General features: G+C 40.9%; 6 protein-coding genes across 12 annotated transcripts in view; 4 read left to right on the plus strand and 2 right to left on the minus strand.

Moving 5' to 3' along the window:
• The first annotated feature begins 35,948 nt into the window (after positions 1 to 35,948).
• Positions 35,949 to 88,237, plus strand: xrcc4 (X-ray repair complementing defective repair in Chinese hamster cells 4). Of its 3 annotated transcripts, none has more exons than XM_036140550.1 (8): positions 35,949 to 36,078; positions 56,845 to 56,988; positions 66,311 to 66,501; positions 70,291 to 70,457; positions 72,666 to 72,797; positions 73,203 to 73,354; positions 77,274 to 77,409; positions 87,441 to 88,237. In XM_036140550.1, the coding sequence occupies exons 2-8, from the start codon at positions 56,847 to 56,849 to the stop codon at positions 87,541 to 87,543; spliced, it is 1,023 nt and encodes a 340-aa protein (XP_035996443.1). In that variant the 5' UTR covers positions 35,949 to 36,078; positions 56,845 to 56,846; the 3' UTR covers positions 87,544 to 88,237. The 3 variants fall into 3 exon arrangements, with proteins under 3 accessions (XP_035996443.1, XP_035996445.1, XP_035996444.1); XM_036140552.1 differs by having other exon boundaries at positions 66,311 to 66,399; XM_036140551.1 differs by lacking the exon at positions 35,949 to 36,078 and adding an exon at positions 36,128 to 36,389.
• A 1,810-nt stretch (positions 88,238 to 90,047) lies between these two features.
• LOC105915535 (versican core protein) lies at positions 90,048 to 127,033 on the plus strand. The gene is made up of 17 exons (XM_012849676.3): positions 90,048 to 90,283; positions 93,682 to 93,759; positions 95,778 to 96,173; positions 100,282 to 100,456; positions 100,638 to 100,765; positions 101,508 to 101,804; positions 103,743 to 104,459; positions 108,310 to 108,339; positions 112,833 to 112,993; positions 113,372 to 114,710; positions 114,831 to 114,944; positions 115,034 to 115,147; positions 119,881 to 120,039; positions 120,421 to 120,503; positions 122,216 to 122,360; positions 123,718 to 123,900; positions 123,999 to 127,033. The coding sequence occupies exons 2-17, from the start codon at positions 93,687 to 93,689 to the stop codon at positions 124,226 to 124,228; spliced, it is 4,344 nt and encodes a 1,447-aa protein (XP_012705130.2). The 5' UTR covers positions 90,048 to 90,283; positions 93,682 to 93,686; the 3' UTR covers positions 124,229 to 127,033.
• A 1,215-nt stretch (positions 127,034 to 128,248) lies between these two features.
• On the minus strand, positions 128,249 to 157,886 carry LOC105915524 (hyaluronan and proteoglycan link protein 1). Of its 2 annotated transcripts, none has more exons than XM_012849655.3 (6): positions 157,608 to 157,886; positions 143,165 to 143,299; positions 138,820 to 138,983; positions 136,759 to 136,957; positions 136,048 to 136,350; positions 128,249 to 132,810 (listed from the first exon to the last, which is right to left on the minus strand). In XM_012849655.3, exons 2-6 carry the CDS (start codon positions 143,268 to 143,270, stop codon positions 132,521 to 132,523), a joined length of 1,062 nt encoding a protein of 353 aa, XP_012705109.1. In that variant the 5' UTR covers positions 143,271 to 143,299; positions 157,608 to 157,886; the 3' UTR covers positions 128,249 to 132,520. The 2 variants fall into 2 exon arrangements, with proteins under 2 accessions (XP_012705109.1, XP_035996446.1); XM_036140553.1 differs by lacking the exon at positions 157,608 to 157,886 and adding an exon at positions 143,928 to 143,997.
• Positions 157,887 to 165,448: 7,562 nt separating this feature from the next.
• cetn3 (centrin 3) lies at positions 165,449 to 172,481 on the plus strand. The gene is made up of 5 exons (XM_012849675.3): positions 165,449 to 165,585; positions 166,677 to 166,812; positions 171,419 to 171,533; positions 171,630 to 171,821; positions 171,976 to 172,481. Exons 1-5 carry the CDS (start codon positions 165,569 to 165,571, stop codon positions 172,017 to 172,019), a joined length of 504 nt encoding a protein of 167 aa, XP_012705129.1. The 5' UTR covers positions 165,449 to 165,568; the 3' UTR covers positions 172,020 to 172,481.
• Positions 172,482 to 187,708: 15,227 nt separating this feature from the next.
• mef2ca (myocyte enhancer factor 2ca) lies at positions 187,709 to 229,297 on the plus strand. Of its 4 annotated transcripts, none has more exons than XM_021309029.2 (12): positions 187,709 to 187,933; positions 190,503 to 190,633; positions 190,867 to 191,052; positions 203,327 to 203,501; positions 208,664 to 208,867; positions 219,859 to 220,002; positions 220,083 to 220,269; positions 221,634 to 221,678; positions 221,840 to 222,006; positions 222,585 to 222,696; positions 222,785 to 222,908; positions 224,278 to 229,297. In XM_021309029.2, the coding sequence occupies exons 4-12, from the start codon at positions 203,448 to 203,450 to the stop codon at positions 224,627 to 224,629; spliced, it is 1,389 nt and encodes a 462-aa protein (XP_021164704.1). In that variant the 5' UTR covers positions 187,709 to 187,933; positions 190,503 to 190,633; positions 190,867 to 191,052; positions 203,327 to 203,447; the 3' UTR covers positions 224,630 to 229,297. The 4 variants fall into 4 exon arrangements, with proteins under 4 accessions (XP_021164704.1, XP_021164705.1, XP_012705125.1 ...); XM_021309030.2 differs by having other exon boundaries at positions 190,916 to 191,052; XM_012849671.3 differs by lacking the exon at positions 190,867 to 191,052.
• Positions 229,298 to 243,548: 14,251 nt separating this feature from the next.
• Positions 243,549 to 250,000, minus strand: part of arrdc3b (arrestin domain containing 3b) — a 9,748-nt gene continuing 3,296 nt past the window's right edge. The window contains exons 2-8 of the mRNA XM_012849670.3: positions 248,882 to 248,963; positions 248,375 to 248,522; positions 248,154 to 248,256; positions 247,775 to 248,031; positions 245,692 to 245,845; positions 245,432 to 245,586; positions 243,549 to 244,456 (exon numbers count right to left, since the gene is read on the minus strand). Coding sequence (XP_012705124.1) covers positions 244,379 to 244,456; positions 245,432 to 245,586; positions 245,692 to 245,845; positions 247,775 to 248,031; positions 248,154 to 248,256; positions 248,375 to 248,522; positions 248,882 to 248,963 — 977 coding nt within the window. The 3' untranslated portion in view covers positions 243,549 to 244,378. The remainder of the gene's footprint in view (positions 244,457 to 245,431; positions 245,587 to 245,691; positions 245,846 to 247,774; positions 248,032 to 248,153; positions 248,257 to 248,374; positions 248,523 to 248,881; positions 248,964 to 250,000) is intronic.

Genomic DNA, 250,000 nt, shown 5'->3' on the forward strand with positions numbered 1-250,000 from the left:
GGCTCCTGAGTCTGTCTCCGAGGGTCCGGCCGACGCCTCGGCTCCTGAGTCTGTCTCCGAGGGTCCGGCCGACGCCTCGGCTCCTGAGTCTGTCTCCGAGGGTCCGGCCGACGCCTCGGCTCCTGAGTCTGTCTCCGAGGGTCTGGCCGACCCCTCGGCTCCCGTCAAGCCCAAGTTCAGAGAGTTGGTTTCAGAAGGACTTGGCTTCACCAAGTCACAGGAGGGGGTCCAGCAGGACCTGCTGCCGCAGACGTCCGACGTGGGAACCCAGAGGGGTCCGTCGCAGACGTCCGACGTGGGAACCCAGAGGGGTCCGTCGCAGACGTCCGACGTGGGAACCCAGAGGGGTCCGACGTGGGAACGCAGAGGGGTCCGTCGCTGACCTGTGAGGCGGGGACTCAGGGGGATCCTTCGTTCTTTCGGGCACCCCGGGCCTCAGAAGAGGATTCGGCAACCGTGGTACCCTGGAGAATTTGAGCCTCTTGGTGTTGTTTTTCAAGTGTAGACCCCTTATTGCCCTCATGGACAGCCAACTTTGGGAAAGACTTTATTGGATGTCACTTTCTGAGACCCTCCAGAGGCTGGTCCTAAGACTGCTGGTTGCGAAGGGTCTGACGTGGCCTCTTGAAGCCAGTAGCCCGGGGCCTCCTGAAGCCAGTAGCCCGGGGCCTCCTGAAGCCAGTAGCCCGGGGCCTCCTGAAGCCAGTAGCCCGGGGCCTCCTGAAGCCTGTAGCCCGGGGCCTCCTGAAGCCTGTAGCCCGGGGCCTCCTGAAGCCTGTAGCCCGGGGTCTCCTGAAGCCTGTAGCCCGGGGTCTCCTGAAGCCTGTAGCCCGGGGTCTCCTGAAGCCTGTAGCCCGGCTCCCACCTTAGCAGCCTGTAGCCCGGCTCCCACCTTAGCAGCCTGTAGCCCGGCTCCCACCTTAGCAGCCTGTAGCCCGGCTCCCACCTTAGCAGCCTGTAGCCCGGCTCCCACCTTAGCAGCCTGTAGCCAGGCTCCCACCTTAGCAGCCTGTAGCCAGGCTCCCACCTTAGCAACCTGTAGCCAGGCTCCCACCTTAGCAGCCTGTAGCCAGGCTCCCACCTTAGCAGCCTGCAGCCAGGCTCCCCCTTCAGTCGCCTGTAGCCAGGCTCCCCCTTCAGTCGCCTGTAGCCAGGCTCCCTCTTCAGTCGCCTGTAGCCAGGCTCCCTCTTTAGTCGCCTGTAGCCAGGCTCCCTCTTTAGTCGCCTGTAGCCAGGCTCCTTCTTTAGTCGCCTGTAGCCAGGCTCCTTCTTTAGTCGCCTGTAGCCAGGCTCCTTCTTTAGCCATTAAGCAGGCGCGATCTCCCTTAGCCATTAACCCGGCGTCCTCCTTAGCCATTAACCCGGCGTCCTCCTTAGCCTGTAGTCCGACGCCTCCCTTAGCCTGTAGTCCGACGCCTCCCTTAGCCTGTAGTCCGACGCCTCCCTTAGCCTGTAGTCCGGCACCCGGTTCTGTCTTCTCTCTCTTCAGGAGTCGGGGTCCGAGGTTCCTGCTCCGCCGACGGCCTTCTGTTGCCCTACTCCGCCGGCGGCCTCCTGAAATCCTGGTTCGCTTGGACCGTCCGCCGGGACGACCGCCAGAGGTCCTGACTCGCCTGGGTCGTCCGCAGGGCCGCCCGCCGGAGAACCTGTCACGCCGGGGCCGCCCGCCAGAGAACCTGTCACGCCGGGGCCGCCCGCCGGAGAACCCGTCACGCCGGGGCCGTCCGCCGGGACGCCCGCCAGCCGTCCTGATTCGCCGGGGTCGTCCTCCGGGACGCCCACCAGACTCTCTGTTCAGGAAACTGTTTTTGAAGTTTTTTTTTCAGTTAGTTTGGATTCGCCCTTTGTGGGTTGTTTTGTGTTTGGACTTTTTTGGACCTTATTAGCCGTTTTCTGTTTCAGACCCTGGCCCTCCGTCCTGAAACCCCCTCCACCCGCCCGGGCTTATTTATTTTTTGTTCTGTGTAGGACTTTCATACACATGGGGGGCGTCTGGAATCCGCCCTTGAGGGGGGGGCTCTGTAATATTCTGAGTTCTGTTATGGTTTATGTTAGTTTTAGTTTTTCCTTCCCTCTCCTGTCTTTTATTATCTGGCTGTTTTGAGTTCTGTCTTGCCTGATTTCTTGTTTAGATTAGTGTTTACTGTTGTAGTTTATTCTGTTATGTCTTCAGAAGTTTCTTAGTTTTGGTTTGGTTTTTTTTTTTAATCTGTTGTTTTGAGCCTCGGCACTGATGTCTGGTCTAATTACTTACTCTGCACACCTGCCTAACTCCACCCCTGCTGCAATCACCTCTCACCGGTTTCACCTGATTCCACCTCTATATAAACTGCTGAGACCAGACATCAGTGCCAGGTTGTCCTGTTGAGTATGGGTGAGTCTCCTGCAATTCTGTAGGTTAGTTTGCTTTTTGGATTTTTGACCCCTTTTCCTCCAGAAACCTGAGCCAGTCTGTCCGGTCTGTTCCTGCCTTGTCTGCCCTGCTCGTTAGTTTATTTTTTGTGTCATCTTTTTGTTCTACAATCTGTTTGGATTTTCCCCCGTTTTTTGAGTTGGTAATTAAAGAGCTTTTTTTTTTAAGAAACCTCTGCTGGTCTGGCTGAATTCTGGGTCCTTTTTCTCTAATCATTACCAGCAGGTCATTTTTCAAAGATAGCAGAGAAGGTTTCAGGGGTGCACCATCATCCAAACCCATGAGCAGCTTCTGAATGAAGGTGAAGGTGCCAACAAGCTTCTTTGGGTAGTCCAGATGCAAAGCATAAACCAGCCCAAACAGCAACACATATGCATCAGCAAAAGTGGTAATGTCCCTCATGACAAATTCATCTTCAACCACAATGGCTGTCGATATAGGACTGAAGTGAAGTGGAGATGCACTTCTTCCTCTGATCTCCGTGAGAATCCCAATGGGTGTGTTCCCGATGTCCGGCTCCTCTGATTCCTCACTCTGGAAAATGCAAAAGCACACTGTAACTATTTCTGAATACTTATACAGCTGCCAACTCAACAATGAAGTATACAGCAAAGTATTACACAGTAACAAGTTAACTCCCCCTACTACGCCTCTCTTCCTCTAATCATCCCGCGCTCCCAATGCAAACAACATAAGTTCTGTCAAAGATAACTAGTTGGTCATTTATTAGCATGTCTTTTTAATGAACGGCCCATGGTCCCGCATATGAACAGAGTCCACTGAAGTCTTCACTGCCAGGAGACGTCTATTACTTCGACTCCATGGAAGCTTTTAGTGCAGCTAAAATTGAGGTAATTTACAAAACGCAGATAAGTTTATCAAGGCAGGTAAAATATGTTGTTACTCTGAGCGCTCCCTATCCTGACAGGAATGTGAATTTACCAGCGTGCAAACACACCTGACTGAGCTCAATTCAGCTTAGAATAAATATTAAAGACAGCTGCACATTTAACTGTGCTGCGCACAGCATGGACTCCCCACAGACATTTTAAACATCATTGTCCAGTGTACATATGGCTATATTTGTTGTCACAAACCACTATATTTACCAGAACAGCACCCACCAACACTACACACTTGTCATTCTGTGGTGCAGAGAGGCCAGGACCACTCAGGTGTTTGGGAGATTAGACTGGCTCGAAGTGGCCCAAGCTGTGGCTCTGGGAGCAGCTCCATGTGAAGACTCCTCCCAGCTGAGCAGTTTACAATGTGCTCACTCATAACATTGCGCTATGCAACAGGACTGGACCATACAGAAGACGATAGAGCATATCAATAAAATAGAAATCATATTGATCAATATAGATAATTATCAAAAAAAATTAAAATATACATTTTAAGTACAGCCCTGGTAATTGTATGCTGTTGCTTGATGACCTATTTTTAAATAAATAGATTTAAACAAAACCTTTTATTCAACCAACTTTTTACAAAAACTGTAAGTGTTAAAGAAAAAACTAACACGTGCTCTCTGAAAGTTGATAAAGCTTTCCTGGGTTTGTGATTGGTTGGGAGGATGCAATGACTGCAGTAATAACCAACAGGATAGACTAGAATGCACTGCATTTAATTGAACTTTTTATTGACCCCTGTTTTTTTAATACTGAACCACACGTCTATTGATCGATATATCATTATTGAATTATTCTTATGTGGGACCCTATAGACAGAAATGCCCCAAGATGCAATCTGGCGGTATTTAGAAAGGCTAGTTAAAAAAAATAAAAATAACCATGAATATGTCTGTGTGTATTCACGCAGCAGAGCATAGCAGGTAAACCTTCTTACAGCACCAAGGTACTTCAAAAGATCTACAAAAGTAAAAAGTGATTAGTGATGAAATCCTTTAGAAAAATATATTAAGACTTACGTTCCAAGTCTTGAAAAACTGTGCATCCTCTTCCAGCAAGTATACTGAGAGACAACGAAGGGCCACAGTGCGTTTCATGTTGATATCTTGCACATCCTGGATGGATAAAGAAAAATGTATGAGAAAAAGAACAGGGACCCTTTGCTGGCAAAACATCACTTACTCTACTACATAAGTTTATATTACAGGATAACTAATTGAGAATTACTTAAAAGTGAAGGATTGTGTGTCATGAATCAGTTCTGTTGAGCCCGAATTCAGCCACACACTTCAGCAGTTTATTGAAAAGTGACGAATGGTAGATGAGAAGAACCAGTCGGGAACTGCAGGATGCGCAGGGACCCACAGCCTGCACTCTGGGTCCCTGAGCAAGACCTTTAACACCAGGTTGCTCCCCAAGTGATGCAAAGAGGCGGCCCATTGGAGTTTAAGGTTATCACACTGATCCATGTCTAGTCTGTTCTAACATTTATATCATAAACAGTAATGCTTTATGATGGTTTTTGTCCTTTAATTGGATTTCTGAGGGACCCAGCACTGGTTGTGTTGTGACCCCCAACTTCTACAGATGTCTCTCTGTAGCCACGGCAACACCTAATTTCCACAATGCAGAAGTGAAGTTCTCCATTGTGAGATCAATAAAGTTCAATTAATTTAAAAAAAAGTGCTGTAAGTGCTACTGTCCCCTGATGGAGGACAGTGGTCCCACACAAACCTTTTATGCCATTTTGTTTCCTTCTTATATAACTTGTTAAAAAAAAAGTCTGGACTCACCACCATAGTGTCTCAAAGAAGTTTGACAACTAACATGCGTAGACAATGACACATCTTTGAGTCTTTAATCGAAAATAGTAGAGATTTGTGGTAGAAAATGTTGACAAACCTGGGAGCCAGCTGTTACACGTGGATAAAATTTAGATAGTGGATTTTAACCTTTTTTCCCCAACTTACCTCAGTTTCATAATACTGTAGGATGTGTCGCAGTGCTCCCGCCACCCTTCCAGTACGAGCTGCCTTCCTTGTGTAAAGTTCTATGAGGCGTGGAATCTGTCGATCCAGTTCTGCATAAAACTGGTTTCTTAAATTTACATTTGTGATTCTGTGGAATTTGGCACAGATCTACAAAAACAAAACAAAACAAGACACAAATTTTAGAATAAGTAAAATACCACAGGGAAATACATCATAGTCCTATTTGATGGGTGCACAATCCTTTTTAAATGAACAGCCATCACAATTAAGATTGATGAAAATGAGCATAAAACAACGTTTTATCGCTTTGATTATTATTTTTACCTGTGACTGGATCTGAAGGGCAGGCCATCTCTCCAGAAAGTCCTTCACCAATGGCTCGCCCTGAACAATTTCCTGGCGACGAAGTGCAAAGGTTGTATGCATGAGTTTCTCTATTGATAGTAGGTTCCTCTCGGCTTTATCTACTTCCTCTTTGATCACTGTTCTCATTGCCTCCAAGCTGTCCTCGTCTTGTCCTCTTGGGAAGTTTGGCAGAAAGTTGACTTCAGCCCTTCTTGCTTTTTTAATGTTGCAGTGGGGATGTTCTTTCTCTGGATTATTCTTGCTTCTTTTTCCTGTATTTACAGAAACCTCCTTGCATCCAGATCTTGCCAGCCTCGTACGGTAATTTCCCATTTTGAATTTCAGGCTAATTTTCCATCCGTACCATCCACTTCTACTCCCCGGCTCTTTCAGACATGGGTGAGCAGCTATCAGGGCTTCAGCTGCCATGCCTACATCCCTGTCAGTTGGGTATGGTTTGAAAGAGTACATTAAGGAGGCCATATTCTCTAGAATGTTGTGTTTTTGTGCTCTGTTTAATTTTAGAGTCCTCCCAGAGCTTTCAAAAACACTGTTCCCCTCTTCCAAAACATGTTCAACTTCATATGAAAAAGTTGGGACAGGGAAAACATCAGGCCACGTTTTTTTTTCGTTCAGCTACAGGCACATGAGGCAGGATATCTGTGTCCGAACTACAACATGAACTTAAATCACTTTCTGATCTAACAACTCTAAGCGTGCCCTTCTCTGGCAAGTCTTCCACATCGACCAAACAGCAGAGGTCTCCACCAAAGTCCGGATCCTCATACTGCAACGTGAACTCAAAGTCCAACCTTGGCTTAACTTTGTCCTTCAAGATGCCGATGAGCTCATCAACTGATGTTGGCCTCTCGTTTAAAGTCACTTTTACGGCAACATCAGTGGTAATGAAGACACGAAGAAGGTACTTTGGGGGCATGGCCACCAACTGAAAATCAAGACAGGCAACAGTTATCAAATTTTGTAAGGAATGAAACAAAACTTCTAAAGTCTAAAATATGATCTTTACTCCTTCACCTAATCAAAAACCTAGAACGAAAGTTGTGATGTTTACTTTCATCTGAGAATCAGATACTTGTAGTGTTTTGAGCACAGGGCATACATTAGTCTCTGTGCAGCTGTATGAAGCGCTTGGGTGTCAACAGAAGTTGACCTTCAACACGGTACGCAGAAAGTGGTAAGCTGTCATTAAGTTCTAATACGTTGTTGACATTTACATTTCCAGGGTAAAGTTTGTACGCTCTCAAGTGTTCAATGTAACATGACTTGTGTTCCCTGCAGAGAAACAGTACATCACTGTTAACAAGTAAAATCTGCTCAATCCTGCTAAACTGAGGCAGTCCTCCCTCTTGTCCCACAGACACAAACCTTCCAACATCATACACGGTGCCATCTAAAGTGATGTTTGATGTGCTGTATATCATACTGCTGTCTGTCTTTTGTCTTATGTACTGTTTAGCAACGTCTGGAAGCACTGAGACTAAGACAGAGGAGATTGCTGATGTCTGCTGGTGTGGTTTAAAGAATGAGGGTGCACTGAGGTAGTATGCTACCATGTGCTGATGCCGTGTTGCTAAGGTTTTCAACACATTCTTAAAGTTTTGTGTGTCGTGTATAACACGCTTGAAAAACCTATGCTTTCCTTCGAATCTCATAGTCCACAAATGGACAAGGGGCCCAAAACAACGTATTAGATCTGGGTAGTGCTCCAAATAGTGATGCTTAGGAAGCAGTCTGAAATCAGGGAAAACCTCCTGAAGCATTTGTCTATGATCATGAATCTTTGTATTCAAATACTCAATCGATTCCTCATCAAATGTTGGGGACAGAACTAGTTCAACAATGTCTTTTAAATCCATCAATATAGTCCAAGCCCTGTCTCCTTCAGGAACTCTATGGCCTATCATGAATGGCAGTAGTCGTAACAATGTGCTGTTTTCATGACCATTACCACCAATTGACCGCTTTTTGGCATAGACATTTGAAATTGGCTTTGGCCTGTTAACTTTATCTGAGTTTTCATATGCGAAAGACCCGATGTTTCTGTTTAGCTCCTCAAGGGTAAAGTATTTGAGCCTGATCATCTCCTGAATGCAGAGGGCCAACTCTACTGGTACAATGCCCTCAAAAAGGTCATGTAAAATATCAGGTGGGAAGCCAGTGGTTGTGTGAAAATGCTGTAAACTCTCATTCAAAACACAATTCCCTTTGACACCAACTGCACTGTGACTCTCATGGCCTTGCATAACAGCCAGCAAATTACAGTCATGACTGGCTTTGGTCCTCAGACAAAATTCACTGTCTCCAACTTCATGATATTGAATCTGATCTCGTGTGGCATTGCAGAAACGACAAATGTGTCCTGCATGGAAGGATTGCATGAAGCCTGCTAATGCATGTGCTGCAAGGTTGTCGGACACAACACAAAGAACTGTTCCTTGAACTGACTGGCCAAGAGACTCGATGAATACACCGTCTGGTTCAAGTGTGCAAAGGTCTTGTAACAAAGGACGGAGAACTGTTTTGTATCCATACTTCTGCACATCAGGAACCTTACAAATTGTTGCTAGCTGAATAACATGCAGCGCTGACCTGTATTTAAGTGGCAGATCAGCAAGAACCCAGTAAACTGAGCAAAGTTTGTGTATTTTTCTGGAAGTCCCTAAAGGGTTGGCAATTTCTATATCATCAATGTACAATAAAATTGGAAGTGAGAGCTCTTGAGAAGACAGCAAATCATTCTTTTGAAAATATAAACCGTCTTTGTGGCTACTGTAATGGCCCTTTTGTGACACCTTTGTTTCCTTAATTTTTTCCATGATTTCTGTGTGTTTAAATATTTCCTGGATCACCTGGAGAATAGGGACATAGACTATACTGCATCCAGGTTCTAACTCATATTGCACTGGCTTTACAACAGGAAAGTTCTTTTCAACAAATGTTTTTCTTCGCTTTTTGGTAGACATCTCCTCTCCTTTAGCTGTGGCACTGATAAAAATATTTGTTTTCATAACCTCATTTACTACATCATTCAGGATAGCTTCAGTAATAGAGAGATTATACCTCTGCATTACCTCCTTTACAGTATCTCTGACAAGAGGCTGAGACAAAGAAAATATCTGACCGAGATGATCAACTATTTCCTGAGTTGCCACATCAGAAACATGGAGCACAGTTTGCATCTTGAGGAATAATGAGGAAAGATTATGGAGCAACTGGGCTCTTAACTGGATGTTATCACATACACTGCCCTCCTCAGAATTATCAAATGAGTCTGCATGTTGGGATAAGGAAATATCTTCATAATAAACAGCAGCATTTACTGCATTTTCTGTTTCTGTTGAAACTATCTCATCACTAAAGTCTGAACTGTTTGCATGTATCCTACTTTTGTGCATATTAAAAGAAGAATACACATTTGTGCTGTAGTAACAGTTTTTAAATGGGCATGTTATCGTCTCATGTTTTTTTAAATGGCCCCTTAAATGAGTGAGCAATGTTTCTTGTGAGAATGGCTGTTTCAAGTTACAGACAGAACAGGTAAAAGTTCCGTTCTTTTTTTGTGCTCTGTCACTTGCAATGGGTTCACACACATCTCTGTGAAACCGTGACAAATGGATTTTCAAGGCGTTAAAGGACAGAAATGTACATATACATGAGTCATGGAGACATGGTAGAGGGCTAACTCTAGAATAATGGCTGTGTTTTAAGCGGTAATGACGGAATAACTGTGCACGGGTGTCTGCAGACAGAATACATAATTTGCACTTCCATGCCATTACTCAAAAGTTGTCTTCAGTGTCTTTGAAGATCAATGCTTAAAGGTTCTTTGTCATTCACTGCTCTCAGAGCTCTTCGTTGGTCTCAGGTGTTTGAGCCTGTAATATGACACAAATTTGCCAAAAAGAAAAAAAAAAAAAAAAAAATCTCAACAATAGTGTCCAATTAGATTTAGAATATTTCTCACTAAAATTAAAGTAATTCATAAACTGTAAACAACATATTGGGAAATCTTTTGAATCTTTGTTAAACGCTGTGGAATAATCTACTTTATTTGACCATAATTGTTTCTATGTAAATATGTATTCATTAAATTTAATGACTAAAAAAACATTACCTTGTTTGCCAAAGATGCTTTGCACTGGATACCAACTTCAGCCTACAGGGAGAGTCACAGAATTTCAATTCCCCATTGTGTCCTGTATATATTGCAGTAATTGACAATAAAACAGTCTCTTATTTTCTCTGAGAAACACAGAACAGGAATATGGCTTTACTTTCAATATACAAAATTTGAGTAAAAGGATGGGATTCTCCCTATAAGAGAGAGGAAGCAATTAGTAAACACTTGGGAATTATAGTATATTTTTTGGGATTGAACTGAAAAGGGATATCAAAACGTTCTGCCTATTTCATGTTTAGGCTTGAAGTTTAAAATTGTACCAATCTGATGGGTGGTTTCAAAACTCTTGATGCAAGCTTGTCACGTTAAAATGTAAGATACTGTTGGAATGAAGCAGTAAATTTATTTCTAGTTTATTTTATCCACAGCTCTTGTACACGGTCGATAAATATAACACTCCTGGTTCATATTAACCTCTCTTTGACACCTGTTATTATGACAGCCTCTAACTGTACAAACACTCCTGGTCTTCCTCAAAATCATAATGACGAGTAATTTGGTAAAAAGTGGCAGCTAAACACTGACAGGAAGTGAGGAGTGCAAGTCTTGGACAAAAATACGTTATCCCGCTGTCTTCCGTTGAAAATAGGGTGGATAAAGGTAGGAGATAACTTACATTTCACGCTGGTTCTTGACTATAACATGAATATGTATCTATTCTGACTGAAAACTGCATTATATGGCTTACCAAAAACACAGTCAAAAGTAAAAGCAATCATCTAAATTCCAGCCCAAAAAGTACATTTAATGGAAACATTTTAAAATAACGATATATCTTAATCATTACCTTATTTGCCAAGGACGCTTTGTATGGGTACCAACTTCAGCCTAAAGGAGAGGAAATTAATTAATAATTAGTAAGTTTGGTTTTGGGAAGGAAACTACTCATTTGGTTCACCAGGCAATATCTGGAACAATGTGTTTTGGGGATGAAACAAACTGAACGGTTTAACATTAGTCTTCGATAATTATACAAAAACGAGCGCAATTATTATGATGACGTGAATGCCAACCTCCAAAGCAAAAAGAACGCGCCATAATTCCCTCCCTTTTCAGGCAACATCTTCCTCCAGCGACGGGGAAACAGCTCTGCCATATCGTACTAGTTACATTTTTAATCAAATATCGACCTTACTGACAGAAACACATTTATAAGGAATACAAATGTCGTCACCAAATTTTTTATCATTATTATTCTTGCACTTACTCCATGTAACACGTGTTACATGGACTGCGTGTTACGCCGAATGTGTAAAATAAGGCGCAGACAAGCAGAAAAACCGACTCCGCTGTGGCATTTACACAATTAAACCACATGCAGATGTGTTTGGAAAGACTTAACCATCATACTTACACGTTTTCTTGGCTTCAGCAACCGCTCGCTCCACTCGCTTCCCGACCGCCATGTTGGTTTGATTTTGCGTGGCTGGTTCCCGCTGACGTTTTGACGCACTGACGTCATTACGTTGCACGTCTGTGTGCATTCAAAGCTTTCGAGTAAGGCAATGACGATCACTCAGAGAGTTTAAGTAGCACAAAATTATAAATGCATCCCTCGTTCGTAACGCTTAGTAACTTTAAGTTGGGTTGACTTGATAGTGGATTTTGATTGTTTTCTTCACAATACTTTTGAGTCAGTAGTAATGTTCGGGTTTACAGTGTGTGGCTATATGGAGAGGATGTCATCTGTAGGCCAATCTTAAATATATTGTTCATGTTGGGAGAAAATTCCAGAAAAGGAACCTCTGGGCTTTGTGGAGAGGAAGGCGAGGCGGGTGTAGTCCGTACCGGTGTTCTTGACGATGGCGGTTCTTGGTCCTCTTTTTGTTCTTTCGAGATCTGGGATGAATCCTCCTGTAGCTCTGACGAAGCTTCTTTCTGTGTCATCTTTCTGGCCATCTTTATCTTGGCTTGTTCGGGCTGCACCGGGCTTATCATTTGTTTTGGCACTGGATGTACTTTGTTTTGGGACAAAGCTGATGGCGTATGGTTCACAGAATAGAAGATGTTTGAAATCAGTCGTTTTGCACCTGACCTATTTAGAGAGAAACCATCTCTGTTGAACAGATGTCTCCTCTCCCAAAAGATGTTAAAGTTGTCTATGAAGGTTACAGTTGTTTGTTTGCATGTTTTTTCCAGCCATTTGTTTAGCATCAGAATTCTGGAAAAAATCTCATCTCCACAGTAAACGGGCGAGTGAGGGCCGCTAAGAAACACCTTCACATTAAGGCCATGAACTAGGTTCAACAAACTAATGTAATCCTCTTTCAATACTTCTGATTTTCTTATCCAGGTGACGTCGCCCAGGGCTTCAGCTTGTATTATGAGTTTTTCCAAGGTCGGGCGTTATTTCAAGATCCTCAGAAGGTTGTCTGATATTTCAGACACCAGGCCAAAGTTCGAAGGGTTATAAATCAACACCTCTGTGTTTTTCTTGTTACAGAAATGTTTAATCCCCCTTACAGATCCATTGCATAATATCAGGGTCCTTGAGCCTGTGGCATGTCTTTTCTGTGATGTCTTAGAACAAAAATCGTTGACATACCTCTGATTGTTGTCGTGATCCTCCCTGGTCACATTTTGGAGCGGAGCGAATCTGTTTCGTAATGGAATTCCAGCATTTCCAGCAGGTTTACTCCTATCATTTGTTTTGAGAACAGCCCGTTGTTGTTTCATTTGTCTTGGGACATCTCTCTGTAGTCTCGGCCAGTTTTCTTTGTCTGGGTGCGGGGTTCGTTGATCCTTTGGTCTTGCATCCAGAGTGATCCAGGGATTCTCATTTTCCTCTGGGGACTGTTTGTTCGCTGAGTCGCTGGGCTGGTGGTCACCATTCAGAATCACAGGCAGGGTTGTTTCATTTCCATGCGTGGCGTTTACATCATAATTCACTTCGAGTCGACAGATTTTCAGTTCCATAACAGCTATCTTCTGTAAAAGCTTGTCAAAGTCCATTGTGGTGAAGGTAGGCATCCTTTGAATCGGGTGGTTCTCCTTCATATCCGCTTCATGTTGAAGTCTTTCCATAAGAGCATTTTTCCTGAGAACTGCCTCCTCTGGGTTGTTGTAAAGAGGCATCTTGTGTGGATTAGCTGAAAACCAAAATAGTCCACACGGGGAAAAAATCAAAATCAAAAATAAATCACAGAAAATAAATAAAATAACTAAATCCAACTTTCTGTAATTTTGGTTAAGAGATAAAAAGGAGATAAAAAGGGGAGGAAAATGCAAGCAAGCAGGGAGCAGAGAAAAGAGCGTGAGGAAGTCCTCACGTGTGAGGATGTGAGGAAGTCCTCACATCCATTGTCTGATTTGGACTGAGAATAGCCCTCAGCTAGATGAATCTGATGATCAAACTGTGTGTGATTTTGTTGCTAAATACATCTCAGCACAACTTCCTGACCTAGAAACCGAACCTGAGCTGTTCCAGAAAGTCACTGAAGTACAAAAGCACAGTAAGAACCACACTAGGTCTTGTTTCAAGAATGTGAACTCTGGTTGTCGGTTTGGTTTTCCAAAGCCCCCCCTGCAGAAGAACAATGATCAGCAGACCCGATGAGAAAAATGACACTGAAAGTGCAAAGATCAAACTAATGCAGCTCATGCAGCTGCTGAATGAACCTGAAGTTGCTTCCATGACTTTAGAGCAGATACTTTCTTAATGTGACTTGACACTGGCAGAGTATGAAAGTTGCCTTAGGACTATGAACAAAAAGACTGCAATCTACCTGAAGCATGATCCAAACGCCTGCTGGATTAATGCCTACAATAAACACCTGCTTAAAGCCTGGGACAGTAACATTGATGTGTCTTTTATACTCAACGCTTACTCCTGTATACAGTGTAGCCGGGGTATTCTGCCCCAGAAGCATAGTGCTGCGCACCCTCCCTCCTGCCATATATGGAGGACGCTGGGATCGCGCACAGCTGGGGGTTAACGAGAGGCAATCAGCCTTTCTAGTTAAAAAGGGGGCAAATGGGTAAGGAAAGCACATTAGAAATGGAGGAATGGCAAAAAATATGGAATGAAGATAAGAAAGGAAGAAGATTATATGAAGTGCAAAAGTCAGTTCGAATTCGAAGCATTAATGAAAGAAACAGAAGAGAAGAAATAATAATTAGTAGATTAAGAATAGGTCATACCTACTTAAATGACATGCTTTATTTAATAGGAAGGAAAAATAGTGATAAATGTGAGAGATGTGGAGAAAAAGAAAATGTAGAACACATACTGATGAACTGTAAGTCATATAAACTTGAAAGGGAAGAATTAAAGAGAATAGTTAGAAGTATAGGGCATGAATGGAATCTTAAAGGTATATTAGGAAATGAAGGAAACATAACAGATATTCATAAATTAAGGAAAGCATTGTTTATTTATCTTAAGAATACAAAATTAATAAATAGAATCTAATAGATGTGAAGTACCGCTACTACACACTCATGTACAGTAGGTGGCGGTATGCACCTTAAAGTTGCTTGTGATCCGCCATAATAGAAAAGACGAAGAAGAAGAAGGAAAGCACATTCGAGGCAGAGGATTCCTATTAAGATATGGCTATCATTGAACGTGAGATTGGTGCAGGATGATTTGGTTAAATCCCTCCTTTTGATGAGTTTAGGCAACCCATTTGTAGGCCAGCACAAAGAACCGTGGACTGTTTTTGTTTTCACACTAGAGGCTGACCTGCTACTGTTTCAATTGGGGTTTTAGTTCTGTTTTGCTACTGTTTCTTTTGTTGTTAGTAAAAGCAGGGGATAATTTGTATTCTTCGGCTGCCTGGTCTGGGTTCAACCCACCTGGGGCCCTATGCTGTCCCTGGATCCTGCGCTGGTTTTATTCAGATTGGGTTAAGGGGACTAGTGGGAGGAGAGTTTGTTTTCTTTTGTATTATATGCACTAGGGTTTTGGAGTGAGTGTGTCTTTGTTGGGGAACACTAAGGTGTATTCAGTTTGCGTTTTGTTATAGTTGTTCTCCCCCCTCCCAAGGGATCTAATTAATTCATCTGGGTTTTTAACTTTTCTTCACAGCTAGCAGGATTCCAGACCAGCATAGGTGCTCCTTTTTAAACTAGTTATTTTTGTTGTACAATAAAATACATTGGTTTCTGTTCCTTGATATATGTATATTTAATAAATTATATATTTAATTGGAAACCGTGCCTCTGTTATTCCTTGCAACCTCGTTGACCTGGTACAAAGAGGATTTAACATCTAGAAATTGTACCTGAGGTCACAACAGTATCTGACCAAATACATCACTAAAAAGGAAAGTGGTCTATCAGAGTACCTGAAAACAGTCATTGATAATTCCAACATGGACGGAGTCAATGAGAGTGATGAGATGAGAGCTGTCATGCAGGCCTACTCAAAAAAGAAAGAGATCAGCGCTCAGGAGTGTGTGACTCGTGCATGTGGAATAAAAATGAAAAAGTGTTCTCGCAGTGTTGTGTTCATACCGACTGATGACAATCCTGTGAGAATGAGTCGCCCCATGTCATTCTTGGAGGACACTCCAATAGATTCTTGTAATGTCTGGATGACCAGCTTGGCTGACAAATACAAAGCCAGACCAGAGATACCAGAGTATGAGGAGATGTGCTTGGCTGATTTTGCTGCCACCTGCAGGTTTGTCAGTTCAGAAAAGGCAAACAGTGATGGTGTTTTACCACTTCTTAATGAGCTTGGATTTGTACAAAGGAGGAAAAATGATAAGCCCTCTGTGATCAGATATTATCACTGTTCAAAGGAGAAACATCCCGAGCAGTTTTATGCCACATTACTGAGACTGTACCTCCCTCACCGATCTGAGTACGAAATCCGAAGTGCTAATCTGCCAACCTATGAGTCTTTTTACAACTCTGGGTATGTCCAACTACCAGGTTCAAACCGTGCTGAGAGTGAAAAATGTTGTCAAAAGAAACAGAGACAAATATGAAAGAAACACTGAGGACATTGAGAATGCGCTTGAAGAGTTTGAGGAGAGCAGAGACCAAGTGATGGATGAATGGTGTAATCTTGCTCCGGAATCTGAAGTTGTGAGGTTGCAGTGTGATAATGATCTTCAGGCAATAGAGCCAGACAACAAACAAGAAAATGTGCCTGACTATTGTCCTGAGTCTGCTTCTGTCACAGAAATGAGAGCTATAAGAGAACCTCCAGCAATGGATCCTGCTGTGCTGAGACAAATGTATCAGAACCTGAATCAGAAGCAGGCTTGTGTGTTCTATGCTATCAGAGACTGGTGCATTAAACTTGTGTGTGGTCTGAATCCAGAAAAATTTTTCGTTTATGTCAACGGTGGTGCTGGAATAGGAAAGTCACACCTGATAAATGCATATATTCAGAGGCACGTAAAATGATGGGCAAACTGCAGCTCTTCTCTGAGGAGATGGACATATCAAATCCAACTGTTCTTCTCACTGCTTTTACTGGAACTGCAGCTTTCGATATCTGTGGAACAACTCTTTACTCCTTACTGAAGCTTCCACGCAGTCTGAAACCCCCAATCCAGGGACTTGGTAGCCAACTGGATGGTCTGAACTTTTCAATATTCGAATCATCATTATTGATGAAATCTCAATGGTTTCGAAGCCGCTCTTTGCGTACGTGGATGCACGACTGAAACAGATCAAAGGTAATCAGAGACCATTTGCTGGTTTGTCAGTTTTAGCGGTTGGTGATTTTTATCAGTTACCTCCGCTGAGACAATCTAAAAGTCTATGCGTACACGATCCAGCTGACATTGACCTATGGCAAGAACATTTTCAGATGATCACTCTGACTGAGATTATGAGGCAGAAAGGCGATGTTGCTTTTGCAGAGATGCTAAACAGGATTCGTGTGAATGAAAAGGCTGATGAACTGTCTCAGGCTGACAGAGATTTGTTGAAGCAGTCGATTACTGAACCAGCTTCTTGCCCTATGGACGTTCCGCACATCTTTCCTACTAACAAGCAGGTTGATGAACATAACTCAGCAACACTGGCTTTATTCCATTCTAACATTCTCACTATTGATGCAGATGACTTCCAGAAAGATCAACGAACAGGAAGAATGGCAAGGAAGGATAAACCATGCAAGGGAGGTAGAAATGACTTAGCAGACACTCTAAAACTTGCTGAAGGAGCTCGTGTCATGCTCACCAGAAACATTGATGTACAAAATGGTCTGGTTAATGGTGCCTTTGCTACTCTAACAACGGTTGTTACTTCAGAGGATGATCAACAAATCACTAAACTGGGCCTGACAATGGATCATCAGATAGGTGTCACCAGAAACCAAAGTGGACCTCAAGAATCTGCCAATCTGATTTATATTGAGAGAGCAGAGGAGAATCTGAAGCAGAACGGAGTGGCACGTAGACAGTTTCCTGTAAAGCTGGCCTTTGCATGCACAGTACATAAAACCCAAGGCCTCACAACACATGCAGCTGTGGTGTTGCTCAAAAAAATCTTTGAACCAGGCATGGCATATGTAGCTCTCAGCAGGGTGACGTCTCTCAGTGGTTTATATCTACAGGATCTGGAGGAAAATAAAATATTTGCCAATCCTGAAGTCACTGCAGCACTTCAGACCATGAGACAAGCCAGTATGGATCACATGATGCCTCTTCTTCAGGTTGGGGAAGTAGTAAACAGACCTGACACCATGACACTTATTCATCACAACACAGAGGGGCTGCCATCTCATATCGATGACATCCAGAAACACCATGAACTGTGCCTGGCAGATGTGTTATGTTTGACTGAAACTCATTGGAAAGGCTCTTTTGTTGCAGAAAATCTTCATCTGGACAGCTTCAACATGTTCAAACGCAACAGACATACATCCTATACCAACTTACCACAGATGGGCAGCAAAGGTGGTGGTGGAGTTGCTGTTTATGTGAGAAACCACATTCAGGTGTGTGAAAGACAGTACTTACACAATGTGACTGATCTGGAGTTTGTGGCTTTGAGGGTTGAGGCTCCATTCAGGGCAGTGATTGTATCTGTGTACAGACCTCCTGACTACAATATGAGACCCTTCCTGGAAAATCTGGTGAGTCTTTTGGATGCACTGGAGGTGTTAAACTGTCATCCTATCATTGTATGTGGAGATTTCAATGAAAATCAGATACTCAGGTCATCAAAGCCAATTCTGGAGCTGTTTTGGTCTCGGGGATATGTACAGCTGATCACTTCTGCCACCACAGACAAGAACACACTACTTGATGTCATTTTCATTTCTCAGCCACAGCGATGTCTTCATTCAGGTGTCATGAGAACCTACTACAGCTACCACAACCCAGTGTTTTGTGTTCTAACCACCACTGAAACATGAAGAAGATGGTGAGTCTAAAAATGTATGAACAATCGAATACATTTTTATTTAAAATGTTTTAAAGAAGTGTTTTATCCTGAAATATAATTAACTGTAATATGCTTTCAAATTGTATCTTTATGCAGAGAATAATGAAAAGTATGACTGGGTTACTGTTGACTAAGTTTATGGCTGGCAGTCAAGGTCTATGACTTTGTTTTAATTTATTTAATATTTAACTAAAGATAGAAAACGCTGTATGAATACTATGGAGTATAAATGTAATTGAAGAAACAGTTTAGTTGTTACACCATTTAATTAAATTTGGGTCTTTCAGAATATCGATTTAACCAGATATTGTAAATAAGAAGACATTGAGATTTAATGACAATTTTGGTAGATGTTTAGATTTTTCCAGATATTGAAGTTTTGTCCATGAAAACATATAGTGATAACAAATAAAGTCATATTTCAGTATCCCACATTATGGCCTGTGCATTTATCTGGGTGGGTTGGGTCAGGGTTGATAAATGCACAGGCCATGGGTCTCTTAGCAGCTCTTTAAGAGCTACTTTATTTAGCAGGACTCGGAAAAACATCTGAAAGCCTGAGTTCTGTGTTTCACACAGAGCAGAGGCTTTCCAATATCCCAAGACATACCAGCTGATATCCCACTGTTTTGGGGGACAAGTAGGTTGGGGGTGGGGTGGGTGGTCAAAGATCTGTAACTGTACTATAACTGTTTAGATGTGTTTCCTTCAGATAAGATGCATGTTCTCCTGTATCCTCCATCCCAACATCCCCCTCCACAACTCTACACTTCAACATCATCTCCATGAACAGCACGGACCACAACAGTATGGAGGAATCTCCCACTTCCTGCCATCCCAGACTTTCTTAAAAATAGAAGATAAAAGATTTCCTTTTAGTCCTGAACCCACCACCTAACTTTGAAAAAAGCCTTATAAGCCGGTTGTCACATGGAGCTGACTACTGTTGGATCACACAGAGGCATGTCATCCTGCTGCCACTGTGCGGGGTTCTTCTCTTCTCATGACAAGGTGCAATAGAGGTCTTCCCTGTGTAAAAACAAACGCTCACTGACTTTCTCTAGGTATGCTGTGTTTATTCATTATAGTACTTTGTTTATGCATAATGTCACATTTTTCCAAAAGAAAACGTCATGCATGCTTTTTCAGGACCAAGTCTCACTTCCTCTCTGCATGCCAACATCTTCGATCTCCAGCTGAGACAAACTGCTGCATAGTTTTTGGCGGGTGATCAGATGTTGCTCTTGACAAGTAGCAGCCATGTTTGTCCATCTGACTTCCTGTCCTGTGTGCAGCAGCAAGCCATCATACTGGGCATCTGAAATAAAAATACTCCTGCTTTTCTCCGGCTGGCCTGCAACAGCAAAGGTCATAAGGAGGGAACGATTACATCTTAACAGCAACTTATTGTTCCTCAACTCTTTAGTTACCATTTCCAAAATTCATTCAACAACAACCATACAAATGTGAACTGTGGACATTATGGAGGACGTGGAGTGATTGCACTTTTCTTTTATCCTGTCCATTTTTGTAAATGGACAACTTTTCTTTCGTTTCAGGACAATGCATCAATATTTATCAAGTTTCCTCGAATTTTAAGGTGTTAAGTTAGTCCTTACATAAGACAGATCTAAATGTAAGCGTAAACAGGATTTTCTGGGAATAAGACAGGACTCACATAAAACCCACAGTTAAGGGGCGACAGTGGCGCTCCAAGCGTCTCAGTCGTTGGGTCCCTGAGCAAGACCCTTATCTCCAGATTTCTCCCTGGGTGCTGCAATAGCTGCCCACTGCTCCCCAGGGATGGATTAAATACAGAAGACAAATTGTGAATGTAAAATTGCAATGACAAAAAGATTAATAAAAAATTAAAGACATGAGTCACACATACAAGAATGAACTCTGAACATTTTAGTCTTCATAGATGTTTCCAAAATTACCCGTTGTAATGAGAAAGCCATACAAGCCACATGTAACTATGTGTAATCCTGTGTTTGTATATTTGCACAAAGATGAACTGAATATTTGTAAAACACCTTAAAAACATGATGAATTTACAGGATCAACATGAATTTTAGCGTGACTAGCCCTAAAGTAGGCACATGAAAAATGAATATTATAGCCCTGGCCTAAGCACCATGTGAAAAGCCTTTGAAATTTAAAATTACATCTGATTACATCTTTAATGTTGTTTAATCTGAGTTTGGTTTTGTCTATATGCAGATTTGTATTCAATTCCATACATTTAATAAAGGTATTCCATGAACGTCTGTCCGTCCGTCCATCTTCTTCCTCTTATCCGGGGTCGGGTCGCGGGGGTAGCAGCTTCAGTAGGGAGGCCCAGACGTCCCTCTCCCCGGCCACTTGGGCCAGCTCCTCAGGAGGAATCCCAAGGCGTTCCCAGGCCAGCCGGGAGACATAGTCCCTCCAGCGTGTCCTGGGTCTTCCCCTGGGCCTCCTCCCGGTGGGACGTGCCCGGAACACCTCACCAGGGAGGCGTCCAGGAGGCATGCTGACCAGATGCCCGAGCCACCTCAACTGGCTCCTCTCGACGTGGAGGAGCAGCGGCTCTACTCTGAGTCCTCCCCGGATGACTGAGCTCCTCACCCTATCTTTAAGGGAGGGCCCAGACACACTACAGAGAAAACTCATTTCAGCCGCTTGTATCCGGGATCTCGTTCTTTCGGTCACGACCCAAAGCTCATGACCATAGATGAGGGTAGGAACTTAGATCGACCGGTAAATCGAGAGCTTCGCCTTTTGGCTCAGCTCTCTCTTCACCACAACGGATCGGTACAGCGCCCGCTTCACAGCAGACGCTGCACCAATCCGCCTGTCGATCTCCCGCTCCATCCTCCCCTCATTCGTGAACAAGACCCCAAGATACTTGAACTCCTCCACTAGGGGCAGCACATCCTCCCCAACCTGGAGAAGGCACTCTACCCTTTTCCGGTTCAAGACCATGGTCTCGGATTTGGAGGCACTGATTTTCATCCCGGCCGCTTCCCACTCCGCTGCGAACCGCTCCAGTGAGAGCTGTAGATCACGCCCTGATGAAGCCAATAGGACCACGTCATCCGCGAATAGCAAAGACGCAATCCTAAGGCCACCAAAACGGATCCCCTCAACACCTTGGCTGCGCCTAGAAATTCTGTCCATAAAAGTTATGAACAGAATCGGTGACAAAGGGCAGCCTTGGCGGAGTCCAACTCTCACTGGAAACGAGTCCGACTTACTGCCGGCAATGCGGACCAGACTCTGACACCGGTCGTACAGACACCTGACAGCCCTTATTAAAGGGCCCGGTACTCCATACTCCCGGAGTACCCCCCACAGGGTCCCTCGGGGGACACGGTCGAATGCCTTCTCCAGATCCACAAAGCACATGTAGACTGGTTGGGCAAACTCCCATGCCCCCTCCAGAATCCTGCTGAGGGTATAGAGCTGGTCCAGTGTTCCACGGCCAGGACGAAAACCACACTGCTCTTCCTGAATCCGAGATTCGACTATCCGACGGACCCTCCTTTCCAGAACCCCCGAATAGACCTTACCAGGGAGGCTTAAGAGTGTGATTCCCCTGTAGTTGGAACACACTCTCCGGTCCCCCTTTTTAAATAGTGGGACCACCACCCCAGTCTGCCAATCCAGGGGAACTGCCCCCGATGTCCACGCAATGTTAACCAACACAGCCCCACAACATCCAGAGCCTTAAGGTACTCCGGGCGAATCTCATCCACCCCCGGGGCCTTGCCACCGAGGAGCTTTTTAACAACCTCGGCAACCTCAGCACCAGAGATGGGAGAACCTGACCCAGAGTCCTCAGGCTCTGCTTCCGCAATGGAAGACGTGTTGGTGGGATTAAGGAGGTCTTCGAAGTATTCCGCCCACCGAAACACAACGTCCCGAGTCGAGGTCAGCAGCACACCACCCCCACTGTAAACAGTGTTGGTACTGCACCGCTTCCCCCTCCTGAGACGCCGTATAGTGGACCAGAATCGCTTCGAAGCTGTACGGAAGTCTTTCTCCATGGCCTCTCCGAACTCTTCCCACGCCCGAGTTTTTGCCTCGGCGACCAGCCGAGCCGCCTGCCACTTCGACTGCCGGTACACATCAGCTGCTTCCGGAGTCCCACAGGCCAAAAAAGCCCGATAGGGCCTGTTACCTAAATTATGCAATGTGATCACATAAAACAATAGCGAGAAGTGTGTTCTGTGTTCAACAACAGGTTTAAAAACATCTTCTTGTGTAACAATTTTCTAAACCTTGGTTATTCTTTCCTAAAATAGTATTTGTTTTATTGTAAAACTTTATTAATTATTGTACTTATCACAATTCAACATTACTTTGTAACTTTGTATCTAATGTCAGTGTGTTTATCTCAAGATAAAAGCATCTACTAAACAGGCAGCGCTGTGGCCACAGTAGCACTAGCACATAGCAAGCTGCTGTGTGGGGGGCCACATAGACATAATATAAGAGTAGACGCGTCATTGGGCGGGTTCTGCCTATGCTGCGATGCATCCGAGCGTCCGCCATCTTAAATGTGGCAAATCGGCAGTTACTCAGTCACTTAAACAGTATCAGAGGGACTTTAATCTCTGAATATACTTTGTATTCGTAGTATTTTTGTTTTTGCACTATTACAAGTTTATTTTCGTATCCCTTTAGCTTCATTCTCCTGAATTTATCCTCGTAAGGAATAAAAATAATTAAAATAATCTAACCTGGCCCTATTACTCCAGGAGTGAAATAATTCTGCAAACTGTGAACATTCTGGAAATGTTGCCTCTTAATTCTCATAATATGACGTTTTTCTCATAACATTACCACTTTTATGTTGTTAATGTTACTTTATTGTCCTAGGTCTTTTTTTTCCTCTTATTAGTAATTTTACCTCTTTAATACTCCCCCAAAAGGTCTGTTCCTGAAGGTTCACATGTGACATGGTTTTATGAAATAATGAAGACCACAATGTTTAGATTTAACAAATTTATCCTTATAACACATACATATACATTATATATATATATATAAATATATATATATATAAAAAATATATAATAAATATATATAAAATATATAATATATAAATATATATATAAAAAATATATATAATATATATATATATATAATATACAAACTAAGGTTGCACCATGTATATATATATATATATATACATGTATACATATATATATATATATATATATATATATATATATATATATATATATATAGAGAGAGAGAGAGAGAGAGAGAGAGAGAGAGAGAGAGAGAGAGAGAGAGAGAGAGAGATAGACATGTACAATAATCTGTACTGTATGCAAGCTAAAACCCTTGAAAAAGAATGGTCTTGCACAGCTTTTTCCTTGTGTTGCCACTCTGGAGCTTCAGTGTGTCGAGTTTGGCAACATGGTGCAGCCTTAGTTTATAGAAGGCAGAAACAAGTAGTGAAATCAGCCCGAAATGGTGATTGTCAATCCCAAACTGAGTGTCTTGAATGTGCCCCCCAAGATTAAAGACATCTTCAGAACCAATCTGGGCCCGGACATACTGAGAGATGAAGGCTACATTGACAGTGTGTCCTGACATTGTCTGTCGAACAAAACGCTCAGCTGATCTCACTACCTTTACTGTGCCTACAGAAGGAATCATCAACCCCCCATTGTTTTTGAGAGTGAGCAAGTGATAGCTCTGATCAAACGATGCAGGTTCAGCATCAGCCACCAAACTACCACGGCACACCTCACAGGACAGCTTCTTTAGAACCTGGCGAACGACAAACCCTGAGATGTACACTAGGGCATTGTCCACAAGACCACCAAATCTGGTTGGTAAATAGCTGTGGTCACAAACTACAGCAGGAATGCTGGCACACGGAGAAGGAAGCTCTTCTGTTTCTTCTGCTACTGGAGAAGAGGACATCTCAAAAGCCGACAGGGACACAGTTTCATCCTGTGCTGCCACATTTCCTGATGTGCTCGGAGACACACCACACCGCACCATCAAATGCCGAAAGATGGCCTGGAACTGGCAGGCAGAGGGGTTATTATTCCAGCCTCCTACAAGACACACAATCATATTTACATATACAGGTATCTGGATAATATGCACATATAAAGACAAAAAACATTGTAAAAAATTACATAAATAAATTTGTACCTGACGCCCTGATTGAATTAAACAAGAGCTCCAAGTGATCCTGGCTGAAGCGGTAGGTGCAGATGTACCGTTGGTGCTGAAGCTGATCTGGAATCATCATCAATAGTGTGTCAATGTTGATGATGAACCCCGTCACAGACAGGTACCTTGGGGGAAATGTTATGTCAGTATAAGTATGGCAAACCAGGATACCTCCAAAAAACATTCATTATACACAGTAAAGCACAGAAAAATAGTCAAAGAAATGGGCTTGAAAATATCGTCATACATTCCATAATAGGATTCCAAAGATGCGTTCACATTGGCACCACACTGTAACCTGTTTTGCTTGCTGTGGCTCGTCAAACATTATCGCCAGCTGTTCCCAGAGCAAGTGAGAGCAATTTCACAGCAGGCAACAAGCAAGAAATACAGCACTTCTGTGTTGTCTCTGTGTATATGGATATCAACATTTCCACTCAATGTGTACGCACCTTAAAGAATAAAAAAGACAGATAGCGGTAATTTTGGAAACACAGAACAAAGCATCATATGAACTTATGATGCAAACAACAAAAAAGAGAGGGACTGGCCAATAGATCCATTGTATAGAAATATCTTGCAATGCCATAATAGTCACCTTTTCAATATTCTTTCAACCTTTATTGGGACATTTGATTAAAACATTTTTGAATTTATTGACCAGCCAAGAACTGAACATCATATGAACTTGATGTCACAAAAATCAACTCATGCAAAACAAAGCTTCACTATTTCCAAAAACCTCTTGGATCGGTGAAGGGGTGTGCCATCTTTCTTCACCAAGCTCATCAAGTAGGCCCTGCCTCTCAACAAGAAATCTACTCTCTCTGCCCAGTTCAAAGAACCTAATGGAGCTTTGAACCCTTTGGCATGGGGATTGCGGCTGTTCATTATGTCGAACAGCCTATCAATTATCTAAAAGCAATTAACAGAAATCATTATGCTCATCACCATAAACCCTAACATTTTTATGAGTAAATATAATTTCTACAACATAACAATATTTAGAAAATCTCCTTTCTTAATAAAAAAACTTTTACTGATTAAAGTTGCCATATAGTTGTAGTTTGTGTGTATGTTAGTACTAGTAGTGTTTTATTATCACCTCTGTAAATTCAGCCGTTGCTTCACAGTGCTGGAACTGGGAATAGCCAAGGTCCCTTAGTGTGCGCAGAGCAACTGTCACAGAATGACTCAGAGTCTGTGCAGCCAGAGAAACTTTCATCCTCTGTGAATCAAAATTCACATGTTTGTCTGTAACCCTGTTGGCAGCATGCAGTCCATCCCTGTTTTGAACATCATTCAGATGAATGATGTACTTCCAGTTGATCTGGCCACTGGAGCTGGTTAATGGACTGTAAGCCTGCAGCACATTTCGAGCCAGTTTCAGCATGTGGCAAGCATCCATCATGACAAACACCCTCTCACCAGTCACGGGATGCGGAAAGAAGGTTTTCAAGGGCTCTGCTGGGTTTCCCTTGAGCTGGCAGCCAAGTAGATTGCACATGCGGATATTGGAGGCATGCCCATCCATTGTGACACATAACACTTTTATGCCGCACTTATGAAGTTCCTCCAAAGCATGAACAAGAAGAACCTCCTGAGTCTCTGGCGAGAGGCACTTGGTGAGGTAGTAGGCTATTGGGGTCTTCCAATGACCTTGTAGGCCAACCACCAGAAAAACAAGAGCTTCAGTGGCAACATCATTTTCATTTAGACCATCCCCCATGTCCACAAATCCAGACATTCTCTGGGTGTGCGGGTTGTACTGGACGTGCTTTTTAATGGCCATGGCATCCAACATCAGACACACACAACCATACTTTTTTGGATCTTCTTCTTGTCTTCTCTTTAACACCTCCAGCATCATCATGTTAAGGCCAGGCCTGGCATCCACAGAGCTCATCCACCTTGTTCAGACATAAGAATGAGCAGATTCATGTGTCATTGTACTGTAGTAATGGAGGAACTGTGATTTGGAACCTGGATAATTGGTGCCTTGAGACAGATGTACTAAACTAAAGCTATAAAAAATATTGAATTTAAAGACAACAATATCTTTTTTGATAGTCATATAATATCTTTGGCTATCCACTAACTGGAAGTAGAGATGGTTGATGTTAAAAATATCAGATGTAGGTGTGCAAACCTTTCACTACTCACCCAAAACAAAATAAAATACTAATTAGATTAACATTAAAAAAGTTTTCATATAACACAAATAATACCTTTGTAATGTGCGTGGATGGGGGAGGTTCATATTAAGAGTCTCTCTAAGATATCTGTAAGCCTTGGGACCATGTAAGTGGAGCGTGATGGCAAACTCCCTCTGGTCTTTACTGTAATCATTGCTCTGTCTGGATAGAAGCTGGATAGGAAGATCTGAAAGAAAGAAATTACTAAGACCCATTGAAATCTTTAGCAAGTATAAAAACGGAAGGCGCAAATAACGTCTATTTTACAATTAAAGGAAAGAATGTCCACATTTTTTTCATTCTACCTGAGTATGTATCAAGCTGATCTTTCAAGTCCTCGTTTATGATTTTTTTCTCTCTGAGATCTTCCAGAAGACCACTCACAGTGCTCTTTGCCCTTCTCTCTCTGTCCTTGGCATTCCTTCTCTTTCTTTCCAGACTCTCCACCCTATCCAAGGCTTCTCTCAGTCTCGCCCTCATGTCGTCTTTTGATGAAGGCAGAGCATAGGTGTGGTCCTAGTACAAAAATAGATTAAAACAATTATGAGTGATGTTTCCTATATTTTATTCATTACAGCGTGTTCTTAATTGCCCCACATGTTTACTTCATTTATAATTAAATACAGACATGCTTAAATGTAATGCATCTGTGATGTCACAACTTTTGTGATACCGATGCAATAAAAAAATAGTCTGGTCTTGATACGTATTTTTGTATTATGAAATTATTTTAAGTTATCATTTAGGGTAAAACCAAAAGTATAACATTTAACAGTGTATCCTTTATTGATGTGTGTATCTTTCATCCAGTCGTGCTTTTGTTTTATTCATAATAACTAATAAGCCCATATCCTTCTATTTGGTTGTCAAGTTGATGTTGACAGAGTTACATGTTTTCACTAAGGGCCAAAACAAGGAAAACTCTATATTTAAAAAAATACTATTTCAAAATAAACAGGGATCTGGAAAAATACTTTTTTAAGTGTGCAACAAGATCTGTCCACATGCAATTTCTGTCTCTCTTGTAATTTTCCAGTTAATTCACTTATTAACTACAGCAACATCATAACATTCACAGATGTAAGGCATAACCAGCCATTAATACTCACAAGATTAGGCACAGGGATGGGCTCAGCCTCTTGGACAAGATAGGGAGAGTCCAGTGACAGGAGCTCTTGTGCTCTCTTTGAGGTCTGAGATGTCCTGGTAGCCACAGACTAAAACCAAAGATATAGAAATAATTTTGTAGTTTATTACAAAATAAAAATGTTCTCCTTTAGATAATAAGGCATTTAATTGCCATATTATCTGTATGTAACCTAAAACATAGTCATACACCTACTGAGGGAACAGAGCCAGCTCTGATCCTGACAGTCTGACCAGTCCTGTCAAAGTCCTCCGCTCTAAAGTGCTCACTGCAGAGCACGGATGAAGGACTGGCAGAAAATCCTTCTCTCCTCATCGCTGTTTCCCACTGCTTCCTTAAAGCCTTATCTTTGGGAAACCTGCAGAGTATAAATGATTTAAGTACTTTAGTCATGTGAATTGAAGAAATATTGTTTCTTGCTAGCTGATTTGCCCGCTGGATAATCGTTATGCTGCGCGGGAATTCCCAGTATTTCTCACAAAGTAATGATTTTATCGCGGGCAAACAATATCGTACGGATTTGTTTGATTCTTACCTGTGAAAGGAAATGCCAGCAGATCTTGTTTGTTCTGTAAAACGGTTGGTACATTTCCACGCGGCACAAGAATGAGGCATCTTTTCTGATTCAACAACAGAACTCAACTTTTTTTCTGCCACATACAATATGGCGGTGACGTTGACGTGCGATCCTGCGCCCTATGACGCGTCTACGTATATATTATGTCTATGGGGGGCCATAGGTTCGCTCACTTTGCTTGCCTGTCTGAAAATATTTAGATATTTAACCTCACACCATTACAAACATTCCTCAATGTGAACTAAGTTAGTAAGCGTACAATTTATTGTAAATATCAACAGAATATGCTATTAACATGACACCAATTATTTTCAACCTGTTTTATCTACTTACCGACAACTTCACCGATGTTCCCTCTCTTGCTCGTAAAAAGCTTTCTGGCGAGTGGTGAACATGACTTTTTTTGTCAGAAAGACGTCGTTGGTGTAGACACTTGTCAATCAAACATGTCTGACCAATAGAGAAGCACCCGCCCACCGCGGTAGGTTTGTTCCAAAACGATTCAATCGAAAAAATCTGAACTTCAAAACTTTTTGAGCTTCAAAAAAAAAGTGATTCAAAGAAAAAATCTGACCTTGAAAACTTTTTTCATAAAAAAAATGATTCAATCAAAAAAAATTGAACTTTAAAACTTTTTTCTCTTCAAAAAAAAAGAAAAAGTTATTTAATCAAAACAATTTGAACTTCAATTTTTTTTTCACTTCAAATAAAAAAAACAAAAACAACGAAAAAACACATTCTCTTCAATACTTTTTTATTGACGGGCACATTTTTTTTTTTTTTGCATTTAAACATTTTTTTTAATTGAAATTTTTTTTTTGATTGAAACAACTTTTTTGGAATTGAATGATTAAGACACAAATGCCCTACCCATGTATACCCCAATCACACAAAAGATTACTTCAATCAAAGAAACCCTTTTCAATTAAAAAAAAGTGTTCAAATGCAATTTTTGGAGTCTCAAATATTTTATTTGCATTCAAAAACTACTTTCTATGATTGAAAACGTTTATCTTTTCATTGAAGTGACTTTTTTTATTGATACTCTTGTTTGTTTGTTTGAAGCAACTTATTTTTTGATTGAATGATAAAGACACAAATGTCCTACTTGTTATATGGTCCAATCAAAAAACAATGCTACTTCAATTAAAAACGTTGCTTTAAAAAAAAAAAAAGAATTCTATCAAAGAAAACATTTTCAATCAAAGAAAATCAGTGTTCAAATGTATTTTTTTTTTGAGTCTCAAATATATTTTTGGATTCAAATATCGTACTTTTTTTCTTTGATTGAATAGTTTTTTTTTTAGTTGAAGGGAAGTTTTTTTTAATTGAAAATATATTTTTTGATTGAAGCAACCTTTTTTTTGATTGGATAATAAAAACACAATACTACCTTCATAACCAAGCTGCGCTCAGAGAGAATACACGTCAATTCAGGAAAATGTACTTTATGTTTTCAGACACTCTGAATCCGGTGAATTCTCACCCGATTTCCAGATAAATCAACTCACTGAAAACGTCACCCCTTTAGGGGCTTGGGGCTACATGGGACCAACTGATTGAATTAAATGATTGTCTAACTTAATAAATAATTTTGATTTTGTATTGAAAGTTAGCAAATTTCCAGAGCTACGTCCCAGGAAGCCCAACTATTACTCCGCTTTTGGGGGCGCAAATAAAAGGACACTAGGAACCAGATCCTGGGGAATTACCTTCCATAAGGAAGATTTTAAGATAGACAATCCTCATGCTTTACAGTTACAGTTTTTCCGGCATAAACACAATATGTGCTAATGGGTAGCAGGGATGGAAGTAGAGAAAAGTACATTAAACACTAAAAACAAACAAAATGGTCCTAAATTACTAGATAGACATGATCTATGGGGGGGGGGGGTTGTTGACTTTTTTATCCCCAGATCGTGGTTTGTAATATATCATTTTTAAATGCTGTTATGAGCACCTTTGCTCTCACTTGTCTGTAGTTTTGCTCCTATGTAGATAAGTGCTGTTGTCTGTAGATCAGTGTCTGTGTATATAGCCGATATATATATATATATATAGGAGGAAAGAGAGAGAGATTTATGTGTGTATAATTTGTGTGTATATTAGATGAATATGTAACTGCAAAATGTGTAAGTGCGTATACATTTTTCATCCAGTTTGACTTCAGTTTAAATAGTTTTGGTTCTGAATAAATATGTGTAATCTGTCTGAAAGGTCACGAGCATTGTGAACATATGATTAAAATGAGATAGGAGCTGCCTCCTATTCATTTTGACAGCAGCCGTGTGATCTGTGGTCTGACCCAAGATGGCCGCCCTGTAGGCATGTCAGCCTAGCGGCCGGTGTAGGTACCAGATCGACTTGGGGCGGGGTCTGCGCTTCTCGATGACGTCAACATATGGCAACTCAACTCAAACAAACTACATTGCGCCCGCGGTCTCCATTTACAAATCAATTTTATTTTGCTAATTTACGGTTATTTTCCCGTAAATTAGTCGAAGCATGAAAACTTTTAACATCATTTTGGAATACTTGTGTGGTAGTCTGACAATTTAATCGGTAGTTTTGCAGGATCAAAGTCACAACCTTAGAGAAATTTCATTCCTCCAATTTTTTTAAGTTGTGAAGGGAAACTAAACCATAAACTCATTTCATTTTAAAAAAAAGTCAGCAGCCAAATTAAATTTTATCACGGCATTCATCACTTTAAAATCAATAATGTTCATTCCTCCTTTTTGTACTGATGTTCTTTCTGATCACATGGTTTTTTATTATTCCAGATGAAATTGTGATGAATTTGATTATTTTTTTATTGTCGTATTTGGTACATTTAAGATATATGCTGGATAAATTAGTCTGGCTATCCCTTCCATTTTTGTTAACAATATTCTTCCAAACATTGAGCCAATTGTCAAAAATTTGTTGATTTTTTTTTTTTATATATAAATGGCTTGAATATTTGTTCAAGCTTTTGAGAAAAAAACCCCGCTAAATTAACTTAATAAAATTGATTTGTTACAAATGCAGACCGCGGACTCAATGGAGTTTGTTTGAGTGGCGTTGCCATAAGGTGACGTCATCGGGAGGCGCAAGGCCCACGGAGAATCAGGTGATGTCATCGGGAGGAGCAGGGACCATGGCGAATTTCTTCGTAAAATTGTCCGTTTACAAACCGCAATCCCGCTCTCAAATAAAACCTACACCCGCTATAATTTCTTTAGTAAGTTGTCCAGACCAATTACAATATTTTGCGCAATTGAGCAAACGTTAAACCAACCATGTATAGTGACGTCATCAGAAGGCGCAGGACCCGAGTCGATCTGACCACCCGAGTCGATCTGGTACCTACACCCACAGACATATATACGTAGACGCGTCATGGGGCGCTGGTTCATACGTCAACGTCACCGCCATATTGTATGTGGCAGAAAAAAGTAGAGTTCTGTTATTGTGAACGTGGATCAGAGAAGATGCCTCATTCTTGTGCTGCAATAAATACACACACACACATATATATATATATATATATATATATATATATATATATATATATATATATACACATATATATATATATATATATATATATACACACATATATATATATATATATATATATATATATATATATATATATATCTATATCTATCTCTATATCTATTTGTGTGTGTATGTGTTATGAATATAAGGATCAATTTGTTAAATCTAAACATTGTGGTCTTCATTATTTCATAAAACCGTGTCACATGTGAACCTTTAGGAACAGACTTTTTGGGGGAGTATTAAAGAGGTAAAATTATTAATATGAGAAAAAAAAAGTCCTATGTCAATAAAGTAAAAATAAACAAACAAACACAAAAGTGATAATGTTATGATAAAAACATCATATTATGAGAATTAAGGGGGAACATTTCCAGAATAATCACAGTTTGCAGAATTATTTCACTCCTGGAGTAATAGGGCCAGGATTTGGAACCCGCGGTTCCAACCCGTATTTTACGCGAACGCGCGTTTTTTATGCGTGCCCGCATTCTGGCTGGAAACGCGCTGTGACGTAAAAAACGCGCGCTCGCGTATAATACGTGCGGTGGCGTTAATAACGTTTGGTGGCGTTTTTTTGCATATTATATCATCAGGAGGTTGTCTTTTATGTGCTCAGCCACTAGATTTAAAGGTGTTTTACCCAATAAGAACACTGCAGCACCAGACACAACCAGGAGGTCCCTGATCGTTGGGGAAAGGCAGAAAGAAGATGCACCTTCCTTTCTGATCCTGTCTAAAATTCCTGCTTAGTTCAATAATAAAGTCTGATATTACAAAAACTCACTCTGCTTGTTCTCCCTATTTATGCCCTTGGTGCAGAAGATAAATTAAATCTTTATGTGTTCTACCAACCAGCTTTCTTAAGGCCATTTTTGTTCAGGTTGCAATCGAAAGCTTCATTTATTTTTTTCACCAATATGATTGTTACAATTTGTCAATTTTTTTTAAATTAGATTTAGTCCATTTAACGTATTTAATGTATTACTGTACAAGAAGGATCTGTGTCTATCATCACAGTGTTGCTCCAAAATCAGACTGATGCAAACTTGCAAAGCATGTTGCTGTGTGAGCAAAAATAAATCTGCACTGCTCTATACTTGATGTTTTTTTCTTGCTTTGGTGCTCATAACCTGTGGATCAGCCTCAGTTATATTGTAGAGTATGCTTAATTTGCACACATGCTTCAATTTTACTCCTTAGCAGGATATGTTGCATCTCAAACAATGGGCCATCTTTAAGTGCACAGCAGTTGTGTATAGTATGGTTCAATGAGTCCATAATATAAAGCCTTAAACTGGTTTACAGTATACATCTAAGAGAACCATAAGAAAGGTCAGAAAACAGATAACCTTTGAAACTTTTATTATCACCAGGGTTTTTTTTATCAGACTTTTCCAAAGCCATGTAAGCCCTTGATTTCCATCATGGCTTTAAATTGCTCCTCACACTCCACTCCTCTTGGAAGGAAAAGGGTGATGCTGCAGGTAGGGGAGTATGGCAGGCGTTGCTCTCCTGGTTCCTGGTCAAAAAATTCAACTGATGGGTTTGGTGAAAACCCAAGCGGGGGAATAGTATCCACCCCTGACACAAACACAAGTATTTGGTCAAAGGAGATGTCTACTTCTCCATCTGTAGAAGGATAGGGAGAGGTCACTCACCATTGATTCAAATGCAAATTAAGGACAGTTGTGTAAAATTACCTTGAATAGCAACCAGCCACCAATCCCACCAGAAAATGGTCTGCTCTTCAGCCTCCCTGCGGTTGCTTCCAGGTGGACTCCATTTTATGGCGAAGAGAGACTGCATGCAGCTTCTCCCAAGTTTCTCACCTACGTTTGTAAACACAGGGAGAAACTGCATGCAGTGTCTTTCCACAACCTGCCAAAAACCACCACATGAGTTGAACCCACTTATATATTGTTTCACCATGCTGGCCAATCTGTAAGTTAAAAAAAGTGTAAAAACACACTCGTCTTTTCATTTTCTAATTATAACAACCAAACAAACAAAAATCTCCTTCAATACTTTTATTGCATTTGTAGTTGTTACGTGTGGAAAACATAGTGCTCAACAACTGCTGAACGCAGGGATAGCGTCACATAATACTGTTTATTCCCTGGAAAATGGTATAGTTTCATGCTCACTTTGCATTCTTGGAAATTTTCATATGTTTAGACCGGCCACTGATGATTCTAATCACAAAAAAGTGGTAGACAGACGTTTAAAAATTGACTTCAAACATTTAATCTCATGAATTTGGGCTTTCACTGCCATCTGCTGTCATATGAGAGTAACTACAACTTGACGTGCATAAGCTTTTTCATATATTCTTTTGTCATTTTAAACATTACACTACCAAAGCACAAGCTAAGTAGTAGAACTAAATGTTGAAAAGAAATTAAAAGCTAAATAAAATAAACCAGGTCACTTAATAAAGCTGCATTTTCTGTATGCTTTGTATTTTTATTCATAAGATAATATTTTCAGAATTAATAATAACATTTCTGTTAAAGATTTAATTTATCTTCTGCACCAAGGGCATAAATAGGGAGAACAAGCAGAGTGAGTTTTTGTAATATCAGACTTTATTATTGAACTAAGCAGGAATTTTAGACAGGATCAGAAAGGAAGGTGCATCTTCTTTCTGCCTTTCCCCAACGATCAGGAATCTCCTGGTTGTGTCTGGTGCTGCAGTGCTCTTATTGGGTAAAACACCTTTAAATCTAGAGGCTGAGCGAATAAAAGACAACCTCCTGATGATATAATATGCAAAAAACGCCACCAAACGTTATTAACGGCACCGCTCGTATTTTACGCGAGCGCGCGTTTTTTACGTCACAGCGCGTTTCCAGTTATGTCTATACGTAGACGCCCCACTGTACGCTACCATCTTGGGTCAGACCACAGATCAGACCACAGATCAGACAGCTGCTGACAAAATGAATAGGAGGCAGCTCCTATCTCATTTTAATCATATGTTCACAATGCTCGTGACCTTTCAGACTGATTACACATATTTATTCAGAACCAAAACTATTTAAACTGAAGTCAAACTGGATGAAAAATGTACACGCACTTACATATTTTGCAGTTACATATTAATGTAATATACACACAAATTATACACACATAAATCTCTCTCTCTTCCAATATATATATATATATATATATATATATATATATATATATATATATATATACTGTATATATATATATATATATATATATATATATATATATAGTATATATATATATATATATATATATATATATATATATATATATATATATATATATATATATATATATATATATATATATATATATATATAGGCTACGTACATACACAGACACTAATCTACATAGGAGCAAAACTATATACAGACAAGTGAGAGCAAAGGTGCCCATAACAGCATTTGAAAATGATATAATACAAACCGCAAACCGAGGAAAAAATCAACAAAAAATCTAATAACGCATCTTAGAATCAAATACATTACAAAATCATAGCAAAAACTGTATAATATTTTAACACCCCCCCCCCCCCCCCCCGGTCCTAAGTTTTGAATTTAGGACCATTTTGTTGGTTTTTGGTGTTTAATGTACTTTTCTCTACTTCCATCCCTGCTACCCATTAGCACATATTGTGTTTATGCCGGAAAAACTGTAACTGTAAAGCATGAGGATTATCTATCATAAAATCTTCCTTATGGAAGGTAATTCCCCAGGATCTAGTTCCTTTTATTTGCACACCCATAAGCAGAGTAAAAGTCGGGCTTCCTGGGACGGAGCTCTGTAAGTTTGCTTACTTTCAATACAAAATCTAAATTATTTATTAAGTTAGACAATTTAATTAAATCAATTGGTCCCATGTAGCCCCTAAAGAGGTGACGTTTTCAGTCAGCTAATTTATCTGGAAATCGGGTGAGAATTCACCGGATTCAGAGTATCTGAAAACATAAAGTACATTTTCCTGAATTGACTTGTATTGTGTCTGACTGCAGCTTGGTCTGACCTAAGATGGCCGCTCTGTCGGCTCTCACCCGACGACGCGGCGTCTACGTATTCATGTCCCTACTGTGGGTAGTGTCGCTGGTTGATGACGCAAAGTCAGGGGTTCCCCGTGTGGCTTTACGTTTGGAGACGCATTGGATGTTTCAAAGAGCAGAGATATAGTTTTCTCCTAAACACAACAGCGAGAGCGTCATTGTCCCCTTGAGGTACGACATAAATTAATGCGTAGTTTTAGAAGGGACAAAGAGCTTCTTCTCATGCTTATGTTCTCGTGTTATCGCGAGCCCCTTTTTGTTTACAAATAGCTCGTGCATCTGGGATCTCTGACTGCTAACTCCGCGCATTTCTCCTGCTTGTTTCTATCGTACTGAATGAATATTGAGGTCATCCTTTTCAAGCTACAAGGCTTGAAAATAGTTGTTTATATTTCCGGACATTTTAACCTTAATTTAGTTTTTACCGGGACTGTCAATAACTTGACGCACGGTGTCGTACGTTAAAGACGCCGCCTTATTCGGTGGGTATGTTGACATACTTTATTATCCTTCTACTGCACATTCACAATGTACATCAGTATGGGGTTCTATTTGTGCCAAAAATATGTTCATGTGTCTTCTGATGTGTTCATGTGTCTATGTAAGGTGTGTACATGTATCGTGCTTATGAAATGGAAGCTGTATATGTAGTGGGTTAAAGTGTGTATGTCAGATGCATATGTTGTGTCCATATGCTGTGAGCACATTATGTATTGTGTCTACATGAGGTACCTGTGCTGTTATACCTGTCGTCGTTCCCCGTCGTCTTCTTCTGCTGTTACAACCTGTCGTTCTCTCCTGTTGTCACCTGACGTCATCATGCACTGCTTTTACACTGTTGGGTGGGTTCCTGCTGCCGTCTACCTGTGCTGTCACCTGGTTCCATTTGCCAGTGTCTACTTTCCCTCCTTAAAGTGGTTGGCTGTTTCACCTTTTATTTTTTAAATCTTTAATGTCACAGCAGTAATAACTCCCTTCAAATACTACTGTTCACAACAATTAGCTCTGGCAAACGCCTTTTTGTGGCAGTGGCAGCTCGTAATGGCACTTCCGGTGGCAGATCGGGCTGCCACGGCGCAGTACTGGCAGCTGCCACTGGGATGCCACTAGGGTGACAGTTTGGCTGAGCTGCCGCTAGGCTACCAGATCCACTCCCACGTTTACTGCTGTCGTTTTGGGTGCACGCCAGCTGACAGGAGGGGACAAACGGGTCAGTTGTCCCGGGGGGGGGGGGGGGTTAAAAACTGACATTAAAATGGTCAGTGTCAGTCGGCACACGCTGACTACAGCAGCTTCACCAAAGTCTCCCGTCTGTGTCACGGCACTTTGCTGCTCCCCCTCCGCTCTCGTACATGGCTCAGCAGCGCCAGCCAATCAGCACGCAGGCTCAGCCTGGCCCGCCAGTTTTAGGGACTGAAGCTCACCTCAGGCAGAATCACCTCTGTGACCATGTGTTGGTCAACAACTCCACTGACAGGGACATAGAGGATGTTTTTAAGCCGCGTGATGAAAACCTCTGTCTGTAACAATAAGGGAGGCTTGCATGCCAAAGCACAAGCTTGCATGCCGAAGCACTATTAACCACAAAAACTATAAATGCAATTATCCTATCTATAACACTAACGTTGATGTAACATAAATACATTTACATGGTAGTTTAAACGATAAGATTTAAATACAGTTTAACATGTAAAATAGCCTTTGAATGACTTTTGTACATTGCACCGTAAAACTCGTATTATAACATGACAACATAATGCAAACTGATACCAAGGTATCCGTATCGAAAGGCTAATGTTTTCGGTTTACTCGGCCAATACAAAGTAAAGAACGCTGTTACATTCCCGTCGCTTTATGCTGAGTTGCCAGATAGGGATTTGGGCAAGTTATGAAAAAACATATGACTGAAGTGTCAAAAAGTATCTTCTGTCAAATACGTGAACGAAAAACAGTTATAAGGTTTAATGTATTGGTAGAATTTTAAGTTGAGCAGTAATATCTTACTCTATCACTATTGAATAAAATCACTTGGTAAATAAACCAATTAAGCTTACTATGCTTAGTGTATTTAACTGTAACTTTAAAAATAGGGTCAGAGTTACAGCATATCTGGCAACCATTTACTGTCGATACTATGCAAGTAAAAAAAAAAAAACATTTACTGGCCAACATAATAATTTCTCCAAAAAACTGGAACACCTTTGTGTTATTTAGAAAGTGGTTAACCTTAGTTAGTAAGCAGATAAACTAATTTATTTCATCAAGTAAATGTCACTTTCTGAAGGGTTTAATACAGTTTATTAAGCAATAACAACACGTTTTCAAAACAATAATCTACTTAGAGGCAATATAACTAAGTCATTTGCCGAAAACCGGCTCTGGCAAACCCCAAAACGGCGGCAGTAAACGTGGGAGCCAATCTGGCAGCCTAGTGGCAGCTCAGCCAGACTGTCACCCTAGTGGCAGCCTAATGGCAGCTTTATTTTAAATGTCCAACTTTACAGTATAATGTAAATTCAAGAAATGTTAGTAACTGGGATAATATTCTTGCATGTATACATAATTTCACTTGCTTTTAGTACCTTTTGCCTCAGATTTAATTTTTTTTTATAAATCCCTTTTTTGCATTACAACAACATTTTTAACACATAATGAACTCTGAAGTAAACCCATCTCCCTTTGTTCACACTCCAGCCCGGGAGGTGAATTTTTAATGTCATATTTTTAATAATGCACCTGGTTAGTGTCCACATTTTGTCATTTCTTTTTTAGTAAAGTATTATTGAACTGAATAGAAATAACAGCTGTCTCTGTTTTCTACCCTGGATGTGTTTGGGTTTTCTGCCCCACAGCATGTTTGTGAAAACAAATGTCTCAACATTCAGGGAGAGGCTTTGGTCCTTAAAGTTGCCATTAACTCCTTTTACTTTATTAATTTGCAGTAATTGTTAATATGATGATACTAGTATCAATATATTGCATAACTACACAGTCATTAAAAACAGCTAAAAATTGTTTTTAATACCAGCAATCTAATATGAGATCAAATTGAAAATAATCTATTCTGAATCCTGAGAATTGGAATCAAATCAATTCTTGAAATTTTAATCAATAACCTGCCCTACTGACTTCCAAAGAGCACATAATGTTTTGGATGGATCTCAATCAGGCTTTGCACATCTTTTATAAAGTAGGCCTGCCATCATGATATCAGCACCATGCTTTAATTAAGCAGTAACCACTTTATAACTCATTCATAAGTGTTTATTATGAATTAAGAGTGTGCATGAGAAAACTATTTCTTGCCAAACAGTGAGCGTAATTTGTTCAACTATACATTTAATCCAGAATTGCTTATATTAAACATTTCAGGCTAAGATACTGTCACCTGAGTAAAGTTGCCCCCCCCACCTTCTTCATATCAGACAAAATTTGTGTCAAACGCTTGTGCTATGTTTGTGCTGGTTTGTGCAGCAAACATTTTAAAGATATAAAGAAATGTTTCTAGAGGTCATCAAAGGTCAACCAGCCCCCCCCCCACCCCCCTCCACCTTCTTCAAATCAGACGAAATGGGTGTGAATTAATTCGACTCTGTTTGTGCAGCAAAAATTGTTGTTTGTGCTGCTTTGGCTTTGAAGATATTAATGAAAGGTTAAAGGTCAAAAGGTCAACCAGCCCCCCCATCACTTTTATGAAATTTGTGTCAATCACCTCAGCTATGTTTGTGCTGGTTGGTGCAGCAACATTTTTCATTTGTGCTCCTATCATTCTAAAGTTATAAAGAAAAATGTTCTCCAGGGGTCATCAGAGGTCAACCACTCCCGTGGCCCTGCTCACATTTGCAAAAAGAAATACATTTGGTGTCAATCAACTGTGCTACGTTTGTGCAGCAAAAAATTTCGTTTGTGCCGCTTTCATTTTTTTTCAAGTTAAAAGTAAATTATTCATATTCATATTGAAATGCAAACTTACAACAAAAAATATTGAAAAAAAATTAAATCATACTGAAAAAAAAAAAAGCCAAGCAAGCTAAAAAGGAATGTGATTTTGTTTAGTTGCACATGTGGGTGCTCACCTGGTGTATTTTCATAGTTCCTGGGACTGATTTCAGGAATGGAGGAACGAGTTCCCCATATGCAGCAATATTATCCTCTGTTACTTCAAAAAGCCTTACAGATGAGTGCTTTGCCAGATTCTCTAGGAGAGCAGAAGCATTTGGGATGTCTGTGCGATAGGCCACCACACGATCTGCGAGGTTTTTAAGAGCACCTCCTACTCCATCAGGAGCTCCCTTCCCATGAGAGGCCTTAGTGAAGTTCCACATCACAGTCTTAATCCCTTTCATAAAAGGCACTGTGGACGTAAGGTAGAATGCTACCTTATTCCGATATTGAGATGTTGGTCCATTGGATAGGAAGTGGATATTTTTTGCCAGGGGGTAGTTAGATGTTATGTACTCTAAAACTGGTTGCAAATGTGCCCATGTAGCAACAGCATTATGCTGTAAACTGGCAGACACAGTAGCAAAGGACTCAGCTTGACCACAGGTGTAGTATAACACCCCTGTATGGAGTGTGACTTGCTGGTGGGATCCACCAAAGTGAGTGTCTTTTCTTTCCTTGCTCCATTTGCAGGTGTAGTTTTCACTGTAATCAATGTGGACTACAACATCATGCTGGGTCAAATTTTCTTTCAGTTGCTTAAGACAAGTGAACAGGTGCCAAATGTACAAATGAGTAGAGATCCGGGGCAGTTTCGACTTTGTTAGCGCTTAGTTAGTTTTTCAATACTAGCTACTTTCTTCGCTAGGGTTGTGGTTTTGATGTCAGTCTCAGTGGTAGTGCCATCCTGCAGTTTCTTTGCTACTGGTCTTGACCTTGTTGTCCACTCTGTCCAAGATATGTTGTTTTTTGTTATTGGATCCACATTGACAGGGAAAGTAAGATCTTTGCAGGCTTCACATCTACCATACATGCAATCAATGTTTTCTGAATCACAGACGGATGAAGCCACTACATCAGTAACAGATAATGTATGTATCATTCCAAGATGGTGCATTTTTTTTACTTTAATTCTCATGAATTTTGCAGGCACATGTTTCTCTGTCTGTGATCTTTGATCTCACTATCCAGAAGGGCTACAGCTTAAAAAACTGGGAGCGGGACACATTGAAGCCTGGGTTCTCTTTAAGAAATCTTTTGTGGAGATTTCCCATGGTGTCTGAGAGGAACCTCTTCCTGTAAATTTGTCCACCCTTCCTGACTTCCCCAGCTTTACCATTTATTAATGTAGACACATCATCTCTGTTTAGGAACAGTCTGACATTGTCACTAGGGATGTGCCGATACCAGATTTCTTCAAACCAAGTACAATTACAAGTAATTCAACTTCAGTACTTGCCGATACCGAGTACCGATACGAGTACTATTAAGTGCCATTAACTCCTCCGAATTAATTTGACATTTTTTATTTTCATTTGGCTCAAACAGAAATACACTTGGTGTATTTCAATTGTATAGATCTGTCCTCTTATTATATTTTAAGACATAGAACACCACTTTTAGTCTAACCAACACTGTTAGTTTAACATAGATTTTAACATTTACTGAATAGTTTTAACAGCCATGTCACAGTTTTTACCTATATGAAAATTGAAAATATAGGGGAACTTTGCATGCTGACGTCACTTCCTGTTTGCGGTAAGGCGTATTGTATCACTTCCTGTTTTCACTGCGTGAGCAACGGTTTGTTGCTCCAGATTCTCTCGCTTTTATCTTTAATCTCTTTGCTGTAACATCTGTTTCTAACACATAAGCACTTTTAAAACATTTTCTGTTGCTGCACATCACGCTTGGGAACTCCTCGTGTTTCACGGTTTGCTCTCTTGGCGTGGTAGAAGGGCGCTAGCCTAGCTTTAGCCTAGCCTAGCTTTAGCTCCACAATGGCTTCCTCTCCTACTATTACTTCAGCTTCTCCGTCTCTGACTAAGTCTCCCCTTATCTCCTGCTCTCTGTGTCAGATGTTTAGCTATTCCTCTGCCTCCTTTAGTGATAATGGTACTTGTAATAAATGTAGTGTTTTTGTAGCTTTGGAGGCGAGGGTGTCAGAATTAGAGTCCCGGCTCCGTGCTATGGAAAGACCAGCTGATAGCCGCCCCTCTGCTAGCGCGGAGCCACATAGACATAGCGTTAGTTCACTTAGTGGTCCTCCAGAAGCACCCGAGCAGCCGGGTAAGCAGGCCGGCTGGGTGACAGTTCGTAGGAAGCATAGCTCTAGATTTCAGCCCCCAGTTCACCACCGACCCGTCTGCGTTTCAAACAAATTTTCCCCACTCAGCGACACACCCGCTGAGAAGCCGATCCTGGTTATTGGGAGCTCAATAGTCAGAAACGTGGCACTAGAGACACCAGGGACCATAGTTAAATGCCTGCCAGGGGCCAGAACGGGCGACATAGAATCTTATCTAAAACTGCTGGCTAAGGATAAGCGTAAATACAGTAAGATTGTTATTCACGCTGGCGGTAATGACACCCGATCACGCCGATCGGAGGTCACTAAAGTTGGTGTTGCTTCGGTGTGTGAGTTTGCTAAAGCAATGTCGGACTCCGTAATTTTCTCTGGTCCCCTGCCTGATTTGACCAGTGATGACATGTTTAGCCGCATGTCATCATTCAACCGCTGGTTGTCTAGGTGGTGTCCTGAAAACGACGTGGGCTACATTGATAACTGGAGAACTTTCTGGGGAAAACCTGGTCTGATCCGGAGAGACGGCATCCATCCTACTTTGGATGGTGCAGCTCTTCTTTCTAGAAATCTGGCCGGATTTATTAGTCCTCCTAAATGCTGACAATCCAGGGTCCAGACCAGGAAGCAGAGCCGTAGTTTAACACACCTCTCTGCAGCTTCTGTACTGTTACCCATCCATTATCCTATTGAGACGGTGTCTTTCCCACGGCCAAAACTTAACAGATCAAAAACTTATCTAAAAGGAACAAATCATAAAAACCTAATAAAAATCAATACGGTTCACCTTGAACCTAAAAATAAAACAATTAAATGTGGTCTATTAAATATAAGGTCTCTCCCTCCAAAGACTTTGTTAGTTAACGAATTGATTTCTGATAAACAGATTGATTTGTTTTGTCTCACAGAAACCTGGCTACAAGAGGACTACGTTAGTATAAATGAGTCAACTCCCTCCAATTATTCAAATTTCCACATTCCCAGATCTGTGGGAAGAGGAGGAGGAGTGGCAACCATCTTTCAGTCTGATTTATTAATTAGTCCCAGGCCAATTAATAACTACAGTTCTTTTGAACATTTAACACTCAGTTTCCCTCATCCAAACTGCAAAGCAATAAAACCTCTTCTGTTTGTTGTTTTGTATCGTCCACCAGGCCCTTACACTCAGTTTTTGGATGAGTTGTCAGATTTCTTATCTGATTTGGCGTTAAATACTGATAAGGCTATTATAGTGGGTGATTTTAACATCCATGTTGACACAGAATGTGATAACCTTAGTGTAGCCTTTAAAACTATCCTAGATTCAATTGGTTTTGCTCAAAATGTGCATAAACCGACGCACTCTTGGCTCCATACTTTAGACCTTGTGCTGACATATGGCATTGATTGTGAAGAATTAACAGTATTTCCTCACAACCCTGTCCTATCTGATCATTTTTTAATAACATTTGAGTTTAATCTAACTGAGTTCTCCACCCCCAAAAGAGGGTTCCATTATAGTAGATCTTTATCGGATAATGCTGTATCAAAACTTAAAGAGTCTGTCCCCTTTTTAATATCCTCCGTATTGCAGAAATGCCCTGTAGATGGCAGCAATGTTGTTTCTTCCAATTCACAAATAGATGTCTTTGTAAACGGTATGACTTCGTCATTGCGTTCTGCATTAGACAATGTAGCTCCCTTGAAAAAGAAGGTGATTATTCACAGGAAGCTGGCTCCTTGGTTTAATTCAGAGCTGCGTTCCTTGAAGCACAATGTTAGGAAATTGGAGAGAAAATGGCGCTCTACACACCAAGAGGAATCCTACTTAATCTGGAAGAACAGTCTATTGTTGTATAACAAGACCCTTCGCAGAGTTAGAGCAGCATATTTTTCATCATTAATTGAGGAGAATAAGAATAATCCTAGATTTCTCTTCAGTACAGTTGCCAAACTTACCCAGAGCCACAGCTCTGTTGATCCATCCATTCCCTTAGCTCTTAGCAGTAATGATTTTATGGGATTCTTCATAAATAAAATTGATTCCATTAAAAATAAAATAATTGGCATCCTCCCAAACATGATTACCTCATCCTCAGTAAGTGAGGCAGCATTGGAGGAATCCTTAGAACCTGCGCAGTGTCTGAACTGTTTAAAAGCAGTAGAGCTTTCTGAGCTATCTAAAATTTTAGCTTCATCTAAACCTTCTACCTGTATGTTAGACCCAATCCCAACCAAGTTGTTTAAGGAGGTATTCCCTCTGATCAGTGGTCCTATTTTAGACATGATTAATCTATCCTTGGTAAATGGATATGTACCACAGGCTTTTAAAGTAGCTGTTATTAAACCTTTACTTAAGAAACCATCTCTTGATCAAGATGAGTTAGTAAATTACAGACCTATATCTAATCTTCTTTTCTTATCTAAAATTCTTGAGAAAGTAGTTGCTAATCAACTATGTGAACATTTACAAAGTAATGACCTACTTGAGGAGTTTCAGTCAGGCTTCAGAGCTCATCATAGCACTGAAACAGCTCTGGTGAAGGTCACCAATGATATTCTCATGGCCTCAGATAATGGACTTGTGTCTATACTTGTCCTGTTAGATCTCAGTGCTGCATTTGATACAGTTGATCACAATATTCTCCTACAAAGACTTGAGCATACTGTAGGGATTAAGGGAAAAGCATTAGGCTGGTTTAAATCTTATCTGTTGGACAGATTCCAGTTTGTTCATGTAAATAATAAATCTTCCTCAAACTCTAGGGTCACTTGTGGAGTACCACAGGGTTCAGTCCTTGGACCAATTCTATTTACTATATATATGCTTCCGATTGGCAAAATTATCAGACAGCATGGGATTAATTTCCACTGTTATGCTGATGACACTCAGCTATATTTATCCATAAATCCTGATGAATCCAATCAGTTACTTCGACTGCAGTCATGTCTTGATGACATCAAAAGCTGGATGACTTTAAATTTCCTGCATTTAAATTCTGACAAGACAGAAGTTGTAATCTTTGGGCCAGAGTCTTCAAAAAATAAAGTTCTTAATCAATCCCTTAATCTGGATGGCATTAACTTGGCCTCTGGTAATAAAGTTAAAAATCTTGGTGTTGTTTTCGACCAAGACATGTCATTTAAATCCCATATTAAACAGGTTTCCAGAGTTTCCTTTTTTCACCTCCGGAATATCGCCAAAATTAGAAACATTCTGTCCAGGAGTGATGCTGAAAAACTAGTCCATGCATTTGTTACTTCAAGGCTGGACTATTGTAATTCTTTACTATCAGGAAGTCCACAAAATGCAGTTCGAAGTCTTCAGCTGATTCAAAATGCTGCGGCAAGAGTTCTGATGAAAATCAACAAGAGGGATCATATTTCTCCTGTTTTAGCTTCCCTTCATTGGCTTCCTGTTAAATCAAGAATAGAATTTAAAATTCTCCTTCTAACGTATAAAGCCCTTAATAATCAAGCTCCATCATATATCAGAGCTCTGATTACCCCGTATGTTCCTAACAGAGCACTTCGCTCTCAGACTGCAGGTCTGCTGGTGGTTCCTAGAGTCTCTAAAAGTAGAATGGGAGGCAGATCCTTTAGCTATCAGGCTCCTCTCCTGTGGAACCAACTACCAGTTTTGGTCCGTGAGTCAGACACCCTATCTATTTTTAAGACTAATGTTAAAACTTTCCTTTTTGACAAAGCTTATAGTTAGAGTGGCTCATACCCTGAGCTATCTCTATAGTTGTGCTGTGATAGGCCTAGGCTGCTGGAGGACATCAGGGTCTAATTTTCTCACTCTACTGATTTCTACTGTTCTTCAGTCTACTGTTCTCCAGTTTTGCATTGTATTACATTGAAATGACTGTCGTCATTTCAGCTTTTAACTTTTGCTCTCTCTCTTTTTCTTCATAGTAGGTACACCTGATCTGGCGTTCTGTTAACTGTGACATCATCCAGAGAAGACGGCTCACCCGCTACTTCCATCTAATGTAGAACAGATTACTAGATCAATGTGTGCTTCTGTGCTTTTTTGTTTCTCTTGTTGTGTCTCTGTTCTGTCTTCTGTAACCCCCAGTCGGTCGAGGCAGATGACCGTTCATACTGAGCCCGGTTCTGCCGGAGGTTTTTCCTTCCCGTTAATGGGTGGTTTTTCTTCCCACTGTCGCTTCATGCTTGCTCAGTATGAGGGATTGCAGCAAAGCCATGTACAATGCAGATGACTCTTCCCCAGGAGTGAATGCTGCTTGTCGGGACTTTGATGCAATCAACTGGTTTCCTTATATAGGACATTTTTGACCAATCTGTATAATCTGACCCAATCTGTATAATATGATTGAACTTGACTTTGTAAAGTGCCTTGAGATGACATGTTTCATGATTTGGCGCTATATAAATAAAATTGAATTGAATTGAATTAACTATAAAAACAAACTGTGAATGAGCAACTGATAAAATACATTATGCTTCTTGTAAAGCTTGTCTTTTAGGTCGGAACCTGTTTTAAGAAAGTGAGGGGCAAGTTTTTCTTGAGGAAAAGCAACATCTCTGCATTTGTTGCACTTAATCTGTTTCAGTCTTCATTTAAGATGTGTGAAACTGAGCTAAAAGGTCTCTCACTTTCCACACTGGTACATGGAGCTGAGAGTTACCTCTGGCATATATTAGCCAAAGCAGGAAACCACATTTTATTAACACCCCAGAACTGCAGTGGGTTTTCTAATCGAACAATTGTAGTCTCTCCAAGGTAGGTCTCTAACAGAATGGCAGCACCCACTGGAGTGGCATGGCTTTGTGAAGATGACCTGTTCTTCTGTTATCTCCTCAAACACTCTGTCCAGACTGCTGCTAGCTTGTGTCATACGAAGCCTTCTGGCAGGTGGCTCTTCAAGATTCTCCTTTGGTTCTCCTGTATTCACACTCTGCAACTCCACCTTCAGCATTTCTTTGGCATCCATAGCAATGTTGATGTTTAAGAAAAAAACGATCTTTGTGCCTACAACAGAAAAAAAATGCATTTGCTTTTTATGGATAGGCTAGTCTTTAAATTGTAGGTGAAAATTAGTAAATTATATCATGTAACTTAAGGTAAGCTTATCGTGTAGTATGGTAAATGCCATAAGTGTAATTGTCCGTCCGTCCGTCCGTCTTCTTCCGCTTATCCGGGGTCGGGTCGCGGGGGTAGCAGCTTCAGTAGGGAGACCCAGACGTCCCTCTCCCCAGCCACTTGGGCCAGCTCCTCCGGAGGAATCCCAAGGCGTTCCCAGGCCAGCCAGGAGACATGGTCCCTCCAGCGTGTCCTGGGTCTTCCCCTGGGCCTCCTCCCGGTGGGACGTGCCCGGAACACCTCACCAGGGAGGCGTCCAGGAGGCATCCTGACCAGATACCCGAGCCACCTCAACTGGCTCCTCTCTATGTGGAGGAGCAGCGGCTATACTCTGAGTCCTCCCCGGATGACTGAGCTCCTCACCCTATCTTTAAGGGAGGGCCCAGACCCACTACAGAGAAAACTCATTTCAGCCGCTTGTATCCGGGATCTCGTTCTTTCGGTCACGATCCAAAGCTTGTGACCATAGATGAGGGTAGGAACGTAGATCGACCGGTAAATCGAGAGCTTTGCCTTTTGGCTCAGCTCTCTCTTCACCACAACGGATCGGTACAGCGCCCGCTTCACAGCAGACGCTGCACCAATCCGCCTGTCAATCTCCCGCTCCATCTTCCCCTCATTTGTGAACAAGACCCCAAGATACTTGAACTCCTCCACTAGGGGCAGCACATCCTCCCCAACCTGGAGGAGGCACTCTACCCTTTTCCGGTTCAAGACCATGGTCTCGGATTTGGAGGCACTGATTTTCATCCCGGCCGCTTCGCACTCGGCTGCGAACCGCTCCAGCGAGAGCTGTAGATTACGCCCTGATGAAGCCAATAGGACCACGTCATCCGTGAATAGCAGAGACGCAATCCTAAGGCCACCAAAACGGATCCCCTCAACATCTTGGCTGCGCCTAGAAATTCTGTCCATAAGTTATGAACAGAATCGGTGACAAAGAGCAACCTTGGCGGAGTCCAACTCTCACTCGAAACGACTCCGACTTACTGCCGGCAATGCGGACCAGACTCTGACACCGGTCGTACAGAGACCTGACAGCCCTTACTAAAGGGTCCGGTACTCCATACTCCCGGAGTACCCCCCACAGGATCCCTCGGGGGACACGGTCGAATGCCTTCTCCAGATCCACAAAGCACATGTAGACTGGTTGGGCAAACTCCCATGCCCCCTCCAGGATCCTGCTGAGGGTGTAGAGCTGATCCAGTGTTCCACGGCCAGGACGAAAACCACACTGCTCTTCCTGAATCCGAGATTCGACTATCAGACGGACCCTCCTTTCCAGAACCTCTGAATAGACCTTACCAGGGAGGCTTAAGAGTGTGATTCCTCTGTAGTTGGAACACACCCTCCGGTCCCCCTTTTTAAATAGGGGGACCACCACCCCAGTCTGCCAATCCAGGGGAACTGCCCCCGATGTCCACGCAATGCTGCAGAGCCGCGTTAACCAACACAGCCCCACAACATCCAGAGCCTTAAGGTACTCAGTGCCAATCTCGTCCACCCCCGGGGGTGGCAAGGCCCCGGTGGCAAGCACATTCAGCTTTTCGGCTCTGCTCCTCCACCTTCCAGAACTGTCCGTTCACCGCCTTAGTGAGCGCGTCATATAAAGCCGGCAGCCTGATCAGCCAAATGGCTACCGACATCCGCTGTATTTGCTGATACACCAAAAATCCACCAAATCCAATAAGTAGAAATCCAAGTTTCCTGAATCCAAACGTTTCAAACATCCAGGAATGACAAAGTCGAAAGACACACCATTTTCCATCCAAGAATATAGGGTGTATCCCACAAAATGAGTCAAATCAGGACTGGACGGGTCCCCCTTTCGTTGCCTACCCGTCGAAAGAATTTGATCAATAGTATTGAGAGACCAGCTTACCAGGTCCATATTTTTCAGAGTTCGGTTGATATGAAGAAAGTGCTCATAAAGACAAGACGTAGCAGTAGAAGCAGGAGAGGGGGAGGGGGGTTGAAAGCTGGAGAGGAGAGAAAAAACATGACCGGCCTCAAAGAGAGACAGAACAGCCTGAATGTTACGTGCGCCGCTTTAGACAATCTAGTTCCTTGTTTTTTGTCACTGAGAATTTGTTGTGCCTTTCTTAGTTTTTCTCTTAATTTGGTTGTTTTTTTCCGCTTTGCAGACAGCTGATTAGAGTTTATTACCCCGTTTACACTACCCCTTTTTAACCGAGCCGAGACCAGTCCGAGCTCGGTAACCGAGATAACTATCGAGTGTAAATGGAACGCAAACTGAACTGAACTGAGCCAGACACAACTGGACTGCGCTAAATGCAGACCAGTTCCAGGGGTGGGTTCGGTCAGTTTTTCAGTAGCCCGGTTTTCTGATAACAAAGAGCGCATGAGCAGACCACGTCATCTCCTTACAGTCAGCTGACATTTCATCCATCCAAAAAAATATTAGCTTTCCAGTGATGATTCTGCTTAGCAGTGTGATGAACCTAAGCATCTCTAAATCTTTATTAGATGTTCGTTTGTCTTATCCACTTCCCAAAAGCCGACTCTGTCAATTAAATCCACCAAAAGTTGCCGCCTTCGCCTGACTCTCCGCAAACAACGACGTATCACCAAGCTTAACTGTCTGAATGTTACGTGCACCGCCATTTTGATTTGCTTGGTCCCTCCTTCAATCCCAGAGAGCATTAGTACCGTAGATCGTCACTAGGAGGCAAGGAAACCAAGGAACCGAGATAGCGTGGGGTGTAAACGGTCTTCAGAACCAAGCTCGGCTTGGTTAACTAATCCAAGCTCGGACCGAGCTCGGCATGGATCAGTTTAACAAGTGGTAGTGTAAACGGGGCTTATGTTGTTTGGTTGGATGATCCTTTTACAAGGTTGTGGTTGAGACTGAGGGTTGATTTCGTTCACACTGTCATCTGAGGGAGGATCTGCAGCTGCCTTTAACAACCCTTTTTCCTTGCTCTTCTGATACCTGTTAAAATAAGATATCAATAGGAACATTTGTGAGCCAGCAAAGTCTTCAGCATACTCCATACTGTATTTGTACAGTGTGAACTTTATTTGTACAGTGTGAGCGTATGCAAATGAAGGAATCAGGACAAGAGCTGGAGCTAGTGGGAACTGCAGGATTAAAAGATGTCGGACATCTATGGGTCAGTCCGCCTTCTCAGTGAAAGCATCACATCTCTGGAACTCTTTGCCTCTGGAGCTTAAGTCACAGACTGATGTTCGACTTTTCTCCACAAGATTGAAAAAATGGCTCAAAGACAATCAAAAGTGTGAGCACTAAACTGGCTTGTACTGTACAGTTTGTTTTAACTTCTCTTGTTTTTTATGCATTTGTGTGTCGTTACTAACCTCCCTCCCCCTTAATGCTTACACCTTTTAAAAGCCTAACCAGGGACGAAGGCTGCAAATTAGCCCATGGCTACAAGCCTTATGTACTTGGACATCGGCCACCTGTTTGGTTGCAATGTTTAATTGTACTGTCTCTGTCAAATAAATAAATAAATAAATAAATAAATAAAAAAATAAAAAAAGGAGAGAGACGAGACAGAGGGAAAATAAGAGGGAGAGGGGAAGAGAGGGAGAAAGAGAGACACAGAGAGAGACACTACCTTTCCCTTTCCTTGCTTCTATACTCCTCCTGAAGGTCCAGATTGTTATAAATCTTCTGCCTAGCTAGCTATTTAACTAGCTAGCTAGTTAAATAGCTAGCTCTTGATGCCGCCCACTTCTGTTCACTTCCTTTTGCCCTCCATATTAGGTGATATCAATTTGCATAAATTAGCTTAAAAAATTAGCCTAAATGTTTTTGAAAGTGTAACAATAACAAACAACATTACAGTTTAAATAACCTATACATTTATCTATTTATTATTGCGGAATGACACTGTTCATTACCGTAATCTTATTTTTCATTACCGCAACAGGCCTCAGATTAAGCGGTAATGAAAGTTACGCATTACGGTAATGAATGACATCCACATGAGCTATCTTAAAATTCTAGCATGCCATGATGACTCAATTAAACCTTTCTCACAGCGAGAACTCCCTAATTTCTTCTGTACAAGAAAGCATCTGATTAATAACTTTTTAAGAACATGAGGTATTATACATTACGGTAATGATCACCTTTAGTGTAAAAATAGGCATATGGAAGGAGAAACTTAACAGTTATCATGATCAAAAGATGTCAAACAATCTTACCTTGTAGCCATCTTTTGTCTTCTCTTCTTTGTGGTGCGTCATGGGTCAGAATAACTTTGAACACGGTGCAACGGTAATGGGAGTTGCACCTCCGGACACTCACTTTTATTAAAATATTCTCAATTACTTAACAGGAAATTGTTATATATTATCATATTTTATTAATTTATGTATATTTAAACAAATTTATGATATTTGTTATAAACCTGCTTGATTATTTATAATGATAAATTGAGACGAAAGCATTTTTTCCCCCTTAGAATGCATTACGGTAATGAATTTGTGACTCCAAAAACAGTTAAAAAACATTAGAAAACTTACAATGATCTGTGCCAAATATTAGAAATAATTATTGTCCAAATAAAAGTGGATTATTTTGAGTTTTTTACGAGTATGCCCCTAAAATGTTCTAATACATTTGATAGGTTGGGTTTCGTGAGAATCACCAAATGTTATCTTTTTCTTTCATCAAGTTATTCAACCAATTGACTTTAAATGTGCTTTAAAGGTCGGTGCTTACAAATTACCATTACTTTTTATATTAGTGAAAATATCCATTTCTAAGTCATGGCATTTATTCCTCTAGTTAAATAGTAACTAATTAACATCTTATCTAATTTCTTGTATGTGATAGGAGGTATATGATACTTAAGCAGCTCTGAATATTCCTTTAGCTTTGGACAGTGAAGTTATTCCATTCAGTTACAAATCTCTCAACAGCAAAAGTATGAAATTGTAAGGGGAGAAATGACCAGCGGCCATGACAAAGATCGTTCATATCCAGTTTGGACCGGATTGGATCATGCATTTGAGATTTAGAGCCAGCTGAATGCAAACGGAAAGATATTGAAATATCTATCAACATCACTGTTCAGAGTATGATTCAATATCCCTTTGTTCTGTGTCATCACATACAGCTTGAAACTTGCATGAGTCAGGGGGTAAAAAGAGGACATCCACCAGCGAAATAAGCCACTTCCTTTTCTAAGTGGGTGGAGTTAAAGTAAAGTCAGCAAATGACAACGCAAATATGTTGCGTCAGTGTTTGATGACTCAGAAAGTTCGGTACTGCCCCGGCCTTGAGTATGAAAGTTATTAGACCTTCCTCTTATTTGACGAGAAGTCAGATTTTAAAGCTTGGCGACTCTAAGAGACTTTGATATTGGTCTTAAGATGCTACATGTGTCAAATCCTAATCAAAAGCGTGGGTTTTGACTGATTGTTTAATGTTTCTAGAGGGCACAGTTGAAATACTTTGCCATGTCTATCAAATATGTCCTTAGATATATTTTATGATTGGATTAAGATCCACCATGATTAATTTGGTGTAGATCATGGTGCAGATTTGGTTCTGATGAGAAATGAGAAAATCGGAGCCACAGATGTGGTCACAGTATGACATTTGGCTTTGTTTTGCTGTCACGGTCACACCCTCCAGTGTAAAGTCTCTCAGTTGGAAAGCAACTGAGACCAATTCATTATCTTCCTTCTCTCCATTTGAATAGAATTAGGCCTACCGGGTCATTGAGGGACTTTTCCAAGGGAAAAGCGGCTAGGGCTCTTTCAAAGGGGGGTGGGGCTTGTACTGATATTATCAGTATATGACCATGTAGAATTGTTTGGCACTCGTTATAAATTATTCATACCACCTTTGACATTAAAATGCCTTCCTATGTGAAAATTAGAGCATTTAAATGGGTTTAAAAACAGAATGGGAGTGATGGCCTGCGAGTACTGGGGTATAATAATGCGGCATCAGCTCCTCACTTTGGAGCTGATGCCGCATTATACCATAACCATCAAGGTTTGGACTGAAGAGGCCTGCTCACACACAGGCTGTTCACCTCATTCTGCATAGGGAGGTGGTGGAGCATGTGGACAGTATAAAGTTCCCCAGCATTCACATTTTCTCTGACCTCTCCTGGACTGTGAACACCTTCCACCTAATGAAGAATTCCCAACAACGACTTTTCTTTCTCAGGAATCTGAAACAAACTGGACTTTCTGCTTAGCTGCTAATACGCTTTTACAGAGCTACCGTTGAGAGCATACCGTGTCTCAATGTGACAGTGTTATCATAATCATCATCTTTATTGTCATTGCACATACATTCCAAAGAAATGTGTCCTCAGCATTTAAACCATCCCTCAATGACCTTCTAGTCCTTCTTAGTAGAAAAGCATCATTAGAAATGAGTGTTACCCTCTGTGTCATTGCAGATCAGCCTGTTGACATCAGCCTGTTACCCAAAGACTGGCCTTGAATTTAATGAATATGTTTCTGCAACATTTGCAGAGGACTTGGACTCAGAGGGAAAACTTGTGCCAGGGAGAATAACAAAGGGACTTGTGTATTTTATTCATCACACAAAAGCAAAGCACAGGAAGGATTACATTAGTACAGCTAGACATTTGCTGTTAATCACACAACAAAAAGGTATAATTTCAAAAACTGAAGAGTTCAGTCTTGATGTTGTAAAAAGTGCTGTAAATTGTGACATTAATGTAATTTATTCAAAACGGTAAAAATATCAAACGTGATGTGGGTACACTTGTTCCTTTTGTCTTTGAAGAATTGAATCTTCTATTATTTAAAAAACAAACTGAGACTGCTCTTAACTGTGATGAGCAGTTCCTTCCCCCTGCTCCAGATACAGATACAAGTACAAACTGTAGGAATAGCTTCACGCACTGTTTGCCTTCTTCGAAGAAACTTAAAACTGACTGTCGAAAATATGCACATAAACGATCCTCATTAGTGAATATGGCCAGCCTTTGTCAAAAACGGAAGAGAGAGTATGAAGAGGTTTACATCTCCGCTTCAGAGATTAGGACCATAAAATACTGTCATTTTAAAAGAGACCAAACTTTAAAAAAAATGCACTGTGAACATCAAACATTAAATTGTTTCTGAAAAAAAAACAAGGAATTGAGACAAAAATAATTATGCGTTATGTAGGCAGTCGGTTTGACGTCTTTGATTTGGTAGGAGTCTTTTTCGCACTGAGAGACAAAATCATAGAATATCTGCAAGAATTCTGCAATACAAAAAACAACTGGAGGGCAGCGATTTTAAAAGATTTGCGCAATCCCTCTATCCTCCTTCACCTCAATGTTCTCGGGCTGATGGGCAAACTGGTTACAGGACCCTGGATGACTTGCTTTTATGGGAATGCAGAGAATAAAACAAACAATGAAGTCATTCCAGAAATCAAAGATGCAGTCAAAAACAAGGAAAAACATCTGTGATAATCCAGTGGAATTACACATTTGCACATATGCTTCAGACTGCTGGACTGCTGAATCCACAAATGGACTCTGTACCACATTCGAAGACTACAGTTTTTAATAATACTCACCTATACACTGTGAAATCGCACACTGTCTATTTCCCCTACATTGTTTACATTTCAATTGTTTACATAAATCACCGCTGCGCCTTATCCTGTGATTTACTGTAATTTACTGCAATTTACTGTGATTTTTCAAGCTGTATGCAAACGAAATTTCGTTCTGTACCCACTCTGTGCATACAAAATGACAAATAAAGTTGTCTAAGTCTAAGTCTAGAAATTCTCATAAGTGAAACTGACATCTTTGGAACTGTAACCAGCAGAGAGGATGAAATCTGTTTAAGTCTCTGCAATTCTGTGGATTCCCAGGTCCTTCATGAATTTGCAGAAGTTACTGGAAAGGTCTTTTCTAGTGCTGTCACAGTCCTGGAACACCAGCTATCAAGATATCTGACTGGTGACTTGTCAGCACCTACCTTTGAGAAAGGAAAGGACCAGGTCAGCGCCAGTAGACAATATGTTCAGTGAAAGGATACTGGAAATGACCGATTCCCAGGCCATATGTGCTCCAAATGCAACATTTAGCTTCATTGAAGCAAAGGTTAAGGGTGCTCAAAACAGAAGTCTGACTTGGTTAAAGGGAAAAGCATTAAACTAAAGAGTAGGAAAATCTCATCAACCTTGCAATAACATGGACATGTGAGATCCGCACTATTTGGGGAAAAAAAAGGGAGGAACTCAGAGATAATATTTGTCATTAAGCTCTTAAAAGAAAACTGGAGAAGATCCTGAAAGAAATTATAAGAAACAACAAGTATGAGGAGGACTGACAGCGTTTGGCATGTCTCAGCAGAAGTCAAGAGTTCTGAAGACGGTGCTGGAAGACAGAAGCAGCCTTTTTAAATTCCTATGTTGACCAGTACTGGTATGAAGATGGGGAAACAGTCACTTACCATGGTAGGATAATTCATCAAAAACTTTGAAATCAAGAGCCTACTACATACTGGAAAGAAGGTAAGGAATAAGTAGATGGAGAAGATGAAGTAATCGAGGTTAAGTCCTTATCCGATTTTGCTTTTGACAATGTTATTCTTGTTTAGCATGTTTTACTATTGTCTGTTTTGAGTTATACATTGGTTGTTTTGTATTGTGTTTGTGAGATCACAATTTATAATTGGATATTTTACACATGTTTTTTATTGCTGAAAAGTTTTTGAATGACATCGGCCATTTTACAATATGGCCGCCATTAACTAGATTAGGTCGCACTTAAACAGTTTGATTAATATTGATAAGATTTCATTTACTTTAGAAACATTTGCTTATTTTTTGTATGAAATTGTTCCGTTTTATTGTAATCTACGGTTGTTCTTTACGTCATAATTTAGAAAAAAATTGGCTTTTCACCTGACCTTCACTAAAATATCAAGGTCAAACTGTATTGCAATTGTGAGACTGGAATATTATCCACCTAAATATATTCAAAGTGTCATTTTGATATCTATTTCAATAAAGTTATCATCTTTCTAATGTGTTCTTTCATTTGTAAATTATTTTCAGTTATTTCCAATTCGTTTTCTATTGTCCATAATTGTGACTATCTTGACTTATTATCAGTCATAACCCTGCCAATACTTGCCCGATTTCAACAAATGAGATATAATTTGTTTTATCATTTAAAGTGCTCTGTTTGTTAAACCAAAAACATTTTTGAGGATCTGATCTTTCTTCTCCAGTGTCGTAGCCCAGCCTCAAACTAGGATGCAAGTTTTCCTCCATTGGCTTTTTGTCCATTGTCCAAGGTGCTTTATATAAGAAACAAGCATACATAAAGTCAAATTCTTTCTTCTTGTTTTTTTTTTCTCTCTTCATCAATCGGTATGTAATGAAAACTATACTGGTTATCACCGGAACACTCTTTTCATTTTGGGTAGAGTTGGTGAGTTCACAATGAATAAACATGAATGATGGGGGGAAATAATGGAGACAGTTCGTGGACTGATTTTAACAGAGAAAAAACATAACAAAAAGAAAAGGCTGTGGTTAAAAAAGCGAAGAGACAATGCCAAAGTATCCTGCTGTATAGTTACCGGTATATGTATATGCTTTGTGTTTTTGCAGCGATGCACACGTCCGTGCGTGAAATCCACTTCTCACTTCAGTCAGACTTTTCCTACTTTCTACGAGTTGACTCGGAGGGGAGGAGCTTAGGCTTAGGCTTCCAGTTGGTTCTGACTGATGGACAGAAGGCATGGAGAGGAAAAGGTAAGAGTCATCCCTGGGGAGTTTTCATACACACCTTCTTACTTCACCTGCCTTTGATAACATCACTGACCCCTTAGGTAAAAATTGAAAGTTAATTTCTTAGGTCTAGTTTCACAGTGATGCTTGATGGCTACCTGTAGGCCCCTGTAAAGGTCATGCTCATCCTGGAAGTTTAATAGCTGCAAATTAGACCAAGTAGAGCCTTTTCTAGTTTTAAGGTATTCTATCAAGACATCATTTAATAAAATCTTCTAACCTTTATCAACTCTTACAATGAGAACTTTAGAAATCTCAGTAACCGAGAAAATGGCACACTGCCAGTAAAGGGTTATGGTAGGTGTAGCAATGGGAGTGCCCAGGCACACCCTTTTTGTTTCCATAGTTTTTAAGAGGCAGCTTTATCCTACTAAAGTACTTGAGTAATTGATAATTATTGGTGTCAGCACCTCTATATAAACCAGAGTGTTGACAGTTTGTTGGTCTTGAGCATAACAGTGTATCCTAACACAACTCTAACCCCTAAATCCAAGGCAGAAAGACATTTGCAAATAAAGAATGCACATTTATCTGGCCATTAGACCATTTCTAAACAACTTCAAATCTGTTAGTGTACATTAAAAACAGTTACTTAATAGTGCAAAACATTTACAATTGTTGCCAATTTCTCCAGGAGTAGATGTCCTTAAAAAGTCAGATTATGAAATCCACAGAAAAATTTAGAAAATAGCATCTCAGACTCCACATGCCTTAATTAGTATGTTAAATGTTATAGACACAATAGGAAAAAAAACTTAAGAAGTATGACATGTTTTGAAGGGTTGCCAGGAGAGAGCATTTTTCTTTAAAAAAGAATATGGCAGCTCTAGGTTTAGATCTGTAATCTAGCATCAAAATGAAGCTCAAGAGTTCTTTGACAACTTACTCACTGAAAAAAATAACTCGCACTATGTTTAAGTAAATCTTATAAGTATTTGCACACAAATTCATCCATCCATCCATTTTCTGACCTGCTTTATCCCTCATGGGGTTGTGGGGGTTGCTGGTGCCTATCTCCAGCGTCCACTGGGCGAGAGGCGGGGTAAAACCTGGACAGGTCTGCACGCAAATTATTTGAGTAAAATTTAATGCTGCAATATCAAGTAACACTCACTTTCCAGTATCAAGTGAATTTTACTTTCCATAAGATATAACAGTTGTGAAGATATTGAGTAATATTTGCTTAATTACATCCAAGTTGTAAGTTAGATTTATTTAAACATATTAAAGTGTACTTGTTTTTACATACGCACAAACAGCATTTTACTCAAAATTTTAAGTAAATTTTATATCCCTTTAGTCTTTGCTGTTATGAAGTAATTAAGTAGATATTAATTATTTTCTTGTGCTTGACATATTGATTTACTTTGTTGCATTATGTTACATTACTCACTAAAACTAAGTAATCATTGCCAGTTTTGATAAATGTTACCAAATAAATTTAACCAATAGTATATATATTTAATATACATTAAAGAGATTATTTTTCATTTTAAACAGTTTAACAACAAGGTAAATACCCTGTTCTATTAAATTGCCCAATCTTTCATGGGCCAGCCAGAAATTTGACATTCTAACTGGAATCGTACTTTTCAAATATGCAATAAAAAATATACAACCCTCTGAAACTGAGAGTTTCAACATCCACCCATCCACCCATTTTCTAATCCGCTTTGTCCCTCATGGGGTCGCAGGGGTTGCTGGTGCCTATCACTGGGCGAGAGGCGGGATACACCCTGGACAGGTTGCCAGTCTGTCGCAGGGCAACACATAGACAGACAGGACAAACAACCATTTACGCGCACACTCACACCTAAGGACAATTTAGAGACACCAATTAACCTAACAGTCATGTTTTTGGACTGTGGGAGGAAGCCGGAGTACCCGGGGAAAACCCACGCATGCACAGGGAGAACATGCGAATTCCATGCAGAAAGACCCAGGGTTGGACTCGAACCCAGGACCTTCTTGCTGCAAGGCAACAGCGCTGTGCACTCAGAAATGTAAGACCAAGAATATTAAACTTACACAAACATGCTCAAAGCAACTTCTGGCGGGGGTCAGAACAGAAACAGACACTTTGAGCAGTGGTGTAAAGATTATGTATCCCTCTATTTAAATGAAAAAAAAAGCATGTACAAGTATAGCATTAATAGTAAAAGTGCATTATGTTGTACTGCATTAGAGTTTGTACCAGCAGTAAACTAAAGCTGCATCTCCAACAAAAGGTACTGAAAAAAAGATAAGGTTGGTATGTCTTGTAAACAACAAATATATAGTATTACATATTATACACCACAATCAACACAGGTCTGGTAACACAGTCCTTACTGAAATATGCAATCAAAATCTTACAAACCTACACAGTGAAAAGTGCAATTTCAACATTTAAACCAGTCCTCCAGACTAGTGCACTTTTAAGAATGCAATTACAACATTGATGAAACAAAATCAACACAATTAAAAATGAACAGCTTAAACTGTCTGACCATTCTCGATGAAGAATACAATCTCTACTAGAGATTTGAATAAAGTTATGTTATTTTGCCAAATAACAGATACCTTATTTGGCAAATAATGAAAAACATTAATGACAACCTTCCACTAAGATTAACTGGAACCCACTGCTAATTCTTGGCATTTGATGCCACATATTCCTCCTCTAAGATGACAAAGTCATGAATGCATTTAGGAAAGCAACTTCAACTTCAGGGTGTTTCATTTGGGGACAGTTTAAATCCATCCAGCTTCAGGAAGAGTTTTTGGAAGACTTCAAAAAAGTGTAGCGCAAACTGGGAGGGTATGCCAAGTTCAGGGCATATATCAGTCCTATGAGCAGCAAGCAAGCTTTTGCAGTAGCTACTGTTGCACAATGCCAAAATCTCATGGCCTTCAATAAGGATGGAGACATCAACTGAATCCTCATCAGCACCATGGACAACAAGTATTTTGAGGATATGTTTACTGACGTCACTCCGGCTGTCCTCCATGTAATGTATAACAACAAAAAAGAGTGTTATTGAGAAACAAATAAAAGAACTGCATGAATCATTCAAAGTGACTTCATTATCAGGAAAGAATGAACACAAGAATACCTCTGTTCCATGGACTTTCTTCTTAACTTGAACATTAAAGGGACATTGTGTAACTTTTCCTGTTATCTATTAAAATGATGATTTATACTGTATATGCATGGATATACATGGTACGCTCTGTGCTAGCTGCTATATCGTGCCGCCATGTTTTTACGTTCAGTGGCAGCATGACGGTAGGAAACCACAGAAACTCACTGGAGACACCGGAGCTTTTGGCTCAGGTCGAGTTGACGTCTGTTAAAAGTCACCACAGTGCAGTGAGGAGCAATGGTGCGTTACACTGATGCTGCATTTATGTGCAGCTGGGCAGATGGCTATCGGTAACAGATCAGATATCATTTTAGTCATAGCAATCGAGAGAAAGCCGGTAAAACGGGGATCAGGTAAACAATACGACGTTACCATTACAACATACTGTTATATGTTGTTTTGCATCGTGCTGACGTACTACTTCTTTGCATCTCAAGAGCAATGCCCCTTTTGCCGCTTAGGTAGGGCATACAGGTTGAGAACGCCCGTAGCAACCAGCTACAGAACCAGCGATATGACCGACTTTACAGCTGTTAAACTTTCACAAGACGATGTCCCAGGCGCACGGATTACTGGTCGAACTGTCGAAGAACACACCAACCTTCAGCTCAAACGATGGCTTGAGTGTCGAGGGCTTAAAAAGACTGGAAAACGGGCCGAGTTGATCGAACGGTAAGCTTTTTTTTTTTTTTTTCCTGCGCGGCGGTCATGGCGTCGTCGGCCGTTTTTTTGTTTGTAATCACCGTCCAGGGATCGGTATATGTTTAATGTTTGTCTTATTTGAAATGTTTTTGAGTAAGCTATCCTGGTAGCAGGGTATCAGGTTAGCGCCTGCTACCATGATAGCCTATATGCTATCATGGTAGCAGGCGCTTCATTATTAACATGTCGGCCACCAAAAAACTCTTACCTGTTCACTACTTGATGTCGCTGGAATTGGGTCAGGATGTTCTTCGGTTGTGCCCTGTCCTCCAACAAAATGCTTGCTACATATGTACGTGAATTTGGTAACTTTTTCCGGGTTGAACTGTTGTGTAGGCCGACCGCACCGGTGAACCCAGCGCACACATTTCTCCTTGGCAGTCTTGAATAAAACATCCTTCATATGCGGCCGATCAGCGTACCTCGAGTCGCTGTTGCACGTTCCATAGCAACAATGTTTAAAAACCATGGTCTTAGATTTGGAAAAAGCAGTCGTTTACTGAGTAAAACCAAGGGTAACGCACGTCTCTTTTACAGCGAAACAGCGGCGGACTATGCAAGCTTGCCCTACTGCGTACCACGTGATGTGACGTCATCGTGACGTTACGTTTCTAAAAATAGCTTGCTCGCGGTACGCTATTGCAAGAGCCCTCGGCCCGCACACACAGGCTCAGAAGTCTCGTGCAAGACCGCGAGAGTCGGTCTTGCTTTACAGCAAGAACTCCATGTGTTTTTGCCCTGCCATTCACTATATGCATGCGCGAAAGCAACAAAGAACCGCGTGTTAACGTCAAATAAACATGCAAGCATATCGAGTTTTATTATTATTATCATTATTATTATAATTTTTTTTTTATGTTGGCGAGACGCTGACATAAGCGTTTATGTTAGCGTCTCGTTAACATAAAATAATAATAATAATAATAATAATAATAATAATAATAATAATAATAATAATAATAAAACTGGCGAGGCGGAGGCTTGGCGAGGCGGCGGCTGCGGCTTGGCGAGGTGGCGGCGGTAGCGTCTCGCCAACATAAAATAATAATAATAATAATAATAATAATAATAATAATAAAACTGGCGAGGCGGCGGCTTGGCGAGGCGGCGGCGGTAGCGTCTCGCCGACATAAAATAATAATAATAATAATAATAATAATAATAATAACAAAACTGGCGACCGCCTCGCCAAGATAGCGCTGCGGGAAGCTTGATGTACATACTTTCACTGTGTTAGTCACTGTTTGTACTGCCGTTTTTTCCACTTTTCGTTGCGTTCGCCTGTCTGCTAAGCTCAAAACAACCGCGCCTGGCTTGACGGAGAAACCAGATCAGCTGAGCATCTTTACGACAGTGCACTTTTACTTTCGCCCTCTGGGGGGAGCCTCGCTGGAAAATCAACCCCGGTTGCATAGTATACCTTTAAAAAGTTGCTTGAATAAAGAGTTGAGTTTGAATTCAGTCTTTGTGTGTTTTTATCTAAAAATAGGTTACTAAGCAAGAACTTAAACGGGCCAGGGCTGCACTTAAAATATATGTTTTGAATTTGTTGATAATTATCAATATCAATCAATATGATTTCTGTTTTATTGATAAGGTTTTTTTCTATATTGTCCAGCCCTACTGTCTGCTCAATTTCACATTAATGCAGCATGAAAAATGCGATTCGATACGAGTTGCTTGCATTATACAACCGCAACGGTAGATGGCAGTAATTCCTACTCAAAGTCCCTTTAACTCACCATAAAAATGTTTTTTTCAATGACTAAAATCATGCCATACCAAGCAGTCTTCAAAAAGTTCCTCTTCCTTCTCCCCGAGGTACAGTATAAGGCTGCAAATAACGGTTTCTCGTCTCATCTCTATGCTCTGTTTCTGTGAACAGATTAAGAACATTAACTATTATACATACACAATGAACTGTCAAGTGAAAGTGTATATGTTTGCTCTTGAGTTTTACCCAGAGACCCAGAGCATGCAAGTGAAGTTTAGAGATGTCCCGAATAGGGCTGGTTATGGATTCAAATTTGAAGAATCAATTCGATTCAGATTCTCATAATTTGGAATCGATTAGTTTCGATTCAATCTGACCTCAAATTGGATTGCTAGTATTACAAAAAAATATTTAGCTGTTACCTGAACATTTAAATGAAAATTCAAATAAAGTAATGGTCGCTAATGGCAGCTGTAAGGACCAAATCCTCTCCCTGAATGTTGAGACATTTTTTTTTTAAAATGCTTTAGGGTAGTATACCCACAGACACAGGGTAGAAAACAGAGGACACCAGAGATATCTACAGCTACCATGGAGTTACTGTGCTAATATCATACAGTTAAGAATTTGATATCATGAAATGTCTTACAATACTGTTAAAGGAAATGGCATGCTCAACTCTAAAAATAAATAAACTGGGTGCAGGCTCAAAATCAAACTAAGAAAACACTGAAGTGTCAGCACTCACAAAAAGACATACCATATTTTTCGGACCATAAAGCGCACCAGATTATAAGGTGCATTACATATTCTTCCATAAGTGTGTAATATCACTCCGGCCCTCCAGTAGGGTGACCAGACGTTCTCAGATTTCCGGGGACAGAGCCCGTTTTGGATGACCTATCCCCGTCAAAACCTGTCTTCTTCTTCCCATTAAACTTTAAGTTTAAATGTGGAGGTCTCTTTCATTGTCAACATTTTATTATAAAGCCATGAAACCAGCCCTTTACAAGTCGGGTTCACTAATAGGATGGTTTTCAACAGTGTGTGCCCAGGCAAGATAGACTGAGCCTGACAAGTGAGACTGAAAAAAGTTTCTGGTTTGTAAATATCTAAAAAAATGGGATTTAGGTAAACCATATTTATTGCTGAGTTCCTCAAAGGATGCCATATTCTTTTCTATGAAAAGGTCCTTAAAGTAAGTCCCCTCCGGTGCCACTCTAAAAACACCACATCCTGTACAGATGGTTTAAAAAAATGGTTTCGTGCAATTGGAATTAGGAAGGAAAAGTCGTGGAGTTTAAAGAATTTTCTAAACTGGCCCCATATTTTCAGAGAGTGTTCACTACTGGGTTTAAAATAGGGTTAGATAAAAAAAGTGAGAGTGGAGAACAGAGCATGGCCGGGATGGACAAATTATTGTCGCTGCATAGCTCCATAGCCACCCAGTCAGGACAGCCACCCTGGTTATGATAGAAATACCAGAACACAAGGCATCTGATATTGGCGGCCCAGTAATAGAACCGAAAATTAGGGAAGGCAAACCCCCCTTGTTGTTTAGGTTTTTGGAGTTGTAATTTATTAAGCCTTGGGCATTTACCCTGCCAGATGAAAGATGAAAAAGTTGAGTGTAGCTCATTAAAAAAAGTATTAGGAATAAAAATATGTAACGCCTGAAAAAGGTACAAACCTTTGTGTAGTATATTTATTTTAACTGAGTTGATACGTCCCACAAGGGACATGGAAAGGGGTGTCCACTTTGTGAGGGATCCCTTCACTTGGTTTAACAGCTGAGTAAAATTTTCATTGAACAGATTTTTATGTTTTTTTGTTACTGTGATACCGAGGTATACATTTTTGTCTTTCAATTCTGAATGGTAGATTAGCAAAGTCTGACATTTTAGCTTCATTACCTATGGGGAAAAGCTCACTCTTGGTAAGGTTCAGCTTATACCCGGAAATCTGACCAAATTGGCTAAATATATTGAGAGCAAAAGGCAATGAGGTTGATGGTTTGGAAATAAAAAGTAGAAGGTCATCTGCGTAAAGTGACACTTTGTGTTCCATGTCGTTCCTCCAAATGTCGGATATCCCTTTACTGGTTTTGAGTGCAATGGCAAGGGGCTCTATGGCAAGATCGAAAAGCAGGGGGCTAGGAGGGCATCCCTGACGAGTGCCTCCTTGTAATCTAAATGGTTTTTAGGTCTGAGAGTTAGTATGAACGGTGGCAGATGGTTGCTGGTATAATAGTTTAATCCCCCCCCCCATTGTTTTAGAGCAACATAAAACGGTCAGTAAAGTTCTTGTCTGGGAGAAAACCTCCTGGTCAAATTAAGCTAATGCTGGCTACTTCCATGTTGCCAGTGTTTTACAGGGAACAGAAACATGTTCTACGTCAGTTAATAAACTTATGAACGGTGACACATCTGCAGTCAAACTACACGCATACTTATTTATTATCACAAATTTAAAGCAGAGCGATATTAACATACCTCCAAAATCACTGTTGTCGGGACTACCTCTTGCTCTGTGTGTGAACCTGTAACGTCTGGACTCGGAGCAGAATCAGTCCTGCTGTGAGCTACAGTGTTTCAAAACGCTAAAGTTTTAGAATAAAGTTTATGTAGTATTTGTAGGTTTATGTACATACTACTATTAAACATTTAAATAGTATAAGGGATCCTAAGTAAAACTTACTCTTTCCCCAAAATTCATGCATTACGTAAAAAATGTTTAATCTTCCTTCAGAAACTCTAGTTCTTACTGATACTTAAAAATACAAAGTAGAAATTATGACAAATACTCTAATAGAGTTTACTGCACCAAAAAGTCACTTTTTTTTAGTGTATTGACAGATGAGAAGCGGTAATACACAGCATGATGTTGGTCAAGAATGTATTTAAGATAAAATATTAAAATGAAATTTGAAGCCATCTATATAACAACTGAATCTAGGCTGAAACTGGGCTACAAATGGGATAGCGATCCAACCCTTACATGGCAATCTGCAACAAGATGCCGCAAAAAATAAAGAACGAAAGTGAATGAAAGTGTTGCTTACTCAAAGGACAGACCTCAGTCTTACTAAAATGCTGCTGTGGGACCTTAAGGAAGCTATACAGGAATGAATGTGTGAAAACTCTAACACACTGAACCAATATTGTGAAGAAGAGTGGGCCACAATTCTTCAAACATAAAGTGATAAAGAAAAGAATAACTTAGAGTCACTGCTGTTAAAGATGGTTCCTTGAGCTATTGAATCATGTGGTCTAATTTGTTTTCCTCGGACTTCATTGAGAAAAGGTTCCTTGACAATTCTCCCTAAGTCAGGGGTGTCAAACTCTAGTCCTCAAGGCCCGGTGTCAGGGAACTTCTATAAGTGTTTTACAAAGAAAATTAAAACTTAAAACCAGCTGACCATTTAATGCACAGTTAAATGAGCAATTGAACAAATCATGATAAACGTAAACCGTTATACAGTCCCTGACAAAAGTTTTGTCATTTATCCATTTTTTAGTAGCAACAGCTTATAACCTGACTTTTAATTAATCCATTGGTTTTAGAAATGGCTCATATGAAAGCTTAAACCCTACCAAATTATGTTCAATATCCTAAAATAGATTTGCTTCACTGAAGAAAGATTGATAATTTACCGGCTATAAGCTGTTGTTTCTACAAAATGGATAAGTGACAAGACTTTTGTCAGGGATTGTATAAGAATGATCATTCTGTTTTCTGTGTGCAGTGAGTGAGGCGATGGTGAATGATGAAGCAGAGGAGCTGGAGATGCCCAAGGAGAAGTACATCCATGACCTCCAGCAGGCTCTAACAGAGGTAGAGAGCTCAGCCTCGTACTGCTTCACCCTGAAGCCAAATCCACCAACCAGTAGCTGTGCTGTGACACTGACATACGAGAAGATGCAGAAGGACATCTCAGTGAGTGCTACTTGTTTATTGAAAACTTTGTGTTCTCAATATTAGGAGTATATAACGAGACATCCAGCTCATAAAACAGGAAGATACATGATATTGGGCTATTGAGATAAGATTTTCTGGCAATATTAATGAGAACACTAAGAATTTTAATTTAACAGCATATGTATTTGACAGTAGTGGTAGTCTAAAGTAATATCCTATTATATGACTTAAAACCAGGGCTTTGAACCGGTTCAAGGAACGAAAACGAAAACCGAGAACTTTTTGTATTTTACAGGGAACAGAAACGAAACCGGAAACGTTATTATTTTTTATGTTCTGGAACTGGAACACTTATTCAAAAATAATGGTAACCGGTTAATACCGGTTTTATTTTGTTCCTCAAAGTTTTCGTTGCCTAATTAACTAAAAAAAAAGAAGTAATTATTTTCCTGCGCACGTTACCATGACGGCTGAGGTTCACTTCCTGTGTGACATCACATCACACATTTGCTGACTGAATGGAGAGAGAGCGGTGTCTCCACTAGAGCTACACATCTTAAATAAGAGGTAAATTACGATCCATCGTTAAGTAAAACGCTCATTCCAAACACAATATCAATAGCTATATTTGTCAAACGAAAGGAACGAAATTAACCGTTCCGGGAACAGTATTTTTTCGTTCTAACCGGTTCGGGAACGTCAATTTATTGCTGGAACTCATAACCGGAAACGTTATAATTCCGTTTCTGTTCGGAACGAACCGATTGGGGAAAAAAATCTATTTGACACATTTTTATATTCCATAAATAAAAGAACAATATCATGCCATTAATATACATTTTTCCCCCTCGTTAAATGTAAAAGAAGCTTAGGCCCTATAATTATTATTTTTTCTTTTTAGATTTTAGCATCTAATCAAATCCTGTATATGTGTTGTTTTTTAAAACAACTTTTGGTTTCTCATAATTCTCTGAATAAATCCTGTTTAAGGGACAGCTGTGTGTATATAGTCCTATACACACAGGGGCTTGCAAAATTATAACACATAAAGATCTATCAAACAATATGAGCTGCACTTTCAAATGTAATTTTGCCATTAAAATAATTGTACTGAACCACCTGTAATATCAACTTTGAGTTGTTTTCTTGCATAAAATTTAGTTTTATAATCATCCCCAAGCTAACATAATAAAAATCTCAGAAGTAGCACTGTGTTTCTCAAAAATAAATTATTTCTCTCATAACAATTAGGGCAGCTCAATATTAGTAAAGCACATGATTGCACTATTATTGCTGAGCAATGCGATAACAGTACTCATTAACTAATCCTAATAAAATTAAAAAATACTTTATTAATCCCAAAGGGAAATAAATGCTGTTGTATGTCTGGGGTTCTGGTCTCCTCAGTGTCTGCCTCGGTGCTCTGGGGTCTTAGGCTCCTCATAACCACGATTGAGCATTTTCCTTTAGAACAAACCTTGTGCACTCTCTCACAAAAACCCACAGGTGCTTGGTTTCAGGTGCTTATAGATACAGTTCTTTACAGATAAACCCTAAAAGTGACGTTATCAAAGGCGTCAGTTGGTTGTACCTGTGATTAGGTCTGTCACAAATTTTGCTGGCCGATACATTTTTCTAAAAATTATCATAATAAACCATAATATTTACGTTTGGAGACCTTTTTCAACTAATATGATAATGGCATAATAATGCAAGTATATACTCTTGACATAACGGCTCAGATAGATGAAGTGGTTGTCCACCGTCATTTGGCTTAAACTCCCACATTTCAGAGGCCCTGTTCGGCTTTGACACCAATTCCATTTTCCTTTCTAGTTGATTATAACAAAACTGAAGTAACAATTTTTGGACCGATAGAGGAGCGATCAAAAGTTAGCACTCAGCTTCAGTTGCTTCAAATCTGGGTGTAGTGATGGATTCAGACCTGAACCTCCAAAAGAATCTAAACATAATTAAAAAGTAGGCCTTCTATCACCCGAAGAACATTCCAGGATTAAAGGACTAATGTCTCAGCAGGATCTGGAAAAACAAATCCTTGCATTTATCTTTAATCAAATTGGTTAGTGCAACTGTTTTTACAGTTTTTACAAAAAAAATTATCAGACATCTGCAGTTGATCCAGATCACTGCTGCCCGCATCCTCCCTAAGACTAAGAAAGTAGAGCACATCACCCCAGTTCTAGGAATGTGGCTGGATTTATTAGTTCTCCAAAATGCTGGCAACCCAAAGTCCAGACCAGGAAGCAGAGCCGTAGTTTAACCCACCTCTCTGTAGCTTCTGTACTGTTACCCACCCATTACCCCACTGAGTCAGTGTTTCCCACGGCCAAAACTAAACAGATTAAAAACTGATCTAAAAGGTGCAAATCATAAATATCAATACGACTCAAATTGAACCAAAAAATAAAACAATCAAATGTGGTTTATTAAATAAAAGTTCTTTCCCTCCAAAGACTTTGTTAGTTAATGAATTGATTTCTGACAATCAGATTGATTTATTTTGTTTTACAGAAACCTGGCTGCAAGAGGACTACGTTAGGATAAATAAGTCAACTCTCTCTAATTATTTACATTTCCACATTCCCAGAACTATGGGACGAGGAGGAGGAGTAGCAACCATTTTTCAGTCTGATTTATTAATTAGTCCCAGGCCTCTGCTAATAGATAAAACAAATCTTGGTGTTATTTTTGACCAAGACATGCCATTTAAATTCCATATTAAACAGGTTTCCAGGGTGTCTTTTTTTCAGCCCGGAATATTGCTCAAAATTAGAAATATTTTGTTCAGGAGAGATGTTGAAAAATGAATCCATGCATTTGTTACTTCAAGGCTGGACTATTGTAATTTAGTCCACAAAATGCAGTTCAAAGCCTTCAGCTGATCCAAAATGCTGCAGCAAGAGTTCTGATGTAAATCAACAAGAGAGATCATATTTCTCCCATTTTAGCTTCCCTTCATTGGCTTCCTGTCAAATCGAGGGTAGAATGTAAAATTCTCCTTGTCAAGTATAAAGCCCTTAATAATCAAGCTCCATCATATATCAAAGCTCTGATTACCCTATATATTGCTAACAGAGCACTTCCTAGAGTCTCTAAAAGTAGAATTGGAGGCAGATCCTTTAGTTATCAGGCTCCTCTTCTGTGGAACCAACTCCCAATTTGGTCCGTGAGGAAGACACTCTCTCCACTTTTAAGACTAGGCTTAAAGCTTTCCTTTTTGACAAAACTTCAAGTTAGACTGGCTTAGGTTACCCCGAGCTACATGCTGCTATAGGCTTAGGCTGCTGGAGAACATCATGGTCTATTTTTCTAACTCTGTTTTCCTACTGTTCTCCAATTTGCATTGTTTGTTGTTATTTAAACTTTTTAATTCTTCTTCTCTGTGTTTTTTTTCTCTTCATAGTGGTAGAATTTTATATTCAATTCTTGATTTTGGTCAATCTTATTCTAACTTATCTCAGCTATTTATACCTAAACTCTAATGATCTAAAACAATTTTATTTGATTTGGTAGTCAGTTCATGGTTTTCATTAAGATTTAAGGTTCTAAAAAAATATAAATAAATCCTAGTTGTCTTTATTAGTAATTGCATATGGACATTTGAGTTAGGACTTTTGAACCACCACTCAATGCGTATTTTGGCTGTCTTTGAATATGATATGATCAAAAAGTGTAATTTGAATTTAATTAAAAAAACGATGCTTTAAAAAAACTGATCTTTATTAATCAAAGTAAGTTTTACTGACTTACAAATAAAAGACAATAGTGTAATTTTGTCTCCCACAGTTCAAACTGGGTTCTGTCTTGTTGGAAGCTGTCAAGGAGCCAGCAGAGGTTGTGAGGGAGGTGCTGACCCACACTCTTCAACAAGGAAATGCACTGCAGCGGCACAACCACAAACTGAGGGAGGAGAACCAGAGGCTGATACAAGAACACAAACGCATCACTGAAGAGTAAATACACACTTGGCACATGTAAAAGTAACAGACAGATGTTTCCTGCTGCTCAAAGGCTCAAGTTGGCAGTGCTATTGGATTCAGGATCAGTAGAAAACAGAGAATGCCAACATACTTTCAAATTCTAGCACTAAGTATTAATCTCAGTACTAATCTTAATCTAAGATTTTTTTTTTTTGCTCATTCATGACTGTTATAGTGTTCAGTCATGTTTAACGTCTAAAAATAAGTAAAATATTCTTAAAATGAGTGTATCTGTCCTAGATTTGAGCAGGTAAATAATATTATCTGCCAATGGAATGAGTATTTTGACCCCTAAAATAAGATAATTAGACAAACTGCACTTGAAATAAGATGATGGAGATGAGTTGTTCCTATTTTAAGTGTAAAAATCTTATTCCATTGGCAGATCATCTTCTTTACCTGCTCAAATCAAGGACAGATACACTCATTTTAAGAAAAGTTTACTTATTTTTAGTTCCGTTTTTACAGTGACCTTGATGGAGACTGCAACCAAGGCTATTCTTCAAATTCTTAAAAATTCCTCATTCTACAAATAAAGAAAATATACTTACTTGTACCGTTAACTCGAAGCTGCGCGCATGTCCATAGATGACCATAGATTTTTTACCATTTTGCAGTGCTATTGAGATGGGGTTCCATGGTCCCACTCTGTGTGCGCCAGGTGCTGATCGGACCGCACCACTAATTGACGGTTGGGTTAGACACCTTTATAGTTGTACAGGTTGTGGTGTGCGTCTTTGTTACTCCTGCTGCATGTCAGTTGTTTATGTGGCTGTGTTTATGAGATCTGTTTATCTGATATTGTAAATGACATTTTTCAACCAATTTCAACCTGGTTTTTGAGAGCTACGCCTGCTGTTTGTTGGATCCAGGTGTAGCTCTAACACAGCCATTTTAATAGTTTATTAACAAACAAAAGTTGATTTCTGGGTTAGTTACCCTGTAAGTCTGATATACAAGGTGTTGTAACATTCCAAATGTGAGCTGATGAAGGCATGAATGTTTTTTTTTTTTTCTTTAGCTAATAGGCAAATCTGGAAAAAGTTTACCACAAAATCAATTTGTTTATTGATTTTGATATTGTCATGAAAGGTCATTCCACGATTTTTGTCAGAAAAGCTGAAGTGTGAGTCCAGAGGTGTGAGGTTCAGAGCTACATTTGGTTGGCTTTAAAGACGAAAGAGTATCAATTCCGTTTTGGATTCATTCAAACTGGCTCTTCTGTGTTTAAACATTTTGTCTCTTCTCCAAGAGACGGCATCAGTCTGAGGAGTTATAGTTACAGTCAGCCTTACAAGCAGTACCGGATCAATAAGTTTGAGTGTGACAATCAAAACTAGTTGTTCACATGATGTTAAATGTCGGAGCGATGTTCGCTGTGCAATGCGCAGCTCAGTGGGGGTGCTTATGCTAGCTTAGCATGTAGCACTGTTCAGCATTTAGGTTTTCATCTCGTCTGCCTGTAAAAGTTTCTCCTAACAAAACTTCAGTGTTTATCTTGTCTATAAAGAGGGCCACATGTTTTCTTTTGGTTGCTCTCCACATGTTAGCAGACTTAAGAACTTCTAGCAACAGTTTAATATTTAGGTCACTTGTACGGCTGTAGAAAGGAGACTGGAGTGTCTGTGCGCTACTGTCGGAAGTAACACACAGAGTACAACGCACAAACAGTTTGGGCAGATCTGAACTCTGATTTCGGCAAGCCACTCTCAGCCGCTCCCTCCTTCCACACATGGTGGATTTTTAAAGATATTTTTAAAGACAAAAATTTTGACTTTTCTTCAATAACTTCCAGGTCATGTGACCCACTGATCTGTGTGAAACTGTGTGAGTTGGTTAGCCTGCAATCTACACTGAGTTTTCAGGCATTCCCCTTAGTTTAAGTTGTGTTCAGCAGGCACCTCTGTGAAAGCAGACTGCTGCCCCCCTGGGCTGTTTTCAGTGACGGAATCAAAATTTACAACTTTATTAGATCTTTTGCCTTAGGCATGGCGGAAGCGGGGAGAACCCATTAATAGCTTAAAAGATTTTTAACCGCAGTAAAATTATTGTTATCGGTTTGATTTTGCGCTGCGTCCCCAGCTGCTGCTGCCTTCTTCTCAATCCAGTAGTGTTATTTTGCTTCTCCATGTTTGGTATATATATGACTTGTGTTGGTGTACGTGTGTGTATGTATTTTAGGGTGAAGCGCTACGCTGAAGGTAAAGAGGCCCTGGAGGCAGAGCTGTATTCCCGGTTTGTTCTGGTCCTCAATGAGAAGAAAACAAAGATTCGCAGTCTGCAGGAGGCTGTCACAAACCTGCAGGAAACAAGGTGCAGAGCTCTCGTTAATAAGGTTTTCAATAAGCTCAGCATGCTGAGACACAGAAGCATTTTGATGAAACAACATCCAATAACTGTAAATGTGTTTTATTTCTGAATTTTTAGTAGTGCTTGGAGTCATAAGGTTTATATAACCCTTTAAAGCCTCTTACGAGGATTAAAAGTCAGAAACTTTGTATTTTTAAAAAGAGAGATAGACTGTCTAGGCTTTATAATTATATCATAAAAGCCCATCTCCAGTGTGAGAGGCGGGCTATACCCTAGACAGGGCAGCACAGTCATACAGGACAATCATGCATACACTCATATGGTCTCAGAAATGTGGATAAAAATTGACACATTTGGACTCATTGGGTTATGCATAAAAATTTGGTTTATAAGTGTGTTCTGGTTCAGCTGTAGAACCTCTGATGGACTAAAGAACAAGGACTCTGTAAAGTCGGATCGAACAGCAGGTCAAAACCGCAAGGAAGATGAATATGGAGGCAGCACTGATGAAGAGCTGACAGAAGAGGAGTCAACAGCAGCTTCTCATTTACCATCAAGAGGTAAGATCATCGTTACACACTTATTATTCTTAAGTACACACTCAGTCATCAATTCTTTCGGTTATTAGCCCTATGTCACCTAAAATGTCCTGATGATACTCTGCAGCTCTAATTGTTCGTTGCAGTTTGGACCTGTCTAGTTCTGTGGATGAACTGAACCACATATGGATAAGAACACGGCAGACTGAATGATGGCAGAGTAGAAGATGATCAGTAGCTCTTGATGAAGGTTGTACTTCTTGAGTTGCTGCACGAAGTAAAGTTTCTGTTGGGCCTTGCTGATGGTGTCAATGTGTGAGGACCATTTCAGGTTCTGAGAGAGGGGAGTTCCTAGGACTCAGAAGTGATCTACAGTCGACAGTATTGTTGAAGATAGTGAGGGAAGTTCTCCTGATGTCCACTGTCTTTTATGGATTTAGCTTCAGGTGGTTCTGGGCGCATCTTGCAAACTTCAGTAATTTCGGGTCCACAGACGTACAGTCAGTACTGGACAGAGAGAACAGGAGAGGGGAGAGGATGAAATGACCCAGGTTGATAGCATCCTCTGCTGATCTGTTTGCCCGGTAAGCAAACTGCAGGGGTTTCAACAGGGGGCAGTTGGTGTCTTTCAAATGCTTCAGCACCATGCGCTAAAAGGATTTCATGACCACAGATGTCGAAGCAATAGGTCATTTAAACCTGTGATGGTCTATTTTTTGGGACAGAGATGATGGTAGAGCATTTACAGCAATTCTAGAGGCTTGTTAAATATGTTGATATAAATGGGAGACAGTTGGTCAACGCACGATTTTAAGGAGAGGAGGGAGACGCCATCAGGACGTAAGTTGGAATTTACTGCAAGCATGAATGTATCATCAAAGAAGCTTTGAGTGATTAGTTCATGCAACAAAACTGTACTCAGACTCAGACTTACTTTAATGATCCCAGGGGGAAATTATTTTTGTTACATGCTCCAGAATACACACATTGTTTTATATATATATATATATATATATATATATATATATATATATATATATATATATATACACAACATTCCACACAAGATAATACCATATCACAATAGTCATATCACTTCCCTTGGGAATCCCAGTGAAGCAATGGTGACCTGTGCAAAGAACAGTGCAGAGAATACATTAAAGACAGTTACAGAGGGGGGGTGTTAGGATAACTGAGGGAGGCGTTGTAGAGATTGATAGCCACAGGCAGGAATGATTTCCTGTGGCGCTCGGTGGTGCATCTGGGTAAGAACATCATATTGTTTAAAAAGGAATAACTTTCAGAACTCTATATGAGTCCTAGCAGACCCTAAGCTTGGGCTTTTCAGGAAGTGTGTTTGGCTAGTGTAACCAAATGACTGACTTCATCTCTATACTTCACACAAACGTCTGTGTGTTGTGTTTACCTGTATATATTGTTTGTGAGCATCCTGGGCCAGTGTCAACACGATAACATCCGGTGACAATAAAAGATTTATGTTGCTTGTAATGGGCAAGTTTATACTTCTCCCCACCCCTTGGACAATTTTTTACATTATCACCATTTTGTCGTATCTTGTTTCTTTTCTTATTTTACTTCTTTTCTCTCAATATTTGTTATGTTTTGTTACATATTCAAGATAATAACTGTAAGGAGTAGAGGCAAATCATCCAGCAATTTTAACATGTAAAAAACAGATTTATAGTATTTGGTTGAATTTCATATTTCTGGCTCCTGTTGTCATTGGAGTCGAATGTTTTTACTCCATTACTGAGGCACAGTCATGACATCACTGAGGAGTTAGGTAATACATAAAGTTGGACCTCTGTGAACCAACATCCCCAAACAGCCTTTAAGACATGCAACCTCTCATGTTGACTTTACACTTCATTATCCTCCAGACTTTCACTTGCTGTCACCCTGGACATGAAAAATGTTCCACTTCGGGAGAGTACGATGTGTTGATTATAATTAGTGTGGAGCATAAGTTACCTTTTAGACAACTGTGGGAAGCTTTTACAAAAGTTGGCAGAACTCCTAATGTTTTTCACTTGCTACAAGATCATAGCCAGGTTAGATTTTTTGAATCTGTCAACGTTTTTGGGGGACTTTCTATTCCCTGTTGGCTTTTCTCCTCCATCTTTAGAGGAAAAGCTAACTGGATTTATGTTGTTTCTGTTGCCATGGTGCTTACTAACATGGTCAGCAGGGGGAGAGGGGCAAAGTCAGTGTTATGAAATGGGTATAAGGCTATGTTTTGTATTGTTTGTATAGAGACTGCTGCCAGGGAGAAAAAGCATAATAAATAAGTTTAGGTTTAAACTTAAACTCTCTCTCTCTCTCTCTCTCTCTCTCTCTCTCTCTCTCTCTCTCTCTCTCTCTCTCTCTCTCTCTCTCTCTCTCACTCTCACTCTCTAACTCACTCTTACTCTCTAACTCTCTCACTCTCTAACTCTCTCTCTACCTCTCTCTCTCTCTATCTATAACTCTCTCTCTCTCTCTAACTGCAGCAAAAAGTTTGACGAAAATTAAAAACAGAGATCATATTTCTCATATTTTAGCTTCTCTTCATTGGCTCCATGTTAAATCAAGAATACAATTTAAAATTATCCTTCTCACACGTAACAAACGTAATACTTATGCTCCATCAGAGACCTTGTTGCTCCATATGTTCCTAACAGAGCACTTTGCTCTCAGACTGGAGGTCTACTGGTGGCAGATCTTTTAGTTATCAAGCCCCTCTACTGTGGAACCAACTCCCAGTTTTGGTCCATCAGGCAGGCACCTTAATACTAGGCTTAAAACTTTCCTTTCTAGCAAAGCTTATAGTTAGAGTGGCTCATGTTACCCTGAGCTATCTCTGTAGTTATGCTGCTATAGGCTCAGGCTGCTGGAGGACATAAAGGTCTATTTTTCATAAAGGTCTCACTCTGCTGAGTTGTCCTACAACTCTCCAGTGTTGCATTATTTGTTGTTATTTCAACTGTTAATTGCAAGTTCTCTTTATCTTTTTTCATTTAAAAGTGGGTACATCTGGCCTGGCATCTCTTCTTGTGTCTCTGCTCTGTTTTCTCAAATCCCCAGTTGGTCGTGGCAGATGACTGTTCACACTGAGCCTGGTTCTGCTTGAGGTTTCTTCTTGTTAAAGGGGAGTTTTCCTCTCCATTGTCGTGACATGCAGATGCTCAGTATGAGGGATTGCTGCAAAGCCAACAACAATGCAGACGACAATCCACTGTGGCTCTACCCTCTTTCAGGACAGAATACTGCTAGTCAAAGACTCGAGGCAGTCCACAGAGTTCACATAGAACTTTTTGAACTGACTTTGTGAAGTGCCTTTAGATTACATGTGTTATGAATTGCCACTAGTGTGTATGTATATATATCTATATCTATCTATCTATCTATCTATCTATCTATCTATCTATCTATCTATCTATCTATCTATCTATCTATCTATCTATCTATCTATCTATCTATCTATCTATCTATCTATCTATATATATATATATATATATATATATATATATATATATATAAAGGGCTGGACGATATAGCCAAAACGTCTACTTCGGTATATTTCTTAATTTCAGTCGATACAATATAATTACGGTATCGATACAAACGAAATAAAACCCTCAGAAATACTGCAAAGAATGTCCACAATAGATGCTCGTATAAAACTATGATAATTATTTTACCATGTTTATAAAAGTCCTACAATATAAATGTATGTGTGTACTTGTTCTTGCAGCTGAGCAAGAACATTTCTGTACATTTTACTTGTAAAGTAAAGCTCCCACATTTTTGGGGGGGCTAGGTTTAAAGCCATAAAAAGAGTTGAAAATGAATGTAAGTCAAAACAAGGTCCTCAGTAAGTATGTTAAACAAGAGGGTTTGTGTGTTTGCCATTTTATTAATCAGCTCTTTCTGTCCTCAGATTCTGCCACTCCGAGCCCCTTGAATCTCCGTGACATCACAGATGTTGCTCCCTGTCGCAAGCGTCGTTTCCGCCATCTTGGGGCCCCAGAGCTCACTGTAAAAAAACTAAACCCAGAGGTGGTACAGAAGAAAAGGTACGAGTGTCCTTCCATTGCTTTCCTTATCTTTCACTGTCTGTGTTTGCACTTGTGGTAGCAATGGGAGTGAAATAGTAGAGTGTCCTGTGCTTTATAGCTTGCCCCAGTGTTTAGGATTTTCACACTGGTGCACGATCTAGTGGTGCGCTAAATGAATTACAAACAACTTCGCCGTAATAGCTACTGCGGAAGCCTTGGAGTATATAAAGTGTGACACTGTCAACATGCCCTCTATGTATTAGCTAGACTTTAGACTTTAGAGACTTTAGACAGCTTTATTTGTCATTTTGTATGCACAAAGTGCGTACAGAACGAAATTTCGTTTGCATACAGCTTGAAAAATCACAGTAAATTGCACTTAATTTAAGGATAAAGATGCAGCAGCGATTTATGTAAACAATTTAAATGTAAACAATGTAAAACAATGTAAACAATGCAGGGGAAATAGACAGTGTGCTATTCACGGTATCCAGGAGAGTATTATTAAAACCGTGTAATATACGAATGTGGTACAGAGTCCATTTGTGGTTTCAGCATTTCAGAGTCCATTTTGTGGCTTCTGCAGTTCAACAGTCTGAAGCATATGTGCAAATGTGTAAATGTGCAGTTATGCGAGTGTGGTGCAGTGTCCATTTTGGGCTTCAACAGTTCACAGTCCATTTAGTGGCTTCAGCAGTCCAGCATTCTGAAGCATATGTGCAGAGGTGCAGTGTGCCAATGTGGTACACAGTCCATTTTATACTTCAGCAGTTCAACAGTCTGATGGCAACAGGGAAAAAGCTTTTGCAGAACCTGGAGTACCTGCAGGGGATGCTGCGGAACCTCTTCCCAGAAGGCAGTAGGGAGAACAGTCCATGGTGGGGATGTGAGGGGTCCCTGATGATGTTACGGGCTCGGAGGCACAGCGCTGTGACGAGATGTCCTTGATGGAGGGAAGAGGAGCCCGGATGATCCGTTCTGCTGTCCTCACCACTCTCCTCAGGTTCTTCCAGTTGGAGGCACTACAGCCTCCACCTCACACAGTGAGACAGCTGGTCCGGATGCTCTCTATGGTGCTTCTGTAGAAGGTCCTGAGGATGGCGGGGGCAGGTGGGCTCTCCTCATCCTCTTCAGGAAGTATAATCGCTTCTGTGCCCTCTTCACCAGTGACGTGGTGTTCACAGACCAGGTGAAGTTGTCCGTGATGTGCACCCCCAGGAACTTGGTGCTGCTGACCACCTCCACAGCTGAGTTGTTGATGAGCAGTGGAGCATGGTGGGGCAGGTTCTTCCTGAAGTCGATGATGAGCTCCTTCGTCTTCTCCACGTTCAGGATCAGGCTGTTGTCTCTGCACCAGCTCACCAGCTGCTCCACCTCCTCTCTGTAGTCCTGGTCGTTGTCGTCTCTGATCAGGCCCACCACTGTTATGTCGTCTGCAAACTTCCCGATGTAATTGGTGGTGAACCTGGGGACGCAGTCGTGTCATCAGAGTGAACAGCAGGGGGCTCAGGACACAGCCCTGAGGGGAGTCCGTGCTGCGGGTGATGACATCAGAGGTGTTCTGACCGACCCGGACTGACTGAGGTCTGTTGGTGAGGAAGTCTAGCAGCCAGTTGCGAAGGGGTGTGCTGCTAATAGCTAATACTTACGGTCATTGTGTGAAATGTTTTTTTGGCACTGTTGCCAAGTTTACTTTTTTTTCCTACATTTTCTTGTAAATGCGGTGTGTTGCGTTTTTATTGGGCTTGTTTCTGAATGTGCAGTCGCTTATCACAGGGGATGTGTCTGTTGTAAACACCTAGGTTTTTGACCACTGCTTCTCTGACCACCATGTGGTGCTGTTGGACGTCAAAATGCCTTCACCTGCCACCAGAACCAAGCCCTCCATAGCTTTCTGTCACATCAAGGACATTGACTGTGACAAGCTCTCATTAACCCTCTCTTCTATGTCCTTTTGATCTCGATCCTGCACTCCCACTAGAAAAACATGTCCATCATTACAACAGCACTCTGCAGACTACTTTGAATAGCTTTGCCCCCCTAACGACACGGCTGGTAACTTTCCGCCGCTCTGCCCCATGGTACACTGCTAAGCTCAGAAAAGTGAAATCTGAGGGCCGGAAGACTGAACGCAATTTCAGACAGACAGGACTAACTGTCAACCAGCTGGCTTTCAAACATCACCAGACAGCTTACTCAATGGCTCTGAGAGCTGGTAAGGCCTCCTACTACTCTGCTCTTATCGGATCTGGCCACACACAGCCAACGCTCTTGTTCTCTCCCATCAATCAGATGCTCAAGCCCAAATTCTCCACTGCTACTGATCGTTCCATTGAGTATTGCAACCGCTTCATGAACTTCTTCAGAACCAAGTTTGAAATAATCAGACAAAACATTGTTTTGACCCAATTAGACCCCCCACCCAGCACTTCTCCCTGTTCTCCCTATTCTGGTCCAAAAATGAGCACAATAAATAACAATTAGAACATCAGTATCAACACTTTGGATAAATATTATTCAGGTTCTTCTACAACAGCCATTGACAAAAATGTCAAGTCACTGCTCTGAGACGATGTTCAGTTTATTGTTGATTCAAATTTAACTGAACATTACAGTTCTGGAAAATAAAAATCCCTCATAGAAATTACTTTGCCTTGTTGTAAAGTAAAACATGTCTGTTTTTTCTTCAGATGTTTGTTCATCTGAAGAACATAAACTAAGAAGTCAGTTGCAGACCTCAAAGACAATTATGTAACTTTCCCGTGGTTTCTATGGTGCCTATTTCAGTTCTTCAGCTCTGTTTCTGCTCATTTAAAACTTCAAAATGATGCCGCTTTGGTGGCCAAATATCCCATGAGGCTACTTTTGTTTGGGCATGTTCAACTAGAAAGTATTCCAAAGATGTGTCTTAGTCTGACTTTCTGTGTACCAGACTTTTCCAGTTCATCAAATAAAAGGTGAATGCACTGCATTTAAGCTTTTCCAAGTGCTGCTGAGTGTAAACTGTGCAGCATTCAGAGGGCTGTTAGTTTGTCTTCCATCCTCAGCCTGTCAGTGAGGAGCTGCTGCTGCCTGGACAACAGATTGTTGCTCTGCTCCGGCCTGCCAACAGGAGTTGCAACAAGAGAAGGCCTGGGATGGGCTGTTAGTGGGCAGGGGTGGTCTTCATGCTTGCTTTCAATTTTCACCTCTCTATTTAAAAAAAAAAGTTTAAAGAAGAAGAAACTTAAAGTTTACTGGCAGAAGGAACCGGAATAAAGTTATACAAAAGGTCACATGAGCACAAGTACAGGGATGAGTAATTGAAGGCATTACAAAATCTGGGAAATTATTTGCAACATTTGTGAATTCACAATTTTGTTAATAAGTCACCTGATACTAAACTGAATCAGAAACCTTTTGCATATATTTTGAAGTTTCTCAGAACTTTGCTGCATCCAAACTCCTCATTTTATCATGCTGACTTCATTATATATTAAAAAAAACCTGTTACTATGTATTACAATGTTGTCATGCACCAAGAGGCTTTTACAGTTGTTAGCCTTTTGGTCCTTTAGGACCTTCTTGGTGATAAAATACACCCACTCTGATATTCCATCAGTTGTTTCCACCATCATTAGGCTGTGATTTATTAGCTGTCTGCCAATCACGTTGCAGTATTATGGTTAAAGGCGGGATATAAAGCTGTGACAGAAGCAAGAGGTACCGAGCCGACAGCTGAACCAAAATAAACATGGCAGTACCGGAGGATGCATGGTTAGCTGCTGCTATCATGTGTATTGTCAGAATCCACAACTGTCACTATCCAAATAAGCATGCTTTTACTAGCGTAACTTGTTGTGGTTTCTCATGGGGCCTGCTTTTTATGATATTTTCATTTGATACTATGATTGGCTAAAACCGAACTTTGGGTGGGAGCCACTAAGTGTCCAATCAGCTCAAAGAGTTCTGCTGAATGTCCCTCCTTTCCCCGTACGGATTTGATGGAAGTAGGCCCAGATTGATGATGTGTAGAACAAATCCAATGGTGCTACACATTATCAATCTGGCTTTCCGTGTTAACGAAACTCCCTAGGAACTGGAATTCCAAGAGGAAGAGTTTAATGATTTCACCAGTCTTGATCTCAAAATCCAATATGGCTGCATTGCAGCATAAAATGTAATTAAAGTCACTAAGATGTATTTATTTGTCCATCCATCCATCCTCTATACCCGCTTATCCATGCAAGATCGCAGAGGGGCTGGTTCCTATCTAGACACATAGGACAAATAATAATGCACACACTCGCACCTAAGGACATTTAAGAGACACTAATTGACCTAACAGGCATGTTTTTCTAGGGTGGGACAAAGCCGGAATACCTGGAGAGAACCCTTGCATGCACAGGGAGAACATGCAAACTCCATGCAGAAAGATGCCATGCCAGGATTTAAACCCAGAATCATCTTTCTGCACGGCAACAGGACTTCCAGTTTTTTGTCTTTCTCTCAATTAGTATCCAGTCAGATCTTTCACTCAGTACTATGCAACTTTATGCGGGGAACAGGCTACTAAAGTGTTTGAAAGTCACACTGATTTTTAAACTTCGAACTGGGAAATGGTTAAGTTGGGTTTGAGATCCAGAACTCCTCTGCTGAGACCTTCACTATCTGTATTTCCTCTTCTGTCTGCACATTTTCTGTCTGATTCTGTTAAAAAAAGCCACTAGTGCCAAAATAATCTTTGAAAGGGCATGCATATCAGCACCATTTGCCTTTTCAGAAAACTGAGTTAAGGAATATTTGATTTTCAACTGTCTTTTTATGTTTTCACTACAGTTCTGTCAGAGTACTACTCCTCTTGGGAACTGTGAACTGTGCTCATACTAGTTAACAGCAAAAGTCAAAGCCACAGTGAGGCACCAGTACCACAGTGTCTTGTAGTCATTATCCATGATGGCTGGAAGCCTTATTTGATCACTTACAGAACCAGCGCATATTTCAAGGACAGCCAGTGTTTTACTGTGAGTTTCTGTTAGTATCTTTTCATGGGAAAAACTTTCCTTTGAGTACACAACCACTTAAGCTAAATGACGTGTTAACAGAGACTAAAACAAGGCGGGAAGGAGAATCTGAATGTCATTAGAAACATAACTTCTCTTTTTTTCATCTGAGGAAGTGGGATAAACTGCTGGGAGTGTGTTCAACTTACAAAATGGTAAGGAATGGTAATATTGTTGTTTTGAAGATTAAAGGTTAATGCAAACTCTTAAATAGATCCTGTTCAAACATCATACATGAGCTTCTTCTGAGTGTCATTTATTAAAGTCGTCAAAACTCAGTTCATTTAAAATGTAAGTATAATGAAAAGAACACTTCTCTTTATTTGTTTATTAGTATAATGTCAGAATTTTTTAACACAGGATCACAGTGTTAAATCTGCTAACAACTTCCTTTTTTTCACACCTGAAAATCTGATTTTTTTCCTATAATTTTTCCAATAATTTTTAAAAACAAATGAACTATATATATATATATATATATATATATATATATATATATATATATATATATATATATATATATATATATATATATTAGGGCTGGGCAACGATTAAAATATTTAATCGCGATTAATCACATAATTTGCCTGATTAATCATGATTAATCGCATTGTATTTACAAACTCGAAGAATAAATTCAAAAGTAGTGTAAAGAGCACTTTTATTTTAATGTTCTGCTGCCATATGAACAAAAGTGTTGTAACATTTGTAGCACTTATCAGTAACACATATTTAGTGTAAAGCTCAACTTAAACATGTAAAATAAAAAATAGCTATAATAATAAAGTTAAAGCTTATTGCCACTGACAGGGAATTCTCTTTATGAGGAAAAAATCTACCAAAAACAGGCAATTTCTGGGGTAACCGCAGGGAGCAGCATTACCATTTTATGTTCAATACCAAAGTTTAACTTGGCAGTGGTTACAACTAACTTGTTTCTGTCATATTCCATGCTGGAAGAACTTTAAACTGAAATGCTTGCTAACTCAAAAGGCTTGCATGTTTATTTCCACGTTAACACGCGGTTTTTTGTTGTTGCTTTCTCGCGTGCATATAGTGAATGGTAGGGAAAAACAGGCAAAAACACATGGATACTTTGAAACGAGAAGCGACTTCACTGACGGCGTCGATGCAGCCCCCGCTCCGCTCCACACAAAACTTGTTCCGTTCGCCAACTCACCGCCTCGCCTAAGCAAATTCCTGCGGGAAACACCGCCTTCCGCATGTCAGCTTTGTTTTTTCCCGGCCAGCACCTTTCTTCCTCTTTGAATCCGAGGCTGGGCTGACAGCGAGGTTATTGGCGCATTATCGCCACCTACTGTTCTGATTCAAACCCCTACACCGCAGCAACAGACCTTCACAAAATAAAAGCATGTGAGCAACATGTGTTAATGCGCGTTAAAGAAAATATCGCCGTTAATAGTCTAATAAGTTAACGCGAAATTAACGCGTTAACTTGCCCAGCCCTTATATATATATATATATATATATATATATATATATATACCCTGCCAATATCATTATTTGAAACATTTTCATACTAACTTTGTGTTAATCCTGCATATCAACTAGTTCTAAATAGTGTTTTAAATGTGAATGGGAAATCCGTCTGAAAGACCTTGTCCATATATCGTTTAAGCTCCTTCCAATACTTCTCAATATAAGGACAGCTCCAGAAAAGGTGAGTATGGTCTGCAACTCTTTCCCCACAACCACGCCAACACTTTGTATCGCAATATTTCATTTGAGCTGGCATTCTGAAATATCTCATATTTTTCCACTCATGCCACCTCCATATTAAAGAGTATGTTACCTTTCATATCTGTTGGTTAATAGCCTCCCAATTTTCTTCTGTTAAAATAATTTTTGCTTCTTCTTCCCATTTCTGTTCTTTATATCTTGTATCCTCTTTTATTAACGATTCTACTTCCGCATATAATTTTGAAATCAGATCCAATTTCAATGCTTTCCCTTTTTATGTCATGCCCTAAATAATGTCTCAGTTGCAAGAATCAATAAAAGTTCTGATTTACTAAGCCAAATTGGTCTTTGATTTTATTTTATTTTCTAATATTTCTAATAACATGTAGGGACCATGGTCCTAGCTTCTAAATCTATCATCAGTTTTATTGGGATACAAATCTCTAGCCTATCCATTTTAGAAGCTTGCTACTGGATGTCAAATTATTCTTAACAATTTCAAAGCACACTTTCAAAGGGACCTCCACCCAGGGAGTAATTTACTCTCTCCAATTTTGTTTAAGTTTGTTGTCTCCGATTAGTGCTTGGGTTGAATTCTGAAGTATTCTTTATAGTGTTACCTTCATTGTGGTACCAGGCCAGTTCAAACAACCCCCATAGTTCAGAAAATTAAGAATGGAATGTCATCAAAGTTTGTGCATATAAAGTGAACCTATGCTGTTGGTAATATAGTGCACATCAGCTGCCAAAGCTGCCTTTGCTTCTTCTTTTGGATGGAACAAATCTTCCTAAAGTCCATAGTCCTGTGTAGCTTCTCAACTGGCAACAAACTCATTATTATGGTATGTGTTGCAGCTCTAACTTGTCCTCCAATCAGCTCCCTGTGGGGTCTCCGACATGCTCGCCACCCGGATTTAACCTCACCCCTTGGGGCAAAAAAAAAAAAAAAAAAAAATGCAGTCATCATGCCTCCCCCAGTGCTCCTCTGCTGCAGCATGCAAAGACTTCTCTGTCCACTGAAACACTTCTGTTGTTTGCACTTAACTGGTTCCAGAAGTGCCCGAAATGCAGTTGGTAATGATTTAAACAAGCTCTGGGCCTCTTTTCTCTTCTCTCACACTGCACTTTTCTTCTCATGTTGTCAACATTTTTAATAGGTACAGCAAGCCAAGCTTAGAGAACAAAGGTATAGGGTACATGATGGATCGTCCTGGGCCCTCAGGTTGATCTTTAGATTCAGGAAGGTGAGAAGAGTTGCAAGGTTTAAATCAGGAAGAAGGCCTTGGCTTGTCTGCCTGTTTAGTTGAATCCAGATTCTTCGTTTTCTTGGGTGCATTTTTAGAATTAGATGTGACTGGTGCACACAGACTGAACTTTTCGTCCCCTGACAATTTTACATCTCATGATAAGGGTCCAGATGGTCTGTAGACCAAGACAAGACCAGTGCTTTATGGTAGTTTGCCAAACAGGTCTTTAATTAGACCAGGAGTAAGTGTTGATTTAAAAATGTTAATTTCAACCTAAAACAGTTTTCTCAACCACATATTAACATCCTAAATGAGGAGTATTTTTCAAAATAAAGCCTAATTTGAGACATGTCATCTCGGACAGCGTCCATCTTTCATAGGTTTCTAGATGGGAGATCATTGAGTTCTGCCAATAACTTAGTTTGTATAGCCCCAATTTATAGAAATTGCTTATTAAAACCCCCCAGCTCATTTATATAATGGGCAACAGTGGCTTAGGAGGTAGGAGATTGTCCTGTAACCAGTGTGTTGCAGGTTGGGACCCCTGCTTCGTCCATCTCTGTCCTTGTGTCCTTGGGTAAGAGACTTCACTTGCTCAGTGGCACTGATTGTCTGGCAGCCCTGCTTCTGTCAGTCTGCCCCAGGGAAGCTGCGGCTACAACCTCACCACCGCCAGTGTGTGAATGGGTGAATGACTGAAGTGTGAAGTGCTTTGGGGTCCTTGTAAAATAAATGGACTGAACTCATATAGCGCTTTTCCAGTCATGCTGACCACCCAAAGTGCTGTACACTATAGCCACATTCACCCAGACGCTCTCTTTAACTCACACACATTCATACACCGAGACGCAGCTCGGTAGGCAATTTGGGGTTAAGTGCCTTGCCCAGGGGGGCATCGACAAGTGGCAAGGGGAAGCTGGAATTGAACCCACAACTTTCTGATTGCCAGACGACTACTCAACTCATCAAGCCACAGTCGCCCTGTACTCCTTGGACTTCAGTACAGTACAGGCCATTTACCTTTCATAGGATCATTCATAAGTCCAAATCAATTCATTCCAATACCACTTAATCACCTAGCTACTCTAAGATCAAATTACATATCACCCAATTTGATCAAGTTATAAAACAGTGCAGTCACATTCTGTCAAACATCTAATGCCAGTTGCTAAAACGGTATATATCTAAGGAAGCTGTTTAAGGGAGTCATTTAATTTTTATCCTTTTTCCTGATCAAGCATGTGGTGACAGTGGAGGGAAACAACTTGGATTTAACAGCAGGACTTCAGGCAGAACCTGGCTCAGGATGAATCTCTATCTGTCACAGTTGGATGGAGTTTGAGAGGAATGATGATCAGTCATTTTTATTTGAAAGAAAAATAGAACACAGTTTTATCACAGCTGACGGAGTTTTGTGTTTACTTTGTGATGGTCTTTTCCTTTCCCTCTTTGGTCTTCCTCTTTGTTGATCCTTTCTTACTGTTCTTCAGGGTCACACTGTATCACAAAATAATAAAAAAGTGTTTTGTATAAACAAAAAAATTAAGTCATAATTTCATGATTTAATGAGCCTTCAACTCTTGTTCTACTTGTGTGCAATTTCCATTCCCTGCTGACTTGTGTAACTGCTGGAGACGATTTAGGAACTGGGACCCCAATTAGTAAATCAGCAAGCTTGTCAGTTGAAATTGCAAATAAAAAAATGGAAAATGTTATTCGTAAAACTTTTATGCTAAAAATGTTACACATAGTAAAAGAGTAGCAAGTAATTGACATGATGGATGTTGTATCTATACTAATTTAAATGACTTACTAGACATATTTGCATCTTGTGGGTTGGAAGCAGAAAGGTTTCAGGACCACTCATGTAAACCTTTTCAAATTGAGGATTTCATGCACACGTAACACATACAGACACTCCCTCCCATCTACATGCAGTCAGAACGGCAGAGCTTTCACTTGATTGGCCACATGACACACTTCCTCCCTCTCCTGTAGACCAGGTTCATTAGCCCACTCACCTGCTCTCCCTCTGTGTGTGTCTGTGTGTACTCCACAGAACGGACTCCTGTGCAGCATCCAGTCAGCTGCAGATTCCCCAGCCCTCTCCAGATGCTTCAAAAGCAACTTCAGCAGCTGAAGATTTATTTGATGATTTCTGACTTTAAAGGACTCAGTTCCATAACTGCTGCAATTATTTTCGTATCACAGACATCTTTTTTTCTCTGATACTAAACCTGTTTATAATTGGCTGCTGCTACAGAAAGTTTATATGATATATTTTAGTACTTGAGGATACTGATAATCAAGGCATTCATAAAATATACATATTTTTGGCTAAAATCCCTGTGAACTGGAATGTAATTTGAATGGGTGTCATATTAAATAAAAGAACAGTGTACATGTAAAGGAAGAGTTACTGTACTTATACCGCGTTATGTAAGTCTGATTAATGTCACAGTTGTTCTGATGAGCAGTTTATTTTACAATGTGTAAAAATATAAATGCCTTAGTCTTTCTGGGGCTTTTCACCCTTTTGTATGCTGTTAAATACAGAAACAAGAACAACAAAGATGTTTTTTTTATTACCACCTTTTGCTACAGAGATATTAGATAAAACCTTTATAAAGTTCTATAACTTCAGAAATAGATTTTTTTGTTTTTCATTCAGTTTTGATTTTCTTACTGTGATTCTAAAGTAACACAACCTTATCAATACGTTAGGCACTATCTGTAGTATGCAGCTTCGTATTGCATCATTGCTCGTAGAATTATCCATCTTTCCCATCGGTAAATTTATTAACAACTTCACAATGAATTGTATTTGCTGTTAAATAAAGATTTGTAACAAGCCTATATGATTTTGCTTCTAAAATATTTTCTCAGCAGTTATCTTATTAATGTTGCTCCAGCAGTACTATGTTGAGAAAACAGTATTTTGTTTGCTTCTTTCTAGACTGAAGTTAAACTTCACAATACATGAAGCTTTGCTAAGAATCTTCTTATACAACATTTTGTAGAAGTCCCCATTACAGAAAAGGCCATGTAATTTTTAGGAACACAGTGACTTGCAAAAATATTCATACCCCTTGAACTTCACATTTTGTCACATTACAGCTACAGACATGAATATATTTGATTGGAATCTTGCGTGAAAGACCAACCAAAGTGGTATACACGTGTGAAGTAGAAAGAAATCTATGCATGATTTAAAACATTCTTTACAAATAAACTGAAAAGTACAGTATGCAAAAGTATTTAGCCCCCTTTTCTCTGAGTGCAACCAATTGCCTTTAGAAGTTGCCATAAGATTGCTAATGACTGAATAGAGTCCACTTGTGTGTAATCTCAGTACAAATATAGCAGCTCTGTGACGGTCCCAGAGAATATTGGGGCACGAACAGCATCATGAAGTCCAGCAAACACACTAGACAGGTCCGGAATAAAGTTGTGGAAACGTTTAAAGCAGGCTTAGGGTATACAAAGGTTTCCCAAGCTTTGAACAGCTCATGGAGCACTGTTCAATCCATCATCCAGAAATGGAAAGAGTATGGCACACTTGTCAACCTACCTAGACAAAAGTAAGAGCACTGATCAGACAGGCAGCCAAGAGGCCTGTGGTAAATGGACCAGATGGAGCGCTCCACAGCATAGGTTAGAGAATCTGTCCACAGGATAACTTTAGTGTTACAATATTGTCTCTATGGAAGAGTGGCAAGAAGAAAGCCATTGCTAAAAGAAAACCATAATAAGTCCCGTTTGCCATTAGCCATGTTGGGGACACACGGTTGCAAACATGTGGAAGAAGGTGTTTTGGTCAGATGAGACCAGAACTGAACTTTTTGCCCAAAATGCAAACCGCTATGTGGAGAACTAACGCAGCACATCGTTGAACACATCATCCCCGCAATCAGATATGGTGGTGGCAGCATCATGCTCTGGGGATGCTTCTCTTCAGTGGGGACAGCGAGAAAGGTCAGTATGACTATGATTGACAGGTATTATGAATTGATCTGATTGGATTAAGAATGACAAAGTGCTGATTGGGTACAGGCGCAAACAGCTTCACTCCGAGGAGAATCTTTAAGTGATTAACTACAGACCAGCATGGCGTTAGAAAATGCCAAAAGGTTCCAAGTATACATACACACTCATTTGTCTGGCATTCGTCGGCTTTTTTTTTGAGCTGAGTCCAGCTAAAACCAAGGAACCAAAGGTTGGTTCCACTAGGTTGATGGGGGGGGAAACAGGGTGTACCGTCACAATTTGTTTCCTGTTAAACTTGGAAAATATGTTTGCAACTTTGTTTATAAACATTCCAGAGGTTTTAAAGCTTTATGATCTTTATATATCTGGCATAAAATAGTCTTTTATGAAGAAGTTAACTCATTGCTGCTACTATTCTGCAGTGAAATGTAACACAAATATAATGTGATATGTTGTGGTCTATTTCTTTATTCAGTTGTGTTTTTTTTATGTATTTTTGCTTTCCCTTTGGGGTTGTAAACCTGCAGACCCCATCTCCCCCTTTTTTTGCTTTCACTGTATTTTAGAATTTCCCTGTGACTCACTCCTCCTTGTCTTAGTTTCTCCACTCTTGTTTCCCTCCCTTTACCCACCCTCCTCTCTCTCTCTCTCACTCTCTCTTGGTCATACTCTCACTTCCTTCTCTTCCTCCCAGTCTCCCAGTCGGGTTGTATCATTGGTTTTGTGGGCTCCTCCTCTACCTCGTAGGGGATAATAGCTGGTGCAAAGTGAATCTGGACTTGCAGCCAGTGCCTAGTGTGTGGCGAGGACATCTCTTAAAGAGGAGCTGTGGAGAGACGTTTGTTTGGGGACCTACAGGAAGTTTGATTCGCAAACTTTTAAATGATACATCCCTCTGAATTTTTGGAAACTAAGGTAGGAAAAGGGTAAAACGAAGCAAATTTGTTTCTTGGACACTGTATTGTATGCAATGTCTCTCAACCCTGGTTACATTTTCTGAGTGATTTTCTCAAGATAATGTTTAAAGAATCTTATATCTTTGCTGCTTTCTCATTCGAACGTTTATTTTTGGTGGTTGTAAATTTTCCCATGTTGACAACATGAGCCCAGTAAATAAGAAACTCATTAAGTAAATGGACACTGGGGACCAATTATGTCATTTACATTCACTGGCAGCTGATCTCTGGGCTGGATCAGAGCTGCTGATGGGAATGTTGTTATCTATTGTCAGTTTGTATCAAGATCAATATTAAAACCTTCAGTTATTTATGTGTGTTGAAGTTAATTCACTTCCCATAAAGACATAAAAACTTATTCAAAATATTTCGTATGTCAGGGTAACTTTGCTTCTAGATTAGTTTAAATTTGTTTGGGTTTACTGTATGATTTTATAAGATTACATTAAGTTTGCATACAGTTTATGCGAGTATTATGTAAAAACAATCACATTCAGTTCTTCACCTACCTTTACAACAAATAATTTAGTTTAATAATTAAGCCTTTTTTGGTTTCAGGACATGGATGTTTTCACTGAATATTATTATGATAACACACTAAAGTAATTACCATGCTGGGAAAACCATCCTCTAAATGAATGAAGGTTTTGATCAAACGTCAACCAGTTAAAAAAGAGCCCTGCAACTCTCGACAGCTTTGAAAAACAGTTGCAATATCACAAAAAGATTTTTCACAGCCATCTTAAATTTGAGGTTAGGAAATTTATGTTTGCCATTTATGATTGCACCGATCATTGCAGAATTACTGTGCTGTAATAGCACCGGTATTGTCGTCCATGTATTACTGCCTGTTGTATTATTGTGAACTTCCTCGTCTTTCCCAAGTTTACTGGGCATGAGTGTAAAGAAAGCTGTGAGATGTTCTTGTGTTAGCATCAACTGGATGTTCTGATTCATGGACATGGTCAAGTAGCTGTGAGAACATGTAGTTTTTGAGCAAAATTGATGCATCAAATTGTAAATTATTGTAGCAGTAACATCTCGTTGGCCCTGAAAAAGTTAAGTATGTAAATGAACTCCTCTACAGCTCTTCTTTTGCTGCCATTCCTGTGTGGAGAAGTATTTTCTTTCAGTAGCAACTCCTATGATTTGGGTAGGGACCTGGAGGGAGTGAAGTAAAGTAAAATTTTTAGGAACTCATAAGTTCAGCATTGTTTAATTTGGCCTGAATATGTGGATATACTAATATTCCTGAAGAAACACCAGTGCCATGTTGGTTAAACACAGTGCTGAGCAGTGGGCACCATTTTTTTTGATTGCTTTAGTCCCTTTTTTACTATTCTAGCCACACTTGAGCTATGATTGACATTGTAACAACAAGACTAGTGTATAACTGCATTACCTAAGCTACAAAGATCCCATCTTAACTGATCTGATCTATTTTTCTGCTCACTGCATGATAAAAGGTAACATTATGATAAACGGTCATCCATCTGGATGGATGAATGAATGCCTATAGAGCCTATCTCCTGTGTTCAATGGCAAAGGTTGGTGGGACCTAACTTAAAATTTTGTTTTTCAATAACTTGTACTATTACTTATTTATTTGCAACGTGTAGTTCCACTGCTTCTTCCTGATTCGTGGCATTGCACTCAATAAGAACAAGTTGAATTGTGATTGACATGAATCATGTCATATCCAGTCTTTTTTGCAACCGTATCTTTAATATCTCACATCATTGTAACCATGTCAAGATTGGTATCTAGGGTGTTGAGTACAAAGCAACCTTTGTGTGTATAATTGAAAACCTGTTGTTGACTAAAAATCGAGTACAAAACAAAAACGGGGTGCACAGCTAAAAGGTACAGTTTAACTCTAAAATGATTTTTATTCCTGGCAGATTTAGATTGTAATTATTTTCCCTCAACCAATTCAATTCAGTTTCAGCCCAGTTCATTTATATAGCACTAACTCACAACACATGATCTGAATGTCTTTAAAAAGGAAAGTACAGGTTCTTTAAAATAATGCAATGCCTAAGCTACTGTAATTGTTTCAGAACTCTTTGCTCCCTCCACCAAGTAACTTCTTCTCTGACCTGAAGAGATTATATATATAGATTTTTGCATAATAATAGATGTTCCCTGACCTTCCTGTAGCCATTTACTTGCCCTTTGATGGGAGAGGGAGCTTAAATGTCCCAACCCAGTCTTGTACTATTGAGCAGCACAGTTAAGAACATCAATGTTTCATTTCACTAAAAGAGTTGTTCCTCTCTGGAAGGAGAAGAAGGAACTCTGGCTAAATCTTATCGTCTCCATGTATCTGCACTCAGCAAATACAAAAAAACAAACAAAAAAAAAATCTAAAAAAAGGTATATATGTAAAGAAATAACCCTTCGATGAAAAACATGAGGGGAACGTCCTCCTTTTCTGGATTCAGTCCAATATGGGGGAATTTCACCTTCAGGAAGAATAGATAGGAGACAGAATAGCTGGAGAGAATAAGTGATCTTAATCCACAGGATGTACTAATGGCATTTGAAGAGGTAGCTGATACATATAATGCATACCCCTGTAAACACCTTTAAAATAATTACAGATGAGAAGCTTAATCAGACTACAAGAAAATCAAACATTATACATCTCTTTAATGTGCAACTTGGAAAAAAATAAATAAAGACCAAGAACAGTCTGGAGAGGGCTTAATTTCTAAAATACAGAAATGCCTGGCTGATGAATGTGCAAAGACATCTGCGGAGTGGCTCGAGGGATGGAGAGAAAAGTAACATGAGGCATTTGAGTGGAGGAATGGGAGAGAACATGTATAAGGCCAAAACCAGAATCTACCAAAGCTCGTTTGAAATTGCTGTAGTACAGCTGGTTGATGGGGACATATATAACTTCAGATTGAATAAATACAACAAAACTAACATTTGCATTAAATATGAAGTGATAAATAGAGGTTCTCTTTATCACTGTATTTTGGGAGGGACATATTGCCAAATGTTGGCAAGATATGAAGAGGCATTCTAAACATTTAAAAAAAAATCCAGGTACCCTTATCTTCAAAAAGGTTTGTATTTGGTTTATATCCAAATAACCTTAGCATAAACAAGTATAATGAAATAGTTATAGATTTATGAATATTATTTGCAAAAAGAGTTATAGAGTGATAAATTAAATATATGTTTGGAAGAAGTGTCATCAATACATACAAATTCTGAGTATGCAGGAAGAAATGTTGGGAAAAGATAAAACAAACAAATCTGCAGAGTGCACCATAAGATTAGGTAAGAACAAAATGCATGACCTTCTAGTGCTCCATGACACTGACCTTCAGTTGTTTCTCACAGATTGGATGGAGATGACTGGACACATCTTCACACACCTGCTCTGTCTTGTGTGCCTCTGCTCCGCTCATCCTCACCCAGGTAAGTTAAGTCCAGAAACCATTTCCAGCTCCATCGAGATCTGCACCAATCAAATCTCTCTTCGAGCGGGGGATCAAACTCCCTAACCTCTACGCCACTGTCGCCCCACGAGAACATTCCAGTTAAACTCCTTCTTCAAGATAACTCCTACACCATTTCTCTTCCCATCCACATCATGGTAGAACAGCTTTAAGGTTTTATACCAGATGCCTTTCCTGCTTCAATCATTTACATTTATCCAGGCTTGAGACCTGCCCAAAATAGAACACAGGACGTTGTATCCCCTTTGGGGCTACAATACAAGGACTCAGGTGATTCATAATTAACTATTCCCAGTTTATTTTACTGATGGAAACCAATCCTGTTCTTTGTGATATACAGGAGGAATCTTGCTGTTAGTGTCCAGCCAGGTTTGCTTAACATTTCAATCAGAATCAGCTTTATTTGCCAGGTATGTGTTCAGATTTGAGGAAATTGATTCTGGACTGTACAATGCTCGCAGTATGCTTACTTGTACAATGGTACAATAACACAATGACGTAGTAATTAAATCAAACACGGTCTGCAGTATGGAAAACACATATAAACGCACTATAAATAAGCAGACACATTGAGACAATATTGCAATGGTGAAATGAGCAGAGTGTAAAGAAAGGAGGAATAAATATTATTTCCATTGTTGTTATTATGTACATGTTGCAGGTGGGAGTTATGTACAGGTGCACATATACATACAAATGAGACTTAAATGTTGTGTTTCCATGTGCCACTACAACCAACATTAGTAGATATATCTTCATATGTACCGCTTTTCCCTTGTTTTCTTATGAACAAATCTGGTTACTGAAAGTGGGTGACGACAGTTTTTTGGACCATGGATTAGAAATGTGTCTTTGTTTTGCTTTAGACGTTTTAGACAAAAAAAATATATTTTTATCAAAAATGTTTAGCGGCAATATAGGGAAGTAATCAGGGCTAAACTACTCAGTTAAAATGGGCAACAACCTGGAATTTTCCAACCCTCGGAAATGTATTCAAACCCCTTAAACCTTTCCACATTTTGTCCATCATAACCACAAATATCAAATTAATTTCATTGGGATTTTATATGAGACTATCGTGGAGTCCTTCATCATTGTAAAGTAGAAGAAAAGTTTTACAAGGTTTTCAAAATGTCTTCAGAAATTAAATTTAATTGAAAGTGTAGAACACATTTGTATTCAGCTGCAAATCCTTTAGGCGATGTTTCTTGCAGCTTTACACAGGTTTCCTTCCTTTATTTCCCTGTTTAATTACCTTCCTTTTCAAGTTATGTCTGACCAGCTTCTCCATCTCTGCTGGGGAAAATAAAGCTCACAGCCTAATGCTGCCACCACCATGTTTTAGAGAGTAAATATTGAATGAATACCGAAGGAAATGCAATGCAAGCTCTAGCTGCTCCTCTAGGGGTAACCACAGCTCTCTTATTAATGCTTTAGATGCACTGACTGTCAGTCTAGGTGCTATACTCTTTAGATGATGGATTCAACATAGCTCTGTTAGATGTTCAAAGCTGGGGATGTGGTTTTATAACCTAACTACTTAAAACAGCCTCATAACTTTTAACGTCTGCTGTGTTCCTTGGTCCTCATGAGGTGGACTGTTCACTAATGTTCTCAAGCTCCCGCTCCTCTGACATACTATATATCATTTTTCTTCCTCTTCACCCTCACGCATAATAACATAAAAACGATAAAATCCATTGAAATTTGTGGTTTTAACGTAGCAAAAATTCAAGGTGTAACTTGAATAAATTGTAACATTTGATATGGGACCATTTGATCTTGTATTTGCACCAAACCTTTGCACAACAGTTGAGTCTGACCGTTGTTGTCGGATTTCAATGATGCTTCCTGTCTCCGTTAGATTTGACTGGTATTGATTGTCTGCAAGAAAACACAACTCTTCCATCCATTGAAGTACTTTCTATGATGCATGTAGCTTCAAAGTCCTCAAACTCACTCTAATTTGTTTTGCAGCTTCTCCCCAAACAACGGCAAAGATACCTAGCAGCCTGCATGTCGCTGGCTCTCTAGGTAGCAGTGCGGTGTTGACGTGCGACCTTTCCATGTTGCCATCCCTCAGCAGTGCCACGCACACTCACACACACACACGCCTTCTTGACGAGGATTTCAGAGTCCAGTGGTTGAAGCTGGAAAAGCCAAAGGACAAGCAGATTCTGGTGATGCAGGGATCAAACATGCAGTTGGGGACGGAGTTTGAGGGTAGAGTGTCAGTGCCCGACCACCCGCTGTTAATTAGGAACGCTTCACTGACAATCTTCAACCTCCAGAGAAGTGATGAAGGGTTGTACCTTTGCAAGGCAACACATGGACTGGAGGACACCAAGAACATAGTGAGCCTCAGCGTATCCGGTGAGTAAAAGGTTCTATGTACTCTTTACAGGCAAATAAACAGACTGTTTTAAGACTCTACAAACTCACTGACTGCCTCCAGATGTTTACTACTGGCAGAGTTCAAAGCTAAAGGTGTTAACAAATGTATGAAGTAAAACTGTCCACCTGCTGTTTTCTTCAAAGCTTTCTTAACATGTTCAGTCTGTCTGTTTTCCTACTTGTTAGCTAGAAGTAAAAAGGGAATTGATCTCATGATATTTATTTTTTGCTTATCGCGTAAACAAAATTCAGCAAAAATTCTTCAGGAACGTCTGCAGGCCAATAAATCTCCATTGCTCTGTAACACATCACAATAGACCTTTTGCCTAATTTAGGTACAAAACAGAGAATGAGCTGCTGCTTGGCTTTGTTTTTGGCTAGTCACTGGAGCGTGGTTAGCTCTTAAACCCTCTTCCCCAGCAAGCAAACCTGTGGTGAGGTGTTGGGTATGTCGATGAAGGCAGTTCAACATTGTTAGGGTTGTTCTCAGCGGTGGGAGCGGTGGCCTGGTGGTTAGAGCGCCGGATGTTTGCGTCTTGGAGAGCTCCTAAAGGTCGACGGTTTTAAACTCAGTCCTTCGCTCTGGGTCCCCAAGCAAGACCCTCGACCACAAATTGCTCCCTGTGTGCCACTCAGTGTTGGCAGCACACTGCTCCCTGAGGGATGGGTTAAACGCAGAGACACATTTCCCCTCATTGGTACAATAATGGGATTTTATTTATCTGCTTACTCCCTTATGAGTGAGACTAATCCCTGAGATTAATTAATGCTGCAAATGAGTTGTTACTGCCCTGTCATTGTCTGTCACTCGATTCAATTCAATTCAATTCAATTTTATTTATATAGCGCCAATTCATGAAACATGTCATCTCGAGGCACTTTACAAAGTCAAGTTCAATCAGATTATACAGATTGGGTCAGATTATACAGATTGGTCAAAAATGTCCTATATAAGGAAACCAGTTGATTGCATCAAAGTCCCGACAAGCAGCATTCACTCCTGGAGAAGCGTAGAGCCGCAGGGAGAGTCGTCTGCATTGTCCATGGCTTTACTGCAATCCCTCATACTGAGCAAGCATGAAGCGACAGTGGGAAGAAAAACTCACCATTAACGGGAAGGAAAACCTCCAGCAGAACCAGGCTCAGTATGAACGGTCATCTGCCTCGACCGACTGGGGGTTACAGAAGACAGAACAGAGACACAACAAGAGAGACAAAAAAGCACAGAAGCACACATTGATCTAGTAATCTGTTCTACATTAGATGGTAGTAGCGGGTGAGCTGTCTTCCCTGGATGATGTCACAGCTAACAGAACGCCAGACCAGGTGTACCTACTATGAAGAAAAAAGAGAGAGAGCAAAATTTGCAGACTACTGCCCCCTTCTGTGAAGAGGACTTAACAGCAAGAAAGTTCTTGCTGTTAAGTATTCAACAGCCAACTGTTAGTGGTATTATAATTAAGGGGCCGAGATTGGAAACTGCAGCAGCTCAGCTATAAAGATGGAGGTCACATTAAATCCAACATCAGGTCATCAAATGCTAAGGCAGATAGAGCACAGAGGTTATCAACTTTCTTTAAATTGAATAGCCACAGACCTCCAAACATCATGTGGCCTTGGTGATTTGCTAAAAAAACAGTGAGTAGTGAGCTTCACGTAATTTATTTCCATGGCTGAACAGCTGCATACAAGCCATACATCAACAAATGCAATGCAAGCCATCGGATGCAGTGTTGTAAAGCGCACTGGACTCTAAAGCAGGGGAGATGTGTTTCCCGGGTTAATGAAGCATACCTCTCCATCTGGCAATCCAGTAGAGGAGTCCTATTTTGACATTTGCCAGGAGATTACCTGCCTGACTGCACTGTCATTGCTCGCCTCCTTAAATCCTATTGAAAGGAATTCGTAATACCTACGTATACCAGGACATTTTGGACAATTTCAATATTTCTAAATTCATGTAAAACGTTTTCTGATGTGAACGATAGTACACATAGCAAGGTCCTTCAAGACATGGAGGAGGGAGTCTGGTGTGGAAGAACTTGACTGACCTGCATAGAGTCCTGACCTCAAATCAACTGAACAACTAAATGAAGCAGGCCTTTTTGTCAAAGATCAGTGTCTGACCACCGAAACAAGCTTCTTGAAGATTGGTCAAAATTTGCAACAAACAATATTTCTAAACCTTGGGGAAAGCATTTCCCAGATAATTGGAGCAGGTGTAGCTACAAAAGGAGGGCCTATGTCATATTAAACCATATGAATTAAGAATGGGATGTCTTTCTAGGTCAGAAAGGCATGCAGGTACAGAAATGAATACTTTTGGCAATCTGACGTAAATGCAATGAACATCATGGTGAACTGAATGACTGCAATTTGACCAATTTTGTTCTGTGGGGCCAAAACAAGCCCTAAATGACAACCTTTCCACCACCATGTTGCTGTTAGCTGTTCTGTAATTCTTTGGCTTCTTATGTAACCAATGCAGAGTAGATAGTAGACAGCTGTGAAAAGGAATCATGCTGGGAGTGGACTTTTTTCAAAAGGGACCGAGGAGATGGTCAGAGTTCATGGGCAGCTAAAAGGCTTAATACAGAGCACCCCAGAAAGAATATCTGTTAGAGGGTGCAAAATACTCGACACTTGGATAGAGGTCCACCTTCCAATTGGACAATGACCCTAAACATACAGCCATAGCTACAATGGTCTAGTTTAGATCAAACCATATTCATGTTTCAGAATGGCCCAGTCAAAGTCTAGACCTAAATCCAATTGAGAATATGTGGCATGATTTAAAAACTAATATTCAAAGATGTTCTCCATCCAGTCTGACAGACATTGAGCTATTTTGCAAAGAAGAATGAGCAAACTTTAAGTTTTTCAATATCCAAAGCTGGTATAGCTAGTAGAGACTCCTAAACATCTGCAGCCCTGTAAGAGCAGTTAAAAGTGGTTCTACAAACCGACTGAGAGGGCCTGAAGACAAATCCACATCACATTTTTCAGATGTTTATATGTAAAAACTTTGAATAATGTGTATGGCTTTTCTTTCACTTCTCATAAATATGCTACTTGTGTTGGTTTACCACATATAATCCTGATGATCCATATTAAAATCTGTGGTTGTAAACCTAATTTGGAAATGTTAAAGAAGTATTACATTTTTTGTCATGCATTATAACTGGCTGTAGACTGGTTATGTTGAGGATTTCAGATGTATATCACCTGTAAGGCTTGTGTTAGCTTTCTGTTTTCTACCTTATCTAGTTAAAGCCAGTGAATGTCTTTTTTGCCTCAGTTAGAAAGGCAGCCTTGCGGCTGGTGACCCAGCTTCCCTGCAGACACTTTGAAAGTCCCAGATTTCTGGCCTCCATCTGTGCAGTTTATCCCCTGGAAACAGTTCATCCAACAACCGAATTGAGCCTCTCTCAGACATTTACACAGATTCCACATTAGTGCTGAACAGAACTCTTTGTCGGGTCCATCCACACAAAAGCCCTCCCTATGACAGACACACAACACTCCATTTAACAACTCAGACATCTTTTCACGTCCTCCTGCGGCTCTGCCAGGATTTCCCCTCACTGAGAAATATTCTTCCAGACCTAATGACACAAGGATACAGTGATATGCATAGTCCCAGGATGACGACTGAAATGCCCCCCCCCTCTCTCTCTATGCTCTCCTGTGTCTGAGTCAAATTCTGTCAGCAGCAAATCTCTGTATAATCTGCAGCCATTATAAATCACTGTGGAAGAGAGACTCTCCTCCACGGTGATTTAAGGCATATTATTTTCTTTCTTTTTATTCGGCATCATAAAGGAACCTTGTTGCTGGTTAGGATGCACACATTCAGGTTTTAAATGCAAGTTTTTTGTAAACCTTTTAAGGGATACATTATTAACAACTTTAAATGAACAGTTTGTGGTATTTTACTCAGTCATTTTGAGTCAAGTTGCTTAAGTTCCACTAATTCAATTTGTTTTCATTCAGTTATCTCCAGCCAGATTATGTAAATTCTTGATTATAAAAAGGTATTTTTCATAAAGCATATTTGCTTTCCTGACCCTTGATGATGTCTGTTTAGGCGTGGTGTTTCACTACCGAGCCAGCTCCAGCCGCTACTCTCTGGACTTTGATGAGGCGACGGAGGCGTGTCGCTCTGTCAACGCCTCTATCGCCACACCTGAACAGCTGACTGCTGCCTTCAAGGACGACTTAGATCAATGTGACGCAGGGTGGCTCGCTGACCAGTCTGTCCGGTACGTTCACATCTAATCTACAGAGGTGTTATCACAGTGTTTCGATCCCCTCAGTCATCCTTCTTTCCTTAAAATGAGTAAATAGATAAATAGGCCAAAGAAAACATTTAAGATTTTACATTTACTGGTCGTGAACAATGGAAATCCTTTTCGGTTAAGTGGTTTCGTTGATGTTCCTCAGATATCCAATCAGAGTGCCTCGTCCTGGCTGTGAGGGTAACCTCGGCGATGAACCAGGTGTAAGAACGTACGGCCGCCGTGACTCCACAGAGAGATACGACGTATACTGCTTCGTAGATGAACTGCAGGGTAAGCATTGTTTACAGTTGGAGTTTTTTTTTTGATTCTGTGAAAAAAAACGACATCTCTGAAGTTATTTTCTAATATTTTAGTCCAGTTGTTAAATATTTTGGATGCTTATTTAGACATTTTGATTTGCTTTCTAATTTTTTTTCAGATTGTGTTTATTTACATAAAACACTCTCTAGATGTACTCTTTTATAACATGCATGAACTTTCTCTGTGGTCCTCTTTCCCTCCTTCCTGGCAGCCATGTCTTCAGCAATGTTTCTTCATCATATTCCGCATGGTCTTCTGCAAACATGTCCAGACAATCTCAGCCTTGTCTTTCTTAAGTTGTCTCCAAACTACTCAACTGGAGTTGTTACACCGATATGCTAATTTCTAACCCTCTCTACTTTGGTTCATTTCAGTCGAAAGGTAAACATCATCAGGTCCGCAGGACTGCCATCTGTCGTTTTGTAAATTCCACAATCTCCAAATCAGTTATATTAGCAGGTTACAACACCATCAAGAACTATTGAACACCATCAACTTTCAATAGTTCTATTCTATCCTTCTATCCTATTCTCCTTCCTCCATCTCGTTCACACACAGATAACACAGTAGCTACAAGTAGCAGATATATGTAAGAGTTTATGTAAAAACCTTGAAGCTAAAACAATCTACTTGCATTCTGTCTGACATTACTAAATCAACTTCTGGAGTTTAATCCGAACGTTCTCAAAGCAACTGTGTCCTCTGCTTGCAGGTGATGTCTTCTATCCGACCTCCATAACCACCAAGCTTACCTGGCAAGAGGCGAAGGAGGTGTGTGAGAGGCATGACGCCGTGCTGGCGTCCCCTGGTCAGCTTTTTGCTGCCTGGATGGCGGGGCTGAGCCGCTGCGACTACGGTTGGCTGTCTGATGGCAGTGTCCGGTACCCCATGAATCTCCCCCTGCCTCAGTGTGGAGGAGGCCTGCTGGGTGTTCGAACCCTCTACAAGTACAACAATCAAACTGGCTTCCCAGACCAGAGCGACAAGCACGGAGCTTTCTGCTTTAAAGGTTAAAACTAACCTCCCTTCATATTTACTAAAAACAAAGCACCCTCCCGTGGTTAGGGGAGCTACATCTTCCTTGCTGTGTGCACACTCTAGAACCAATAGTTTGTTTAGGCGCAATTTAATTCAATTCCAGCATTCAGTCTTCTTTACCTGGAGTCTGCAGCCACACCATATCTTGTCCAAATCTCTCAAATCTTATGAGGTGATTGGCAATGTAACTTGCTGAAGTAATGGTTTGTACAGACGGCTTCCAAAGTGTTTACCATGTCAGCGTTTGATTGGTGGTGAATGAAGAAGCATTATGGCTCTGTAGAGTCCTGACTGGAGCTTCACTTATTCATCAGAAAGGGTTGTGGCTGAAGACAAAAAGTGGGTAGAGTATCATCAGGTCAGCTGCTGCTTCCCACCTATTTATTCTCTCTATACATCTCTGTTTAATTTTTAATTTTATTTTATGGTGTGTCGTTGAAAAGCTGGCTTGAATCCAACCCAGAATTCTGCGGTTCACACCTTAACAGGGCACCTTCCTTCCATTTACTGAAGACACATGATCCACAAAACTTTCAGTTGCAGTGTGCTTAGCTGCAGAGTCCTACATGTCAGGCCGCTGCGATGTGACACGGTGATGTCTGCACACCTGTCCATCTTAAGAAACGTTGGCTTGGAGGATAGAAGGTTTCAGTCGGACTCTTTCACAGCCTCCTCTGGGCCAATGACATGACTATACTGACATCAGGTCAGGTAGATTTCTGGTCGATCGAAAACTAAAATGGAACATCTTGCAAAATGCAACTTCTGTGTCACCGGCAGAACTTTAGGATTTAGCTGCAGGTGTACACGGTTGAACAGCAATGCGCGTTTCATCACCAACAAACCACCTAATGACAGCACGTATAACAGAGAGGAGTGGGAAACAAACAAACAGCGTTCTCACCTAAACAGGAGAAGAATAATCTGTCGTGTTTACGGAGGGTGGCTTTCATGAGGGGAAAACCCAGCACTCTCTGTCCAGCAGAGCAGATACAGGACAGCTCCCTAATGCTTCACAGCTGGACCCTACCCAAGCAGCACAGACAGACGGAGGAAGTGGAAGAGAGTCAATAAAATAAAGTGTTAATAAAGGGGTCAGCTCGTAGCAGAGAGAGAAGTACACACTCCCAGCGTGGTGCTTCTCTCCACCATATAATTGCAAACATTCCCATGTCTGGCCGTGCAGAGGTACTTTCCGAAGGTTGTGTGATGCCTTCTGCCAAGCTGCAAGAGGGTGGCAGGAGCTGCAGGAGAGAGTTAACGTAGAGCGAGGAGAACGCTCTCAGTTGGGCCAGATGTCTGCAGCTCGCCAAACACATGACATCATATCTGGGCTGGGCTCAACATGCAGCCGGAGCAGCTTTTACAGAGCAAAACAGCAACCTCGGAATGCTGCAAAAGTCCAACATGTGCAGGACCGACACTTTAGATAAACAGTAAGAACTTAAAGCATCACCAAATGAATCATCTCTAACCCACTATGGCTCCAGTGGAGGGTAACCCCAATCATTTAGGAAAAAAAAACGTGCGCATAAGTGAGAAATACTTTCTTTATTGAACATAATTTATTTCATAAATATGTCAACTCAAAATGTTTCAGGAGTTATCTGAATGGTTTTCCCACAAGGAAGCACAATAATGGAGGTAGACTAAACTCAGGAGAATTTCTGAGCAAGCAGATCGCTTTAACAACATGCAGCATGTGGAGAGAGTATTATAACTCAAACTAGAGAGAAGCACCCATTTCATTAGTTTCATCAACAGAAAAAAAAACAGTTCAAATACAATTCCTTTACTCCATTACATCACTAAAGGCAGTTCATCCCTGGTTGATGTGAACAAGAACTTAGATGATGATTTGCACTCATTTTTTTAATGCTCTTTTATCTCATGTTCCACTGTCTTACAGCTAACCCCCCAGTAACAACAGTCGGCTCACAGATGAGCACGGCTGCGTACAAACCCGACCCCTCCACGTCCAGTCTGCACGCTCCGACATCCTCACACCCAGACGGAGCTGAACTTCGGGTCAGAACACCAGAGCCAGCAGCGTTTTCACCAGCAGGGAGCCTCTCTGCAGACCTCTCCTCTCCTCACGTCAGCAACTGGACGCCCACTCCTGCATCGGCTGACTACGATATTCAAGATTTCAACCCTTTCAACCAGGTTGAGTCAGTGCCAGTTAGAGGGGACGTTTTGCCCAGACCCCTGTCTCCTTCACCCACCCCCCACATTCAGCATCCACAACTGGCAACCCACCAACCAGGTGAGCAGGGAATGGGTGGCGGTGTGGATGTCAGTTCCAACAGCGCCGCGGGAGGAGAATTTACTCCAGAGAGCACCTCTACACCAAGACTGGCGGGCGAAAGTGTCACAGGGATTAAAACCTCATCACTGAAAGCAACGTTGAGTCCTTCCCCTCTCCCAGAGATTGTCCCATCAGAGCCAGACCCCCAGTTGTTCAAGCCAGACGTGTATCAGCAGCCTGATAAAGAGAAGGTCATCCCTGAGTCATCAACCGAACTGGAGCTGAAACCAAATATAGACGTTTCTTTAAGTGGAGACTCATCAGAGAAACCTCCTCTCCATGTCCTCATCGTTAACATACCCAGGGGAAATGATTCAGGTGAGTCTGGGCAGCAGCACAACCTTCGCTATGATGGGCTGAGCAAGCTGTGTTAGTTGCACTGTTTGCATTAAAGTCTAAACCAGCGGGGTCCAAACTTTCCATTATGTGGGCCAAAGTTGTCAAATCAAAAGTATGTAACGTAATTACCAAAAAAAGTCACTAAATTAACAAGACATTTTTGAATTGTAGGAAAGGGATGTGTAAATCATTGTGGATCCAAAGCTTGCATCCAAGATTCACTAGCAGAATAAAACGTTTGTTTATCCCTGCAGTGATAAGATTTTGAAATTGTGTGATTTCGGTGCAAATGGTGTTTTGTTAAACGCTTTACTACTGGCTCTGTAATCAATTGCCCCAAGGGGGTTAATGAAGATTCGTCAACTGAAACTTGAACGGGGTTTTAGCACATTTGCCTTATTAAAAGAGGCTCTTCAGTTTGCAAGTTCTTCTGAGCTTGATTAAAAAGAAAAGGTAATTCTTTGTGTCTATTCTCAGCAATAAGAACAGGATTTGGGTAAGTCGTTGGATCCATGTGGCCCTATGTACTGTGAAATTAAAGAGAATGTTAAAATTTAGTTTTTTTAAAAGGCAGTTATTTTCTATGTTACCTCACATTTTCTATTGGAAGAATATTTTAACTTGACTGTAATCATTTTGCCTTAAAAAGTATTTATCTGCAAAATCAATCCAGGGGCCACAAATGGCCCCTGAGCCCCACTTTGGACACCCCTTGTCTAGACCCTTGTGTGTCATCACACTTAGCTGCTGCCGGCACAATACCTTGCTGAACTATTCACATCCTATGAATTTTGTCAATCTGTCACATTACAACCACTAAATTCAGTACATTTTCTGTGATAGACCAGTAGTGTTAAATTGTGGGGAAAAAAATCAATTTCTTCCTAAACATTTACAAATATTAATGTGAAAAGAATAGCATACACACAAAGTGCTGACCTGGCCACATTAAATGATGCATTGTAGATCCCTTATTGTTGCAGTTAAGGCTGTGAGTCTTTCAGGTATGTCTAGGTATTTGCTTGGAGACCATTCTTTAAAAATAACGCTGGATCTCAACCTCAGACAGCACAGATGAAGTGTGTCTGTGAACCTCAGTTGAAGTGTCAAACATTCTCAACTGCTTGCATGTCTGTCTGGGCTTTGACTAGACCATTCAACACATGGACATGCTTTGGTCTAAACCTTGTGGCTCTGGTTGTATTGTTCAGAGCTACTGTCCTGCTGGAAGGTGAAGCATCCCCACAGCCCAATTGCGAAAACACATATAGATCGCTTAGTATATTGAATATTATGTGAGCTCCTCTGACCAGTACACCTCCTTTCATGAGTTTCCTGTGTCCCCTACATGCCTAGTGAAAAGCTGTAAACAGGACTTCCACAGTGCATTTCCTTCAATAATGCCGTTTCCCCTCTGATCCATAAAGACCAGACTTGTGGAGTACATGAGTAATAAATGTCCTGTTGGCAGATTCTTCCATCTGAGCTGTAGCTCTCGGCAGCTCTTCCACAGTCACCATTGGCCTCTAGACTGCTTCACTGATTATTGCTCTCCTTTCCCGTTGGGGTTAAAGTTCTTTAGCTGCAACTTAGGTTTTTGTAAATGTACATGAGCTCATGAACAGCTCCAAATGTAGCTCAGTCTTTGCCCAAAGTCTTCTGGTGTCCGCTACAAAGCAGAAGATTAAAAGAATGAATCTGAAACACCCAAATCAATAAAACAACGACTTCATGAAGAGAAATAGTTGTTTGTGCTGTGATCTATATTAGCTATAATACACTAGAGTGTGTAGTCTTTACACATCAGCAAAACAAAACGAAACAGGGCATCCTTCTGCTTCTACTTCAAAATCATCAACTAATTTGTGTTTATGAATCTCTTAGATGTCTGTGTTTGTATCCTGGCTAAATATTACAAAGTTTAGGAAGTATGAATATGTCTTGAGGGCCCTGCAGTTTCAAAACTAACCGTTTCAAATTCCTATGAGCTATGGCTGCTAAAAAACGGCTTTAATACTTTGGTTTATAATTTCCCTGAGGCAGTTCTTTTCTTGTCAGAGTGCACTCTCCGTAGTTACCGGGAATATTGCTTTAATATTAGCCATTCGTGACCACTGTGATCACTCAGAGTTCCTTTGGCCGTGTTTGATACATGAGTAAATCTGTCAAAGGGCAGAACTGTTTATCAGAGTCAATATGCTGACATGCACATGTGCCATGAGAGCTAAGCAAGACTCAGAGACAGAAACTTCAGCAGCATTAATGGCTCTAAAACACAGTTTCTCTTTTACATTCTTAGCGAACCACTACTCGTAATGTTTTCTCCAACATATGTTGTAACAGACATTCCTGCATATTTTGTAAGTTTTTTTTTTGTAAACTCTAGGGCATCAAACATTTTTGTCTTTCAATACAAAGGTTAGTTTTCAGAGGTTGCCGTCAGGACTGAGAGGACTGTCCTTCAAACGAATTGTTGGAAGGACATGTGTGTCAGCGGCAAACAGTTAATCGTTTGTTACCTTTGAGTTTGCATTCTTGAATATGCACACAAACACAGTGGCCCTGCAAAGCCAGATGTGGACGTGTTTAAAGCGGTTCTACGCCTACGCGGCCACAGTGGTGTAGCCAAACATACAGTAAACATATCAGTTTATCCTGGGGAACACCAGAGCCCCACAACAAGAGTAATGACTGCCTTGTTCTCACACACAAAGACAAAATACTGCGCTTAAAGCATCAACACTGTGGTGCCAGTTTACCCTTAACATGAACTAGCTCTAAATTCAGCTAAAGCCAGGTTAAAGTAAATGATTTCATGTTCAGTGTTCACCACCCAAACATGAAGGACTGTTTGCAGCTCCAGCTTAAACTAGTTCTCATCCATTGATCATACTTTGAAATAAAGTTTGAAAATGTACAGTATAAGTAGTTCATATCCTTCATAAATGAGCATTGGTTATAGCTTTGCCTAGCATCTGTTTTAAACGATATGCTAGACAGCACAGACAGTTTTTGTCCTCTGAACTGTCAAAACCACTCAGTTAGTGGAAACTCAAGTTATTGCAGACAAAGCTGCAGGACCCGTATCTCGCTGCATTTGTTTTGATAAGTCCTCATCTCTAAAATCCAAAACCAGTCCAGGTGACTGATTACTAGAAACACAGCGTTCCTCTTTTATAACATCCTGATTTTGTTGTGGCATATTAGCTGACAAATTCTTCAGTTGTGTAAATTTAAGTAAACCTACCTGTTGGATGATCTAAGAGAAAACCTTCAAGTGTAACAGAATATAGAATGCAGTTTGTCTCTGCTGTATTAAAAATCAGGGAGCAGGAAAACTCAGCGTGATCCACGAGTTTTGAAGGCCGGGGCTTGAATCTTCATTCAAAATCTATCTTATTGAGATAATCAAACTTAACGACAGAGATGCATTGGCCTAAATGACCAATACCAGACCTTATAAACGCGGTATAAAGAGCTGACAGTCAGCAGTCACTCACCATGAGGAAAACTGCTGCGGTTCTCTTTGCATGAAGAATCCAAGGTGTGCCACCAGAGATAACAGTGTACATTTGATCAAGCTCTCTCCACCAATGTCCTGGTGAGCTGTTTATCATATAAAAATCATTAATCGGTTTAGAGATTTTTTTTTTATGTGAACTCTGCTCTTCTAGCACAACACTGAGCATCATCAGCTTCAGTTGTCTTTCTGTAATCATGTCCGTGGGATTAAGCACTGAAATTTTACAGAGTAAAATCACACAATATAGCCCACTAAACCCTCTTTCTCTTTTATCATTTTTACCTACATGCCAACGGCGGGCTCCAGGAATGGATCAGGAAGAACAGTCTGCTGCAGGTAAGATGCTTCTGATGTCTTATGACCACTTTAACCTGCAAAGAAACAGTTCTCTGTTAGTACAGGCTGCACGCTTTAATAATCTACTGGTATATGTAAGCAGTTTAGCTCAACTAACGATGGATTTCCAAATGTTTGTCCATGTTCCTACATGTACCGTTCATACTATGTCATCCTGATATTAGAGTTGAGCATGCTGTTCTATTTTCTCCTCACGTGATCATGTTTTGGGGGCCTGTTGTCTTGGTAGGTCATTTGCTGTTTGACTGTCATCCTGTAATGTGGTCTTTCTGCTGTTCATCCATGTATCGATGACCACAGTGAAGTCAGTTTTCAAAAATTAATGGGCACACAATCCAAAATGTTGAAAAAATTTATAATAAAACACTGTAATACCTGTAAAGTGAAATATATTTTAAGAGGAGACATGAAACAAATGAACCTTAACATGAGACAGAATTAATTTAGCCACAAGGTTACATGAGATACTACTGAAAAAACTATATTATTTAAAAATGCAAAGAAAATGGGCGGCATTGAATTGGTATTTTTAAAAAGGTGTTTATTTTTCAAACCTGCTAAAACCATTTCAGGATTACTTTGGAGTCACAGGACCACATGAACTGGAGGCTGTGTAAAGCCTGGCTGTTGTAACAACATGGCCAAACACTATCGGAAGATTACGTTTCATGCTGAGCCAAACAACGGCTCAGACTGACACTTGATGACAATACAGCCCAACAACACCTAAATGTTTTGTAAGGCTTGTAATTAACACTGTCAGTGTAGCAGTCACAAGTAGATGTGTCACCAGCTACACCACTGTTAACAGCCAGAGGTAGAGACATTTTCATTCACCTGCTCAGTGGAAAAGTTAAACATTTTTGGCACATTTAAATAGGATTTTTTTTTTAAATCTTAGTCTCTGTTTCCTAATCCAGCTTTTATAGCTCTTTATAGCAATTATTTTTCTTCTTGTATGGAAAGATTACTTTTTTTGTCCTTCAATTTTCATTGGATATGGGCACCAAAATATGTACTCAGCGACTGATGCTTAATACAAGATCAGTTCTGTATCCTGAAACAAGTTAGACACATTTTTTTAGTAAAAAAAAAAAAAGTCTACTTTTCCAGTCTGTCATTCAGGATGAAGCACAGGAAATAATCTATTGCCATCCCTGTCTCAAACGTTTCCATGAGAGCAGAAAAAGTGCTAACGTCCACATAAAAGGAGGTACAGCAGAGGAAATGTTTGTTTGCAGGTGAAGTGACACCTGAGAAATGGGACAGTGTTAAAAGAGGCCATAAAATGTCTGCACAAGGCCATGAGCACCTGATGCGGGCAGAAACAAACTGAGTCGACTGTTTCAAACACATATCCATCAGCACCGAGAAGCGCCGACCTTCAGTGCTTCCACTGTATACTTTTATTAGCAACCCTTACCTTGTTATTTCCCATTACATTCTCATGCTTTACATCAGGTTTAAATGCTCTGGGTCTCCCTTTACTGTCACTTTCCTGCACACAGGCAGCTCCTGCACACAGCTGTCCCAACAGGAAACACAGATGGGGAAATAAAAGTAATTTGCTCTTCCTACGAATGAGTAAATCAAACCATGTTCGGAAGCTGGAGGCCGTGAGGATGATAGATATACAACTGCCAAACGTGGACAAGTGTCTGAGTCCAAGCTTAAAATAGCTGCAGTAAAGGAAATGAATTAAATCAAACAATAAAGCGTGTTTTATTGAGGAAAGCTTAGCACCTTTTTTTTTCCTTCACATCTGAGAACCAAACAACACAGCTCAGCAGAAAAGCATTCCAAAGTGCTTCACTGTACAAAAACAACTCTATAAATGTCCCGACTGGTTAAATCAAACTAATATAGAAAACGTTGAGACAATGAAGCCACTTGTTGAGGATATTTGGCAAGTACTGATTCTATTTATATTAAATGGACATCAGAGGTACAAATAGCAACAAGAAGAAGAAGAAAAAGAACAACTAAGGACTGTACAGTCAGATTATGAGCATTGGTGAAGTTGGGAGAGAATCTTTCTGAAATCACTTGATCAATCTCATTAACAGGGCGATTGCCTTAGGTTAGTAATGGCTACCACATCCGTGTGCACTGATCATTATAGTTTTACCACTAGTTCAGAGCTTGCTCAGCGTTGGCAGTGGGCAGCTTTGAGAGCATCTGTTTGCACATCGGTGCAGCAGCATTGAAACAAGAAGGGCAGCAGACGAGCCTCGTCTGTCCTCCTCTGACCGCTGTTCTGCAGGAGGGACAAGAATGGACGGCAGGAGACCCATGCAAAGTTGTTTTCTCTGATCCAAATCATTTGGGACATCTGGAAAATCAACTCTTCGGAGAACAAAAGGTCTACAGTGAATTCAGTATTATGCAAAACACAAGATATCCTGACATAATACGTGGGGGATTGTTTCTCATCCAAAAAGAGTGGGCTTCCTCATAATTCAGCCCAAGAAACACTGCCATGAACAAAGACTGGAATCAAAACGACCCCGTTTTCCTTCAACAGTTCAGAGGCGTTTTATTCATCGTCTGTGTGTCTTTTCCAGACTAATGGAGAACTGTGTTTCAAGGCAAAACTAATAAAATGGCCCAAAGATCAGAACACTGGCAGATAATTTCCCAGAAAATGATGACGAATCTTCCAGCAAATCAAAGAACTTCAATAAAAATACTGATCCTGCATATTTAGAAGAGACAGTTCGGGCTCATCCTGCCACTCTGAGTAAAATCTAAAAGTAATCCTTTATAAGAAAAGTATCCAAATCACACAACCTGCAGCACACACACACACACAGAGATGACAGTTTCAGTGTGTGAAGCAGCCTCCTCTCGGCAGACTTCATCATGTAAACCCTGAAGTAGGTGTACTACAGTGTGGGTGATAGGTCTCCATACGTTTTGAAAGCCTGGGTCTCATTGAACTTTAGGAAAATGAAAGATATAGCATTACCAGGAAACGTTTTCTGGCCTCTTAAAGTCAGAGGCATGGCTTTCCTTTTGTCTTCAGATGTCAGTTGGAACCCCCTTAAGCAGCATTTTACTCAACTTCCCACAACCTTACTCCCATATTGAACATAAAATCCTAATGAGGAGACAAAAGCGTGCATTGTTTCAGAGCAGCAGCTGGCACCGACGGGCCTTAATCATAACAAACAGAGGCCAGAAACTGTTTATTATCTGTGTCTGCTTCAAATCAATGTCAGAAAAGGAGCTGCTGTGGGGCAATGCTCGCTGCAGAAGGAACACAGTGCAAACCACACTTTTATATCCAATGTAGAAAAAAAAGACTCTGATCTTTCTTTTCCCTCCACTTCATGACGGCATTAAATCACACTAAACCTTTCCTGTTTGTTAGGATTATCAAAACTATTTGTTGGCGGAATCCCAGAATGATCAGAGGGAGAACATTTTAGGGATGTTTTTTTTTCACTTACTTTAAATTCAGATGTTTAAATCCATCATTGCATTCATTGTCCATTTGGAGGACCTATTTGTGTCCAACCTTTATCTTCTCTGCAGATGCCCTAAGATGTTCCTTTAATATTTCCACATAATATTCTTTACTTATTCATACTGGATATTTCTCACCAAAACAGGCTCCTCTGTGGGACTGGCAGGACATTCATATGGTGTTTACTCTTGCATATATTTGTTTGAACCAATGAAGGTGGTACCTTCAGGCATCTTGAAATGGGACTTGGGCATCAACCAGATTTGTGGAGCAAATACAGGATTGACCTGCTTGCTTACCTGAACATGTGTCATAAATCCATAAGTGGTGATGGCGTCATGCTGCTATTGGACATCTGAAGATATTTTGTAGATAAGTTAACACCAAGTGATGTGTTTTATTGTGATTAATGATAAAGTCATAAACGTTAGTCACACATTTTGGAAATTGCTGTTTCAGATCCGTAAAAACTAAAACTAACAGACCAAGAAACCATTTTGATCCTCCAGCCAACATCACCACGTTGAATGCTGCAAAAGGTCAATCAGACCTTGTGTAGCTTCAATTTTACAATTCAAAATGCAGTTTAAGTCAACTTGCGCTAAGGAACCAGAGCAATATGAAGACATCACATGAATGGAAGAGTTACAGACTATTTCCTCTTCTCTATATTTTATATCCTTGTTATAACTGAGTAATTATTTTACTGCACCCAAATTCGTTGTATGATGTTTCATTGTTAGAATGACAATAAAGATTATTTTTTTATCGTATTATAAAAGTAGGGATAAATGGATATAAAGAACTGATCAATGAAACAAATGTCTCGGGTCCATTTTCCAAGCTGCCTCACGTGTCTGATGTTCATTTACCTACTGTACATTCTTTTGGAACTCACTTTTAGCCCAAAATTTGTTACAAAATGTGCATCCAAGCTTTTGTATCAGATCAGCGTGTGCTTGTTTTTAAAAAAAAACTTGCTCTGTGTCCACTCTACCTCTAGTGAGTCGTGTCTTGGACTTCCTAAACCAGCCGTCAAATGGTTCCCAGCCTGTCTTCCCACACATCCCCGGACTCACACAGATATCCAGTGAGGCTGTACAGAGCAACGGAGACTCTGAACTCCTGCCTGAGACCATCCGCTTTGTCAACGGAAAACATGAGGTACAGAGTAGAGTTTAATCCACCGATCAGTCATGCAGTAACAATACTACTAATACTTCTTCTATGGTAATTGGAACTCATTTGTTGTGTCTGAATGACCCAGTTAATGAGTTGCTGTTAAGGAGAAACTATCACCTGTAGTCAGTCTTTACCATTACCATGAAGGGAGAAGACCTTGGACATTCTAGGTCCATCAGGCGGCTTTATCATAAGCTCATACATTTGAGACTTTGGATTAGAGAAAATCTTTATTCATGTAAAATTTCAACATTTAAATAGCTGTACACTCAATAGTAAGCATCAAGTTCAAGGGTCCTATAGGAAGCTGCAGAGTCTTCTTCATAATTTCTTTTTAAAAATATGCTTCTGTCCATCCAGGTGACGTTCAGCCCACAAACACCAGTGGAAGCCCGAGGGGATCAGTTTGAGACAGCGTCTCCTATTTATGTGGGGGAGGTTGAAGATGGGGACAAAGAGGATTCAAGTGTGCCTCCTCCAGCCTACAGCGTTTTACAGCACCACACAGACAAGGCCATTGATGAGGCTACTCCTCCTGCAGATGCAGCCCAACAGGGTGGTACTGTTTCAGTCCTTGATGTCAAGAAAGTCTTCCTGGACCCACAGGCTACTACTCTACTCTACTTTCAAGAGCCACACAAAGTGGCAGCCACCACAACACTTCCATCTATGGTCTCATCAATAACATCTACCACCCTGCCGGGTCCAGTTAACCCTGATGCTTCCCAGCCTGGCCCTCATGTCAGCCATGAAGGCACGGAGGACAATAATGGGGCTGCTCCACAAGAGGGTTCTACAGATGGAAGTTTTCCTACCCCGTCTTCGGTTTGGCCTGGTGTGATGACAGATGAGGCAGAGATAGGAGGGACCGAGCCTCCAACTTTGACCCCAGACATAAAGTCTCCAAAAACATCCGCACAGGCCCAGTTAGACAACGTTGAAGGCTCTGCTTCTGGAGAGGAGGATTTCTCTGGGCAGGATATCCCCCTTTCAGATATACCCAGCCTTGCCTACACGCCACCATCAGTTCCCGCCCTCCTTCACACCCAACCGCCTCTACCCTCAACAGTTATTGAAATAAAAGACGGAGAAGCGGAAGCTGCTGTTGGCGGTCCAGAAACTGGCTCAGGTGTGGAGCAGGTGTCGGGAAAGGCGGAGGCCTCTGGCGATCAGGGTGCTCCAGATGACCTGCCTCCAGGGATCAGTGGCACTGTTTTACCAGCTATGGCTGTTCTGAGACCTGGACACCGAAATACAACAGAAATGCATGACACATACTCCAAAACCAGCAGAGTTAGTCCCACAACACATCACTCTGTCACTTTGTCAGATCACAAGAAGCATTCTGCCGTCACCACCAAGCCTCCACCTATAACCCCTGGTCACACTTCAGGGTTGGCCAGCACCAAGCTGTCCACCACAGGCTCCACACCCGGTGTGGAGGTGAAAACTGTTCTAACCACGTTAGCCTTTTCACCTGTTGACCATACAACCCTCTCCACCCCCCATCGGGCTCCGATTCATCACCCTTCAGTCAATGCTCTCCCAGATGAGGAAACTGTGGACTATGACAGTCCAAGCATCCCTGTTTTGTTGGAGTCTCGCCCGCATACCCCTGTAGAGAGTGGGATCACAGAGCAGGCAGAGGCCAGGTCTGATTTAGGGCCTTCTCTAGAGCCCAGCTCTGTGAGTATTGAAGGTATGAGCACAGCTGACAGGTTGGAATGCGTCTATCCTGTTGACTTCATGCAGCTACACATAGAGAGATGCTGCCCATCACAGCTCAGCTAACCTGTTCATCCTGTTTGTCTCTGTGCAGACCTATTGCCGTGCTCCGTCAATGTCTGTCTGAATGGAGGTTCCTGTTACAAGAAAGGCGCACTGAACATCTGTGCCTGTGCACCTGGATTCAGTGGGCTGCGCTGTGAAACAGGTACCCAGGCACAGAGAGCCAATCACTTGATGCCCATGCTGAAAGACCGATGATGTTTAATAATAGTGGCCTGTGTTGTGTGTCTGCAGATGTGGACGAGTGCAACTCTAATCCGTGCCTGAATGGAGCCACCTGCCTGGACGGGGTCAACTCCTTCACCTGTCTCTGCCTACCCAGCTACAAAGGACAGCTCTGCGATCAAGGTTGAGCTTAACACTCACACGTTGCTATCTGCTGTTTGAAACAAATTTCAGGTCAATGCACTTCAGGCTGATCAGGATTACGGTTTGAAAAACTGTCCGTCTGAGTATGTGACCTGAGGACCAGTTATGTCTGCCATTAGGGCTAATAAAAACAAATAATAGAACAAATTTAGCCACCCAGGCATCACTGTTGCACAGCTGGAGAGCTCATTTAGTGACACAGACCACTGCATCCCAGATGCTCTAAGGAGCGCCTCCGCAGGTCCTTCCTCCCGGCTGCAGTCAGACTTTATAATCTTGGCTGCTCCCAACAGACATTATAACTGCTAAAGCCGGGCGTACACTGTACGAGTTTTTCCCCTTTTCGGGCTGATTCTTCAGTCGTGCGAGCATTTTTTGAATCGGACCAAATTTCAGCTTGATCGTAGAGGGGGGGAGGAGGGGGGACTGGCTTCTCACGACTACCTCCCGATCAGGAATCGGACGATCGTGAAAATCAAACATGTTTGAAATTCAGTCGGCTGTCGTGAGGTTTTCGTGAGCGCATCCTGCTGTTCAAGCAGAGCTACGAGGGGGCGCCCTCCCCTCCTCTCCGTCCCCGCCAGCGGAGGGAGGGAAGCGGGCGTCCCTGAAGCAACCTCCGGCCGGTGTTGGGGAGGGCGAGCCGTCCGGTCCGCGCAACGCGCTGGCCGCCTGTTTCGGCACTCCTCCGCTTGTTGGGGGGGCGGGCCGGGTGACCTGCCGTGCCGCGGGGCCGCCGATGCGTCTCGTCTCTCCTCTCTCTCCCCTCCGTTCCCCCGACGCCCGGTGCCTCCTGCGGGCCTCGCCAGAGCTGGGCTCGAACCCCTGCTCTGGGTCCCTGTCACCTACCGTTGCTCGCCTGCCTCTGCCACCACAGCGAGCGGTCCCAGAGGGGACACGACGTACAGTGTGAGCAGTCCGGTCTAGTCCGAGCGTCGCGCTGCACAGATCGTGAGCGGTGAACTTTTTAAACCCCGCGGTTCCGTCGCACAGTTTGAGATGTATATAAGTACCATGACTGAAAAACTCGTACAGTGTACGCCCGGCTTAAACTAGGGATGCTGCTGCACTATCATGCATATTGCATATTTTATTATTATTGTGCGTTATGTAAATAGGCTGGATCTCCCCCCCCCCCCACTGTGCAATTTTTAACATTTACTTTTATCTTCTACTCTTGATGTTTCTTTGGTGCTAATTTTAGAGTAGATTGGTTTGTCCATGTTTGTTCTTCCTTTCATTGTTACTAATTGTGTATAACTGTCTGCGTATTTGCCACTGTCACACCCGAATTTCTCCATTGTGGGACAATAAAGGAATTCTTATTCTTATCACATGGCTGTTCATGGGCCTACATTAACCACGTGTGACTGGTTCAAAACTGGTAAAAAAAAAAAAAGAAGTAAAACAGCTCTATCAAAGGCTACATAACATCAGCTTGGAGCAACTTTATCAGCTTCCTTTTGATCAGCTGCTTGTGGAGCATCAGTTGGGTGTTTCAATTTTCATGTGAGTGATTTAAAGCTGTGGGAGGTCAATCAGAATGAGGAACACCTGGGGCGGAGTTGTTCTTGTTTAAATCGTCTAAAATGTTATTCTTAGTGCTGAGCATTGGCAAAGGACGCCATCACATTGTTTCTGTTATGTTTTGTATTTATTGTCGTTTTATTCTTGTTTCTCTGACTCCAGCAGTTGTAACCACCAAAGGGGCCACAAGCAGCTAATCATTTTGAAGGGAATTAGTTTTCTACTTATTGCCAGGCTGGTTTGGTTAGCCATTTTATCTTGACAAATGAAATCATTTGAAATCTGCATGTTTTATTTACTTGTAGTATCTTTAAATTACAAAATGACAAAAAAAAAAAGAAATCTACAAGGCAGAAAATCATTTTTTAAAGCACTGTTTGTGTCTGTCTCGGTAACACGAGACAGTAGTTTCTTCAGAAGTCCTGATGTGAACTAAAATGGTAAAAATGAGTGCAGAATAAATCAGAAATGAAGCTTTGAAGGGTCTAATTTGGATCTTTCAATTCTCTGCTAGAAAGCACTGCTACAGGGGGATGTACAGTAATATTTCAGTGGCCGTTTTTCTTTCATGCCAGCTGAAACGAAGAAATGGAATGTCTGTGAAACAGCGTGTAAAACGGTTGCCTCAATTTCTGATAGTTTTGTCTTAAAGTCTTATCCTGCCACATGTCAATGTGCCCCTGGGCAAGGCACTTAAACCTAAGTAGCCTACTGGCCTGCCTACCGTCGTGTGAGCTGTGTATGCATTTGTGAGAGCGGCTGGACGCTCTGGAGCTCCGGGCGTCGGCTCCTCTGCAGATTAGTTTCAGCCTCGTGTCCAATTCTTCTGTCATTACTCAGCCTCTCATCCAGGTTTAGAGCGGGTCTCAAGAGACGTCTGAGATTATGGTTTTCCAGAACAAACGTCTGCTTTTCAGCCACAAGACTCACTCTCCATGCAAATGTAATACACTGAGTACATTAAAAAGCACGATAAGCCTTTTGTTTGAGAAGTCTTAACACTGGACTAATTTCAGGCGGGCCGGACCGTTTGGATCAGAGTAACTACTTTCTTTCTCAGATCTATGGGCTAGTGTATCATATCTCAAGGTAAAAACACTAAGGGATGTACATTCAACTTCTAAACTAAACAGCTTTGTGAATTCTAATTTCCTTTGATCAGGCAGAAAACGTCTTAAAGCCATGTAGAGCATCTCATGAAGCAAGCATCGTGTATCATCTTGTCTCGTTGGCTTGATGCATTGACCCAAAGAAGGTGGCATCAAATTGTTTGTCTGGAGAGTTTAGCTGTACAAGATGAATGTGCAAGCATCTTATGCTGCATGGTGCATGTAACATTAGATGGAAATGAAGAATTCCCCCTCATTGTGTCCAGAGGTTGGTGGACACAGAAGTCCTCTTGCAGCTTTCTTACAGTGGAAAGGATCAGGAAGAAAAAGAAAAAAAAAACAGATAATTGCTCCATTATTCTACCAGAAAGCTTTTGCAGCTGCTTGGCATTGACTCAGTCCTGCCAAATTCTGCCTCCCACCTCATCTCCTGGACGCGTTTGGGGCTGACCTCTTGCCCCCCCCACTCTGCATACGTCAGAACAGCACTGCTAATTTCACACCGCCAGGAGGAAGAGTCCAGATCTCACCTGACCCTCCAGGTGCCGGCACGATGGAGTCATTAGGATGAGGTGGGCTGACGGAGGCTCGTACCCCGAAGCCTTGACAGCAACTTTCCATTGCGAATTTATTGGCATTCAGGTTGTTCTGAAGGCAGCGACACAAAACAAGCGTCATTGTTTGCTGAGCCCAACAATGGAACCAGAGAGCTGGTTCTGAATCACAAATCATTGTATACGGGGCTGAATGTGCCTGTCTGTGTGTTTGACCTGCACACAACGGGCTATTTGTGAGGGTAATGAAGTCCAACTGTGTGTTGCTAAACTACTCCAGTGGTGGTGGTGGGGGGGGAGAGGAGGGGGGGGGTTATTCCCCCAGCTGGACTTCAGCATCGATCTGGCCACAACAACAGAGCGTCACGAGAAAGAAACAAATCAAAGCTTTAGTGGAACAGCTGGAGGTTATTGTTAAAGGCAGCATGGCTCCAGCTCAACTCCTTCATTTACACAGCCTGACCCAAATAAAAAAAGAAAAAGCAAACACAACAGTCACACACTGTGACTCTGTTGGAGCCTCTTTAGTTTTGATTACAGCTCCTATTCACGGTGGGGTTCTTACGCAAAGTCTCAACATTGATGTTCAACCACAGTTTCCCCCACGGTTTGGTTTTAATGACGAGAGAGTGAAGTTGCTGCGCGGTGTCTCCGCAGCAAATCTGCAAAAGATGTGCTAAAAGTGCTGCTGCCTGGACCCTGTACTGACATGTTCATGTGAAAATCATGCATCAGGTAGGAAAAATGAAATTTTGGAAACATCTGGTCATTCCCCATATTCAACGATTAACTGACTTCCTTTTTAGGTCATGAAATTACTCAAGTTTGGGCTAATCAACTAAAGCAACCCAGAGAACCTCTGACTCATGGAAATAGGAAATTGTGACTTTTTTTGGGGAGGGGGGAAAAACATAGTTTTATTCATTTTAGCTGAATAGTCACACCATGTAGAACTTACCTCAAAACTCATTACCCAGTTAGGATAAATGTCACACCTTTTTTTTATATGATGCAGAGACATAAACAGAATCTCTTATTGTTTCTATCTGTATGCCTCCTGCAGTGAATGGGAAGCGCACACCGTGGGCCGGTCGCAGGTCCATCATTGATCCGCATGTTAGTGTCGTCCTTTCATGACAGATTCAGCTCTTTGAAAAATAAAATTCTTTATTAGTCTGGTTTCATCATTTCTGTACAACAGCCGACACGTCATCTGTCTGGGAAATAATTTGGCAGTTCATTTTGTAACGTGTTGTTTAATTAGGTTTTCCATCGGAATGTGGATTTTAATATATCATACTTTGGACTGGCGTAGCCATTGGCATTTCACACAAAGAATGGTGCAATGTTTTTATTCATGCATGGGGAGCAGCATCGTCTGCCTGCAGAGCAGAACATCTAAGTTACGTGTTGAGGATACGCCACAACTGAAGCTTTCAACAAAGAGTTCAGAATTATAGGAATAGAGTTCAGAATAGAATTTAGGCCATCCGTCTTCAACATGCCGTCTCTCTCTGCGCAGACACAGAGGTGTGTGGATTCGGCTGGCAGAAGTTTCAGTCTCACTGCTACAAGTACTTCAAACACCCTCGGACGTGGGACGCCGCTGAGAGGGAGTGTCGGCTGCACGGAGGCCACCTGGCCAGCATCCTGTCGCAGGAGGAGCAGATGTTCGTCAACCGTAAGTCTGTCTCAGGCAGCTGAGGAAGAGCAGGGGTCATTATGTGCCGTGCATTGACAAAGTATGCACACACCTGGGTATATCTGACCCATTTCAACCACAAACGTCAGCGTAGGTTCTTATGATTGTGCAACAAAACATACAGTAGTGCAGAACTGTGAGGTGAAAGGATACAGATTTGTGATTTTCACAATTTTCACTGCAACTCTGAAAAGTGTGGCAAACATTTGTGAACAGCGAAGAGCTGGATTTATTTTGAGACACTGACAAGACACTGTACCTCCTTCTTCTTCTTGCTATGAGCATCTTGACATCCTGACCCTGTTCCTCCCTCCAGCAGCCTTAGCCTCCCTGATGTTTGTGTCCTCGCTCTCTCTGCAGGTCTGGGCAGTGACTACCAGTGGATTGGCCTGAACGACAGGATGTTTGAAAGAGACTTCAGGTGGACCGACGGCAACCCAATGGTGAGACGCTGCTGATTCTGGGTGACAGATAGGCCCACTGAGGTCCCATTGGTAAAGGGTCACAGGTTCTAACTAGAGTAGAGTATGCTGGATTGTGCAAATGTAAGCTTTATGTTTGATTTTTATTACCAGAGGCAGAGATATCTGTCTTTCAGAAATAGATTGTACAAAATACTGAAATAGTTTAAACTAAAAACTTAACACAAAGAAAATACTCTTGAAAGTTTTTTTGCAAGGGACAGGCCGAGTGAGCGCTGCACAGAGAAACCACGCAGTAACAATCAGCAGTCAATGCTCCAACAGGTTGAAACAATTGGCTGACTTGACTTCTGAAAGGCAGTTGATCTGAATTTGAAACTCTGAATTTCTGCATGATCAAAGCAGAAATACAAAAGTCTTCAGATGTTTAATCAAAGGTGATCAGATACTGTTCAAACTACTGATTATAGACTATAACAAAAAAAAACTGGTCACATGCTGGAGAAGCACTAAACTGATAAGAGAGGCATACGATTAAAATGAAGCTTTGCTGAAACTACAAAGGGATACAAAATCACCTCAAAGAAATTCCAACTTTGAAGTGAATGACAATGATCAAATCAAACTAAGAGCATAAAATAAACTAATTTCATTTGTTTTTTATTGAAAACAACAGTAAACTTCCTAGTAAATCCTGCCCAATCATGTAATTCTTCCTAGTTACAGTTATAAGAACTTTACACGTCAGCCATCATGGAAACAGATGAGTGTGAACAGACTATGTTCCTTGAGGTTCTGTAGATTGTAGATTGTAGATTCCCCTGCCGAGTTACTGTAAAATATGGTCTGCAGATGACCTAACAACACTGTGACACATGAGTCACTGAGGGCAAATCTCCACACGTGTGTTTGTTTGACATGGAACCTGAATCCAGCTGAGAACGTCACAGAGGCTGCAGACCCGCAGCTGCACATGTGTGTTTGTGTGTTCTTGTACTTGCAGCTGAGCGAGAAATATTTTTTGCTCATTTTACTAGTAAAGTGAGGACTTTGTAAAGTGAAGGCCTGTTTTCAGTCTTCACTTTTTTGTGGCCTAGGAGTTAGGTTTAGCACTAAGGGTTAGGTACATACTAGTAAAGGTTAGTTAGGGTTGGAGCTAGGGTGAGAGAGAGAGAGAGAGAGAGAGAGAGAGAGAGAGAGAGAGAGAGAGAGAGAGAGAGGGAGAGAAAGCTATCTCATACAAACTACAGGAACGTCTTTTTTTGGATTTTTGCCATGTTCTACAGCTTTTCCCCCCTTACTCTCTGGGTTGCCTCACTAGCACCACCGTCTGGTTTCTGTATGAATTGCATCTAGTCACCTGTAGAGGAAAAAGAACCATCACGACCTGATAGTGGCTGCTGCTGTTTGCAGCTTTGATCCCACGAGATTGTGCAGATGTTAGAGACAGGTACAAAAAACCCCAAAGTCACAGCTTTCCTTTACAAATGAAGCGCCAGTCTACATCTCATACCTTCCACATTGAGTGTGAGCTTATTCTCAACATGGCAAAAGGAGGAAGACATCAGATTCACAGTGGCAGAAATTTAGAAAGGACCCAAAGTTGAAAAAAATAAATTATGAAAAAATTCAATCACCTATTTATTCTGCCCGCCTGCACATACCGACAACATGCAATAGGTGTTTGATTATTGTCTGAATTTTCACCGCTAAAATGAAATGTGCTCTGGCAGCAATACGGCCACTGGAGGCCGAACCAGCCGGACAGCTTTTTCCAGTCTGGAGAGGACTGCGTGGTGATGATCTGGCACGAGGGAGGACAGTGGAACGACGTGCCCTGCAATTATCACCTGACCTTCACCTGCAAAAAGGGAACAGGTATGCTGCTCCCACCTCTGTGTTACAGTCAGCTGACATCTGTGTTCCCTCATTGATAGCCACATCAAACCTCTCCCTGTAGCACCCCCTGGTGAGAGAGCATGGGCACACACTGTGTGTGTAAACTGCTGAAGAAGTAGGACTGAAGTGTCTTAATGGGGAAGCTTTAGAAAAATCTAAGAGTCTTAGTTTATAATTTGAGAGCAAGAATCTTTATTTTCTATTGGGATGTTGTGCTGGTATCAAACTAAAAAAGTTCTCTCCTGCTTACAACTGCTTACAAATGTGCTCGCAGAGAAGGCAGACAAGATAGCGCATCAAATGGCTTCATCAAACGAGCATAATATATTAACTTTTTGTCATTCAAGATGCCAAAAAAGGCCATTTGGGTTATAGAAAATGGATTTATGTGAAGTATCCAAGAGTAGTCAGTCCATCTGCTGGAGAAAGTGCTCCCATAACCTCCAGCTTCCCATCTGAGTCATTTTTAAATTTAGAAGGAAGAAAGGGTTTTGCTCAAGAAGAGCGACACAATGACATCCGGGAGCACAGCAGAATGTCTGCTCTGGTAAACTGTTGCCTTCGTAAACCTACATCTTCCTCATTCAATTAAGTTTCCTGTTGTAATGGCCTCAAATCATCATTGTTCAAAAAGCACCCTACTACCTCATTATCTTTATCTGTGACTTTCCTGAACCCCCCCAAAAAATGTAACCCTTGTTCATTGCATGTTTGTTTGCCAGTTTTGTTTCCCGCATTATGTGTAATGCGAACTGTAATGTGAACCGGAGTAGCCAAAGAGAAACTACGTCACGGTAACACGGCGTGTTTCATTGGAAAACAAACCACTGATTTTGGAATTGGAGGGTATTTATCAACTCAATGAAAACAGCTCAGTAGTGGCTGTATATATACTGAATGTTTATCCAGAAAAGTGCAATGTCCTTCTACTTGGCTGTCTCACACGAACACAGAAGAAGGTGTTGCTTCGACAGGAAGACTTGGCAGAAGCACCATTTGTATCCAAAGTTGCTGCATTTGAAGATCTCACTCAGTTTTTTTTACCTCATGGAATATGAACATGTATGTAATCCTCATCGGTAAAATGTTAAGAGAAAACCTCAGTAGAGAGCGCTGTAAACCCCACTCCTCAGTGACCTGCCTAAATTCTGTGGAAGTTAGTCCCATCTATCCATGTTTTACCCAAGTAATGCCAGTTAATTTTTTTAAATTGCCAATTATACACAATATTATTCCTGAGTTGTATTTAGCTGTTGCACTGTCCGTCACTGATAACAAACTCCGTCACTGGAGAACTTAGGTACGCTATCATTGCGCTCTCTTTCTCACCCTGCAGTGGCCTGTAGCCAGCCGCCCGTGGTGAGGCATGCCGATATGTTCGGAGCAAAGAAGCCTCGCTATGAGATCAATTCCCTGGTCCGATATCACTGTAAAAAGGGCTTCATCCAGAGACACGCCCCAACTATACGCTGCTGCTCCAACGGCCAATGGGAAACGCCCAAAGTCACCTGCATGAGTCGTAAGTGATCTCACCATGGGACTGAACCTCTGCAGCCTTCCCCCTGAAAGCAGAGTTTCATCCTGACACTTTTTCCTCTTTTTTCCCCACGCTCTCAGCTGCAACCTACCACCAGTCAATGATCGCTCAGCGCAGTGACAACCAGAGGGAAGAGCAGTGGAGGCACCGCGCCCATCACACAAACGGTCAGGAGAAACACAATCCAAACCAGGAGCAGGCGCAGAGTTACAGCGTCCTGGAGACCCTCTGGAGCCCCTTCCAGAACCGAGTTCAGCAGGTCCTCAAGCAGAAGAGGCTAACGAACAGCAGGGCTCACAGCGGCCACTGAATGTGTTTTGAAGTTTTGTAAATTGGAAATGTGACAGTAACAAATCAATGCAGGAGGGCCTTGTTGGTCCAGGAGCATCAGTAGACAGAAGCAGTGTTGTTACATTGCCTGTCTATTGGTGAATCTCACCAGAACAACATATGAGAGGTACCAACATGTATTTTCTGAAAAAAAAAAAAAAGACAAAAAAAAAAAAAACAACAAACAAAAACTCTATAGTATGTTACCTGTAACACTCGGGACCAACTAGCTTCTTTCTTAACTCAGTGATTGTCTCGGTTTTCATGCAATGTCACAAAACTCAGTTCACTGACACCTAATTGTTACTTTACTGTTTGCAAAATGACAAGTTGTTCTTTTTTACATTGGAGTGATAAAATATATCCACCAGGGGGCGTACTAGAATGCCTAATAATGCTGCAAATTGGTATTTCTTTTAACCTTCCACTTTCAAACAATATTAAGTCCCAGAGGGGGCTGCAGCACTGTTCATGCTGAGACCACCCTTTGTTAAACATTACACAATATTACAGGGCGTCCTGGATGACGATGACACAGCTGGTTAACCCTTTCACAAAACAAGTAAACAGAATCTTTCTAACGCCTCGGCAACAAACTTCCCTTATTATAAAGTGGTAGATTCAGTCAATATAAACCCATTAAGATTATCAGAAAGACTGAATGCAACGATCAGGCGTATCGTTATAACCACTGACATTCGAAATGATTAACCCTGCTTATCTCTTCATCATTGTACCTATTTGTGGGTGGGATTTATTAGGAAGCAATAGAATAGTATGCCCTCAAAAGTTTATATTTTAGAGGCAAGATAAAAATAGGAAATATGTAAGGATTTGAGCAAGTTAGATGACTAGGCCAGAGCATCTCTAAACCAGCAGCTCTGTGAGATCAGCATCTATCGAATGTAGTCCAAGGAAGGAACAGTGGTAACCCTCATCTGGGCCCATGTGGTCAAATCCAGCAGACAAGTTACTTTAGTCAGATAAAGGCGTCGGAACATTCAGTGCGCCGCAGCATGTGGATGACCTAGGTTAACTAGTTGTGCCTGCAGCCCTTGGGACCATTTACAACAAATAGCAACGTGGAGTGCACTAAAAACATGATGACATAAGTTTACTTGTCACATTGAGTGATCTTTTCTAAACACATTTGGCAGCCTGGGTGTGTAACTGTTTACGTCCCAGACCAGACTTCATCCATATGGTGCTGTATTAATTAACCTCGTCATTTTTCTCATTTCTGGTGATCTGGAGCCTTTTTCTACTGTTTAATGTTTGTTTGGCCTCCCCTACACCGCCTTGAGCTATAGCTGCCAAATGTGTTATCATTGGGAGGATAAACTCCTCCATGGAGTGATGCACATGTGAGAGTGTCTTTAAAACGAACATATCAGTAACCTTAGCATTTGGACTGGTGCCTTTTAATGTTTGGGAAAGTTTAATCAGTAAACATCAAGTGTTAAGATCAGTCAAATCCCGTTCATTCAATACTTTTGAACAGATCCACGCTTAAAAAACAGTTAAAGGGTCATTTGGATTGTTTAAAGTGAAAATTAAGAGAGAGATTGTGAGCAGCCAGTATCCCACCTGGGATAGAGGAGTCTGTGAAAGACTGCCGTGTTGGACGGACAGAAGGAAAGAAAAGAATGTACAATCAGGCCGGCAGCTTTCAAAGCAAAGCTCAACGCCATCGCAGATTTCAAATAACTCCAAAATGTCGAAGCAGCTCAGTGGCACGGCCGTCCATGCCACCGTTATATTTCAAATATGAAATTCTAATATATAGAGCAAATTACATCTTTAAAAATTATAATCGTATAGTTATTTTTAGGTTTGTTTCCTCTTTAGATGTTTATATGAAGTTGTGATAAGACTAGCCTTGAAGAAATGGGGACTAATGCGCTGGTAGATAAAAGCGGCATGTTATGAATTTGCAGTGTATGCTGTTCCTATTAATCATGAGCTATCTGTTATGAAGCCCTCTGACTTTAACTTATTACATACTTTTACTATGAATGGACTGTGACTGCATAAAGGCTGTTGGGCCTGAGGTGATTTATCCATTATTATCATCCTTGTTTACATATTTTTGTCCTTCTTCTTCTTCTGACTATGATTTAACAATACTTTTATCATGTATCGTTTCAATGTGCTTTTCTTTTATGATACACACTATACGTGTTACAAGATGGTGCAAGTCAAAATCTGTGTAACAAACTCACCATTAAACCTCTCCTTCTGATTTTTCCATCATGAAGTTGCAGAGGTATTCTCTTCCACATCCTTGTAGCTGTTTGCTGCACAGCTGGGATCTGTGTTTTTAACTTTAGAAGTAACAGACAGAGGAACATAAGAACAACTTTCCATGCTCCTTTTAGGATATTTTTCTACTTTATGGTGTTACTGTATTTCATACATATGTGGTGCACAAGCCTATTTTTATGTAGTCATTCTTACATTCACTTTAATTGTGCAGCTGCAGGATACCGTTGTTTCGTTGTATTTGTCAGCTTTCTTTGAAGTCGATATGTTGTGATGCAACTTTTCCTGCGAGTCATTTTTTTGTCATATCACTTTATTAAAGAGAGTCTGAGGAGATTTTTTGTTTTTACTGTCACCGACTCTGCAGTCTGCAGAGGCTTATTGTTTTTAGGGAATAAAACTTTGATGAAATTCTTACAGTAGAAGTTCTTCTCAACAGAAATGTAATTTTTGACGACATAAAAAATCTGCATTGTTGGACAATATGGCTCGGAATGAGAAATAAACAGTGGAATCATACCAACATAGTGTCATGTTCTGATTTTTCTTGTTACTATTTAAAGCTGAATAAAGGAACAACAAACTGCGTGAAATAATGTGATAGACTCCTCGGTGTCTAAAGCAATAATCTTTGATTTCATGAAGGCTACACCTTGAAACTGAACTTAATTCACTAACAAGTCAGAGGAGATTGGAAAATTTCACAGATGTTTCAGACATTTTTAGAAAATAAAACCTGCAGTAGCCTACACATGAAGCAAAATATGTTACTGTCAAACTTAAAATGGATTCAGGGCAGACATTTCTGAGGGATAGTAATTGTTGAAGTTGAAATCTTGGGATTGGCTTTGTGTTCACTCTCTCCTCATGGACAGAACCTCAAACTGCAAACGTGTAAAGCAGCGCTGGATACTGTGCAGTTCAGAGTAAAATGACCCCTGGCAGAATTAGATTTAAAGTCGTTTTTGTAGTTTGACGTTTAGATTTGATAAGAAATCAGATAAGCTTCTCCCAAAGGAAAGCAAGACAACTTACAAAAGGTATGATTTTTTTTTTTTATATAAATTTGGTTTTAGTTTTAATCTTAGCAAAATATAGAAATTGATTCAGTTTAATTCTGTTTATTTATACAGCGCCAACTCACATTGTGTCACCTCAGGGCACTTTACAAAGTCAACAAACGGATTGGGAAGGAATAAAACATAGTTTTGTGAAGAACTAAAGGTATTTTTTTTTTAAATGGACTACGGTATGACGTCACACACCGACGGCTGAGAAGGGTAGGGAAAAGGTGCTGGGTTGTAGGTAGAGAGAGGCGTGGCTTGATACACCAAGTGGTGAAAAATCACTTATTTCTCCTTTAAAGTTGGAAGACCTCCTTGTCATCACCCTAATGTTTAGGTTACTCCACAGATTCTCTGTCAGATTATAGTCAAGACTCAAGATGGGGCACTCCAAAACTACATTACGTGCAGTGAGTAATGGGTAAAAATGAAAACCTAAATCTTTTAAGGGTCCGAAGTTTAAGTTTGGCTTTAACTGTTAAATGCTTTCTTTGAAACAGATTCCATAACCTAAAGCGACTCTAGAACCAAATCCTCCCAGCAATGAAAACAGAAACAACTTCAGGTTATATTGTTGCCTCTGATAGAGCGGTTAAACTTTCTTTAATGTTAAGAAGTGGCTCCAAAAGATTCCACAGCTAACAAAATAAAAAAAAAAATCAATAGCAAGAATCCATGTTTTCCAGTTATCTTTTTATTGTTTGCTATTAAATTACAATGCCAATAATTAACAAGAAAATAAAAGATAGTTGAACTTAAAAAAGAGAGAAAAAAACCTTTTACAGATGACATTGTATATTATACCGATGCTTTAGAGAAAAGTAACTAAGCACATGATGTAATCTGGATTTCGAGGTTGACGTAATCGTTATTTTTGCTGTGCTATTTCATACAATCTTTCAGACTGAGAACCAGGGTTGTAAAAAGCATGACTCTGCTGATTAAAACACTCTATCGGTCGTTTGTGTGAGCTCATCTGGCTCAGTAAAGAAACCTTTACTGTGGCAGAAAGCTGCCCTTCAGTTACAGGACCAATTGTACGGAGCGACATGAATCGGCTCTGTGTTTTGTGTAAGTCGGACCCCTCCTTATGGAAACATATGAGGTGCATTACTGCATTACTCAGGAACCATACATCTGCAAACAGCCAGTGGGAAGTCAAATACAGCCTGCCTCTAGGCAACGTCAGCTGTTTTCTTTTCTTTTTAAATGTTCTGCTGCAATCTCTGTCTCATTAGTTGTCATCTTACTTGGTGATGATGAGCACATTAAGAAGGAGTCAAGGTTTATGCCGTATTTTGTTGCCTTTAGGTCTTACTGGTTTCCTTTTTCTCTACAGGATCCAAGGAAAATCCCTGGTGAATGAAGAAAATTCCACAATTGCGTTCCTTCATGAGTCACAGTTTTCTAAAGCATCTTAGCCACTTGCATGTATTGCATATACACTGTCTACTCAGAGGAGGAGAGGAAGACAAGAACAGTGAATGATATCCAGAATATCAATGCAGTTTCTGGATCCTTGTCCCTGAGAGAGAAATTATTCACACTGGGAAAACAGCAGATCCCTCCTCACTGCATTTTTCTTACAAAACAAGGCTTCTCTACTGTGTTTTGGTGCCCCCCTCTGACTGAGACTATTACTGTCATTGTTGGCGTGCACAGTCGTAATAATCTGGGCAGCGTGGAGCCGTCCATAGACAGTCCTAGCAGATTCTAGTGGGGCAGTCAGATGTTGGAATTTACCTTATTGTCTTTGCAGTCGAGCAGACTGAGGTATGAGTTAGGCTTACGGGGTTAATCCTACTGTGTAATGTGAGCTAATTGGTAGTAACTAGAAGGTAATTCAAAGAATGATAAAGCCAGATGACTTTACCGACAACATATACGGTTAACTGTTCCATCATGTCGGATTGAACTGTATGGAGCCATTGCTTGGTTAAGCCTACAACCACGGATGGATTCACGCTGCATCGTGATAGAGGGGTGAATCGTATCATGTTTTATAGCTGTTTTTTCTATCTATGCAACTAAAATGAATTGGACCACTGGTAGCGTGAATCGAGATGTTGCCGCAGATCAGAGAGGTACGACATAATGTGTCGGTTTCAGAGCATCGCAGGAAGCAGCTCACAGCTGTTAACCTTCCCATAATTATAAGTACCAGTAATGAAAAGGACTATTCTATGAGGCTATGCAGCAGTTCCTCTGTAATAAACGGAGCAGGACCATTATTCAGGGATTTGTCAAGGTTGAAGCCACAGAAAATGGAGCCACAGCTCGGTCACCTAAACCCATATGTGTGCCAGGATGCACCTGTGACTACAGAATGTCCTCATTTTACTGCCTCGATGCAGAAATGACTGGCATTGTAAAAGGATTGCATTTCTTTCTAGTGCAGCGGGCAGGTACAGGTGGGCTACTGGCCCACAGTATTCCATCAGCAAGCTTGGAGACTGAGCGACGCCTTCAACACTGTCTTGGGGAACTTAGATATCATTTTAGAAGCCACTTAATGGCAGGAAATCTGCCAGACTGTTATGTATGACCCCGGCTGTTTATGCATCATTCCAACATTTTGTCAACAAATCTTTGTTCTTTAATTTCATCTGTAATTTTGATTTTCACCTGATGTCCAGGGAATAGGTTACAAGCTTTCAGACCATATTTTGATTTTATTGTTATCCCTCAACTGTTGTTGACAGATAAAAACAGAAGGTATCACTTGCAAAAAAAGAAAATAGAAAGACATCATGTTGAGCAGAATTTCTCATTGTTATGAGCACCAAAAACCAGCAAAAAATATATAATTCTGTTTTTGCTTCAAATAATCGTTAAATTAGATTCAATGAATCGCTTCATTTTGTTCATGTATTTTGGTATTTTCCTTTTGACTCTCAAATGAACATAGGTTGAGCCTCAAGACCTGGATGAACACAACTGTCAGAAAGTTTAATTGATGATAAATCCAGGTTTCACAGTTATTTTTTTATGGGGTTTTGGCTTGCTTTTGTTACTCCGGTGTTCTGTTTTAAGGTTCCTCTGCTTTATTTCTATTTGTTTATCCGCCTGTTGAGTCTAGTTACTGTTTCATGTGTTTCCCTTCGTGTTTATCTTTCTTTCCAGTTTTTTCCCCTTTATTGTCCCCATCTCCCTGATTTCACCTCAGCTGATGCTTGTTGTTAATAAACCGCTGGTCAGCTAACCCTGGAGGCTTTTTTCTCCAGCTATAGCAATAGCTATAGCTATAGCACAGCTCCAGCACTTGTTTATAATTTCCTTGACTCCTGTAAATTGGGGACTTTTTGTTTTGAAAAACTTTTTATTCTGTTTATATTCCAGTAACCTAGCTTATTCCTGCATTTGGGTCCACAACACACCATTAGAGATGCTGTGTTAACTATTAACTATGTTAGCTGTCATTCGTAATGCTAGTTTATGACACCTTGTGACTCGTTGCTGCGGCTGTTGTGCTGCTGTGCAACTCTAAACAATTTATTTTATCACGTGGAATCCCATTGATGAAATGATTATGATAATTGTTTTGTGACTACAGATCAACACAACCAACAACTGACTCAAAAATCCCAACCTCAGGGAGCATTAAAGCAGGAAAATCCTTTGACTTAAATGGTGGAATACAGCAAACACCATGCTGCAGTCTGGTGGACAGAAACCTACAGAAACAAAATTTATCTCCCAGGAAAAAAGTAAAAAGTCAGCGGATTAACATGTAATTAACTCATTTTATTTTATTTTTTAGAATGGGCTATGCTGAAAGGATTGAGAAGTTTTGTACAAAGGAATACAATAATAAGCAGACATAAGGTCTGTTGTGCTCATTCAACTTAAACCCAGCAACAGTATCAAAAATAGGAGTTTATCGAGACGTCGACAAGATGATGATGATGAAGGTGGTGAGAGTAGACCTTCTCAAATCTGCTTTGCTGTGTGCTTGTACCCACGACAAGCTATGAAGCTAAATGCAATAACAGCCAAAAATCCCTATGTCACCCTATAAGTGACCTAAGCAATACTAGCAATACTGTTTTGTTTTAATGCCAAGCGTTCTGTTATATTGCTAAGAGAAAACTGCTGTTTATGTCATCCACCATAGTGATGGGATATTGTCATCTGTTCAGTGCAAAGAACACCCCCCCCCCCCCCCCTACTAATGCTGGAATATGTTTTATGTAAACTAAGAGGATACTGATAATTTGGGCAGAGAGACAAAAATAAACCTTTCCACGGTATATAAAAAATAATAACACAAATACATTTGTAAGGTTATGACATTCTACATATCTCGAAAGCATGTTGCTAACAGCTAGATGTTCCTATATCCCTTTTTTGGTTGACAACACTGAAGTTTGGTCCAATGCATTTGTACAAAAACATGACATACTGTACGGTAGAATGCAGTACAAAGTACCAGTTATAGCACCTTGTTGAGAGGGGACAGTAAGGAACAGTTCAGTTTTGCTAACTAGTCCTGTCCAACAAGCTTCACAGAGGCTGAGCTTTCTTATTTGGTGGTTTCACGATGTGACCAAAAACAAGATAAGTGCCTAATGTTTCGGTCCAACCATGAAAGATTTTGCTACCTTTAGTTTTCTTGAAATGATTTGTCCCCATTCTTGAATTCTTGACATTATTATATTAACTATTGTATTTCCAAATCTCACCCACGTACATCAACCCACCCAAATTGTTAAAGGCATTAATTACATAATATGTCTGATATATGGGTAAAATATATCCCAAATAAGAATGCAACAATGTCTTAAATATTCCATGACTTAAAGCATCATAGGTAAAATGCACTCGTCCATACATTAGAATTCCATTTTCTATGTATTTTAATTCCTTGAGAGTGTTCCTTAACCTCTGTTTGTACATGCTTGTGATCTGTATGTGTTTGCAGGATACCAACAGCCTAAAACAACAGCCTAGTTGTTTTCCTTGTAGCAGTACACTCCGTACAGCTTGTGCTTCTTGTCGGGGAAGCCACTGAACCTCACAGCAGCTTCAGTGGGACTGCAGCGTCGTCTCGGATGATAGATGGGATAACGGACACTGGCATCCGCCAACCAGCCAGCGTCACAGCGATCATACTTATTCAGCTTCCAGGCAGCAAACATTTGGCCCACCTTAGCGATTTGAGCCCCATCTTTCTGACAAGCCCTCACAGCCTCGTCGTAGGTAAGCTTAGACGGGTGGATCAGGTAGTAGAATTTACCTGGGAAGAAAACACAGGAAACTAAATATAAACCCAAGCTTCTTTAACCAAGACATTCCTAGATTCTTTATAGGATTTAGCAGAAGAAAATTACCTTTTAGTAAATGGATAAGTCTGTTCTCAATTACCAGTGTCCTGCATGTTTTTAATGTTTCCCTAACGATACACCCATTAATTAAATGAAGGAATTATTACCAGCAAATCCTGATAATATGCCGAAAAAGTAAAATTGTCATTTTAGGTATGTTGCAGCAGAGACACATTTACAACATTCAGCAGAGTAGCTCTTCAGTACCGTAGGACTGCTTTAAGAGACCCTAGGGACATTTTGGGCCGTTAAATTTTAGGCCCAAGCAGCGAAAGCGCTGACAAGGCCTACTGTATTTCAAATGTTTGTTGGTGTTCTCCTCTCAAATGAATTGGGTTTTTGAAGGTCTAAACATATACAAAAACTACTTGATTTTTTAGCACACGTCATTCCTGGTGTAAATGACCTATTCCTAAGAGTTTATCCAAAAGTCGCTAAGGAAAGTGGGGGTGGCACTCTCCCTGTAATACTCTGTACAGGGACAGCAGCATGGCCAGGTCACTTAACAGTGCGTGTTACGTGCAACTGTTCATTCATAAAACTCAAAAATCTTTCGAATGTTTTAGAGAACCTCTTCTTGGAAACAGGAAGAGGTATTTGAAAGAAATCCTCCAAGAATTCCTCCCTGGACCAACTCTCTTCACTATATATATGCTTACAATTGGTAAGATTATCAGACAGCATGGCATTAATTTCCGCTGTTTTGCCGAGGATACTCAACTATATTTATCCATAAATCCCGACGAATCGAATGATGGACTGCAGTCATGTCTTGACGACATCAAAACCTGGATGACTTTAAATGTTCTGCTTTTGAATTCTGACAAGACAGAAGTTGTCATCTTTGGACAAGAGTCCTCAAAAATACATTTCTTAATCAATCACTTAATCTGGATGGCATTAACTTGGCCTCTGGTTATAAAGTTAAAACATCTTGGTGTTATTTTTCGACCAAGACATGTCATTTAAATCCCATATTAAACAGGTTTCCAGAGTTTCCTTTTTTCACCTCCGGAATATCGCCAAAATTAGAAACATTCTGTCCAGGAGCGATGCTGAAAAACTAGTCCATGCATTTGTTACTTCAAGGCTGGACTATTGTAATTCTTTACTATCAGGAAGTCCACAAAATGCAGTTCAAAGTCTTCAGCTCATCCAAAATGCTGCAGCAAGAGTTCTGATGAATATTAAAAAGAAAATCATATTTATCCTATTTTATCTTCCCTTTAAATCAAGAATAGAAATAAAATTTCTCCTTCTCACATATAAAACCCTTAAAAATCAAGCTCCCTCATACATCTGAGATCTGATTGCTCGATATCTTCCTAACAGAGCACTTTGCTCTCAGACTGCAGGTCTACTGGTGGTTCCTAGAGTCTCTAAAAGTAGAATGGGAGGCAGATCCTTTAGCTATCAGGCTCCTCTCCTGTGGAACCAACTCCCAGTTTTGGTCCGTGAGGCAGACACCCTGTCTACTTTTAAGACTAGGCTTAAAACTTTCCTTTGTGACAAAGCTTTTAGTTAGAGTGGTTCGTGTTACCCTGAGCCATCTCTGTAGTTATGCTGCTATAGGCTTAGGCTACTGGAGGACTTTTCTCACTCTGCTGAGTGTTATCCAATTTGCATTGCTTGTTGTTTTAACTTTTTGTTCTGTCTTTTTTCCTCTTCATAGTAGGTACACTTGGTCTGGCATTTTGTTTAGCTGTGACACCATCCTGTGGGGCAGATCATCTGCTATTACCATATGACATAGAAATGATTCCTGGATCAAAGTGTGCTTTTTTGTGTCTCTGCTCTGTCTTTTCTAACCCCCAGTTGGTTGCAGCCGTTCACACTGAGTCTGGTTCTACTGGACGGTTTTCTCCCCGTTAGAGGGGAGTTTTCTTTTCCACTATTGCTTCATGCATGCTCAGTATGAGGGATTGCTGCAAAGCCATCAACAATGCAGACGACTGTTCACTGAGGCTCTACTCTTTCTCGGGTGGAGTGAATGCTGATTGTCAAGACTCAATACAATCTGCTGTGTTTCCTTAGATAAGAAACTTTTTGACCAATCTGTTTGGATGATTTGATTGATTTTTGACCTTGTAAAGTGCCATGAGATGACATGTGTTGAGAATTGGCGTTTGAATTGACTTGAATAGAAACATGTATTAGAAGTTTTGATTGGCTGGCTTTGAATTTGGTGAATTTGCTCAGAATGGATGAAGTTGTCATGTATGTTGAAGGTCTGGTGACAGACCTCAACGTTTGACTTCTCGAATAGAAGTTGTGCTATTTTGCTGGTCTGTTGGTTTTCGTCTGTGAAGCACTTTAAGACCATTTCCAAAAAGTTTGTAATCCATCATTCTGCCAAGGGAAAAGGTTTTAATAGATAAAACCAAACAGTAATGGTAAATGACAATTTCTGTTGGTCTTCCCAGCCAGTTAAAGGCATACTATGCAACATTTTTCAGTTAATTAATGTGTTCCATACCGTTTTGGATGATTAAATGAGTCATTTCAGGTCGAACAAAGGTTTTCTCGGCCACCCTGGGGGTCTGTGGGGGAAATACCGCACTTGCAATTGCAAGAGCTCTCGGCCCGCACACACAGAAGTCTTGCTTTACGGCGAGAACTCCATGTGTTTTTGCCCTGCCATTCACTATATGCACGCGCGAAAGCAACAACAAAGAACCGCGTGTTAACGTCAAATAAACATGCAAGCATATCGAGTTTTATTTTTATTATTATTATTATTATTATTTATAATTTTTTTTTATGTTGGCGAGACGCTACCGCGGCTGCGGCTTGGCGAGGCGGCGGCGGTAGCGTCTCGCCAACATAAAAAAATAAATAAAAAAAAAAATAATAATAATAATAAAACTGGCGAGGCGGCGGCGGCGGCTTGGCGAGGCGGCGGCCGCCGCTGGGGGGAGCCTCGCTGGAAAATCAACCCCGGTTGCATAGTATACCTTTAAACCTGAGGATAGTACGTGCTTTGTGAGAATTGAACCACCAGAGACGTCTGTTAGCATAATAAAAACGTTCCTGACAGAATCATTGGGTGTATTAATTTTAGGTGTTGGGGTTGATGAGGAAAAACCTGTTAAACTAAAAGGAAATAGACCCACTCACAAAAAACACTAAAGGAAAGTGCCATCCCTCACCTTTGTGGAAGGAAGTGAAGCAGAACACATCATAGTGACTCTTGTCCTTGTCTCTCAGGCCATAGTTGCGAATGCCTGGCACTGTGTTCTTCCCTCCACAGGGTTCTCTGGGGGTGCTGATGGGGTACTGGACCGAGCCATCACTCAGCCACCCGGCGTTGCACCAGTCCATCCCTCCTCGCCATGCGTCATACAGCTGGTCAAAAGAGGCAACGACAGCATCCTGGTCTCGACATGCCCGCTCAGCATCGTAAAAATTAAGGTTGTAGCGGCCCAGGCGGGGAAAGTAGGGGAAGACAACACCTGCAGGGAGAGGCCGACAACAGGAAAGCCTTGATGCAATAATTTAGTTGTACATAGCAAATAAAACTAGAATTCATCCTGTGAGGGTTTTTCCATGTTTTTATTGAATCTGATGACTGACACAAGATCTTACTGAGTAAGCACAGCTGCTTCCCTCCTCGCCTGCTGCCAGTGTTTTTAGCTTCAGGCACTAATAGCAGGAGTTGCCAGCTTCTCACAAACATAATAAAACTGCTGTGGCACTAATGTACACTAACCTCACATTTGCAGACATTCCTCCAAGCTGTCTTTGACCCTGAAGCTAAATTTAGACTGACCACATTTACAATACAGCACTTACCGTGCATATTCAGTCCAAGAGCTCATTACTTCCTTCTTTTAAAAAGCTAGACCACCAAAACATTTTACCTTCAAGTTCTAGGGACACCACCACTGTATCATCCTCCAGACCATCAATCACTTCACATTTATATCTGCCGTAATCGTCTAACGTGATATCTGTCATCACCAGGGAGGCATCCATCGGAGAAGAGCTTTGAAGGTGGACACGTCCGTGGAAACTCCCGTAACTTTTTTTATGATAACCCATGGACACAAAGACATCCACCTAAATAAAGATAAGAAAAAGTTGTATTTTTTAACTCTTTTATTTAAATACTCTCAAAATCGGCAGAACATTGAATAAAGTATCAACAAACACTGTGACAACTTCAGTTACAATTGAAACCAGATATTTACAAATTGTGAAAAAAGACACTTTGTTTCTCACTGTCTGGCATGAAATTAGACTAAACCTTATCCTTATTTAGGTTAATTGTGATTATTTAAAATCTCTAAATTTTAGAATAATGAGAAAGGAAAAAAAGACTAATGAAAAAGACATTCAAATAATTTTCTCCAAAGTCACAAGTGTATATACTCTACTGTATTGTAAGCAACTTAGAATGCCCAGATGATGATCTCCTTGCTTTGCAAGCTTCTGATTAATTTGCAATATTTCAGTTAATTGGAGGCACATGTGGAGATAAATTTAAAGACCTCCAACACGCTACGTCCCAGTGACATGGGAAAATCAGGAGAAATCAGCCATGATATCAGGAAGAGAAACTGTTGATCTCCACAAATCTGGTTGTTCATAATGTTCAGAAGTCTGAGTGGATCGGACAGATTATGTCTGATGTTAAAATGGATTATGACAAAAATTATTTATTCGGTTCTCAATAATCATTGAAAAAAATCTTGATTGGCATGAAACCATTATAACTCTTCTTTTAGATGTTGATCATGTAAGTTTCTTCTTGTAGTTTGATGATTTATCTTTGATGGTGAGCTCCACTTGTTTGAGGTTGAAAAGCCTCCTTGCTGTCACCCTAATCTTTGCCTTCCTACGACGGTTCTCTATCAGATTTAAGGCAGGACTCTGGCTGGGCCACTCCAAACATTGATACCACTTTCAGCCAGACTAAACTGGTAAAATAAAAAGATGACAAAACCTAAATTAAGATAGGCAGCAGCACCCCTCGTGACCCCATGAGGGATAAAGCGAGTAAGAAAATTAATGGATGGATGGAAAACCCAAATTTGCTAGGGATCTGAATGATTTTGGCTCTGTTTCAGACAAGATTTATAAATAAATTGGTAATATCTAAAGAAAAGGCAAGCTTTATAAACTGATAGTACATATAGTTTGATATGTTTTACTCACAAGTATTTACTTCACGGTGCATAATACAACAAACAAAAAGAATTATGAGAAATATGAAAAATATAAAGCTTATGTGAATTCAATAATGATATGACTTATTATTTGTAATAAATCCAAGCTTTTTTTATTGTTCCATTTTGAGTTTAGCTAAATAAAAGCAAAACACTTCATTGAAGTACTTTCTAACCCCACTTACAGCTCCACACAAATGAAGGTCCTGGGTTTGAAACCTGGCATTGGATTTGGATCTCCCTGTGCATATGTGAATTATCTTCAGTAGCTCCACCTTCCTTCCACAGTGCAAAAGCATGCATGTTAGGTTGATTAGAATGCTAAATTGCCCCTTGGACTGAGTGTGTGCATGCATGATCGTTTTTCATATGTGTCTCTCTCTCTGTAGCTCTGAGATGGTCTGGCGGCCTGTCCAGGGTGTACCCTGCCTACTGCCCTATGGCTGCGGAAGATAGGCACCAACCCCCCCATTGGTTGACAGAATATGGATGGATGCTAAACAAGTCCTGAGACTGGTTTAGTGATAAATTTGCCTCTGAGATGAATGTAAACAAACATTTAAGCTATATTAAAAGTCATAATTGCTGGAGGACTCTTCTTAGTGCTGCATAATAAACATGTATATTCTAAATGTTAAACAAAACAATTAGTTTCGCATTTGAGCTAAAAATGCATTGGGAGATTAAACAATTTTAATGCGACGGAGGCGGAGAGAATAGAAAACTTTTAATCTTGTTCAGATTAATTGTTACCTCTTTCAGATAGTCTGAAGTCAGTTTAGTCCACTTGATCCTCATCTTGCGACTGGGTGGCAGTTGCTGGTCCCTTTGAATCTGGCATGGGAAAGTTACATTTCCCCCTCGCCTCGACACTATCTTGGCTTGTTCGGCTACCACATTGAGTTTAGGTCCATTTTCTGCAAAACAGAGAAGCCTCGTAGTTAAAACCTGTGAACTTTAACCTGTAGATGGTTTGCTGGAGAAAGGTTGGAGATAGATAGTAATTAATTAAATTAATTAATTAAATTTAACAAACAAAACATGACAATGTTTAACAAGAGTAATGTGTGAAAATCCATATTTAGTGTAACATGTTTATACATGCCCATTTGCTCGTGAGGTTAAGATTTAAAAAAAACAACAACATTCTGGACACATCTGAATGCTATCATGAGACCAAAGATTCATTAGAACATAAAACCCCAAATTAATACAGCAAATACGATCTTTCAGTAGGTAATGGGTCACATAGCAGGTCCAAAAATGTAAACCCCCCCCACTAATAATTTCAAAACTTATTCCGCAATGCAATATATTTACAGTAGAATTAAAGCCACACTAAGTCATTTTCAGGTGGCGATCCCCCGTACAGGACCTTTTGAAAAAAGCACCGTCGTAAGCTCGCATCCACGTGCCCTCCACACCCCACAGCTACAGCATGTGATACTCTCAAAGCAGCTAGAGTCAGAGAGAGATTTGTGTATGGGACAGATAGGCACCGTGAGCCCAGCGTACCAGCGGGTGAGACTATTTTGAACTTATTAATTTAGGAGAGGAGGGGGACAAGGAGAGAGCAAGAGAGAGAGAGAGAGAGAGAGAGAGAGAGAGAGAGAGAGAGAGAGAGGGAGATTTTGGCTACACTAAAATAATTTTAGTCCCAAAGTCTAGAACTTAAAGGAACAATAAGTAATAATGACACCTAGTGGTTAAAATCAGGCCAACACATACACAATGCCTTTCACGGAGAACCACTGTTTACTCAACGGTCTGTTGTTGCTGTGAATTTTTACATCCACAGGATAGGTATTTGACATTGTATTTTGTTCTATTTCTGGTCTGCTTCTCTTACTGACGGCCATGTTAAAAGGCTGCTGCTCTTTTGCCAAGATAAAAAAACAAAAAGTGCGCTCTGTTTTGGGAACCCTGGGAATTCTCTTATGATTGGCTCAGGAACCAGGAAGTAAACACGGCTACACACTGCGCCAAAGTCATTCCGGACCGTTCCTCTAGGTTTGAAAGGAGAAAAACTTGACTAAGACGTTGTTGATGGAGAGGACTGGTTGTTTATAGGGAATGCTACTTCCATCTTAGATGACAAGTGAGAATGATTTAGGTTGATTTTACAGTAAATATCTCCCTTATTGGTTCTTTAACCTGACAGAAAATCTGTGGGCTCACCTGAAGAGAGCTGTGGACAAAAACTTAAAGAATCTTGACAAGACTGACAAATATTGTCAAGATGTAACAGAGTCCAGGTCACGAAGACTGAAAGCTGTGACATCAATAGCGGGAACAACAGTCACCTGTTTTATTTTAGAGATTATTTTATTGAGATAAGTTACTTATCATAACTGATCTTCACCAGTGCTTCTTAAGCTTTCTGTGGAGGACATCAGGGCCTAGATTTCTCACTCTACTGAGTTCTACTGTTCTCCAGTTTTGCATTGTATTACATTGAAATGACTGTCGTCATTTCAGCTTTTAACTTTTTGTTCTCTCTCTTTTTCTTCATAGTAGGTACACCTGGTCTGGCGTTCTGTTAACTGTGACATCATCCAGAGAAGACAGATCACCCGCTACTACCATCTAATGTAGAACAGATTACTAGATCAATGTGTGCTTCTGTGCTTTTTTGTTTCTCTTGTTGTGTCTCTGTTCTGTCTTCTGTAACCCCAGTCGGTCGAGGCAGATGACCGTTCATACTGAGGCCGGTTCTGCCGGAGGTTTTCCTTCCCGTTAATGGGGAGTTTTTCTTCCCACTGTCGCTTCATGCTTGCTCAGTATGAGGGATTGCTGCAAAGCCATGGACAATGCAGACGACTCTCCCTGTGGCTCTACGCTTCTCCAGGAGTGAATGCTGCTTGTCGGGACTTTGATGAAATCAACTGGTTTCCTTATATAGGACATTTTTGACCAATCTGTATAATATGACTAAATTTGAATTTGTAAAGTGCCTTAAGATGACATGTTTCATGAATTGGCGCTATATAAATAAAATTAAATTGAATTGAATTGAATGTGGTAATGTTTAACCAAGATGGCAGTTGAGGTAACTTAGGCAGTTTTAGATAACAGGGTAAGTAACCATGCTCCCACCCCCACTGCTTGACATCATTTCATTAAAAAAAAATCCCTTTATAGTCCCACGGAGGGGAGATTCATCTCTGAACCAACAACATTTGCAGCCTCTCCACTAATGCTTGGCTCTCCAATCACTGGACCATCACTCCCAGATCAGATGTTCTCCCTGTCAGGGAGTCAAACCCCACTCTGTAATGGGACAGGCAGGGATACCTTAAACTATTAGTCCAAGCTGAGAGCCTGTTCTAATACTGTCAGAACATGGGGAATATTATTGTTTTACATTTTTCCTGACCACTTGAAGGTCTTTGTTTAATCAGCTCTTGGCAGATATTAAATTTAACATATCTACAGTATAAGCTTTCTGACAAATATCCCAGGTTCAGAGTGGTGTTAGAATGGTCTAAGCAAACTGATGGCTGTGAATTTGTGCTCAGACTTTAGTATGGGTTTGCCTCTTTAAATTCTACCCTCCTTCACAGAGATTATGTGAGCTCTCTACACAACGTTGTTAATTCCAGCTGCTGCCTAAGCATGACTGAGATTAGCTAAACAGCAAATGGCACATTGATCCCACATTTTGTGCTGAGGAACTGTAAAGGTGAGCGTCTCTGCTTCTTCATAACATTCAAGCCCCTGAGTGTCTGCACCTTGCCCAAGCCTTGTGTGGTGGAAGAACAGCACATTCTATCACATACTCGTCACCTCGTTTTACCACTTAAGGAAAAACATCAGCAATGACCTAAAGAAGCTTGATGTTGTCCATCAATCTGATAAGGGTTATACGGCCAGTTATGGACAATGGCCAGTCCGTTGTTTTAAAGCTGGAAGATACATTGAGAAGTCAAAAACATTAAAGACAGAGGCCAGTCTTTGAGAAGGTGTCAGTGTCAACAAAATTCACCCTAAAACCAGACCTTGCTATGCTGAGAGAAATTTTAAGAGGAAAAAAAAAACAAGAGCACAATCTTAGAATCTACACCCAATTTTGCATGTTCAAGCTTATGACGGTACAAATGGAAAATATGGATGCCTTGTATGGATGCGTTGCCAGAAGAAAGCTTTTTCTCCAAATACATGATGGCAGCATGACTTAAGTGTGCAAAGTTGTTCTTAAATTAGCAACAAGACTGTAAAAATATCCTGTCCATGTTTGGTGAAACCCTAACAACTTTCTTTCCCAACTGTCTTAGATGGTGGAGGAGGGTGGATGACTTGCCATCATTTCACAGCAACAAAAACCTAGACAGCCTGAAAACTTTGAGTCCAGCTTGAATCTCTGTACCAAAGTATTCTAGTGGCAGAGTGGATAAAGCATTGTGCTTGTGTTCTGAGAAGGCTACAAGTACATATGCATGTTGTTGGAATGTACAATTGCAATGACAAATAAATGTTTCTTTCTTAGCTGAAGCTTGGTCCATGTTGGGTCATGCAAGCATTGAACTAACATAGTGTAAAAAAGTCAGAATTTCTCCACAGTGGAGATGGAGAGAAATGAAGTCTTACAGACAACAACTCTGTCAAGATGTTGTTGCTATAGGTAGTACTGTAGGACATTGGTTATCATGGTTATAGTTTTTTATACATAGATTTTCTGATTTGGCATCTTTATTTTGTATATAAAATGACAACAATGTGGAATCTGTTTTGGATTCTGTGCATTTGAGTTTTACTTTAACTATTTTAGAACCTAATTAAGATTAGATCATTTTCAAGTATTAATATGTCAAATCAAAGAAATTAAAAGAGGGTGTACTTTCTTTTTACCATCACCAAATATACAGATATTGTATTTGCACGTTTCAACTGTAAGTATACAAACTCTGTAACAATATCTCTATCTGACTGCAGCCTTATCTCTGAGCCACAGCGCAGAACAGGCTGATAGGGTGAATACCCTGCAGAGAGAGTGTCATGAACGAAGCACAGAAAAGAACACTACAAAAACACGGTATCTCATCTGATAGAGCAGAGCTCAGTATGACAATATCACTGAACACAGAGAAAATCAACTTACCTGTGACATAGATGGTTCTGGAGTGCTCCAGCTCAGGGTACAGAATGTCTAAATTACTTTCTGCAACACTCAGGGAGACCAAAGCACAGATCAGCAAAGGAACCATCTTCACTCAACACACTCGGGGTCCGATCACTGCAGAAACACACGGATACAGAGCGCCGTTCCGTTAGCTTCTGCACAATAGGTTAATGCTTCGCAAAATTGTCCCGTAGGACTGTGCCATTGTTGCGGGAGAAAGAGAGAGCTCATACGGATGCAGCCCTGAAAAACAGTGCCTCTATCTGCATGGCTCTCCCCTGCAGGGTCTGTGATAACCACAGGAGTGAAGCGCACACACTGCAAAAAGGGAACGAAAAGTAAGTAACACTTTCATGAAATTAGGGTATTTGTCCTTGATTTAAGCAGGCAAGTGTAAACGATCTGCAACTCATTTCCATCAATTTATTCCAAGTGCAGTATATCTAATTACCTACAACCTTAATTTAGGGGTAGAACACTCATTCTATTGGCTGATAATCTTATTTACCTTGTCAAATCAAGGACAAATACATTCATTTTATGAAAATTTTTACTTACTTTTAGTCCCCTTTCGCAATGCACTGCCTGCTCATCATTGAGTAGCTCTAGAAGCGAACACACAGTCTCACTGCACAGTTGACTCAGCAGATAAAAGATCAGAAACACAGAACCTGGATGTCCGACAAGAAGCCTTAAAAAGCAGAGTACTAGTACAACTAACAGAATAAATGAGCGAACTGACCAGCAGCGTGAGAAAGCAGCATGTCCTAATCACAACAGCGGTTCCAGATTGCAGGCAGTCTGCCACAGCGCAGAGCGACTGCCTCACAGTCAGCTTCTCTCAATCTCAACTGAGACTTGGTGAGTCCACCAATGAAGATAACCTAACCCTCACTTTCTGAGCAAAACTTAGACCTGCATGTTGGATCATCCCAGCAGGTGTTTTGGTGTCCATTTCAGCTGAATAAGAAGCATAAAAGACGCTCCCATAAATTGGGAAACGACAAAAAAAATTGCAAACTTAAAACCAGTTGATAGATCTTGATCGCCCTTTACAGACCTGACACTTACACGTACGACTTGGACATGCCTTGACATTACTTTTGTCTTTCAATACGTACATATGGAACATAGTAGTACTTGATTGTGCTGGGGGGATTGCAATTAAAAATAAAAATGCGCAATTATTCCTTCTTTATTCTGCTGTGCCTTGATAACAACCAAATGGATTGAGAAGAAACCAAATTACTAATCTCCGTATATGTGCAGCTGTTCTGTGAAAGTCTCAAAACTTTTGTTAGAAAACATAAGTGAACATACAGCATCATGACAACCAAGGAACACAGCAGAAAGGTCGGGTTTACAGTTCTACAGAAGTTGAAATGAGTTTGTCATCCCAAAAATCAAGAGGAATGAAAGATTGACACCATGATTTTTAGAGGCTGCCTTTTTTCATACAGCCTACAGGTAAATCTAGCTTAAATAATGGCATGATGTTGTTAATATGTGTTTATTTAAAAATTTATCATAGACAAACTAGAATAAATGAACAAGAACTACTTCATGTCGGAGGTGTAAACTATAAAGGGTGTGTGTGTACGCATGTGCTCATAACCTGTTTGACTCTCTTTTACAACTTGTGCTGAAGAGCAGCTGTGTGTGCAGTAGTAATCAATTAGATTGATCTTTTGCCCCACTCACCTCCTATTTTCCTTATCTTCATTCATTCAATTGCAAACTGCTGATGCACTGGCCGTTCCTGCCAGGTGGACGTCCTGCAGTCAGCAGAATAACTGCAGCATACACACATACGCGCGCACACACACAGGCTCAATACCCGGGACAGATACATCCCTTATTACCCCTCCCTGCCTCAAAAAGTATTTTTCGTGCCAGAGTAATTATTTGAGGGGAAAGATTAGACGTCCTTTTAGAGAGGATAAAAACTTTGAGGAACACCGGTCACTGCAGGACACAGGCAGGCAGGCGATGTGTTAAATATGAGTAGAGAACGAGAGGGAGATGAAGACAGTGAAGTACAGCTAGGACTTAGCTAAAGCAGGGAGGGAGGGAGGCTGAGGAGGCAGAGAGGACTCTGCAGCAAGAAAAATGATGCAGTTTCAAGCGTCCTTGCTGCAATTAACAGTGCTTAACATAAGTGAACACCAGTGATTCCCAGCTGTGTTCATCAGACACAACTGACGTTTACAAGTTTTCAACTGCTGATTACAAGGTAAAAAATATTCTAGTAATATATATATATATATATATATATATATATATATATATATATATATATATATATATATATACATACATCCATTAATTCATCCATTTGGCAACACATTTGTCCTTTTGGGGTCGCAAGGTGTGCTGGTGTCATTGGGCAAGAAGCGGGGTACACCCTCCTGGAAAGGTCGCCAGTCCATTGCAGGGCATATACATATATATCTGATGATGATGAACTTTATCGTCCCAAAGGAAATTTGTCTTGGGTATATATATATATATATATATATATATATTAATGTTGGATGAAACAAAATGCTTGTTTGTCTTGTCTCTGTGTTTCCCTGCGATGGACTGGTGACCTGTCCAGGGTGTACCCCGCCTCTCACCCACTGACGGCTGGAGATAGGCACCAGCACCTCTCGCAACCCCAATAGGGATAAGCGTGTTGGAAAACAGAATTGAAGTTTCCTAAACCCAGAGCTTGGTAGGCTATTTTATGTCAGGTGCCATAACATTCATACTGATAACATCATATTTGGCCACTTGTATTTCTTTTCTCTGTCACCCCTCAAACTGACAGTAGTGACTAACAAGTTGGTAGCTCATGGAAAACAGTGAGAATACGATGATGATGTAAAGTAAAAAGTATAATGAGGTAGGGCTGGATGATATAGAAAAAAAAGCAAAGGGTAGGTTCCAATCAATGTGATCATTGCAACATCAAACAATATTATTATAGTTTATGTTCCTGCGGCCCTACCCACTAGGAAAAAGGGGTTAGGAAGCTATGGGCTTAGGAAACTTCAATCCTGTTTGCATCCTCACTCACATAGTAAACGCCCCTTTTGCCTTAGTATGGCAAAAAATAACTTGGATGAAAACATTTTAGGAGTATCAGTCGCATCTGATCTTCGTGACCTCATATTGTTTTATACTTTTTTACTGCCCTAACCTAGACTGAAGTTAATGCTAGGTTTGATGTTGTTAACATATTTATGATGGGGGTTAGGGAAAACACGACCCTCATAAAACGTCTTTGGGAGAGAATCACAAATTGGGAGACGCTAAAATTGAGGCAAATTAAAAATTGGAACCTTAGATTTGCTTCCATTTTTAAAAGTTCACTGAAGCTGCATTTTTATTACTCAGTTTTATCATTTAAATGACAGATATTGGGTGATTTTAAAGGGTAGCCAAAATATACCAAATCAGTTAGTTGACCTTTAGAACCACAAATGAATCTAAAATAGATGTTGTTGTTAGGTGGTAAGAAAAGTAAACTCCAGACCGAATGGCTTCAGGTAAAAATTTAAACCACCTTGCTGTGAGGCTACATCATAAACTATTGTGCTGCCAGGATCTTTAAAAGGGCATTGTATGTAAATGATCTAAACAAATGAGAGGTCAGAAGAGCCATGCACTCTGTAACATCTATTGAGTTGATGAGAACTTTAGATTGACCTTAAAGCCAAGATCTGTTGCTCCAGAGTTAGTGATTGATCTTCAGTTTAATATTCTACTAATATTTAACAATCCTATCCCGCTAATTGCCCTCACATTCTATTGTTTTGGATCTTCAGGCTTGCATGTCTTCTTGCTTTGTAACCTCTCTTTGCGGTCAGAGGTATTTCGTTTTCTGACATCACACTAACCAGGTAAAGACAGAAACAATCACAGAAACAGGGTGGAAATCGCGCTACTCTTTGACAGCAAAGGTGAAGAAAAAGACGACGAGGAATACATAGCCATGTGCAGAGACAAAAGAGGAAAGACAAGAGTTGAGGACTGAGAGTGGGGTCTTTGAATGCTGGGACTATGATAAGAAAAGCTAGAGAGTTGGTTGACATGATGCAGAGGAGGAAGGTGGACATACATGTATTCAGGAGACCAAGTGGAAAGGTAGCAAGGTTAGAAGCTTAGGAGCGGGGTTCAAGCTGTTCTACCATGGGGTCTCAAGTCTAGAGGACCCCAAAGCATCATCCACCCACACATTCACACCCTGATGGTGGTGAGCTACTGTTGTAGTCACAGCTGCCCTGGGGCAGACTGACAAAAGCGAGGCTGCCATACTCAGCGCCACCGGGCCCTCTGACCACCACCAACAGGCGAAACAGATAAAGTGTCTTGCCAAGTGACACGACAGAGACGGTTGGAGCATGGGGTCAAACCAGCAACCGGTCGGTTATAGAATGCACTCCCTACCTTGTGCGCCACTGTCGCCCCTATGTTATGTTAAAAGATGTTAGAGGTTGTAGTGCCATTAAAGCCATGATGAGAAAATACCAGCAGATTAAATTATTTTAAATAACTCTTTAATTAGTTCAGATTATATTAAATATTACACATATTGTTAAAAAATAATGGAATTAATTATTCTGTGACAGTTCTTTCCATTTGTGTTCAATTGCTATGGTTAATTTCTGCTTATTACTGGACCATTAAACAACTCAATTGAATTGGCACAGAAAATGTCATAGAGAAGATGGAGGCTCTCTTTTGAACCCCCTCGTAGCTCTGCTTGAACAGCAGGATGCGCTCACGAAAACCTCACGACAGCCGACTGAATTTCAAACAAGTTTGATTTTCACCGATCGTCCGATTCCTGATCGGGAGGTAGTCGTGAGAAGCCAGTCCCCCCTCCTCCCCCCCTCTACGATCAAGCTGAAATTCGGCCCGATTCAAAAAATGCTCGCACGACTGAGGAATCGGCCCAAAAAGGGGAAAAACTCGTACAGTGTACGCCCGGCTTAAGGTTGAGATGGAACTGTTCTGACAACTGTGAAAGGAATATGGAAGGAGTACTTTGACAAAAATATGAATGGGGATATGAGGGAGAACAAAAAGCAGGAGAAGACACCGTTGTGGATCAGGAAGTAGCAAAGATTAGAAAGGATGAAGTAAGGAAGGCATTGAAAAGGATGAAGAGTGGAAAGGCAGTTCTTCCTGATGATATACATGTGGTGGTATGGAAGTGTCTTGGAGAGACAGCAGTAGAGTTTTTGACTAGGCTGTTCAATGAGATCTTAGAGAGCAAGAGGATAGTTGAGAAGGTGACGTGTACTGCTGCCAATCTTTGAGAACAATGTATATCTGCAGAGTTGTGGCATCTACAGAGGAATGAAGTTGACGAGTGATACAATAGACTTATGGGAAAGACTACTACAGATCCCGTTTATGCGTCGAGGATGTTGATGGAGAAGTACAGAGAAGATCAGATCTAGAGAAAGTATATGACAGGGTGCTGACAGTGGAGCTGTGGTATTGTATGAGGAAGTCTGCACTAGCAGAAAAGTATGTTAGAGTGATGTAGGCCATGTATGTGAGCTGTATTTAGGTATTTATTAATTGTTTTAACACATCCCACCATAAAAATGAGTGCACAATGGTTTCCCGTTGACAATGGTATTTAACTTACAAATAAGCAAAACTAGGAAAAAAATGTGCAGAGCTTCAAAGCAATCTTTGTTCTGAGAAAAATGTGCATCCTCACTGCGTGTTTTCAGGCAAATTCGAAACACTAGACTACAATGGGTTAAACACAACTATCACTCTCTAATGCAGTCAGACAGATGCCTTCTGTGGCTTTTAAATTTCTTCTAATAACAGGGGGTGACTGTGGCTTGATGGGTTGAAAGGAAAAGCGCTATATAAGTTCAGTTCTTTTAGCTTCCAGAGTTTTTAAAGATGTCGCTCTTGTGGTTGTTTTTTTTTGTAGGCTTTGAGTTGTGTGCTTTAGAATTACGCTAATTTATGTCTATACCTGTTTTCCTGAGCTTCTGTTGACTTTTTGACAAGCAGATAAGATAAAGCAACCGTGCACCCTATAATTCTGTCCTTCACTATCTGAACACAGCAAAGATGCGCTTCACAGCTTTTATTCGTAATGCGCATTCCTGATATTTCAGAAGTACCCAGGATATAGAGCCTCAGAATTAGACAGGCACCAGCGCGGTCTGCATCATACTTCAGGAGCTGACAGTCTCAATCCTTCCCCCTCCTCTTATCTGCCAGCTCTCTCCTCACCCCCTATAGCACCAGAGATAAATTACAGCTCCTCCATCTCTATTAACTCCCAGTTACGATGGAGAGGAGAGCCAAACAGTTCAAAGGTAATCTCGTTCTTCATACCACCGTGCCACAGTGGTTTAAAGGAGCAGACATTTACTTATGTAGACTACAATGTCCTCTTTGTACTTTCTCTCCTGAGTCATGGGTGAAAGCCTAAGGTCAGAGTTCAGTGGTGCTCACAGAGATCTGGTATCTGTAATATGAGCTAAGTTAATACTTCAGAGGTTAATTGCTGCTTTATATCTTGAACTAATTCAGCAACCATTTAAACGACTGTATCAGGAATTTTAACTCACTGGTGCTGATGTGTAATCCCATCTGAACTCCATGGAGTCTACTTAACTATTCATTTAAAAGAAAGTAGGAAGTTAGGAGGTTAAAGTGAAACCAAATGAAATAAGCAGATGCTTGAGTGCACTAAAGTGTATCAAGTTACTCATAGCTAATTTGGGTCCAGATAGATGTAGCACATTGAGTGTGTCGCCTTCTATGTGGGGCTTCATTAGAAATCACCTGACTTCAGCAGAATAGTGTATGAGGTTTTGAAAAGTTTAAATGCGTAAGCTTTGGACTTCTGGATTGGACCTTTCAACCTGCCTACCTGCCTGCCTGTCATTAACAATCTAATATTGTCTATTTTTGCTGTAATGGTTTGACATATAGACTCTCTAAGAAAGACTATAATGGAACACATGAACAATTACAAATTCTGCAGAATAACTCAAAGGAACAACTACTTATTTTGTTAGGCTAATGTCAAACAATCAGATTGGAGCTGCAGTGGCAACATCTGAAAGGGAAAAGTCGAAAGAAGGAGCAGTACCCAGTCCCTGTTGCTTTGTAAAATAAACACTAATCTCTGCCAAAGACATGCCCCTCATGAAATTGTTTAATCCAACCTGTTTGTGTACAACACTGACATTATTAGCATGAACTCAGCAAATGATATAGCAGCTGCAGATTTTTTTAAAAACGGGCTGCTGTTAATACACAACAAAAGCCGTTTCTTTGGGCTGTGTACAGAGGGAAGTGCATCATGTTGGTCAGCCCACAGTGGCTACTGTATGTGTTAGATGTGACCACAGTTTTAAATAAACGTAGCTTTTAAGGATCTCGGCCTATTTATATCCATGCCAAACGCAGACAAGGTAGAAAAAACATAAACACTAATGGCAAGTGGGTTAATCAGCACAACAGAAACATCTATTCATGAGGTGAGTAAAAAATCACCTTCTCCCCCGCACATACCGTAAAATATGAAAAAGGCACAACTCTTTTGACTCGTTGTTCGGTGGTCCTCCATAATTCACACAAACTAAAAAAAAGTTTTCTGTTTCTTTGTTTTCATGGAAAAACCCCTTTCACATTAAGGGTTGAGTGGGCCACCGCAACCCCTTCTTTATTTATTCTGTTTGTCTGTCTGTATATCTATCTATCTATCTAGCTATCTAGCTAATATCTATATCTTTATATATCTATATCTATGTATATATATATATATATATATATATATATATATATATATATATATATATATATATATATATATATATATATACATACATACATACATACATACATAAATATAGATATATACAGATATATATACACACACACACACACATATATATATATATATATATATATATATATATATATATATATATATATATATATATATATATATAAATACATGTGTGTTTGTGTGTGTGTGTTTTCAGGGGGAAGTAATGGGTGGGGGGGTCAGGGTGGAGTCGCCTAGTCTAAGCCAGCAAACAGAGACGGGTTGTTGGGCACAGAGCCTCTCACGAGCTCTATGCTTGCGGCTTTAAATCACTTTGTGCACAACACGCTTAACCACAAATATGACAAGTCTCACAAATATGATTGTCTGTGTGGGCGGCAGATGACCGAATTAAAGCTCAACTTATACAGCAATGTACCGGCAATGCTATGTCAGAACTGGCACAGTTCATTGTAAAAAAATAACAGTTCTACTTAAATGAACTCTAAATATTGGAATAGTAGAAATTCCCAGTGGTAGGCTGTTGGTTCTTTGGAACATCTTACTGGCTTTCTTCTGCTTTCTTCTCAGGTGTTCTCCTGGATATGAACACAAAGTGGAAGCTTTGTATGATATAAAGCACGCATCTGGATAATGCCACTTCATTTGTGTAGCCCAGCATTTTGTCAACCTTTTTGAATGAATAGAAGTCTGAGCAAGAAAATCTTCAAGGTGTGTTATGTATTAAAAAAAAATAAAGAGCCAAATATTGATTTAGGCACAGAAACATATTTTTTCCTTTATCTTGTGAAACTGTTGCAACAGCAATTATTACTATTACTAAAATGGCGAACAGTCGAAACCAGGGGTGCCTCCAGGGGTGGCCAGGGGTGGCCATGGCCCTGTGCCATGTCCTGGCCACCCCACTGGCAAGTGTCTATTGTAGTAGCGTCAGTTTAGCATTTCATCCTATCATGCACAGCCAGCAAGACAGATGCTCTTCCTTGGCTTCTATCGCACTTATTTGTATCTGCCAGTATCTACTTCCCTTAGTAACTGTTTTGTTTTCCAATAAATTAACAAATGTACACCCTATTCCTAATTTAATTACGCAATAAAAATGTATTGTTGTTCAACTCAAAATGTTAACTGTGCTATTATTGGGCTATGCACATTAGATCATTAGGAACATTAAAAATTCAGAAAACCATTAAAAACCATAAGATATTAGTAGGCGTTTACTTAAGTCTTTCTGATTCTGCCTGTTTTCTACATGCAGCTTTACTACAACAGTAGAATAAAATCCTGAAATTACAGCTTTTAGTTTCAGTGCCACCCCAAGAGGTTAAGTGGCTCCATCTGGCCACCCCTATGAAATATTTCTGGAGGCGCCACTGGTCGAAACGTTCAAAAGTTGCTAGGATGTGCTGGTGTAGTCGTACACAGCGGTCAAGTGAGGGATTTCCACCAAAAAGGTTTCAGAGCTAACCTAGTGATAGTACTAACTCAGAGCTTATCTGTTTATTTCCCAGAAGAAGCCACTAATGGAGCCACTGAATCTATTAACTTGAGTGTACTTCTTCTTTAACCTAAAAAGAGCGTGAGCTCACTATTTCTTATCCTTGTTTCGATATGACAGATTTTAAATAGGTCAACCCACAGCATATTGCTGCGCTTTGTTTTCTGATTAGTTCATAAGCATAATTTCTGCCTTGATCCTCTACCACTGTCAGTCTTTTGATATTGGCAGGTAGTGTTAATAAATCCAGCTTTGAACTCAGTGAATAACTTTGGTCTTCCAGCCCTGCTGAAACTGGTCAGAGATCAGCTAATCTAGCTTGCTGCTCCCAACAGTATTAAGACATTAGGCCAATTTCAGGCTATCTGTTGGAAAGGATGGGATAGAAATAATGTTATTATTGTAGTTAAACAGCCTATCTGAATTACCATTCCCCACAAACATCTTAAGTAAATCTGACAGAGGGTCAAACAATTCCTGGATGAGATGCTTATAGTCTGTGATGGGCTGGCGATATGTCCACAATGTACCCCCCCCCCAACCATATGCCTGCTCTAAGACTGAGTGACTCTCGCACATACAGCTCCTCGTCTTGTTAAACTCTTCTAGTGCTTAAATTTCCTCTGAATGAGAATAAAACCCATTCCTTCAGATCTGTTCTCTCTGTGACATGTTTTTTTCTTTTTGTTGCCTCAATTTGAATTAAAGCAGTAACCTCAACAATGACATCCAGACCCTGTGAGAGCTTGTGAATTATGTAAAGTGCCATTTCTGGGTGTGCTTGTTTTGCTTCCAGAGCTCTCTCCAGATGATAGCAAATCAGCTGGATTCACTTACTCATTGTTCTGAGAACTGTGTGAAGTACCCATGTTACACGTGTCCAGAAATGGAGGACAGAGTTAAATAAACAGTTGAGATATTTTGTCCCTGATAGTGATTAGTCATTTCAGAAAACTGTACTTGCTTATACTGAGTCTGAAGTATGTACTGAATACCTACCTCTAGATTAAACAATATAAATAGTGTATAGTAACTAAAAAGCTGTATAGACACAATTACTTATTACTTATAATAAGTAATTACTTGACAGACCTGACAGGACTTACTTTTGAACAAAATGTGCTTCATTACAATTAGCGTCAAGTATACAATTAATGCTTCCGTTTAAAAGAGCTTGCTCTGTAGCTCATTGCTTGTGAACAGGACTTTCACTTTTCCCTTTTAGGGTAAAGCGTTGGACTCCTTTAGTTTTCACGCAATCACTGTCATTTTTTTTAAACCAAAAATATTTCTGTTTAGTCTTTTTGTTAAGTATGAAGACCTAGAATTATTTCAGTTAGATAGCCAGCAGTGCACAGCAACAAGTAGGAAGGCACTGGCTATGCTCCACATAACCATGCAGCATTCTGTGACATCTGATTAAAAGGACTTGAAATGATAGCAACAGCTGAGCAGAAAATGCTTGAGGTTTTAAAACCATATCCATTTAAAGTCGTCCATCATGCACGACCATCCGAACTAGGAAAAGATATAAAGGTATAAAGAAACCTCTGAATATAAATTCAGTTTGTTTCAACAGACATTTTCTATCTTGAAAATGTTTTATTAGGAAACACGATTCCCCGTACAAAATAATGGAAAGGAAATTGTTTGTTCCGGCGCCAACCCTTACACCCCCAGCAAAACACGGGCAGCACTGAAAATTCCAGTCATTTTCAGCACAAAAGTATAATTAATCCAATATTAAAACATTTCTAGTAGCATTGTATGGTGGGATAAAGAAGAAACAATACAGTTTTTTTGGAAAGACAAACAACTTCAGTGGTGACCTAAAGCGAGCACAGTGAGTTCTCCATCCCAGAGAATTACGAACTGGGCCTAAAAGCCAAAATGACAAGTTTTGACATCACTGGCATTCCATATTAAACTGCCTAGAAGCACTGGTCATCACTATCTCCAGACTTGCAATTAAAAATAAATCAGTTGCTAATTGAAAGTTGCTTCTGCTTGTGCTTCAAAGTGTAAGGCACAGTCTCATAATATTTGTATATGTACAGAGTGATGCTGCGTGAGACAGCTTTGTTTGGGTGATGCTGTGCAGAGATGCTTTGCACTTCTTCAAACTATGCACACACTTGATGTTTTGCGTGCCAGTCACAGAAGGGAATCAACACAGAAGAAGGAGTACATATGTATCAGCTGCATATGGAGCATATACTGACACGACAAAGTCAGGTCCACAAGAGGAGCACAGAGACCTGGCTCCTTTTCTGGATTTCTCACTTACTAAAAACAATTCAACAAATTTGTATTTGCGGTGAAATTAATGACCATGGCAGGCATGCAATATTAGAAAAATAGCTAGAAAGTAGCTAGACAAATCGGTATTTAGGTGCAGTCAAATGTAGAGGTGCCACCTTCAGGAAGTCTTGCCTGCATGGTCTATAGAGTGAGATCCAGGAATCGGTTGGGCATGCAACACAGCCCTTTTTTTTGATCAATGAGAATGTCCTGTTGAAAGGGTTTGAGGCTGGACCAAAGTGCAGACTGGACCTCAGGAGCAGCATGGTGAGTGGATGGGTTTTGATGAAAACTGAAAGGAAAAACTTGCAGCACAGCAGGCAGGGAAAAGATGTGGCATGGACAGAGAAGCAGGCAGAAACACAGGAAACGTAACCAACATGGTAACAGTTGCTTCACCTTGTTTATTTCAGATTGACCTTATTGTCATCCATGTCGGTCTTTTACTACTACTTCAAGAAGTACCTGAGCTGTTCTGTGAAACTGTTAATTAACAACTGTATGAGGTGCAGATGACATTAAACCTGAGGCGACAACAGTGATTGTAAATGGATGCAATAAGCTGCTCTGACAGCAATCATCCAAAAACGCCTTGATCAGGTCCAAAACCTGAGCTCATGTAGGGACACCACAATGAACCAAACGAGGAACCCTGCTCCTGAATTTAAAAATGTTTGCCATAAAAATCAAAAATGTTCCTTCATGCTCTCTGAAACTGCTTGGAGGATTTATATGAAACAACCACACAACTAGAGCTAAGTTAATTGGGTTCATTTACAATTGATCAATATGACCAAACTGTATTGTGTACCTTGCTCTGCACATGATCTTAGTCCCACTAAACACTAAGTTTAGTGGGATACTTGAAACCTCAACAAGCTCTACATATGTCTAACAACAATAATAGACCTTGAATTTCTCCATTTTAAAAAACCGTGGCTGACTTTCAGGAAATTCATTTCACGTTTTCACAACTCAATTGGCCAGGTCTGTCCAAACATTACCTCAATCAACCATACGATCAGTTGAGCTGCTTAATACTGGGTTTTATCAGTGACAACAAGCAAAACCTCTGGTGTGCCGTTGCTGGTTTTGAAAAGAGTCTTGAGGAGAATGCTGGACCTATCAGAGCTGTTCTACAATACAAACAACCCCTTGGAAATTTCCTGAACCTAGAGATAGCACAACCCCCTCTGCAGGAACCTTGGGGTGTAAAATTATCTCAGATTCTGTGGTACTTCCTGCAGAGGTTCCTGTTCTCAGGGAAACATTCTTACAAAGGAAAAACCCCTCTGAATAGAATAGATTCCAGAGTGGCAATCAGTGGGCTTAGAGCAGACATAAACTGATCAATTTAAAAATTGACCGTGCCGTTGGCGTAGGGGTAGTGCGCCTGGCCCATGTACTAGAGGCCTTAGTCCTCCACGCGGCTGTGTCTTCTTTACCGCATGTGATCCTCATCTCTCATTCCCCTTCTTCCTGTCAGCCTACTTTAAATAAAATTGTCACTAGTGCCACAAAAAAATCCAGAAAAATAATATATATACAAATTGGAAACAAACTGTTCAAAATATGAAATATAGAAGCAGAAATTAATAACAAGAAAGCAGGAATTTCAAAAGGAGCAAACGACATATCTGACTCCAACAGTGTGATGATGCACGTACTGTCAAACATCCAAGTGAAAAAGAGTAATGTAGTGTCATTTTTTTTTTTTGATATTCAGTTTTATGGGTTTAATGTTGGAAATTGTATAAATAAATTGGGCATATTCACATTCTCCAGCACCCTCTCACTCAGAGAAAGAACAATGCACAATGCTGGGCCCCACAGATTTACCCGCCTGAGTCCGCCCCTGCCTGCTCACTGTGTGATGATGGAAACATCCAGATAAGTGCCTCCTTGTGAATAAGGCTCAGCTAAAGCAAACAGAACAGCTCATTTTGTCAAGAGTAGCACGTTTTCCATCTAGAACCCAAACATACCCAAGATGTTCCAGGCATGTTGGAAATTCTCTTACGTTGACCTCGTGTTACGTGTAGTGCATGCAGATTCAAGAGAAAACAGGCTGAACCCATAGTGGTCTGAAACAGATCATCTCTAATAAGAGTTCAACAATATTATTCCCTCACTGAAAGAAAAAATCATGAAAAGTAACAAAGTGACAGCTGGTGCTTTGTTGCTATATATATATATATATATATATATATATATATATATATATATATATATATATATATATATATATATATATATATATATATATATATATATATATATATATATATATATATATATAAATTTAAGGTCTATTATTGGTTTCAAATATATATATATATATATATATATATATATATATATATATATATATATATATATATATATATATATATATATATATATATATGAAACCAAATGCTATCCTTCCTCTGTTTTTAATGCACAGCACTTTGAATCGTCTTGTTACTGAAAAGTGCTTTATAAACATACCTGCCTTGCCTTCTTTCTGTCCCACTTAACACCACACGTTTTTTTTAAATTCAAATTAGTTATGATAATGGTACAGCATTACTTTATATGGATGCCATAATAAATGACTTTTACCTACAACGTCCTGCTTAAAAACAAAGTAGTACACCTTCTCATACCTTAACAACAAACTCGGTCCCTGATATTATATCCTTGAAAGTCTTTAAGAAGCTTTACGTTTTGCGCACATCAGTCGTCACGCCGGTGCGTGTTGCGCGTCTTTCTTGTTTTTGCCGTAACAATCAGCGTAATAAAGAGGAGCACTTCACCTGGTTTCTGCGCGGTGCTGCGGCTCAGGTCCAAACTCTCCGGCGGTCAGGGGGAACACTGCGCCGTGAAACGAGTGCGCCCTCAGAGGGCACGAAAACCGGGCGGTGCGGATGTGTCCTCCCCCGTATGATGGCACAGCGGCGCGTGCGCGTGTCGAGACGCCTGCGACGCGCGTGCAGGTGACAGTGACGGTCCTCGCTTTGATTTCCCCCTCCTGTGGAACTCTGCGCACTCCGAGGTGGATCTCTACGCTCTCGCCTGTTGGGTTGTGACACTTTTCAATCAACAAGGGAGTCGCCCTTAATGTTGCTCAATGTGCCGTCAACTTGATTTAGAGAGCCCACCGCCTCCCCTCCCCCAAACCCCCTTTTGTCAACACAGCTCCTCTCTCCATTAAACGTTTTAATATACAGCCTTCCGCTTCATGCTTAGATATTTAGAACTCTTAAGCACTTCTAGACTTTGTCACGTTGCAAACACATACTTAAATATGTATTCTGCTGGGATTCTATGGGATAGGCCAACAGAATTTGAGAAATGTGATGTGGATTAGTATTCAGCTCCCCAGACAAAACTTTCTAGAGCCACCTGTGCTGAAGGCTTTTGTCTCAACCAGCGTTTTACCTCTGCAGAGTGAAATTCCTGTCTTCTACACAAAATAACCCAATTTCAGTCAGGTTGGATGGGGTGTCTGTGAGCATCAAGCCACAAAAATTCTCAATTGGATTTGGGTTCGGACTTTAACTGGGCCGTTCTAACTCACGAACAGGCTTTGATCTGAACTATTCCACTGTAGTCTTGACCTACCTCACAGTGTCTGCCAACACAAGCCGCTTGGACCTTGGAGACAAGCACCCTTTTCCTTCCATTCATACTGATTTTAGCTCAGCAGAAAAACAGCATTTCACTCAGAAATATACATTTAGAACTAAAGCCTCATAGTGGGCAATATTGTACTTTTTTTATCAATTGTCTACATAGAAGTGGAGAAGATAAAAGAACTGAAAACCCCCCAGAAGGAATTCTCACCAGAAAATCAGCAGTAAGTTGTTGTAAGGTATCCACATAGGAAAAACAGATGATCTCTCCTCAATATATTTCTTCTTCAAAAAATGGAAAGCTTTGTTGTTTTTCTTCTTTAGCTCATGGGCCGACGCCCATCTTTCACAGAAACCCCTATCGGACCTTATTGGGAGGACACAGATGTCCTAACCTAAGTCTTACATCCTGTGAGGCCAAATAGACTAACAGGTATGAGGTAGGCTGTGTTTTTAGCGTTGTTGTCTTGTTAGAAGGGGAACCTCTGTCCCAGTCTAAAGTTTCCTCTTACAGCCTATAACAGGTGATCTTCCAGGATTGCCCTGTATTTAGCTGTATTTGTACTTTGCTATTGTTGCTGACTGAGCCTTTCCCCTTTCTACAGGATAGCATTAAGGACTTGTTTTCATTTCATCTAATGGCCCTGGGTAGGCTGGGCTCTATGAGCAAACCTGACTTTCTTCATTAAACCAACCTTCTCCAAATTCAGCAGTAAAATGTTGACGATTGAACAGTGAAGCAGTGTTCGGCGTGGATAGAGCAGTTTTCTTGCAATTTGAAGGTTGTAGGTCCGATTTCAGCTTTCCCCTGTCACACGTAGATGCGCGCTATATAAATCCAGTCCATTTATATGGGAGAGACCACAAGGGGTATGATGGTATTGTGGATTTTGCTTCATACAGTGTATGCTTTTCCACCTGTGAAAGAAAGTCTTGGGTAGCCAAAAGGTGGGTTGATTCCTTCCAGTGGCCACATCTCAATCTGCTGTGCTCCTGGTTTATGATGCATCCACAAAGATGCATCTTTTCAGTGTTTCTCTGCCTGCACACAACTAAACCTTAACTTTCATTTTATTTTATAAACATTGTATTGTTTTTTTGTTTCACAAATGAGCTTCTGACAGAAACGTATGCTGGATCAATGTCTGATGTTATTAATATGTTAGCATAGGAAGCTTTGAAGCAGAAGCTAATTTTAGAGAGGTTACACCTTGTTTATGCCTGCCATTTCTGTGCCCATCAACAGCGCCCCATGGCTGAAATGCTTGTGCAAACCTTGAGGGCAGGAGGCATGTTCCTCTGTTCGGCCCAGTCGTATACTTCCTCATCTCTGTAACTTTCTGCACACACTCCTTCGCCAAACACAGACGCAGGGCAGAGGCGAACCACCTACCACAGTAGTTTCAGGTCGAAAATACAAGACTGACGCCAGCATCTGAGTCAAGGCTGCCAGTTCTGTGCGTCAATAAGTGAAACAGCTCTTCAAACACACTTTTCAGATACAGCAAATTCTCTACTAACTTCAGCTGGCTTGGACAAAAGAACCTGTTATTATTAGATAGGTAAACAGTAACTGAAGTAAAATGTTAGAAAGGTTGCCGTCGACTCTCAGATGCTGCAAAATATGATTAGGAAACCCAGGAAAAAAACTAATAGAGAACAGATTTAAGCATATGTTTCTGTACTTCTTTTTATCAGTTGATGATAGTGCAGCATTGATGGGGAGGTTCATTTGTTCCATGTTTGATTAACAGCGTGGGAAACTACGTTGCTGTGGTTTTTGTTTATATGTTTTGTCTATTCTCTTTTTTTATTTTCGATACAGAGCACACGTAATGGGAACCAGTAAATATAACCAGAGTATTTATTTTATTTATTGTTTTCAGCTTTTCTTTATTTAAATTTTTTTTTTTTAGGTCTTGCAGTAGTGCCCTGTTTAGCAATTGGATCCCATGTCTAACACCTATAAGGCCAAAGCCAAGAGCTGCCGCTTACCTGCGCTTTACCTTAAAGCCTTGCCCGTATCCTCAGCTGATCTAAATGGGTCCCAGACTGAGCCCATCTGTGGTTTATGCTTGAGCCCTGTTATTAGGCTGATGAGGAACAGTTCCTGGGTGTCTCCTTACAGATAAACCACACGATGTGGGAAATATTTCACAACAGCCGCATCCAGGAATCTTCTCAAAGCAGCTGATGACACTGACAAGGTAATAGCTGGTGCTACGTGTCTGTGACTCGTGTGTGATACTCGCCAACAATCCCAGCAGCGCAGAACGCCGTACCTGTGTGTCTGATGTGTGTTTAAGATGTAATGATTGCAGGGGAGTTGAAAGGACGGTGAATGTTCTTAAAGGATGTGCTTCAACTGATAAGAAAAGGAGAGCTAAGAGACTCGAGCAAATAGCTATTGTGCTTTTAGACAAGAGCACAATGAAGCACACAACGGTAATAGGTGTTTAAATTCAACTTTAGAGTGTCATTCATTATGTGGAGAAAGGAACAAACTGTTTGTCAAAAGGAGCTTAACAAATAGCAAACGGTGCAATTTGGTCCACATGCAGGCCAGCGGTGGGTACATAAACTGTCTGAGTTGAGAGAAACTAGAATGTTTTTCACACCACTGTGCAAACACCGAAGACCTCCAGCCATGAAGTATAAAGATGACATAATTGGGGAGGGGAAGCCTTCAAAGGAAGGGCCCCTCAGAATATGGTCCAGCATCCTCAGATAGGGATTATCAGAATACACAGTCGATGGGTAAAGTGCCATTTTTTTATCCCAGATAAACACCCACAAAAGATCAGATGTATTTCCTTCTGAGCACCACAGTCATACGATACTCTATATAATACACTCTTATTTTTACTATCTAAACTTTGTTGTGTTCCTCTCCTGTGAAAGAGTGTGTTGGAACCTCCGGCGATCCCCCCTTTCAACACTCCCCTGCTGCACCTCAAGGGTCCATGGGTCTCTCCGTCGCTTCCTCTGGGGGATTTGCGGGGTGAAGCTGCAGCACCTGCCCACAGCAGGTCATGTGACCGGTGATGATCTCCCCTTCCACATGTAGTATCCCTTTCCTCAAAAGGTCTTCTGTTGCTTCTTTTGCACTGTTGCAGGTTCTGGATCCCTCCCTCACAAATCAGATAAGTACAAGCCACGAGAAAGTTTTGATCTCACAAACAACGGGGTCCATTGGTACAACCTGTTGAGCTTGAAGTTTGTATACGTCCACCGGTTTGTGTTTAATGTTTAAAGGAGCAATAAGTGAAATTTTACCACTAGGTGCACTGTTGAGTAGTGTCTGTAGACCAAAACAAGATGTATGGTAAACCATGCCTCTCTCTCCCTTCAAAATTTAAACACCAGACCAGTTATTCATTTATATTTAAACCATTTCGTCAAAAACAGAATGCCCTGAATGTACGCGCGGATCACGGAGGACAGCTCACAAGCCCACCAGGCTAGCTTAAACAATGCTAACTGTGTTAGCTGGGCTACCGGCTACTCGCTTTACATAACAGCGACACCTGACCCATCCCTGGTCAAACTCCAATGATTAACCCATATGCCTCAATTGTAGTATTACATTGAGTCAAATCAACATAGCAACACAAGTCTAACAAGACTGGAACACCAACTAAAACAAACTTTTGACTTCATGCTGTTACTCACCTGTCTGGAGGAGAAAAGCTAGTCAAACTGGAGCTGCTTCTGCTCTCAAAATACTCTCCAGGCCAATGTTAATCCTCGTTTTGCCTCTTCCCTTGTCTGGCAACTTCCAAAGACTGTTTTTTTTTTTTTTTTGCGGTAATAATGGCTCCTGATCGTCTTCAGGTGAACCTGGCAGGGGCATTGTATGGGTAGTGAGGGGCTAAACTCTGAGTGGCAGCTTTCACGTTGATGTACATGGACGTGCAGCCGGCCCGACTTTGTAGAGACTGGAGAACAACACAGAGAGATGGTGTGTGACGTCATAGCATAATCCATCTAAAAAGAAACCTTTAGTTCTTCACAAAGCAAGTTTTTTGTTCTTCCTGTCTAAAATAATGACATTTCATGTAAAAATGAGAGTTTGAACTAATGTGACAATATAATTGACCCCAACTGTACAATTACACCACTATGCAATGAGCTACACAACGAGTATCAAGTAAACCATCTGTTAATTCATATGAATTCTGGCAAAATAAAAAAAATGGACCATTTAATGTCAGTTAAATTAAAGCTCTTCCGTGTCTTCCTGCGAGCTGTTAAATCTGCTGCTGGCCACTGAAGCTGTAAGAGCACTTGTACACATGTGCAGGGGGATGTCAGACAGGGGGTCTTTGTGCTGGTTCAGGGTAGGGTTCAGTGGAATTTGCTTAAAAGACATGAACAAACACAAACACAGCAACTCCACCTAGCCCCCCTTAATTACTCTTAGTAGCCATTCACAATTCATGATGTGAAAGAGCTTAGTGAACATAAAGTATTTGAATGTTTTACATATATATATATATATTACATATATATACCCATGCTCTGTGTTATTTAAGCTTCATCCACCACACCAGCAAGCCTGCTTCTCTGCTGCTCTGCGAACAAGTTCATTCCGTACACCTGTTTCCTGCTCTATATAAGCGCTCCACAGACAGCAAGACACTGCCAGATTATTGAAGGCCTTAGCCCGTAAATATCCACCTTTTTTTCTTTATACCTGCCTTGCCCTTGACGAACATCTACGTTGCTTTTTGATTTCTGAACCGCGACCGACAAAGTCATTCTGAGGCTTAGTAAATATCACTATGATTAAAAATGAGATTACCTCGATGAAGTCTTTGAATATCACTTATATGCTTATTCAAATTGGATACACTGTAATAATTGTCAAAAAATTTAACAGATGTTTTTGGGTTAAATCAATGTCTTTTATTTACATTTATTTCTAAGAATAGTTTTAGTGTTTCAATCAGATGAGGTTTTTTGCAAGTTATTTTAACTATTTAAGGAGAAGCCCTCTATTACTCATCAGTTTCATGGGCTATAAGTATGAAATATTTAAATCAGTATCTTAAATATCAACCTAAAAGTTTAGCCCTGTGGTCTCAAACTCAAATCCTCGGGGGCGGATGTTCTGGATCTTTTAGATGTGTCTCATGCCCTACTCACCTGAATCAAGTTGCTAGATTGCTCTGCTAATGAGTGGAACTGCTGGAAACCTTTCAGTGAAGGTTCAGAGACTGAAAAAGCACCTCTGTGCATTTAAGCTGACAACATTTCACCAAACTGCATCTAAAGTATGGGACTTCTTAAATAAATGACCATATTTATCAAAAGATTCAGTTAATATATTGCCTTAAATATGTAAATGTGTGTTTTCATCCTGGTAATCTCAAAATGCATCAGGGCAAAAATTATTTAAAATGTATTTCTTGGATTTATTGCTATATTTATAAAAATAAGGTTTTCATTTGGAAAAATGTTAACTTGGTCTTTTTATATGCATGTTTTAACAAATTTGTTTTATAACGTGGAACTACCAGTGAAATATAATAAATTCAGTATTTCATTTTAATCCCAATTTTGATTGACCTCAGTAAAAATATTAGAGGGACTATGACAACAAACTGAAGCTAAATCGCTGCCAGCTGCATGATTTTCCTGTTGCGGCCAGGGGAGCGAGTTTTCCTCCGCAATCACTGCGGTGGAGAGCTGGCAGCCGGCCGCATAACGTTTCTGTGAGGAACTTTTTTAGCAGCCCTGGTTCAAACTTCCCTTTAATCCATAGAAGCAGAGTAGAATTACTTTATCATATTTTTGTTATGTTTGTGTGTTTATTTGTTTTTTATGGATCGGAATAGATATTATTATTCTTTATTCTTCATTATGAATAATGTAATACTTTAAATTTTACTGGCTACTTGCGCTTGTTGACTTTTCCCTTTATGTACAGTTAAAGCGCTGTGCCTTAATAGAATGTGTTCTAGAAGTGCAATAATCTATAGGGATTTGCAGATAGTGTCAGTTCATAATAATAATAATAATAATAATAATAATAATAATAATAATAATAATAAATAAAATAATAATAATATTACTACGACAGACTGGCGACCTGTTCAGAATGTACCCTGCCTCTCGCCCATTAAATTGCTGGAGATAGGCACCAGCACCCCTCGTGACCCCATGAGGGATAAAGCAAGTAAGTAAATGGACGGATGGATAATAATAATAATAACAATAATTCAGTTCAACTCAATTCAGTTCTTCATGGATTAGATGAAGCCATCTAGTGAGGGACACAAAGTGGAGACCAGCTTGTGAAAACACTGAACCAGTCTTCTATCAGATGTTAAACACTTTTTGAGGCAGAGTCGTCGTACTATCTGTACCCTGCCCCCTCCATCTCCTTCAGCCCACCTCTGTCTCAACCACGCGTACGGGCTTGTATGCATGTACATTACACCAGCTGAATATTGACTGCTCTGTTTTGGACTACATGTGAGCAGGGGGCATGCTCTTATGTGGCTTTTAAAGAAAGCCGCCTCTGTGCAGCCTACGGATGCTAGAAACGGTAAATATGTCCCCCAATCCCCTCATCACCACCCCCGTACTCGTAGATTGACTTGACCTAGAGAGGAGGCATGAAAGAGGAGCTCTGTCTGAGAGGCAGCGATTGAATCGATAGGAGAGCCGACTAGAGTTCAAACACAGGCCCAAACTAAACCTTTTTGCTTTGTTAAGCAGGAACTTTCTTTTTTTAAAACAACTATTATTGCAGATAAATGAATGCATGCTAATGCCATCTGTTACTGTAAGCAAGAAAAGGGGTATTCAAACAACAATGTTCCTTAAAAAAAACTCTTTTTGGTCTTGCATACCAACATGAACAACTTTTTGTGTCCAAATGTTGTAAGCCGAACCATTGTGCTAAACGGATAAACCACCAGGGGATGGTAATGTAACTTTAAGGGCGCAAGAAGAAGAAGAAGAAGAAGAAGGACCGAGCAATCAGTAAGCGCCTCACTGCTGCCTAGCAACCAGCGACCAATACGATTCGTGGATGTGAGCGCGGATAAAAGCCTGTTGTGTTGATTAGAGCAGTGCTAACTGTGTGTTTACACTGGAACGTCGTGTTTTAAGACGTTTACATTAAAACCGGAATGAGTCTTCCTTTAAGGTAAGCCGCTGTGCCGCCGCTAAGCCTTGTCTCTACCAGGATACGGTCACTTTGAAGCCGGTGCAGCCCAGTTAGCAGTTAGCACGTCTGGCTTCCAACGTCACTTCACTGCCGAGGTTTATTCATCTGGCCGCCCGGAGCTGCCGCTGCAGCAGGGACACTCACACTGCATAAAGTCGCAGTAGGAGTACTTATCAGACAACGTCACCACACATGACTGAATCAAGGTTTAGACCGTTTTAGAAAAGGAGTCTAGCGTTATCGGAGGTTTTATAAACAGCACCAACTTCATCACTGCTGCGAGCAGAGATCAGCTAGGAGTAAAACAGAAGGATTTGTTTATGCTTCTCACAGCACAGCCGTAAGAGAAATCTTCCTAAAACCCTGGTTTGAGTTTCAATTTTTGGCCATTTTTTACAATTAATGCTTTGAGATAAGAAAACCTTATGTTTTGGTCAGTTAAGTGTCATTTTATGACCTGTTATGGCCAACACAATGGTTTTTATGGTTTTATCCAGCAGGCAGTCACCCCCATAAGTAAGACAAACCACAAAAGGTCAAACAGGCTGGCTGTTTCAAGAAAGGTTAATTCAAGCATATTCATGGAAGGTTGAGTTGAGGGAAAATGTGTGGTAGGAAAAGGAAACAGGATTTTATACTGTGAAGAAATGTATCCTTATTTGTTTTGATCATGAAAATTCCTCTGACAGTTATCATGGGTCCCAGGAATGCAGACCGCTGTCATAAATCTGTTGCCCGTATGAAGCAGGTAAAAGCAGGGCAACGAGGACAGGATGCATCACGTTTCCCTCCAGCTTGTGTCTGAGGGAACACCGGACTCAGGCTTCCCTTCACAGATCCCATAGCAATAAATGCACAACAAACCAGCTGACATGGCAATAACAAAAACAATTGCAATTTTAAAAAAAATACTATTACTTATTTTAGGGAATTCTGTGCTTTCCCCACATGGACATCCAGACTTCAAAGTACAGAACTTTAATTTTCAATAGAAATTCTGACACACTACACATTTTCTGTGATGAACTTGCGTGTATAACCTCTGATTTGATTTTGTGTTTTCTCAACAGAGCTGAACTTGCATTGGACAAAACCAAGCGCAAGAAGAGGAGGGAGCTCACAGAAGATCAGAAGCATGAAATTAAAGAAGCGTTTGATTTATTCGACACTGACAAAGATAAAGAGATAGACTACCACGAGCTGAAGGTGAGTGGGTTCGAGAAAGGCATATGGATTAAGAGCCAACAGTGGTTCACTGGGTTAAAAAATATCTAATCTAATAAAACTGTAAAAAAAAATAATATCTGAATGACCATATAGCCTCAATATTCATTCTAGAATTTAAAGGAACAATAAGCGATATTTTACCACTAGGTGGAGCTTGAGCGCTGTCTGTAGAGCAAAACAAGACATGTACTATTTCCCCTTCTCACCCATCGGCTCCTATTAGTCTATTTGCAAAGGATAAAAACACAGCAGAACAGCATCATCTTTCAGAGGAACATTTCTAAAGGGAAGTAAGTCTTTTATAACTTTATAATGCTGTTTGCAAGAGAACGTTTTGATCCGATGGGCGTGCTCTCCGCCATTCTGTGCCTGGCGGTGGCATTTTATGGGCAGGGAGTGGGTTAGCCCTGAGAGGCAGCTGTTCACGTGCACGTAGGTGCATGCGCTGGCCGGCCCGGCTATGTAAGCACGAGACTGGAAAACAACACTGAGAGATGGTGTGTGACGCTTAACCATAGTCCATTTAAATTGACACATTTAGTTCTTCACAAAAAATGTTTTGGTTCTTTCTATCTAAAATACTGAAATTTTACTTATTGCTCCTTTAATACAGTTATTTGTGAAGTAGTAGAAATAGTTGCTGTATATATTTACTGTAGTGATAAATACACAATAAGTGATTTTTAAGTTATTTTTGGATGTGAGCAGCTATTGTGACCTGACTGTAATGTCATGTAAACATCCTACTCAAAACAAATTTTCACTTAAGAATGTAACACTTATTTGCACTCTAATGTTATGCCTTTAGCCCACCTCAGGAGGTAGTCACAAACCCACAACCACCTTGAACTGCAAGAGTGAGAGAAATGGTAAAAATGGTAAATGGCTTGTACTTGTATAGCGCTTTAACTAGTCTGATGACCCAAAAGCACTTTACACTACAATTAGTCATTCACCCATTCGCGCACACATTCACACCCTGGCGGTGGTGCGCTATATATGTAAAATTCTTGAGAAAGTATTTTCTAAAAAAGTATGTAAACATTTACAAAGTAATGATCTATTTGAAGAGTTTCAGTCAGGCTTCAGAGCTCATCATAGCACTGAAACAGCTCTGGTGAAGGTCACTAATGATATTCTCATGACATCAGATAATGGACTTGTGTCTATACTTGTCCTGTTAGATCTCAGTGCTGCGTTTGATACAGTTGATCACAATATTCTCCTACAAAGACTTGAACATACTGTAGGGATTAAGGGAAAAGCATTAGGCTGGTTTAAATCTTATCTGTCAGACAGATTCCAGTTTGTTCATGTTAATAATAAATCTTCTTCAAACTCTAGGGTCACCTGTGGAGTACCACAGGGTTCAGTCCTTGGACCAATTCTCTTTACTAAAATTATAAAATTATCAGACAGCATGGGATTAATTTCCACTGTTATGCTGATGACACTCAGCTATATTTATCCATAAATCCTGATGAATCCAATCAATTACTTTGACTACAGGCATGTCTTGATGACATCAAAACCTGGATGATTTAAATGTCCTGATTTTTTTCAATTCTGACAAGACAGAAGTTGTCATTTTGGATCAGAGTCCTTAAAAAACAAACTTCAATCACTTAATCTGGATGGCATTAACTTGGCCTCTGGTAATAAAGTAAAAAATCTTGGTGTTGTTTTCGACCAAGACATGTCATTTAAATCCCATATTAAACAGGTTTCCAGAGTTTCCTTTTTTCACCTCCAGAATATCGCCAAAATTAGAAACATTCTGTCCAGGAGTGATGCTGAAAAACTAGTCCATGCATTTGTTAATTCAAGGCTGGACTATTGTAATTCTTTACTATCAGGAAGTCCACAAAATGCAGTTCGAAGTCTTCAGCTGATCCAAAATGCTGCAGCAAGAGTTCTGATGAAAATCAACAGGAGGGATCATATTTCTCCAATTTTAGCTTCCCTTCATTGGCTTCCTGTTAAATCAAGAATAGAATTTAAAATTCTTCTTCTAACGTATAAAGCCCTTAATAATCAAGCTCCATCATATATCAGAGCTCTGATTACCCCGTATGTTCCTAACAGAGCACTTCGCTCTCAGACTGCAGGTCTGCTGGTGGTTCCTAGAGTCTCTAAAAGTAGAATGGGAGGCAGATCCTTTAGCTATCAGGCTCCTCTCCTGTGGAACCAACTCCCAGTTTTAGTCCGTGAGGCAGACACCCCGTCTACTTTTAAGACTAGGTTTAAAACTTTTTTACAAAGATTATAGTTAAGAGTTGCTTTGGTCTGAAATATGGGGAATTAGAAAAGGCTATGTGGGACAAATTCAGAGGTGGGATAGTAGAGCTGTTGGTGAATATGATGCAGCCAGGAAACAATAACAGAGTTAGACGATGGAGAAATTTGATGTGTTAGATGGACTAGGGAAAGGGTGAGATTACCTGCCAGCATCTCACCCTGGTCATGCCAGCGGCTAAAAGACATTTTATAAGAAGTTATCTTTATTTGTAAATCATACAAGATTCTCTAACTTGAAGCAAGGGGGGAAAAATTTTAACAACCCCAAAGCCTAATGTAATATATTAACAATGTCATGTATTCCACATTGTATAGTGAATTCTATTGTAAAATTTAGTTTTGCTGCATACATTTGGGTTACCGTATTCTTTGGACCATAATGGCACAGGATTATAAGGCGCACTGTGAATTAACGTGTCTATGTGTGTATTTGTCCACATATAAGGCTCACCGGAATATAATGCGCATCGTATATTCTTCCCAAGTGAATGACATTTTTACACTTAAAATAAGAACAATTGATCTCCATCATCTTATGGAGTGAGGTCAAGTGAAGGATGTCTAATTGTCTTATTTTAAGGCTAAAAATACTCATTCCATTGGCAAATAGTCTTATTTAGCTGCTCAAATCAAGGAAAAATATATTAATTTCAAGAAAATTCTACTTACTTTTAGTTCCCTTTTTGCTGTGCGCCCCTTCATGTACGCAGCCCTCTCCTGGAAGGGAGGACAGATTAGTTGGACTACACTGTCCTGTTTCTAACATAAGGCCAAAATAAACTGAACTTTTATATTGAATTAACTTACTAGGTTTATTGTTGCTAGGGCGTACTCCGGGCACGGGCTGCCTTACATGAATGCACTTCTAGTTTAGACATTACATTCAGGCAGTCTTGTAGACAGCTCAGGGGTCCTGTTATGCGCCGATCAGGTAGTGACAATGGCCGTTTCTCATTGCATTTCACCTCCTGTTATTAGTAGTCTTTAGATGATAATAAGTTATTACTTATATTGATCATAAAATTAAATAATTGTATTAATAATGTATTCATTGTTAAATGTGAGAGGTAATATTTTGTGTTAAATTATAATTTAAGTTCTTTAGCCTTTTTTTAACATACAAAACTATTTATACACTACACCATATGTTATTGAAAACATTTTTAAAACAATCATATTTTTAATATCTGAAACAGCCTAAAAAATATCTAAAAAAAAAAATTACGCCGCTGTGCATTCTGGGAAAGCGGTCAGTCTGAAGAATGCACAAGTCTGCTCTGATGCAGGCTCGGTAAAGAGGGCGGGGCGAGAACAACATCCGTGGATTTGGTCCATTCTTGGTCTGGTGTTCTTGGCGATTGGAACGGTGCTGAGGCTGAGGCTGATGGCGTGTACGCTTATTGAGAAATGGCCATGGTGTACCATAATGCTCTGAATATCTACTGAGTGGAGCGGTTTTGTTGCTTACCAAAGCCGTACTTACACATTTTAACAGATTTTTGAGTGCATTGTACCACATAAAATGGGTCAGTAAGCACAACGGTAATAATATATAAGGCACACCATCAATTTGTGAGAAAATGTAAGGATTTTAAGTGCGCCTTATAGTCTGAAAATACGGTACTATAAAATCATGGCTAATGTGGAATAACTATATAAACGATTGCATTATTGTTGTTTTTTGTAGCCACATTGTGTTTGGTTGTGTAATATTTCTCATGCGGTCTGCCATCAACATGGCGCCACAGGTCACTGCTGCAGCTACAGCGCTCTGAGCTATTTTGTTTGTTTTCGTTTTTATTCGTGTTGTCACCACTCTGAGCGCTAACACAGTACAGGAGAGAGGAGCTGTTGGAACGGCAACCCAAACAAACCGTAGCAACCGTGGAACAGGACTTTATTCACCCCGACCTGAAATGTCTTTTGTTCAATAAGCACCGTACTACATCATTGTCTTTATCACTGACTTTCCTAAACTCTAAAAAAAATAAAAAAATTAACCCTTGTTCATTGCATGTTTGGTTGGCAGGTTTGTTTTGCCTTCATTATGTGTAATGTGAACCGGAGAGACCAAAGAGAAATTTTGCTGCGGTGACAAATAAAATATATTCTGAATTCTGATTCTGACATCTTTATTATTATTAATATTATTATTATTATTATTATTATTATTATTATTATTGCTGAGAACATAAAGAGCTGGCACTGTTTTACCACTAGAAGCTGTGAGAGCACTTTCTCTGATTGTCAAAGCTTTTCTTAACGTTGCATGTAAACTTCCCACCAGGTGGCGATGCGCGCACTCGGGTTCGAAGTGAAGAAAGTGGACGTTCTGAAGATTCTGAAGGACTACGACAGGGAGGGCAACGGGAAAATTACATTTGAGGACTTCAGTGAAGTGGGTAAGGCAGACGCCTGCGTTGTCGGGAGGGATCACACCGACACGAGGGGGGGGGGCTGTAAGAACTGATGCTAGCATGTTCTGTAACCGTCCACAGTGACGGATCGCATCCTGGAGAGGGACCCGAAGGAGGAGATCATGAAGGCTTTCAAGCTCTTTGACGACGACGAGTCGGGGAAGATCAGCCTGAGGAACCTGAGACGAGTCGCCCGGGAACTGGGTGAAAACATCAGCGACGAGGAGCTGCGCAGCATGATCGACGAGTTCGACACAGACGGAGACGGAGAGAGTACGTGAGATTCCAGCGGCTGCAGACACTGCTTTCTGCAAGAGTTCCCTAACTCCTCAGAGCGGTTAATCACAGATGTTCTCATTTATTGCAGCGTGCTGATGTGACAGCCAAGGAAATACTGATTGCCTGACTTCTTTTTGTTGCCTTTCAGTCAACCAGGAGGAGTTCCTCTCCATTATGACCGGAGACTCCTGAGGATTCCTGACTCTGGGGCTGGATACTTCATGCAGACTGTGAGAAGCTGAGGGACTTTCCATCGAGGCTCTGAAGTGGACTGGACTTGTTTCATCTACCTCCAGCCTTTTTTTTATTTATTTCATGGCAGCAGTGGACTGTGTGAAAGAGTGAAGATCAGTCACATCACTTCATGGATGTCGCTGGCCTCTAATGTGGAGCGATCTTTGTTTTTGTCCACATTAAAAGGCTGTCTTTATTACTCATTTATTCTAGTCACACTTAGGGAAATATAAACGATGTAAAGTGGAAACTATTTAAACCCCTGTGAGCCAACACGGGGAGAAGTCTTCAGATCATTTTTGAAAAACTGCTGTACTTCATATTTTACAAAGGTAAAGGTTGTATTTGTCAGTAACATGTCAGTGTTTGGATGTGCTATTTATTTTGTTACACAATAAATAGTTTTGCCAGCTGACCTCATTCTCTGTTTTAGGTTCCAGGTTATTGACTTCACACTTATTAAAGCACTGCTTACGTGCGAATGTGCTCTGCTTCAACTTTAAAAGCAGAAGTCCTGCTACTGAACAGGAAAATGTTTGATTAATGACAGAAAATGACCATCGTACCTGCTTGCTTTGAATTTTTTTTTTTTTTAATGTGCTCATCAGCAAGTATCAGTGGGAAGCGCCAGTTTCTGTCAGATTCTTTACACTTAACTCTTTTAACAAGAACATTTAAAATTAATCATATATCACCATCTAGTGACCACGCTATGTATCTACTAGGTATGGCTTTCCCTACTCCATTTGCCAGATGTTTTGGCAGAGATTTAAACTTTAGAAAAGTCTGCGTACCTCTGGCAGGTTTACATTTAAAATAATTTTCATTCGGCCTTGGAGTTTACTTCTGATAAGGAAGTGAACAGACATCTTTCAAAAGCCACTCCAACAATTTAAAAGGAGTATCAAGTTTGAAAACGTATGTTTTTTTTTTTGTTTTTTTTGTCTTGCAATTAAACCACAGAAACATCAGCTCTGCTGTTGGTAAAACCAATCATTTTTTAGGTAAGTAGAAACTCCTGGAGCTCATCTAAAATATCTTTTTAATCTGTCGGGTCAAACAGCAGCCAGTAACGTGTAGATGCAGATACACGGGGCACACCACCACCAGCTGAGCGTTCCAACTAAAGACAGCGGCTGGTTGGTTGCTTCAAAAGGAACAATTACTTTACAGCTTCCTTACCTTGTCAGATTTTCACTCAAATATACTGTAGATGGTGACAGACAAAGCTACAGTTTGCTGTGGTTGATTGGACGTCCTCCTGCATTACCTTCAAAAGCCGCTAGATGGGGCTATTGGAACTACACAAAACGTGAGAAAGGGCAAATCACAAACTACAGTCTAAACTTTTAAAAGAAGCTCAGCTCAGAGTGGCAAAATCTACCAAGTTTACTTTGTGTCTTGGTAAGACGTTCTAATTACCAATATTATCTGGAAAGATTAAAGCAGCTTTAAATTACAGTATGATGACTGATATTATTAAGGGCTGACCAAGGTTGTTTGGGGCCTTATGGAGAATTTCATTTGGGTCCCCTCATCCTGTTAAAGACTTCACCGCTACTTAAAGCGTTTCAATGCAGATTTGATGGAATCTGGGAAAGGGGTCCAAGTTTAACTGGCTAAGCTTAAAAGCAATCACAGATAATCGGTTACTGTTTGCTGAGCTGTAACTGCTCAAATACAGAAGAGATTAAACTCATAACATCAGATTTTAACAGTCTTAACACAACAGCCAAACAATGAAAATTATTGTTTGCACTTCTTCAAAGTAAACTTTCTGAAATTTAAACTTTAAACCAGGGATCTACAACCCCAGTCCTCGAGGTCAGGTGTTTTACAACCTTTATATGTCTCCCTTCTTCAACACACCTGAGTCAAATGATCAGGCCATTAGCATGATTGTGTAGAACTTAACAGCATACTGAGGAAGGAATTAAGCCATTGATTCAGGTGTGCTGGACCAGGGACACATCTAAAAGTTCCAGGACACCGGACCTTGAGGCCTGGAATTGAAGACCCCTGCTTTAAACAATTGAAAATATTGCTTGGGTTCAAACGCTTAAGATTGCAGCCTCCTGAGCTCCACCCTGCGTTTCAGTCTCCCAGCTCAGCACATTACTTGGTCAGCTTCAAGACAAGAATTGCTGAGGGCTCTCCATGCCTTCCCTGCAACCTCCTGCTAAAGTTCTCCTCGAAATGCTCACAAAGTGGGCGTAGCCAAGTAGAGCCCAGCCAATCAGAGTCCAAGGAAAAGGGGCATTAGAGACACAGCCCTGTTTCCTCACATACTGCGGTCGGTCAACCACCTGGGGCAGGTGGTGGTCACCCCTGGCAGCTCCAGCTTTTCCCTCAGGAGTCTAGGCTGGATGATGTTAAAGGTGTCGAAAAAGCAAAGAACACGATCCTCATTGTGCTTCCAGGCTTCTACAGGTGGGTTAGAGCTTGGTGGGGGGAGTTACAGGATGCCATCTATCCACCCTGATACCAGGCGGGTTAGCGTACTGCAGTGGATCCAACGAAGACCTCACCAGTGGGTGAAGATGGTTGAGGACTAACCTTTGGAGTGTCTTCTTCAGATGTGAGGTCAGTGCTACCAACTTTAAAACGGAGGTCCTTCTAATATGCTGTCTAAAGCCCTGATACCACACACAAGGTCTTCCACGGCTGTGGTACATTCCTCAGCTTCAGGCTCGTGTTTAGCCACCCAGCTGATCTACGCTGCACCTCAGGAGACCAGAGTTAACACCATCCAGACCTGCAGTCTTTCACACCAAGATCTTTCACAGCTAATTTCTCACCTGGAGTGTTGAAAGAAAAAGGATGTTCCTCTGGACTGGAGGGCGTAGGTGGTGGTCAAGAGCTGAGAGTTTTGAAGTTCTGGGAAGAAAAGCCAGGAAGTCATGAAAAATGAGGGGAAGGGACTTGGCTGGGTGAGGCACAAGAGACTGATCAAACTTGCTGAAGAACTTCTTCTGATCATCCACCCACCTTAATCATCTGGCAATTCTCACAAGAATACCTCTTCAGGTTTTAGCATGGAAATACACCATAATATCAGGTTATAATGTAGGTTTCCCAATAATGTGAGCCCTGCACAGAATGGTGTAAGGTGACATTGGCAGGAATGAGCCATGGTGTAGTTGTTTCATGCAGTCCTAATTCATCCCTGGCTGTTGGCTCTGTCCCAAAGCATGCTGCACTGTTTTAATCCCAATTATTCAACTGGTTGTCTCCTCAGCAGCTGCCATGCAGCCCTTGCTTAGTAACAAAGTGTCTATAATCTTCCATCCACAACCAAGGATTAATCACATTTCTCTTGAAAAATGTATAATTTTCCCTGTACACAGTTGCCCATTGCAAACTTGCACACAGCCATTGTCAAAATAGTTGGTCTTGCTCTGTAAAGCACTGAAATCCCGGGCCTAAATGTGTATCAGAGTTACTTGTATAAACCATTATTCTAACCCTGTCAGATCATGAATGTTCCCAGGGCCACAGTACTAGAGCTAAGCAAGGTAGGGCAACCTGTACAAGTCCAACTCAGAAAATGTAAATATCTGTCAGGATCCTGGTGTATGCATGTGTTCATAAGTGTGAGTTGAGTGAACAGAGGATCCCTGAACTGTTTTCCCTGAACAGAGGATCTCTGGTGTACGGTCGTTGATTCAGTTCTCACACCAGCTTCTGGGGCTTTTGCTGGAGGACCAATCTTCGCCTGATGATCAGCCTTTGTGGTAGAGTCAAGCCAAAGCGTGCCGGTCTGAATAACCTTTTGAAGATAGCTCTTTGTGTGTTGCTGACCTTCCTCAAGCTTATCTCTCATGATCCGTGTGCCTCCCAGGTCGTACCCTCGTACCCTCCATGGCACTTCATTTCACAAGTCTTTGCAGGACCGATCTCTCCGGATAACTTCCCACCATCCTCCTCTGCTACTCCGTAGACTGCAGCTGTCATCTGCCGGCCTACTCGCCAACTCTGTTTGGGTCTTACATCCCCTACTGCTCACCTAAGACTGGCTTCTGTCCTGGAACACAACTTTACAGAAAGTATCTTCCCTCTCAGGCCATCACCAGGATTCCCACTTCCCTCCCAAAGTCCTCCATAGGGGATAACGAATCTCCCATTCAGAGGCCTCCCTATTGCACCTTGTCACTTTTCTTGCAGTGAAATTAACTTGCTACTTAAGCAAGCCTGAGCAAGCTTGATTCTGCATGTGGGTCAGTAAGACTTATACAAACCTCGCAATTTCCGGAGAGATATTTATTGCCAAGTGAATTCCATATATTATGTATTGATAGTTATGGTACATTAAAATATGTGTCTCAGAAAATTATAATATTAAAATTATAATATTGTGGAAAACATATGGAATATTTAAAGGAAGTTGAGTGGAAGCAAAAAGTGTGGTAGGAAAAGGTACACCAGCAACAGGGATACCTGTTGCCTTGAGAAGCTTTATGACAGGATTTGAGGGAGCTTTACAAGGCGTAAACTGAGACTCGACACAGACAAAAGTTACCCATGGGTCACAGATGTTGCAGTCTTTGTGTCAAGCACTTCATGCTTTCTTCTGCGGATGAGCTTTATGGAGATGCTGATTTCATTTCCCAGTAGGACCTGGTACTGGACCACACTGCCAAAGGTACCAAAAGCTGGTTCAATGACCTCAAAAAGAATCTACGGAGTGTTGTCAAGAGGAAGATCAGAGACACCATGAACCAACAATGCAGATGACCTGAAGGCAGCTATCAAAGCAATCTGGGCTTCCTGGACACCTCAGTAGAACCACAGGCTGATGCCCTCCATGCCAGATCACATTGATGCAGTTATCCCTGCAAAAGGAGTATTAAATGCATAGAAATGAAAACATTGTTCAGAAGCCTGACATTTCTGTTTACAATATAATTTTTTATTGATCTTTTATTTTATTGATCTCTTCATAATATTCTAATTTCCTAGCCACTACATGTTGGGTTTTTATGACCTGTTAGCCTTAATCATCCAAATTACAAGATTTAAAATCTTGAACTATTTCACTTTATATGTATTGAATCTATAGCTCATTATATATGAGTTTCAGTTTCTGAAATAAGTAACAAAACATATAGAACTTTTTTTCTTTTTTTTTTTTTTTTTTTTACAACATTCTTATTTTTTGCGCTGCTTGTGTAGCCTCTGTGCTCGTTTGGTCTGGAACAGACTGCCGCAAATTCTGAGATGTACACGGGACTGAAAGCTTGGCTCACTACAGTTTTCATGTAGAGATTGATTTATTTCCAGAGTCATTGTCAACTAGCTCTTTAAAATGTGTTTTTTTTTTTGTTGCCTCATTCTTTCATTGTTTTAATTAAATAAAATTTCTGCTCCCGATGTGTTGAAATAACAGTTAATCTAAACTTCTGCCTCCCCCTGTAGTCACAATACTATGCCCACAAACGGCTTTCTTTCAGCAGCTCCCAGTGAACCCCCTGACATCAGCTGGGAGAGCTGCAGCACACCTACAGTTCCTGTCTGCTGCTCACTGGATGAGGACCACTGTGTCTCGCTAACCCAGTTTCTTCTGGTAAAAACTTGACTCAGCCACCCAGTGTCAAGGCTGAGGGCTAAAGCCTTAATCACTGTGTTTTTCTTCTGTTTTGTGAAACTGCAAAGATTAAAAAAAAAAGATTGCGACCGAGTGAAATAAAAGCTACGTAGCAGGGAGTTGCCAAGTTGCACGTGTGCGCCTGTGTGTGTCAGTATGCCCTCGTTGAGGCTGGAGATCAGCACAAATGTTGTTAATCGGAGCCAGCATCTGCTCTTTACTGCGGGGATCATGACTCGCCCTTGCGCTGGCACATGTTTGACTGTCGGCCCCTGAACCATGGCCGCATACGCTCCCAAAATAACTCCGGCCGGTTCCTCCCCGGTTACAACCCCAACACCCCCTCTGTTTGGTTACTACCATGTAACTACACAAACACGGCCTTCTGTATTGTTTTCAGCAATCTGTGTGGACGAGTGTTAAGAAAATTTATTGGACTGGTTGAACTCGGCAGCTCTCAGGTCCCTTTACAGTCACGAGATGAGAACACAACCCATATGGAAATGTTGTGTATATATATAAATCTTGTACAGTTTGCATCTGTTCTAGCTGAAGCGTGTATGTAATGCATCAGACAGTGAAACCAGATACAAGATTTTTAGTAAATAGGTAAAAAATGAAACTTAATATGATTTGGGTATTTATTAGAACAATATACGGATTTTCATATACCCCATCCTTAGCAGAAAAATGTCAAACTGATATGACTGGCCAATCATCAGTGAAACTAAACTACATGAAACAGAAAATACCTGTGGTGTCACAAATGTAAGATACATAAATTATAACCAAATCTGGCAATAAAATTACAATTAAATACATGAGCATACAAAAAGGCAGATGAATGTTGACTGTTCAATTTTCCCAACCTAAGTATTTTTTGCCAAATATTTTAGCAGCATTTTAAGTATTTCATAAAAGACTATTTGTTCCATTCTTGTTGGAGAAATGCTTTTTATTTGGAACATGAAACATTACATAACTGCATATTATCTTATAGAATAAATAGCAATACTTGGTTGTCTTTTCACATAACCTGAGTTCACTATAAGGTAATCTGGTAATTTTCAACATAACATATAAATGTTGATAACAGGCATTGCACAATGCTTTGCATAATAATAAATGTGCATTTTCTTCACTAGTTTCATTTGTTACATTAATAAGTGTTTTTAAATTTTACAAATTTTCCTTATCAGCTCACAAACCCAAAATCAGCTCCATTTTTCAATCGTTTACATTATTGTGTGTTCTGTAGCCAAAATACAATCAAGCTGGACGATGGACATTGTATATCCATGGTCTAACTATCTGAGTTGCATTTATAGCTTTTTGATGGCCTGTGGGAAAGTAGATGGTCGACATATAGCTCAGTTCAGTTCTGATTAAAGAACCTCTGACAAACTCCTGCGCTCTGCAATTACCATATTTCTTAATATATGAAAAGGATACACAAAACATGTATGAAAAACATATTTTAACATATGGCGTACTTCTATACAACATACATACTTTTCACATGATTCTGGTGAAGTTTATTATATTACATTGCATGAAATAAATGCATAAGTGACCACTTTCAAAAGTAAATCACATAAGCCTCATATGAAGTGCAACACATTAAACATAAACTAGAAGCTCTTCAGTCATTTGAACCCCCAGATCTGGTAAATGTTTGGTCAAATAACAAACTGGTTCCCTGGGACTGTTAACTGAATGATTGGTGGTTCTAGTCATGGGATGGTTTTCTGTATAAAAGTGCACTATAGTTCTGAAACGTTCCAGTTCTGGAACAACTACAATTTTCCATCATGCCAATCTGTTTAAAAACTCTCTCATGAGATGTCAGAAAGATTTCTCCCAACGTATGCGGAACAGCGTAATGCTCCCCTCCCCCACATGTTGCTCTGAGGTTATCATGCCATCAGAATGCCACGCTGGCCTCTGCTTAGATGGTGGCATGATGTGAAAACGTGGCAACTTCTGTGTTTCTAACCCAGGAACCAACTACAGTAGAAGAACTTGTGCCCTGTGGGTTCATGAGCCAGCAAGCAAGACCTTGTTTCAGACTAGATTTAATGGTTCAGATTCATTCCGGCAAATTTTTTCATTGTTTATCAATTTAATATTATATGTTTTGTGTACATTTTGAAGATGACAGATCTGATTAGGTCTTTATCACAATGGAGTATATCTTCCAGGGGTCCAAGCCGTCCGTTTAACGTTTCTACCGCATGGTATTGTGTCATCTCTCTGAGGATGTAGGAAAAGAGGAGTCCGACTGACTCCGCAGAGTCAGAGTTGGGCTGGTGTGTTCAGCTGTCACTCATTAGGCCAAGCTATGTCAGCCATGTGACAACACTCGCCCTCTGACCCTGACCGAGACACCCGGACATGATGTGTGTTGCTGCCAGCTTTGGTTTGATCTCAACAGGAAACTATTTACAGATTTACAGGGAATATATTACCAAAATAAATTACCTGCCACTGCAAAAACAGAACTAAAACAAGTAAAACTTTCTTGAAATAAGTGTATTTGTACTTGATTTGAGCTGGTAAATAAGATGATCTGCCAATGGAAAAATATTTTTGCACTTAAAATAGGAACAATTCCTCTCCATCATCTTATTTCAAGTGAAGTATATCTAATTATCAAAATGCTCATTCCATTGGCAGATAATCTTATTTACCTGCTCAAATGAAGGACAAATACACTCATTTCAATAATTTTTTTTACTCTTTTTAGTTCTGTTTTTGCAGTGGGGTTAGTCTGAAAAGTTATTTGACATTCATACATAACATGACAACAAGTTAGGCTCCTGACTGATCTTCCTCCTGTCAGATTCAGGTTTAAAGTCATCTTCAAATTTGACCAACATGTTTTTTTTTCTGATTAGGAGTAATGTTATCGTTTTTAAAACAGCCCAACTTCAGTCCCAACTTGAATCTTGATTCAGAATCTGTAGAAGGAGCAACAGATTAGGGTGATGGCACGGAGGCTTCCGGTCTCAAATACCTGGAGCTCATTACCGCAGATAAATCATCCAAAATGCCAGAGGAAACACGCAAAATGCTGGCCAGCTATTAAAGGAAGTGTTTGATTACTCTAATATTAATACAGTTTTCTGAAGTTATTTTGAGAAGGGTATAGATAAGTGACAAAGTAATGCCTTTTTGAGCCTAAATGTTAATAAAAACAGATTTAAAGCTTTTAATGTTAAAAAAAATTCTACCCTTATTTTTATACATAATCTAGGTTGACAATAAAAATATGTAATGACAAAATTACACCTCTTGTACATTTTCCTATTATCTTTTGAAAAATGTTGGTGTCGGTTCCCAATTGTCACCAACATCCTGGTTGAATTAAAATAACCCAAACCTGCCAGGTGTCTGTGTAGCTCTGTGATTTTGGCTCAGAATTAAAGTTCTTAACATTTATAGATTTGAGCAACAAGTAATGTTAAAAATGTTAGTCTGTGATTTAAAGACAGAATTCTGAAAACGGTGATATTTTCCTACTCTTCTGTTTTGGGCTAAATGCCTAAATCAAAGCAATGAGATGTCATAAGGAAAAGTTTACATTTGATTTTGTAATAATTTGATTAATTATATGACATTTAAACTATGGATCTGTCAGTAATTGAAATTAAAATGTATAATTGTAAATTTACCATATTTACTATGGATATAAACTGTTTATGTTTGGAACATTCTGGTAAAACATTTATCTGCTGAGATCCGTGAATGTTCTGGTGGGAGATTCTGTCGGCTGTGTACCCATCATTCTGGAAGGGCTGCAGAAAAAAAAAACCTGAAGCAGTTATTGAGAAACAAGACTGAGGAGGTCATTGAAATGTGAAAGATTTTGTTTCATTATTAATAATATTTCATCCCGGGGCGCGCATGTGGGGCAGCGGGTAGCGGGACCCATATACAGAGGCCTTAGTCCTCGACGCGGTCGACCCGGGTTCGAATCCGACCCGCGGTCCTTTGCCGCATGTCTCTCCCTCTTCCTGTCAGCCTACTTTTGGAAAAAGCGAGCCAATAGAGCCGCAAAAAATCCCCCCAAAAAAAAATCCCCCCAAAAAAAATAAAATAAAATAAATAATAATAGTATTTCATCCCCAGAGATGAGCTTCCATTGCGTCTCGCAGACATCGGAGCACCTGTCTGTGACTCGGTCTTTGGGAATGTCTGCCACGTCACCATCACGCTGATGACTGCTTCAAACTGTCTCACTTTGTCAGAGTGTTTTTGTCGGGTGTCAGCTGGACGTGTGAATGACACAGGTGTCCAGGTAGGTGCCCTGACCTATGACCTCTCCTGTTAGAATGACCTCACGCTGCCAGATCTCTGTGAGTTAAGCCCTACGGTGAAATGACTGGCATTTCAGGCAGCTCCTCGCAGTTGTCTCCTGTCAGTGAGCGTCTGAAGTACTGTTCTTTCTCTGTTGTGTCCCGTCCTGCGTGTCCCTCTGTAGTTCCCCTTCAGCTGGGACTACAGAGGGACATGCTAGCCGTTTCCATCCAATCAGCTCTCACCCCCCACACAAAAGGTAGAAATCATAAAGACGGGTTGGCTAGACGTTCTCCTTCAGGACATAAAAACCTACATAAATACAAGAACAAAGGAAGACATAACAGCATTTTTTTTTTTTTACCATTTACCTATGCTAAAATAATAGTTGAAGCCTGTGGTAAGCGTGACCAGAAGGTTTGTAAGGCCAGCAGATGGACATGGAGAGGAAATGCCTTGAGACATGCGCTGGATTGTGGAATATCCCTGGCAGTTGGGTGAGGCTGGATTAGTTTACGCCCGCTCATTGCTTTCACGGTAACTCTATCTCTTGGGTATGTAAGCTTCACCCAGCCTGCACTATAAAGTACTGGACCCTCTCAGTAAACACAAAACCTTTCCGTAACATATTGTGTTCCTTGCACCTTGGTTAATGCTGTTGGAATAAAGTGAAAGGCAGCGGTCCCAATTCAAATCTTTTCAGTTACAGTGCTGATAAAAAAGCAGATTTCTTCTTTTTGAGTTTTCTGTCATCAACTTAATTTTAAAGTAAGATGAACATAATCCGAGCAAATAAAAAGGCAGTTTTCAAAAGCTCTGCAGGCCTCGCCTCAATTAAGGTCAGTTTTCATGACTCAGCAATATAAATGACACTGGGCAAAAATGGTCTCCATGGGAGAGTTCCAAGGCCAAAACCATTGCTTGGTAAAAAAAAAACAAAAAAAAAAACAGAAAGGCCTGTCTCATATTCTCCAGAAAATATCTTGATCATCATCTTGACATTTTGGGACTCAGACAACCAAAATGAAAACGTTTAGAAGGTGAGTCACGATACAGCCGGTGTAAAACTAACAGACTATTTTAGGAAAAGAACATCATATCTACAGTCCAACATGGTGTTGGTAGTGTGACGGCCTGGAGCTAACTTGATGTTTCAAAAACTGAAGGACTTACCCTAACTGATGGAATCATAATTTTGGTTTTCTAGCAGACAATCCGGAGGGAGAACGATGGGTCATCAGTTCGGACTTTAAGCTCAAGCATGCTTGGATTATGCAGCAGGACGGCGACCCAAAGCACATCAGCAAGCCCACCTCTGAATTCTTAGAAAATTAAATTAGACTTAACTCTGAATGAGATGCTGAGAGATAATCTTAAACTGGCTGTTCTGTTTAAAACAAGATGAACTGTGACAAACAGGCCAGGACGAGGACCCTTAGTTATGTTCCCAAGACGCGCAGTGGGCAGAATGGAACCATAAGTAAAAACCTCCAAGGCTTACTGCTCGTCATCTGCAGAAAAGATTTTCTTTCTGGCATCACCATGTCTCCATAACAACCACTAAACACTATCTACATTGCAGCAGGTTGCTTGAGAGCAAAGCCTAAGAAAAGTCTTTTACAGTCCTACCATCACAAATGCAAACGCACTGAGTTTATATCACTGCTGGGAGGTCAGCTATGATGAGTTTAACAGAGTCCAAATCCATCCAGCGAAAATTACATAGCAAATAATACTTTTCTATGTCATTTATTGAAAAGATGCAAAATGCCCACTTGATGCATCATTGTGGGCAAGCATGGGATGATGATAACTGGAAAGAGCCTCCAAGAAAAACAGCCATGCTAGTGTATTTTTCAGGCTCTACTCTAAGATCTGAAGATGTTTTTTCAGATAGACATCTTAGAATTAAATGGCATTTCATAACGAAATGAGCTGGATTGGATTACACCATTAATGAATGAACTCGACAGTAGGTCGGTGGAACTGAAGTTGATTCTGTTTGTATTGGGCCGAGTTACAAATGGATTGGGAAGGATTGCATGAAGAAGGATGTGACCTGAACTTTAGTGCCATAGCATGACATGTGTCATGACTTGAGTTCACCAGTCCATCAGTAAAGACCACCACACTTACGTACAAAGAGTATGTACACACAAAAATGAGGCATATTCCCTCCTGTTCACTAATTGGACCAGGATGTAAAATATTTAGGCACAATTTTCCATACCTGGATTCTTTGAGTGTGCTGTTTTAGTATTTAAGCCCACATCTTGTTTAGACAAAAAAAAATGAATGTCTTCATACTCAAGACCCTGGACGCTCACCTGGCATTTAAAGAGTTCATAATTCAACTCACACAGTGCACAGTGGCGCAGTGGGTAGCGCTGTTGCCTTGCAGCAAGAAGGTCCTGGGTTCGAGTACACCCCTGGGTCTTTCTGCATGGAGTTTGCATGTTCTCCCTGTGCATGCGTGGGTTCTCTCTGGGTACTCTGGCTTCCTCCCACAGACCAAAAACATGACTGTTAAGTTAATTGGCTTCTCCAAATTGTCCTTAGGTGTGTGTGCGTGTGAATGGTTGTTTGTCCCGTTTGTTGCCCTGCGACAGACTGGCGACCTGTCCAGGTTTTACCCCGCCTCTCGCCCAGTGAACGCTGGAGATAGGCACCAGCAACCCCTGCGACCCCATGAGGGATTAAGCGGTTCGGAAAATGGATGGATGGATGGATAATTCAACTCCTCCGCCAATTTGAACAGTCCTGAAAATGTTAGAATAAAAATAGGCCTACAGGATCACAGATCCTCCACAATGTGGTGGGCATGAGCTACTTTCTCACATATTTATCTCCTGGATCAGAGACTACCAGACAAACAGACCAGTTTCCGAGACTGAAGGGTTGTGCGTCTGACCAAGTAGCAAGCAGCACAGGAGTACCACAGGCGACTGTCCTCTCACTGTTCCTTTTCACTCTTTACACATCAGACTTCCAATACAAGACAGACTCCTGTCGTCTGCATAACTACTCAGAGGACTCTGCAGTAATTGGATGCATCAGAGATGGACAGGAAGCTGATTCAAGGACCGCTTTGTGGCGTGGTGTGGAAACAATCTTCTCATTCTGAATGTGAATAAAACAAAGGAGATGATTGTAGATTTCAGGAGAAACAGGGATAGGTCCAACGCTATTACTATACATGGCAATAAAATTACAATTAATTAAATTAATTAATTAATTAAAATTACATACTCCACCAGTGTATGTAATACACTGGTGGAGTATGAATACCTCAGTGTTCACCTGGACAAGAAACTGGACGGTAGACACAACTGTGAAGCTGTCTACAAGAAGGGGACCGAGCAGACTGTACTTCCTGGAGAAACTTAGGTCCTTCAAGGTTTGCATATAGATTCTGCAGATAACTATAAGTCTGTTGTAGAGAGCGTGATCTCCTCTGCCATCATCTGTTGGGGTAGCAGCATCAGAGCAACTAACTTAAAGAAGCTGAACAAGCTGAAATAGAAGGCCGGCTCTGCTTGGAGACTCTTCTAGAACCTCTGGAGATGACTGTGCAAAGAAGGATCCTTCATGAAATGAAAAACATTATGGACAACGCTAAGCATCCTCTGCATCAAACCAATGTACAACAGAGTTTCTTCAGTCAGAGGCTTCTCCAGATCTGCTGTAAGACAGACCGCTACAGGAGATCCTTCCTGTCTGCATCCATCAGCATCTTCAACAACTCTTTGAAGAACCCCCTCTAACACGAGTTACAACAACATCTAATTTACCTTTGGGAATAATAAAGTAGTATTAAATTGAATTGAATGTTTGAAATTGAACCTACTTGAAGACCTCTTTGCTAAAATAGTGCCATGTCTGGATCTTCTGATCCAAGCATGGAGTCCAAGTTAAACTCCCAGCAGAGTTTAGCAAACTCCACATGTTTTGTGTTGTGATAATAGAATAAGAAAGGATTTTTCCTGTTATAACTCCCATAGGTTGGCAAGCAGTGTGCGAAATACCTGTCAATGTTTGGGAGGGGTCCTCATCTCCGGATTGTTGCGCAATACCGATCTAAATTTTCTCAATATGCAGTAGGCCTATAACATTACAATGTCAAAGTCAAAGTCAGCTTTAATGTCAATTCTTCACATTCACCAGACATACAAGGACTCAAGAGGATTTTTCTCATTCACCAACAGTGAATGAGATAAAGTGCACAGGCACAACAGATCATATCAGTCCCTAATACTAAAATTTAAAATTTTTTGTATTAATTGTTGTCAACGTTATGTCTTTCTTCTGTTTTGCGCGCACATGCCTAATTTGCATACGCAAACAGGATTGGCTGGTTCCACTTGGCAAAAAACAGAACATATTTGTGGAAAAAAAAAATTGAATTTTAAATACTGGACATGTTGAGCTTAAAAACATTTTAGTGAACATTAGTGACAAAAAATATTTAATTTTTAATTTTTTTTTGACACAATTTAAGACCCCCTTTAAATTTTGAGTGGATCTCATGGGTTAATCGGGGGGGGTCGAGCCCCCCCTCACCCACCTGTATTTCGCACTCTGTTGGCAAGTAAATCGATTATAATATGGTTCTCATAGATACTAGGATACTCAAGAAGCTACTCTTTGCTGCAGCTCTCTAACAGTAAGCGTTGGAGAATATTGTACACACCTCTCCCTCCTGCTCACTGTGTGTAGTGACAAAAAACCTGGATGAGCATTGTGACCAGAAGACTTAAAGCAATAGGTCAATGTCAAGGGTTTCTAATCAGAGGTTCCCAGAAACTCTGACCACGTAGCATAGTTGGTATAAATGACAGAAATCCAAAGGCCACATTTATTTTAAATTGGTTGTAAGGGGAAACCAGTAATTATGGCCAATGGTGAGGAAGTTTCCCCCCCGCTAAATAAATGCATTTAAATTAAAGGTTTGAGTTTTCTCTTTTTGGTGAAAGATTAAGCTGCTTTAATACAAGGTTAGTTAACTTGAAAGCGTTTCACTCATCTTTACCAGGGCCGCCTACAAATTAGTCTGCGTCTCCTGGATCCAGAACGTCAGACTCCACCGATCCCGCCGACTGCCTTTTTCCTCCCGTCTGCCCCGGCCTGACGGGAGCGGACAGCTGAGCGTAATCCTCCCGCCGAGCAGATGCTGGACGCGCTGATATCTCAGACATGCAGGCAGGTTTGATCTGCGAGGGAGTTTGTGTGTAACGAGTAGACGCGTCAGCTATTGGGCCAGTAATCCTGGGCCCTCGCTCCAAGACCACAGAGGGCCCCTGAGTGTCAGCAACACATTTTTCTCCCCTGGACACACACACACACACACACACGCACACATAAACACACACACGCACACACACACGTCCTTGTTTAAAATACAGAGTCAGGACCGTGTCTGGACTTCCATTCACCTTTAAGCCTTTCTAAGGCCTGACCCTAACCTAAACCTAATTGACACCTTAGTGCTAAGACCAAAAAAAGGTCCTCTCTTTACTGGTAAAATGAAAAGAAATGTTCTCGCTCAGCTGCAAGTACAAGAACGCACACACGCACACACACAAACACTGCATCAGTGACACCTCACAGCTAAATATACTATAGTGACAGCAACAGGTGACCGCGCTCCTCCGCAGACATGCACTTAGCTCGGACATAGGAGGTCACAGGGTGTGTGTGTGCGTGTGTGGGCGTGCGTGTGTGTGTGTGTGTGTATGCGTTGGGCGGTGTTGGATTGTGGACTACCTCAGCTGCTCACTTTGCAGAATACTCAGACCCAAACGCTGCCCAGCTCGGGCTGCCCCGCTCTCCAAAGCCAGCTGGTCTGGCTTAACAACGCTGCTTTTATTCACCTTTTTTTTTTTCCCCCCCGGCTTCGGTTCGTCTTGTTTGACACAAGGGACTGATTGAGCAAACCCACAGCTGGAGCTGCTGGGAGTCCTTCCAGGTGAAGAGAGAAGAGAAAGCACTGGTGAGTGAGCTGATGTCAGAGAAACGCGTTTGACGGACATGAGAAGGAGAACAGTGGGGGGGGGGGGGAAACCTCAGAAGAATACTGCAGATTAGTGAAGAGACATCCCAGACAAGATGAAGAACTGATCCTTTTTATGTGGAAAAAGTTGATACTGATAACAACCTTAAGTCCTGAACTGGACTAAATGTTGAAAAGCAAATGATTCTTTAGTCAGAGTTGGTTTCTGTACAGACAAACTTTATAAACCTGGGCTGTCTTTTACACAGAAGGCAGACAGAGCGGTTTACCTTTGCATAATCTTTCTGCACCTTGAGCGCAGTTTTTTTTTTTTCATATTTTCAGCAATGCTAACAACATCTTCAGCTGCTGTCTGTCCCACTTCGCTCTGAAGTGCAACATAAATACAAAAAGCTTCCCATCATCTGAACAAATACACCTGCAGCGCGTGAAGCCAATTTTAAATACCCATCATTGCCTTTTATTGGTGTGTAAGTGCTTACGAAATAGCTTTTGATGTATTTTTTTACTTTGACTCTCATTTTTCTTATTTTGGTTAAATCAAGACAGACTCAAACTAGAACAAACTGTGGAGAATGGATTAATGAATGTTAAAAATCTGAGTTGCAGAACCTTTATTTTGGTAAAACACGCACTTTGGGTACAGATGGAAGAAGTCTATAGGGTGAATAAATTCAGGAGCCCCTGCTCATGCAGTTGTCTCAGTTTAATTTATCTTACCTGCTTAGCCGGTGGCACCGTCTTGTTTGAAGGATGCATCCTTTAAATAGCGTTGAGTGAACTTTAGATATTTGACATTTACATGATTTTCCATAATAAGTGATTTATCTCATGGTGTCCAACTGCTCTTTGCTGTAAATTGAAGGCAGCTGTTTGAATGGGGCCCACACTTGGAGCATTAGTGTACCCTAATGCTGTGGTTTGTGGCATATGTGTGTATGAAAGGGCATTTTTATTAAACTAGAATTACCCAAAGGTGCAGAGATTCAGTTGATATCATGGTCAAATGTCCTGTAGCTTTAAACTTTAAACATTTTTCTTCAAGTACTTGAGTTTAACATTTTTGTGATCGTTTCACTTACATGAAGTAATGTAAAATATGTAAAAATGTTTAATTATAATGAAATTTGTTTTATTTGTCATGTTTATACAGCAGCAATGCCTTTTCACATGAGTAACATATGAGTAAAAAAGATCCATATATGAATAGAGAATTGCGGATTCTAATCCTATGTCTAAAAAAAATGGCATCTTGATTGATTATTAATTTTTTCCTCCAACAACCTACTATGAACAAGTAAGATGTTTCAATGGTTTTGTTCTTCCTCAGCTAAATTTAGGATTTAACACAGAGTCAGTGGTCTGTGAATGCTTTTAGATTTCAGTCTTTTTTACAACTGCATGGACTGAAACATCTGATCTGTTAGTTAACAAATGTTACTTTGCCTTTGCCATGCTTCCTAATTAGGATTTTTGAGAAAAAAAAATCTATTTTGATTTTATCTAATTAATTAATCTTTTTCCTTGGAAAATACATCTTGGAAATTGGATTTACTACAATGAAACATTAAAAAACAAAACTAGCAAAAGCAATATAATAGCTTTATTCCTTCTTTAAAAATCGAATGAAAGCTTTTTGTGTGTAAAGAAAAGACAGGCATAAAGTTACATTTGACTTGATTTTCTTTTCATAATTTCATCATAATAAAAGCCTTAATTGCTTACAACTTCCATGACTTCCCTTGCAGTGACTAAGTGCATGCAACGAAAAGAGTTTTTAGATGTCCATACTCATCAAGCTTTCAGATATTTTCTGTTCTTTGCTCATCTTTGAGAACAAGACTGGACAGCGCCTCCTACAGTCACACAGTACAATGGTTGCAGAATTAGAAGCCGGTCGGAATGGTCGGAATGGGATAATAATCCTCCAAACTCAAGTGTTCTGAGACATGTTTATCACCATTAAAAACGACATTTCTTTTGTGTAAATATGATTTGGATTTTAAGATTTAAACGTGACACATAAAAAATCAAGCCAAATTTAAATTTCTTCTCTTCTATTTTAACCATGGAAAAATAAGCCGGGGCTTGTATTTTTCCGATATATTTTCACACTATAATTAGGATACCCGTTTTGTTCAATTAAAGGTCCCTGAAAACGTAGTTAATTAAATCAGTAGAACATGCCCGGACCCTTTCCAGGTTTTATACCGAAATGAAAACTACATAATTAAGTTACAAATTAGTGCTTTTTAGAAAAGCTGCACTTTCCGTTATGTCCACAGGGTGTCAGTGTTATACTTGTCCTGCTCTGTCTAAACTATGTGCTCTCATAGTTTTGAATACCTGTTGAAAGCGTAATTTAAAGCAAATACACTATTTTTTTTATTGGGTTACATGTCGTTTATGTGTTTACTCTTTTTTTTATTAACAGTGGCAATGTTATTTTCTGGCGTTTCCTTTATTCATTTGCCTCATTTGTCTTCACTCTGCGCGTGCCTCTTGTGTGTGGGCGCGTGACGATGCTGCCTGACGTCCGTCCGTCCAGGTGCTTACTCACTGACAGCCCGGGAAGCGCGTGCTCTGCTCCGGGAGGAGAGGAGTCGCTGGATGGACTGAAGTGAACCGCTGGACGGAGACACGCTGCAGCGGGACGTGGCGTGACGAATTACGCGCAAGGTAAGCGGCTGTGTGAGAGGACAGAGTCCGGTAAATGTGATGCGGGAGTGGACGCGTGATTTGACAGGTCAGGTAGAAAGAAAAGTGGAGGTTTCTCCGCTCTTTTTGTCCCCGTTACTGTTTTTGAATTTAAAACATTAGAAGCATCGGATAAGAGTGTGTGAAGGAGCTGGAGAACTTTTACTGCCAAACCTGCGCGTAAGCTGCGTAAGCTGCTGCTTCTTACTGAAAAGGGAGCTTCTAGGCAAGAGCTCGGAGCTGAGCGGAGTACTTTGTGTCCAGAGCCGTGGACGGGTCGAGTTTCCCGCCTTGGACTTGTGGGAATACTTTGGACATTTTCCTGCCAGAGATTCATTGCACTGCGCGAGGAAAGAGAGCTTCAACTGTTTCTCCTCAGAGTAGGACAAGCGGGGGTGAAAGTAAGTGATAGAAAACACTCTTAAAGCGGCCGGAACTCATTATCTGGTCACTTTACAACCACACACTTCACTGTGTTTTTATCAGGGTTTTAATGTGATAGACCAACAAGTCTGTTTGCGTAGCCTGTGCCTCTGGAGATCAGGATCCGACTGGATGGAGAGTGTCTGCCAAAATCAAAGTCTTACCCCAGAGTAAAACTTAAGTAACTTAAGTAAAATTTGAAGATTGAAACCATATAACTCTGGCCTTTGACTGGGCCATTCTAAAACACCAGTAGGCTTTGATCTTAATCCATTGACCGCCACCATTGAGGGAGCATGATCCTACCTCCCCCATGTTTTACCATGTTTTTTTTTTTATGCTTTTTGATGCAGTGAAGTTTGTGGTAACGTGACAAAATATGAAAAGGTTTCCGGGATGTGGGTTTGTAGCTAGGCATTCTATTCTATCGGCATGTCAGCTTTGAGCTCCTGAGAAGCAGTTTAGCAATGTTCCTCCTCATTGAGTATGTCCAGATAAACTTCATCTTTTGTTTAACCCAATAACATGTTAACTCTTAGTTTCTAAGCAAAAGCAAGATTCCTGCTTAGTTCAGTGATGCTTGTTCGGGTTCTGACAAAAAATTTTGTCTGAACAGTCTGTTTTCTTGAATATTTGCTGACATAAAGTCAAAAATTAATGGCATAGTCTAGGATTTCATGTAATAGAACCACAATTTTTGTGTGAAAAGAAATCAAAAATCAATTTATATTGAGTATTAATACCAAAGCCTCACTTCCTGTTTTAATCCCTCAAAAACATTTATTGACGTTTTTAAGATTATTCATGCTATAACTTGGTTTGTTTTATTTTTAACCAAACAAAAAGGTAAGAACAAATAAAAAGTGGTTTGAAAATGAAATTCCCTCTCTTAGTTCCTGTTGTGACCTCAAAGATCGGTCAACGACTGGTCCCAGACCAGCAGGAAACCCTGCATAACGCTTTCCTATTTTCCAATGTTGCCACTACAAATATATACTCAGGTTGAAGCTAAGGCCTACTTCACGTTTAGCCGGATATCTGGGAAAACAAATACCTTTGTCTGCGTTTTGGTCTTTTATCCAGACGAGAAATTCACTTTCCATCAATAAAAGTTCAGTTCTGAAAACTCCGGCCAAAGGGGAGATTTCTGACAGCCCCATTTTTGTGTCTGCGACTGTATGTGACAAAAAGGAGTTTTAGGGTCTGGCACTTCATGATCTACGACAAATAATGCGGCGCTGATGTCACAAGGGCGACCATTGTCATAGACTTGGCCATGCAGTGGAGGAAAAATGAATGCTAGTGCTGAGGAGCTGATTACTACGTTGGTGTTGTGATTGACTGTTTACAATATGTATCTAATCAATGTTAAACTGAAGAAATTATTGCTACGGAATCAACGTCATCGCCAATGGTTATGGCAGGAAAGGCAACCTCACAGCCTTTCCTGTCTCAATTTCGTTCCACATCGCCATTGTTTTGAAAGATTGTGACTGGCTGACACTGGATTTAGCTTTACAGTACACTTCCCCCCCTATGGACAAAGATTAAAACAACGCTCTGTGGCGAATTTGTGCGGGTTCGTGTGGATGAAAACTTTTCAGAAATCGATCCCAGGCATACAATATTATTTAAAAAAATCAATTATGTCTGGGAGAGATTTGTTTTTATAAAGACCCAGCTACGTGTGGACAAGACCTACAGCAGGTTATACATCATCAAAGATAAAGTCTGTCACCATGCCAGAATCATAAAATATGTTTGTTTGTGAACTAGACACTGCTGTCTGTTGTTGTTTATTTTAACAACTGATTTGGCACCTCACTGTCATCTGTTCAAATATACAGCACATCTACATATAATGTCTGGTAGTAAATGAAACTTACTTATGGCTTAGTGCTTATGGCCTTCTAGTTATTTGACAGTGAATGTTACTTAGGGATGGATGTTCAAAGCGAGAATTTTATTTAAAAATCCATAACTCAATGGATTGTGCGATGCTGATTCTTTTTCAGTAGGAGTTGGGAAGCTTGTTTGAGTTAGATAGAGCTAAATGAAGGTCAAATCTAGAAGAAAACCTGGAGTTGCTCAACATTCTGAAAGACTAGACTGGAGACAAGGTTTCCCCCTTTCAGCAGGGCACTGGCCCTGCAGAGATCCATGCGCATTTCATCCTTCCATACATCTTTTCACTGCTGAAGCAAAGATCGCCAAGACCTCCCTCTTCCTAGTTTCCTCCTCCAATTCAGCTTGGATAATCCCAAGTTTTTCACCACCCATGTGACCTAATCTCCTCAACTACACCACATCCCTAAGAAAGCATTCAGAAGCCATCCTAACCAGAGGCCCAAACCAGCTTAACTGGCTCGTCTTGACAGGGAGAAGCAGAGGCTCTGCTCTGAGCTTCTGAGCAGCTAAGCTGTCTACCTCCAGTTGTCCAGGGACCAAATGGCCCTTCCTAAGGAGTCTGACAGCCAAACCCCCCCGAAGTACCCCCATCGGACAGGGATAAGGTTTCAAGTCTCTTCCAAGTGAAGCAAACACAAGAAAGACTGGTGGGCAGACTTCTGTGCATTCCTGAACTTTCTTAAAGAACTGGTTCTGCATTCAGTGGCCATGATGAAACCTTCCTGTGTTTCCCCTGAATGTGAGGTGTAGCAGGACTCTCATTTCCAGCACTGGCATAGACAGTCACTAACACGGAGAGCAAGGGGAGACTCTGGGTATGTGGTTCAGTGTGTGTCTCACAAAGGGACTGAAGAGTTGTTTATTAAAGGGAGTTCCTCACCATGCCACATGTGCAAGGTCATGTTATGTCCGTAGTGCACATTTGAGAACTTTAAAGCCTTTTTCTATTATTTAGTCTGCTTCCGTTTGTTAAACTCCGATGCTTTTGATTATATTTCAATTTTTTTCCAATGTGCTCTTGGTACATTCTGAAACATTGTGCAGCCCTGTGACTTCAAGTTTCACTTTTATTAAACTTCATTTGAGCCTTCTGTCAAAGTCATAAGCTGTTTTTACAGTAAAGCTTTCCTGATCTTTACTGTCTGGAACCAGAGGTTGAAGATCAACAAGCATGCTTTAATAGCAGGGGAAAAGCTTCAGGATGGGACCGCTTAGGGTTCACTACAGTTCTGTCCTCTGCAAAACTCTAGAACCAGATGTGACGGTGAGTGCAACAAGCCTAAACAACAGTTCAAAGGTTTCTCCGTAACGTGTTCCTTCTCAGTTCTGTGAGCAAGAACCTGACCAGATTGTTGAAACCAGCACTGCTCATGAGTCCTGGCTCATGTACAGGGCCGTGCAAAAGTATTGCCACCTCCTCATCTTGAAAATCCACAAAGCTTTTTGGAGATTTAATTTGAAGATCAACACAAACTATATTACAACTGGGAAGTAGAGGAGGAATGATAGATATGTTTAAATTTTATTTTGAAAGCCAAATAAACTTCAGAAGTTACCCAATTAATAAATGTGTATGATTTAATGCCAGTATGAATCCAGCTGTTGGGTAGAGACCATTAGGGAACAACCAGCATCATGAAGACCAAGGAACTCAGCAGACATGTCAGGGAGAAAGTTCTGGTTCAGTTTAAACCAGGATCAGGTTCTGAAGCAATATCCAGAGAGGCTGAGGTTAACCCTCCATCAGGACAATGCACCTACACAGATGAGCAAGAGCTACAATGGAATAATTTAGATCAAGAATGGCCTAATCAAAGTCTAGACCTAAATCCAGATAAAAATACACAAAATTTGAAAATTGGTGTTAACAGAGGCTGTTTAGCCAGTCTGACTTAGGTTGAGCTATTTTACAAAGAAGACTGGACACAAGTTTCCCCCAAAGCACTTGCAGCTTCGCTTAATGCTAATAGTGGTTCTACAGAGAGTGGCTCAGATTGTCCTATCGTCTTTGAATAAAGTACGTTTTGTAAGATAACAAACTGTATAATTTGAAGAGGGGGGGGGGCTTTTTCTGAAAACAATATTGTAGTCTCTGTCTTTGGCTTCTGTTTTATGCTGGTCCACATATTTGGTAGCCTTGGTTTTAACTTCAGGCTGCAGTGATGAGTTTCTTTTTAAAGAGAGGGTTTGTTGGAAACCAGCAGATGCTTAGATGCTTCCAAGACGGCACAACTGTTCTTTTTGTCTGCACCTCATGCTCCTCAGTCCCCAAGGCCGTTCACATCTCCCAGTAAACCGCTGTAGCCTGCTATCAAAGGGTCTCAGACAGAGGAGGGTTTGTGCAAAAGTCACACAACATCCCTACTGGAATTATCACAAGGCTACATAACCAGGAGAGGCTGACACCTGCTTTATTCAATTCAATTCAATTTTATTTATAAAGCGCCAGCTCACAACAAGTCAAATTCAATCAAATCATCCAGACAGATTGGTCAGAAAGTTTCTTATCTAAGGAGACCCGGCAGATTGCGTTGAGTCTTGACAAGCAGTATTCACTCCTCCTGAAAGAGCGTAGCGTAACAGTGGACAGTCGTCTGCATTGTCGATGGCTTTGCAGCAATCCCTCATACTGAGCATGCATGAAGCGAGAGTGGAAACCCCCCCTTTAACAGGGAGGAAAACCTCCAGCAGAACCAGACTCAGTGTGAATGGTTATCTGCCTTGACCGACTGGAGGTTAGAGAAGACAGAGCAGAGACACAACAAGCACATAGGCACTTTCCTTTCTATGTTATATGGTAATAGCAAATGACCTGCCCCCCTGGATGGTGTCACAGCTAACAGAATGCCAAACCAGTTACTATGAAGAGAAAAAAAGACAGTGAATATAAAGTTAAAAGTTGAAATAACAACAAATGATGCAAATTGGAGAACAGTAGGAGAACTCAACAGAGTAAGATAAATAGACCTTGATGTCCTCCAGCAGCCTAAAGCTCTCCATTAGAAGAGTTTTTTCCACATAGTCAGTGTGGGAAGAACACGAAAAAAGTTTGTTTTAGCTTTGTCTGTACATAGTGCACGAGACGCTGAGCTGCAGAAGTCAGCTCCACGTCATGTCAGACCTGCCGGGTGGACGGTGGAAGGGGGCACAGAGAGCTGATCACGCGGAGAGCTTAAAGTTAAGCTACTTGTAAAGACTGCGAACATCGGGGACGTGCAGTGCTACAAGGACAGGAGTGCCCCGCTTGGATAATTTATAGAGTAAATGCCGCAAGTGAGCGGAATTGGCCTGTTCGACTGCTTAAACCACCGGAGTAGAACTGCTGTACTGCAGGAACACAGATGACATTTCAGTTTCTCCAACTTCAGCACGGCCATCTAAATCCTGTCCAATCACAGTACAGTAGTCGGACACCCCTTGAGAAAATAGTTCTGCCCAGACGTTGTGTTGAGGACATGCAGGGAGAACTTGAAAGACAGGGCTGGGAGAACAAAATAACGCTGCGGGAACGAGAATAAATGTCTCGTTTCTCATGGAGTATCTAGCAGCCTTAACCCTATAGCAGCATAACTACAGAGATAGCTCAGGATAACCTAAACCACTCTAACTAGAAGCTTTGTCAAAAAGGAAAGTTTTAAGATTAGTCTTAAAAGTAAGTTCAAATTCTATTCTTGATTTAAAGGCATACTATGCAACATTTTTCAGTTAATTAATGTGTTCCATACTGTTTTGGATGATTAAATGAGTAATTTCAGGTCGAACAAAGGTTTTCTCGGCCGCCCTGGTGGTCTGTGGGGGAAATACCGTGCTTGCAATTGCAGGAGCCCTCGGCCCGCACCCACAGGCTCAGAAGTCTCGTGCAAGACCGCGAGAGTCGGTCTTGCTTTACGGCGAGACTGTGTTAGTCATTGTTTGTACTGCTGTTTTTTCGACTTTTCGTTGCGTTCGCCTGTCTGCTAAGCTCAAAACAACCGCGCCTGGCTTGACGGAGAAACCAGAACAGCTGAGCATCTTTATGACAGTGCGCTTTTACTTTCGCCCTCTGGGGGGAGCCTCGCTGGAAAATCAACCCCGGTTGCATAGTATACCTTTAACAGGAAGCCAATGAAGGGAAGCTAAAATGAGAGAATTACTTGTTAATTGCCATCAAAGCTTCTGCTGCAGCAATCTTTTTCTTTAGCTGCAAAACAAATTGGTTGTAACAATTTTACTACCAGTCTTAATCTTTCATAGTTTGTTGACAATGTTTGAAGAAACCTAACACAACAATTCTGGGTCAGCTTTTTGGTATAAGCAACACAGGTGGTTGCTGAGGGCACCGGCTGTTGAAGGGGGCACTACTGCAACAACAACAAAATAAAGCCAGTAATAAAAAAAAAAGTGAAATATAGGATCAATGTACAGCCCTGACTGGTTCCCTTTTCTCATCCTCTCCATTGAAAATTCAAAAATTGAGAAAATATAGAATAACCCGCCCCTACCATGTTGCTTTTTATCCTGATGGACCTCCCACTGGTTGCAATTAAATGCAGCATAAAAGAAAATTGAACCTTCCCACAATAAGCAGATCCAATGTCAGTAGGCGAAGACATGTCTAAATGAATTTTCAGCATGTCTGAAAGACATTTTCTAAGATGTTCCTTAGGTTTTCTTCCTGAAACAGCCAGGAACTGATGTTAGATTAGCCATATAGGAGCTCACCTGGTGAATGCTTGTTGGACTATGTTTCCTCTGTGAATAGGACAAGGAGAGGTCAATAATCAATTAATAATAGTTTTTTTTATACTCCTAAATATCTTTTTACTCCATATGTATGTATGTATGTATGTATGTGTATATATCTATATCTATATATATCTATATCTATATATATATCTGTATATATATCTATATATATATCTATATATATATATTTATATATCTATATATCTATATATATATATATATATATATATATATATATATATATATATATATATATATATATATATATATATATATATATATATATGGGACTTATTTATAACAAAAGCTTCTGGTTCAATTGAAATCCAGTCTTATGCAGCCCAGTTTGCTTATTACTTTTTTATGTCAGTTTCCTTTATTTGCTCCTTTCATATTAATAAAACAATAAAACAAGTCTCAGTGGATGATGAAACTCTCAAATGAAGCTTTTCACCTCTCATCTTAAAAATCATTTGACACACATCTTAGTTTTAGCAGAATTGGATAACAGAACAGTAAAGCAAAGAACAGTAAGCAATGTAAGCTGCATCTTCCATGCAGATTTTAATTTTCTTTTATTCCAGCTTGGCCAAATGTTTGACCTTCTCCAAAGGACACTATTTTAGAAAACCAGCAATATCTATTATGAAAAACTGTCTTACAACCTTCTGTTATTATGCTAAAAGTTGTGAATTAAATATGTTTGATGTTAGATATAGTTTACACAGAGCACATCAGCTACTACATATTATTTATTGAAGTCAAAAACCATATTTCCTGACAGTAGACTCAGGCCCCGTCCACACGGAGACGAGATTAGGTGTATCCGCATAGGAAGTTTATTGTTGAGGCTGTGCATGCATGGATACATGGATCCGTCGTTTTAGGAGACCATAAACGATCATTTTTGAACAGGTTCCAGAGTGGATGATTTTCACAAAACTGATTTCATGTTTCCGTGTATACATGCATGCAGCACCTTTTTTCTGAACCAATGACGTCATAGCTTTGCCCTTCTCCATAACTCGCATGCACCTCACTCACAAATAACTACAAAGATGATGTCATCGGGTGTTGCGTCCATGCTAATGCAAATTTAAGCCCCATTTACACTACCCTTGTTAAACCGATCCATGCCGAGCTCAGTCCGAGCTTGGATCAGTTAACCAAGCCGAGCCTCGTTCTGACGACCGTTTACACACCACGCAATCTCGGTTCCTTGGTTTCCTCGCCTCCTAGTGACAATCTGCGGTACTACTGCAAAATTGTGTGTCATGTTAGGGAAGCTAATATTTTTAAGGATAGATGAAATGTCAGCTGACCGCATGGAGATGTCGCGGTCTGCACATGCGCTCTTTGTTATCAGAAAACCGGGCAAGAAAAAAAACAGGCCGAGCTCACACCTGGAATTGGTTTGCATTTAGCGCGGTCCGGTTGTGTCTAGCTCGGTTCAGTTCAGTTTGATTACCATTTACACTCGATAGTTATCTCAGTTACCGAGCTCGGACTGGTCTCGACTCAGTTAAAAAAGGGTAGTGTAAATGGGGTAATAGTCTTTGTTAAGGCTGTTAGTAGCGTCCTCGGACTCTTGCTCTCTAACAAGTCTGCTCTTCATGACGTGTCCCCTGCCAACTCACATAAAGTTCGCGTGGAACATGCGTAGATGTTTGTGGCAGATCCCCCGCCATGTTGCTGTCTTTACTTCACATGAGCTGTCTGTGTATGGCCAGTGTTTTTTTTACCGATTACAGCGCTTTAAGTGGAGCTGCATCGTGCGGACGCAAATTGTTTCTTAATCGTTTATGAAAACTTAGTGTGTTTATCTCGTGTGGATGGGGCCTAAGTAGAATATAGCAAAATAATTTAAACTGTCGGTTGTTCAAGTAGATTTAAAACGTCTCCAGAATATTTGAGATGGCAATGTTATAAAATGAACAGCACCTGATTCAGCATCAAGGAATGCTCACAGTTCTGCATACGCTTCCTTTCTGTCAAGAGAGCTTGATCCCCAAAAAGTCCCTCTCCACCCCACCTCCAGCTGCAGTGCCCTCGCCAGTCATCCTGCAGCCTCAGGCCAATTCGGCTGTCTCCGGATCTCGCTTATCTGCAACAGCCTGGCAGGGAATACGAGGGCATGTCCACATGTCACCTATTAGCTGTTGCTCCGGGCTGTGTGCTTTGTATACACATGTAGTCACAACAAATGCTGCACACAGACAGCCTTAGAAGTTCGACATATTGGGAAAGATTGTTCAGAGAGCGCTGGAAGCGCAGTGTTTGACAGCTGATTTCCATTTCTCTCTGCGTTCAACGTTTACTCTCAATTCTGCCAACCAGAAACCAGCTGTATTATCCTTTGGGGTAAAAAGTTCACTCTTTTATTTTTGGAATCCTTCTGTTTTACGCAGTCTATAAATAGTAGGAAGGTTTGTGAAGACGCACAGGGGGGAGCTGGTTGGAGATTTTACCGTCATCCTGGAAATGATCAAACCCCTCCTGAAACGACACCTTGATGCTGATTTCTACCATTTGAAGCAACGTTCCCTGAACAGCTCACGTCTTTGCTCGACCTAATATTCCCTTTTAAACTCCAACATGCTGAGTGTGCGTGCCTGAGTGCCACTGATTTACGCTGTGTTGTGGTGTTTCTTTGACTCAAGCTCTAGATATTCCCATAATAATGCCCAGTCGGCATGTCACTACTTGCTGCAGATGATTCTGATGCTATCACAACACCAGTCTTAATGTTCTTGTGGTGTCATGACAGAACACATCAGTTAGGGTTTAATGCCAGAAGCCATCGGTTAGGGCGTTATGGAGGCAGATAACCAACAGAGAGAATGTTCCATGCTGTTTGTTTGTGCATCAGCCATTTGTAATTGTTTGTGTTTTTACCAAGTATGTGCCTCAGATGTGCCATTCTGGATGAGAAACATTAGGATGTTTTGCAAAAAAAAAACCTTTATTTTTCAAACAAAAGAAACCCATTTAGATGGTTCCTAGATCAGTGTGTTCATGTCATGTTAGTATAATATCGATAACTTTGTCTTTAACTTCTCTTAATATGTCACCACAGTCCGATGTTGCGGAGAGAGAGTGATAGTAGAACGTAGTCTCTTGCTTTGTCAACTCTCTCCACAGCCCCTCAGACTTATCTGTGCCATCTTGGTTTTTCACATTTTTTATGACACAATCTACTCAATGGTTTGTTTTTTTTTTTAGACCAGCACAAAGGAAGCATATAATTCTGAAGTAAAAAGAAAGCAATACAAGGTTTTCAAACTTTTGTGCAGCTGGAAAGTAGCTTTTATAATTCAGCCCCTGAGTCAATTTTCTGTTGATCCGGTATTTGCTATAATTTTAGCTGCAAATATCTTGGAACATGTATTCTACAAGTTTTGCACATCTTTAGAAATCTTGTCACAAACTGTCAAAATGATTTAGACCTAGACTTTGACTGAACACCAGAATTTGCTTTGATCTGAACCCTTCCTTTGTGGCTCTGGATGTATGCCGAGGGTCGTCGTTCTCCTGAAAGGTGAACCTCTGCCCCAGTCTAAGGTCTTTGTAAGCTGGTAACAGGTTTTCTTAAAGGAATGTCCTGTACTTTGCTCTATCTGTCTTCCCGTCAACTCAGACCAGCTGTCCTGTCCCCACCGCTATGTTTTCTTGTTAAAAGGTTGTTTTCAAGTCAATGTGCAGTGTTAGTTTTCCTTCAGACCTAATGTTTTACGTGAAGGGCAAGAAGTTACATTTTGGTCACATCTGACCAGAACGCCATCGTCCACATGTATGCAGTGCCCCGACTGCGGCTTGCTGCAGTAAAGGCATTGACCTGCTGGATGTTCACACGAGACCCAACCACATGCCCCAGGAGTTTACATGTTATCACGATAGCGGTAGATGTTCGTTCACCCCTCTGCCAATGCTGCAATAGCCTGTGACGTTATCCACATAGTTACCATCAGACTCCAAACACAGCATCCCCAGGCCCTTTCACTCATATCCAAAGATTTTGATCAGGCTTCCTATCTTCCACTCTCCATCACCTTTACCCCGTATGTTACCTACAGCACCAGAGACAATAAAATGCTGGACTTATTGTATTCCAACAACAAGCGGACAAACAGCTCATCACCCCTCCCTCCCCTGGGGCTTCAGATCACAACCTGGTTTATCTGCAGCCTGTGTATAAACCCCTTGTTCACAGAGAACAAGCTGTGAGACGAACAGTGAAGAGATGGTCTGAGGAGACTGAAGAAGCTCTGATGGACTGTTTCAGCTCCACTCTGTGCTCCTCATGAAGTGGACATTGGTAGCATTACAGACTGCATCATGGACTACGTTAACTTCTGTGTTGACAATACCTACCCTTCACAAAGGTACAATGTTTCTCCAGTAACAAGCCCTGTATGAATGCTGAAATAAAGGCTGTCCTAAAGGAGAAGAATTTAGCCTCTAGAGGAGCTGAGAGCTTTGCTGAACGGACTGAAAAGGAAGATCAGGGATGGAAAGAACATGTACAGGAAGAAGATAAAGGACCAGCTGCAGCAGAACAATATCACTGAAATTAGTTCTTTCTAGTAAAAAAATACCCTTTGGATATCTTGGTTGACATTCTTCCTATCCACGATCAATATTTCAGCCATCTCAAACATCTTTCTTCCTATGACAAATTGCACATTTTGAGATGTCTTCAACTTATTTATTCTGTTGTTCAGATCCAACTGCATCTGTTGGGAATCTTTATCTCCATCAACAGAATAGTTCTTCCAACAAATGTCAGAATTTATTTCCTTTGATAAAATCCACTGAATATGATTAGAATGGTTTGAAAATATTAAAATGGTATGTTTGCAGTGTTTTCACCTTTAGTATCACCTCCAACCTGTAGATAAATAAAACTCCATGTAAGAAACCTTTATTACATGGTCAACTCAGTAGCTTTCAGCTTTAAATCCCTAATCCCTACTGTGCTTACCGATAACGGAGAGTAGTAATTGTAAGAGATAACAAACAGGTACTTTCAGCTAAGCCGAGGTGCTCAGTGGTTAGAAAGAAACTCCTGTCTTATAGTCCGGCCCTTTTAAAAATTGCAGATGCCTTAGTTCAGCTTATGGCAGAGCTGAACTCTGCAGACGGTGTTATTTGCATTCTGACATGGCCGCTTGTTTCACTTCCTCCTGAGCGCTGCGTAACCCCCTGAGGAAGCCGGTTGATGGGCGTGTCTGGGAGACACAGATACAGTGACATGCAAACAGACAGCGCGATGCCTGTCTGTGCGTGCACAGCAGTTCAATTCAGCACCCACACAACCCACTTTCATAATTAGGTGCAAGGTCCATACATGTCTCTTTCTTAGGCTTAAATAGTAAAAATCTGGTTATTATCTTTATGTCTGTTGCGTGTTGATATCTGTGGGCTAAGAAGAAAAAATATTTTTTCTTTTTCAACTCCTGCTGATTGCCTAAAGCGATCACCCATTCTTGTTATTTGAAAAGAATGTGAGAGACCGGCAAGTCTAGCATTTGATCTCATCCTATAGGAAATCTGAATTCCTGGGTGTGGAACTGCTTTTAGTGAGGAACTGACCATGTGTGTGTGGATGTTTCCCTGCAGGTACCAGCCAGCAGTTTGGGAATCAGAAGCAAAGACGTTTGAGGACCTGGAAGTGAATTAAAGGAGCCAAAAGAAACAACAACTGTGAGAGAGAAGAAGAAGAGGCAGGAAGATTGCTAAGATGGGGAGAAAAAAGATTCAGATCGCACGGATAATGGATGAAAGGAACAGACATGTAAGCAGCAAAGCTAATATTTTAATCTTATGTATGTAGATGGTGTTTAAAGTGAAATCCTTTGAAATTCTTTAGATTTTATTTAAAAGATGTAGTGTGGGACAGCATTAAATATCTAACTTCCAATCAAGTTAAGTTTAGTGTAAATATTATATATAGTTGCTTTGACAACAGATAATTTAAAGTTTTTTTCTATTATGTGCTCAGTCTTGTATAAGCAAAATGTGATTGTATGACTTCAACAAATAATATTTAGGTCCCTTGAGTTATTTTGATTGATGAGGGATCAAATAGTTTAATAAGAGTCTCCTGGCCCAAATGGATCAGAACCACAAACAGTGGAACAGGGGTGTAAAATAAACTCTCCACAAAGTAATTTAAATAAGATATATGTGAGATTTTAAGATTTTTATTAATATTCCTAACTATCAAGAAAAACGAACAGAGAAAATTGTGAAAAATATTGGTTAAAAAAAGCTTTGTCTTCACATGCGAAATTTAAATAGGTTAGGATGAAATATAGATTGGTTAAGATTGGAGATACGAACTGGTGTTCGAGTGAATTGACCCCCAGTCACTCCCATGTCTGGTGAAACTGATGAATGTTTACTCTGTGTCCATTCAAAACTGCAAAGTTGTTCAGAGTTGTAAAATGTTCTCAAATACACCATCCTTTGGGGAAAACAGGGGGAATGGAGCGCCTCAGAGTCAGTACTCAGCTCTTTAAATGGTGTTGCCTTGAGCTTGGATCGAGTAATAGTTGTGTTTGGTGACAATTCAATAAACACTTCAAGCTGATACTGAGATCTGTTGAAGCCGTTCAAAAGAACTAGCATGACATGTTCACTGAGGTGTACAAAACTACAAATGCCACAGATTTAATGAGATACAAACTCTGAGAAGATCAGCTAAGTTGTTCTTTCACCACGTGACGTATTATAAGTTTGGCAGCCACATTGGATTTTGTGCCTCAGATTGGTGAATAAATTCCATCTTCAGGAGGTCTTCCAGTGGATTTTTCAAACTTGGAACTACAGTTCTAACTTACGGGCGACTGTGGCTTGATGGGTTGATGTGCCCCTTGGCAAGGCACTTAGCCCCAAGATGCCTACCGGGATAACCTAAACCATATATGAATGTGTAAATCAGTGTGATTGGGTGAATGTGGCTCTAGTGTACAGCGCGTTGAGTGGTCAGCATGACTGGAAAAGCGCTTTATGAGTTCAGTCCTTTTATGTGTACAAGTAGAACATCCCATTATTTTGCCCCTGAAACTGCAGAAGAGCTGAAGTGATGTGGCAGCTGCAGTTGGGTTTGATTTCAGTTTTCTTTATTATCTGAATAAAAGTTCTCACAAGTGTGACAAATTGATGAAAGCGATGCTTTTGAGTTAAAACAAAGCGCCATCCCGCCATCCCCACTAGATGCACACAGACTCACTGCCATGTGACGTTCACAAGCACCTTCTGTATATGAGTCCATATTTCTGATGCACCAGCTGGCTCAAAGCAACATGACCTGTGAGCAATGAGGGCCTATTGTCAATAGGACTTTTGAATTGGTGTGTTGTTACACACAAGACCACACAAAACACACACAGGTCCTGTTTGAGGGAACGTTTATTCTCTTCCTGTTTTGTCAGGAAGTGTAAGCACATGTGCTTCCTGATCCACAACAGGCAGGACCTACCTCACAGTTCTTTCCTGGAGTGTTTGATGGGGCATCCAGCATAAGTGTGTGCGAGGTTGCAGTTGCTTGACATCTAGCTATGTGGACATTGTTTTCAAGAAAATTAACAGACTTTTTACATCTGTAGAACAGCTCCAAACAAAATGATATAAAATTAAATGTTACAGTAATAATAATAACAGTACAAGATACATTAAAAACAAAGAGCAATAAGTCAACAAAGAACCAGCAATTTATCACAAATAATAAAAACATTACAGGGAGTATGCAGTTTTAAAATTACATGTTTTGAGGCGGATTTTAAACTGAGGAAGGAAGTCCGTGTTACGGACGTTGGGTGGCAGCTGATTCCAGAGCTGAGGGGCAGAGTAAGAGAGAGCTCTGCCCCCCATGGTGCTGAGGCGGACAGAGGGGCGAACGGAAGAGGAAGACCTGAGGGAGCAACAGCGCATTTAAATGTGGAGGAGTTTGGACAAATAGGTTGTAGATGGCCTTAAAAGTAAAGGGGAGTCACTTAAATTGGAGCCACTGTAACAATGGGGGTGATGATACTGGCAGCAGAGTTCGAGACCATTTAAAGCTTGGGAGCGGGGGGATTTTTATATACAGTATATAGGACAACTTAAGTCACTTAGTTGTACTTATTGTGAAACCATGGAATGTTTTATCCAAGGATGTTTTAGCTGTCATGGGCAACTTCCCCAAATGGACATCAGTGTGAACACAGCGCGCCTAGCAGAACACATGACGCAGACATTCTCTCTTTCTGTCCTGTTGAGGTCATAGAAGGACCCAGGCGCAGTGGCAGATAGGTGAAAAATAAGATTTTTAATGAATGACAAAGAACTTTTCGCTGGACAGGAACTGGAATACAGGCACGGAGAAACAGAGTTGTTGGGGGAGAAAACCAGGGACGACAGCAAGTGATGAAACAGTATGAAACAGAGTATACACAGGAGTAGCATGGAGAGATGAGGGGGGAAGACATGTGTAAGCAATAAGATGGATAAAAAACACAGAGTTCAGGAGGCCTGTGGCACAGGACAAATGTTGGAGATCTGCTGTGCAGGGTGATGTCTGAAGGCCGACTGAGCAGGACCCTAAGAGACTGGTGACATGAGAGGTCTGGAGGGCAGAGGCAAAGCCCTGGAGGCCTGCAGTGGTGGGCCTCCAGGCCTGAAGCAGGAATCCTTGAAGAACTTGGCCTGAAGGCCGACACTGCAGACTGGAACCTGGGGGGCTGGACTCTGCATCCCTGGAGTAGCTGTGGAGAACGGGAGCCGGCCCTCTGGAAATCATGGAGGAGCCTTGAAGACTTTAGACCAGGGATTCCCAAAGTGTGGTGCGAGCACCCTTGAGGGTGAGCAAGATGAAAAATGTCATGGTGGTCTGACATACAATAAAGACCTGTAAATAAACATTTCCTTTGTAGAAATTAAAATCAATTGTAAATTTAATAAACAGATAAAATGTATTATTTAGAAGAAGTCTTCTTCTACGCTTCATTTTAAGATGAAATATAAAGGAAGTTATCTTCTTCTATGCGTTGTGCTGTATATGAGCACCTAGCTCGTGGCCTCTACTTCATTCATTCTTGCAAATATGCTCAATTGGCTGAAATCAGGGAAACTGTCATGCAGCGAGACATCTAAGGTCAAAGTTAGTGATGAAGGAGGAGAAGGAACCAAGAGAGAGAGGGATCGTAGGAAACAGACGAGAGAATTGCAGAGACTGGGAGAAGAAAATGAGCGGGAATCAGAAAATGTCTCTCTATCTCTCTCCTCTCTTGACGTCGTTTACATCAGTAGTAAGAAAATTTAATTGGGGCAAAAGTTTTATTTAGAAGATTAAATTGAGTGACCTGGTCTCTCTATTGATCGCACAGAACCTACAAACAGCGCTGCTCATGGTGCTGGGACTCTGAACCGGCGACGAACATCAATATGCATGTTTTGCCCACACCGCTGCCGCCACCGTCGTTGCTGGGGGGGAAATTGGTGATAGACGCGGTTTCTTGACTATGCTCCTGCACAGAGCTGTAATACTTCTCATTGTGATTCAGACAGGTGCAGTTCATTCTAAAGATGCAGTTTTAGCGTGTATTCAGACATGAACAGGCAAACCGGCAACCCGTGGTGGGGTCTGCGGGGAGTTGAGGTTGTTGCCGTGGGCGTGTTCACCTGTTGAATGGAACCGCTGTGATACAATCAGGAAGTAACTTTTTATTTCTCTGATTAATAACAGCTTTATTAAGCCGGGCGCTCTGTTATTGTTACTCTATGCCGCTCTACCAAGGTGTAGATCATCAGAGTTTAGTCCGTGAATCCACCTGGATGGTCTCTGCTTCACAGACATTTCAGGTTGTGGAGGTGTGATTGATCTGAGTGTCTTTCTTTCTCTCGCTCCAGGCTGAGCCACTGATGCACCTGAAAATCCTCAGGATCCTGTTGTGGATGTTGTGTGTAACTTTATTGCAATTTAATTCCAATTCTGTTCTAATTTTATTTTCATAACCTTTGTTATGATGGTTGTGTTATTGTAACTGCAACTGCAATTTTTTTCCCCTCTTTTCCCGGTTGGGACACAGAAGGGGGTATGTGGCTAAAAAAGTTTAGGAACCGCTGTTTTAGACCATAGTTTTGGCCAAAAAGCCAGAAAATTTTTAGATAATAACCCAAAGAGGTTCAGGTGAAAATGCAGAAGTAAGTAATTCCAGAGCTGAAAATTTAAATCAAACTGGATAACCCAAATGATACTTTATTTACTCGCTTCTGTCAGTCTGCTCCAGGGCAGCTGTGGCTACAATGTAGCTCACCATCGTCAGGGTGTGAATGTATGAATGACTGACTGTAGTGTAAAGCGTTTGGGGTCGTCGGACTTGATAAAGCGCTATACAAGTACAAGCCATTTACCATCTGCTGACTCACAGTTTGTTCCTGACTAGAGTATCAGATTAGCAGTACTGTTGTAAAAAAGATCCTTTCTAAAAAAAAAAATAAACCTTCATGTAGGGCTGGACAATTTAGAAAAAAAGCATATTGATGAAATAGACATCATATTGATTGATATCGATAATTATCAAAACATACATTTTAAGTGCAGCCCTGACCATTTTGTGCTGTTGCTTAATGACCTATTTTTAAATAAATGGATTCAAACACAACCCTTTATTCAACCAACTTTTTACCAAAACTGTAAGTCTTAAAAAAGAAAAAAAGAACACATGCTCTCTGAAATCTCTGAAGGCCGATGGAGTGTTTCTGGGTCTGTGTTTTATGATTGGCTGGGAGGATGTAATGACTGTAGCATTAGCATACATGATAGGCTAGAATGCTGTTCTTTTATTGAACTTTTTATTGACCCTTTTTTTCTATTGAACCACAAGTCTATAGATCAATATATACTGTTATTGAATTATAGTCCAGCCCTACCTTCGTGTATAAATCTCTGCCTCATTTCCCTCTTCCCCTCAGGTGACATTTACAAAGCGCAAGTTTGGCCTGATGAAAAAAGCCTACGAGCTGAGTGTGCTGTGCGACTGTGAGATTGCGCTCATCATCTTCAACAGCACCAACAAGCTGTTTCAGTACGCCAGCACCGACATGGACAAGGTTCTGCTCAAATACACAGAGTACAACGAGCCGCATGAGAGTCGGACCAACTCAGACATCGTGGATGTAAGAACACAACACACACATTACATACTCAGATAAGTTGTACTGGTGATGGCCAGATAAACTAAATACCTGCAGTTTGGGCTTTTTTAGGTGATCAACAATTTTAGCATTTTATTGAACATAATGATTTCGGGTTTGGGACGTAGGAGGAGACACGGCCTCTAAAACTGTTTTTTGGTTTTCGAGTCTCTGTAGGAAACGCTGTCTGTTGGTTTATGGTCCGCACTCATTGTCAGCGTGTCCTTTGATTTGGATCCTCACAGGCAGCCCGTTGGATCCAAACTCTTTTGGGTCCATCACTTGACATTTTTGTCCCGTAATCCCAGAGATGTTTTAGAACATTTGGAATTGTGCTCTTATTGTGTCCAACTTCTGCAACATAGGCCTTGCTTATGCAACTTGTGGAACAGGGAGTCTTCAGCGCTTTGATTGTTGTAAAGTAAAGAAGGACTACCTGTTCAAAACATCCATCTAGGTAATAATCTTTACTTAAACATGTTCATGCCGTCTTAGAAATGGCTATGAAATAATCACTTAATTATTGTTGGCCTGACAGTTCAGTGCTCTAGACCAGAGCGGTGGTACTGAACATTTTCAGTCTCGGAAATAACTAAAGGTTAAAGGACCTTTAGCTTTAAAAGCTATACTCAAATTTACTTTGCAGTAGGGCTAGGCAATTTGGTCTAAAATCCATATTGCGATATATTGAGTAGTTCACCTCAGTAACTATAAATCCCCCCAATCCCCCCAACATAATGTAGTTAACAGCTGCTCGGCTTCCTCCTCATCCAGTTCTACCGCTGCCGCTGTTTCAGCATTTGAAATTTCCTCCATTTTCTTAACCTCGCTTCTGGTTACAGACTGTATGAGGTGGAGTCATGTGACTACAGATGCCGTCTTAAGGGGTTTGAGCATAGCCTACCTATACAGCCAAAAAAAGACAAAGACAACTTTTCATTTCCTTTTTTTAAAAATACCGAAAATACAGACATGGCAAAATGACATCGGTCTTTGTTGTAAATTTCAGCGTCGGTAAATTTTCAGTTTATTGCCCAGGCCTTCTTTCTGCTAAATCAACATAGATAGTATAACAAAAGTATCCTTAATTTTGACATTCGATGCAGTTATTGATGTGTGCTGGTAATGAAAGAAACTTAAGTTTGGAAGTTAACCATTTTTATCAATTTTTTAAATTACTTTTAGATGTGTTTTTGAGGGTCATGTCAGAGAGCTTTTGTGAGTTAATATCTGATCTTAGCTTGTTAATGCCTTTGTTCAGTGAATGTTTTTAGTCCATTGAACCTGTTTGTGTGAATGTTTGTGACAGTGCCACACCAGGACACAGTAATACAGTACGTGCTGGACTAAAGGCTTTTCTGCCATGGCTTATGTAACAGTGTTAGGAGAGCTCAATCACAAGCATATGCCCTAACAGACACATGTAAACACACACTCCCCACCTGTGGACACGAGCCGAAGTGTGACACGAGGTACCATTTGAGTCCAGACAGGATCCTGATGCTGCGAGGCTGAGTTTTCACTCTGAGAGTAACAGAACATTTTATATCCCTCAATCACAAATCGGATTGTGTAAATCTTGTAATTTATATCTATATATCTGTAATATGTATTCAGCTTTTTATTTGTGTCTGTATTAGTCTCAAAGACTGAGCTGCTGCTCTTGCCAGCAGAATACGGACCTAATGTTTGTTACGGTGTTCTTGAATTGGGCTCTAGACTGTAACATTTACTTAGATTTTAGCTTTGCATAAGTAAACCTCTGGTAATTTGAGTCCTGTGTTGAATGGAATATAGCAGAACATAAGAATCCTTTATTGTCTCACAGTGAGGGAATTTAGGTCTGTCAGCAGCAAGTAAGGGAAGCCCCTTAAAAAGATCGAAGGACATCAGTTGCTTTCAGAAATCACCTAATTGGTAAAGGAATTCCAACTGTGTGATTTAATTGGCTCGAACCGCTTTTCCAGTGGCTCTCTGAAGGACTCTGGGGTTTTTAGTTTCAGGGATAAAGTTGTGGAAAGGTTTAAAGGAGGTTAGGATATACCAAGCAGTTGAGCAACCAAGAGGCCCATAGTAACTCTTGAGGAGCTGCAGAGATCAAGAGCCCAGGTGGAAGGAGGAACAGCTGTAATTTGTCCACTCTAGGAATCTGGCCTTCAGCAGAACTTTTAAAATGTTGCAAAAAAAGAAAATGCAAATCAGACGTGTTTCCATTACTAATTTGTAGCGAATTAACCAGGCGACGCAAAGCATAATATCATCTGATACGAATACTTTTTTACACTCAAGTGAGCGTAAAAAACTTTTTGCAAAATTTAGTTTGTTGATTTGAATTTTGCCGTTTCCATTAACCTCTTTTATTGCGATACTTCAAAATGTCCATTAAAAGACGTCGATGAAATCGAGCAAAAAAGCAAAAGAAGCCCTATTTACAGTTTGGCACAAACTCTGAAAGGGACAGAGTAAATGTGGAAGAAAGGAGTTCTAGTTTTTTGTTTTAAGTGTTGATGGGAAAATGGGCGGAGCTAAGAAGATGGATGGGTGGTGAGTGATGGCCTAGAGGTTAGAGAGCAGGACCCTTGTTTCCTGGAGAGGCTGGGAGGTTTCGGGTTTGATTCCCACAGAATGATCATTATTATTATTTAAAAAGTTGAGACTGGGGCAAAAGTTTGCTGTCCAGCAGAATGACGACCCTAAACATACAGCTCAGCTTTAGACCATAACCAATACCTCGAAGTGGTGAAGAAAACTTTCACTGACCATAAATCTAAATATGACTGACTGATCAAGATGTCTATAAGAATTTATGCTGCAATTCAGTTGAATGGCAGAAGGTAACCTGCTTGTATCTCATTAGATTTTTTCTTCCCTAACACAAACTCGCAATAGGGAGCAGATCATGGACAGAAAACTCAGAATCAAACTCTTTTAATATGTTTATATGACAGAGAAGCTTTTTTCTAGTCATTTTGACTTATATTAAACAAAAGGTGGCATGTTAATTTATTATTCATTAACTATTATTGTTTTTGTTTCTGAGACCACTTATGGCATTTTCTGAGTAACCTACTGGCCCTGAAAGATTGCCAGTGCTGTGACAATCTTCATCAAAAGTTAGGATATAGCTTTCAGAAATATCTGTTCAGCAAAAGCTCAGCAGCTCCTACATGTTATCCAGCAATCCCACTTCTTTCATGTAGAGTATGTACATGCAAAATTTACCTGAGCTTCTCTCCACACGGCCTACCACATGGTCGCCCAGTCAGAGGCCGGCTTACACGTGCCGAAATCCTCTGTAATCTACGGCAATCCTATTTAGCTCATTAGGGTAATCTGTACAGGCGGCCTCTTGATCTCTGCAGCAACATCCCCAGAGGCTGGATTATTGCTCTCACTCTACCTGCATCACCTTTAACCGCTATGCAACGTTTTCTTGATCCCTGCTCCTTGGCTGCCTCCTCCTTTGTGTTTGTTAAGTATTATTTTCTGTGTGGTTCTTGGTCACACCATCCTTCATTTTAACAAACACCCCCATCACATTACCGTGTATCATGACACCACAGCAAAATAACACCCAATCACCATCCTATTATGTACTTGACAGTGTAGTATATATAATTTGGTGAGCACATAGACCAGGCCGCCACTGTGTTTTGGACATGCCAAAAGATTCTGCCACATGAGCGCCACAGCTGTTCCTTACGGTGGAGGCAGCACATGCCTACCAACTCCTACAGCATTTGTGATCCAATGCGGTACCGCGCGCGAGCTATTTTTAGAAACACAACGTCACGATGACGTCACATCACGTGGTACGCAGTAGGGCATGCTTGCATAGTCCGCCGCTGTGTCGCTGTAAAAGAGACGTGCGTTACCCTTGGTTTTACTCGGTAAACAAATGCTTTTTCCAAATCTAAGACCATGGTTTTTAAACATTGTTGCTATGGAACGTGCAACAGCGACTCGAGGTACGCTGATCGGCCGCATATGAAGGATGTTTTCTTCAAGACTGCCAAGGAGAAATGTGTGCGCTGGTACACCGGGGCGGTCGGCCTACACAACAGTTCAACCCGGAAAAAGTTACCAAATTCACGTACATATGTAGCAAGCATTTTGTCGGAGGAAAGGGCACAACCGAAGAACATCCTGACCCAATTCCAGCGACATCAAGTCAAGGTAAGAGTATTTTGGTGGCCGACATGTTAATAAAGTAGCGCCTGCTACCATGACAGCATATAGGCTATCCTGGTAGCAGGCGCTAACATGATAGCCTGCTACCAGGATAGCTTACTCAAAAACATTTCAAATGAGACAAACATTAAACATATACCCATTCCTGGACGGTGATTGCAAACAACAACAAAAAAAAACGGCCGACGCTGCCTTGATCGCCGCGCAGGAAAAAAAAAACAAAGCTTACCGTTCATCAACTCGGCCAGTTTTCCAGTCTTTTTTTAAGCCCTCGAACCTCAAGCCATCGTTTGAGCTGAAGGTTGGTGTGTTCTTCGACAGTTCGACCAGTAATCCGTGTGCCTGGGACATCGTCTTGGGAAAGTTTAACGGCTGTAAAGTCGGTCATATCTGTTATCCGTGCGTTCTCTCCTGTATGCGTTCTCTCCTGTATGCCCTACCTAAGCGGCAAAAGGGGCGTTGCTCTTGAGACGGTGACGTCACGTGCGCGGTACCGCATTATTGCAGCAGTCACCCAACAGCAATACTTAATCTCACAGTACAGTATGCAGAAACGTCATTTACCTCAGCATGCTGGATGCTTAGATCTGAAGGTACAACTCAGAGCAAGGCCAACTTTATGATTAATCTGGCTGATTAGCTACCCACCTCTTAGAGTACTCCAATTGTTTTTTTTCTTTCCAGAAAGTCACTCTATGAAGAGTAACAGATTTTGACATCATTGAGAGGACCTGGTTCAACAAACTCCTCTTCCTTCCCACATGTTTAGAACCACATGGTTTGCGATATACCAGCTTTCATGGCACTAAGACGTTGGGCCACTAAGACGTTTGGCCCAAGTAGAAATGATGAAGTCCTTTCTAATTTATAAAACAATGTCTAGACCAAATCAGCAACTGTTTGGAATCTAAAATAAAAAATATACCCTCTGACTTTAGTTACTTCAGTCCATATAATTCCCCAAAATGTAACACCAGTAACACTTCATTACTATTTTCCTGAGCAGTAACATTTTTGCCTTTCTGGTTATTGTTATTATTTGCGTGTTTTATACGGTTTTGACCTGTATGGCTGGTACCATAGTCAAATCTCCCTTGTAAAAGAGATTCCTGATCTCAGTGGGACTTCCTGATTAAATAACGGTCAAATGAATTTCTAAATGCTCAAAACCTCCCCTATTTGGCGTCTTACAACTAATGTGGGTGTGGCAAGCAATTAGGAAGCCCCTGGAGACTAATGTGGCACCATTTTTTCCTGTCATGAATAAAGTAGACTTCTGGCAATGGGAGGTATCTTTGATATAACCTGAAAGCAGCCTTTATGGTTCCTCACCTCGCCTCAGAGAGACACTTCTTCTTGTCCCCAGCATGTTTAACCACCCCTGTAAGATCTCACCAGCTAGGTGGAACTCCAACGTGCAAGTTGGGCACAGCAGGGGCAACATTGGCTAAGCCAGTCCAGCAGCATGGTGTACCATGTACTGTTGCCTCGACCTGCACTGCAAGGTGAGACATGCCTCTCAGTGACCTCTATCCCTCCCATCATCCAATCAGAGATCAGCAAACTTAAGCGGCGTGAGCTGGCCCAGTATCAAAAGCTACCAGCAAACAAGAAGCACATGGAGACTGTGTGTGTGTGTGTGTGTGTGTGTGTGTGTGTGTGTGTGTGTGTGTGTGTGCGTGCGTGTGTGTGTGTGTGTGTGCTCATTAGGATTTCTGGCTTTTAGAGCCGACACAAACACGTTTAGAGCAACCATCTAATATCTGACACGTATGAGGAAAAAAAACCTGGACCATACGATACATCGTGAACTTGACTTTTTTTCCCCACTAAAGATGAGAAAGTGATGATGAAAATGTATTTGTCTTATAGGTAGTTTAAACAAGATGCTGAGTGCATATATGGGCCAGAATGAGTTTCAGAGCACGTGATCATTTAGCTTGAGGAAATATATCAATAACGGTTTCAAAGTATATGGGTGTTACAACAAAAAAATTGTTTTTAAAGAAAACTTCAAGATATTTTTATGCAGTTTTATGTCAGAAAACAACACAAAGCAGAGTGGAACTATGATATGGATTTAAATATGTGGTTCTATATTCCTAACATAAATAAAAATCTGAAAAGGGTGGAACCCCCAGACAACAACCCACCCCCTACCCTTGATAAAACAGAGTGTGATCTAATCTGAGTCTAAATCCAGCAGTTTTATGAAGGCCTCAGAGGTTTGTTAGAGAACATTAGTGAAGAAGAACACCGCAGACAGGTCAGGGAGAGGTTTAAAGCACTGTTTGATTATAAAACAGTAACCATCGCTTTGAACGTTTCACGGAGGTAACGCAGGAGGAGCTGCTGAGCTCTAGAGGTGAGGTGGAGGAACCTGTCAACGGGAGAGCTGTTAGTCATTGTGCGTCTATCTAGCTTTAACAGAACAGTGGCCAGAAGAAAACTTTAGCTGAGAGAAAGCTTCTTTTACCACAAGCCATATAGGCGACACAGCAAACACGTGGACAAAGGTGCTCTGGTGTGAGCAAAGTAAATCTTTTTGTGGCAAGGAACGAACACTACTAATCCTTTCCACGCCGTCCCCAAGAGACAACTACGTGGAAGATGCCTTCCTTCTGCAGGAAGCTGGTCAGAGGTGATAGGAAGGTGGATGGAGCTAAATACAGGGCTAGCCTGTGGAAAGAATAACTGTTAGGGGCCGACTTGGACCAGGGGCACAGGTTCACGACCCTAAACATGCAGCCCGAGCTGCGATGGAATGGAAGATTCATGGCTTAGAGCGTCCCAAAGTCTAAAACCAACTAAAAATCTGTTGTTCACAGACACTCTCCATCCAATAAGACTCAACTGAAGTTCTTTTGAAGAGAAGAGTTGACAGAAAATGAGAATGATGCTCTGCCTTGTGTTGGTCTATCACCTATTATGCCAATTGAAGTTTGTGGTTGTAAAGTGATAAAATGTGAAACACTTCAAGAATGCTTAAAAAACACTGGAAAGCTCCCAACAAATGTCAGCATACATTCTTCATGAAATATTAGCGATTATACCAATTATGATACAACAAAGCCCACCAAACAACATAATGAACCATGTTGCCCTCCCTCTACATCCCATAAATATTTGGACTCCCCTTCCTACCAGAGTGGGTGATGAAAAGGTAGATATATGGCTAAAGGGAAAGTGGTGCATCTTCAGATTTTTCCCACATCTTTGTTAACTTTTTTACTTCTTGGTGTGAGCTTAAATCCACACACAGAGTTGTCTATTAGCACCTATTAAGTGATCGAACTTGAGATTGATGTAAGAATTCTGTTGCCCAAAAAGAAGTCTCACAGCACTTCAAAACTGAGTCAGAAATCATTTTAGGGTCTGGAAAAAGGAGACGTGTTTTTGAGACGGAATGAATTGTTGGTTCTGGGTGATACCGCGGCGAGCCTCTCCACCAATCAAAGCCCAGCTAGACAGGAATCCAGTAAAAGAGAAGCTCCTTTGTTTTGGTCGTCTTTTTCTGCCCTCATGTGGCTTCTTGGCCTGCGCCTGTTTATGTGTGTATGAACAGGCTGCAGGCCAGATAACTATCAGCGTATTGTTTTGTGTTCGTTTAGTCTGGGAACCTTGTTGCTATTTTTAAATCAGAGGAGCTCTGCATTCCTCGCTGTAACTCTGTTAACCTTCTTCTGTTTGGGCGAGCTCTGCCTCGTCAGTGTGTGTGTGTGTGTGTGTGTGTGTGTGTTCAGCTCCATGCTGTTTTCAGATTAGAAACAGATGAAACTGACGCTCACAGGACCTTCCAGTTCCTTTGTGTTGGCTGAGATCCCTCCCTGCTAAATGACTGGAAACCGGCAGCGGTCTAAAAATAACCTAGAACACGGCTAAGAATAGCCATGACGGGCTGCCAGTGTGGGTGACTGTGGTTTGCCGTGAATGACTGAGTGTTTCTTTTTTTTTTTTTTTGTCTGTGGGTGTATCTGTGTGAGTCTTATTTAATGTGTAAGCCATAGGAAGAAAAAAAAAAGGGCAAAGAAATACAAGCAACTTCAGAATGACCACGACTTCCTCTTGTTCCATCCTTCCTTTTTCCTTTTTTGTCCAATAAAGTTCCTACAGCACAGCAGGAGGACTGAGTGTACACTAACGTGTAGCAACAGCTCATCATAAAAGTACAAAATGACCTAATTATTAGCATCAACAATTCATTTCTTCCATTTAAGCTTTTTTGAAAATTTCAAAACTTCAAAACTTAACTTTGAAACCAACAGGAAAACTGGCCATTAAAACTGTTTCAGCTTTAAGATGCAGCTTAAAGGCTACACGAGCCTTTCAAATCCCAGCCCAGCTTTTGTTTTTATTCTGGTTTGTTTGCACAAGTGTTCCAACTCAGACTAAGTGAATCGCTCATTAAACTAGAACAGGACCGATGGCTGGTCCAATCCAAACCTGTGGATTGATCTTTTTTTTTCTGCTGGTAGGGTTAGGGCAGCTAAATTAGAATTATTTTAGAAAAAAAAATTTTTTTCAGTTGTAAAGGAGAACACAATCCCACAAAATGAAGCAATTCTTTTTATAGGGTTTCCAAATAAATTAGCTCTAACGTCGGACACGAGTTCCTCGGTCCCACAGCTACCGGAGCAGTAGCTGTGGGATCCTGTAAAAGCTGAGCGTCATGGCGCTGAGCGTCATGGCGCTGAGCGCAACGTCTATGACAGCATCCACAAAAAGACACGGAGCGGTGCCCGCACGCATCCAGAGTATCATCTGGTGTGGAAGTGGTGGAAGAGTGGGAGACCACCCACGAAAAGCAGAGCGGTGGGACCTGAGTGAGTCTAAAAAGAGAAAGGAGAATCAATGGAAAAGCAAAGGGAAATGTGGAGGATGGAGGGACGTGGGAGGAGACGGTGGCTGCTCTGATGTTACCCTATAAGCCTGCTCCAATTGTCTTCAGCTGTCTCACTTCCAGGTGTTACGCACACATTTACTCACTAACATGCACTCGCCCGACCATTGTTAAGCTACTCAAAGGCATCTCAGTGTTTTCAGTACTGTTGCTAGATAGTCATTTATTTGGTCACATTATGGTGGTCGTACCCAACGCACGTCAGTGTTTCCCCTGCGAGCTAGTAGGAGGGGTAAAGTGCAAAGACAAACATTTAAGTAAAGTTTTAATTTATTTTGATATCAGTAGAACAATGTAACAATATTTAACAACGTTTATACCCCTCCGACAGCCAAGCTGGGTCAAAACCTTTGTTCGGTGATGACTGGATTGAAATTCAGTTCCTTTAATAAAAAAAATCTTGCCATTTAAAGTGGGTTTCTGTGAGTTATGATCTGTAATAGTTGCCTTCCCTGCAGCAGAAACAGGTCAGATAGGTCTGAGTTTGTAGAAAAGTAAATAGCTCATCAGACCGGCGGAAGGCTAACAGCTCTAGTCAGTCGGTCAGTCAGATGGTAACTTGGTACTATTTTGTAGTCGTTTCGGACCGGCCAAATTGGACTCCATTAGCCTGCACTTCAAAACACAGTTTATGATTTGAGAGTTCTTTGCTGTATTTTGGAAAACCAAGATATTTTCCCAGAAATACTACTAAACTTGTGTCTTATATCATTAGACCTCCAGTAAATGTTCAAATACTTATTACCAACAAACCCTTTAGGAAGTGAAGTCCATCTGAATGTGTCAATCTCAAATTCAATTCTCTTTGAAAAGCAAGATGAAGACATTGTTGTTTGTGTTATTGTACTTGCTGTGTGTGTGTGTGTGTGTGTGTGTGTGTGTGTGTGTGTGTGTGTGTGTGTGTGTGTGTGTTCTTGTACTTGCAGCTGAGCGAGTCCTCACTTGTAAAGTGAGGACCTTTTTTTGGTCCTCACTTTTTTTCTGGGCTAGAGTTTAGGTTTAGCACTATAATGTTAATTAGGTTTAAGTTAGGGTTAGGTATATAGTTGTAAGGGTTAGGCTTGAAAATGAATGAAAGTCTATGGAAGTCAAGTCACGGTCCTCACTTTGCATTAACAACAAGGATATGTGTGTGTGTCTTGGGGGGGAGTAGAGTAACAAGAAGCTCCGTTGGGCTCTGGAGCGAAAAATAGCCTTCTACGGCCATCCCTCCTGTAGCCACACTAGTATTGGTGGGAGCCGCCTCAGCACACTCCACCCTCTTTCTCCGTAAAGGAGAACAGGTGGACATGGATAGAATGAGTCGGATAGTGTGGCTGGTCCAACTGCTGGGAGACCCTGCAGTGTCCCTGCGCTGACACACTGGACTAATGGGCTGTGAAGTGCTGAAGCAGGCCACCGGGAGCCAAACCGCATACAGTACACACACACACACACACACACACACACATTTATCATCACCTGATACTTGTGTGAACAGATGTTTCACAACGCTGACACGGGGTCCACACGGTGGGCTCCTTCTCATCAGAACATGTTTCTGTTGCCCGCTCATGCATAAGGCCTAAACATGGAAGAGTCAGGAGACGTGTGTCCTTCATGTTGGAAACAGTTGAGCAGGTCTGAGGGGCCTGGTTGCCTTGGTTGAGTTCACTGCTGACTGACTTACAGGCTGTCAACTCTGCTGCAGCCCCAGTCTCACCGGTGGCAGTGTCTGCTCAGACAGCGCCCCCGTGTGGTCAGCAATGCTACATTTGTTCTGTACCCATTACATTCAGAAGAGTTTATTTGTGAGTAATGTTTGTTGTATTCGGTTGGTGTAATCTTGGCTTCTTTTAAAGGTTTTAATCGGCACATTGATGTGGTTTATGTTTCTCACCAGACTCTGCGTAAGAAGGGTTTAAACGGCTGTGAAAGCCCCGACATCGAAGCCGACGACTCTGCTGGCCAGAGCCCAGAGTTAGACGAAAAGTACTGCAAACTTAACGAAGACATCGATCTGATGATCAACAGACAGAGAATCTGTGTAAGTTGATGTCTTGTTTATTTTGGGGGTGTGCAGTGTTGCTTCGTGGAATTTCTAAAACACCTCTCGGGTTCGTCCAGCAGGGTCTGCCTCCGTCTGGCTATGATATGGGGGTGACCATCCCAGGCAGCAATCCCAGCGGGCTGCTGTACTCTCACCAGGGCATAGGGGGCACTGTGACTAATCACAACATGCTGCCCATCACACACTCATCCTTGCAGAGAAACACCATGTCCCCTCAACGGCCCCCCAGCGCTGGGAATGCAGGTATGTTTATATTCAACTTAACTTTAACCTAGTATTTTTCTGTTTACGGGATTGATCAGGATTTTTGAAGATGCGTTTGATCCAACCTGCAGTAGATAACTTTCTCGCCATCCTCATTCCTTGTAAATCCATCTTGTTCCGGGACGGGAAGCTAACGGCTAATCCAAGTGGGCCTAACGAGAAAGGAGACATCTACTGTCTTATAACAAAGCCAATCTTAAAAATATTATCTTGCTTTATATGCTTTTTGAACCTTTACACAGAAACCATGACCTGGAGAAAGGGACGTAGGAGGCAGTGTGCCGCCAGCAATTGCCCTGTGTGTAACAAAACATTTCCCGTCAGTAGGATAGTACCTGCATACAACCTTTTAATGGAAGCTTGCTTCATAAATCCTGAACTGTCCCCTTTAATGTGTATTTTTCTTCATTCTCAACCTTTGATCTCGCAAATTCTGGGAATTCCCATCAGTGCAAAAAAAGTAAACCTCTTGCAGCATCCAAAAAAACAATGCTGCTCTATAAAAAGACAAACAAAAAAAGCGACCAAATAAAAAGACAAATGGATCTAACATTTGATTGAGGCAATGATATGTGGAAAACTCTGGAGGCAGGTCTAGCAAAACTGGGTATGAAAGGCCCTTTAACCAAGTGTTTAGCTTTTACAAGCCAGAATGGATGATGAGTTAGGTTTTTTTCCCCGTATGATCCAGTTCAACTCCAACTTTGATTGTTTAAAGTTTCATGTACATAATGTTATAACAAGATTCAGTGGGTCTAGGGGGACGTGTTAAACCTTTAAGCCCCCAGATAACACGACAGGAACACAAAAATCGAATTCTAATGCAAAGCTTTTACTGGTCTCGTCTGATCAATTAAAGATCACATTCAAGACTTTGTCAACTTTAAGTACCATAAATTCAAGAACTAAAATCATACACATTAGAAAAAAAGTGGATTTTTATTATTTTCATGAGCTTAGGCCTATTCTACCTGACCAATGGGTGGAAAATGAATATTGTGACTTTTTTTGACAATTTTATTTTATTCTGTTTTGTTTTTGTATCATGTTGTTTCTCCAGGTATTTAACAAAATGTTAAATCTGTATATCTTATTGAATTTGACTTTGTACAGGGTCTTGAGATGACATGTTTCATGAATTGGTGCTATATAAATAAAATCAAAATGAATTGAATTGTTTTAATTTCGTTATCGGATGTGACACGTTCCCATATGTCACCTCTTTACTTTCTCGTTGGCCTTCATGTTCATGCTCACGGTCAGAACGCTGTCCTCTCTGATCTCCAGAACCAGAACCTGGCTGACCTGGATAAATAACTGCATGTGTTTCTATCTCCCTGCAGGCATGATGGCGTCAGATCTTCCAAACACTGTGGTCTCTGGAGTGGGTAAGTCTTCACATTCCTCAAATCAACAAATGTCAAGTGTGCAGATTGGAATAATCAAACTCTGCATCTTGTGTTTAACTGTAAAATATATTGGCACAACGGTCTGAATGAGCTTCAGGTGACACTGGATTAGCTCATCAAGGCTTTATGATCTCTGACAGGGAACGGCAACTTCAGCTCCCACTGCACCTCCCCTGGGCTCATGTCCCCGGCTGGTGTCTCCAAAAATATGCAGGACAAGAGTCCCCCTCACATGGGCATGAGCCACAAGCCTGACCTCCGAACTCTGATGCCACCCTCCAACAAGTGCTCCATCATGCCTACCATTGTGAGTGCTTCTGTTTCTAGTTACACTTTAGTTTCCGTTCTCGGGTTACTTTTAATGTCCAGAGAATATTTGTCGTCTTTGTTGTCTTTTAGAACAAAGTTGAAGTTTGTGCCTACGATGAAACAAATCAAATTATGCTCTTACCTTACTTACTGGGAACTTTAGAAGCATTACATTTCTTTTTACCACCTAATCTACTTATCCTGAACAAGGCCATTAAAGGTACAATCAAATAAATTGATTTATGTCATGTCATGCAGCATATTGTCATCATTTAAACCAATGTTAAAATACTGATCAAATAGAAACAACTGAAATGTTTATACAGGATCTAGGAAAACCTTACTGATTTACTGAAACATTTTATAAAGAGAAGCTCTCATAATGGGAATTTAGAAGACAGACATTTCCTGTGGTTAATATTAACTGTGGTACATCTCAGTTGGAGCTGATACTGCCATCAGACCACATAACAGGTTGTCCATTAATGTCATAATGTAACCTTTTTTGGACCAAAACCACCTAATCTGATTTAGTCTTGGTTTAGTCTCTAAATGTCACATGTGTCTTGTTTTCAGAACCAGAGAATAAATCACTCCCAGACAGCTCAGACACTGTCCACACCTGCAGTGTCCATCGCTGCTTCTGGGATTAGCGGTTATCCATCTACCATATCATCTTACAGCACAGGTGACTACAGACACACTGCTGAAAGCTGTTAAAGGCTGAAGGCCGCCTCATTGAGAAAATGTTTAATGAAGTCTTTTTTTCCCCTCAGAGTTTTCCCTCGGCAGCGAGCTGTCCTCTTTTTCTGGCTTTGGAAGTTCAGGTCTGGGATCAGTGACGAACTGGCAGCAGCAGCAGCTGCAGAATCTTCAGCACTCAGCACTAGGACACATGGGGTGAGCCTTTCACTCACACACGTTTAACCTTTTTTCATGCTGGTGGTTCTCATCAGAGCTGTTTTGCCCATTAAATGTGCTCAGGGTGTTCTCAGACCATTCTGGATATATAAACCCTCCAGGGGTTCTGGGACTTCGGAGCTTTATGGCTCAGAATGGCTTCTGATCAGGATGTCCCCAAACCACCTCATCTAACTCCTTTGAATCCAGAGAAGCAGTGGCTGTACTTTGAGCTCCACCTGGATAGCAGAACTCCTCACCGTATATCTGAGAACCTCATTTCAGCCACTTGTATCCAGGATCTCGTGCTTTCTGTCATGATCCATGCCCTCTGACCATAGGTGAGGGTCAGAACGTAGATCTTAGCTTTCTGGCTCAGCTCCTTCTGCAGGCAGCGCCTGCATTAGCACATAAGAAGACCCAATCTGTTTGTCCATCTCATGTTCAATCCCGCCATCAGTGGTAGGATACTTAACCTCTTCTGCTTGAGGCAGAGACTGACACCCGACCCAGTGGAAGCAATCCACCCTTTTCCTACCGGGGACCATGGCCTCAGACTCAAGGCTGGTTTATGTCTGTCACAAGTACGTTCTGCGTGGAAATGAGATACGTCTGCAGCATTGATGCTCCGTGCAGCTTTTCCTCCGTAGTAGCACTATTCTCCTAGACTCTAGAGGGCAGCATTGTGCTCCTTTGCCAAGCATACTACACCCCACTGCACTTAAAATTAGAACACACAGATCTTACTTTCTTCCAAGAGTGACAGCGATTACTGTCCAGGAATTGTTAATTTGTTGATCACTGTGATCTTAATGGGGTGAATCATAAAGATGTCTATGTTTAAAAACCTCAGCCAGAAGGAGCTCCTGCTCGTCCGCATTGTTTTACCGCACGGGATTGTCCACGTAGTTAGGAATTTTCCTAGGTGGCGGAACGGAAACTTTTAGCTTGGTGGAGGAGCGTGGAAGCCAGAATGACATAATATGGCTGCGTGGGCCTCGCCGACGCATCAAGCATAAACCAGCGAACAGCTCCAGTGCACGCTGGAGGGCATGACTTGAAAAGTCAACAGAACCACATCATCCGCAAAAAGCAGAGATGAGATGCAGACTCCCTCCTCTCTACGCCTTGAGATCCTGTCCTTGGAAACACCAAACAGGATCGTTGACAAGGGGCAGCCCTGGCGGAGTCCAACACACACAGGGAACTGGACTTTGTGCTGAGAATGTAGACACATCTCCTGCTTTGGGCAGACAACGATTGGATTTGATGATTTCTTATCAAGAAATGATGCTTTGATTTACAAGAGACAAGGTAATAAGGGCAATTGGACTTGAAATGTAACTCTGTACACATTCTGTTCTTACAGAAACTTGTGCCAGAACTCAAACCTGGATGTCCCCTCTGTTCATCACAACCTCCACATTAAGTGTGAGCCCGCCTCGCCTCCCAGAGACCGGAGCATGGGTGTGGGCGGGGCTGGACTCAGAGGAGGCGTGAACCCGGCTGGATACTCCATCGGTAGCGGTCGGGGGCCTCACGAATCTGGCAGTTCCCCCGGCGACAGCGCGTCCAGCTGCGGCAGCTCCTACGAAGGCAGTGAGGAGCGCGAGGATCTCCACGGCAACGAGAGCTTCCTACTGCAGCCGCTGTCCAATCAGGAGGAGCGTCACAGCCCATCAGTAAAACGGATGAGGCTATCAGAGGGCTGGGCCACATAATGGGAGCAGCCCTACAGGCACAGGGGTGGGGGTGCAAGTAAAGTTACCATATAGTGTTATTATTATTAATATTATTATTATTATCACGATATTCTCCTTGTACTGAATGCATGAGCTTTATGTTTATTGGTGGGATGTAGTTGAGGCGGCAGGTTTTGCAATGTGTACTGCAGGTAAATGTCGCCGCAGGTCAGGATCAGTACACAAAACCTGGAGAACAAAAATTCTGAAGTTTGATCTGTGTGTCAAAACATTCTCAAGATTATTAAATACCTGACAAAAAATGTATTCAGCTGTAGATTATAAACAAACTGTATTATCTCAGTAAGAGCATTCAAACTCTTTCAAAACGTTCACATTTAGCCACGTTACAATCAAATACTTCTGCTGGGGGACCAGGATTTTCAGAGTGATGAGCATTATTAGTTTTCTACAACTTACCAGAGCACCTGGGTTCACGTTTTCTGTTTCCTAACCATGGCTTGAGGCAAACCGTAAACATAGCTTTCTTCTTGCCAGTCTTCCATAAAGGCCAGACTCGTGGAGAGCCCAACTAGGAGTTGTGCTGTCGACACATTGGGGATCTCTGCAGCTCCTCCAGAGTTACCATGGGCCTCTTGGCTGTTTCTCTGATTAATGCTTCCTTTGCCCGGCCTGACATGTTAGGTGAACGTCTGCAGTCGGTCCAGCCTCTTCAGATGCTCAGATGGTGGCTGGATCAGAACTCTGTGAGTTGTTTAAAGCTTGGGCTAGTGGTGTAGAGCCTGACCCTAGTTTAACCTGCTCCACAGCTTTCTACCCAACCTGTCTGCTGGGCACCGTCAGAACCAAAGTGTTGTGCTCAGTTAGGTCAATGTTTAACCACATTTTTGTTCATATCTTTTTTATATGAAATCTTTATAAGAAAAAACTGAATTTAAATTTGTTTTCCCTCTAATCAGTCAAAGCTCAAACTTGTTCCTAAGAATCTTTTGACACATAAGTGAATCTTGAGAATTGACTTTTTTATGTACACTGATGGATGAGAATTTTGCTTGAGATCATCAAACAGTGTACATTTACGGCTTGTTTTCAGTGTGTGTTTAGGTAGCGTGGGGATTATAAGTGAACAACTGATATGTGAATTTCTCATGTGCTGTCATGTATGCAAACTAAAGAAAAAGTCAAGGGGAAGAAGTCTGGTACTCTGAACAGTGAAGCTACTGGTGAGTTTTAACGCTGCGTGGATCTGTGCCGACGCACTCGGTCCACGGTTGTTACACAAGCTGCGTTGCAGGTTCAACACAAACAAACGCTTTTAAATGTATCGCACAATTACACAAGAATGGCTTTAGAGGGAAGGGAGACGGTGAGACACGTAGGAAAAGAGTGAAGGAGTAGGTGCTGAGAAGGGGAGTTTTGACTAACAGAGTAACCATTTGATTGGAAGTTAGAAAGCAGCAAGCTGTCTGATTTAAGCAGAAGCTTCTACTGGTTCTGTTATTCAAAAGGCTGGAGAACAAGCAGAGGTGTTGAGATGGTTGCTGAGAGGTCTGGTTGGAGTTGATGCAACAAGTTGCTTAGGAAATAATCACTGTATAAAGTTTACTTGATATTTGGATGCTCAGTTTGTGATTAGCTTTCTGAATGGTGTGGCAACAAACAAGCCAGCTAGAGAAAAGTAGCCGCATGGGCTGGATTTGACAAGAAACTCTGAACCAAACTGTGAAAATGAACCACTACAGGATATCTACGTACATCCGTACTCTGAGGAATGTTTCCCTTAGTTCTGCTGAAAACTGGGTTTAAACTGAAATCATAACTGGGGTGACAGTAAAAGTTTACACTAAAAACTAAAAGACCAGATTAATGTTGGAAGCCCAACAAGTGGAATGTGGTGACATCTAGAGGCCAACGTTTGACACTGCAGCAAAATAATTCCTCTCCATTTACCTCTGATCTGGGCTGGCCATAAAACAAATGTAAAAGTTGAACTGTTCGACTTGTCTCCTTTATATTTTTGTGAATGTTTTTTTTTTTTTTTTGGTTTTAAAATCTGATAAATTTCCAAAAAGTATACAAAGGGAAAGACATGTTTCTATCAAAATTGAAAGTATTTAAAGTTTGTAGCAATAAAATATTTGTATTTTAAGGTAATGTTTTAAAATGGTTAAATGGTTCCCCAAAAACACTAAACATGCTTCTACTAATTTTTTTTCAACTTTAAAAGGAACAAGAAACCCAATGAATAAAACAACAACTTCCTTTTTCATGCTGCTGTGGAACAAATGAGTGTTTACTATTAGGCACTATTAAATAACACAGTCAAGTAAGCTTAATTCTTCTGGTTGGGGGGGGGGGGGGGCAGACATTTTAGTCCTTGTCCTGTGGATGGGACTAAAATGATGTCTTCATAGACATGCACACTGATATTTAGATGTTCCGAGCAAAGCCCATTCCAGTGTAAATGCCTCTGTTGTGGTTCTCTTTCACTGTTTTCTTTTCAGTCCACATAAAGCAAGATTTCAGTTTTGGCCTTTTCCCACTATGTTGTGAGCTTTTCCGTATCGGTAGTGGAGCGACCCAGTGTGATCGTTCAGAGCCAGGAGCTATAAAGCTAAAACATACAGAACATAGATGCTTTGCTGCACAAACCTGTGGCGTTGTGTTTTAGAGACTATAGGTTTCCTTTGTTATTTAATCAAAGGGGTGTTTTATTGAGTTCTGCAGTCCAGTCTGATGCTTGCGATATAAACCCAACAGAAAGCACAAAGTTATAATGGCTGGTGTCAGACCCAGGGAGAGTTCACAGCAATCTTACTGGTATTTGTTCAGGAACTTTTACAGGGGTGCAGAATTTACTCAGGTCATTTATTCAAGGGAATATCCTTTTACAGCAACCAAGTATTATCAGTATGATGCAAGATCCAGTATGGATCTTGGGGTAACCTGTCCACTAGGGTCACATTTTGGCTCAGTTTCTTTATAAATAATCAAATCACAGCAAACGTTATCTCAAGACACTTTGCGACCAAAGCGGGTCCTATTCATATCCAGTTATATAGAAACAATTTATACAGGTAAAATCAAATCATGTTTCCGATTGAATTACATATAGGCCAATGTGATCATGTTTATATGCTACACAGCACGAAACACTGTTAAACCGTTTGCTAAGGGGGAAAAAAACGGCCAAACATTTAGGTTTGACTGGAAATATAAGAAGCCCTAACCAAAATTGTAAAAGCAAGATCCAAGGAGAAACCCAACAGATGCACAATTCCATCCTTAGCTAGCAAAATAAGCTATTTTAGCTACTTCCAGGTGGAGGCTGATGTCTGAATGTGAAATCTCAGAAACTTTCAGACACAGCCAGCAAGACTTTGGCTTGAGTAAATGTGTTCAAGTCTGGTGCTTTGCATTAACCCTGGATGTTGGAACTCTGATTTGGAAATTAGTTCAGACCTAGTTTAAATATGTTTCAGCTCCAACTTGGAAATCCTGCAGGATTTGCTAATTGTTGCACTAATTAGAGAGGTTCATGTTGTTTTTCTAAGTATTTTATGCATCTAGAGACAAAAAAGTACCGTCCAGTACCCATAGATGTGCTCTGTGTGTTTTATTTCAAAGAGACACAAAACGTCAGAAGAACCAATAAACAGATAAACTCTGCAGCGATCACTGTTTATGCAGCCATGTTGGATTTAGGGGTTGAGGTTGGTGGAAAAGCCTCCAACTTTGCAGGATATTCCAGTTGAGCTTTTGAACTTTAAATTTGATAGTGTACTAGTTTCAAGTACAAATAACACACAAATAATTTCCCCTGATGCCATATTTTAGCCGGTCTGACGCCAGCCACACATCCAGGTTTTTTCAAACAAAACTGGACTGCAATCAACATCCCTGTTAGATATTTCTTTTTGTTTATGTTGTTTTTTTTTCTCTGTGTATTAAAAAGACAGATGTGGCTGGGGGTGCAAATTTGAATATTTTTGCTTAAAACTGTATATTTGGAGTTCGAGCCCTCAGCCACTCTTCATTTTTTTCTGCTCAGCACCAGAAGTCCCTTAGGAAATGGTGGAGCAAACCACATTACTGTTTATTGACTATATGGCTGAGCCTCGGCAGAGGTTCTCCTCTCCTCCATCAGTCTGGATGGATATTTGGGTCTAGCCTAAAAGATGTGAAGAACATTAGCCAGGAGCTCATCCATGGGCTCCAGGTGGCGCCAGCTGACTGCGGGTTCAAATGGGAGGCTGGCTTTAAAAAGGAAGAAAGAATAGAAACTAAGCAGATCCATTTATATGCACATAACTCTGAATCTTTACATTGTTTCTGTAACCAGTTACTTCCTGGACTTCTGTCAGGTACCGTACCTAAAAGGCTCTAAAGAAATAGCTGTATTTAATTTTATTTAAATTTTTTTTTTTTTCATCTGGCGACATTACTGAATGTCTTCTGTACAACGAAATGTACAAGTTTTGGTCTGCATTCTCCCCTCATCACATGCTTCCAGTCATCATGACTTAGATTTACTGAGAGATTGTTAGCGGCATAAGCTGGCCTTTTGTCGCCACCTGACACAACCATGATCCAAGCGCACATCGGTTGTTGTAGAACTCCCTCACTCAGAACTGTGGTAGTGTTTGTATTTTGCAGAAAATAAAAATGCCCATGTTTTGTTCCACATGTCTGTGTGGTTTGTTGCGTTTGGTTTTAAAGTTTTCTGTCCCTGCAGGTACACTTAAATGAATAAACCCAACTCAACAGTGGGTTCTTTCGAGTTCAAATGTACAGATCTTGTAAATTATCTATGAACAGACATTGAACACATCAAAACGACTCTAGAGCAGGACTCAAATCCGGACAGTTTACTATTTTTTATTTGACTGAAAGGAATGTTTTTTCAGTTGCTCAGTTAACTTGGAATTTAATTAATTTAACCCCATTTAAACCAATTTCCACGGCAGTGGAAAATTTTGAGAACAATGCAGCTGCATTCTAGGAAAAAAAACTATGAGAGTGTTGGTTGGAAGCCAGTGTTGACAGTTCTTGCAAGAGAAACAAGCAACCAGCTCTAATACCTCTACCTCTATAGTTTAAATAAATAAGCCCAAAGTTACAGATAATAAGCAAACGTGGCAACACTGCTGGAAGCCTGGAACAAAGTGCTGAGCATTTCTGGATGTCCCTTTCCCCTCCCTTTCAGACTCTTTAACAAACGTGTAATAAATCATGACTTTTTGAGTTACTTATTGTTGTAACATCAATAATATCAATATTGTATTTAATGTGAACTATTTTTTAATTGAAAAGCATAAGTAATAATTGGTTTCTTCACTGCTGCATAGAAACCTGGTTTCCTATCCATAACATGCTATTTAAATGTCCCTCAGTCTCAGTGAACTCACGCTCCGTTCCTCAAAACTAATCAAATACATCATCCAACAACTGCAAAACACTCTTAATAAATAAGTTGTGACCTGCACATTCACCAAGCTCTGGAATAATACAAACATTACAAGAAGGTTGTTTCCTATTCCAAATATATGGCCAAACCTACATTCCAGACAGTGCTGAGGAGTGATTGCAATTAGGACATGCCAAGTTCACCAACATTTTCTTCACTGAGCAACACACGCCTGTCTCATGGCTCTAAACACAACAGGCACTGACAATTAAATGGAATGTCCCTATAGTCATACATGGAATGTATGACCAGGTACATTCAAATACTTATTTACCTCACTGTATATATAGATGGACAGTTGTAACACTGAGCCCAGTTCTGCTGGAGGTTTTTCCTTCCCGCTAATGGGTGTTTTTTCTTTCCACTGTCGCTTCATGCTAGCTCAAACTAAACTAAAACTCAGATTTTCCCTTTTTTCTAAAGAGGGAGCTTCAACAGATCACTCATCTGAGGAAAATGATCAGCTTGAAGATGGATCATCACAGATCTGCAGGATAGTTCATATTAAACTGATAGTGACGGAAGCGCCCAGGTATATGCAAATATATTTGGAATAAATAAAATAACGATACTGACATGAACAGATGTTAATGATTTGCTCAAAGATTACTCTTGTCACTAACTTTATTAATTCAATTCAATTCAATTTTATTTATATAGCCCAATTCATGAAACATGTCATCTTGAGGCACTTTACAAAGTCAAATCAATCAATATTATACAGATTGGTCAAAAATGTCCTATATAAGGGAACCAGTTGATTGCTGCAAAGCCATGGACAATGCAGACGACTCTCCCTGTAGCTCTACGGTTCTCCAGGAGTGAATGCTGTTTGTCGGGACTTTGAAGCAATCAAAGTCGGAGTCGGGGGCTTGCCAAGAACCATGAGGGGTGATGTCCTGGGTCTGGGTGCAAATCCAGAGATGCTCTCTCTCTTGTGCAGATGGCTTGGGAGGGTGGACAGGCAGGTGAGCTCTAGGAGGAGAACTTGCACTGGCAGACGATCAGGGAACATTCAGTTGCCCTAGGGTTCCAGGCTTGAGGTTTCTGTGGCGTAGGCGAAAGGTTCTGGGGGAAAAACAACAGAGACACAATGTTAGGTCTTGCTTGCAGGGAACTCAGAACAGGGTAAGTTCGGTCATTTACCACGCTGGAAGCAAGAAAGAACGGACGCCCTCCTCCTGGCCTCTGCTCCTTAAGAAGGGCTCTAATTAGCTGTGATGAGAAGCACCTGCCCGTCTCACCCTGCAGAGAAGAGAGAGAGAGAGAAAAAACCCGGCCCTGCACCCAGGCCTGGAGTGTGACATCTGCATCTTAACCCATCCCCTTGGGGAGCAGTGGGCTGCCATCTGCGGCGCCTGGGGAGCAATCGGGGGTTAAGGGTCTTGCTCAGGGACCCAGAGTGCAGGCAGCTGGGATCAAACCGGGTACTTGCATCCTTTTCTGACTGCAAGCGCGCTGCTCTAACCCCTCGGCCACCACCCTAGTGATGGATTTTTGGGTAAACTAAATAGAGCAGTGATACATGTCATTGTTTCTAAAACAGCATTTTTCTGAGCTGCGTCTAAAAGGGCAAACATTGAGAGTATACTCACTTCTCCAGGGACCACTACACCACTGCGGACAGCCACAGATCAGCTGCAAGGGGCAGACAACAGCTAACAATGTCAAGTTACTTTTCTTTAACCAACGCAGTAGCTACCGCAAACAGCACAGCAGCAGCTGGAGCAAGCTCTACTGCCACTAACGTCGGGAAATCAGATGGTCTTCCAACAACATTTGGATCCAATGCCACACTGCATGAGGAGGTGCTCTGTTGTCTGAACACAGCCATCAACAAGTACTCTCTCTCTCTCTCTCTCTCTCTCTCTCTCTATATATATATATATATATATATATATATATATATATATATATATATATATATAGGTGCTTGTTGATGGCATTAAAATTATTTCTACGAGCATTAAAAAGCATTAAATTAGGGTTACTCATTCCTGTATAAACCCTGTCTTAGTCCTGGAGTAATGGGGCCAGGTTAGATTCTTTTAATTATTTTTATTCTTTACAAGAATAAAGTGGAGAATGAAGCCAAGAGGGATACGAAAATAAACTCGTAATATTATAAAAATAAAAATGTTACGAATAGAAAGTATATTCTCAGATTAAAGTCCCTCTGATACTGTTTAAGTGACTGAGTCTAGCTGCAGATTTGCCACATTCAACATGGCGGACGCTCTGACGCATCCCCAGCATAGGCAGAAACCGCCCGACGAGGCGTCTACGTTTATGATGTCTATGGTTCCACTGCTCTCACTATATACTTTGAAAATGGCTGAGAGTTGCTAGAAACCAACTGCGTCCATGTTTATGAAAAGAAGAGCAAAGCCTCAGTAGAAAGAAATAAGACCAGAGTGGATTTGGGAGATTTTCTTCACGTGATCCCCTTGAGGAGCGGAAGAACAGGTAAGATGGTCTTGTGCATGGACAGTTATTAGTAAAGGGACTTGGGCGTTTCTTACCTACATTTCTGGAGAAATCACCGGCTCTACCTTTAAGTGCAGCCCTGGACATTTTATGCTGTTTCTTAATTACCTATTTTGGATAAAGAACACACAGACACTGAATTCAAACTCAACCCTTTATTCAACCAACTTTTACCAAAACTGCAAATAAAAAAACAAAACAAAAACAACAACACGTGCTCTTTGAACTCTTTGAAGGGGGCGGAGAATTCCTGGGTCTGCGTTTGTAATTAATTTGATGTAATGACTGTAGTATAAACCCACATGATACGCTAAAATGCAAAAGGAAGTAAAACTGTTCTTCTGTTGAACTTTTTATTGACCCTTTTTTTCTATCGCACCACGCATCTATTTATCAACATATATATACATGAAATTATATATATAAATGAAATGATATATACATGAAATTCAGCTGAAAATCTGTGGTAAATCTAAGTAATCTTCCTAAACTTAATCTGTTCTGTAAGGTAAAATAAGCAGAAAATTATGTATTTTAACTGAAGGAAACTCCTTAATGTTTTGGAGCCCATGAATAAAAATTAAAAAATGTCAAACACTGGTTAGCTATTATCTGTAAGGTTTGATTGCTGCAGTGCTAATTAGGTGTTTTCCCATGATTACTGAGAAGGGTAGAAACACTTGTTTCCCCACCTTGTTATATCCAGCTTCATGTCAAGCAGAATGGGGCTCTGGCTGCCATAATTATGCCAAACAAATTTGCTTTACCAAGGGAGGATTTATAGGTGTAAATTCTCCTTTGACGCCTGACCCTTGATTTATTTCATTGCTGTTAATTATGTACAAACTGATGCCAGGAAAAGGAATAACAGGGACAGAGTAAGAGAAAGAGAGAAAGGACAAAGATACACAGACAAAAATATCAGAACCATGGCCCTAACTGTGGTACAGTGGTTTAATTCAATTCAATTCAATTCAATTTTATTTATATAGCGCCAATTCATGAAACATGTCATCTCAAGGCACTTTACAAAGTCAAATTCAATCAGATTATACAGATTGGTCAAAAATGTCCTATATAAGGAAACCAGTTGATTGCTTCAAAGTCCCGACAAGCAGCATTCACTCCTGGGGAACTGTGGAGCCACAGGGAGAGTCGTCTGCATTGTACATGGCTTTGCTGCAATCCCTCATACGGAGCAAGCATGAAGCGACAGTGGGAAGAAAAACTCCCCATTAACGGGAAGGAAAACCTCCGGCAGAACCGGGCTCAGTTTAAACATACGCTGTTAAATCTAGCAAGCATTAAAGTAGCAAGCATTTGAAAATATCTGGGGTCCTTTTATCAAAGATTTTAATCTAGTGGATGCTGAAGATGAATGACTTTTCTGATTTTTTTTTCTATGCCTTTGCAGTTCCTCGATAAATAATAAAGACACATGGATAAAAACTGTTGATACCCAATAGATTTAGATAAAGGTGCATGTATGGATGTATACGTACGTGAACATTACTGTTGCATTGTACCGTAGGTTACAAAAGCTTACCGATGCTATCATGTTTCGTTTTTTGTTCCTTGTTGTAATTTTTTTTCTTTAAACAAAAATTAAATAAAAAAATATAATTGAAAAAAATAAATAACAAATAGCAAGGATATGGAACAAAGCTACTGTATTATGAGTGCAGTGTGTCAGCAGGCGAAATGTGGTTTGGGCCTTAAGACCAACACACACAGCTTAGGTCTGAAACTCCACGCACTATACAGATTGTTTTCCTGACTCCTTGGCTCCATAGGGGGTCCCTCTACGGACCACCAGACTCACGAGTATTCATTCGAGAGTGTATACAACAAATTATGGAAGTTCCGCCAGTATAAATAATCAGGGCAGTAAACGTAAAGCTGCAGTGGATGCTCAGAAAAAAGCTCAAAGAAGATCGCTGTTTCACTTTATCTGTTTGCTGTATATCTGATTTTCTACCATGGGTAAGTACACAGTTTGTTGAGATGTTTTGTTGAATAATTATTGAGCTGTTTGTTTCCAGGATGAACCTATATGGGAACGAACCTGAGTCCAATTGTCCCACTTTTACAATGCTATTGTTAATGTTATTGTGAGCATGACTCAGCCCCCAGGGGCACTAACAGTAAGTTGGTAGCCTGATGGTCCTCTTTTGCATGCAAACAACTAGTTTTGATTGTCACGCTTAAATTTGTTGATCCAATATGCAAAGGCACTGCTTTATAAGGCTGAGTTTACCTACAACTCTACAAACTGAAGACGTCTTTTGGGGAAGAGGTAAAACGTTTCAACAAAGAGAACCTATTCTATTTATTTATTTCACTTACTTATTTATTTATTATTTTTCTACCTGTTTTATTTAGATGCATCAGGACAACTGCAAAAATACCTTTTGACATGATGTTTAATACATCACAGAAAATACTGTACATTTTTTTTTAAATGAATGCTCTTTTTACATGGTTTTGATCTCATCTGATGCCTGTATCACAGATCTGCCCAGGGTATGACTAGTTTTGGGTTTAACTTTGCCTCTGTTGCAGTGGGAGAGATGAACATGTTTGAGCAAATATGCTGATCACTGATATCTAAGCAGGAAAGATAATCTCTTAAAGGCCAAAAAGGAAACCAGTAGTTGTTAAAGAGCTTAAACAATCTCGCCAGAGTGCTCAACTTCTTATCGGCTGTAATAAAAACTCATAAAAGTGATTCCTCTGTAACAGTTGATGGCTGACACACGAAAAAAAAGAGTTAAAAGAACTGAACACTAGATGGCATCATGAGCAACTTCATCAGCAGGGCGATAGACTGCGAACTGCATCTGATGCTTCCTAAAAAACAGTATGCCACATTAAATGATGGGTGCTGTTTATTATAACTAAGTCCGGTTATTTACAGCTATCTGGTTATTGGTCATTAAACTTGTTGGGTAAGAAATTATTTCTTTGAAATGAAACCCTGACTTCTCTTCTTGCTTTTTAAATATGTGCTTGTCTCATGTGAAAGGCCTCCTGAGTTGGCATTGGTTAGTGATAAGATTTAGCACCCCCACCCCCACCCCCCACCACACCCGCCCTCAAAGGTCACCCAGTTCAAGCATGACTGACGTAGCAGAACCATAACATGAGCGGTTGCCACCTCTGAGTTCATGAATTAAAGTAGCGCAATTAAACCAGACTTATACTGCAGGTTCAGAGTATGACCTTTGTTTCTAGTAGCTGTTGTTTAAAGCAACATCAGAAAGCCCACTGTTTGTGTTGGAATCTCTCACAGATGATATTTGAAGATCGGACGAACACTTCAGAATTTTTGTCGCGTTCTCAGAGCCATTCTTACGGAACATTTTGTGGACCAGCAGTAACACTGGCACCATAAAAATGTGTGCATGAGCTCAGAGTCAACATTTCCACTGCGGGACAGTCCGTCACTGCAGTTACGTCGCTTCTTGACAAGGTAAACATAACCAGGTAATAATTTAACACGTCATGAGTCAACATTTTAAAACACAAGCTATTTCCCCTTTAGAGAATTCTTTTGCTTTTGCATTTTGTCACATGTATTTGTTTCAGGTTATCAAACGAATTTAAACATCAAAGATAACCCGGGGACAAAATGTGATTTTCAAGTGATTATTTCACATTTCTAGGCAAAAACATCTTTCCAAACCAAACTCCTGTGTTGACTTTGACTAGCTGCATATTTTGGAAGGGAATTTCATAATCCCCTTTAATGACCAACCTACAGAATAATTTACATCGGCCCTTCTGGAAGTGCTTATGAAGCCGTTTTTCTAAGGCTTTGGAACTCCAGAGAACCCAAACCAGACGTCAGTATCCACACTTAGGATGTCTCCATTTTCCAATAGACCCTTGTGCAAGCAACACTTAGTTTGCAAGCAAAGAGATATTTATTGTATAAAGGTTACCTGTCCTGAAACTCAGCTGGGTGGCCACTATGGGGAGACACAGGCTGTTGTAGCTGAGAATGTTTAGAAAAGAAATTGGTCTCACTGGATGGAGACGAGGAAGGACAGGCAAGTCAATCCACTGGCAGGAGCAAGGTGTTTTTTTATTGGAGTTAATGATCGTGTCTTTTCTTCCTTTTTGGCCTTAGAACTCTACAGGACTGTCTCAGAAAATTAGAATATTGTGATAAAGTTCTTTATTTTCTGTAATGCAATTAAAAAACATGAAATGTCATACATTCTGGATTCATTACAAATCAACTGAAATATCACAAGCCTTTTATTGTTTTAATATCGCTGATTATGGCTTACAGCTTAAGAAACCCAAATATCCTATCTCAAAATATTAGAATATTTCCTCAGACCAAGTAAAAAAAATATATATAACAGCAAAACAAAATCAAACATTTGAAAATGTCCATTAATGCACTCAGTACTTGGTTGGGAATGCTTTTGCACAGATTACTGCATCAATGCGGCGTGGCATGGAGGCAATCAGCCTGTGGCATTGCTGAGGTGTTATGGATGCCCAGGATGCTTCAATAGCGGCCTTTAGCTCATTTGCATTGTTGGCTCTGGTGTCTTTCAGCTTCTTCTTCACAATACCCCACAAATTCTCTATGGGGTTCAGGTCAGGGGAATTGGCAGGCCAATCAAGGACAGTAATGCCATGGTCAGTACACCAGTTACTGTGAGAATCTTATGTCGTCTCTTAACCACTACCATACTTGTGATTTAGTTTACTGAACCAAGCTGAGTGTTTTTCAAGGCTCAGGAAACCCTGCAGTGTTTCGAGTTAATTAGACGATTCAAGTGATTAGTTGAATAGCCTACTAGTATACCTTTTCACCATATTCTAATATTTTGAGATAGGATATTTGGTTTTCTTAAGGTGTAAGCCATAATCAGCGATATTAAAACAATAAAAGGCTTGCGATATTTCAGTTGATTTTTAATTAATCCAGAATGTATGACATTTCATGTTTTTTAATTGCATTACAGAAAATAAAGAACTTTATCACAATATTCAAATTTTCTGAGACAGTCCTGTATGCAGCTCCATGTTCAGCAGCGTTTCTGTCTCTGGCCTTTGTGCAGTTCAGATTGGTAACCAACAGTTGTGGATCAATAGGTGGTGGCAGCCCCCACTACTTCCATCGCCACTTCTGGTTTCACTGTAGCCTCAGGCACATACTGCGCTGTTTTATGGATGGAAGGATGGTAGCTTCCAGCACCACTAGCACATCCATCTGGAATCAGAGGAGTAGCTAGTGAGATAAAAAAAAGCAAAATCATCTGAGACGCTTTTGTCCCAGCTAACTGCTCGGGAACCCAGCCTCTGTCTCAAAGCGCGCCACATTCCCTGCTTGGTCACTCATTCCTCCTCGGCACTTTGCCAGGCAGATTCTCTTCCACAACGACATGTTCACCATGAACAATAAATTATCAGAGAGCTTTTTATTTCCATCAAAAAAGGCCCTCCATCATAGTGCATTGCCCCTAAAATTCAATGCAACTGTTCTTGGAGTGAATGCACACCCTGCAGAGCTGTGTGCAGCCACAAGGCTGTGCTTTTTTTTACAGGGAAGTTAGATGCAGTATTTGAGAAAGTAGGCATATGTTGCTCGCTGAACTTGATTAGATTTATCCCTGACTCCTTGCATTGAGAGGAGTCAGCTGAGGTGGCCCGGGCATTTGTTCAGAATACCCCCAGGAGGTTTCCCTCAGGAGGTGTTCCACCTGGAGAAGAGCCCAGGAGGCAGCCCGGGACGTGCTGGAGAGACCATGTCCTTCAACTGGCATGGGGACATCTTGGGCTTCCCCCAGAGCTGCAGGAGGAGGTGTCTGGGGAGAGGGAAGTCTGAGCATCCTTGCTTAGTCTGCCGCCCCCGCGACCCGGATAAGCCGCAGACCAGTAAGAGTATTTCTAGTTCCATCAGCAGCAAGTTTAGGGAATCAGAAATGACTTTTAGGAAACTGCTAAATCATGATTCCAGTGTTCAGATCTCATGTAGGGGCATCCAGTGTATTGAGTGTATTTACAGCAAAGAAGGCATCTTTGGTTTGACATGTCAGACGATTTGGTGCTCCCGGTCTGGATGTGTGCCTCCCCTACACTGACTGCCCATATCTCTGGAAGTGTTTACAGTAACAACAGAGTGCCTGCTGACGAAAAGCTCACCACAGTACGATCATTCTGTCAGTTTTACACCTAAAGGAGGGTATCGTCAGATGAATGCATATACACACGTAATGCATTCGGGGCTTTGGACCGGACTAAGCGTATGGCCGAAGTGAACGGACCGAGCTCGTCGCCGTACCAACCCGAGCTTTGTTTAGAAGCCGTCAAGGACAGGCTGTGATTGGCCTGCAGCCCACATTCCTGCTGGGCACCTTGCATGAAAGCCAACAGTGTGTGCATGTACTGTATATATGCATGAATATGCTTGTTAGGCAAACACGTCACATGTTCGCGCAAATTGCATTTTAAAAGTCTAAAACAGCTTTTTGCGTAATAGCATGTAGAACTTTCTAAAAGATGTGGCATTTTTGTCCCACTTTCTTGTTTGCTTTCCCTGACCGACTTCCGCTTGAGCTGTATAGAAAACACATTTGTGCAAAAATTACTTCACAGCATATCATATTTCTGCAGCAAAACAAACAAAGGCAGATTTCAGACTCAGATAAACATATTCTAATATTGCAACATCGTGAGATTTTACTCTTTAAAAAAAAATCTTTTTAAATTTCAATCTTTTTCCAGTTTCTTCAGTGGGTTCCAGTATTTGGTCGTGTTTCTGTTTAATTTGCACAGTTTTACAACTTTACTCGTGTCTTTTGTCTCCAGCATAGTTTTTAACTATGCTATTTGCTCTGTATTGCTCTTTTAGCTGCCATTTTCCATGCGAAAGTTTCAGTTTTTGGTTACATTTGCTGTGTGTACCTTTGTTTATTCTGCATCTAGAAGCAGAGCTGTTCCCAAAGAGCTGACACTGTTGGCCTGGTTTGCTTGTCTCCTAGTTGTCTGTGTTTTGCCAAACATCAGACCAGTGAGCTCCAGTCTTATCTTATAGACTAAGGAACTCATCTCCTGAAGGTCAGCGACAAGAAGGAAGGAAAAAATTATTATTTTAAAAAAAAAAAAAAAAAAAAAAAAAAATGTTTAGGGATTCTTTGCATGGGATTGTGGATTTTTTGTTTTTGTGACACAAAAATACTAGAAGCCCATTACAAAGTAAAATGTTACATGGTTTCCAAATGGGTTCCAAATTAAAAGTGTGCGAGTTTGCATTTCTATGTTCTGGCTCTGGCCTCAGGGCTCTGTTAGAGAACATTAGTGAACAAACAGCATCATCAAAACCAAGGAAGCCAACAGACGGGTCAGGGAGGAAGCCGTGGAGAGGTTCAAAGCAGGGTTAGGTTGCAAAATAACATCCGAGCTGTCAGGAATGAATTTGGCAAGTAGAGCATTAATCAGAGAAGCAGCCGCTGGGCCGACAGTGACTTTGGAGATGCTGCAGACATCCACAGCGCAGGTGTAAAGCAAAGCGTTACGCTGCGTAGAAGACATGTCTGCTACCGTGACGAGGCCAAAATTAAAACATACCTGCAAAATGTTACGTCTGAAGGAATACTGCACATTTCCACAGAGCGCACCATCCCCATGGGGAAACATGGTCATGGCTGCATCAGGCTGTGGGGATGTTTTTATTTAGCACAAATCATCCCTAGCCAATCCCCAAAGGACTTGCTGCTCTAACGGTACCAAAAGGTGGTTCTACAAAGCGTTGACTCTGCAACGCTGAATATAAATGGACACCACACTGCTCATATTTTTCTTTGTGAAACAAGTTTAAAATTCAACTCTCATCTATTCTCTATAACTTCCCCATAATGCACTACTTTGTGCAAGTGCTGTAGCTGTTGCTCAGTGGGACGAGTCTGGCGATCAGAAGGTTGCTAGTGAGAGTCCAGTGTTCCCCGGCCTCATAATGAAGTGTCCTTGGGCAGCGCACTGGACTGGAAGTTGTCAGCGTGTGAATGTAGAGCGGGATGGATGGGTGAACAGATCTGTAGTGTCAAAAAGCTCTGCATGAGAAGCTTTGGTCATTTACAAAACAAAATCCTGCAGAGTTGGACAGTGATAAACTGGACCATGAAAATGTTTGCAGGTGGCAATATCTGATGTATCAAACAGGGAATCTACTAGAATAGTATTAAACAGGAAAAGCTGTCTTTGAGCAAAGTACAAAACATGCATACTTTACATACTTAAACTGTGTTGGATAATAGTGTTTTTTTGTCTTCACTGGGTAAATAGTGCCTTCCCTGCATACCTATGTTGACACGTTCTATACAGATAATATTTAGTATCTTTATATTTATTGGTGTGTTTTTCAGTTCCATCATTTCATCGTTTCACATGTATAGTTGTTCCTCTGCGTTGCGCCGTGTGGTATTTGCCGTCCCAGACCGTTTCTTCCCCTGCTGCCACGACAATGCCACGCTATTCTGCTCTCTCTGCTGCCTCTCCCTGTTCCACCAGCCAGTTCAAACCAGTTTCTGTTTATCAGCCGTACACAAGGAGCCTGTATAACAGAGCCAAAACATTTTTCATGTGACCTCTCATCATTTGTGTGTGTGTGTGTGTGTGTGTGTGTGTGTGTGTGTGTTCTTGTACTTGAAGCTGAACGAGAACACTTTTTGCTCGTTTTACTAGCGAAGTGAGGACTCTGATGTAAAGTGAGGGCCTTTTTTGGTCCTCACTTTTATTCCGAGGCTGGGGGTTAGGTTTAGTGCTATGGTGTTCATAAGGTTTAGCTTTAGGTTAGGGATAGGTATAAACTGGCAAAGGTTAGGGTCAGGATGGGTTAGGGTTAGAAAGGCTTGAAGATGAATAAAAGTCTTTGGAAGTTAAGGCGCAGTCCTCACTATGTAAGTTAAACAAGGATGTGTGTGTGTTGGTACGTGAGTGCATTGCGTTCTTAGGGATCAAATTAAAACAGAGTGGTCGGAGGCACATGAAAATTTGTGAAGATGATATATTTTCATAGGAGCTGATGAGGAGCTCCTCCTGATCCTGAAAAACTGCTTCCCAAACGCTCCATTGATCCCTATATGTTGCCCTCCCTGATTCTGCCATCTCTGAATGTTTGCCCTGCACTCCTATAGACGCCTGCTGTGTCCTGACGGAGTGGGGAAAGTTGATCTGAAGGTTTAGCTGAAAGAACTGTTTCTGCTTCCTTTACGTCCCAAATTAGAAGTTAGAAAATGTCATAGAGATGCATTTCATGTATCAGAAACAAAAGCACTCCATGTGAAACAAACATCACTTTAATGATAATCTGTGCTGAGATGTCAATGAAAGATCAAGTTCAAGCTGCTTTGGGCTCAGTCAGATAATCCAGTTCCTAGGAAATTGCACTGGCTTTATGGAAGTGGGACCAAAGTGGATCTTGAAGGTCGGCACACACCTGTTCAAGTCTTAGCGTTTGTGATATAAGAATGTATACAGAAATCATTTCCATTTGCCGTAAGAAGCCATAAAAAGGAATTTCTCAGCGACTTGTACGGCAGATTGACGCATTTCGCGTGCACCAACTAAAATCTGTGATTAGAATGTGGCGTCAGAATGGACTGATACAAAGCAAAGCAGCATTGGGATTATCTGGGTGAAAAGCGGGGTGGTGAGTTTGAGCTGGCCATAGGTTGAACAGAAGTGAATCTGCACGAGAGGATATTTTATGATCAATTGAATCTGATTGTGGTTGGATAGATTTGAACTGTTATAACTGCAAATCCGCCTGCATCTGTATTAAACGGATCACGGTCGGATTATGTAGAGGGGCAGCAATAAGATGCGTTTGCCTTGCAAACCTCCATTGTGGCTGTAAATTAGCGCTCTGAGCAAAAATACAGCTGAAGGGAAGTCTGTGTGACGTAGAGCGATTTCATTTGGAACAGACACGGTTAAAAGCAGAAGCAGCGTGGACGGCAAGCGACACGTGGCTTCCTGCTGAAATCTGTGGCTTCAAACTGCTCCACCATGTCTTCATTACTCAAACGGCTCTTCTGCTTTTATCATCTGTTGTGGATGAAATGCAAGAAACGTCTAGGTAGGATGGATCCTATCACTCCAAATGTATCATTTTTGATACAAATATTTCTGAGGCCTCTACCTCTTCAACAAAGTCAGTATTTTTCTGAACATACCATTTACAACATAAAAATTAATATATTTTACACACATATAAAACATGAGTTTTATGTAACGTGTGTTTGGTCTAACAATTACGATACAAAGAAAATTTTGAAAGCCTGACATTTTATTTCCTATGTTTTAACTAAAAGAGATTTTCTTTTTTTTATAACGTGAAGTTTCCTTACATTTACCTTTTGCAGATCATTTTGGGATAAAGCAGTCATGTTAGAGAGACACGGTGATGCCGAAGTTAAACTGCTGACATGATGAATAGTGTACCTTTAAAAGTGTCCATATGCCTTTAGTAAAATGTAAGTAATCTTTTGGACAGCTAGGTTTATTTTCATTACCCTTAATGGAAAACATGAGTTGATCACAAGCAACCAGAATTATTCATTTAATATCGTATCACCCCTAGCTGGGCACTCTTCCACATCCAGTGGCTTAGCAAACCAAAGCCCAATGAAAAGCATCGCGGTCTCTGGCACAATGTGTAAAAGTTCAGAGGGTTAAAATCCTTTATCGAGCTACTGCTCACCTGCGAAATGACTGAGCCATCAGACTATTTTAGAAAATAAACTTTTTATTTATTCCAAAGTTGATCGTGAAAGCAACGAGATCATGACAATAATATATAATGCACAAAAATGGAATAAACAGCAACAGAGTACATGAAAAACTAGTGCAAAAAAACTCAGATATAAAAAAATATATTGCACTTGGTAATCTGAAATTTTAGGTGGAAGAAATTGTGTTTGAACATTCTTAATCTGACATAATCATCTGTAAACATTTGTCTTTTGTTTTTCTTGATATTTTTTTCTTTATTTATTTTTTTTGCGAGGCCGAAGCTTTCTAACGTCCGTCTGTGTTGTGGAAGAATCTGCAGCTACACAGGCTTCATCTCAGAGCAGAAACCAACAGGCAACTCGTGGTACTGTCTGGGTTGGTCCGAGTTGTGCTTTGTCTCAATGTTTAGGTAGACACACACCCTGTAGCCTTCACACACACACATACACACACACACACTCACTCACACACACTCACACACACATTCACACTTAACTTGAGCTTGAAGCCCTTGGTCGTTGATGCGACACGCTTCTGTGGTCGTCGTCTCTTTGTGGTTTGTGTCGCAGAATGGAAGAGAATTTCACCTTGGTTCCCCAACAAGAGACAGATTCCACCTTGAGGCCTGAGTCAGGAGCTCAGCTATCGTTTCAGCGGAGATAGCTTTTGTCGTTATGTGCCATTTAGAGTACTACAGAGTTTAGATCTGCTAAAGCGTGTCGAGCTGCGGCGTTCTGGGAGGGGAACGGTTGGAATGGCATGTGCAAACTTCCCCATGAGGCAGGAGGAGACGTCTTCTGAGCAGCGGAGGGGAGGGGGGGGGCAGTTTTTCACAGCGCCGTCAGAGGACGTCCCTTTTTGTCCCTGTCTTCAGGACAGGAAATGGTTTATCCGACGTAACCCTGGTCCATCTCGTCTATGGGTCACCGTGTACTCCATGGGTTGGCTGTCCACAGGTTCAGCCACGTCTGTAGTGACACATGCTGTGGAGAAGTCAGGCGGGACTTCTGGCTGAGGAGGATGCTGTCTGCTTCGTGGAGACGCTTTCCAGGATCCCTTCAGCGGGACGGACACATATCGGGTCTCCTGACATCCGCAGTACCACAGACCTCCACTGTGTCAGGGTAAGGGTCCACCTGAGGAAGGAAGGGGGATACGTTAATTCTCTGATTCCTCTCTCTGCAGCCCAGTTAACACAGTTAAATAAGTGCTGCTACAGAGCAGGCTAGGGTTAAACGTGGCCTCTGCATTGTGTAGAAATAATTAATGACCGCTCACAGCAGGAAGGCTTGGCAAGGAAAATATTCTGAACGTTGTTGAGCAGAAAGAAAAATCCCAATTGGCTAAGACTGATAAAAGTGTTGCAAAACTTAACAAAGAGCAGAGATAAGAAATCCTCCACAAAACTCTGAATTATGCATCTCTGATTTAAATGTATCTTAACTAAAAACTGTGTCCAAATGATTTCATCATTTCGAAACATGTTAGACTGGATACTCCAGTGCGTGTCTTTTCGTTGCATCTTAATCGATTAGGTTAAACTACTTAAGCTTTTTTTATTTATTCGTTTATTTGATAGGGACAAGGGTGTTTCATGAATCATGTCACACACTCCAACATTTTAGCCAAGGCTAATTCTCAATGCCTGTCCCCAGTTAGGATTAGATTCTAGGAATCCTTTGTTGGCTTCTATTTCCAAGCACGAGCAGTCTCAAAAGTTTCTACATATTGACCTATTTAGTAATATTCGGTACAATGTTGCAGAAAAGGCGTTTGCTGTACTCGCAGAACAAATGCCGTTACAATGTCTAGGCAGCAAAAAATATTGCACATCACATTTTTGCAGATATGCTTGTTCCATCCTTCTGAGGGAATTGCTTTGCTTTGTGGCATTGTACATATTTCTCTTCCTATGTTAAACTTTATGTGAAATGTCAGAGACGTGTGTTTTCATTGTTTTTTTACATCTTTCTGAATGCATCTTACGTATTCTGAGTACATCTTACGTGTGTTTTGCGTGTTTCGACAAGCGTTTCCCTCGGTTTGCGTTGTTTACATTTATAGACCAAACTACTGGCATGCTTGTTTGTGTGGATGTGGGTTTCCTGTACCTCAGAGTAGAGTGGCGGGGGGAGATATCTGAACTCTGTGATGTATGTCAGCACAGATCCTTGGTCCTCTCCCACCCCGTCAGACCTATCACAGCCCTGCAGGCAGTTCCGCCTGTGAGCCTCTGATATTGCCAGATCGCTGTAGTTCGGCGGAGCTGCGGGGGGGGGGGGGAGAAAGCAGGTGTAAGATATCGTTCTGTTCCAAAAGTGGGTCAGAGCAGAAAACATGCCCACGCTGTGTCCCCCCCCCCCGTACGTACCCTCAGGTCTCTCCGGCAGACCCATCCAGGTGACGGAGCTGCAGTTGCTGCTGATGCTGGAGGTGCGGCTGGCGCAGGCATGGAGCGGTATGGTGCCGATGACCAGCGGCAAAGACAGCGATAGGTTCAACCCTCCGGGAATGTCTACGTACACCTGGGGGGGGGTAGAGACATGTTCTCAAGTTAGCAGGAGCCACTTGTGCCTGTTTGTGTTGGCCTCTAACCCCCTGCTGCCTCCGACATCTTAACCTCGTCTTTCCCCTTTTCTCCAGTAAAAACATCAAACAATGGCGCTCTGAGCAGAGCCCTCATATCACTTTACCCAAAATAAATCAACTGAGCTGAAGTTCAAGAAGCCGGAGAAGTAAAAACAACGGAGCAGCCATGCATGTGTGCTGTCCTTAACGCTTTATCAGCACTGAACGATACGTTATGAGTCTGTGTCGACACTTCATCAGCATAAATGAGTAACTGGCCTGTTACTGACGTATGCTTATCAACCTGATGAGTTTATTTTGTTTTCATTTGTCTCCTCATGCAGGAGTACCTGCCAGAGGACTGCAGAGACACTAACACAGCGCACAGCATGCGCAGATGTGGATGCTCCCTCGTTTATCAGGTGTAATTGTATTTTGTCTCTTTCTTTTACAGACTTGTGCTGCTGACCAATAATAGTGCAACATTCTCAGCAATAACATATCCATAATAATATATATGGTTGCCGCTAGGGGCAAAAAATGTCCGTTTGCTTTTAATCACCTACTCTTCTATCATCCTGTGGCAGCTAGCTGTGCTGCGGTGCTAATCTTAGCTTGTATGGTCTAGAGCCAAATTACAACTAACAATATTTTCATCGACATCCCGGCCAACTATAACATTTGATGTTCTTTGGCTGCTGAGAGGCATTTTAAAGTTTCCGTTAAGTTGTTATTTCTCTCGTATACCACAAGGGGAGCTGTTACTCCTAACTTCTTACGCTAATGACTTATAATGCAAACTAGAAAAAAAAAAGTGTTAAATATCTTTCACATCCTAAGGTGACCCTTTTAAATTTTATAAAATGCTTTTACTTCTTTTGTTACTGTGGTGTACGGTAGCTCAGTGCGAGCCACTTCAATTTCATTGTACCCCCTGGTACAATGACAATAAAGGCTATTCTATTCCATTACATTCTATATTATCTAATTTCTTTAGACACAACTCCTGTTCAAATGTCAATGCCCAATTTATTTATAAAGCATAAATAAAACAAGAGTTGACCAAAGTGCCTCACAGTTATAACAATCATACAATAGCAAATACAATAAAACTGTAATAAGGATAAATAAAACACTAAAATACTAAAAATCTCATACTCATTAAAATATTGGTGCAATTCTGAAATGTGTGAGAATTTTAGATTACACCCTGTAAGTTCAGAATTATGTCAAATTTTTGAATTATGTCAAATGAAAATTATGTCAATTTTTTTTGAATTTGACATAATTGTACTTGCTTACACAGGGTGCTAATACTTTTAGCCATGTGTAGCATAATCATAAATCCCATTAGCAAACACAAGAAACCTGCATTTGAATACAAAGGGGAGGGATCTAATTGACAATTATCTACAAATCTATTAAATCTGCAGTAACTGCAGGTACGTCTCAACTCAAGATTTCTGATGAGGGAGTCTCAAAAGTGTGCAAAGCCCCTTTGTTGCATACAGAAACAGGATGAGAGCAAATAAGTAGCATATGAAAATTTCCCAAAGAGCAATAAACAGACTTAATTAGCCACCTAGTGTGTACTACAGTGTAGTTAATAACTGGTTTTGTGTATTCTTTTCATGTCTTTATGGCAAGGATAACAAATTTTGTTTATCAGAGCTTTTTAATATAAGAACTATACAAAACAGTTACTTTTGTAGTAAAATTCTAATTAAAATCTTCATTTTGAGCATGTAGAGTCATTACACATGTGCATAAATACCTAACGTCTCAAAAGGAAGTAAGAAGCATATACTTTTATTGATCCTCCCTCTTTGTAATGCCGAAGCAGTCAGTTTTATTATCTGGCAGTAATCAGGGAACCCTGCACTCACCACGAGGGCGTACTCCACTCTGATAATGGGACAGTCCAGTATGGAGGGGGACACCGGGGGGATCTTGAGCAGCTTGCCCTCCCAGCTTTGGCTCTTGCCTTGCTGGAGAGCATCTCCGCGCAGGTTGGACACCAGCTGCTGGATCTGCCTGCCCTTGCCCTTGGCAAAGAAGGTCTGCGTCTGGTACAGCGCCGCCTTGGGCACCACCACGCGGGACGAGCAGTTCTCCACCTCGGCAAAGATCTGGATGGACTCGCCTGGGGGAGAGGGGAGAAGAGATCAGTCTGTCAGACTGAGAGAGGAAGGGACACAGGTGAAACTTTAGAGGGGAATACTGAGAGGAAGAGGAGGATGAATGTGAAGAAGAGGCGTGGCGTACCTGGTGTGTAGCCCTTTCGCTCGATTTTGGCACTGAGGGAAATTGGACCCGAGGCGCAGAACCAGCAGCACAGAGTCTTCTCCTTTGTTCCAGCCTGCGGGGCCTGTTCACACACACACACACACACACACACACACACACACACACACACCGTCTGATTAGGCTGCAGGCGATACACTTTTGAGACGCTGATCATTTGAGAGCAAAGCAGCCGGTCTTACCAGCAGAAGGGGCGTGTTGATGTCAATGTGCTCGAACACAATGAACTCCTTCTTGACTTTGACGGGCAGCAGCCAGGGCCGGTGCAGCTCAGCTTTCACCCAGTACCTCACACTGCCATGCTTCCCTTCAAACGAAGTGGCCAGAGCCCTGCGGGAGAGAGGCGAGGGGAGGGGTGAGATTCCCAAAACATGGGTGGTCCGCTCTGAATTCAAGCCCTGCCCTTAATCACTCTGCTGCTGAGACTCCATATTTCTTTAGAGCTGAAGCTGCTTGAGATGGAGTTAGTTTTAATTGCTCCTTACACGGCTAGTTAGATTAGTTAAGGCTCCAGGCGGAGGTGTGGGGCCCCTTCAGACACTCAAATAACTGTCTCAGATACTTAGCTCTGTCAAAGAAACTCGCTACATGCGAATTGTTGCAAGCCTTCCTAAGATTTTTAAAATTCTATTTCATTGAATTGTTGCAGAATAAACGCAGAGCGGAATACGTTCTGTGTGGACACCTACATCTGAGGCAGGTTGAAGCTGAAAGCGAACTCGTGCAGGCCGGCGTGCAGAACAGTCAGGCCCTCCTCCAGAGCGTCTTCGTCTGAAACACAGAGAACAGGGGTTCACATGCTGCTGTGTCCTGAAGCAGGAGCCGACTGCTGCCTGTCAGGGACTCAAGACACACATGTTGGTTCTGGTCAGAAAATTACAAACATTTAACTCAGCGTTACACCAGCTTACACAATTCACAATTCTTTGGAGAGCAAATTCGAATAAACCAAGCTCCATAATTGAGATAAAGTCGTTTTGTTGAGAATTTCTCATCTGTTCTTATACTCTCAGAAAAGTTTGGTTTCCTGTCCATGTCAAGACTGACAAAAGATTGTCCGATAGGTTCTTTTTTCCTTTTTTTTTTTGCAATGCTCTAGTAAATGCCAGAAAAAAATATTTAAATGTATTATTACGAAACAACAAAGCAGCCTTTTCAGGCCCCAATTTGACTTGAATGTTTAATGTCTGTCGAGAGCTTGGAAGAAAAAGCAGATTATTCCCCTGGATTTGATGTGGGATCATCTGTTTGGGATTGTCTGGGTTTGTTCTTTGTTTTAGCATAACATATAAATTCCATAAATCACTAGTTCCCACAGTTGGTTGCAAAACCACTTTGGATTATGAATAAATCAATAAGTCACAGTGTTGAGATCAGAAATTAGACAGAATAACAAAAAAACAATGGGGAAGCATAGTTATGTTGAAAAACTGGGGTTAAACAGTACACCCTACTTAAAAGATGAGAAAAGCCGCATGATGTTGTTTGTGTGTAAGTTATACCCATGTTTAATTAATCAAGCACTAATGATTCACCGCTTTGCTGTTGTTTTTAAGGTTAGAAGATGAAAAGTTTGGAAACCATCACCACAGATTCCATTATTTAGTTTGTAACAAAGAATTTGACATTCTATCATAGAGTTTTGAAAACAAAATGGACAAAAAAAAAAAAGATAAGATTTCAATGTTCTCTGATTCCGCGTTAATTTTGCTGAGTTCATAGCCTGAGGATGTATTACCATGTTATTACCCAGATTTAGCACAGCTATAAAACCAGCTAATTATCTGTAGCAATCAGAACCAAAATGA

Source organism: Fundulus heteroclitus, chromosome 8, assembly GCF_011125445.2.
Source record: "Fundulus heteroclitus isolate FHET01 chromosome 8, MU-UCD_Fhet_4.1, whole genome shotgun sequence".
Taxonomy (NCBI): domain Eukaryota; kingdom Metazoa; phylum Chordata; class Actinopteri; order Cyprinodontiformes; family Fundulidae; genus Fundulus; species Fundulus heteroclitus.

Bases quoted from the DNA above. Each gene is read 5' to 3' on its own strand.
- xrcc4 (XM_036140550.1), top strand. From the start codon at position 56,847: ATGCACACGTCCGTGCGTGAAATCCACTTCTCACTTCAGTCAGACTTT. The intron at 56,989-66,310 runs GTAAGAGTCATC...TTCTGTGTGCAG, and splicing joins GAAGGCATGGAGAGGAAAAG to TGAGTGAGGCGATGGTGAAT. The intron at 66,502-70,290 runs GTGAGTGCTACT...TGTCTCCCACAG, and splicing joins AGATGCAGAAGGACATCTCA to TTCAAACTGGGTTCTGTCTT.
- LOC105915535 (XM_012849676.3), top strand. From the start codon at position 93,687: ATGGAGATGACTGGACACATCTTCACACACCTGCTCTGTCTTGTGTGC. The intron at 100,457-100,637 runs GTACGTTCACAT...GATGTTCCTCAG, and splicing joins CTCGCTGACCAGTCTGTCCG to ATATCCAATCAGAGTGCCTC. The intron at 100,766-101,507 runs GTAAGCATTGTT...CTCTGCTTGCAG, and splicing joins CTTCGTAGATGAACTGCAGG to GTGATGTCTTCTATCCGACC.
- LOC105915524 (XM_012849655.3), bottom strand. From the start codon at position 143,270: ATGGTTCCTTTGCTGATCTGTGCTTTGGTCTCCCTGAGTGTTGCAGAA. The intron at 138,984-143,164 runs GTAAGTTGATTT...TCTGTTTTGCAG, and splicing joins CAGAACCATCTATGTCACAG to AAAATGGACCTAAACTCAAT. The intron at 132,811-136,047 runs GTGAGGGATGGC...TTTTCTTCCCAG, and splicing joins CTTCACTTCCTTCCACAAAG to GTAAATTCTACTACCTGATC.
- cetn3 (XM_012849675.3), top strand. The intron at 166,813-171,418 runs GTGAGTGGGTTC...ACTTCCCACCAG, and splicing joins TAGACTACCACGAGCTGAAG to GTGGCGATGCGCGCACTCGG. The intron at 171,534-171,629 runs GTAAGGCAGACG...AACCGTCCACAG, and splicing joins TGAGGACTTCAGTGAAGTGG to TGACGGATCGCATCCTGGAG.
- mef2ca (XM_021309029.2), top strand. From the start codon at position 203,448: ATGGGGAGAAAAAAGATTCAGATCGCACGGATAATGGATGAAAGGAAC. The intron at 203,502-208,663 runs GTAAGCAGCAAA...TCTTCCCCTCAG, and splicing joins TGGATGAAAGGAACAGACAT to GTGACATTTACAAAGCGCAA. The intron at 222,697-222,784 runs GTGACTACAGAC...TTTTCCCCTCAG, and splicing joins CATATCATCTTACAGCACAG to AGTTTTCCCTCGGCAGCGAG.